Source organism: Eptesicus fuscus, chromosome 12 (genome assembly GCF_027574615.1).
Source record: "Eptesicus fuscus isolate TK198812 chromosome 12, DD_ASM_mEF_20220401, whole genome shotgun sequence".
NCBI lineage: Eukaryota > Metazoa > Chordata > Mammalia > Chiroptera > Vespertilionidae > Eptesicus > Eptesicus fuscus.
The window spans coordinates 80979158-81204951 of NC_072484.1; the positions used below are offsets into that span (position 1 = coordinate 80979158).

Genomic DNA, 225794 nt, shown 5'->3' on the forward strand with positions numbered 1-225794 from the left:
AGTCTCCTTGGGATTCTTCAGCCCAGGAACCTGACTTGCTTTATAGCCAGATGCAAACATTTTACAGTTTAACCAAATGTTTGTGATGTGTTTTCCTGTGCCTCATCTCATTTGATCCTCACAGAAGTCCTGGAGTAGGTAGATAGGAGACTCTGTGGAATCCTATTTTCTTTTCATTAGCCGGAAAACGGAGATTTAGAAAGCTTAGAAACTTGACTCGACTGAAAAGAAGAAATGGTGGACCTTTAAAATGACTTCAGGTTTTCTCACTGAGTAGAATATAGTCAAATACTGCTGCAGTTTAAATATTTTACCTTTTGTTCTCCATGCGTGATCTATAATAATAATCTGCTTCGTGTTGATATTTACTTCTGTGTTGCTAACTATTACCTGAAAGAGAAGTTGGGTTGCTTCACTAGGCTGGAAAAAGTTTAGCTATATCAGAAGGCTGGTCTAATTAAGCAAGTTTATTTTATATATATAAAAGGCTAAGTTGACTCGCACATGCACAATACATATAAAGCTCTCACTGGCGCCAATCACATGTATGTGTTTCAATCTGTCATTGTTGATCATGAATTTGGTTGACACTTCTATTATAGAGAAAGGGCAAATAGCAATATTAAAATATTTCTTCTCATTAATTTCCTTTCAATGTGCATGAATTCGTGCACTAGTAAGTAAATGTTACACTAGGTGCAAAATACAGAGAAGTGAAACAGACAGAAAAACCTAGATCATGATAGCTTATAGGTTAGAAATGATCCAGAGTGTTTTCCTTAATGAAGAACTTAAGATCTGACTGCCTCCCATTTACCTGCTTTTCACTTTTGAGAAAAATTTGGTCTTGACTTCCATCCAAGGTTATGGTCTTGCCCTATTGCCCACGGTCCATTACTCAGCAAGACAAACACTGACACTAAGTCTTCCTAGGAATGAGTCTTCCTAGCACAGGGGGACCACATTATCCAGCCAAAAGGTTGGTCATCAATGCATCCTTTGGATTGATTTATGACCAAAAGGATAAGTGTAGATGAAAAAGTGGCTCAGAAGAGGCCTGCATGGTGGGCCTTACAAACTCAGAGGCCAAAAGTAACCACATTGGATGGTCTGAAATTAAACATTTCTAACTAAAAGCTAGTCATGGTAGGTAGCCATGTCTTAGGTTGTATCTTCCTTGGCAAAGGTCAATCTCTACCTTAACTGAGCCTGTCTATTGTCTTTTGGCATCTACAATAACATACCTTTGGAATGTCAGGGTAATTTCCTTTTTCTAGACAGCAGAGCAGGAGACCACAGAACCCCTCACTGTTATTGTTACCCTGTTAATTGTTAACTGTTAACTATCCTGCACCCACCTATGTAAAAGAAGTATGTGTCTATCCATTTTATTTTTTATCTAATCCCAGAGATGCCTCCCCTCCCTTCCCTCCTTCCCCCACCTTTTTCCACCCCATACCCATTTGCTTTCTTCCACCTCCCTAATGTATCACTGTGGGTTTCATGTAACCCCCTTAAGCCTCCTCTTTTGATTGTAAAACACCACAACAACTGAAAACTCTTAGGAGCATAATCTAGGCATAATAATTAAAATGCAAACTGTTCACCCTAGCAGGTTTGGCTCAGTGGATAGAGCATTGGTCCGAGGACCAAAGGGTCCCAGGTTCGATTCCAGTCAAGGGCCCAATACCTTGGTTGCAAGCCCCTCCCTGGCCCGGGCCCTGATCAGGAGGCTTGTGCAGGAGACAACCAATCAATGCGTTTCTCTCACATCAAGGTTTCCCTCTGTCTTTCCCTCTCTCTTCCACTCTCCCTAAAAATCAATGGAAAAAATATCCTCAGGTGAGGATTAACAACAATAACAACAAAAATGCAAAATGTTCATACCCTATGACCCACAGATCCCACTTCTGGGATTATTAATGAAATATAAGTACTAGTATGTAAAGACATGTGCATGAATTCCTCCTGCAGCTTTGCTTGTAATTTTGACATCCATTAACAGGGAGTGGTTAAACAAATTATTCAACATAAAATCTATTCTGTGGGATTCTATGGAGCTATTTGAAAGAATGGGGTAGGTCCGCATCTCCTGAAAGGATGCCCCTGGTTCACTGCTTAGAAGAAAGAAGCAAGTTGGAGTTCAGTGGAGCTTGAGAAGGAGTCCCAGGCAGCTGGAGCTGAGCTGGAACCCTGCTCTGCCAGGAGCTGGGGAAGCAGTCTAGTCAAGAATAGAAGGTCCTTCCTCATTTTCTGAGGATTCTGGGACCCCCAGAGCTTGACCCTGCTCTTCTCCAAGATGGCCAGGCCACCAGAGAGAACTCACCTTGAGGCAGGTGCCAGGCAGGGTGGGACCGCCAGAGTGGGATAGGACTGGCTTTCCCACCTGAGAGAGTGAGAGGTTACTAGGGGAGGAGCAGATGATAGGCAAGGCGCAAACTGGACTTGGCCGACAGCATTTCCTCCGCCACCTGGATGGGAAGAGTGGCATTGCTAATGTTACCTCTGTGCAGGGCACTGGAGTCCAGTGCATTAGCAGAAAAGAGATCCTACCACCAGACAGTCCAAATCCAACGCTGTCCGTTTGGACTGTCTGATGGTAGGATCTCTTTTCTGCTAATGCACTGGACTCGAGTGCCCTGCAAACAGACCTCTAGCTCCCACTGTCAGTCCCACAAGAGTCCACCAAGTAAGCTTCCAAGAGCTTTCCTTCTCCCCCAGGGTCCACATTTCCATCTGATATTCTACCCAGTGGCCCCAGGATGGGGGAGGGGGTCTCAGCTCTCCATACTGGATGTACTACATGTATGGCTCATGGATCAGCAGCAGCACTAGGGACGCATTAGACGACCCAGGTCAGAACCTAAATTTTAATAAGATCCTCAGGTGATCCTTATGACCATCAAAATCTGGGGTGCGGGTCTAGGACCCCAGGCCCTCTGGAGGCCTCTGGTCATGGAGGTGGACCGTCTGTGAACAAGTCTTTTCCTTGTATGTACTGACAGCCTTCTGGCTGCACTTGGATGAGTTATTATGTTGGCAGGCTCCTCCCCAACATCTCTTTCATCATCTTGTCACAACGGGTGGGGAAGGAGAGAAAAGAAGGGACTGGAGGGAGAGGAAGCCCATCCTGACACTAAAAATGTAGGAAGGGAAAGGGAGAGGGAAGAGAAGAAAGAGGGAGGAGGGAAGGAAGCATAAGCACAGTCATTTGTTAAAGGGACCGGGCTACAGAAAGGGCCCTGCATCTTCCCCATCCACTTCTCTGTTTCCTGTCCTGAAAAATCATCCGGGTGGTTCCCCTCTTAGTTTTCCACATGACTAAACCCCACGGGTCTCATCTGATCATACCTCGGGCTGCCAACCGCCTCTCCCCAGTTCCTCCAGCACCCACAGAGCCCAGCACGGTGCCGACCTGGGCACGCCGCCCACCCCTCCTCACACCTTTCTTCCCTCACACCCACAACAAGGAGGGTTCTCCGGGGTGGCCTGGCCGAATGCGGGGGCTGGTCTCCAGGCGCTCACAACATGGAAGGGTCCATCCGGCTCCTGGCCTGCTTGGTGTGCATCCTCCCGATGGGTGAGTTTCCCACTCCTCTCTCGGGCCCGTGCTGGGAACAGGACAGGTGCTCACAAAACCCTCGGTACAGTCTTCTCGCCTTAAACTCAGTGAAGCTGGGATCAATTACCCAGAGCCTCCAGGCCTGTGGAGGAGGAAGAGCTGCACTCTGGGAGGCTGGGGTGACAGAAGACAGAAGTTCAAGTCTGGGCTTTGCCTTGGGATCCAAGTGATGGAGGCAGCCCCTGACTTCTCTGGGCCCGTGTCCCCGCCTGTAGAAAGGCTGCCTGGCCCACCCAGTGCCGTGAGGATCCAGGGAGATAACGGACAAGGAGTGGGAAGGAGAGTCAGGCTCCGAACAGACTTTGGGTGTTGTAACCTGTCACTCTCTCAGGTGGGAAAGCCAGCCCCGCCCCACACAGTGTTTTACGTTGCCATGGGCACTGGCACGCCCCAAGGGGAGCGGAGGAGAGCACACTGAGGTTTGGGGTAAGGATGCAGATGATTTCACGTGGGAAATAGGGCCGGTGAGAGAGGGCACCCTGACCTCCCAGCAGGAACTCCAAAGGGTGAGCGGGAACTCTGTGGCAGGCTCAAGTGACAGTGACATCTGGGTCCTTGAGCTCAGTGCGTTAGTGTCCCTGGGAACAGTGTGCCTCACAGGTTGATCCCAGCCCATCTGCATCACAATCCCAGAGGAGAGGGATGCTTGTTAAAATGCAGATACTGCCCTGGCCCGGGTTCTCAGTGGTTAGAACATAGGCCCACGCACCAAAGAGCTGTGGGTTTGATTCCCAGTCAAGGGCACATACTTAGGTTGCAGGTTCGATCCCGGCTCTGGTCAGGGCTTGTGCAGGAGGCAACCAATCGATGTGATTCTCTCACATCAGTATTTCCTTCTCTCTTTCTCTCCCTCTTTGTCCTCCCTCTCCCCGTTCCACTCTCTCTAAACATCAATGGGGAAAAAATATCCTTGGGTGAGGCTTAAACACACACACACACACAACACACACACACACACACACACTAAAATGAGGATACTTCAGCTCCACCCCAGACCTGTGGAACCACATGATCAGGCAGCAGAGCCCAGGAATCTGCATTCTTCCACCATCACCTTGAGTGATTCTGATGGTCAGGGCCATCAAGGGAACTGGGATAAATGACAGAGGCCATCCTCTGTGGCCCTCTGTCTGGGCTCCAGCTCTCTCCTCAATCCCAGCCTGAGAGGTCGTTCCCATGACCCCTGGACTCCGCATCTGTGTCTGTGAGCACGGTCCCTGCTGCCACGTGCTGCTGGCGACTTCGCTGACATCGTGATGTTCAAAGCTGTTAGACAACACGCCTTGTGTGGGGTCCTGTCGCCAGGGCTGGATGATAAACTCGCACCCCTTCAGCTCCTTCCCTCCCCCTCTAACAGAGCCCAGGCAGGTCTGCGTGGAACAGGAACAGGAAGTGCCCACACAACTCTAAGTGCTGGCACTTTAGTTAGTAACTCACGTGAGCCTCAGAACCCAGTGGGGAAGGAGCTATTCTATTCCCTTTTCACAGACGGGAAACTGATGCATAGAGAGCTTTGGTGAGTGACGGGGGAAAAGGGGGGCGGGGTGGTGGAGCTGAGGTTAGAACCATAGACTGGACCCCACACACACTGCCCGCTGTCCCCTGCACAGAGCCCTATGGCGGGGGCTAATGGGGAAGGGGCTTTTCTCCCAAGTGGGCTGAACTCAGCCATCTTTCTGGGGTGCTTTAAGGTTGGGTCCCACATAGAGGGTAGGAGCTGGAAGAGGCGGCCCTGCCCAGACCCGGGGCAGATAGGAGAGCAGCAGTACAGGACCTGAGTGCTGATGTCAGATGTGGCTTTGAATCCTGGCTCTGCTGTTTATTGGCTGTGTGGCCCTGGGCAGGCTTCCTGACTTCTCTGAGCCCCGATAAGGGGGGGTCCCTGCCACCTCACAGTGGTGACGTGAAGGACAGCTAGATCCTGGAGGACAGGCCCCGCACAGCTCCTGGCCCTCGGTGGTTATGCAGTAAGTGGCGTGAAAGGCTGCAGAAGGCACACAGCTTGGAGAGAAGCGAGGTATGGGGGTGTTTGTGTTTTGCTTGGGTTTGTTTCCCTCCTGCTGAGGGTCAGCTGCTATGAGTCAGTTAAGCACAAGAGTTAGAGGAAGCATGCGCGGTCACATGTTCCAGAACAAGCCCGACCCGCACCAGTGCTCCAGCTGTGTGTCAAGATGGCGCAGAAGGCTGAGCCACGTGTGTAAGCCTATGGGGAGGGACCCTGTTGTTCTCAGTGGCAGCTGCCTCACTGCTGCAACCCACAGGTCTGTAGCTAAGGTGAGCGGGGTCCCACTTTCTGAAACTACTCTGATGACGGTCACCTGTGAGCCCCTCCACGTGGCTGCGGGACTGGGCAGGAGGCTCCTGGGCTTGGCTGCGATGTGAGAGCCCAAAGGGCTGCACGACCAAGGTCACAGTCACATCCTGTCCACACTCTGAACATGGGGCCCAGGACAGGCCGCTGGCAAAAGTGAATGGATGAAGCTGCTCCACAAACCCCCTACCCCCACTTTCCCTGCCCTTCTCCCTCTTTACGTCACCCACTCAGCACCCCAGCACCCAGTGCTCTGGGCAGGCCCTCATCTCCAGGCGGTCCCCACACACTCCCCTTGTCTTTCCCCAAGTTCTCCCCGCAAATCTGCTTTTAGAAAGTGGGAGATGCCAAGGAATGGGGGAGGTGGACACTGGTCTGGGCTCTGACCACTTGGGCGGCCTTGTGCAAGTGCCCAGTCGGTCCACAAATCTCTGATAAGCAGGTTTCGCAATCACAGCAGCTGTCATCCTCGGGGACTTCTGTGCTGGACCTTTGACGAGCAGCTCATTGACTCTTCCCCACAGCCCTGCAGAGTGAGGAGCCTTGTCCCTGATTTAGGGAGGTCAGGTGACTCCGGGATGTCACAGCCTGGATGGGAACTGGAGTCGCCTGTGTGCAGTGGTGGTGAGCCTGGGCCAAAGCGTGGCGCTCTGAGGAATGTAGTTGACGAGCTCTGAGTCACTGAAGAAAAAGGCCAGGCCATCGCAGACTCACCCAGGCTGTGGGAAGCCCATGCGGGGTGCAGGTAACGTCAGGGAGGAGGTGGCTGCATCGTGGGTCCAGGAGGAATGGGAAGGGTTAGGGAGCCAGGATGCTTCTGCTGCTGGTGGTGGCTACTCTGGTCAGCAGCTGGATGGAGAAGCCCTACCCGGGGAGGAGGAGGAGTGAAGGAGAACAGGGCCCTGGAGGAGGCGAGGAGTGCGGACAGGGACAGGCTGAATCAGAACTCTGAAGAGCAGCGTCCTGTGGTGGACACGGGCCCCAGGACAGTGGCTCTGCATCTCACTCAGCTCAGGTGAGCAGCCAAAGAGGCCAGGGTGTAGGGGGAAGCCAGAATAACCTGAGGGCAGACGGAGACCCACAGGCCCTGTACTCACACATCAGTGTACCTCACCCCTTCCCTAGACCCTTCTGGATCTGGTTCTCACTGAAGGATGGAATTCCTGTTTCCACTCCCTCCTCTCCCCTCTGGACTCCACCCCTTTCTCGTCTTTTCTCCACGGATAACCTATCTGGACAGCGTGCAGGCTCAGAAAGAACTGTGGCAGCAGTTGCCGAAACCGGTTTGGCTCAGTGGATAGAGCGTCGGCCTGCGGACTGAAAGGTCCCAGGTTCGATTCCGGTCAAGGGCATGTACCTTGGTTGCAGGCACATCCCCAATGGGGAGTGTGCAGGAGGCAGCTGATCGATGTTTCTCTCTCATCGATGTTTCTAACTCTCTATCTCTCTCCCTTCCTCTCTGTAAAAAATCAATAAAATATATTAAAAAAAAAAAAAAAAAGAACTGTGGCAGCAAACCGAGGGGCAGGAGGGAATCGGAAGAAAGGCAATGTTCCCCTGCTCAACCCACACACACCTAACTGGTGAGGTTGGTGGCCACGATGAACATCTCTCCCTGCTCCCTCTCCTGACCCTCCAGGTGTCACTGTGCCTGAGAGGCCACCATCAGAGTTATTCCCTGAGAACACCCTTGTTGACATGCCCAGTGTCCCCGGGGAGGGTAGCCCTGCACACACAGCTGACTCATCAGATTAGCTGCCTGTCGACGGCCAGCCACCATGGGAGCAGTGCCTCTGAGTGCCTCTGAGTGCCGCAAGGCTATCCCTCCCGAGGTCCATGCTGACTGCCCACGTGGTGTCATCCTTCCCCCTCCCAAGCCCACAACTTGTTTCCTCCAAAAATGTCACATAAAACCCACCCAGCAGACCTATTCTTGTTAAAGCACCCTTCTGTGAGGGCGCTTACCCCACTGGCCATTGTCCCACCAGGACCACCTGGGGCTCACTTTCCTGTCTGTGCTCCACAGACAGCAACTGGCCCACACTCTGTGATGAGACCGATAAGCGGTTTCCTCTATAGTTCACATGAGCAGACTAGCACAGAGCCCACTGCCAGTGGCCTCCAGAGAGGCTCCGGGCACGTTCCTGCTCCCCCCTCACCAAGGAACTGGTAGAATTCTTGGTCAATGGCAGCCAAAACCAAGGTTTCTATTTCTGATCCATCCAGATACCCCTTCTGCCATCCAGGTTCTGCAGATGTGCATGGGGCTTTGGGATAACAAGTCCAGGGTGACTCGACTACCCCTCAGTTGAGTCGTGGTTATGGTGACACAGGAGCTGGTGCCCAATATTGCAGCCCAGCCCTTCCCGGCTGAGCACCAGTCACCATGAGGGAACGATGTGGAGAGTTTGGTAAATGATGGTCAGGGGGCATCAAGGCCCAGATGCATCTGTCAATCGCTAAGTTTTCTGGATGCCTAATGGCTTATTTTTAGAAATATGTCTTTTAACTTAAAAAGACATATTTCCAAAATACTTGACTTCCTTATCAAATTTATCCAAATGTTATTTTCAGAATAGACTTTTAGACTGAAAAGTCACCTTAGTAAACATCGAGACATCATTTCACGGATGAGCCCACTGAGGCCAGAGAGCTGCGGGGACTTGTCTAAAGTCACAAAGTCAGGGTCAGTCTGGCCCCGGGCTAGCGCCCAAAACAGATGCCTGATCCCCCACCTGGGGGCACACCTCTCATGGCAATGAACCTCCCCAAGGTGACTCGGTCACAGCTGCAAGCATCTGTCACACAGCCTGCTGCAGGTCACGGTGCCTGAAGACCCTCTGCCCTCACTCCTTTTTAAAGGTCTCTTCCGTGCTGAACTTTTGGCATTTCCATCCTGGGTCCTGAGCTGTCTTTTCATCGTGTTCACTGGCTCCTTCCTCCCAGGATGTCAGCTGTCTTTTCTTGCTGCTTTCAATGGGCCTGAAAACACAATCCATTTTCCAGCTTTTCACTTTGTAGTTCCCTAAGCGGGGCTGCTAACCAAACAGACCTGTCAGACCTGTGTGTAAATGAAAAGCAAACGGTGGCTGAGCAATGGCCAGACTATAAACATACGGAGGAGGGCCATTAATTGTCACAGTAATTGCATCCCCAACACAATGTCTAGCACACAATTGGCCCTCAATGAGTAGTTATTGAGTGAATAAATACACAAAGAAATGACTGGCTACCAGGTGAGTTAAGGGCAAGGGCTAGGCCAGTGGTCGGCAAACTGCGGCTCGTGAGTCACTTGCGGCTCTTTGGCCCCTTGAGTGTGGCTCTTCCACAAGATACCACGTGCGGGCGCGCACGTACAGTGCGATTGAAACTTCGTGGCCCATGCGCAGAAGTCGGTTTTCGGCTCTCAAGAGAAATTTCAATCGTTGTATTGTTGATATTTGGCTCTGTTGACTAATGAGTTTGCCGACCACTGGGCTAGGCTATTGAATTTCCTGTGGTCTAAAATGCCAAATCCAGTTGCAAATGGTGCAATGTTAGGATATCAATGTGTCTTAACCCTTTGCACTCGCTTGCTTTTTTCTCGATTCCTTTATTCTACTCGGGATTTAATTTTTTAAATACCCCAGATTTTACAAAACGCAGCAGTAGAATAAAAAAACTGGAGTTTCTTTTCATACAAACTTATTTATTTGGATTTTTTTATATTTCAAATTATTGATACATTCAAAGGGTATAAAAAGAGCTGCTACCGATGCTAACCGTGTCGAGTCACACTCGACATCCGAGTGCAAAAGGGTAACCCCCTGCTGCCTCACCCTGGGTTATATGCCCACACACTCCTCCACTGGTCAGCACTCTCCGCCCTACCCCCTTCCAACCTCACCCCTTTGCAGGGCTAGTGAACGGAGGGAGCTAACAGCCATCGAGCCTTTGCTGAGTGTCAGGCACTGTGATCTACAGAGATTTCATTCAATCCTCAATCCTATGAGAAAGGTATTGTGCTCCCCTTTCTGCCACAGGGAAGCCTGAGTGAGACCTGGGCCATTTAAGAAACTTGCCCAAACATCTCCTACTACGTGAATGAGCCTAGAACAGTGCAGGCCCAGACTGGGTGCTTGATACACGTCTGAAGAGAGAACGACCCCAAGTAAGATTGTCGCCCCAGGCTTAGCTGTGCCAAAGCTGAAGTACTTTCCACCATGCCCTGTGGCCCACCACTGAGGGGAGGCACGTTGGACAATGGGAAGAATATGGGCCTCCCGTTGACCCCAGAGGTTGACAGACCTGAGATAAGGAAATTAAAGATCCTATAAGAAAGGGTGGTGTCTTCCCGCCCCTGTCCTAAGAGACAGGAGACTGTGCGTGAGCTGCCAGAGAGAATGGTAAATGTCACAGGATGCTGGGAGCTTGGATTCCTGCCAAAGCAAATGCATCTGTACCCGGGGCAATTCCTGCCAACCCTGAGTCCCCTGGGGGGATTCATCGAAAGGTCTCCGTGTGAGAAGGCGTCCTACAGCAGGTAAACAGGAAACCCAGGTTCCGGCCCCCAGCCCTACCCGGAGCCAAGAGGGTAACACTTGGTGAAGGCCTCTGTGTGCCCTCTCTGCGCCTACAGCAGAACCCCAGGGGGGGAAGCCCCCTCCCCCGCCCCCGCCCCACCTCATCTGTGTCACACTTCAGGGTGAATCCAAACCCCTGAGGGCAAAGCCTCAGGCTCTGCTTCTCTCTGCTTCTGGTTAGTCAGATGACCTGGTCATGTCACTTGTGCTTTCTGAGCCCCAATCCTCACCCCACCCCCATCTCTAAAAAGAGGCTAGCCCGGCTGGTGTGGTTCAGTGGTGGAGCGTTGACCTATGAACCAGGAGGTCATGGTTCAGTTCTCAGTCAGGGCACATGCCTGGCTTGATCTCCAGTGTGGGGCATGCAGGAAGCAGCCCATCAATGATTCTCTCTCATCATTGATCTTTCTCTCTCTCCCTCTCTCTTCCTCTCTGAAATCAATAAAAATATATTTTAAAAAATAAATAATAAAAAGGGGCTAATGACAGTCTCTCACGGGGTTGTTGTGCATATGAAATGAAATGAGGTATGTCCCCCAAGGAGCCCCCAAAGCACTATGAACTCTGGCCCCCTAAACTCCACATGTCCTGCAACCTCTCTGTTGATGGTCTGCCTTCTGCGTTGCCCTGTTGTCTCCTTTGCCTAGACTGCCTTCAATCCACCCTGAGGCTTAGTAACATCCCACTCCTTTCTCAAGGCTCTGCTGAAATGGGTCTCCTCTCTCATGGGTCCTCCACTCCCTGCCTGCCTACTATCTGCACAATGCCTCTCCCCCACGATGTGCCCAGCCATTCCTGCCAGCCGGATCACCCTCCCACTGTCATGGCAATTGCATTACTTACTAGGTGACATGGCACTGTGCTGGGCAGTAACACAAGTATTACCCCACACACGTGGGCCCTGCCCTCCCAGAGCTTCTGGGTACCTGGGCGAGACACACAGTGAACAGGCAATGCCCACGCAGAGGAAGTACCTCTGCCAGCCCTGCGGCACAGGGTAGGGCAGGACCCATGTTCCACACCCAGGCTTGGGCCTCAAGGAAGGCCTCCCACTGTAGGCAGACTCAGAGGAGACCTGGAGGTGGTGAGGAGGGAGCTGGTGAGTGAAAGGGCCCAGAACCACGCTCAGACAAAGGGAACACTGTCTCTCATTAGAGCACCTGGCAGGCAGTGGTGTAATTATGTGTTCCCAGATCCCCTCCCTTCCTGAGCTGTGAGCTCCAGCAGGCTGGTAAATCTTCCTGTTGATCTTTGTAACCCCCTCTCCTATCCCAGTGCCTGGCTTAGCATGGGGACGCATCCGATAAATGTTTGCTAATTGATAAATGGACAAGAACAAACAATACCTGGGGGATCTGGGATGCCTGTGAGATGCAGGGGGTCAGAGGAGGCTGAAGTTACAGAGGGTGGGAAATGCAGGGAAACTGAGGCAGGGCTAAGTCTCGAGAGCGGGAAGATGCTTTCTGCAGCTGGGAGTACTGACTGAACCAGCAAAACCTCAGAAGGTTTCTCAAATTTGATTATTAACGACTGAGCAAACAAGCTCTTACTCGGGATAATTGTCAAGTCCTCCATTTGGGTTCAAAAGCGGAATTCCACTTGTCCGGAAGAAAAGAGATTTGGCTTAGCAGATTATGTGGAAGAAAAAAAAAAGAACTTGTGGTTTTATTTGATTGCAAGCTCAGCACAAGGGCAAAGTGAGGTTGTATATGAGGCACAACTCACAAAACCCGATTCGACCCCACTCTGCAGGCCCAGCACACCTGGATCCCACACCTAGAACCCGGGTCAGGACACTACACTGCAGGAAAGTACTGAGCAGGCAGTGGGAATGGGGAGGGGCAGGGGGGGCTGGGACCTTCACCAGAAAAGAGAAGGCTTTAAGGGGTCTGGTAGCCATGATGGGCTTCTGGAAGGGCTGTCACGGGGAGGGGGTGTGCAATGCTCCACGAATTAGTGGCAGTCACGTGGTGGTGTAGACGGATTCTGTGCAGGAGGAATGCTCTAACCCAGTGGTCGGCAAACTCATTGGTCAACAGAGCCAAATATCAACAGTACAACGATTGAAATTTCTTTGGAGAGCCAAAATTTTTAAACTTAAATTTCTTCTAACGCCACTTCTTCAAAATAGACTCGCCCAGGCCATGGTATTTTGTGGAAGAGCCACACTCAAGGGGCCAAAGAGCCGCACGTGGCTCGCGAGCCGCAGTTTGCCGACCATGGCTCTAACCTATGGATGGTTCAGAGAGAGATGATTCCTGCCAGGGCCTATGTCAGGCTACCTGGAAGAGCAAAGAGCACTGGACTTGCCATCAGAAAAGCCGGGTTTCTCCCCCTTTCTGCCTGTGTGCCGCTGGGCCTTCATTTTCTCATCTGCAACAATGCTGGCCCTGCTTTTCTCCCCTGGGTGTCTTGAGCGTCATGTGACCTGATGTGTGTGAAAGAACTATGTAAATTGCAAAGCCCTTTGGAAATACAAGGGCTGCTATATTATTCTCTCTAAATATTCTTTTTCGTGAACTGCAGCTGGGCACTAGCTGCTAAGCCTGCCCTCCCTCCTTGGGGAGGCACAACCCCTGGTCTGATCCTCTGAGGACCCACACTGACAGCCACCCCCACCCCCCACCCAGCCCACAGCTCTCACAAAGCACATGTTCAATTGCACGGGAGGAACTCACAGCCCGCTGTGAGCTGGAGGCAGAGTGAAGCCTCTGGCTCTCACCTGGCCATGCTTCAGAGGCTCACAGCGCAGGAGGTGAGGACACGGAGTCCAGACAGGGGTGTTTGCCCGGAGCAAGGGGGCAGCATAACTGCCCACCACGCAGGGCCTCTCAGCTCCCTGTCTGGGCACCAGCCCCTTGGGAAGCCTGCTTGGGTTGGCCTGGATTCTAGAGGAATCTTATCCACCAACTTAACACTTTAGCTTCAAAACATACCACCCCTCCCAAGCCTCAGTTTCCCCTCTATGAATGGGAGTGTTGGTGTCTTTGAATGAGACCGGAGCCCCCATGCCTTAGCGCAATAGAGTGCTGCTGTGGAGTCAGGCGGGACTGAGTTTGAATGCTGGTTTTGCCACATCCTGGTTGTGTGACCGAAGGCAATTACTTCACCTCGCTGTGCCTCAGTTTCTTAACATGTAACGGGACATAACTATGCTTACCTCTAGGATCACTTGTGAGAACTAAGAGAGATACCACCGGGAACTTGCTCAACACAGAGGTGCACAGTAAGTGCTTTTATTATCCTCACCATCTTGGAGGGGCTGGGACTCTAGCAACCACAGAATCCAGGACTTCTCTGCAGCAAGGCAGGTGCTGGGGTCACTGGGCCTGTTGGCGAGGTGGGACCTCCGGGAGAGAGTGAGGAAATAGTCCCAGGGAAGTGGGGGAGGGTCCAGGAACCTCCCCATCAAGGGAGTCAAGGTTCCAGGAGATGTCTCTAGGCACCCGGTGGGTTTCCAGTCCCTTCTTCCGGGGGAGGGGTGCTTCCTGAGTCATGGGTTTCCAGAGGGTGGGGCGCTTCTAAAGGCCTGGGGTTTTCAGGCCCTGGGGGTGAGTGGGGAGTGGGGTGCTTCCTGAATCATGGGTTTCCAGGGGGTCCCTCCGGAGTCCTGGAGATGGGGGGCCTCAGCCAGGCCAGGGGCGGGTAAGGCTGAACCGCCGGGCTGCCCCACCCCACCCCCCCCCCCCCCCCCCAGGTGCCCCGACGCAGCGCTGGTCCATGCAGCTGCCGGCCGAGGTGAGCGCGGCGGCGGGCGAGGCGGCCGTGCTGCCCTGCACCTTCACGCACCCGCACCGCCACTACGACGGGCCGCTGACGGCCATCTGGCGCGCGGGCGAGCCCTTCGCGGGCCCGCAGGTGTTCCGCTGCGCGGCGGCGCGGGGCAGCGAGCTCTGCCAGACGGCGCTCAGCCTGCACGGCCGCTTCCGCCTGCTGGGCAACCCGCGCCGCAACGACCTCTCGCTGCGCGTGGAGCGCCTCGCCCTGGCCGACGAGGGCCGCTACTTCTGCCGCGTGGAGTTCGCGGGCGACATCCACGACCGCTACGAGAGCCGCCACGGCGTCCGGCTGCACGTGACCGGTGAGCGCGGGGCGGGGCTGCGGGGCGAGGCGGCCCCCTTCCTCCCTCCCGCCCCCCCCCCCCGCCCCTCCCAGGCGGCTTACTAGGTGCCGCGCCGCGGGGACAGGAAGGGCATCCGTACACACTCCTTTCTCCCGAGCGGGGCCTCACACTTGGCAGTGGTTATGGGGCCACCTGGGACCCTGTCACACGTGCATATCCTGGCCCCGAAGGGCTAGGCGGGCCCGGGAATGGACATTGTAGAGAAGCCCTTAGAGAGTTAAGTCCCCAGTAGCTCCAAGTCCAGGGGAGAGAAGAATTAGTGAACGACAACCCTAAATAGGACAGCAGGGCTGCCATGCTGCCATGGGGTGAGCGCTGTGTGCTCTGAAGGGCACCCGCGTCCTCTGGGGGGCGCACTGGCTAGACGCTGGGGTATAGAGATGTGGGAACCAGCGTCCCCGCCCCTAGAGCAGCGGTTCTCATCCCGGGCTGCGCTTTGGGAATTGCCTGCACAGCTTTAAAAATCCGGGACCTCTTATGGTCCTGGGCGGGGTTGTCCGGGAGTGTGGGGTTGGAGTCTGACCCTCCCACGAACTTCGCACGTGCCTCGGGCTGGCTGCACGCCCCTCTGAGAGCATTTCAGCTTCCTCCCAGGGGGCACCTGCCTAACACAGGCCCGTGGGTGCAGAGCATCAGCCTCCACTCTAGCTCTTGGTGAGGTTGCCTGGAGGCGGGAGGTGCCCTTGAGATCGCACCGGCAGACTGCCCCCCACCCTGCGCCACCCCGATCCTAAGGACTCTGTAGTGAGCACTTACTACGGGCCGGGCCCTAGTCCAAGCGCCCTGCACGTATTAATTTGCCACATCTTCCCACCGACCCCATAAGGTAAGTGAGCCGCATTTTACACCTGGGGAAACGGAGGCACGGAGCGGCGGGAGAGTTTGACCAGGGCCACACCTGTACTGGACCCAGGCAGGCTGGTGCCCAAGCGCCCACTCCCCCCCTCCTTTACGCGCTGCTCCCACCTCTTCCTCCTTTCTGGGCGAGAAAAGGAGACCGAGGAGGGCACCTTTGCTCCTTGCCCGCCGCGCCCTCTGACCGCGGTTCGCTCTCTTCCCCGCCCCACTGGCCGCCGCCCGCAGCCGCCCCACGGATCATCAATATATCGGTGCTGCCGGGGCCCACGCACGCCTTCCGCGCGCTCTGCACGGCCGAAGGGGAGCCGCCGCCCGCCCTCACCTGGTCCGGCCCGGCCCTGGGCAACCGCTCCACCGCCGCGCGGGGCCCGGGTCAGGGTGTTGGCCACCAGGTGACCGCCGAGCTGCCCGCGCTGGCCCAAGACGGTCGCTACACGTGCACGGCCTCCAACAGCCTGGGCCGCGCCGAGGCCAGCGTCTACTTGTTCCGCTTCCACGGCGCCTCCAAGGCCTCCACCGTCGCCCTCCTGCTCGGCGCGCTCGGCCTCAAGGCGCTGCTGCTGCTGGGCGCGCTGGCCGCCTGCGCCAGCCGCCGCCGCCTAGGTGGGTGCGCCTGGGCCGAAGTGGGTGCTAGGGGAGCGGCGGGGCGGGGGCTCTCCTTTTAGGTAAGACCATCAGGCTGACCACCTGGCATGACACAACCAAAACATCATTTTTGCGCCTGTGCATCCCCTCCATTTCCTCTACCTGCATCCAACCCAGGAGCTGGGAACCAGCGTGAGCCCACTTTACAATCAGGAAGCCGAGGCCAGCAAGGCGAAGGAACTCAACTCTAGCCTGGAGTCACAGTGCTAGGCACCAGTCAGTGTGGTTCTGGGGCCCTTCCCTTTACCACCCCCATAAAGGACGCCTCCCTGAGCTCTCTGACCACACAGAGGCTGGGCGAATAGCACCATTCCACTAGTGACAGCCGCAGCGGGAGGACCTGCTAGCGCTGTGTGGTTCTCACAATAGAGGTGAATAAAACGCAGTTCCTGGCCCTTGGCCCTGGAATGGGGTGAGGAGTGAGCAGATGCTTGCAGGCTCAGAAGTGTGTCCTAGAGTCCGGGCACTGGGGGAGCTCAGGGCGTGCATGCATCACTCTGGGGGGCACCTGGGTGGGGCCAGGAAGGAGGGTGTTCTACAAGTGAGGCGAGAGGGAGATGAACTGTAAGGAGGCATGAGCCAGGAGGACAAGGGGCTAGAGCCGTGGTCGGCAAATTGCGGCTCGCGAGCCACATGCGGCTCTTTGGCCCCTTGAGTGTGGCTCTTCCACAAAATACCACGGCCTGGGCGAGTCTATGTTGAAGAAGTGGTGTTAGAAGAAGTTTAAGTTTAAAAAATTTGGCTCTCAAAGGAATTTCAATCGTTGTACTGTTGATATTTGGCTCTGTTGACTAATGAGTTTGCCGACCACTAGCTTGCTAGAGTATTCCCAGCGGAGGGAACAGCATGCACAGAAGTGTGGAAGGGTGAAGAGCAGGGAGCTGCAGTGGGCCCTACATTGCTCCTGGGCTGGAGGGGAAATTTGCTTCTGTGCCCCAAAGAGGGGACTTCCCAGAGCCACTCAGACCACCCAGGCCAGTAGCACCAGCCTCAGACTCTCCTGGGATGAAATCCAAAACTGGTCACCGTTGCCCCAGCTGCCCTTTTGCCACGGCCACCCTGGCTCTCTTGCTGGTTCTTCAAACTCACCCAACATTCTGTGCTCGGGGCCCTCAGAAGGGCAGGTTTTTCTATTGGACCGCCCCCCACTCCACCCTTCTCCTCGGTAACTCCTGCTCACCCTTCACGTTACCCTTCACACCCTGCCAGCTTTCCCTTCGGACCACTGTCCACTGTGGGGTGGGGTGGACGGCCAGGCCTGTAGTCTGGAGGCCACCCTGTAGATTCATGCCCTCTCTCTCTTTCTCCCTTTCCCTCACCCAGAGGATCCAGTCACCCAGGACACTCCACCACGGTAAGTGAGCTACCCCCCCCCCAGTCCCCCCACACACACACACACAAGTTCTGCGCTGCCCTGCCTCCAACCTTGTTAGTGTCCAGGCCCTGGATCAGGGCGCTGACACCCACCTCATCCCTCCTTCCTGCCCCTGGCTGGGCTGTGGTTTGGGAAGTCGGGGACCCCTACCTCCTGTATTGGGTGATCAGCCAACTTTCTCTTGCCCACAGGCCTCAGGCTCAGGAGTCCAATTATGAGAATTTGAACCAGAGGAGCCCGCGGAGTCCACCCGCAGCCACGTGTCCACCACGGGGAGCCCCTCAGACACAGGCATCCGCTTGTGCACCATGAGCTGCAAAGGCTGGCGTGAGGCTTGGCTGGGGCAGCCCTTCCTGGTTCTCGGGCACCTTGGCACCTCCTGGGAGTCAAGACCCCACACAGGGGCTCAGTGGTCTCCTACATGGACATCTGTCTCAGAGCCCCTGTAATATGTCAGTGGGGCCAGCATTTTGAAAGAGTGTGTATATGTCTGTGCATGTGTGAGCTCCATGTGAAACTTCTGGAAAAGCCCTTTTCTTACCTAGAACACCACAGTAGAGCAGGCAGGACACTGGCCATAGGGCCCGAGGCCCAGACTCCATCCTGACTGTCACTCACTTGCTGTGTGGACCAAGCACTTGTTTCTACTGTTTAACATGGACAATAATATTTTCCCCTCCTGGCTGGGAGGACTGTCAAGGTCTGAGGATGTGGAGGGACTTGGGGAAGTGCCAAGCTGTCTACATATGTGAGCGCGACCTTGGGACTTGCAGAGTTTGTTCTCGGACAAGTGCGGCCTCGCTGAGATTTCAAGTTCCAGAGAAGAAGCCTGAGGCCCGGGCAGTGGGGCTGGGGCTGTGCAAAGCGGTGATCCAAGGAAGAGCGAATCAGCAGTGAGGAGGAGCCTAGTGCCCCTGCCCCCTGGTGTCTCCTCTGAGAGTGCCCCACCCTCTTTGCCCCCCTCTTACCCCACCAGCTGCTCTGCACTGCCTCGAGCTGGGACTCCTGGGAAAAGGAAACCAACACCCATCATCTCAGAGCATCTGGAATCCACTGTCCTCCGGCTGGGAAACCTCACGGGGACTGGGCTGCAGGACCCTGAGGATAAAGCAGCTGCAGCTCTGACCTCTCTACGACCTGCATCCTCCCGGGATGCACAAAGGCACCAGCAGTTTCAACCTGTTTGCCAGGCTGACTTGCAGGGTCCAGCCTTCCACATTCACAAGTCTGTGTGAACTTGTTGATCACTTCCTTGGGGTCAAGCAGAGGGGAGGAGGTGGACTTGGGACCCGGGTGAGCTGGCAAGAGGAAAGATTCCCCCCACAGGGGACTGAAGAGGCAAAGGGAACAAACTCGTTCCTTTGGGACTTTTTCAAATGCTCAAATGGTGACGCAGAGCAAGCACAGGTCCTCTCTCATGCTTCCCCGGGGAGATGGCCTGAAGGCTGAGGGATTTTACAAGTTAATAAGCAGGGCAGTGGTATGAGGTTCCTTCCTCCCCAGAGCCTTCGCCAGGGCAAGTGGGTGAGGGAGGCTCATGGTTAACTGGGATCCATCCAGGAGCCTGTCTGAGCTGTTAAAGGGTCAGAGAAGTTGGCATTTGTACCTTCCTGAATGGGGATGCTTTTGGGCACCTCAAGGGAGAGTCCTGTATCACCAGGGAAGAAATGAAGGACACAGGATGCTGGTCTTGGAACCTCTGCCTGGTCTTTGAGGCCAGTTTCACAGCCAAGAACAATAGTGATAGGAATTATTTCTTATGTGTCTGTTTTGTGCTAGGAGTTGGGCCAAATGTTTGGGGGATACAAAAATGAATAAGGTATGTGTATCAGTCGGGCTGTGGTAACAAACAAACCCCCAAATCACAATGGCTGAAAATAGTTAGGGTTTATTCTCACCAAAGCTACATGCCCATCATGGATTGTTGGTAGTGGGCGGCGGGGAGGGGGTGGGGGAGGACGGGAGTTGCTCATTGTTCTTACTTAGGGATCCACCATCTCTAATGTTGTGGGTTTCTGGGTTGGAGGTAAAAAGAAAGCTCTTGAGCAAGCATGTCAAACGCGCGGCCCGTGGGTTGCATGCCTCATTTATTTGGCCCGTGTTAGCCTTTGAGTTTGACATGTTTGCTCTAGAGGGTCTCCCATTGGCCATAGATAATTACATGTCCCACTCACTCTCAAGGGGCTGGGCAGTGCATTGGGGACAGCCCTGAGGACTCCATAGTGAATGGGAAATTGTTAAGGGCAGCAGTATGCTGGGGGTGCTGTGGGAGCACACAAAAAAGGATGACTGGCCCAAACGTGGGAAGGATTCCTAGAGGGGGGACGTGGAGGGAGTACACAATAGCCATGAAAATGGAGGAGAATGAAGGTTGGGAGGTAGAAAAGAAGGGCACTCTAAGCAGAGGGGACAGTCTGCGCAGAGGCCAGGAGGTTAGACACAGCGTGGAGGGTGGGGGTTGGGGTTGCTCATTGTTCTTACAACCAACTTGACAAAAATGAGCCATGTCCAGCATGTATGTATACATTAAATTGGAGTCTAGATTATTTGCAGTTTACTTAACCAATTCTCATTTTTTCCTGTTTCTCATCATTATATATATATAAACATGTCCTTTGTACAAGTGTGTAAAATGCTGAACAACGAAGAAGTGAATATTGCACATTTAATGACCAAAATAAGTTGGGTTTTTAAAAAATATATATTTTTATTGATTTCAGAGAGGAGGGGAGCAAGAAAAACATCAATGATGAGAGAGAATCATTGATCGACTGCTTCCCGCACGTCCCCCACACCCCGCACTGAGGATCGAGCCCCCAAAACAGGCATATGCCCTGACTGGGAATCAACTGTGACCTCCTGGCTCATAGGTCACTGCTCAACCACTGAGACACGCCAGCCAGGCATTAAGTTGGGTTTTTAAAGGCCACACTAGATATGTGGGAAGGAAAAAAAGGAGTTGAAAACACAGGTGATTTTAAGCCATGGAAAGAAAAATAAGTTCTAACCCTCAGTGCTTATGAGAGATATTGCATCTCCCATTAAAAAATAAAAGTTATAATAAATGACATCATCCTCAAATTGGGTCAGTAGTTCATTTTTTTCAAGTGATTGTCATCAGGAATCAGGAACCCAGTCAGACTGAAGGAAACTTCAACTCCAGCTTCTACAGGATGTGGATGCCTTTAAAGAGTGTGAGGACCATCTTGGACCAGAACAAGGTTGGGCCAGTTGTAAGCCAAGAAGTTCACCCAGCTTGGCAAGGATGGAAGATCACAGCAGAGGATACTTCTTTAAAAAGCAAAACACCCATTTCCAATATTTTGCTTAAGAAGACAATGTTAACTGAGCCGGAAAAAATCAACTACTGCCTCAAAATAAGCTGTCATGTTGGCCCAAAATGAAGAGCGGGCAGCTTTAAAGGTGAAGCACAAAGCGCCTCATTGTTGGACCCGTCATGCGGATGGCTAAGGAGGCCAGTCTTTGGCAGCAACTGATGTGAAACTGAGGCCTGGAGTTTGCATTCAGCGCTAACTGAATGTGCCAACCCCAGGGCACAGCTGCTGAGGGCTGATGCCGCCAGAGAGGCCAGGGCAGTGAACTTGGCTGCTTGGCCCACACTAGTGTGACCACCCTCCAGGGCAGGGACCAGGCGAGGGCACAGAATGTAGGAGGCACACTCTTGGCATCTGCGGGCGAGTGATGCTTAAATTTGAGCCCCAGGCGACTTGGGGACACACGTAGGGGTGGGTCCTGCCCCCATCGTGCTGAGCAGACACATCAGCAGGCCCTCCTGGCCTTAGCCTCCGTGCCTCCCAGCTCACCGTCCTCTGCACTGTGGAGTGGAGTGGGAGATGAGTGGAGATGCAGAGGAGCTTTTCACAAGACCAGAAAGCTGCTGGACACATCTGCACGGAGCACATCTGCACCAGACGCCACCGATGGCCACGTGTGGGGAGGAGTCTGCACCAGGTCACCCTCAGCACCGCTGGGCACGGCAGGGCTTGGCCTTGCCTGGTCCAGGCCTCCACATGCAGCACCAGGGCTGTCTGAGGGACTGGCCCTGCAGCTGTTTTTGCCAGCAAAGGCTCCTTCTTCCTGAAAGCCACTGGCCACGCTGGGTCTCTTCACTCCCAGGCCACAGCAGCATTGCCACCTTCTGGCTATTTCAGGGTCTTTTCTTTTTTAATCTTTATTGTTGAAAGTATTACAGATGCCCTCCTTCCCCTTCCCCCTCCCCCACTGACCTCCTCAACCCCACACCTGCCCCTCCCAGGCCTTCACTACACTATTGTCTGTGTCCATGGGCTATGCATATATGCATATAAAAATTTCCGTTAATCTCTCCCCACCCCCCACCCCACCTTCCCTCTAAGATGTGTCCCTCTGCTCCATGCTTCTGTGTTTCTGGATCTATTTTGTTCATCAGTTTATGTTGTTCATTAGATCCCACATATGAGTGAGACCATATGATACTTGTCTTTCTCTGACTGCTTATTTCACTCATTGTCTTTAAAGCACCGTCCAGAGCCTCTCAGATGACCCTGTGCCGTGAGTAGATCTTCTGTTAAGCACGAGGGAGTTAAAGAGGCACCACTTTGACCAAACATCTCTGATATTCAAGGCACACTGTCAAATAAATTAGATGACATCAGGCATAAAAATCTGCATCAGCCTTAACAACTGAAAAACTTTACAAGAGAGTTCGACAGCATAAAAACAGATTCTCACCAGCTACAATTAAAGAATGATTTTACTTTTTATAGTTTTTAGAGATCAAATACATTATAAATATTATAAACCTTCAAAAATTAACAGATTAGTCATAATTTTCTTTAAAATGTACATACTGTCACACAAAAATTTCACAGTCTAGGATATCCATAATTACATCCTCCTCAAAGAAAACAGCACACAAAATGTTTCCTGTCAGAAAAAGTCTGTTGCCAAATCAGCCCCTACACTGTCCACAGCTTCTGAAAGTGTCTCATACGCAGCACGGGACGATGACCGGCTGTGAACATGGAGAGGAGCAGAAGCAAGGTCAGCTCTGAGCAGTGCCCGTCTGAGATGGCCATGGGTGCCTACACACCGGCAGGCTGCTCAGGGGTGGTGTTCTTCAGGCCACGTCTGTGAGGCAGAATGCTGTGTCCACTTAAAAAAGAACTGCCGCAGCCTTGCACATGTTCGGGGAAGCACTGCAGGAGGAGGTCTGAACAGAAAGGACCTCTGTTAACCCGTGTCCCCATCCCCTGCTAAGCGCCCAGGGACGGTTAGACATTTTCAGGAAAATTTCCTTGGGCTACAGGTAACCCATAAACAAAAGACACATTATGCAAGTGAACAACCAAAATCAATTTGGAGCCAACGGGATTATGACTGATTATGTTGGAAGCCACCCATGGCCTTCACTAGCAGAGAGGTGTGGACAAGGAACCCGGAAGGCTGGTTAACCTTAAAGGCTCTGAAAGGTCAGAGCCAAGCACCCACTGTCTAGTTGAGACAAAGGTAGCTGAAGCAACTTCCACCTTTTAGTCTCATGTAAATCCTTGCTGATGGGCTATCATGGAGCTATTACTGGAATTGCCTGCCTAAGGGCTATGGATGGATCCCCAACCTGAATAAAAGGGATCGCAAGGCCAGAGCAGAGTCCTTCCTTTTGAGCTGGGCTCCCGCCTGGCTCCCAATTCCCAAATTTATATTTTCTAGTCTCTTTCATTTGTGTGCGGCCTCCTCTAGAACTAGAACCCGAACCCTGAACCTGAACCCTGAACCACGCGGGACGTGGCGGGGACACTTGCATGATTACAGGAGTCAAATGGACAATTCCTGGGGGAAATGACAAGAGCAAAAAGATGACAAGAGAACAAGGCGATGGACAGGCGGGCTTTGGTAATGAATGAACTGTAACAACAACAGAAGGCACGTGGCTATTGAAAAAAAGCCAATCTTCCGTTGTCTCCTGACCTGACCTAGTTTCCACGGACCAGTGTTTCAATAGGTTTGCTAGCTTCATTTCAGTTTCAAAATGGAGTGAAGAAACAAGCAGGAACAGAGAACCAAGCCCTCTCTCTCTCTCTCTCTCTCTCTCTCTCTCTCTCTCTCTCTCCAATAGGGCACTCAGATTTCTAACTTGGTGTCTATAAAGAGTTGCTAATTTAGATGTCTACAGAGGCCAAGTAAGTGATATGAACGGGGGAAAGGGCTGGGATAGGATGAAGAGAAGGTATGCCTACACTGGACTGGGAGAGTAAGCCCATTTTCACTCTCTCCACATGTGGACCAAACAAACACACCCGTGCCCACCAGGCTCAGCGCAAACTGCCAGCGTGCCACCCCCGACTTAGACGGATGGCCTCTAGTCACCATCTCTGCTGCTCACTAGGATCAGGATCAAGTGGTCACATCTTGGACAATGACTCACTTTAATTCAGCATCTTCTCTCCTGAGAGAAATAAACAACACTTTTAAGCTGATGTACTTTCCCACGTTTGAGAAATGCAGAAATTTTCAAAGCTTGTTTTACTTTGAAAAAACATGAATGTGGTTCAAAAGTGAGGGTTCTACATGATTCCCAAAGTGGTTAGATCTGGCACAGGAGCCTCGACATTGAAAGAAAACAGGAGAGTCCTTGTGAGGTGGCCTGGATGTTCGGCAACTGAGAGTAGCCCTGTTCCCAAGTGGAACTGGGTAAGTTTATCTCATTGGATGAACATAAAAACTGCAAAGTCCAGGGAAGTTTTAAGAGCTAACACACACACACACACACACACACACACACACGTGCACATGCACAAAAGCATTCTTTAGTGCCTCTGACTTGCATCTCAGTCAACTACTTCATTGGCCACACTGAGCTCCACAGTGAAGCTGAGCAGTCACTTGTGCAACAGCAAAGGTAAATGTAAACATAAACAGCAGCGGTGTTTGAGGAGTCGGGGTCTATCGTATGTTGTCCAGATAATGCACTTCCGGATAGAGGCGGTTCACCAGAAGAGCCAGGAAGCTTTTCCCATCGTGGAGGCAATGGCCAGGGTGCTTTATGAATTGTGCCGCTTGCGAGATCTGCTCCTGGTATTCAACATACTGCTTACTTAATGTCAAAGATTCAAGCGTGCTCAGAGCCTAAAAGACAGAGATGGCAAGAGGGTTAACCACCTGGATGCTTGTGAGTCCAGCAGGTATGGCACGCCTACCGTTGTCATCTGGTACAACCGTGGGCCTCTGGGGAAGCTACGGAACTGGAACACGGGCACTGATTAACCACACACAAAAGGAGGCCGGCTGCCCCAGCTTCTGGGCTTTTACCATATCTACACACAGCCTCCCCTCTTCCTGGCCTGCGCTGCTGCCCAGCCCTTCCCCACAAAGAGCCACGGCTGCAGCCACCTGGCCTACTTACTGCCTGTCCCCCGCCCTCCAGGGCTAGCAGCTGTGAGGACACTGACTTCACAACCAGAGACTCATCTGCCAACTTGTGACAGTTCATACATGACACAGGGGTTCAAGCAGCAATTGTCTAGTCAGTTGTCTAGTCCAGTGGTCGGCAAACTGCGGCTCGCGAGCCACATGCGGCTCTTTGGCCCCTTGAATGTGGCTCTTCCACAAAATACCACATGTGGGCGCGCACGTACAGTGCGATCGAAACTTCGTGGCCCATGCACATAAGTTGGTTTTCGGCTCTCAAAAGAAATTTCAATCGTTGTACTGTTGATATTTGGCTCTGCTGACGAATGAGTTTGCCGATCACTGGTCTAGTCAGTTGGGGACACAAGCAGCAGTTGTCTAGTCTGTTGGGGACACAACTCGGGCATTGTAAAAACAGATGCCGGTGAAAAACCTGCTGGTTGTACCGCTTGATCTTCGCTCTTAAGAACCAAGATATCACCCTGAACGTGGCTGCCTGAGACACCACAAAGCTAACCACAGTGACACATACCATTAACAGAGACACTACTGCAGAGTGCCAGAGCGTGGGGCCCGAGCTGGCCTGGCGAGTGAACCCCAATCCTGGCTCCAGCACTCATTAGCTGTGAGATTGGCAGCAAATTACTTAGCTTCTTTCTTTCTCCATTTCCTCGTCCATAAAAATGAGGATGCTACCAGGTTGTTACAAGGATCAGCATCAAGGGATGCTATGCTACCAGGTTGTTACAAGGATCAGCATCAAGGGATTCCAATGTAGACCAGCCAGAGCCTGGCATGTAGTAAGCACTCAAGAATGCGCACCATTTTACACTGCACACCTGTGTACCTGGCCAGCCTGATGACAGGTGACAACAGTGACAGGAATGGGACCTTCCACATTTTAGAACACGCTGTAACTTCTCACTGCTACCATTCTCTCCGTGTTGGGTTATTACAACAGTGGTCAACCTCCAGACTCACAGAACAGGAACCATTTCCTTGGTTCAAGTGACAGCTCAGCTCACCTCCATCACTCTCAGCCACGGCCCCTCCTCAGTACCGGTCCCCAGCCCCCAAGTTCTATCCCAGACCGGCCTGCCTACGCAGTGCTTCTTCCACATGGTGGTAACAGTGCTCCAGGCAGGAACGTTTACAGAACGTGGTAGAAAATATGGGGCAGCACATGTGCACCCCTTTTCCAATAGGTAGAGCACTAAGGGCGTGCTGGACTCCTGCACGCCATCACGCCAGCGTTGTAAAGACCACAGCGCCACCTCCCCACCTCCCCCCTTGGCGGAAAACACCTGCCCCTTCATTGAAAGCTGCTTTCACTGACCTGCTGAGCTTTTATGGTGAGGTATAATTCAGAGCCAGGCTTCAACCGGATCTGATCCTCGGCAGGAACCTGAACAGAAAGGAAGGCAGCCATGCCTCGGGCAGCCACACGGAACCTTGGGCGTAGGGAAAGGTCAGAAGTCAATGACTATTGAAGTAACCATTTAAAAACAAATAACATATTTTCTATTAAAAACCAAGACTAATACATTTCTGGACGTACTGTTGTTTTTAGCCTTTTCAGGAAATTCTTAAATATGATCAAGAAGGAGCCTTAATCTTCCCTTCCACTATCACCGCCCAAACAATGTAGGCATAATTCAGACCAGGAATGAAAGTGTTGGCAAGATGTAGAAGAGCTGGAACTCTGACAGGGCTGGTGGGGATGTAAAGAATGGGGCAGGTGCTGTGGGAAAGTTTGGTGGGTCCTCAGTAACTTAAACACAGAGTACCGATATGACCCAGCAATTCCACTCCTGGGAATATACACCCAAATGAACCTAAAAGGAGTGCTTGTTCTAACAAAAACTTGTAAACAAATTTCAGAACAGCATTATTCATGATAGCCAATAGATAGAAAAACCCAAACGCCTATCAACTGATGAATGGATAAACAAAACCTGGTACGGTATATCCATACAATGGAATATTATTCAGTCCCAAAAAGGAATGAAGCACTGATACATGCTAAACTATGGATGAGTCTTGAATGTTATGCTAAGGGAGAGAAGCTAGACATGAGGCCACATACTATATGATTCCATTTACATGAGACGCGCACAATAGGATACACACAGAGACTAATAGGGAGTGATTGCTTAATGGACTGCCATTTGGGGTGATGAAAATATTCTGAAACTAGTGGTGGTGGTTGCAACAATATTGTGAATATACTAGTACTAAATGTCACTGAATCATACGTTTTAAAATGGTTACCATGATAAATTTTGTGTTATGTGTATTTCACCAGAATTTAAGTGAATCAGAATCACAGTCTGATAAATTCTATCACAAGCAAAGAAACAGGATGCTAACTGGTTTGGATTAAGTGGTCTCCACAGTTGCAACAACAGGATGAGCTAGTCCGCAAGAATGCTGATGTCAGAATGGGATGAGAACTCTTCCCAGCACTGATAAGGGCTTTAACGACAAACCAGCATGAGGTACATATTAGGAGATAAAATTCTTTCAGACCTTGGACTTCTTAGCAGCAAAAGTCTAGATTTGTTTCTCACTGCTGATCCTTCTTCTCAGTTAACTTTAACTCATCTTGACTTAACAGGCCTAGCAGAGGGAGTCCCTGCTGGGACCTGGATTACCCTGAGAAAGTGCACTCAGGGAGGCAGCTGACAGGGCATTTTAACCTCATCCCACACACCGTCACCAAGGCAGTGTGGTCAGGTTACAAAGTCAAAATAGAACAAGAGACATTACTAAAAAAACACACTCTTTGAACATAAAACCAAAATTGTTTTAAAATGAGAACAATATAAACATGATTTTAAAATCAGGAGATGTGACCAGGCCTTGATCATTTTTCCTTAGACTTTGAGGGAAACCTAGTCCCTAAGTCAAAAACCTACGCACGTCTCACAACCCTGGGTGGGAGCAGACGCCGAGGCCACTCAGAGAGCAGCGCAGGCGCTTCCTCACCTATTAGACAGGGGCGACTTCCGGCCAAAGCCAATCGCCCCCAGAATCCCCGAGCTGAGCCTCTCCTCGGCCAGCAGGTTCTGCCGGCTCTGAAGCAGGAGCAGGATTCGAATGACCGATTCGGTCAGGACCGAGTCGTTCTGCTCCGTCTGAATCAGGGACAGCTGCAGGACTTGGTGCCACCACAGAAACAGCTTTGCCTCTTCCTGTGCAGACCTGGAGGGAGGCCAGGAGGAAATAACATTACAAGGGGATTTTTTTCTACTCCCATTTTACTGAAAGTCCACATGTGAGTCTTAAGTGTAAGGGGCATTTAGTACTTTTAAAGATTAACCTAATGGGTAACAATGCTAATAAAGTAAGGGGACTGTAACAGCTACCATTTATTAAATACTTGCGGCCAGACACTGTGTGAGCTTTATGTTCCTTCACTGGATCCTCACAACAACCCTATTGAACTGATAAGGAAGCTAAAGGCTGGTGCTTCAAAATGCCTGTTTTAGGACATAAAAAACCTGCTCAGAAAATTAGCCCATGCAAGTAAAAATCTTCCTAAAACAAGTGTTCCTGTACCTCACAGCCTCGTTTGTTTCTGTTTCACTTGGTTCTGTGAACTTAAATGAACACTGACTTCAACCCTACATTCCGAGTGACCCAAACCCAATGAGTCTGACCAGCAGCCAGAGGGCCAACCCACCTTGGATACACCTGTTCCAACCACTTGCTTAGGAGGAGCAGCACTTGCATTTCGTTCCTCAGCGTCTGCTCGCTATTGAGACGCTGCAGCAGGTAGACATAGAGAGTCAAGTAACTGCCGAGGGACAGGCACTCCTGCAGAAACTCCTCTATGGTGAGCTCAGGAACCTGAAGGGACACCAGGATGGGGCCCCATCCTACAATCTGATGGAGGGAGCCTACGAAAAGAACACCAAGAGGAGAGCGCAGGTCAACGCCAGATTCAAATGATGGAACTAGTCTAGTGAGTCTCTTCCCTTTAAGCTTCACGTCAAAAAGACACTGCCCACCATGGCGTTAGAGCCCCAACAGCGAAACAGGCCTGAGCTTAGACTGGAAAGCCGACCTGCTAAATGCCGGTGCCTGGCCAGCCACCAGAGAGGGCCAAGAAATCAGAATCCAGTGCTGCATTTTTATAAGCCACCTTTCTCATCTTATTGTGATCATTAAAATCACATGTAGACACTGCCTGGCCCAGTCATCTAAAAGTTCTAACTGTAGAACCGTTTATGTTATAAATACTTACATTTTCCAAGGGAGATTATTATTATTCTATCCATCATATTTTTTACTCAAGCTTAGTTTGACTCATATCTCAACCAAAATCCTTGAAAATGTTTCACAAATTTAAAAAAAGAATTTTTATTTTAGTACACAAACGATTTGGAGCAGGGGTGGCATCCTAATGGTTGTCAATTATTTGGGGGGAATTAGCACGGGGTGACATGGTGACGTGCATACCACCTCCCATGGGGGTTCACGGGTTGTCAAAAAGGGCAGAATACAGCTCTTCCTGGCATTCTCCCTCCAGTTCCCTCCTTTCTCGCCTACATGCACACCATGGTGTGCATCTGGGTGTGAGTGGAGAAGTGCTCTCTGCAACTCTTTTTAACCAGACCAGGTTGTTTCCAGAATGTGACAGATAAAGAATGACAAAGGCAAAAGGAAGGTGGTGGTGGTGGTGTGGGGAGATGGGAGGATGACCTCTTCATAATAGTTTAAGAGATGCGACAAAAACAAAAAACAAAAAAAGGGGTCCTATGAAAACTCATTTTAACAAGTGACAAAAAAGAGGAAATTAATATGGTGGGTCATTATTATATAGATTCTGGTGTATAGCACTTTCTTGGAGGACTGTGCCTGGGCCTGTGACACACACGATGTGTCTATCATGAAAGGCTGGCCTGATACTCCACCAGTAAAATGGAGTAGAGAGGTTCCCTCCCCTGAAACACGCCTGTACCAACAGACACTGGTCACAGGTTCTCATGCTAAGTGCAGATCTTTATGAGAAAGACCAAATGCATTCTGAAACATCATCAACTTTACAGAGAGCAGGAGCCGGCTCCTCACCTTCCCTGAAGTAGGCAGTGATGCAGGCCTCCGTCATCTCGGCCATGTGCCGGACAGAAGCCAGGCTCTGGCAGGTGGCGGTTAAAAGGGGCAGGACCACCAGCCCGTGCACCTTTTGCTCAATCCAGGTCCGGACACTGCCCCGGAGGAACTCCGCCGTTGGAATAGTCGCGTTGTTCATCATCATCAGGACTTCCATGAAGAGGCTGCTGAGGGCCATGTGGCGGGTCTGGCTGTCCACATCTGAGGGGGACACAGACACACACTGAGAAAGGCGGTCGGAAGGCGTATGAACGTGACCCAGGGGAACAGTGCTTTCACCTAAGCTGCTCTCCAGGCAGGTTTTACAGTTCTGTGGCTGACCGCAGAGCAGAAAGAGGAGTGTGGATGGTATTTAGCTTTTAAGGATAGAATGAAGCACATGAGTGCTTTGTAAGGGCAGGAACTGCTGCAAGGTCCCTGGTTAAGCAGTGTGGCCGAGCAATACTTTAATAAACAGACATATCAAGCTGGTGTGAAAGAGTAACTCACTTATCAGCACATGCTTAATTAGCCATTATTTCCCCAACTTTACTCATTTGGAAAACCAAATGCATAGATCTCAGCTCTCACTAGGTAAACTCGTTAGAAACAGTAACGCCTGCAATGTCAAAGCTGTCAATTCTACAGGATAAAAGGAGGAAAAACCTTAAAAAAAAAAAAAAAAAAAACAACTCCTAATAGCAGATCTTCTATTTATTTGCTTTTTGAATAATAAAAATAGACAGGCTGGTAATATAAATGGCTCTCAAAAAAATTAAGATGAATAGTACACAAGAAAAAGAGCAAATTCATTTTACAAGATAACTGCCAATGAGTCGGTTACTAAGGTAGATTTCTTTTTTACATTAAAATATAGATAATCTACTACCCTGGGAGTGCATGGAGAAACTATTCAATAGGTACAGTCTTTGCCATTTCTAGCCCCCCTGGAGTTGGGTACACACTTTTTTACTGGATAGACTTGTGGCTTCCTCACATCACGGCTTCAGTGTTTATGTCAATGCGAGTAGGGATACTCATCACACCCATCCGACCAAATTCATCCACTTGCACAACATTAAATAACCCTAATTTAATGTCAATATAAGGCCTACTTATCATCAAGCAAGGACTTTAAAGGCTTAACTCTGAATTTCATCTGAACAGCAATTTTAATTTACCTTTAATTATGACTCATGGGAATAAAACATGACTGCAATAAGCCTAACAGATGTCAGCCTCTCCCCTTCTATTAGTCATCAACTGAGCCAACAAACACTTTTGAAAAAATGAGATCTGATCCCATCATTCTTCTGATTAAGATCTTTCTAGAATACCTTTCTCTCTGCCTGGTAAGCTGTTATTCAAACTTCATGGCCCAATCACAGAATCACCTCTAAAACAGCTTCTCCAGTACTGCTTTCTAATTTCCCTTTTTTTCCTTTAACATTCTCTGAATGCTGTGGCTTGCAAGCTGGTGCTAAACACTAGGTGCGTCATCTTACTCCATACCTACAGGATCTATATGAAACAGGTACATCATTCGCTACATGCCAGCACATCCAGACTTCCTACTGATTGTCTGTCTGACCTATCAATTACTGTGAGGCATGTTTCAAAATCTCTCACTATGAGTGAATTTGACATTTCTCTTCCCAGTTCTGTCAATTTTCACTTTATGCATTTGCCTCTGCTTCTCTGGAAACAGAAATGACTGTAACTTGTCCGTCTTTCTGATGTCACAATGCCTTATAGACAAAAGGAATTCATTTACTGAATAAATACACGACCTTCCAGTGGTCACTTACCAGGCAGGTTAAAGACAATGATATCATCTAAGAGCTTAGACATTTCCTGTTCTAGGATGGCTAGGGTGATTTTTCCATTTTGTTCCAGGGAGCTGAGGAATTGAACCATCTGATGAATGAAGGCTCGGCATTTTGGGACTGCATCCTGACAATAAAACAAAGAATCATTCAAATGAATCCATGCAAGCTGTGTGAATGGAGGACAGAGCAGGAAGCCACGCAGCAGGGGTGTCTAAGGGCCCTGTGTCTAGGGTCATGCAAATCTGTGGTAACACTTAGACTAGGGCCTCTATTCCCCCAAATTCCTGTAGATCACTCTTCCTTTTTTACTACATTAACACATTAACTACACACTAATCACTGGCCAAAAACTTTTCCAAAAGTTTTTTATGTTTGTTATTTAATTTAATCCTCACAACAGGTAAGGTATTATTGAGGTAAAGTATTATTTCCAATTCAGATGAGAAAACCAAGGTCAGAATGACAGTGAGTTGGGGACCAAACACATCACTTCCCTGCCATTCTGCTGCCAATGACATTCAGACCATTAAACCATAATCCTTTTGGCCTCTTGTGAGCAAGTGACTGCTAGCAAGTAAAGGCTTACCAAAACGAAAAGATCCAAGAGGCCAAAATATGAGCACACGTGCTCGATACCCTCCCACTTTCACGGATGGGCTGTCACAGAGTTCAAGGCTGCCCTCAGCATCACTCATGCCATCGCCAGCCCTGAAGAACACTCTGCCTTTTAAAGCACCCCCTCAACTTACAAGATGTTTCTGGCTGTCAGTAGGAATGGAGAGGCCTGCAGCCACTTTTAGGAGCTTCACGATTAATTCAGCAGAAGATTCCTTAGCCAGGAGGATGGAGGGCTGGTAGTGGCTGCTGAAATAACCTAGCACACTCTGATACGACACCATATCCACAAGATGCCATGAAAGGGAGCTCGTCTGCCCAAGGAGACTAAGTAGAGGCGAGTCCTAAAAATGAAACGCACAGTTCTTTATTTCCAGAGCTCCCACTTTCCAGAAATATGTGTTTCTAATTAGTCTTGGAAGTGACCACTAAGATGGCCTTTTTGATAAGCACAGAACCATTAAGATGTCAAATAAGTATCTACTCAAGTTAGGAGTACTAGTGAAAGTAACAGCCAGAGTCAGAGCAAAATCACAAAAAGATCTGTAAGCATTCAGAACCCAATTTCCCAAGGGATTCTCTGATCTGGTGGTAGAACTAGCAATTAATGAGAGGTAAAATAACATTAATTTTTATATTCTGACTCAATGTGGTTCCTTCATAATCTAAGTTAGACTATGAATTATCCAAGAAAACAGGCATCCCACGTGCCAAGCACAGTCACAGGGAGAGAGGCACCAGGGCAACAACTGACCAACGACAGCTTCGACGAGAGTGAGGATCCAGACTGCCGAGCTGTATCCCAGGCCTCCAAACTTACCGGCTGGTCAACCAGTTGGTCTTCCTTTGCCAATAAAATCATCATGAAAAGGAGGCAGACAACCATGCTCCGGGTCTCGGGGAGGGGACTAGGACTCCAGGCATCAGAGAGCACACTGACCCAGTTGACTTCGCAGAGGACAGACCCCAAAAATAAGAAGCAGCTCTTGGGGCTTCCACGTTCCACCTGAAAGAAAACAAATTAAAACCACTGTTTTTGCTTTAAGCTATCTATGTATCTTGGAAATGTGTATAAATCAATGTTTACTCAATTATATTTTTATTTTTATTTTTTTAATATATTTTATTGATTTTTTTACAGAGAGGAAGGGAGAGGGATAAAGAGTTAGAAACATCGATGAGAGAGAAACTGATCAGCTGCCTCCTGCACACTCCCCACTGGGTATGTGCCCGAAACCAAGGTACGTGCCCTTGACGGGAATCGAACCTGGGACCCTTGAGTCTGCAGGCCGACGCTCTATCCACTGAGCCAAAACGGTTAGGGCAGGTGTCCTCAAACTACGGCCTGCGGGCCACATGCGGGTGTTTCTGCTGTTTTGTTTTTTTACTTCAAAATAAGATATGTGCAGTGTGCATAGGAATTTGTTCATAGTTTTTTCTAAACTATAGTCCGGACCTCCAACAGTCTGAGGGACGGTGAACTGGCCCCCTGTTTAAAAAGCTTGAGGACCCCTGGGTTAGGGCATCAATTATATTTTTAAAAATACATCTTTTTCCAGATTGTAGAAGTCACCCATAATCCTGTCCCCCCCCCCCCCGCCCCCCAGAGATTTAGAGTTAACAGTCTTTCCTTCCACGTGTAGTGAGTGCACAGTCTGCAGCTTGTTTGGAGTTCACTGCTGCTTCTACTGCTCCTCAGCAGGAGAGGAAAGCGCATTCCCAGCGCTCACCCGGCGGGAATGCCTGCCAGGGCCACTGGTGCTAAGGGCCCATTGCAGTCCTCACATGTGCTGGGTCAGACAAGGGTGAGATCTACCGGTCAATATCCCCCACAGCCGAGCATGTGTCCGAACCATCTGGAGGACCTGCTAACACTCAGACAGTGGGGTCCCACCCTTGGAATCATTCATTTCCTTCCTCAGGGGGCGGGTGCAGAAATCTGCATTGCTAACAAGTCCCAAGGCGGTTCTGATGCTGCTGGTCCTGGAACCACTCTTTGAGAACCACTATACTAGTGTATCTACACTCAACTCCTTTTTAGTGTAATGTTATGTTTCAAAAATGTCTCCATTAGTCTTTATAATTTTTGATGATGGTATAATATTTAATTAAATCTTATTTAAATTATTAGGGATGGGGAGTGACAAATGTATTATAAAGTACGTTATCAATGTCAAAGTTATCTTATAAGCCTATTTTCAGTCTGTTTAAAATAAAACATGGCTAGCTATAAATTCTTCCTTTCCCAATGAAGATTAAGAAGCTCTACCCTATTTGGGAGGCCAGGGGGAGGTCAATGGGGGGAAAAAAGGAGACATATGTACTATTATTTGTAATACTTTAAACAATAAAATAAAAATTTAAGAAAAAAAGAAGCTCTACCCTATAAAGTCATAATCAATGGGATTTGGTGATGATTCATGTCCTCCTATTCCCACCATCATTATACCTACTACTTTTCTTTTTCCTTTTGGAAAATGATTCGTAATCCTCCTTTATAACCTGCTCTCTATCCTCACCCTCAACCCCCTCAACAAGGAACATAGAACTAAAAGGTCCCCAGTTCCTGGCAGGTCAGGGTCTTCACTAGACTAAAACTCCTGGAGTCACGGAGTGTACAGCATCATCCCTTCAGACCACTCTGCTACTTAATCTCTCATACAGCCCCGGCTGCTCCCTTCCTCAGATGCTACCTCACAGCTCTTTAAACAAACATGCCCTTCCATATCCTAATGGTAAGGAATATCTACTTTGTGCCTGTCTCCCCTGCTCAACCTCCCTGTGAGTTCACTCTGAACCCTGTATTTCTCTAAGACAATTGTCCTCAGCTTCCGCCAGAGCTACTGGGGGCAGGGGTGGTGGTGGTGGTGGCTGACAAGAGCAGCTCTAGGCGGGTTTCCATCTAGAGCACTAAGAGACCGCAGTACACTTCACTAACTGCCATAAATAACTGGGCCTTCAGTCATTAAAGCATGTAAGATGCTTCAATAATAAATGTGACATGAAGAGTAAACACAAATGAACTGATGACTATGAACAAATAGACTGAAACAATCATATAAAGCTAAGATTATAAACGGTTCTTAAAAATAGAAACTTAACAAGAACAAAACCGCCAACTGGTCTGAGTGGCACCCTGTGCCTGGTCTCTGTGACCACGGCTCCTGCCACGGCGCACACACACCCAGGGCGCTCCTCCAGGCCACCTCGGGCTTCACGTAATTATGCTGCATCACTGGTGTTACAAGGCACTTCTCTCTCCTCCAGCCTGATTATCCCCATCTAACTGCTTAAAGAAACTTGAGTACCAATTTACATTTTGCTTTAACAGAACATTTGCCAGTAAGTAATAATAATACTATCCTAGAAAAACATACATACACAGAAAGCACCAAAAAGAGTGTGACACTGCCATTAAGCTGTGTACTCACACGACAATGTTACTAAAGTCTAGGGGACGACCGCCATATGACAGACAAAGTCTGTCTCTGGCTTTTAAACATGGTCCCATAAATGTTCCCAATCATCTACCAACAGCATAAAATGGTTTCAATGGGAAGATGCTTTACACAAATACCATTCGGGCCTCACAGAATGCGGGCACAGTCCACTTTGGCACACCTGGCAACTGTGCCAAAAGCCCACAGTGAAGGGGCACAGGCTGTGCCGGAAGCCATGCTCTCCAGGCCATGGGGTGAAGGACTTACTTTGAAGAAGGCCTCCATGAGCATCTGGTCGGGGTGCAGGTCCCTCCACGGGAGCTTCTGGTAGGCGCTGTGAAGAGCGTACAGGATGAACTCTGGCATTTTGGGCGCTGTACACGCTTCACAATAATGCATCAGGTGTAACTGAAGGGCCCCTGCATCACCTGGCAACAGATTACCTAAAACTGAAAAAGAAAATACCGTAAGACCTCTTGATTTACCTTTTAAAATAATAATATAAAATACCAATTTGAACTAAAAGTCTAAAACCTAAGGTTCTCAATAATTACCCACTTTCAAAGATTTTCAGCCAGCATTATTGGAATAAATGCTCACATATGATTCATTTTTTTTTAAATCAAATATTTTCACATGCCAGGGGGGAAATCCTGGAGGCAGGTTAACAATAAAGAATGGTTCTTTAACTACTGGGGTAACTGGAATGAGCACCTGGTGTGTGGGAGCTAGCAGGGGTGATCAGTTTTCCTTCAAATCTTCTAAATAGATGGCTTTTTAACTCAAGTACACTTTTACAACCCTAACCACTTCCAGATATCCCTTTAGTCTGTAGTCCTCAGCATGGATTCAGTCTCTTGCCTAGGTCCTTTGGAACCTTGAAGGAATTCAATATTCTTCAAAGAGAAATGTAACCAGACTGTCAACTGTCATTCAGGTAAGTCATTCTAAAAGAAATCTCACCTTCTTCTGCAACCTGGGTCATCAGTATTATTCTCACAAGAATCGACTGCTTTAGTGCCTCCAGAGCTAATGCCAACATAAGGAGCGTTTAGTCTAAAACAAATGGTTTCAGCCTTCAGGTTCTATGCACAGGAATGCAGCACAGTCAGTCATAGGAGAGAGAGCCACACACAATGAGGACAGAAACCTGACAGTGTTTCTCAACACTCACTTTTGAAAAACATGAGCATAACACATGGTGCCCATCCATTTCTCATTCCTAATAATCCTGTCCTTACTCCACAGCATGAAACATTAACCCATGGTTTAACCTTTTAAGACGGGGTGAAGGGTAACATTGTTTAAATGTGGATAAAAGATAGTTTTGTTTAGATAAGGATGGGCATGTAGGTAGAAGACTCTGGGAGGAAATCCCTTAGGATAAGAATGAGCTAGTCCCAGCCCAAACACAGCAAGTTCTGTGACCTCACAAGTGAGGGCAGAGGGAAGGTCCAAGGACTTTAGGGAACAGGGAGCAGAGCAGTATGGCTAGAGTAGAGTGTTTCCCTTTAAAAACCATCACATAATGTTGAAGTGCACTGGGCCAGACATATCTGAATGCTGAGCTATAACATTACACTTAAAAGTTCTGAATAAGAGTAGGACATAAATAGTATTTTGGACAAGAACAGAATAAACAGACAGGAACAGAAACTGGACAGGAAAATAGGTGGCTACTGCAAGAATCTGAGTTGGGTGGATCTAACGGCCTCACAAACCTCCTAATATAAATAATTTCAATACACTAAGTAAAATACTACTACCTTTGAAAATGCATAGTACACTCACTGGAAGAAAACACCAGGAGCCAAAGCAAGGAGAGGCCAGGAAACCAGGGGGGTAAACTGATACTGAGGCCACGGATGCCTGGACTGTTTGCTTATGCTGGGTTTTAACAGCGCAGGAGACAGAAGACAAGATCTTCTGAGGGCTAGACTCTCATTGATTCAGGAGAAGGCACCTACCTTCCCTACCTTGGCCTGGACTTGGATTTAGAGAGAGAGAGAGAGAGAGAAAAAAAAAGGTTTACTGTGATAACAGGACTGCCTGCAAGTTTAGTTTGGACTTGGATTTCATGAAAGTTTGTGATGTGAGAAACCCCAAGCCAAGAAAGTACAGTTACAATTGGCCAAATGCAGATTTTCTCTGGAGGCACGTCTCACCCTAGCCTTTACAGAATCTCCCTAAGATAAAATCTCTCTCAACATGGGCTTAGGATACAAAATTACAAAATACCCAAAATAAGAGTTTGAAAGAACAACCAACGGCAGCATAAGCCGCCCTGCAATGGGAACTTTAGATAAGGCAATTATTGCATAGAGATCATAAAGGAAACAGGCGTGTTTAAACATTTTAAAGAAGTAAAAACTGGAATTTTAAATAAAAGAAAGAAATAAGATCCCGTCAAAAATGATCAGGTAGCCCTAGCCGGTTAGGCTCAGTGGATAGAGTGTCAGCCTGCAGACTGAAGGGTCTGGGATTCGATTCCGGTCAAGGGCACCTGCCTGGGTTGCAGGCTGGATCCCCAGTGGGGGGGCGTGCAGGAGGCAGCCAATCAGTTATTCCCTGTCATCATTGATATTTCTATCTCTCCCTCTCCCTTTCTCTCTTAAATCAATAAAATGTATTTTTTAAAAATTATCAGGTTGGACTTGAAAAATAAATAAAACTTCTGGAAACTGAAATGAGGATTTCAATAGGTATTTTAAAAAACTGATTAGACATAGCTATACAGAGACACTGAGTAAGTTGGAAAAGAAACCTCGAATACTTACTTACCTGGCAAGGGAGATACCATGATCACGAAAAGAAACCTCGAGATTTTCCCAAAATGAAATACAGAAAAAATAGAAAACATTAAAAAAAAAAGTCAAAATCCTAGAAGACAGAAGGGGAACTGACAATATTTGAAAGAGGGAGGCTGTATGTTTTCCACAGCTGATGAAACTAAGAGCTACTCACAAACAAGAGGTTACAAACCACACTAAATACTGTATGAGTGACTTCCTTTAGTCAAAGAGGACTGCATACTAATTAAAATAAAATCCAAAAAAGTAGGAAAGCAGAGGCAAAAGAGTACCTGAATGACTTAGGGACAAAGTGACATAACAGACCATCTTCCTACCTTTAAATCTCTCGTGCAGCGAGCCAATGCAGTCAGTGAACAGCTGCACAATGCCGGAGGCCGCCACAGCATCGCTCTCCAGCCAGGGGTAATGGCGCTGGCCGCTTTAACCAGGTGAAATGCACACAGAAATGAAATGCCATGATTAAATTCCTCCACGCCCCAGAGTCTAGGGCTTGCCTGAGTCACAGCGAACACTGTGCTATGCAGCTCTCAACCACATCCAGACCACTGCCCGGGCTGTGGGGCAGGGGCAAGACATTTAACTTTCCGAGTCTAAGAATCAGATTAATCAGTGTTTGTGAAAACACTTTAAATACTATGGTGTCTACCACTGTTGTAATTTTCACAAAACTCCCATCAAGTTCACCTAGCTTTTATCTGAATGCTTTTAGGGGGGAAAAGACTTCTAAGAGGTCACTTGGACAACTTTACACCTCTCTTCTTCAGTGCTCACAAAATAATGCTTTCATTCAAGTGCAGAGTTCATGTTAAAAGGGTAATTCCCACCCACTAATCTGAAAGCCAATTCAAAGGCAACCAATTCCAAAAATAACTGAGGTACTGAAGTTAGTCTCATCTTTTTAGTGTTATATTATCCAAACCTAATTAAGGAGAGCAGCATCTGTTTTTCTGAAATTAAGTACCAAAACTCATTCAACTTTGCCACGGAAAACTGGAACTGAGTGTCCAGTTTTGCTTCAAAATATCAAGATAACAGCTCTGATCAACCTGCCTAATCCTAACTCTACAAACAGAAAATATCTTCAGCTTCTTTCATAAAGAAGCATTTTCTAAATTTAAATATGGCTCTAACTTAAAAAAGATTAAATCTGTCAGTGCATCACTTGTGCCAAAACACCATCAGAACTTTCAGTCTATAAATTTCAAAGGAACTTGAATATCTGAAAAATGATGTACCTTTCACTGTCCTCTAAAACCAGGATCCATGGCTTAAACAGCTGGATGATTACTGAGTGCAGGGATCTCAGCACTGAAACAAACAAAAACTTTTAGAGACAAGAAACAAGTGAATCCTTTGTCAATATTGATAACACTATATAAAAGGGAATCCTTTGTCAATATCATTGATAACTCTATATAAAAGGGAATCCTTTGTCAATATCATTGATAACTCTATATAAAAGGGAATCCTTTGTCAATATCATTGATAACTCTATATAAAAGGGAATCCTTTGTCAATATCATTGATAACACTATATAAAAGAATCTATTTCTGCCTATCCAGTTTGGCTCAGTGGTTGGAGTGTCAGCCCATAGACTGAAGGGTCCCGGGTTCAATCAAGGGCACGTACCTTGGTTGCAGGCTTGAGATCGGGGTGGGCGTGGGAGAGGCAACCAATCCATGTGTCTCTCTCACATCAATGTTTCTCTCTCTCTCTTCCCTTCCCCCTCCACTCTCCCTAAAAATCATTGGAAAAGATATCCTCGGGTGAGGATTAACAACAACAAAAATAACAATCTACGCTTATGTTGATACAAAAACAAAAGTTTAACGTAACTAAGTGCATTTTCATTTACTACAGTATAATATCCTGAATTTAATTTTTATTACAAAACGCCATGAGTAACTTTGTAACAATACATTTGTTTAAAGATATATGCTTAAATATTCAGGACCATTTTCTTAGCGATATAAGTAATAGGAAGAAAGAGATGGAGATTGAAACCTGTTTCTTTGGACCCCACCCTACAAAGGAGGGGCAGAGACAAGCTGAAGCAAGCACCTACTGTCTAACTGAATATAGGTACAGGTATGACACATACAGTATATGAGTTCACAACTATGCTATATATTTCCCTGCTTGACACTTTGATAGTTTTATCTCAAAGATTTAAATCTCTTAATGTGTCTATTCAAGCCACTTCTTAATGGAAAGTCAAAACGCCCACCTCCATGTTACACTCAAGCATATTACCTGTTTTGCTGCTGGCAGATGGGTCTTGGGCCAAGCAATCCATTTCTGAGTCAAGCAGCCTTTTTACAAGATAGCCCAAGAGTGTCTTCATATCATCCATGTAAGGACTCCATTTTGAGAATAACCCGAAACTTTTAAAGTCCAATGTGGATAAGCGAAGCTTATAAAAAAAGTTTGAGAGCCACTGTATAGTCTCCATTACCTGGAAGAGAAAGACTGGTTGAAACTGCTCACTGATGCCTACTTGCAGAAGAGTATCACAGTAACCTGTGATGGAAGACTGACTTTGTAATAGTGTTGCAAAGTTATATAGCACATGAAAGTAAACCATCATATTTCAAACTTTTTCTAAAACAGAGGGACCATTTATTTCAAATACATTTTCATGATGGACCATATCATATAAAATGTGTCAAAATAAGAGCTCTGTGGGACATTACCTGAAACTCTGGCTGAGGGAGCCTGTGGTATAAGGTTAAGAAATAGGTGGGTTAAGGTGGGGAGGGGGTGGGCCCAGGCTGCTCTAGATCAGATAGGCAAGAATCACCAAGGTGTGCGAGAAAGGTGAGCCAATAGAAGGGGATGGGAGGAAGCAAGTGAATGACAAAGAAAAGCTCAGAGCTCTTAAAGATAATGCACAAAAAAGAAACTTTTTAAATTTAAAATATTTTTTGTTTTTTTGTTAATCCTCACCTGAATATATTTTTTCTTTTTTTAAGAGAGAGTTGGGAGTGTGGTGGGGAGAGAGAGAGAGAGAAGAAACATCAATGTGAGAAAGACACATTGATTGGTTTCCTCCTACATGTGCCCCGACAAGGGCCAGGAATCAAGCTTGCAACCGAGGTAGGTGCTCTTGACCAGAATTGAACCTGGGACCCTTTAGACAACAGCCCAATGCTCTATCCACTGAGCCAAACCGGCTAGGGCAAAAGAAACTTTTTAGATATAAATGTAAAATGTGTTCCAATTGTTTAAATAACAAAGAAAATGGAAAAGAAATGCACAGACAAAAAAACAACAGACACTAAAAGCCACACACCTGCTTGTCTGACAAGAGGACATCCGCAGAGCTTTGTAGCACCATGCTCTCAGCAAGAGCTGCCCCCTGCTGGCAGTTTGGGACGCAGCAGCCCAGGGCTCTCAGCGTGGCTTTCCAACACTCAGGGCTCAGCAGCTGCTCAGCAGAGCCTTATGGGGCAGGGACAGAGGACAGCAAGTCAGCATCTTTCACAAACAAAAATTTGAATCAAAGAACACAAGAATTTTATCAAGGAATAAATATTAAATAAAAATCCAAAATAAATTCATAAAGATCTGTGAAGAGACTAAAGTGAAGCAAACCTATTAAAAGAACTATCCACCTGAACACTTGACTTTCCTTGTTCCTGATCACCCTGCTAGGAGTAAGACAGCCAGAGCCATCTGAGCTGGAGTCTTGGAGGGGAGCCCCACCTGCAGACCCTGACTGGGGAGTGGTAAGGTGCCATTTTCCTGGATGGATGATGGTGACAAGGCAGAGAAGACTGGGTGCAGATGCAACAGCAGAGTCTGGGCTCTCTTCATAGGTACCCCTAAAACTCCACTCCTACAATGGGAAAAACCTAAAGCAACACAGACATCACGCAAAAGTAGGGACCAACAACCATCAGCCTACTCCTTGCAAAGATCACATTCCAGAGAACAGAAATAACTCCTCAGGTCTTTCCCCTGGAGATGGCACGAGGGTCAAACAGAGTAACAGGCTCACAGGTGCAGGTCTGAGGGAAGGATGGTGGGTCAGCTGCACTATATTGAAAGGGTTTGTGTCCAATTTCTTCCTGTGGTCTGGATCCTAGGGCAGAGGCCTAGAGCCACGCTACAAGTGTGGGAATCATTCACACCTACAAGAAAGCAGTGAAGCCAGGAAAAACCAAATAGGCTCCCCCAGGGCGAAGGAAGAGAGCAGATGAGCAAAGAATGGAACGCTGGGAACTGACATGGTGGCCAGGGAGGGATGGGAAGCCAGGAAGCTGGAGGTCACTGAATCTGACAGGGGTGTACTGTTATTCCTAAACCTTTCATTGAATTACTTTCTCTGGGAAGTATAAATTTTCTGCTATATGCAAGTCTATGGCTGTCTACATAAACAGTGTACAATCTTTTTAAATGGTTTCAGGGGGAAAAACAACATATACTTGATCAAATTTTGAAAATTTAGAACAAAAATTAGCTATGTAAATATGCATCAAAAATTGTACAAATACATTCCCTGTCAGTATTCTCCACTCGCCCTGCAACCTTCCGCCAAAGGAAACAATGAAAGCCTGGAGGGCTTTAAAAATGAGGCCACACATTTCAGTATTCTTCAGGCAGCCCAATACATAAGATCATTAACTTATTCATTAAATAATCTCTCATAAGTAACACAAAGATTTGGCATAAAGCAAAATTTAGTTTTCCATTACATCTGTAAACAGTATAAAGTCTGCATGAAAAAGTAAATACTATCTCATTTTTCAAATAAAAATCCTGCCTAGTGAAATTCCAAAAATAAAAAGCCTACATTCTTTATTTCTCCTCTAATCTCCAACACTCCAATGGGAAATTGCTGGAGGGGGACAGAAACAGTGGGAATGGGGAAAATTTAATGCTTCTCCTTTCCTTAGCAAATATAAGTGCAGTCTATCACTATGTAGGGATAAAATTCAGTTGCAAAACAATTAAATAAAAACATTAGGTGGGGGGGACCCTAAAAATCTATTCACTACTTTGAACTACAGAGAAACCAAGTGTCATATAAGGAGCAACTTCCTTCTCTTACCAAATCTGTAGTCAGCAGAGTCATCAAGCTCACTTCTACCCCATTCAAGACAGCTGCAGAGTCAAGGGAGAGAGATGGGTGCACAACTGTGGACTCCAACACCACAGGCTAAGTGCTGCCTTGTCCATTAGGGCTCTTTCCAACATTTCAGACAATAAATGACCATTTTTATAAGTAGCCATCTCATGGGCATTGTTTATCGAGTACTTCAGGTAAAAATCAGCCACTCTAAATCCTGCACACTTGTGTTACTTTCACATTTGTGGCTGACATCTGTGGAATGGCGTCCTATTATTATTTCACTGCAATCTAATCAGTCACTTACTTTGCATCAGCAGCCTGAGAATGTCACTGTACTGGTCAGGGAACTGGTAGAGAAGAAGGTAAGTCCAGTGCTTGCAGAAAAGGTTAAATGGCATCAAAATGTCTTCATCTGGCTCTAGGCCCCAGGCAGTTAGTGCCAAGTGAATGGACTCCAGAAGCCTGGTGCGCTCAGACAGAGGAGGCTTGGCGGTGTTTAACCATTGCTTAACATGGAACTAAAACGAAAAAGACACAAGAAGCAATTTTATTGACACTAGAAAGTTAATTGAAGTAGACTAAAGTCTGTATGATTTAATTTAAAAATCAAAAATTACCTAGCATTTAGCTTTTCATAAAGACTTAAACAAACTGAAGTTTATATACAAGCACCTAATGGAATCTGGGCAGTTCAATGATTAATGGGTGCTGCTATGCCTCCATCTCTAAAGCCTGCAAAGGCAGAGTTTCTCAGCTCTGCATGCTTTTTCGCAATTTAAAAAGCTTGCGGGGCCCTGACTGGTTTGGCTCAGTGGATAGAGTCGGCCTGAGGACTGAAGGGTCCCGGGTTCCATTCTGGTCAAGGGCATATGCTCAGGTTGTGGGCTAGATCCCCAGTGGGGGGTGTGAGGAGGTAGCCAATCAATGATTCTCTCTCATTGATGTTTCTATCTCTCTCTCCCTCTCTGAAATCAATTTAAAAAAAAAATTTTTTTTTTTTAAAAAGCCTGTGGGTAAGTTTTCCCTATAAGACAAGGATCAGTAGTTCTCTTTCACTGGTCACAGTGCTACAAACAAGCAGCACTTACTGGAACCGTCCCCCTCGAACGGCCAAGTTTCTGAATCTGCATCAGTTATCTACCTCAGTTAATAAAAATTCAGGGTGCTGAGGTCACCTTCCAGAATCCCACACTATACCACATGTTCTCCCCCATTACAACTGAGATCAGTCCTAGACCCTAAAAAATCACCAGGTTTTATGACTCACAGATGTCAGAAAAATACAATTGAAGACAAAATAGCTGAGGCTCTAAATTTCCCAACCCGTTAAGTAAATTCATTGCCTGGCTCTGAATTAATTAGCATCCTACTTGGAATGAGGACAAAGGCAATTTGCTTAGATCTGGCTTTTCCTAAATATGAGAGACTTGGATACAGTACAACCCATTTATCAAACACAATTTAGGCATCAATTCAGGATAAATTCAAAAGAAGGATGTACTAAATTACTATAATGAATATTTCAAAACTGTACTAAGTTTCTAAAAGAGAGTTTGGGAGCTAGGACCTTTTTATAGTGAAATTAGACTGCCCCACACAATACAAATGACACCCCAAAAGAGGAAGCTGTGGAATTGGACTGCTTAAAGACCGCGCAAAACTGGAAAGGGCCTGTGAGCCTACAGTCCACCTGTAAACAGGGCTCCGGAGGGCCTTTCGTGTCGGTGGAGTGGTGAACACTGTCGTTTCTACATTTCAATGATGACCTCGGATGGGATCACATCTCACCTTGGTCAGCAGCATGAAAATCATGTCACTGTTGTCCTCACTAAGGAACCGCACCACTTTCTCGTACAGCTGTATGAACTCCGCAGGGGCAGCATTGGGAGTAAAGAAAGGAGACAAAAGAGAGCAGAGCCTTCTGTTCTTCAGAATGGTCTCCAGCACTCTTCTGCACTCTGATTTAGTGCCACTGATAAACACCTTGAACGAATCAAAGAGGAAAATGCCATCAATTCTCCACTCCCCAACCTTTATTTAAGCAACCAAGTTTTAAGGGGTAGTATGCAAGGCAAACGGGAGTTCTTTCTAAATAAAAATATAAAACAACCAAAAGAAACCTAAAATGAACATATCGCTTCCACTGTAGGTAGTATTAACAATCTGCAATGTACATACCATGATTACTAAGTACCCAAAGTGACCCTGCATTATGTCAAGAAAACAAAACTTTTAGGTTATAGATTTTAATACTTTAAAAAAGCTAACTTTCTACAATTAAAGTATAATCAGGATAACTTCACATTGCTTTAACTTGGTTCTAATGTTTAAGAGGACTAGAATATATGTGAATATTTAAATAATCTCAGGGTCAAGAAAGTTCTGATAAACTTGACCACAGGCAGAAATACTAAAGGACAAGACTGACAGATTTGAATTGCTAAAATTTTTAACTTCTATAAAGCAAAAAGTGTATAAGATTAAAGAAGAATAATGAAATAGAAAAATTAATTTATAATGAATTCCAGATACCAGGTTAATAGTCTGAGTTGCTCTTTGAAAAGCATTAAAAAAAGAAACTCTCCAACAGAAAATGTGCAAAGAACAATAACCAGCAAATCACCAAAAAGATATAAATGGCCAAAACATGAAAAGTTATGCAACTTAACAAATACTTAAAGAAATATGACATAAGCCCAGCTGGCATGGCTCAGTGGTTGAGCTTCAACCTACGAATCAGGTCACAATTCTATTCCTGGTCAGGGCACATGCCCGGGCTGCGGGCTTGATCCCCAGTAGGGGGCACACAGGAGGCATCCGATCAATGATTCTCTCTCATCATTGATGTTTCCATCCCTGTCTCCCTTTCCCTTCCTCTCTGAAAGCAATAAAAACATATTTTTAAAAAATAAATAAATAAATAAAAGGGCTCCTGAACCTGCAATATAAGTCTGAAGTCACATATCTAATAAGAATACCATAGGGTATATTTCATTATATCTGAAAAAGGCTAACAACACAGATTAACCTTACCTGTCCCAAAATTTCAATGCATGAAGTAAAGAACTGCCTTGTGGGAGGATGACGTTGAGTCTCATCGCTGACGTAATCCACAACAGTAAAGAACAGGCTAATGCCAACCTTCTGAAGCCCAGGGGTCGGCTGCAACTTATAGGCATTCACTAAGGTCCTGTAGGAAAACAGGTAAGAAGTGGTCTGCAGTATGAGAATCCAGACTCGCTCGGGTTTCTGATACTCTACATGTCTCAGGCAACATTCTTAAGAGTGCTCAAGTCCCATACAAATGTCACTTTAGAAACATTTCATGGTTATCTTCCAACCTGACCCAACATCTTATTTTCAATACATAAAAATTATTTATGCTCGATCCCCAGTGTGAGGCATGCAGGAGTCAGCTGATCAATGATTCTCTCTCATCACTGATGTTTCTATTTCTCTCTCCCTTCCTCTCTGAAATCAATAAAAATATATTTTAAAAAATAAATAAATGGCATGGCTGTATTCCAATAAAACTTCAGAAAAGAAAAAAAAATAGGTGGCGCCCTAGCCAGTTTGGCTCAGTGGATAGAGCATTGGCCTGTGGACTGAAGTGTCCCGGGTTCGATTCCGGGTTCTCTCTCCCTCTCCTTTCCTCTCTGAAATCAATAAAAATATATTTTAAAAAATAAAAATAGGTGGTAGGGCAGATTTGGTCCAAAGGCCATAGTATGCCAATCCCTATGCTAATTTAATTAGTGGATGCCTGGGGGAGTGTAGTAGCATGTTTACTATCGACAATAGCAAAAGAGCATTTTAAAGTAGAACGTCCTCACAACTTACGTAATCAAGTTTTCTGCATGCACAGCCGCCTCCACAATATTAAGTGGTGGTGGTTTAGTAGCTTCTGCTTGTAACTGCTTCACTTCTTTCCACAAAGCATGAAGCTGTTGGCTTACTGCTTCGTTCTTGTGCATACCTTCAAACTAACAAAAATTAAAATGGTCAACAGATTTTTTTTGCCCCTGGCTTTTAGGCGGATATGTTATTACATATATACTGGCAAATGATGAAAAGATTATTATTACAATTAATATGATAGCTCAAAACTCTTGGTTGAACCTGACAGGGATGGGGGGAAAATGTCAAAAAACTATTCAATAATCTCTGAATTTTTCATAAGGAAAAATTAGTTTTGACTTGAATTAAGCAGACTTGGATTAGTTTTCACTGGTTCAAAGTCTTCTGTAGGATATGCTCTATGTCACTTATGTTTTGACACCACAATCCTCATAAAAAGATAACTCCGTGTCTTCCTCCACGAGGCCCTTCCTGAAGCCCAAGCCCCTCCTCTGTTGATCATCTGTCTGCAAAGCCTTAACCCCTCTGCCCTCCCACCCAGCAGCACATACAATTCAACTCGAGACAGAGGCTGCACATCTCACGTGTGCCCAGCATAAACAAAGGAGGACATGGGTGCTGTTAATAAAACATTTGCCATTTTGAAAGGGGAAAAAAGGCATATACTTATAAAGCAAACAATAAAATAAGGTAAACATGGGAAGTGCCCAAATCAGTTGCATGCCTTGGAAAGAGCAATTGACTAATTCAATGGTTCCTAAAAGCTGACCTTTGATTAAATTTTTATTGGATTTCAGTGAAGATACAAAAAATAAGGAGAATTTAGTAAGCTTTAAAAAAACACACAACTAAATTTATCTCATTTAAATTTAAAAGACTATCCTTTATTTAAGATTATATCTTTCCTAGTTGAGGGGTTGTTCACAACCCTTTTTCTAATTAACTGATGGTGATCTATATAATAACTGCTTTGTTTCTGCATTTTTAATGTCCTTTTCTGGATGTGGACTGATGCAGAAAAGATCCTTGGCCCAGGCTGCAACACAAAGACAAAACCAATGTGGCAGATGTGGGGGACAGGAGGACAGGACATTGAGGAGGAGGCTGGCCAGGCTGATTGGGGCCAAGGGATCGGGCTGAAGAGTGCAGTGCAATGAGACTGGGGAGCAGGAGAGGCCTTTAAAGCAATCTGGGGAACTTGGACTTATTTTGCATGCACAGTAGAGAATGCTGAAAAGACCAGAACATTTAGGAGGCAGGAGTTTGAAATCCTACATTCTCCTTAGATGGTTTTCCACAATCTCATGGGTGAGCAGTAGGGTCTACATTTTCCTTTATATGCACCTGCCCAAGCCCAGTCTTCAGCCACCACTATAATGGTTACAGGTATCCTTTGTCTGTGGATAATGTCAACACTTAATTCACAAACTTATTTAATCAAGAGTCTATGTCCCTGTCAGGGGGCATAAATTCCAAATCAAAAGCTCCTGAAGGGCAATGGTCCTATTTTGCTTTACACAGCACCCAGCACAGCACAGCTCTGACAATACATTCAACACCTACTTTTTATGATCATAATGATAACTTACTTCTATAACATGCACCACCACTGTGGTAAAGATCTTTACAAAACTTCTTGTTTCAAAGGAAAACATAGGCTGTTAGTATGGATCAAAAGCCACGAAAGCGACTATCCAAGAATATGTAATGTTAACAATAATTGCTTTAGTTTTTACTACTAGAGAAATGAAAGATAAAAAAAAATTAAATTACTTCCACTAAGCCACTTACTGAATCAATACAAATATTAAATTTCAAAACTTTCCAACAACAGGCCAAAATTTAATAGCTTAAAATGTGATTAGGAATATGTGCAGTCAGCTCTTTTGCCCAATATGTCAACAACTACAATTAGAGCTGGTCTTTGAGGGCCACAGCCCTGAGCCGGTCTGGAGAGAAACAGCCAAACAGAGCGAAAGAGAATGTGAAAGAAGAAGACAGTGAGGACGAAGGAAAGTGGAAAGACTTAAGGACAAGAGAGAAAGAACAGAGGTTCACGTCACTGGGAAATGTAGAGACGAGACCAAGTCCACTTCATAACTTGAACTTTAAAACCTCCATCCATGTCATAGAAATTACTAATACTGAAGAATAAAAGAAAACCAACTAGTGTAGGAAGGTTTTGCCACTTTCCCAAAATGTTCATTATTTCCTAGCCTACTTATTTTGTTCACTGTTCCCACCACTGTTGAAAGTTTTCTTCCTAGAACGGGGGTGAGAGAGACTGAATGACCACCAGCTCATAATTACAAGAAGTCGTAGACAATAGAACAAAGCAGCCTGGTGGAAGCCCCTCCTGAGTCCCTTGAAGTAGACAAAGAAATTTAAAAGTAGGACACAGCTGGTCCTCCAGTAAGCTTTCACAAGAACCTGAGGCCCTCGGTGGGTCTTTTCCATCTTTCATTTCTAGGAATGAGCAAATTTTTCACATGACAATAAATCAATTCTGAGTCCCGCAAACATGCCCCACAATAACAAAGTACAACACAAGGAACCCTATTATAAATCACCCCATGTCCTCAGGGAATGTCACTGAATTATTAGAGGCTTCTACTAGGAGAGGCAACCACAGAAGAAGCACGTCTCAATTCCCATAAAATATATTTGACTTTTGTATACCCCCAACAAGCTATACACAGTTCAAACACTTGCAGATGGCTGGAAATTTCCAGGGCGTTCCCTCCCAGAAAAGTTTTATCAAGCAATAAAATATTTTCATGATATAATTTGAAATCTTCATAAATGAGCCATTAAAATTATATTAAAACACATATGTATTTTAATTTTAAAATTTATATTTTAAATACAAAATAATTTTCCATGAAGCTGATTTTAAAAAATGATCTGATCCATGAATTCTCTAATCAATGATCACATTCCAGATTGAATTTCCTAACTTTAGATGCATACAAATATGTTACTTTGCCAGAAATAAAGTTTGAAGGTAATGAAAAATACAAAATATAAAAGCTATTTCTGAGAAGACACTTTAGAGAAAACAGTCACCCAAGGAGATTGATAAAGACTACATTAGAGCCCTAGCCAGTGTGGCTCAGTTGGTTGGGCATCGTCCGATGCACCAAAAGGTTGCCGGTTCAATTCTCAGGGTACATGCCTGGGTGTGGGCTTGATCCCCAGTTAGGGCATGCAGGAGGCAGCAGACTGATGACTCCCTTTCATGTTAATATTTCTCTCTCTCATCCTCTCCCTCTCCCTCTAAAAATCAATGAAAATATATTTTTTAAAGGAGTACATTAGAATATCAAGAAAATTTGGGGGGAAAAAGAAAAAGAATACATTTAAACAGGTAAAAATGGGGACTGACACACACACAAGAGAAATTTTTGAAAGACAACCAAGGGTCAGTAAATAAAATTTCCCCAGTTTCTAAAAGCTAACCAAAAAGGGGAGCTATTTTTGTGCAAATGTAGTCAGGCAATAAGTAGGCCTCTCTCTAAGCATTTCTTTCCCAGCTCAGGGAATCCTGAATAATGTGCAGACGGAGTGAGGTGAGGTGATTAAGGGGCATGTGCTCTAACCAGACTGCCTGGGACTTCCTGGTTTAGCCATTCACTGGCTGTGTCACCTTGGGTATGTAACGTAACTTCTCTATGCCTCTATTTCTTCATTTAAAAATGCAGATAATAAAATTACCCTCTTATAGGGTTGTGGTGAAGATAACAATCAGTTCTGTCAATGTTCAGACGGTGCATGGCATGAAGCAAATGCTACGATATGCTGGCTAAAGCTAAACTTCCATTTGGAAGTCCTTCCAAAGTCACATCCAACTTAATTTTATTTTTCCAATTCAAGAAGGTGACCCTAGAGGCAGTTTGATTTTTATACACATTGTTGTACATCTCTCCATTTGCCAGTTGTCAGGCGCTGCCCAGCTGATCTGCCTTCCACAGGTCCCTCCCATGTTTGTCTTCAGTGCCCCCCAGCTGTCCATAGCACACAGCCAGCGCTCCCAGTGAGCATCCTTTCCAACGTGAACTCCAACCTTCCCACTGTGGATTCCTACCACCACTTCCAAAAACAACTTGAAATCCATGGACACAGCCAGCCCCTGACCCCTAGATGAAGTCATGCTGACTCCATTTGCACTCTGCTTCTTACTGAATCCAAACTATCATTAACAAAATCTTTTAAGGATCAGTTTAAGGCCCCCTCTCTCAAAATCTCCTGATGATTCTGCTTTTCTTTGAATTTCTATCTGTTTTATATGACTCGTCAGCACTTATGGAAACAGGTGATTAGCTGTGTGTGTCTTCACTCCTCTAAAAACTGTTACATGTTTTGAGACATGGCTCACCTGCTATATACTTCTTTTACTCTTTCTCAATGATATGCCAATTAGGGGCTCAATTAAAATTCTCTGAACTACAAAGGAATTTAAACAATCTTACCTGAACTGTTACAACTGCTGCTCCTTGGCATTTCTTACCACTAATGCCTCTACACTCCAAATGTAGTGTGGTCTGTTCTTCTCGATTAACATACTGTTTGGGCATTGTGTCCAACAGCTCACTATCCAGGGCAACTTGCTGAGATTCCCAAAGAGCAGCCGTTCTGGAAAAAAAAAAAAAAATCATCAGGAGGTCAAAGAAAGTCTTAGGAAAGATTTCATAATAAGTGATAAAGGCTTACAGCTACCCAAGCCTGCATTAGAGCAAGATATACTAGTAAGTATTCCACAGAAAAAAGACCAAAGGTATGTATGCCAAGACTTACCCAAATTCTCACCCTGGCAGTCATGCTAACCAGAAAATTAAGAAACAAAGAAAAAGTGGGACAACTTTTTAGCCAGATATAAAACTCCACTTAGAATCTGTGTTATATTATCAATGCTTTTTAAATGAACCCTTAAATATACAAGAACAAATGAGAATTTCATCCTAATTTAACTATCCTAAAAGGGTGCACTTATTTGTAAGTATCACTGATTTCTTAGATATTAGTAACTCAAACTAAATTTTCAAAAATGGAGAAAGTTGCCCTAGCTGGTTTGGCTCAGTGGACAAGAGTGGGGGTCCCAGGTTCAATTTTAGTCAAGGGCACATGCCCAGGTTGCAGGCTCATCCCTAGTGGGAGGCATGCAGGAGGCAGCCAATCGATGATTCTCTATCATCATTGATGCTTCTCTCTCTCTCTCCCTCTTCCTTCCTCTCTGAAATCAATAAAAACATATATAATTTTTAAATGGAGAAAGTGAATTCTTACATGGTATCAATATTGTTCTAAGCGTGTTATGATTACTTTGTCGTGCAGGCCAGTATGTGTGTGCATATGTAGAGTTGTGTGCACACACAAATAAATAACTGGACCAAAAACAGCAAAGGAAACAAAGGCCAGTAAGAGATTGATTCCCAGGGGCAGGAGCGGTGTGGAGTGGGTCAATGGGGGGTGGAGGGGCGGGGAGGCATCTGTAATACTTTCAACAATAAAGATAAATTTTTAAAAAAGGAGAGGTTGATTCCTGTGGGATTTGCCAAATAGACTCTTTTACTTTATAAAATAGACTTGCTACACACGTGCTCCTTCTCACAAGATGGCAAGCTAGAACCTGAAAGAGTTGATCATTCTGTCTCTCCCGTGAACACAGAACACTAAATGCCTTTCCCGCACTTCGATCAATGCCTGTGCCGATTTTTAAGAGTATGGAGAGTGAGAGAACAAAGCAGTGACAAAAGAAAGTAAATCATTTCATCCCCTTTAAATACAACCTTTCCATTATCAGAAGGTTCCTCAGGAGAAGCACAGGAAACACTTAACTGGCACTGCTGACACTCAGAATGCCACCTTAGGAAACATGTACAAATTTAGAGTTCATGAAAGCACCACATAATTTCAATGGGAAATTAAAAGACTTGTCACAACTTGGTTAACTACAGTAACCGGCCGGGTCCATCTCCACCAATTACCCGCATGGCCAGAATGCTGATGAGGACCCTTCCAGGTGCTACATCACCCAGCTGTCAAGGCAGCAGCAAGCAGGGAGGCGTGACCCGGGGGTCTCCTGGGCTTACCTGGCCTGCTGTCGCAACAGATTCAGGTCTGTGCGCACCAGCTGGGTGGTGTCCTTCTGACTCAGGAGCACATCAGAGGAAATAACCGGCACAGGAGGCCTCACTGGGTGCAGAGCAAGGGGAGGCTGGGGAGCGTCATGCTTCCGCAAGTTACTTAAGACCCTCTCTTTAGCTGAAAGAAAATAAAGTTAAATTTACTGAGTAATGGCTACAACTAGGTAGTAACTTACTAAGAGGGTGCAAAGCCCTGGCCTGTTACCATCATAAAAAATGCTGAGATATACAGAATAGACACTTCAGAGGCATAAACCTTTTATTACTTATAAGCTCTGAGGGAGCACTCACAGGCCTACTAATACTCTACCAGGAGCTGGGAGGTCAGGAGCATGGGGTGTGATTAAATCGAATTCCTACCTCAAAAGGTTAAAGCTCACAATCTAAAATTATTACCCTAGAGAGCCTTGCATGATGTACTAAGGTGTTTGGACTTATGCTAATACAAAGGGGATCTAGTAGCACTAGCCGGTATGGCTCAGTGGATAGTGTTGGCCTGCAGATTGAAGGGTCCCAGATTCGATTCTGGTCAAGGGCACATGCCCAGGTTTCGGGCTCAATCCCCAGGGCGGGGCATGCGGGAGGCAGCTAGCTGATCAATAATTCTCTCTCGTTATTGATGTTTCTATCTCTCTCTCCCTCTCTGAAATCAATAAAAATAAATTAAAAAACAACAAACAAAACAAAAAAACAACAAAAGGTATCTAGTGAACAGCTCTAAGTAAGCTTGAGAAAGATGGTAGCTACCATCAGACAATGGATTGGGGGATGGGATAGGTAGCCCAGTTAAAAGTTTAATGCAATCACCCAGATAAACTTCATAGGAATGGGAGAAAAAGAAATGAACATCACAGAATACAGCTAAGTGAAAAATCTTAAATTAGGCCAAGGTTTAGACAAGAGGGCTGAAAGTAGTCGAGTTAAAATGAATAAGAACATGGGCACAAACTCCTACAGAACTTATGTTTACATAGTCATATAGTCATTCATTTTTTCATTCATTCATTCACTCAACAAATGATCTATGGAGCCCAAATAAGAAATCAGGTGGCATATAAGAAAAATAAAGGTAAATCTGTACTGTTAACTTTGCAGTAAATTGCACATGTTCTCATATTGCTGAGTCCAAGTTAAATGTTTACACTTCTACAACTATTACACAGCTGAACACAACACAGTAGGTATCCAATATATCCTACCTTCCCTCCCTCTCTCTTTACTGCACTATACACATACCACAGCACAGGCAGGAACTGAAGAACATGAAGAAAAGCTACCACATCCCTGTTTCTTTTCCATAGTAAGATAACAAGGGATGAGAGGTCAAGGGAGTGTCAAGTCAACAAGTACTTAAGGGACTACTATGAATTTCTGATTTCATTCCAAATGTAGCATTCAATTTTCTATTCTTGTTAAGAAAAACTAAATTTAATAGACGTGACTTTACTTGGCATAAGAAGGCTTGTATTGTTTGTACCCCAAACAGATGGAATTTAACATTCCAAACAGGTCAAGTACAAGATCGTCCCTTAAAGCTGGGGTTTTTCCACTAGAACTACCACTCTCTGCACAGAATGTAACAAGTTGGATATTCATCACTGGATAAGACTCCTGAGTATGTTCAGGTTTCTTTCCAGCAACATTTTAAGGCATGACTCTAAAGAAAACTGAAGGCTCTTTTTCAAAGTCAATATCACGTATCATAAAAAATAAAATAAAAAAATCAAGGATATTTTAAGTGCAAAATAAAAGACAGGCAAAAATAAATTCAGAGCATTTTTAACTATAATAACCACTCTGGACCAAAAGTGACTAAAGCTGTGAAGTCAACAAAACAAATTTAATTCAAGAAAAGGAAGTTGGTGTCACAGGTGTGCAATAACTTGTGAAACTGCTAAAATTAACACCACCATCACAACCACAGTGCCATCGTTTGAGGTAATCGCCTAACCTTTTATCTGAGAAAAACCTGAAGCTTCTTATTTAAAAATCTAGGTCTTTAGTAGAAGTCAAAGGGGGGAAGGGGAAACATCTGTATTACTTTCAACAATAAAGAAACATTTTTTAAAAATCTAGGTCTTAATTTTATTTAGAACTGTACTGATCACCTGAAACAAGAGACAGGATAATAAGTGATGAAGAGCAGGGTCGCTGGAGCAAGATGGCTCTACCATTACCAGCTTTGTGACTTGGGCAAACTGGTCCAAGCCATGTGCACACTAACCACCTTATTATACCTCTCAGGTTCATTATCTGCTCAGTGGGGATAAACCTCATAGGGTTGTTGGGAGGACGGAATTAAGGCATATAAAGTATTAGGACAGAGCCTGGAACAAACTAAAGGCTAAACAAATTTCTCATTTTACTCCAGAGAAAACAATCTGCCTTTGGGGGCAGTGTGAAGGCCACGTAAAAGCATTACAGATGGGAGGACATTAACAGAGCAGTATTCACCAGCTTCCAGATCTACAAACATATTTCTTTTTCTCATTAACAGACTTTAAAGAATAGAAAATGAGACTCAATGTGGCTGGGTTGAAGGCAACTTTTAGACCTTCCCCTATAAACTTCTCTATATTGTTTAATTTTTTTCAATGAACACATATAACTTTTATAGTTGTGGTGAAAAACTATTATTATTTCAGGGGGAAAGTGGGGAGAAAGATGTTGGAGGGAAAATTTTTAAAGCCTTAGATGAAACTGTCTAGACGTTCCTTTTACAGATGAGTGGACTAAAGCTCTTTTTCTCTGATCACACAGCTAACTAATTGGTTAGTGACAGGGCTGCAACAAGAAGATATTTTTGCCTTTCTCTGAATCACTTCAGTGCTCTATTATACTACATATTACAATATTTTATTCAGAAGTTATGTTCATAATTATATTATATGCCCTACATTTAAAAAATATATTCAGTAATTAAAACCAGCAAATGACCCCAAATACTGTTTTATGTTATTTTTGTTGTAAGATATGTCATCAAATTTCCAGGTAAAATGAGTTTTTGTGGCCTGGCATAGAAAACTAACTGACAATTTATAAAACTGTTTCTCTAGAAAAATGCACTGTGAGAAACAACCAACTTAGAAACTTTGGGAATATGATCCATGTGTATTGTATGGTAAGAGTTCCAGATACAAAGAAAAGTTTATAAAAGAAAAGACTTCTGAATTGTAAAACTGCAAATCCAAAATAATGAAATTTAAAGTTGCACTTTACACATTGATATCAATTAAAACGTCTTTTTAAAGTCACTTTCCAGTCTCCTTTTCAGGTAGGTAGAACCATGTGTCTCAGTTTGGACCAATGAGCTATAATTGGATAGTCTGTAAGCAGCTTCTCAAAAGAGTCCTTAAAGAGGGAAATTCCCCTTCCTGCAGAGTAAAACATGAATGTGACCACAATCTTAAACTTGGACCATAAGTGGATGTCATGTGTGAAAACAGTGGGGCAGCCACAAGGGAGGAGCAGGGGTCCTTGAAGGCTTATAGGTCATGAAGCTACCATTCTGAAATGCCTTCATCCAGACTCCTTTTTTACATGAGAAAATCAAATTAAATCTCTAACTTATTTAAGCCATTACTATTTTGGAATTTTCTCTCACTCAAAGCCTAACTTAATCCTAAGTGGTAGACAAGTTAACTATGAACTATGAGAAACAACCAACAAGTTAACTAAAAAAAATCAATGCCTACTGAAGGAATACATTGTTGTACACCTTAACCCTCAATGGCTCTGATTCACTCATCCATTCCATCCTTCATACATTCAAAGGGGCTGATGCTTGTATGACTCACCCAAAAAAGGATCAGTGAAGTCTAGCTGAACTGACAAACTGCAGGATGTGGAATGGGACTCAAGCTTGGCCTGCGTCCACAGACCAATGGTTTCCTGAAACTCATAATGTATGCGCTCCATGTTCAGATATTCCATCCACAGATCCTAGAATGAAAACACAGGACCTTAACTTTCCCAGAATATTCACATTATAAAACTATATATTTAACTACAAAGTGAACCAATAAGTTTGGTCTATTTCAAGTTCTAAAGCATTAGGAAGAATCGCATTTAAAACTGATACTCGAACCATTTTAGCAAGAATCTCAAAACTTTTTTGATTATGTATCACTGGATCAGAAAAAATAATTTTATAGCCCCACTAAATGTATATTTATAAATTATACATACATATTACTGAGCTAAGAAATTATAAGACATAGGTAAATAACAGAAATTGTACAGAGATAAATTTTAATATATTGAAAATAATTGAATCTGGATTAGCTCAAACCCTATGTCCCACTAACAATTTAAAGGAAATATAGGGGACAGAAAAACATATTAAACTTCACCATAAAGATGCAGTAAACAAAATCTAGACTGTGGGGAAACTCTATGGACAAACTACCCAGTTTCTTCAACAAATAAATTGCAAGGGGGAAAAGGACTAAGGAAAGGACCTACAGATTAAAAGAACTTAAGAGCTATAAACCAAACACAAAATGCAGATCATGATCCAAACAAACTGTACAAATACAGCACAACCAAACTTTTACGACATTTATGAGATAATGAGAAATTTGAACACTGATTAGGTGCTTGATTTTAGGAATTTTGGAATTTTCTCTCACTCAAAGCCTAACTTAATCCTAAGTGGTAGACAAGTTAACTATGAGATGTGAGAAACAACCAACAAGTTAACTAAAAAAAATCAACTTTTTTAGTTAACTTGTTTTTCAGATGTAAATGCTATTTGGAGTATGTTATTGTTTTTCAGATGTAAATGCTATTGGAGTATGTTATCTTTTAATCTTCATCTTTTTTTTTTCTATCATCAAAAAGGATTCAGGGAAAAGAAAGTGCATGCAAGCATGGTAAGCCATGTGCATACTTTTTATCCTCATCTTTTAATATCTCTATTTATCAAGTGCTCTCTAGGATTAGTTCCAAGTTAACATGGTGGAAGGTACGGGTGAACTACAGATGAAACTACACACATGGTACACAAAAGGGGAGTGGGGGAACTGGTATGTCTATTATATACTATGCTGTTTCCTGTATGACTGAATTCTTTCATAGTAAAAGATGAAATAAAAAATAAGAAAAAATAGGACTTCTAGCATTCTTTTCCCACACTCCAGTGAGCTGTCCTGCATATTCTTTTATTTTTTGTCTTGCACATTCTTGTATTTCTCTATGTACTTCACTTTGGTGATCACTACAAATTAGAATAGTGGACTCACTTTAATGAGAAAAAAGAATCAGCCATCAATGAACACTAAAAACTACTTCAAATAGTAATAGTAGGTGATCATTTATAGACTATGGTTTTGTGCACCGTAATTTCCTTTTTTTCAGATTTTAAGTGGTCTAAAGGATCCTTCTGAACCTGAAAATGTCCCTGGCTTCAAATTAGCACACTGCCATTAAGTCCCAAGTCATTGTTTCCAAACTAACCAGGGCACAAGGTACTCCAGACTCAGAGAAGGAACTCCCAAGTCATCCTGATCACGGAATGGTTCCTAAGTGCACCCGACTGTTCCAGGTGCCGTGCCATATACATCTCCTGTTGTGCCTACACTTCTCCTTTAAGTGGGGCCACTGTGTTACCTTCTCTGCCTCTGTGCTAAGTAACTGCTGACAGAGGCTAACAATTAGAGAAGAATCCTGAGAATCATTGATGGATTAAGCAGAGATGCCTCAGAAAACACAAAAGGACAGAAAAACCCAGAACTTGGATTACAGATCAAAAATAGGAGTTATAGTCCTAGCTGGTTTGGCTCAGTGGCTAGAGTACAGGCCTGCGGACTGAAGGGTCCCGGGTTCAATTCCAGTCAAGGGCACATGCCTGGTTTGCGGGCTTGATCCCCAGCAGGGGGCATGCAGGAGGCAGCCGATCAATGATTCTCTCTCATCATTGATGTTTCTATCTCCCTCTCAATAAAAATATATTTAAAAAAATATAGGAGCTATAAAAGCAAAGGGCAAGTAGACTTAAGAAAAACAAAGCAACTAATTCAGTAGATGCTGGAGAGCCAAGATAAATATCAAAGAACCAAAAGAGCTATGATTAATTTTTTACAACACTAAGTACCTACATGTACAAAACCTTGGATCAGGTCTTGGTGTGTGGCATGTAAAGAAGAAATGGGTATGGAACCTCACTCAGGATTTCACGACACTAAGATCACACTTATTTTTCCTATTTCAGGTCTCAACTCAAAGATCACCACTTCTGCCCCAGTGTGAACTGGGTGCTGCTCCTCTGTGTCCCCACAGCACCCTGTACATTCTACCTCCACAATCTTAATCACCAGATGTGATCATTGTTTAGTCCCCCATTTGACAGTAAGCTCCTTGAAGGCAGAGACTGTGCCAGGTCTCTTTTTGTATATTTGGCATTTGATATCTGACACTTTAAAACCTTTCTTCCATGAGAAATAAATACTCATGGAAGAAAGAAAAGGAAAGAAGAAAGAAATGAAGGGAGGAAAGAGAGAAAAAAAGGAAGGAAGAAGGAGACCAAAGATACCTACTAGAGATGAAATACTACATATAATATGGAAGCAGATAAGTTTAATTAAAGATCCAAATTAAAGTCTCTCAAGTCTTAGAGGTTCCTAAATCCCATCCCAGTGTAAAGGTCAATGCCCAGTAGAGTTCAGCACCTAGAAAAATGGAACTGGAATAGGAGAAATGTACACACACACACACACACACACAGAATTTAAGAGAAAACTTAGAAATTTGGGCCTAAAAAAGGACCACAGACATCTCTGGGTACTAGGAAGAGAACAGCTTAGAATATGTGAAGACTAGAACGGAGTACTTCCAGAAGGGCAACCGAAACTGTAACACCCGCGAGTCATCTCCAAAGCCACATAAAGGTGAGCTCCTGTCTATTCCACGTAACTTCATATATAATGTATGAATCCTAATAAATTCTTACACGGTGCTTTTAATGGGAGTGGAGATGACAGCTAAAAGTGTTCGGCTTACAACAATTTAAATTAAGAAAATATACAAGGAAGGTTATGTTTATGAGATGGTAGAAAGTCCTAGACTGAGTTTCAAGCATTCAGGTGAGGTCATGGTGGGGCCGGAAATTCAAGAGGGAATATCCCTTTAATACAACAATCACTTGTATACTGACAAAATCCACAAAAACAATGACCATTCGAGCAAGTGACTTCCATATATATAAGTGGTTTTACCATTCAATTATGAATGTGACCAATTCAAATTCAAAGTACAGTCAGAGATGCTAAAAGAGACATGGCCATAGTTTCACCTGCTGATTCTGCATCACTTTGGCTAGCCTGTGAGTGTCATAATGCTTTGGTAGAGTAGGGATATAGGTATCTCCTTTCTGAAAATTCTCATCTTCCAGCCATAATATATAGACGTTGAAGAGCCTAAAAGAAAAGAACATAATTATATAAAATATAAAAAGATGTGCACACAGATGAAGTTTCTTACAGCTCTAGAAACAATGGCACCACAACATAAAAGAAGCACATGATACAGAAAATGTTTCCAACAACGATCACTCTTCCAAAAAGCTCATGAGCCAGCTGGGGAGAAACAGGTTACAGATAAATAAAATATGATGCAATAATTGCTAAAAGACAAGATGTGGAGAAAGAACTCTGGGAATTCCATTATTAAATACAGTAAACAGAAAAAAACCTAGAAAGGTGATTTTATCACAAACCTAGGAATGAATTTGGAGCTGCTCTTTCCTGAGCAATCCAGTCAGTGAGCCTTAGTGCTTTGAAAAGTTTAAATAACATCCAAATAAATATACCTCCTATCTCCCTGAGAAACAGTAAAAGCCATTTTCAACTTATGCATTGGCAGCACCTGTCAGTGTTAGGCTCAATGCATCTCCTGCCACAGGAGTCACAGATAGAACTCACAGCATGTGATCCCATTCCCATTAAGAAGAAATAAAACAAAGCCAGGCTATAAAGAGAAAGAAAAACAATCTGAACTTTCCAGTAAAAACATTTTATAAAATGTAATGTTTCCTTTGTTTTTATTTTTTGTTTTAATAAGGAACACAGTCCATTTAGCTAAAATCACTGGTACTTTAAGCAGCTGTTTGCAGCAAAAGGTACCAGAGAGTCTCCAGCACACGAGTGACTGGGTGGGGAACTGGACGGAGGTGGCGTGACTTGGCTTTGCTCAATGAAGTGGAAAATTACCTCCTTTACCTCTGGGGTGGTCTGGGTAGGAAGAGAGCCGAGACTGGGGTTTGAGCTCTTGCAGGGAAGAGGCTTGTATGGATCTCTCTTCCAGCCTCTGATTTGGTAAGATGGACACTTTACCAACACGACAAAGGAAGGGGGAGTTAAGGGGGGCAGAAGGGAACAGCAGAGACTTTCTTCGCTGATCTAAATGTTCAAAGATAAAGTCTTCCCACTAGTTAAGCCTGGTTAACAATCAGTTTTCCTTCGAGCAAGTAAAACAGGAAGAAATCATCTGGAGGCTGAGAGACAGCCCTAGGGCTCTGATGTCAAGCACAGGGCGTCCACACCAAGACATTTTGTTCCCAGGACTAACATAAAGAGTTATTTTTAATGTCTTACTTATAAGACTAATAAATTTACAGCAAACTTACAAATGAAAGGTGAAGGGCCCTAGCTGGTTTGGTTCAGTGGATAGAGTGTCGGCCTACAGGTTTGATTGAGGTCAAGGGCACATGCCCAGGTTGTGGGCTCGATCCCCAGTAGGGGATGTACAGGAGGCAGCCAATCAATGATTCTCTCTCATCACTGATGTTTCTATCTCTCTATCTCTCTCCTTTCCTCTCTGAAATCAATAAAAACATATTTTAAAAAATATATTTTAAAATAACTGAAAGGTGAAGGAAAATGGGATAGGGAACCAAACTTATTTCAAAGTTATTAACCTTTTGGGGATGCCAATATTGTGCCGATTTTAGAAGCAGTTTTGGGAGATTACTGGATCCCACCCCAAGTGGGTCCTGAAATCCCCTAAGAGGCCTATGAACTCCCACTTAAAGAGCTCTGCCATGCTCATTTATTTCTTTTACAAAACTACCAAGCAGGCTTCCCTTGATGTTCACCTGCCACAGCCAATTATTTAGGTTTATTTCTGTTTTTACATTAAAAAAATGACATAAGCCTCTGGTTTAAGACTCCAGGTACTCAACAGAGGTATACACAAATTGCTGACTCATTTCCTACAAGAAACATAAGAAGAGAAACACTACAAGACATAAACCTATAGTCAAAGCTGCCTTCCCTAGTGAATCTAACAAGAGAATAAGATCTAGCAGTTTAGAAACACATAACTGCCCCTGCACAGTACTGTGCTGCAAACAACATGTAAATGGCTAAACAACCACGTCTTACCTCACTAGCTCGGTGTGCAGCTCAGGTGAAGTCAGGTAAGCAGGGGTGCCAGCCTGGCTCTCGGGTGGCCCTTCACTGCCCTCTGCTGGAACACGGAGGGCCTTGCTCGCTGTGTGGTGGAAATCAGCTACCTCAGTCAGGCGCCTCTTCATTTCTTTCAACAAATTAATATGTGCAGGGCTTTGGAAAAATCTTCTTCCAATACAACCATCTATGGGTAGCCTTAAGAAATACAAGCATAGATCACAATAAGATCAATACATGATGTACCTCTTATGTGACCACAAAATCATAATAACAAGTCAATATACTATAGCTGTATATATACTGCATTAAATTAATACATACCAGTTCTACCATAACAGTTATTATGAGGCTCCAACAAGATGGTATATATGAAAAGTTTTTTTTTAAATGAAATGCTATGCAAATTCAAGATATTATCACCACTTAGAGGTACAAAAGAGATTAAAAATAGTCTCTCCTTGCCCTAGCCAGTTTGACTCAGTGGACAGAGCATCAGCCTGCGAACTGAAGGGTCCCAGGTTCGATTCTGGTCAATGGCACATGCCCTGGTTAAGGGCTCGATCCCCAGTGGGGGGACGTGCAGGAGGCAACCAATCAATGATTCTCTTTCATTGATGTTTCTATCTCTCTTTTCCTCTCCCTTCCTCTCTGAAATCAATAAAAATATATATATTTTTAAAATAGTCTCTGCTCTTTTTTTTAAAAAATATTTTATTGATTTTTTTACAGAGAGGAAGGGAGAGGGATAGAGAGAAACATCGATGAGAAAGAAACATCGATCAGCTGCCTCCTGCACAATCCCTACTGGGTATGTGCCCGCAACCAAAGTACACGCCCTTGACCGGAATCGAACCTAGGACCCTTCAGTCCGCAGGCCGATGCTCTATCTACTGAGCCAAACCAGTCAGGGCTAGTCTCTGCTCTTGAAGAACGTGCAATCTGGTAGAAAACAGAAGTTTCAAAGAATTAACATTTATGTTTCAAGGAAGTGAGTTAAGGTAGTGAAAGATGAGCTAGAAATTGAATTGGAGCTAAATATCAATGGTTAGTAACAGTGGGCAGTTCCAGCTGGTCAGTCCCTTCAAATCCAATGGAAATGTTGGACATCCCCAGGCCCAGCCCAAGAGCTGCCAGACACAGCTCGGCCTTTGTCCACACCTACTTAACTCATCACAGATCTCCTCCTCCGAGCCCCATGACAGTCACACAAGCAGCCTATTTGGGGCAATTTCTCTCCCTTTGCATTTCCAGAGGTTCCAGGGTGCTGTCTTCCCCATGTTGGGTATGGGAGACGGTAAAGAGAGAGTTGCCACAAGATACCCTGAACTCAAAAAAGGTCTAGTCTAATAATTGTGAAGCAGGAAGGGAGACTCCTAGCTGAGAAGACTCCAACTCACCCGCCGCAGTGTGAGAACTCAGTGCAGCAGAGCAGTGCTAAGGCAGGAAGGATTCACAGAAACGGGTGACGATACTGGCTACCTACCCGTATTGCGGTCCTGGGCGGTGCAGGTACAGCAGGAAGAACTTCTGCCAGATGAGCGGGAGAAGAGGGTGATCAGATGGAGTGACGAGAGCCTGGTGGGCCCAGCGATAGACCAGAAGCCTCTGCAGCGACGGGACGAGGGGGAGCTTCAGCTGGGCCTGGGCTTTCTACAGAAGAGGTGGGACTGTGAGCAGCCATGAAATAAACACAAGTGCAAAGTTTGCTCGTTCTAAATGATCCACAACTTACTTCTCCAACCCACTAGCTAACATTTTAACCTCCTTGTTAGCAGGAGATAAGGGGCAGCTTTTCTTCTGTCAAAACATTTCACAGACCCCAGAATTGAAAAGGGTCTAAACTGTCACCTTGTCTAACCTCATGTCCATGCCTTGACACGCCTTTATGTCTTTGCATATAAAACACTACAGTGCAAGAAAGTAGGAGATGGCCCTGGCGGGTTTCGCTCAGTGGATAGAGCTCCGGCCTATGGACTGAAGGGTCCCAGGTTCGAATCTGGTCAAGGGCACAGGCCTGGTTGCGGTCTCTATCCCCAGTGGAGGGGAGGGGGGGTGTGCAGGAGGTGGCCGATCAATGATTCTCTCTCATCATGGATGTTTCTATCTCTCTCCCTCTCCCTTCCTATCTGAAATAAAAATATATTTTAAAATCCTATATAATAAAACCCTAATATGCAAATTGACCGAACTGCAGAACAACCGGTCACTATGACATGCACTCACCACCAGGGGGCAGATGCTCAACGCAGGAGCTGCCTCCTGGTGGTCAGTGCGCTCCCACAGGGGGAGCGCCACTCAGCCAGAAGCCAGGCTCATAGCTGGCGAGTGAGTGCAGCAGCGGTGGCGGGAGCCTCTCCCACCTCTGCTGCAGGTGGGCGGTAAGGAACGAGGGGTCCCAGACTGCAAGAGGGCACTAGCTGGGCTGGGGGACCCCCACCCCCACCCCCAGTGCACGAATGTCATGCGCCGGGCCTCTAGTAAATAATAATAAATAAATAAAAATAAAACAGCAAACATTTATTTTTTATAAAAAGGAAGTAGGATATGAAAACCAAAAGTAAAGTTTACTGTCAAACTTTATCAATCTCTTAAAAATTAGATTTTTAAAAGGACTTTAAAGAGTGATAAATTGTTTAATAGGCTCTGAGACCCCAAAGCAAAGTCTATAGTCCAAGCATGTCAAACTCACAGCCAGCATTTAAATGAGGCATGCAGCCTGCCGGCCACAAGTTTGACATGCTTGGGGGACCCTAAAAGAGAAGGCACTTAGTTCTAAAGCTTTGTTCCAGTGTATCTCAGTTTTTAGTGAGCCTGAGGATCAGCTAGGGAGTTTTTAAAAATAAATTCCTGATCCAACTCCAAACTCAGAATTTCAGAAGTTGGGAGTCCTAGAATCTCCAGGAGATTCTGATGCATGTGGGACACACTGGAAATTGCTTTAAAACACCGGTGATCTCCTTCACATGCAATGAGCACGGCCTTTAATAATTAGTGTGACTCTCAATGCAAAATGAACCCTGGGAAGGACGCATATACTTCAAGTATAACATTTTCTACGTTGGTCTAGTTATGTGCTTTCCAAACATTCACAACAAAAGAAAACATAGGTGTTCAAAAACTACAGGTGAATCCATCAGCATCAAAGTATAAACCACCTTCTCCCACTCAAATGCAGAACTGCTATTTGCACCTTCAAAGCTTGGTCAGGAGTGAAAGAAGGGTTTATAACCAATTCCCCTTCAACAACTCTTCTGAGCTGAGAATCTTCTTCAAAGATGGACTCCATGTTCAGGACGGTCCATGCAAACCACACCTATGATGACAGCAGGTAACAGGAGATCAATCAGCAGCTCACTTGGACAAACAAAATACAGCCTGGTAATCCACAAACTAATATCTTTCCTATCATAGATCTCAATGAACAAATATTTAGGGTTTCTAAAATTAACAGTTTTCATACCTATATATACTCTTATCACAGATACAAATTCAGATAAAATAGTTCACTTAAAAATGTCAAATTCCTTTTTAGTAAAAGAGAGTATTTGTTTGCTCAAAAATATTTAGCAGGCAGTTTCTATATGCATGGAAGACAGGAAAGAGAGGTAGACACAAGCTCTGCTCTTAAGAAGTTTTCCATCTAGCTCAGTCGGTGTGGCTCAGTGATTGAGCATAGAACCATGAACCAGGAGGTCACAGTTCGATTCCCGGTCAGAGCACATGCCCAGGTTGCAGACTCGATCCCCGTTAAGGGGTGTGCAGGAGGCAGCTGATTAATGATTCTTTCTCATCACTGATGTTCCTATCTCTTTCTCCCTCTCCCATCCTCTCTGTAAGTAACCAAATGTGGAAGTATGTAGTGGTGACTACTGAGTCAGGAATAAAGTGGTATGGGAAGCCAGAGGAGGGAGGGCATGTTCAGAGAAGGCTCTACGTGGAGACTGAAGGAAAAGGCATGCCTAGTAAGCAATCAGCTAGGCCAGTGGTCGGCAAACTGCGGCTCGCAAGCCACATGCGGCCCTTTGGCCCCTTGAGTTTTTAGCAAAGGCCAGCTTAGGAGTACCCTAATTAAGTTAATAACAATGTACCTACCTATATAATTTAAGTTTAAAAAATTTGGCTCTCAAAAGAAATTTCAATCGTTGTACTGTTGATATTTGGCTCTGTTGACTAATGAGTTTGCCGACCGCTGAGCTAGGCAAAGGCAAAGACGTGAGCAGGTAACAGTAGGAGTTGGCTTCAGCTATATCCCAAGAAGTATAAGCAGGAGGTAAGACTGATAGGAGGTGAAGGATGTTACTACTACTGGCTTAAGTGATGAAACACGCGTAATTCAACACGAAGTCTAAGAGGTGATAATAATGATGAAAATAATGTGCTGGTGAGAATGATGACAGCAATAACAACAGCCAACACCTAGTGAGCACTACATGCTAAGCACTGTTCTAATGCTTTACAAGTTGGTGCAATCGTTATTTCCTTTTGACAGTTGAGGAAACTGAGGACAGAGAGGTAAGCAAACTGCCCAGGGCACAGCGCTAGCAAATGGCAGCACCCTCTGGCTCCAGTGTCCACTCTTAACCACTCTGCCATGGGGCTGGCCAGGCTGTGCAGTCAGGCAGACCAGGTCTGGTCTCGAGCTGTCTGAACCTGAGCTAGCCACTAATGCCATCAAACCTCAGTTAACCCCTCTGTGAAACAGAAACAGCGACGGTGAAATCTCAGCAGAGGCCACTGTGAGGGTGAAATGAAGACGTACTCTCCTCGTGAGTGCTATGTCAATGCTAGTTATGGTAGGCTAGAAATAATGTACTAGTGAGGATGATAAAGATACTAAAGTTCACTGAGGTAACAAATGCTCCTGAGGGTTTCCTACCTGAGTGGGCGTGGCCAAGCCCTCCACAAACGAAGGAGTGATGTTGCCGGCCACGATCCAGCTCACCAAGGAAGAGAGCAGACTCCGGTCACAGTGGTAACCCAAAGCATTCTATACCGGGGAGAGGATTGGAACAGAAAGAGGAGGCTTTAAAAAAAAACTTATCAATGACCTTTTCAGGAATATCAGCAATTATCTCACTACAATGTAAGATTCTGGTAAGACATGGATTTCAGTAATTCATTAGTCCACCAGCAACCACAGACCAGGCAGTGTATTACAGCCAAATGTAATGGGGGTGCAGGGACATTTCTTTGGCTTTATGGGGATCGGAGCCAATGGACTGCGGTTACTGCGATAAGACACCAGTAAGGCAAGCTTTTTTAGCCGCAGAGTAGTGCTGAGAATGGTGTTTTGGGGGGAAACTTCTTAGAAGGCTACTATCTAGCAAGGGCCTGAAAGATAAATTCTCTAATAGGTTTACCTTATGTTGCTGGTAGAGTAATTTCTGCACACAGTCCTCCTGCATCAGCTGAAAAGCTGTTTTACACAAGTGGTCCATAAGGAAGAGGATGGGTTGTTCTCGGAACCAAAGATGTTGGCTTATTAGAGCCTGAACCCAAAACTCCAACACGGCAATGGGGCCCACCTCATTGGGCTGAGTGCTTACAGATATGTGGGCCTATGGAGAAAGGGCTCAGGTGAGGTGACAGGTAATAACCAACCTCCCATTTTTCAAAACACCAACAAAATAATATCTACTTCCACTCCAAAACCCCAATCTGCTGACTTTCTTGGCCTAAAGGACTGTGCAAAGAGCTCTGGAATGACCAACACGTAGATGCGCTGGCACTAGGGATGCTTGGGAAGGGCCCTGACCTGGATCATGCTGTTGAGAAGCTTCACATTGTCCCCATGGCTGGCTCCAGTCAGATGCTGTGCCACCTTGTGGGTGACCTGCTGCGTGACACCCTGAGGGACGCCACTGTCCAAGTGCAGGAACAGCAGGAGGTGTGACAAAAACCTGCCAACACATACAACGACACACTTTATCTCCCAAACAAAGTCAACAGAATTTCCAGTGGGTAATTACTTATGAGAAAGAAGAAAAATATTAAAGGGGTCCCATTTTTAGACCAAAGCTCTATTCAGGGATTCTGAAAAATCTTCAAGAATTTCAAAAGAATCAAGTTTTCCAATTTCATGTGGGTTAAAAGGAATTCTATTCACCTGGAGAAGGATGTGAACAGACCCAAGACATACAAACACGTGCAAATTAAAGAGCATCTGAGGAAAAAAACTCCAAAGTGCCCCAATATCCCTTCTACACTCCCCACTTCACTAACAAAAGCAGAAATGTTAGCAAAATCATTCCACAATATTGTCTTGGGTGTCAACTTCACACAGGTCGCGTATGGGCACTTATCTAAAGTACATCTAACCCATTAACCTCTCTCATAGCACCCTTCATGGTCCTTAAGACCAGTAACTGCATCCTGAGGATGCGATAACTTCCTGTGTCTGAGAGCAATGCCCGGCCTGCTTTGCTCACCACTGTACAGATGGGAGCAGCACACAGAAACCAGAGACGTAGTCATCTGTACCTGCCGAGCTGTTTTCTACTTACTGCTCATTCTTCAGAAGGTAATACTGGCAAGGGTAGAACAAAGGCAGAATCTTATCCAGGACATGGACCACTGTTCTCAAATGCCTCGACTGGACCAGAATTCCCAACAGTGGGATGCCTTCTGCACAGAACTTCTCAATGCTATTGAAAAAGAAAAAGGCAATGAGCATACAAGGCAGCCAGTTCATAAACTGATGTTCTTCCAATGAGCTATCAGTCTGCATGCTACCAGGATTATCTTAGGTCTCCAGCACATTCTTACATACCCAAACTTCACACAGAAATACTAGAATCAGAACTCTGGAAGTAAAAAGGAACTTAAAAGTTCATCTATATTTTCATTTTATAGATGAGAAAGGTGAAGTATGTGCCCAAATTCACATACCAGGTGTACCAGTTAATAATGTGGATTTGTTTCAATAGATGGAGTTGCACATATGTTGATATACGTGCGATTTGATATGTATGCTATTTTGTTGTATTGACAGCAAGCTTCAAAACTTCCTATGTCAAATTTTCTGAAGGTGTTAACATCAGAGATATTTTTACGCTTAAAAATGTCAAATTTCGTGCCAAAAAAAAGCATTTCCGGGAAATTTTAATTTATTACTTTATTTTGAAGAAAATTGCTGCTGAAGGTTATCGTATACTTCGGGAAGCTTATGGTGAACATGCTCCATCTCAAGATATTTGTGAATGCTGGTTTAAATGCTTTAAAAGTGATGATTTCCATGTGAAAGACAAAGAACATCCAGGTCAACCGAAAAAGTTTGAAGACCAACAATTACAAGCATTATTGGATGAAGATGCGTGTCAAACTCAAAAACAACTTGCAGAAAGATTAAAAGTTGCTCAGCAAACAATTTCCAATCATTTATAAGCAATGGGAAAGATTTTAAAGGAAGGAAAATGGGTGCCACATCAACTGAATGAAAAACAAATGGAAAACCAAAAAGTCATCAGTAAAATGTTGCTTCAACGGCACAAAAGAAAGTCGTTTTTTGCATCGAACTGTGACTGGCAATGAAAAGTGGATTTATTTTGAGAATCCCAAATGCACAAAATCATGAGTTGATTCAGGTCAACCATCAATATCGACTGCAAGGCCAAATAGCTTCGGAAAGAAGACAATGTTCTGCATTTGGTGGGATCAGGAAGGTGTGGTGTATGATGAGCTTCTAAAACCAGATGAAACTGTTAATACTGATCGCTACTGACAACAAATAAACAATTTGAACCATGCTTTGATCGTAAAACAATCAGAATGTGCCAGATGACACGGCAAAGTAATTTTGCTTCATGATAACGCACCATCACACACTTCAAAACCAGTCAAAGACACGTTAAAAGATCTTGCCTTGGAAGTATTAACCCACCCGCCATATTCACCAGACCAAGATTACCACTTGTTCCAATCGATGGCACACTCACTTTCTGAGCAGCACTTCAAAACGTACGAAGAAGTGGAAAATTGGGTCTCTGAATGGTTTGCCTCAAAACAAGAAAAGTTCTATTGGGACGGTATCCACAGATTACCTGAAAGATGGGGGAAATGTGTAGCTAGTGATGGACATTACTTTGAATAAAGCACTTTTGATGTTTCTGGTGAAATTATTGTGTTTTCTTTGATTATAAAATCCGCATTATTAACCGGTACACCTGGTAATTTCCTAGTGTGGGGTCAAGATGAGAACCCAGGTTTGCAAATTTCTAGTCCAGAGTGCTTGCTGCTACCCTGTTTTGTTTCCCAAATGGTGCTTCTGCTAAGAGTTAAAGGGCTCTCATTGTTCGCTAGTCCCACAAGGTAGTCAAAGCAAAGAGAAGACTCAAAGGTGAGCTCAATCTGACAGTATATTCTGGCAAAGGTCTTCTGAAACCACTTCGACATCAAAATTTACTCCAGAGAATCTACCCTTAAGAAATAATCTCAAAGATAGAAAAAAGAGAGATAACCCATGTAAAAATGTGCTTTTCAGAATTATTTATAATTGCAAACTTGGAGGCCAAAATGACATGTAAATATTGAGAAAATCCATTCAATGGGAATATTATTGCACAATTTTTAAATAATGCATTTGATGGCCATGGGCAACATGAAAAAATACTTCTGCTATAACAATAGATGGGGGAAAACATAAAATGTTATACTTCTGACTACAACTACTAGTAAAAAAGTTATATAGAGAGGTAAAACACACAGGGTTGATATCACACCAAAATGCTCCTTGTGTTGGAGTGGCATCCTATATAATAAAAGCCTAATATGCTAAGTGTCCAGTGGTCCATTCAACCAATCAAAGCGTAATATGCTAATGATCTGCTAAGGCCACTCAACCACTCACTATCATGTGTACTGACCACCAGGGGGCAGACACTCTGATGAGTAGGTTAGCTTGCTGCTGGGGTCTGGCAGATTGGGACTGAGTGAGACAGGCCAGACACGCCCTGGAGCCCTCCAGTGGTTCCTCCCCAGCTGGCCAACATCCCGCAACCCTCCCCAGCCCCAAACATGCGCACTGGTGGGGTCCCTCGGCCTAGCCTGTGCCCTCTTGCAATCCGGGACCCCTCGGGGGATGTCGGGGGATGTCAGAGAGCTGGTTTCGGCCCGATCCCACAGGCCAGGCCGAGGGACCCCACTGGTGCACTGGCCTCTAGTATATTTATAACTCTAAAAAAGAGCAAAGGAAAAATATAGTATAAAAATAATCAAAACAATAACAATTGCCGAAAACTGGTTTGGCTCAGTGGATAGAGCGTCGGCCTGTGGACTGAAAGGTCCCAGGTTTGATTCCGGTCAAGGGCATGTACCTTGGTTTCGGGCACATCCCCAGTAGGGGGTGTGCAGAAAGCAGCTGATGGATGTTTCTCTCTCATGGGTGTTTCTAACTCTCTATACCTCTCCCTTCCTCTCTGTAAAAAATCAATAAAATATTTAAAAAAAAAAAAAACAATAACAATAAAACCCAACAATGTTGTATTAGGATGAGAAAGATTCTGGGTAATTTTTTTGACTGCTGTCCTCTGAACTGTCAGTGATGTTATATTCAAGTACAACTTATCTCCTTGCATACTCTCCCCCAAACCTCAAGCCCATTCATAAAATTCGCTTTAGTTCTAGTATATATACATCCCAGATGATCATGGTGGACTTTTACACTAGAGTTCAGCCCCTCAAAAAAAACACCTTATCCTTGGCCTCACTCCCATTCAGAATCCAGGAATTAGCAGTAAACAAGTATTTATCTTTAGAGAGGATCTGTAGCAGTATCAATAAGAAGCTATCATCCCAAAATGATTACAAAAAATTAAAGAAATCATGAAACAATTAAGTTCAGAACACCATTCAAAGCATTCACATGCCAGACACTGTTCTATGCATGTTAAATGTATAATACTCACTAAGGCCTCATAAAATCCAAAACTATTATTATTTCCATTTTAAAGATGAGGAACCTGAGATATAGTAAACTGTGAATGAAACTAGAGCTACTGGAAACAATGCAGAGTACCTTCCAAGAGGCCTATATAACATCTCCCTCTTCCTGGTAGATCAATTCTACCCTTTAACCTAACCTTCAAATTTGTCAATAACTTGGCCCTACTGACCTAGCTGATCACCTCCATTCACCAACAGGAATCACAGGCTTCAGTCAGAAGTATTTCTTTCATCACTTCCCCCCCCTTCTCCCCACTTCCTCCTAACCTCTCAGACACCTGGTGCTCCTTCTCACATTCATTCAATCAGTACCTACTAAGTACAAGTTCTGGATGTACAAAGGTGAATGAGACAACGCCCTGACCTTGAAGGAGAGGGAGATAAACTTTTACACTACAGCACAGTGAGTATGCAAATCAGAATGCACAGGTGCTGCAGGTTGGAGGGGTGACCTTGGGCTGAATCTTCAACACTGTGGGTGCTGATCACCTGAAGGAGGTGAGAGTCACCACTCTGTTCCTGAGCCTAGGACACCGTCTCTAATTAAGACTCCTCTCCAAAGCTTAGCTCCTCCATGAAGGTAATCTGCTCTAATTACTTTTATTCCTTTAAATTCTTCCTGCTCATACTGGTGGTTCTCAATCCATGCTGTATATTAGAATAATCTGGAGACCTGGCCCCTCAGACCAATTAGATCAGGATTGCTCTCACCCTCTCCCCTACACTGGTATTTTTAGAATCACTCCAAAAGTGATTTAAAGAGCAACTCGGTTGAGAACATCTGCTCTATACATATCACGTAGTCCATGAGTATAGCTTTAGTACTAACAATTGTTTTCTGTCTACCATCTCCACCAAGCTGTCAACAACCTGAGGGCAGCTGTCTAACAACTCCGTATCTCTCCTGCTCTATAGCACAAGGCTGAACACTAACAGCTGATAGGACAACTGGCAGCCCACTGAAAATATACTCAATGTGGAACGTGACATTGAAATCAGAATGCTAACAAGGTGTTACAATGAGTATGAAATGCAAGAACCAGAAAGCATAGGTCAGAGAGGTTTTTAGAAAAATGGGTAGGCTAGAAAAAAATTAATACATTGTAGGAAAATTATCTTTAAAGGAAAGAATTTTTAACCAACTACGGATTCATTCATTCATTCATTGTTTCTGGTAACACAAGACAAACACAGTTCCCGAGTTCTAACCTCAGAGAAGACCCCTGATAAAATTAAGCGGACAACTACAATATAGCAGGATACATGCTCCAGGGGAGGGATACAGACAGCTATGAGCTCATCTCAGAGAAGCATGTGACTCATCAAGAATTTCATCCCCCTTCAGCTGAGGAACCAGGGCTGCCATCACTTTAAAATTCTGTACAGGTGAGCCATTGTTTTTATTTGATTATTATTCTGAGGAAAAGAATAAATACATCTACTGCTGACATAAACATTCCACACTGGGTGACACGTACAACAACACTTCATAATGTAACAGGTCACTTTCTGTGTCTTACAAGGTAACTTATAAATGTGTCATATGAGTTTGGGCAACATTTCCCCTTGATGGGCTATTAATTAAGGCTTACGCTTTGGCCCTGATTACTCCAGATAGGTTTGATGGAGGCCTCAGACCTTGGGATGTGAAGGAGGAGATTCTAGTATCACTGACTGTAAGAGTTCAGCCCAAACACTGTACCTGTGGCCCACCGCCGTCATAGCTAAGGCCAGATAACAGCCAATGGGAACGCCCGCTTTAACAGCCTTCAAGAGGGGATGGAACGTGGGTGACTCTGTCATGTCGGGCACAGTGCTGGAGAAGGGAACAGTTGGACAATTCTGCTGCATTCCGTAGTCATTTTTGTGCAGTTTTAACCTCAAGATCAAGTTCCAGGCCCATTGGTTAAATGAGGTCTCAGGTGTCTCTCCGTATCGAACAATACTGGCCAAATATGAAACCTAAAACAATGATTTATTTTAAACCAGATTAGTCATGTGCACATTAAATTAGTAAGCTAACCCACCCCGCTCCTTTGTGATCAATAATGCTGTCGAAAGAGAACATATCACTTACTGATATTTGTGTTTGTGACACTAAATTAAAGCAATTTCTCAAAGTGACCACTTCTACTTACTTGCTAGTCATTTTGTGAACTTGATCTGAGACAGGCCAAGCAAAACAATAATAATATAGAAGTTATTATGCAAAAAATGGTGTGCTGGTAAATAAGTTTAACAACCAGTTGGAGTTGAGGAAACACATTCATACATTTGCCAATTTTTGGTGGTTTAAAAAAACTCCCACCATGGTTCATTTCAAGCTACTAATAGGTTACCCTGGCTTGCAGAGTTCCTGAAAATGTCCCAATCAGTTCTCCTGAGCCAGTACAGGTCAGCTCCAGCACACCTCTGTAGCTCAACTCAAATTCCATGATATTAAAATGGTCAGATGTGGGCTACTTCTTAAGGAAAATTTTTATCCAACCATAGGGTAAATACTGTAACTTTATCCACCCGGGCCATTTATAAGAGAGATGTATGTTCTCAATACATAAGAGAAGGCAATACCTGCTTCATACTTTCAGAAAGAAGCCCAGCATATGGCTTCTGTGCGAGGTATTTCTGGTATGCTTCAAGAATCATTAAAGCCACTTCAGCATGGACTGCTTGATCCAGATGCAGGGTACCCTATTGAAGAGAATATTAAGCACAAATATGCAATCTTGATTCTTTTTTAATATACCTTTAAGCCAAAAGACTAGATTGAATAGTGAAAAAGAATCTTGGATGCAGAAGCTAAATTTTCTAAACACCACATTCCCTAATGATTAAGTTATAAAATGACAATGGGGGGGAAATTAAAATCTTATTTTAAAGAAACATTACACTGTACCTAGATAGGTTTAGACCTGAGTCATCCCAGACTCTAGCCATAAAAGGTATCTTTGAATGTAATCCTCCTCCCCTTCCCTAGAATCTCTATAAAGTTATAAGTTTAAGGGCATTGCCACAAACCAGGAATATGTTTAATTATTATTAAACAGGGAGATATTTAATAAATTAAGTCTACATTCCCTTTTCTTGTTCTATAAGCATTGAAAATATAAAAAAAAATACTTAACAACACAGGTATAATATTCAGGAGTTTAAAGTTGTCTATTAAATTTCCATCCAGCCCTGACTGGTGTAGCTCAGTTGGCTGAGCATTGTCCCATGCACCGAAAGGTTACTGGTTCGATTCCCAGTCAGGGCACATACCCAGGTTGCAGGTTTGAACCCCAGTTGGGGCGCATGCAGGAGACAACTGATCGATGTTTTTCTCTCACATCTATGTTTTTTCTCTCTCTCTCTCTCCTCTCCTTCCTCTCTCTAAAATCAATAAAAATATATTTTTAAAGAAAAGCTATTAAAAGGCCTTTAAAAATTTTTTTTCCACCCAGTCTTCCTCTGCAGCCTGAAGAAACACATTCTTTAACCCTCTCATAGAAGATGACCTTTCTAACTCTAACAAAGGAGCAAGGAGAGTGACAGGGGAATCTTCATGCAGCTCTCTGAGAAAAGGGGGACCTGACGGAGTGGGGGCCAGTCACAAGTCAGAGTGTGTGAAGGTGGAGAACAGGCCCCTGCAGCGCCCCCCCACCAGCACCTGAGAGAGAGAAGGCCCACATGAACCCATGGGCAGTCGCACGTGGTCAGGGTCACCCTAGGGGAAGAGCTCCCTGGCCTCAGTGTTCTCATCTGTACAACAGGAATCATGTTCAGAAAAACCACCAACCTTGACCATGAGGACTAAATGACTTGCTCGGACAAAAGCTGGCAGGCAACTGGAGAGAGCTAAGTTCTCTCCCATTTTCCCTTAAAAATGTTTAAATATTTTGACCAAGGAGTCCACTACTAAGGCCTAGGGCAGTGGTCGGCAAACTCATTAGTCAACAGAGCCAAATACCAACAGTACAACGATTGAAATTTCTTTTGAGAGCCAAATTTTTTAAACTTAAACTTCTTCTAACGCCACTTCTTCAAAATAGACTTGCCCAGGCAGTGGTATTTTGTGGAAGAGCCACACTCAAGGGGCCAAAGAGCCGCATGTGGGTTGCGAGCCGCAATTTACCGACCACGGGCCTAGAGTAAAGAGACAGCAAGGGTTTAACAGTTAAAAATCACTTGAGCCCTAGCCATTTGGCTAAGTGGACAGAGCCGTGGTCAGCAAACTGCGGCTCGCAAGCCACATGCGGCTCTTTGGCCCCTTGAGTGTGGCTCTTCCACAAAATACCACGGCCTGGGCAAGTCTATTTTGAAGAAGTGGCGTTAGAAGAAGTTTAAGTTTAAAAAATTTGGCTCTCAAAAATTTCAATTGTTATACTATTAATATTTGGCTCTGTTGACTAATGAGTTTGCCGACCACTGGGATAAAGCGTAGGCCTGAGGACCAAATGGTTCCGGGTTCAATTCTGGTCAAGGGCACATACCTCGGTTGCAGGATCGTACCCCAACCAGGCCCCAGCCCTGGTTGGAGCTCATACAGGAGGCAAACATACACATCAATATTTCTCTCTTTCCCTTCCTTCCACTCTCTCTAAAAATCGATGGGAAAATATCCTTGGGTGAGAACTAAAAAATAATTTAAAATTTTTTTAAAAATCACTTGACCTGGCATCTTTGGAGACATTTGATAGGTAGCAAGGCCTTAAAAATAATAAAACATCCTATCAAATAAAAGAGTAATATGCAAATTGACCATCACTCCAAGACACAAGATGGCCGTCCCCATGTAGTCAAAGATGGCTGCCCCCATGTGAACACAAGATGGCCACCACAAGATGGCTGGCAGGGGAGGGCAGTTGGGGGCAGTTGGGGGAGACCAGGCCAGCAAGGAAAGGCAGTTGGGGGGGACCCAGGCCTGCAGGGAAGGGCAGTTGGGGGGACCAGGCCGGCAGGGGAGGGCAGTTGTGGGGGACCAGGCCTGCAAAGGAGGGCAGTTAGGGGTGACCGGGCCAACAGAGGAGGGCAGGTGGGGGAGACAAGGCCAGCAGGGGAGGACAGTTAGGGGTGACCAGACTGGCAGGGGAGGGCAGTTAGGGGTGACCAGGCCAGCAGGGGAGGGCAGTTGGGGACAATCCGGCCGGCCGGGGAGCAGTTAGGCATCGATCAGGCTGGCAGTAGAGTGGTTAGGGGGTGATCAAGCTGGCAAGCAGAAGCGGTTAGGGGCAATCAGGCAGAGGCAGGCGAGCGGTTGGGAGCCAGCAGTCCTGGATTGTGAGAGGGATGTCCAACTGCCCATTTAGGCCCGGTGGGATTGGGCCTAAACAGGCGGTCGGACATCCCTCAAGGGGTCCCAGATTGGAGAGGGTGTAGGCTGGGCTGAGGGACACCCCTCCCCACGTGCACGAATTTTGTGCACCGGGCCTCTAGTTGTTAATAAAAACTACCACCATTGAGTACTTGGTGTGTCACAGGAACTGTCATGTTTTACCATGTCCTAAGCTATTGAATCCTTATAAAAACCCTATGAAGTAAGCTTAGTAATATTGATGCTTAGAGATGAGCAACTGAGGCCCAGAGAGCATAAGAGCTTGCCCGGAGTCACAGAGCCAGGAGGTGGCAGAGTGGGAATAGAACCCAGGCTGGCTCAGGCTCTCAATCAACCCAGAGTGTTTCGGAAGACAAATCTGCCAATGACATGCAAGACAAAATGCAGGAAGAGGAAGGACTAGAGGCAGGAGAGGCAATGAGGAGGAAATGCAGTAAATAGCCAAAGATAAAACAACAGATACAAATTGTCTTAAAAAAAAGGAAAGAACTTTCAATGTGGAACAATGTATCTTCATTCAGAGGATGCTCACGCTGCAAAAACAGAATGAAAGAGAAGATCCTAAACTCTGACACAGCTAAAAGAATCTGCAGATCTTGCAAATGATACTCGGAAAGGTTAATGTTTTGAGAAAATGTTTCTCTAAAATGGATGAGTGCAGAGCCTGCAGTTTCTACAGCACTGATTTTCAACCAGAGTGCCGCAAGAAATTTTCAAACATGCAACACCTATTTAGTCAGGGGCACTGACCTCTTTTCCCTTAGACTGTCAAATAAAAATAATGACAACAGCCAACACAACAGCCAGCTGGTGTGAATGAAAAAAAAAATTATACCTATTTTTTGTCAGATCAGCAAAAAGCGTGTTTTTTGGTGAGCTGCAGAATTTTAGTAATTAGCTTATGTGTGCCATGAGATGGAAAAGGTTGAAAATCGCCGCTCTAGAAATGGTTTTAACACATACCTGTTCACCAAATCCCCAATTCAGTCCTTCTAGAATGACACAGGCCAATTTGTTCTTCACCATTGTCAGGTCACAATTCAATAACCAATCCCGAATCACAGCTATCTCGGACGCAGAAGGTCGCCAAAGATACAAAGGCAGTTCTTTAAACAAGTATAAAGACACCTTATTAAGAAGAAAATGATAATAATTAAAATCAAAACTTAGAGACAATCCTATATACAATACTATATCATTAAACTGCTTACAAAATTTTTTCTCCAAAGGAAAATGGATTTTGTTTGATTTTTAGAGACATGAAATAGACAACTAAATCAAATGAATATTAAAAATGAATATTAAAAATGTTAATATTAAAAATGAATATTTAGCACCTGCTATAACACGGATGAAACAGGAAAACACGCTAATAAAAGATGCTAGTCACAAAAGACCTGTGTACGTAATTCCATTTATATGAAATGTACAGGATAGTCAAAACTATACAGAGAGAGTAGATTAGTGGTTGCTTATGGCTGGAGGGGATGGAAGGATAGAGCATGATAGCTAACGAGTATGTGGTTGTTTTCTGAGATGATAAAAATATCCTAAAATTGACAGTGGTGATGGTTGTACAGTTCAGTGAAAATACTAAAATACATTGACTTCTACATAGAATGTATGGTACATGAATTATACGGTATATGAATTATATCTCAATAAAGCTGTTATTGAAAACTATATAAAGCCCTGGCCGGTTTTGCTCAGTGGATAGAGCATCGGCCTGTGGACCAAAGGGTCCCAGGTTAGATTCTGGTCAAGGGCATGTACCTCAGTGGCAGGCTCCTCCCTGGCCTGGTCCCTGATCAGGGCTTGTGCAGGAGGCAACCAATGTGTTTCTCTCACATCGATGTTTCTTTCTATCTTTCCCTCTCTCTTCCACTCTCCCTAAAAATCATTAGAAAAAATATCTTCTGGCGAGGATTAACAAACAAAAAAACTACATGAAGATTACAAAAGTGATTGTGAAAAATACAGAAAAAAACTGTATGTATCTTGCTCAACTCAAACTACTGCTTTTATTTTGCTTTTGACTTATTTAAATAGTGCCTTGTTTCTCAATCAGAGTTGTTTCTTCCGAGGGTAAAATATAAAATTATGATAGCCAAACAAAATTATGAAATAAAAACCGTTAATAAGCTATAGCCTTTATAGCTAATTATTTAAAGTAAAAACCTGTTATTGAAGGAGGTAGAAAGGTCACTTTGAGGAGATTAAAGAAAAACAATCCCAGCTTTCTATAAGCAGCAGCTAATCCCAAGTAAGCATGTGAATGGCACAGAGCCCAGGACACTAAGTGTTCTCTTCGTCCTGTTGTGCCCATGACTCACTCATTCCCAACAGCCTTACTATTTTGCCCAATGCTCCATAACTCCAGGATTTAAAAGGAAAAAGAAACAAACAAATAAACAAAAGCAGCGCTCTTACCATTCCAACCTGGTCAATGGTGTCTTGAACTCTATCCAAAAGGATAGAAATTATCTCCGGGTGAACAGCTGTGATGGCCCCTAAAAGCTCTCGACCAACCTTTGAAAAAGTCTCTCTGGTGGACAGGGTAACATAAGATACCTAAAAGTGGGAGGGAGTGGAGATGGCACTTTTAATACCAATTATCTGTCAAAACACATTTCCATAATTTACTTAGATATGTTTTCAAGCAAAGTGAAAAAAACACAGCCTCCCACCTCACACAATGTTCAAAAACATGTCAGAACTTCAGAGAACAAAGTGTGTTCCCTGAAGGTGGGAGGTGGAAGGAGAATAGAGGGGAAAGGTAACTATGTAACAATGATTTCATGTGCTAGATTCAGGAAGTAAATCCTAAAGTAGCAATAAAATAGTCCCTTCATGTAAAACTTTTCTAAGCTTGAGGAAATCACTAAAATGATAAAACTCAGAATGCATTTCATGGAAATACATATTCTCTCCTACAAAATAAGATCCCCAACTACAAGAACTCCTAAAACATCAATGTTTACCAATTCCTCTTGAACAATGTCTTCCAAACTACAGGCTACAATCCAGTGGTGCCAGCATTTACTTTTTAAATACAATGGACTAGAACAGAAAAACAACAGTAAAGAAAAATAGAATAGAAAAATGTGCGAGTGCATCCACTTAAAATTAAGTATTCCTTTAATTTCATGTAAGAATTTACACATGTGCACACACAGCATCAGAATGTAATACAGAATGTAATTTTTATTGTGAGTACTGGTCAAACACTTGAAACATTATTCAAGAGCAGAAATGTTACTTTAGGATTTGGAGAATGCTGAGTTCCACGCTAAAGCAACTTTAATGCATGTGAAAACATACCTCTACCCCAATTTTTCCACATGGAGATAGTCTGGAATTGCAGATGCATCCAGGCCTTAGCCTCATGCATGGTTGCGACACACAAGCTTAAGAACAGCTTAGTAGCTTAGTTGATCCTGGAAAAGAATTCATCCCCTCGGCCATTCTCTAACTGGAGTACTAGGTTGAGGATAATAAACTCAGAGAATCTTCTTGAAACATAATTTTACTGGAGTTTACTTGAATAGTTTGGAGGAAATACTTTTGTTGTTGTTAATCCTCACCTGAGAATATTTTTTCCATTGATTTTTAGAGAGTGGAAGGGAGAGGGAGAGACAGAGAGAGAAACTTCGATGTGAAAGAGACACATCGATCAGTTGCCTCCTGCATACATCCCTTCTGGGGCTGGGGATCGAGCCCTCAACAGAGGTACGTGCCCTTGACCAGAATCGAACCGGCAACCTTTCAGTCTGAGGGCCGATGCTCTCACCACTGAGCAAAACTGGCTACAGCTGGAGCAAATACTTTTTATGAATATAAACAGATAAATAACAGCTTAAATTGAAATATACTTTTATTTTAATATACACAAATTCCAATGAAAGTTTTAATAACCACTTAGGGTTATGTCCTTAGACATACAGGGTCCAAAGTTTACTCTCCTCCATTGTCAGGGATGGCTCAGTGAAAAAGTGAAGAAAATTATAATCTCATCTCAGCCAATCATTTTATTTTTAAAATATTTTTTATTGTTTAGAGAGAGGATAGGAGAGGGGGAGAGAAAAACATTAATGTGAGAGCCTAATAATATCAAGAGCCTGCCTCCTGCATGCCTCCCACCAGAAATCAAACCCACAACCCAGACATGTGCCCTGACCATAATCGAACCAGTAACATTTCAGTGCACGGGATGACACCCAACCAACTGAGCCACATTGGCCAGGGCCCAGCCTGTCATTTTATAGATGAGGAAACTGAAGCCAAGAGTGGTAAGGTATCTTTACTGAGGTGAGATGGGCAATTAAGAGAAAATTGAAAAGAAATCCAGGCCTTCTTACTCCAGGTTCAGTATTCTTTTCATCATCTCATTTAAACTGACTTAAGAGCCAGATTTCCCTATTATTGGCAGGGACGGAGAGGGAAGGCGGAGACAACAGACAGTATAGAAACTATGAGTATCGCCTAGTTGGTGTGGCTCAGTGGTTGAGCGTCAACCTATGAATCAGGAATTTGCGGTTCAATTCCCCATCAGGGCACATGCCCAGTTTGCAGGCTCGATTCCTGGTGTGGAGCATATAGGAGGCAGCCAATCAATGATTCTCTCTCATCACTGATGTTTCTCTCTTTCCCCAATTCTCTCTTCCTCTCTGAAATCAATAAAAAAATATTTAAAAAAGAAAAAAAAACTATGAGTATCAGGCTGTGTCAGACTGTCTATTCTTTATCGAAACACATGCATCAAATGTCAAAAAATGATAGGCGGAAATGGAATGGGGATGATTCATATTTTCAACACTCTCCTTATAGTAAAACTAAATGCCCAATGCACAAATTTGTGCACCAATGAGGTCCCTCGGCCTGGCCTGCAGGATCGGGCCGAAACTGGGTCTCCAACATCCCCTGAGGGGTCCCGGATTGCGAGAGGGCACAGGCTAGGCCAAGGGACCCCACCGGTGCACAATTGGGGCTGGGGAGGGATGCAGGAGGTTGGCCAGCTGGGAAGGAACCATGGGAGGGCTCCAGGGCGTGCTCATTGGCTAGACCCCAGCAACAAGCTAACCTACTGGTCAGAGTGTCTGCCCCCTGGTGGTAAGTGAACGTCATAGCAACTCGTCAACTGGTTGACTGTCTGCCTCCTCGTGGTTAGTGCACGTCATAGCAAGCGGTTGAGCAGCCTTAGCATAGCATTAGCATATTATGCTTTGATTGGCTTAACGTATGACCAAACAACCGGACACTTAGCATATTAGGCTTTTATTATATAGGATGATGTTCCTTTGATTACCAGCTCCCATGAGGGCAGACAGTACACAACAGTCACTTTTACTTTTTAAAGCAATTCCAAAAAAATCAATGAGGGGATAATCTAAAAGAAAATATTTTTTAGCTGACTTCTAAAACTTAATATTCTAACCTCGTATATCTCCAGAACAATAATTTTTACGAAGTCTTCATCCACATCGGCTCTCCGGGCCTGAGCCATCTGAGCAAATGTAGTTAGAAGGCAAATCTCTTCTGAGCTATTCATAGAAGAAAGACACTTCTCAAAGTTCACAAAATGTTCTGGATCTGCAAGTTCAAATCAAAAAAATTAAAATGGGGAAAGAATAAATATATACCACTTTAATTACTCTTCCAGAGAGAAAGGAGATATAAAATTTAAAAGACATTCAGAAATATGTAAAGATACAAAAGTTCTTTCTTAAAGTTACTCAGTGTGCCTGGGTCTCTCCTGTGTACACAGGAGGAACACATGTGGTTAAACTTTCATTTCTTTCCTGCTAAAACAAGACAAAAACTCTCTTTCTTTGTTCCAGAATGGATTTCTACAGGCACCAAGAAGAAGGCTTGGCCAGATAAATTTCCTACTCTAACTACTATAATGTAGCCTCAGAGTTGACATTTAACATCTTCAAGCCTCAGTTTCCTCATCTGCTTCCAAAGTTTATTTAAGATTAAATGACATGTCACTGGTAAAGTGCTTTGTCAACTGCAAAGCACTAGTACTGTCACTAGGTGAGACATCTTCAAAGGCAAACTTGAAGCTACTTGAAAATTGCCAGGCAAATGAATGGCAACCCTGCTAATGAAAACCACTAAGACTGACGAACTACTCAGCACAAGCGTGGCATTCCAAACTGAAGAGATTTGATTATAAATGAAAATGATATAACAATGACTGAAATACTGATGAATGTGACACACAGTATACAGGGTGGGGTAAAAGTAGGCTTACAGCTGTTCATATGGAAAATAATACAATAATTAATAAAATAAAAACTTTCACATACTCACAACTATAAACCTACTTTTGCCACATCCTGTATAAGTTTTGCCTATTTCTCAGAGGATGCCATGTAAGCAGCATTACATTTTGCCAATAGGGGGCAGTATTAGTCAATAGCTTTGCAATGCATGACAGAAAACTAAATGCTGCAAAGGCAAGTTGCATAGAATGAAGAAAAATAGAGTCTGTTTAGAAAACACAGTCCCCTGACAGACCTTTCCACAGTTAGAAGGCAACAAGCCAACAGTGCTTTTCATATGCTCACACATTTGAGATATCGAAGGTAGTACATCAAATTTCCTGTATCTTCAAAATAACTCCATGGGGCCCTAACCGGTTTGGCTCAGTGGATAGAGCGTCAGCCTGCGGACTGAAGGGTCCCAGGTTCAATTCCTGTCAAAGCCACATGCCCGGGTTGCGGGCTCGATCCCCAGCAGGCGGCGTGCAGGTGGCAGCCAATCAATGATTCTCTCTCATCATTGATATTTCTCTCTCTCTCTCCCTCTCCCTTCTCTGAAATCAATAAAATAATAATAACTAAAAATAATAATAACTCCATGGAGCATTTACCAACCCCATTTTTATTTCCCATCCACAAATTGGGTTTACCATAGAAATTACTATCCAGAGCATTTCTAGAATAATGAAATCTGGAACTATATTCTAATAAGTCAAAAACCACAAAGCAGTCTCTCGAATTTCAAAATTATCACACAAATACGCAAAGTAAAACATTCCCTAGACCTTCTAAGAGTGAATAGAAGAAAGCAATGTAGAGGACAGGCGCACAGGTGGGAAAAGAGGATGCCTGTTGCCGGGTGGGGGGGGGGGCGGGGGGGGTTAATACCTTGGAGCTGCTTCTTACACTCCATGGGTGGGAGGGCGGTGCAGACAGTCTCCAGGGTCCCGCTCTCCGCCTGGTGCATGAGGTAGAAGAGTTTCCAGAGCATCTGGACCGACAGTGTTCCAAAAGGCATTTCCGACATAAACAGCCAAATGCCAAGTCTGCGTGTTTCAAAAAGAGCAGGAAGCATTTTATATTCTCAGTCAACCTCACCACACTGAGAAAGCAGACAAACCTTCAGCTCTGACAGGAAAAAAATTCTTAAATCATACTACAGTAATTTTTCTGACATGTCTCGGTCATCAACACCCTGAGGATAGATCAGTCACAGGAAATCTGCACAAAGGACTCAGTCTGTGCCAGGCACTGTTGTAACCACTGCTTCATGCTTATATCACCTCATTCCATCCTCACTAAAACCAAGGCAAGCACGGCTATTGATATTATCCCCAATTCACACAGGAGGCTACTAAGGCACAGAGAGGATATTAATAAGGGCAGAACTAGATTTTGAACCAAAGATTCTTTTAAGAGCTGAGTGACTTACTGACTGCAGAGGTGTGGATGCGTGTGCCTGAGTAAGCGTGCAGGTTCACGGGTAGTGGATGAGGGGGGAGTCAGAAACCCTCCACTGACTCCTCACGACTTGAACAAGGAAGTCAGAAAATCATCTGTCCCATGCACTGAGCACCTACTCTGCCTCACTGCGGGCACCAGGTGGATGTGAAGTAGAGGTCATCCCCTGCTCAAAGCTACCCCAAGTTCAGGGGCGTCAAAACTAGATCTCAGAATCCAGTTATTTTAAGACTAAGAGAAACCTGAAAGAGGTATCATTTCAGTCAGCACTATAGGTAAGGAAACTAAAGCCCATGAATTTTCCCAAGATAAGGACTAGAGGAAACACACTAAGACTTTACAAGGAATCTACTTCTGTCAATACTTTCATGTCAATCTTTCTCACTAGCCCGGGAGCCATTTCTCAACACTTCTCATCATACTTCTTACCTTTTGGCTTTCAGCACATGGAGGACAGCTCTCAAAAACAGCTCATCAAATTCAACCTGTAGTTTCTCCATGGAGTAGGGCTCCAGGGCCAACCCCACGCCCTGGTTGTGGCTCACATACTGTGCCCAATGGTCACTCACATAACCAAGAGTCATCCTGAGCATGAGGAAGGATAAGACAACACTCTTCATTAATGTCCTCACTGTTGGCAGCTTTCATTCTATCTGAAGCATTACTGAACACCTACTATCTTCTATGTTCTGAAGGGAACTCAATGCGAGGAGGGAACCCCTACACTCATGGAGCTTACATTTAGTGTAGGGGAAACAGACAATAAACAAAATAAAGTAAAATATATAGTCTGTCACATGGCTGTAAGTGACATTGAGAAAAATAAGTAAGAGAGGAGAATCAAGTTTCTCTGGAGTTGATGGAAGGGGAGTAGGCTGGGAGCAGGAAAGGTCTCACTGAAGAGGGAGGGGCGTGAGCGTAAAGACAGGAAGAAGTCACAGGGATATCTAAAGGAAGAGCATCAGGGAGAAGAAACAACCAGTGTGAAGAAGGTTAGGTGTGTTCAGTATGTTGGAGAAACAGCAAGGCAGCCAGTGTGCTAAAGCAAAGTGAGTGAGCCCTGGCCTGTGGAGTTCAGTGATTAGAATATCAGCTGGAGCACCAAGGTGTCAGGGGTTTGACTCCCGGTCAAGGGCATGTACCTGGGTTCTCTCCAAGGGCATGTACCTGGTTCTCTCCCTGCCCCATCAGCAATCAGTCCCTCTCACATCGATGTTTCTCTCTTTCTCTCTCTCCCCCATCCCTCCCTCCCTTTCACTCTCTGAAAAGTCATGGAAGAATTTCCATGATGAGGATTAACAAAAAAATAAAATCAAGCAAAGTGAGTGAGAGGGGGACTGGCTGGAGAGGAAATCAGAAAAGTGACAAGAAACCAGAGCCTGAAGGGTCCTATGGGCCACTGTGAAGACTGGCTTTTACTCTGAATGAGCGATTGGGAGCAGTAAAGACTTGAGCAGAGGAGTGACATGACTGACTCACCATTTAAAGAGGACACTGGCTGCCGTGAGAATAAGCTGGAGGCAGGTGATGGGGGAGGAAGGGCAAAAGCAGGAAGGTAAGTAAAGAGGCCACTGTGATAATCAGGGAGAAAAAACTAAGAATGAACTCGGGTGGTAGCCGTGAAGGTAGTGAGACACTTGATTCTGGAAACCACATGTTTTGTTCAAGATTCAAAACGATGCCCATCTTTTACACTTTAATCTCTGCTACTGGAATGTACATTAAAACTGGTGGCCAAAAATGCCATAATTTGGCAGCATTTTTTTCTTTCTTAGTGGCACACAAAATACATCTTCAGAATTGGTGGCATCTTAGATTTGATTAAAAAGTAAATGATGTTTTGAAGGTAGAGATGATAGAATTGGCTATCAGATGGGATGTGGGTGTAAAAGAAAAATGTCAGGAATGACACCAGGTGTTCTGGCCCAAGCAACCAAAAGAATAAAATTGCTTGGGCCCAAACTGAGTGAAACTGGGAAGGCTGTGGGAGAAGTGGTTTGGAAGGTGGGAAGAGTGAGTTTGCTTTGGAAAGTTTAAATTACGATGTTCAAGAGTCATCTAAGTGGAGGTGCTGAGTTGGCAGCTAGATATACAAGCATATGACAGAGGTACCGGGTGAAAACATAATTATGAAAACTGTAGCCGTATTTAGATGATATTTAAAGACATCAGAATGGATGCAATCCTAAGCAGCAAGTCTGAATACAGAGAAGAGGTCCAGGGACTGAGCCCTGAGGCCCTCCAACAAGAAGTTTGGGAGGTGAGAAAGAAAAAACCAAGGAGGCAGAAAACGAAGAGCCCTTGAAATGGAGGAGAAACCAGGAGAATGTGGTATCCTGGAAGTCAAGCAAAGAACATGTTTTAAGGAGAAAGTGATCAACTATGAGAAAGGCCGCTAGTGAACTATGTGAGAGATGTAAAAGCAGAATGAAGACTTAGAAATGGCCACTGGGTTAGTAGCACAAAGTTCACTAGTGCTGCTAACACCAAGTTCATTCTTGGGTAGTGTTGGCTGGGGAAAAGCCTGATTGTGGAGAGTTCCAACGAGAATGGTGGGAAAAACTGGGTCTAATAGATGACCTTCTACAATGGAAGGTAGGAGAAGAACCTGTGATAAACAAAAGAAAGCAGATGGAAAACAAAACAAAAAGAATAAACATAATATGCTATAGTAATCAGCTATAAACATTTACATAGAAATAATAAAAAGACAGAATACTGATCTTAAAACAATAATAACAATGTCTTTCTTATAGAGTTATTACAAGAATAAAATGAGAAGGCATAGTCCTGGCACATGGTAAGCACTCAATCCTACAGCATGTGTGTGAGCCCAAGGGCGAATTTTATCTGATTTACCGAACGGAATCGGAAAAGATATAGTAGGACTTCTGATAATAAGTAAGTAAGCTTTTAGCTTTTAAGAAATTACTCTCCAAGTCAACTCTCCCTCCTCCCACCATCTCATTTCCAAACCTTCTACTGAAGGTTTTCTCTAGACCTTAAAAGTGACCCCTGACCTTTGCAGGACATCCTATAATCATTTAGCTGGCTTTATAAAGCTGATGGATTGATGAATACATAACACATCTAAAACAAATTAACTAAAATCAATGTTGTTTTAGAAATAAATGAGGGGAGGGAAAGTTTTGAAATTTGAGGGTTTTTTGGGGGAAGGGGGAGGTTGGAAGAAATAAAAGCATATTTATATGCTGTAGGAAATGACCCAGATAGAAAAATTGATGATGCAAAAATATATAAAATTAAATCTATGAAAAGTAGTACTTATTCTCAAAATTTTCTTCTTGCTTGATAATAAAAACATAAACCAAATTTTCACTCAAATAAATCATATGCTTTCCCAGATCAAAAGAGTAGCCACTGCTGAAGTCTTTACAATTTTCTTTAAATGATATTTAACAGGAATGAGGATAAGAATAAATAAAAAAGAAAATGAAAACAATGACACAAAAGAGCTATTGCTGATTTCCCATAGCTAAGTGACAATCCCCAGGCAGAAGCTAGGAGAGAGAAGAAAATAGAGAGCAAGGGCAGGGGAAAGAGCCTGTATTTTCCTTGACCAAATTCAGTTTCTCTGGCTAAGTTCAACCCAGAAGCTGCTTTGAGAATCTTGACTCCAGGATCAATTACCAAGCACAATTAAATTTGAGACAATTAACTACATATTCTGACTGGAAGCCTTTATATAATTTCCATCTAGTAGATGCTGAAAAAAACCCAATTCTTACTTTTATGGTAAATAAGACCTGAAGTATACACAACAATGTCCATAATCCAAATTATGCACTATCTGCGTCTAACCAAAGCAAATAGACAAGACGTAGCAACAGCAGTATTACCTGATCATATAACCAATCCGCTTCACAAACTGCCTATAGCGTGCTCTATTAAAGGTTTCTAACCCCACAGCCAGCAGTTCCACTAGTGAGTTGGCAAAAGCAAAAATTTTCATCATCTCTTGAGGTCTTGTTGTTTCAGGTAAATAATCACCTGCAAGTTAAAATCAGAGAAAAGAAAAAAAAATTATAATTACTATGGAGAAACACTGAAAGATACAGGTATAGATACCTCAATAAGGAAACAAAGCCAACAGGAGAAGAATTACAATTCCCATTTCTCTGGCTCCTGTGTCAATGTGAAATGGAAAACTTGAAACAAGGTATAAATAAACAATTTATTTAAGCTGGGCAATGTGTGCGCTAGTCGCCCTTTTTGCAGTTAAACACTTGGTAGGAAATTACAAGCACAAGAGAAAGGAAGGAAGCCTCATCAAGGTATGATGCAATCGCCTCTGTAGAGCCTGGCAGGGCACAGGGGAACCTGAATCCGGAGCCTGCATGAGGGTAAGATTTGATGCTGAGTTCCTGTGTTTGAACTTGGCACTACCACATTTTACATATGACCAAAGAATTAGTCTACCTTTTGCCTTAAACCCAAGAAGATGTTGAAAGAGTTCATGAAATGGAAACTGTGAGAAGAGGATAACCAAGTCATCTTCATTAAGGAGAATCCAACCAGTCTCAGGGTCTTCATCCTAAAGAAAAAGATGCAAAAAGCATGTCCACTGATTTGATCAGATCACACCAGGGCCTAGAGTTACAGAAGCTAAATTATCATAGGTCTCAATGGTACGTGTGTGGTATTCTCATGAGCCTTCATCAAATTCTTTTCCAGGACAGAGATTTATGACATCAGTTCTATGGATGGGATGTAAATCCCCAGAAATTGTGAGTACAATTTACGTGTATCTGGGTCATGTCCATTCAGTAATAACTAATCGGGGAAAAAAAATTCTTTACAGATCCACTAACCATGTGTATAGTAGAAAGAAAAATCAATGAGGGTTATCTTGAAAAAATGGATTTTGATCATTAAAGTCTCATCAAAAATAGAAAACCATCTCCTACTTTCAAATGAGAAGAACTCAGTAAGTTTGTAAGAGGCAAGGCAGAACTCTGGTAAGCTCCAGTTCTTTATGACACAGCCTCACATAATCTGTAGGTGAGATCTCAAGCTCAGAAAATTGTTTCTACAAAAAATACAATCCTAACATAAAGTTTATAACTGTAAATATTTCCAGGTTCTATTCTCCCAGCTCAATAGGGATGTATTCTAAAGTATCAGCATAGCACACTAGATCAGAGCACAGGCCCTAGAGGCTCCGCCACTTAGTAACTGTATGATTTGGAACAAATCCTTTCACCCCCCTGCACTTCAGTTTCCTCATCTATAATATGGGACCACAACAGCACCTGCTTCATGAGGTTGTTGGGAGAATTAAGTGAGATAATATGTGGAAAGTGCTTAGAACAATACTTGGCACATAAGAAGAGCTCAAAAATGATTAATCAAAATAATGCAGACATGACGAGTTACCTCTTCTCCTCCTTCATCTACTAGTGTCCACGACCCAGATGCAGGCCCCGAGGTGGATGGCTTCCCCTCACTGGGCTTCATGTGACACAGGAACTCTGCTCGATTTCTAAAGGACAAGTGACATCACTCCAATCACAAACACAGACAGCCCACACGCATGCATTCTGGATCACTTACTGACGCTGAAGTGTCAGACATTGACCCAATCTTCAAATGGTTTAAATTAGTAAACAAGAAATGACTAAAACTCAAGGAGACCAAAATCTCACTAATTTCAGTGCAGAGACCACAAATGATGAGAGTAATTACATAAAAGCGGTTAAACAAATACCAGTCTTGCCCACAGTAGGACCTCAATACACATGGACTGCTGCAGTACCTTAACTCTAACCAGGCTTACAGAGTGTTGCCTGAGAGATGACTTTAAAAAATCATGCTTTAATTGAATAAAAAAGGATAATCCGCAGGTAATGCAGAAGCTTGTTTAAAGTGCGCGCATGCGCGCGCACACACACACAAATATATCTAAATGCAAAAACATTTTTAAGACAAATCATATGTACCTTGTATCTAAGAAGTTAAAGAGGAATCAGGACGAGTTCCTGCCAGCCAGATTTTCACATGGTGTTGGCTGGATTGGTGACCAGGTGCAGCCAGAGAAGTTTCTTCTCTGAGACCACAACCCGGTTCTGAGTCCTCTGTTCCTTCCTCTCTGGCCTGACCCTGAACATCATACATTCCTTCCCTTAACCAGGAAGTTTCTTCTATGATCTCTAGCTCTGTAGCTCTAGAGCTGCCTTTCAACTCAAGAAGCTCCAGTCCTGAAGCTCCGAGTGTCCACTGGTATCTGTCACTTGTATATCCAATTGTATATAGGCCTCAACGACCTCCAATTTTCCTCCTTACAAAAGAGCCCTCCCTTCTGTCTCTACTGCCTGTTAGGGCTGCCAATACCCTCTCTATCACTAGAACTCAGAAGTCTATGGAGTTATATCTGAAGCACTCCTTTCCCAGATTTTCTTTTATCAGCTACCTCATCCTTCCCTGGGGAGATGACTTTAGGTTCCCCTCTTTCCCTTTCCCACTACTATTACCCCAACTCCGGCCTGAAGGCACACAAACGTTCCAACACTGAGAGCCAGTGGTGGTAACACTGTTCAAGGTTACCTAGACACAGACTCTGCCTTCTCCCCAATTAAGGATGTGTCTGTCCTCTTGATGCTGGGTTGGGTCCAAGGGCCAGGAGAGCCAGACGTCCATAACTGTAATTCAGCTGCCTACTTTCTGCCTCCAGTTGAGGGTAAACTTCCTTAAATATAACTTTTATCCTTGTTCAAAGAACCTTCAATTGCCACAAAGGCCAGACCATATCAAATCTAAATCCCTTTGTCTTAATGTCAAGGCCTTTTCTAATCCAACTCAGCCTATTCATCTGTTACCATCCCAGCCATGCTGTCCTCCTACCTGTCCCGGCACAGCTATCCTCACCTGCACTTTGGGCCACTGCTCACTGTTCTCCTCACTACAATGCCCTCTACTCCTTCTCTCCTACTGGAATCCATTCCATTCTTCCAACCCAACTCCTCCACTCTGACCCTGACAACTCCACTCTACTCTCTTTATTCTCATTTCGCCAAACATGGCTTCACAATTCAGCACTTAAATCTCTGTGGGGTTTATTTCCTTTTTCACGAAAGCTGTTCTTCGAAGAAACAGGTCATCTTTTGTCTCTCCCCACAGTATCTTTCACAATGACATATAAGACAGGAGAGGCAAACCCACCAAAAGGGAGACCAAAAAGTGTTAATGGGGTCACTTTGGGACAAAGGGCATCAAACCCAAAGAAGGTCTGCAATGTTAAATTCTGGAATGCTGACACAGCCCTTGATAGTTCTTTGGATATGGACAATTTAGGGGAAGTCAATCCTTTGACAAAAGAGCATTTCAATTTCCACTTCAAAAAGATCTTCCACACTTACTTGACAGGAGACATTAGCAGGGCAAGGGACTGCATAAAATGAAAGACCCCTGAGGGGTTATCCAAAACTTTGATCTGAAATCAGAAAAGGAAAAAGCATACTGTAGAAAACCAACAACGCAAGTATCCATAATCTTAGTTCACAGGAATTTGAGAAAGGGAGCTGTTAAGACAGCAAAGATGGAACTGGCACCTAACCCACAAGAGTGAGAACACAGCTCACGGTTACCTGGCAGGACTGATGCAGATGTACTTAAAGAGAGAGGTAGCTGAGCAGTTTACATCAATTACCTGAACAATATGGGTCAAAGGACAATACTGCTATTTTAATCCAAAGATAAACAAAATTTAAAAATTCTCCTTCTACCTAAAAAAATTTCAAACATCACCCTGGCTGGATAGCTCAGTTGATTAGACTGTCATCCCAATATGCCAGGTTGCAGGTTTGATCCCTGGTCATTGCATATACAAGAAGCAACCAATGAATGCATAAATAAGTGAAACAACAGATCAATGTTTCTCTCTCTCCCTCTTCCTCTCTCTCTAAAATCAATAAATAAATGTTACTTTTTTAAAAATTCAAACTTCTTGCCACTAGAAATCCTAAAGGAAAGGTAATGGTCAAGAGGTTGAACTTGGCATACACTTGGCTTCTACTCATCTGAGTGATTCCTACTAGTAACAAAACAACCCAAAGGCAAGCAGCAGAGGAAAGTCTATAAACCATAGAACCCACGCCTAAGTTAATTATATGAGAGTTGATCACACAGACCTGGACATATGCCAGTATTAATAAACTTTGAGATGCTGGTAGTTTCTGCTTCACCTGTACCAACTGTGGTGTGAAGTGGATTAATTTAGGGAGCGGTGTTGAGCATTACAGAAAAAAGTCGGAGAGAGCCTTCCCACACAGAAATTTTACAGAATTAAATACCACTGAACCTACCAAGCCAGACTACAACTGAACTTTTGCAGTTCTACTTCATTTCATCAATTACGGGTGGCCTAAGAACTTCTAGCATAAAAGAACTCCTATAAATATATTCTGGATGTATTTTAAGAATTTTCTCTGAAATATCAATATTTTTTTAACTAGCCTTCTTTAAAAGCAATTTCTTTAGAAAAAATGTTTAACAAAATCTCCCTCCCATATCGCTCAAAACCAGAAGAATATTCATCAAACCTGAATGAAAGGAACAGCCCATTTACTAACACCAGCTGGGCATCGAAGAATATGGTTTAGAAGGAAGAGATGATCTCCAAGACAGCCAACTCTTTGCAACACTGATACCTGTACAACAAAGGACATATAGTTTCACGATTTTTAAAAAGAAGACTGTATCTAGTTGTCTGGTGCAGTGTTCGGCAAACTCATTAGTCAACAGAGCCAAATACCAACAGTACAACGATTGAAATTTCTTTTGAGAGCCAAATTTTTTAAACTTAACCTTCTTCTAATGCCACTTCTTCAAAATAGACTCGCCCAGGCCCGTGGTATTTTGTGGAAGAGCCACACTCAAGGGGCCAAAGAGCCGCATGTGGCTCGTGAGCCGCGGTTTGCCGACCACTGGTCTAGTGAAATCACTTATCTGATGTTTATATACATGTGATCTTTCCAAAGAGGAACCAGACCTAAGATATACTATTCACTGGTTGAGTTTCTACCATGAAGGCACACAGAGGCCTATGAAGCTATGAGTACTTATGATAAAAATATCTTCCGTCGTTTCTCTGCAACAATTGTACAGCTGGCAAATTACAAATCACTAACATTCCTGGCCATCTGTGAATAGACAGAAGTCAAGTACTTTAATCTATTCTCAGTTAGTAATAGTTTCTCAAATACAAAAAAGTATATTTGGAACCTCATCCATATTTAAGAACTTTAGTATGAACTCCAAAAAAAAAGCACCCAAGGCATCCCATTAAGAAATATAACCAATAAGCAAATAACCTTCCCTATAACACACCTAACATCTTTCCTACATTTTTTCGAACATCTTTCTTTTTCCCCTTAAAAAAATTTTAAAGTATGACTAAGTGCAAGATTAAACATAAAATAATAAAAAGAAATATAGAAAATTTTTAGTTCAGATACCTATATTATAAATATGAATCTAGTCTTAAATGTAGGCTTCACACATTTCTATTTCTTCCTAAGTTGAAGCTAGAAATCATTTAACATAAAGTTTATCAGAGAGAAAAGCACTTTTTAATATATATTCTTAATATATATTTTAATATATATTTTTTACTTTAAATGATCCTAATATAATATACTTCCAGATATAAAAAAGCACTGTGTTTAACAATGCAGTAGATAAATATAACTTAATTCCATGTGTCATGATGAAAGATAATGTCACTAATAAATTAAATGAATTAGCTGAAGAAACTGTTGGAGAAAAACTATAATGAAAGAATAAATAATTAAGTTATCAGGGAAATAAAAGAAAAACTATTGTATTTATTTCTATTGCTTTACCAATTTTTGCAGCCAGAGAAGAATATCATCACGGAACTGAGTATCTTCATTAACTCGCCTGGTGAACATGAATAAGACACTAATGCACTCCTTCAGTTGACACAGATCAGAGGGAATGCTCTCTACCTGTTTAGAAGCTATAAATTAAAGAGAGAATTAAATGAATCCCATATAAATGGTATTTGGGGGGAGGGGATATTTATTATCTTCACTTTAAAAAAGTACTCTTTAAAATATTTTAGATAAAAATCCAAGAAAAGCTGCATCAAAAATATTTGAATTTCTAGTAAATATGTAAACCAAAAAAGTATTTAACTTTGTGAAGTATTTCAAAGCAAGAGAAAAATTAACTTCATTAAAATTTATTTTTTATTTTAAAAGCAGCAGCCCTAGCCGGTTTGGCTCAGTGGATAGAGCATCAGACTAAAGGGTCCCAGATTTGATTCCAGCCAAGAGCACATTCCTGGGTTGCGAGCTCAATCCCTAGTGGGGAGGTGTGCAAGAGGCAGCCAATCAATGATTCTTTCTCATCATTGATGTTTCTCTCTCTCTGTCTCTCTCCCTTCCTCTCTGAAATCAATAAAAAAAATATATATTAAAAAGCAGATCTGTGGCCCAGCCCCAGCTCTTTGATTAGTTATGAGAACAAGATGGGGTGGGGAGGATTTTTTACTTTAAATGATCCTAATATATTATACTTCCAGATATAAAAAATACATGATTCAATTAGTATAATTAATACTTTACACACAATATAGTAAAGCCTAATTTCTTAAAACCCAAAATAAGATGAAAATTTCAGAATATTAGATCCTCTGATGAAAATTAAATACAATAAATAACAGCCCAATAAGCTGGACAAGTAAAAATAAAGTGCAAGCGACAGAGAATGAAAAAAGTATCCCGATTAATCAGTTTACAATCAAAAACTCTACTTGGACCTCACTTGGTCCAAGCACGTAAATTAGAAAAATAAGGGACATTAAGGATAAAGTGTGAGCTTGCTGGCTTCCTGGGGAAGCAGGAGACAACAGCGGTGGGTAAGGTAGATCTCACACTGTTCCCTGAAAATGTGAGAAAGGCAAGTCACAATCCTATATTGTACCAGAAGTACAATGGTACCTTGTAATACCAATTAATGCACAATCAATTCAACCAGATTGTACCTCTCAATTTTTTTTGGCATTTCAGACTACAAAAGTGAGACTTTCATTACTTACACACCTCGGCCTTGCTGATGAACTGCTAATGGTCTCAGAACAGCTGAACTATTAAGCAATGTATAAATGTAAGACTCCACTTGCAACCTTGAGAGCACAGACGTGTAGGAGTGCAGGGCCAGGGTCTGGTGGAGGTGCTCAGATTTGGCATCAAATAGCTTCTTTAGCTCCCCCAGTGCATTTTCACTCATCTCTACTCTTTGGTAGCGATGATAGCCTGAAACTTTCACTTGATCTGCACAGATACCCTAGCAGTGGACAAAAGGGTAAAATATGAAACCAGTTACTCTTTAGACTTTAAATAATCAGACAGCAGGTATACGACGCATAGGCTTCAGCACCATCTTCAACATGCTTATAAATCATGGTGAGAGGGCAATAATACCACATAGAGAACAATAAAGTATAGAATCACATGCCAGGGAGTATAGAGCCGAGTATACTGCCAATCACCCATGAATCACAAGTTCAGAGAAGAGAAACCCTAAGAAGTAGGTGGGGAAAGGTACAAGAAATATCAGAGCTTGTCCCTAAGACTCTCATGATTGATGACCTACTTCTACTTTACAAACCCGCTAAGGTCCATGTGATATACCCGTCAAGTGCAAGGGACCTCAAAATATCTCTGTACTTATCTCACCATTCATTGTGATTGTGCTCAAAAGAAACTCCTTTCCTTTCCAATACTAACACTGCCTGCTGTGTTGTTGTTTCTAACCTCTTTTTCAATATCCCCAAATGTTTCCCTCTCCACAGACTCCTTCCTATCTACAAAGAGATACACAGGTATCCCAATGAACGAGAGGATCCCGTGTTTCTCCCTGATATCATCTCATTTCCCTTCAATGACAAGCTTCTCTAGAGTGGCCTTCTCTTCCCTGCCATTCCTTCCAAGCCACTATGAAATGGCTTTCCTGATGGTCACCATGGTGTCCATAGGGACACAGCTAACTGCCTCCCCTGTTTCCTCATCTCCTCTTAACCTTGTTCCATGAATCATCCTCTCCTTGATACTCTCTACACATTAAATATTCTTGCCATTATGCCCAAGGTCACAAACTAAAAAGTCCACAGGATGAATTTGACTTGGACACATGATTTGCTTAGCCTCTACTCGTGTGTGTGTGTGTGTGTGTGTGTGTGTGTGTGTGTGTGTGTGTGAATTAGTTGCCAGCATTAACAAATCAAGATCCCTCACATTTGGAAAATCGTAAGATGTGACAATGCTGGATCAACACAACCTCACAGCAATAATCAGCTAGAACTCAACAGCAGCTGTCCCTACTGGACCAGACATGGGTTTACTCAGTGACCACTACCCCTCTCAGCCTGCGTCATCTCTTCAGTTACATGGCCCTTGCAGGTGCCTGAGTACGATTCCTGCAGTATGCTACTCAGCTAAGACAGGCTCAGTGTGGGTGTAAGGAGCAGACTCCAGACCTAGAGGGCATCAAGGGAAGAGCAGTTCCCCAGGCTCCAGAAAGCTTAACAGAACACTAGTCAAAATACCTGTACAGACAGCTGTTCCTCCTTAAAGTGCCAGAGTCGACTTTTAGCATTTTGGCAATCAGATGTCAGAGCAAACAGCTCAGCTTCAGCCAGAAGCAGCTGCTTCCTACATCGTGAATAGTTCAAAAGCAACTCATAAAATTCATGCCTGTCTTGATGAGCCATGCTGTCAAATTCTTCTAAATATGACTCAACATTTTCCAGCCATGAACCAGGCTCAAAGATTTTTAGCTGTTCTTTAGTAAATGGTACTACTTCTGGTTGAGATGGGAGCTCCGGGTAGAGTCTCTCATTATGGAGCAAGGGTTTCGGGGCCACCAAAGTTGGCACTTCAGCAATTTCAGCTGGCAGCTGGGGATACAGTTTTTTCACTCTAGGTGGCTGGAAAATGTCCATAGCTTCACAAGAACTCTGCAAGCCAACATTTTGTAGCACCTTTGAAGAAAGATTCAAGGCTTGCTTGTCTTCTTTGCTATGCTGAGTTTCTCTGACCTGTAAATGTTCCATTTCCTGCTGATTATAAGAAAAACTAGATTGCAGTGTGCTTTCAGAAGGTCCACAGTGTACCAATTTACTTTCCTCTACTTCTGTAAAGTTCTTGGGGGTTCCTACTTTGGTTCCAACATTGTCTCCAGGGTCAACCTTCAGCTTGATTGCATCACCCCCAACACAGGCTCCAACCTCCTCTCCTTCTTTTAGGATCTCTGTGTTCCATGTCAGGGACCCTTCATTAGTTATAGTTAAGGAGGAGAGTGGTACATCAAACATTTCACTTTCATCTTGTCCATGGGCATCATGGTGGAGCTCGGAATCAGTTAACACCTTCGGCTGGTCTCCTGTGAGTTCACAAGCTGGAGTAGGGATTTCCAGCTCTCTGGAGCTGTTTAAAAGGGAGACTTCATCTAACTCTTCCCTCTGAAGAGTTTCAGATTTCTTCTTTTCCTAAAAACAAGGTTTATACAGTGAAATAACTTACAATAGTAACCAATGTTTTCAATGAGGAATTTTAAACTTACATATAAAAATCTAAATTTTCTCATTCTAAACTGCCTTTTTTAAAAAAGAAATTAACAAGCTGATAAGAAAACACAAGGGACCCAAAACAGACAAAACAATCTTGAAAAGAAGAACAAAGTTGGAAAACTGATAGTTTGCTTTTTCTTTTTCAATTTCAAAGCCAACTACAATAGTATTACTACAGTGTGGTTCTAACACATCAGTAGACAGATAAATGGAACAAAATTGAGAATCCAGAAATAAACCCTACCTTTTAAGGTCAATTGATTTTCAACAAGAATGCCAAGACAATGGGGGGGAAATGGCACTGAACAACTAATATCAAAAAATGAAACTGAACCCCTATCATATATAAAAATTAACTCAAAGAAAATCATACAACTAATCCTATATAATAAAGACGTAATATGCAAATTGACCCTCACACCCTCACACAAGATGGCCGCCCCCATGTGGTCAAAGATGGCTGCCACAAGATGGCCAGCAGGGGAGGGTAGTTGTGGGTGATCAGGCCAGCAGGGCAGGGCAGTTAGGGGCAACCAGGCCAGCAGGGGAGGGCAGTTTGGGGCGATCGAGCCGGCAGGGGTGGGCAGTTGGGGGTGACCGGGTCTGCAGGGGAGGGCAGTGGGGGCACCAGGCTGGCAGGGGAGGGCAGTTGGGGGCAATTGGGCCAGCAGGGGAGCAGTTAGGCATCAATCAGGTTGGCAGGCAGGTGAGCAGTTGGGAGCCAGCAGTCCTGGATTGTGAGAGGGATGTCCGACTGCCCGTTTAGGCCCAATCCCACAGGGATCAAATGAGATGAGGCACGGGAAAATGCTTCACAAACATTTGGTTAAACTGTAAAATGTTTGCCCTGGCTATAAAGCAAGACGGGTTTCTGGGCTGAAGAAACTCCAAGGAGGCTAGTCGCTAGGGAGAGGAAGCCGGGCGTTGCTACGTGACGTCATTACCCGGCATCCACAGTGACTGTTTCTGGGCTGGGCTGTGGGTGCATTTTGCGCCATGGGGTCTTGGCAGCGCTGGCTGCGATTTGGTGGGTTGTCGCTCCGGGGTGGTGGTGGGGCCTGTGTCCCACTTGGGGGAAGCCTGGTGTTGCTTTGCTGGTGCCACCTTTTGGTCTACAGGATGATGCTCCAACTGAGTCACACTGGCCAGAGTTGAAATAATCCTCTCTTAATTTCTTAGTCCCACCCTTCTTCTGCCTATAAAGCCTTTCATTTTGTTCAACTCCTCAGAGGACCCTTCTAGTTGCTAGATGGAATGCTTCCCAATTCCCGAATCACTTAATAAAGACTATTAGGTCTTCAAATTTACTGGTTAGATTTCTTTAAGAGAACTCTTCTAACTCAATAATAAAGAGATAAATAAGTCAATTTAAAAATAGGCAAAGGAACTGAATAAACATTTCTCCAAAGAAGATATACAAATGACACATAACAAGATGCTCAATATCATTAGCCATTAGAGAAATGCAAATCAAACTCACAATGAGATGCCACCAGGATGACTATTTAAAGTCAGATAATAAGTAGTGACAAGGATGTAGAGAAATTAGAATCCTCACACAATGCTATAGGGAATGTAGCAAGATGAAGCCACTATGCAAAACAACTTGACAGTTCCTAATTGTGGCGAAGGTTGAACAACCCTGTGATCATACTAAAAACCATTGAATTATACACTTTAGATAGGTGAATTGTATAGTATATGAATTATAGCTCAATAAAGCTGTTAAAAACAAACCTAAGAGATTTTAAACACTTACTGAGTTGAGAAATAAAGAAAAGTAAGCAAGTCGAGACTGGACTAGTGAATAGAAGGAAAATTTTTAGTTCTCTTTTCTGAAACTCTGAGACCTCTGGGAGGATAAATGCTAACTAGAAGAGAAGATAAGCTGGAAGCAGGCGCATGACAGGCCACATGATCAAGTGCACCGAAAACAGCCACACCTCCTCCAAGCCACAGGCTACGTCATCCTTCCTCTCCAGCCCATCCCTCATGCAGTTTTTAACCTCCTCGGGTCACTCTCGCTCCACTCCGACTCCACCTCCCCCTTCCACTCTCCCCATTGCAGGACTGCCCTTGCAATTTCAAATTCTCACCCTCTGTAAACAAAATAAAGCCTCCAGCTGCTACTCCCGAACTTGCTGCCCACTTCCATCAGATCTACCTTGCAAGGAATAATCATAACCATAATAATAGCAACAGATAATGTAGTTAGATAATCAACTAGAGAATTTTTAAAAGCTTCTAGCCCTCCAGGGAAGAATCAGAAGCCTTTAGATTTTATTTTCCCTGGGAGAACTTAATGCTTCTCATGGTTTCAAAAGTGGGACCAAAGAAAACTCTCTACCTATGGAGACAGGAAAGTTAGGTCCAAAGAGGAATTAACAGAGAGTTGTCCCAGGGAAAAAGGTGGGGAAGAGGGAGAAGCTGAAGATGTAACTGGAAAAATGGACTAGCAGATCAGAGAAGGGCAGAGGGAGGGAAGGATGGACAATGGTAATCTTACCGTTGTAACTAGCTAGCTAAAATTAAAACAGGAAGAGAGTGCCCTAGCCAGTTTGGCTCAGTGGATAAAGCATTGAGCCTCAGACTGAAGGGTCTGATCTGCCTTTGATTTTTGACACTGTGTTCAATAAATGTTTCTTAGGCCTCTTTGGCTCTGGATCTGCCTTTGATTTTATGCCTCTTTGGATCTTATGCTTCTTTGGATCCGATCTGCTTTTGACTTTTGACACTGTGTTCAATAAACGTTTCTTGAGACAACAGTGATGATCACCTATAATTTGCAAAAATTAAGTACCAACTACATGCTGAGCTCCGTCCTAGGTACAGCATCCTAATATGAAATTATTGAGTTATCCAACAAATATTTATACTTACCATGTACTCTGGCACATTTAGAAGTTTGTTTTTTTTGCCCCAGCTGTTGCCTCTGCCTAGACATCCTCCCCCAATATTCACATAGCTAACTACCTGATCTCTTTCATGTCTTTATATAAATGTCACCTTCACTAAGAATCACCTTGACAACCTATTTAAAATTTCATCCCATCCTAATATCTCACCATTACTCCTTTCCTGGCTCTTTTCCTTTTTTCCACAGCATTTACCATCTTCTAACATGATATATTTTATTTGTTTGTAAAGGGTTTTTTGTTTATTTGTTTTCTCCCTCTAGAATGCAAGCTCCATTAAGGTCAGGTTCTTTGTTTTTTCTTCTATTAGTCCCAAATGCCTAGAACAGTTTCTGGGACATAGTAGGAGAAGGTGATCAATGAGTGTTTCTTCAACAAATGAATGACTGTTGAGAGGCACAAAAGGAGCTACATAATAATATACAGTATCTCCCAACTTCATTCCTATAATCACTAACGCGAAAGGGAGGGACTAAGAGGTACAAATCATCTAAGCTGAAGAGCAACAGGGGATAGGGGTTTAAAAACTCTGTTATCAGCTTTCTGGGCCACAACTCAGTCTATCCTTAGCAATTACCATATACTCTCACTATTAATGAGTTGTCGGCATTAGAATTTAAAATTAATTATAAAATACTTTCCATGGCTATAAAATATACTGCTTCTACAAAATAAGTCCAATCTAAAAATCTACTGTTCTTAACCTATAATCTACCAAGATCAATAAAGTCATGGTCTTCTGAGGTGGGGGATATATTTAGCAGATGATTTTTTTTTTAATGAAAATGTTATTAGGATTCACTCTTAGGTATCAGGTAATAACCACAACCTAACAATGTGAGGTCATCTACGAGGTGATTAACAATGAAGAATGCAGGTCAGCTACTGGGTAAAATCCAGAAGCCACTCAAACTATTCCAAAGACAATAGCACATGACACTACTCACTTCCTGAAGTGAGCCTTGGAACGACTTTATGAATCTGTAAATAGTTGCCAAATTATAGCACAGATGGCAAAGGTTTCATTAATGTAGGACTTTATGATCAATGCCAAACCATAACCAGTGCTAAGAAATGAATCTACTTACTCTAAAAGCAGAATTAATTTTCTAGATTGACAAGTATGAGGGCCTTGCAGGTATTGTGCACTTTTTTTCATTTGTTTCCTCATACCACTCAGGAAATCTACCAGACTAAATTCTTCTGAGTGACAAAGCTTGGAAATATTATTCAATACTGATATTTACTCCTTCATCCAACAAATATTACCAAGGGCCTACAAGAGCAGTGGAAGGTAATAGGAACAAGACAGACAGGACAGGTCCCTCCCTCAATGAGTCCACAGTTTAAGGGAAAATAGAGATGTCGACAAAGTAACTACAAGTGAAATGAATGACCTAAAGATGCAGAATGGTACTGATGGATGGGGGCAGGGAGGAGCTGGAAACAGACCTGAGCCTGAGGAGAAAAAAGCCAGATCACTGAGGGCCCTGAGTCCATGCTAAGGACTTTATGGACTCTAGCCTCTGGGCTACAGGAAAGCTTTGAAAGGTTTCAGGAGGAGAGTAATCAGTTTTTTTAAGTATCAATCCCTATCAATGCAGCTTTAGTTTAGACAATGGGCAGCAAGAATGAACATGGAGGCCAGTTTAGCCAAAAAAAAAAAAACTTCCTTGGAGGTTGTTGGTGCTTTGAGTTTTCTTACTAACTGCATGCCTTTCGGCTTACCATTTAACTTATCCACGCTTTAGTTTCATCATTCATTTTTTTAATAGAGATTAAGAATTAAGATTGTGTTCTCTATAGACTGATGTTTACATGTTAAGCACTATTGTATTCTAGGTTCAAGGGACCTTATGCATTGCTGACCACGGCTTTTTTCTTCCTCCTCTGTTTTGATAGTTCTTGCCCAATTAAGTGCAAAAGTATTTCTCTTAAAAATGTTTCTGAAATTAGGTAGCAAGATGGCTTTCTCCCCAAAGAGATGAGCCCAGCGAGGTACACTGATGCGCATGACTCCACTAGAGCCTTTTTAAAAGGCATCATAATGAAAGGGATTCACGTAAATCATGTATAACTTATTAAATATAGTATAGTACCTTTGAACACTAGTCTCCTGTTCAAGCCTTGTTCCCATGAGGAAATCAGATTTGGGTCTCATTTTTAAGTGACCCCTGCTCTGGAACATCACCCATTTGTAGAAATGAAAATTTCCTGTACTTGTAACACCATCCTCATGATTTCCTTAATGTAAATTCAGTTGCAGGTAAGCCAAAATTATCTAGGTCCAGCCATACAGGGGTAGCATTTAATCGGTTCAGTGTAAAATAAATGTCATTTCAGAAAATATATAGGAACAAAATGAAAACTCGGACCACACCTAAAAACAAGTCAACCTAAAAACACACCAAAACCACATGTCAGTCTAATCCGTTCCCCACTCCCGCCCCGCCCCTCCTCACCCCCCCCCCCCCCCACACACACACACACACCGCTCCACCCTGTGAGTCTCGCCCTAGTTTAACTTCTGGACATTCGTGCCCCTTCCCCCATCTTAAACAACCAGGATAATGATAAATAACTAGCACCACCAACACCTTGAATTTTAAAAGTGAAGAGGCCCATCACTTTCTGTCTGTCACTATCCACAAAGCCAAAGGAGACATTCTGTGCGTGGAGGAGAGGTTCCTTCTTTCTTTCCGCACAAGGAGGACTGGAAATGTTCTCAAATTATAAAGGAGAAAAGAGACAGATTCAAAGATGAGGCTGGGGCGAGAAAAGCTGCTTCATGGCAGGAATCCAGACCCAGCGAGGAAAGTCAAGAAGAGCCCAGCGAGGTCAGAGAAACAAAAAGCAAAAGCGGACTCCTGACAGTCTGGCAGGGGGCGTGGAGGAGGAACAGAGGGCCAGGATGGAGTCAGTGGTGGAATCAAATATGGGGAGGTGGGGGGCAGAGGATGCGAAGGACTCAGGGGATGGGTGGAGTTGGCCTGAGAGGCCCAAGAGAGGAAAAGGGAGACACACAGCCCCTGCAGGGTCTCGGAGGGGCGCGGGAGGGCGGGCGGAGGGATATCCTCACCTTGGTTTTAGTACGGCCGGCCTTGGCCTTGGCCCGGCGTGCGGGTCTCACGGCCTCAGCCATAGACCCTACGGCGTCGGGCGTCGCGGTTTGTTTTTGTCAACCCCCTGCGCTTCCCACAACCTGCCCAGCCCCGCCCCCCGGACTGTCACATGATCAAATCTCCACCACTCCCGGAGAAGGGGCGGCAACTCGGAGCCTCTACGGGCTGCAGCGTAGGACAAACCACTCCGGGAGAGCGTCTCACTGGATGCGGATGGCCACGCCCCTTTCGTCCAGGCCCCGCCCCCTGGCCCAGGTGCTCCGGGCCTCCAGGCTCCTAGGGGCGCGCTAATTCCTCTGAGCTGCTTTGGGTCGCGGGGAGCGGCGGGGCGCGGGCCGTCCGCCTGACAGGTCGCGAGTCGGTTTCCCGAGCTCTGCCGAGCCACGCTCTGTCGGGATCCCCCGTGCGCTCGCACAGGTCAACCACGTTGGCTTAAAGGAGCCCGGGGAAAGGTGCTTGCCTGTTAACCTTATTTTGATAACCAGATCCAGTCAGCTTCAATCTCTGGTTTGCACTTAAGGAAAGAAACTTGATGTTCTTCGAAGTTCAGTTTCCTCTTTTGTAGAGGAGAATGGTGGTGCTTGCCTTTTCCGGTGTAATGAAGGTTAAATGGGCTAATCGTGAAAAGTGCATGGTAGTGGCAGGCATGTCAATAAATAGTAGTTATTATCATTACTATACAAATTCCCAGGAAAGAGACATTTGTCCTGAAGAAGGCAAAGGAAAAAGCAATAAAAGACCCATAAAATATTTTTTAAATATTTTTTACTGATTTCAGAGAGGAAGGGAGAGATAGAAACATCAATGAGAGAGAATCATTGATCGGCTGCCTTCTGCACGCGCGCCCCCCACCCCAACCCCGCCCCTCCACTGGGGATCGAACCGCGCACCCGGGCATGAGCCCTGACCCGAGAATCGACCGTGACCTCCGGATTCATAGGTCGATGCTCAACCACTGAACTACGCCTGGCAGGGCTATAAAAATATTCTTAATATAGATTTTACACGCCCTCTTCATTTAAAATTCCAGATGTGAAAATTTTGTCCCCATCTCCCTTTTCCAGTGCTACAATATATTTTTTCCAAAGCCCTTAATAACTCTTAAAATACTAAATAATTTGCTTAAAGGTTTGTGTCTGTTAATCTGGGTCGAATATAAAATCCTCAAGGGCAGTGTTCTTCGTTTTGTTCCTTGAGGCATCCCGATGGCTGCTAGACCACTGGCCAGCACATAGTAGATGCTCAGTTAATATTTGATGATTCGAATGAATGAATGTGAGTTGTTTTGTCTGATGTGGGATAAGATAGTTGGTGTGTATGGGAGGAAAAGAAAAACAACTATGAACTCACTGGTAGCATACCCTAGAATGTGTTAACATAAAAATATTCAAACCTGTGAATTTATTTGAGCCAAACTTTCGACAATTGCCAGGAAACAGAATCTCAACGAATTGGGATAATGCTCTGGAGAATGGCGGTTTTTCACCTTGTTTTATACCTTACAACCAAAAGAGGAGACATTAGTGGGTTACATGAAATCCATTGGTGATAGATTAGGGAGGTAGGAGAAAGCAAAGCGGTGGGGGGTGGGAGGGCGGGAATAACCTCTGGGATTGGATAAAAAGTAAAATGATAGACACATACTTCATTTACTTAGGTGGATACAGGATAGTTAACAGTCAAGATAACAATAACAATGAAGGAATTTGTGATATCTGTCCTGACACCCAGGGCATTTGGTTGTGCCCTGAGGGGTCCAGAAGAAAAGGGAAATTACAAGTAACCCTGACATTTCTATGATATGTTATCATAGATGCAAAAAGACAATAGGCTCAGTTAAGGTAAAGATTGACCTTGTCAGGGAAGATACTGGCCTAGGACGTGACTACCCACCATAAGTGCTTTTAGTTAAAGTTTTAATTTCAGACCATCCTTGTGGTTACTTTAGGTCTTAGAGTTTACAAGACTGCCATGCAGGCCTTCCCTGAACTTGTCAGGTCAGCATGTGGCCCCTTTCGTCCACAAATGAAAAAATCCAGGAATATGGCATGAGAAGTGGAAAGGACTTCAGAGATGCAACCTGCATAGTGTCTTGTTGAAGAGCTCATTAAACATATAAAATAAAGTTTTATGTATTTTGATCCCAAATCTTTAACAACAAAAAAGTTATCAAGCTACTAAGACTATATAGGCACTTTGTATATCCTGCGAGAGAGGGGGGTATAAGTGTATATAAAATTATCACAGGCAAAACTTGGCCAATATTTACAAAAATAATGTTTATACCACCACTACTATCCACAATTTTTGCTGGTATTTCTTCTGGTCTAGAAAACTCTCTCTGGCCTCTGCCAATTCAAATCCTTTTGGCCTTCAAAGCCCTCTAAGTGTCAGTCACTACTTAACAAAGCAGAACTGGCCCTACCTTCACTCCCCATGCTTTACAGCTTAGTTGGGAAGCAGACACAATGTATAGACAAATTGCAATAAATACTATATGACAGACTACGGGGAAAAGCAGGCATATTATGTGTTTATAAACTGAATTTGTTAGACTTTAGTAGAATTGTGTAAGAAGTTTTGTTTATTGGTCAGTTCAGGCAATAGAATAAATCAAAATATATTTCATACTGAAGTTTAAATGTTTGAAGAAATTTAAGTCATAAATGGGACTGATCGTTTAACAAAGTTTGGTTTGTTGAATTTGAGTTGACCAAACGTTAAAGTTCCCCTTTGAAAGTGGTTAGTTAAATGTATTAGATTTATAAATACAATATTAAGATTTATAAAGATAACTTGAAAACATAAGAAAAACTAATTTTAAAATGTGTATGACTTGAATACATTGAAGATTCATTTTTAAATAATTAATTTAAAAGGTTACTTTAAAAAATGATAAATGTATCTTCTATACGTAAATGCTTTCTGCAGTCACTCTAAAACAAAATCGCTTTGACAGCAAACAAGGTTAATTACTGGCCTAATTACTGCTGATTTCTAGGTGGTAATAATTACCATTTCCTGAGCTCTTGCCATCAGCCAGAAACTGTTCTGAGTACTTTTCACATAACTAATTTAATTCTCATAACAACCCTACAAAGTCAATAATTTTTATCGTTCTCATTTTATAGGCAGAGACTAAGGCTCAGAGAAGCTGAATTATTTGCCTAAGGTCACACAGCTAGTAAATGATGGAGCAGGGATTTGAACCAAAGCAGTTGTGTAGTATAAATGGACTTTAAGATAGGAAGCCAGGCTAGGTCTCTCCATTTTTACAATACTCTATACTTATACACTGAGGCCAAGAAGAATATCAGAAATATATTGTTTAAAAGACACTGGATTATTTATAATAGTCACAATGTTGACTGTTGGATATTAGGTTTATTTTTTTCTTCAAGTGTTCCTATAATAGTTTTATTTTATTGTTTAATAATATTTTTAAATTATAATATTCTTTAATATATTTTTATTGATTTCAGAGAGGAAGGGAGGAGAGACAGAAACATCAATGAGGAGAATCATTGATTGGCTGCCTCCTGCACGCCCCCTACTGGGGATAGAGCCTGCAACTGGGCATGTGCCCTTGACCCGAATCGAACCTGGGACCCTGCAGTCCGCAGGCTGATGCTCTATCCACTGAGCAAACCAGGTAGGGCTATAATATTTTTTAAATTGTCTGCAATCAGTGTAGAAGTACAGATAATAAAAAGTTAACACTCCTCACCCTAGAGTTAACCATTATTAACAGTGCAACATGCAACCTTTCACACTTTTCCTACCCATGTACAAATATCACATTATGAAATACTCTATGCATGTATTACCTGTGACCTTTTAATTTATAAATCTTGGAAATATTTCTTTGTCAGGGAAGATAGCTCTACTTCATTTTTCCTTTAATTAATTAAATGTTCCATAACTTTATTTAAACCAACTTCTGATGGTCATTGTTATTTCCAATTTTCCCACTAATAAAAACAATGCTTACAAGTGACCATACTTACATATTTTTGTGCATGTGTGCTTCTATAAGATAGATGCCTACCTACATTGCTGCTCAAAGAGACATTCTCATTTATTTTTATTTGGGGCAGTTTTATCATTGTATTCCACAATTAGCAGTTAGTTCTCATCCACATTAACTGTTTCTAGATTTTTGAAAGCGGGGACAGGTATGTAGGTGACCAACATACAGAGCTTGTTTGGTGAAGCTCATCCTTATTGTGTTCTGGACAACCGCACCGGACATTCCTTATTCCTTTGGCCCGGACAGCTTAGGTGAGCCTGGTGTCCATGCACACATCTGGAGCTCCCATCTCCTTCATGGCAAATTTCCAGATCTCTTCGAGTGCCTGAGGGGCCCACTTTTTGAAACCCACTCCATGGATGTGCCTGTGAAGGTTGATGGTGTATTCTCTGGTCACTATCTCGTTGATGGCAGAATGTCCCCTGTTCTTCTCACCGCCCTTCTTTGTGGGAGTCATTATTGCCGGGGCCAAGTTGGAAAGCTCTCATTTTTAATTTCAGTAAATATCAAAATGCCCTCCAGTGGGTTATATTAATTTTATTGCACTTTTCATAATTTAAAATAATTTTTAAGCTCAGAAAAACATTCCAATCAATTAAAAACAAAAACTAGACATTCATAAAAGGAGTATAATTCACATATTATATTACGGCATCCCCAAATGTAATATGACCATGATTCCTAAGTCAGCCAGCATCTGGAACAGCACTTGTCACAGGACTTCAGTGAAGGCTGCTGAACCTGGAAGGAGCCCAGGGTGGACCTTGCTCACGAAAATTAGATTCCAAGGATCTCTGTTGCCATCTGGTGGCAACTCCTCATTGGTGAAACCTCTTGTGACAATTTCCAAGAAGTCATTCATTCTAGTTAATTACTCCCTGTACATTATTCTGTATGAGGCATTATTTCATCATTCCTGGTTATTAAATGCATTTTAAAAATTATTTTTCAAAATCATGTTACTTCTAAATTATTTCAGTTTCTTGAGACAATTAGCTGGCAGTGAAAGTTATTATCAAAAATATCCAACCTACATTTTTTAAAAAGACTCTTGTATAGAGGGGATCTCTTCTGTTGATCTTTTACTTCTACAGGAAGAAAAACATAAAATTGTATTTTTCCTACTATTTTCCCTTTCATTATTTTATTTTCTAAGAAAAAAATTTAAATGAGTCATAGAAACAGTTATTTGCACCCCCGAAACATCAGACACTGCTGGTGTCCTGCTTGTATCCTCTGAGCATTTCTGAGGATGCAGACCCAAATTCCAGCAGCTAGCCCCTCTGAGCCTCAGTGCTCTCTTTGGCCACATGTATGACAGGATGAAAGTGCCAGGGGAATAATGCACTGAACTGAAAGCAACACTCAACCAGTGGCAGATGAGAGCTGCCATATAAATAGTTATAGGTTGAATTGTATCCCCAAGTATTTATATGTTGAAATACTAACCCCCAGCACTTCAGAATGTGACTTTATTTGGAAACTAGGTATTTTCCAGGGGTAATCAAATCAAAATGAAGTCATAAGGGTGGGCTCTCATTCAGTACAGCTGGTGTCCTTATAAAAAGGGGGGGATTGGGACACAGAAACACACACAGAGGGAAGACAGCCATCTACAAGGCAAGGATGCCTAGAGCAGATCCCTCCCTCCCAGCCCTCAGAAGAAGCCAGCCCTGCCGACATTCTGATTTTGGAATTCACAACTGTGAGGCAATAAATGTCTATCTTTTAAGCCACCTAATTTGTGGTACAGCAGCTTTAGCAAACTAAATACCCGGCTCCCTCACCCGACCTGTGGAAGAACTGAGGCAAGTGTTCTGTGCTATTTCCCAGAGTCCCCAGTGGGGGTCAGCTCATTTCCCACACTGGCAAGTATTTTTTCACTTCTCTTTCCTTTTTGACTTCCCATTTTAACACTGGTGTTCGCTGAACTCGCTTCCTAGATAAGCAACTTGATTTCAAGTCCCTGTCTCTAGACCTCCTTCTGGGGTAACCCAAACTAAGACAGAATTAGAAATGGAGCTCAGATGTCAGGATCAGATACTGGAATTAGATCCATTCCCAGTAAGACGGTAACAAGGGTCTCACTGTTTATGGAAGTAGAATGGTGAGAAACTCTAATCTAAAGCATCACAATTATTACTCATCTATGGTGAACCAGGGTAGGATTCAGGGGAAGGGCATCTACCATACTAGTATAGAAGCACACATGCACAAAAATATGTAAGTATGATCACTTGTAAGCATTGTTTTTATTAGTGGAAAAATTGGAAATAACAATAACCATCAGAAGTTGATTTAAATAAAGTTATGGAACACTTAATTAATTAAAGGAAAAATGAAGTAGAGCTATCTGCTCTTACAAGGAAATATCTCCAATATTTATAAATTAAAAAGTCACAGGTAATATATGCATAGACACTGACTGTTTCAGATATTTGAACATGAGCAGGAAATGTGTGAAAGGTTAATAATGGTTAACTCTAGGGTGAGGAGTGTTAACTTTTTATTATATATACTTCTACACTGTTTGCTGACACATTTAAGATACCAACAGTCAGCCCAACCCACATGGCTCAGTGGTTGAGCATTGACTGATGAACCAGGAGGTCACGGTTTGATTCCCAGTCAGGGCACAAGCCCAGATTGTGGGCTGAATCCCCAGTGTGGGGTATGCAGGAAGCAGCCAATCTATGATTCTTTCTCATCATTGATGTTTCTATCTCTCTCTCCCTCTCCCTTCCTCTCTGAAATCGATAAAAATATTTTTTTTAAAAGATACCAACAGTCAGCATAGTAGCTCACATTTACTAAGTTTAACATCTATTTGGCTTTGTTCCCTTTACACTCTATTTCTCTCTCCACTGGCTGTTTCCCTATGTTCTCTTCTAGGTCACTATTCTTTCATATTTACTAACTAGAGGCCCAGAGCACAAAATAAATGCATGGGGGGGGGAGGGGGCGTGTCTCTCAGCCCGGCCTGCGCCCTCTCGCAGTCTGCAACCCCTCAGGGGATGTCCAACTGCCAGTTTAGGCCTAATCCCTGCGCTGATCGGGCCTAAGCAGAGAGTCGGACATCTCTCTCACAGTCCAGGACCCCTCAGGGGATGTAGCAGTGTGCCAAGTGGCAGGTGCCCAGGAAGGAGCCCAAACCAGGGTCAGGGGGGCAGCTCCTGCATTGAGCGTCTGCCCCCTTGGTGGTCAGTGCACATCAGAGCGACCAGTCGTTCAGGTCATTCTGCCGTAAGGGTCGCTTAGGCTATTATATATACAGATATGTGTCATGGTCTCAGGATGCAGCTGGAAAAAGGATAGAAAGGGGCCCTGCTCTCATGGAGGTTAAGGTCTAGGAGGGAAACCCAACCTTGAACAACTGATTTCAAGAGCGAATCATATAATAACAAGAAAAATGTGGGAAGGAGGAAGGGTATAGCAGTGGGGTCCCTGAGGAAGTGCTTTGAAGCTGGCACCTGGAGGATTAGTAGGAAGTGGCATGGCACCAGTCTCCACGCAGGTTCCCTCAATGGCAGTCTGTCCTTCTGTAGTCTAACCATGGCAAGGGTGGCAAAGGGCCAAATAGCACTTGGGAGAGAGAGATGATCAACACAAAAATGCAAAGTAAGTCCCAAATCACCAAGAACCTTTATTTCACTTATATCAAACTGAAAGAGCAATTAAAATAAAAATACACTCAATTCATAAAACACTTTTACATCAATCACGCTTACTAATAGAAAAGTGAAATCCCTGAGGAGTTGCCCATAATAAATAAAGCACTTAGGATGTGCTGAGTTCGAAGGAAAATGTCCTGAGACTGTTCAATTTGGGGAAGTCAAAGGCCCTTTGCAAACTTCAATTTCTCAAAAGGATATCCAACTGCTGCAAGTTTCCTGTCATGACAAGAAGCTGCCACTTTCAATAGCACCTTACATGAAAAGAGGGAAAATAATCCAGCTTCTTTCTATCAACTTGCCCATAGCTCTGGGAAAGCTACTGCACAGAGCAGGAGAGGACAATATTTGCCTTGTGGGAACGGAATTTTACAACATACTGAATAAGTACTAGTGCTATTTTAACTTGTCATGAACTAAAATGAACCGCTTTCTCAGTACGCGAGTGTTGTACAAAAGGAACATAATCTCCCTGTTGTTTGTGGGGGACAAAAGAAGACCCGGGGTTTTTTTGTGAAAGGGTAAGGTTGATGCTTTAAAGAAGACCCAGGACTGAGGGCTGGCTTTGTAACTCTAAATTTCTCTTCAGTTAATAGTCAAAATATCACATCTCATTGATTCGAGGATGTACTTTTTTCTTTACACACTTCAGCATCTCAAATTCAAATGGGCTTGGCCAATTAACTATTACAAGTTAACTGTCAACTCTCTCGCACCCTTCTTTCTTAGTGGTATATATAATAGTACATTTTATACTAGATGCTTCTTCATTCAATTAAATATGGTGCTGTGTAGCTCAGGAGACACAGTAAGCCACATAAAAATAAATCTGACATTTAAACCCTGGTAGTTTTCCCAACTGAGAAGATGCCAGCAAAAACATTTGGCGTCTTACATTTCAACATGAGCATCAGCGCCTCAGAAAGGGTTAGAAGAACGCTGATGTGGGCTGAGCTCGCACTCTAGTTCTGGTTCTGTCCAGAACCAGCTGGGACAACAGTAAGGAAATTGATTTCACACTTTTGGGTCTCAGTTCCTCATCTGTAAAATGATCAAGTTCGATCAGAGGGCCTCTAAGTCTTCCAGCCAAAAAGGAAGGTGATTTTAAATCTTGCACCTTTGAGAGTGTGTCACTGCGGAAATGCCATAGCACGCTGCCCCAAAGCCCTAGGAGCTTCTTGTGCAGGCTGATGCTCAGACACCTCTCCAGCCATCCCTGCTCCCCATCCCCCAAGAGTCAAGGCTCCAAATCCAGAGACTGTTCTGGCTCAAGTAAGAAACGCAATTCATCCACAACTTTAGTAACTGATTGGGAAAGGATCACTCTTGAGTCTAGGCCAGTTTGTCGACTTCTTTTAGAAACTGCAGAACTCTACTAGCTAAGTTAAACTAAATGTCTACCATGAATTTAAAATATCAAAAAATTACAGCAGGGTTCACTTCAAAGTCCTCATGATTGACATAATTTCTATGGATTCAGCTGCTTTGAGTGCCTCCTTCCGGGCCAGAGAAGCACCAGCCAGAAAAAGCTCTGTTTTCTGAAAGAAAATAACAAAGAAATGTCATTTGAATTAACCATTCACCTCAGCACCCTGTTCCTACCTTGAGATTTTACTCAACATGAATAAAGGAAAACACATGGCAAGAAATGGGTATTCCAAATGAAAAATGAGATGTGATAATAGCATCCATCAGTTTATGGTAAACTAGAGGCCCAGTCACGACATTCGTGTACTGGGTGGGGAGGGGTGCCCTCGGGGGATTTCCGACTGATGGCTTAGGCCTAAGTTGCAGTCGGACACCCTTAGCGCTGCCACGGAGGCGGGCTCCCGCCACCACTGCTGCACTCTCCAGCCATCAGCCCAGCTTGTGGCTGAGCGGCGCTTCCCTGTGGGAGCGCATTGACCACCAGGGGACAGCTCCTGCGTTGAGCATCTGCCCCCTGGTGACCAGTGCATGTCATAGCGACCGGTCGTTCTGCTGTTTGGTAATTTGCATATTACCCTTTTATTATATAGGATAATACATGTATTTATATTTTTGATACACATATTTTTTAATTCAAACGTTATCATCTGACTTGGGGATGTAAAGTACAGCATAGAGAATATAGTCAACAATATTGTAATAACTATGTACAGTGTCAGGTGGGTACTTGAAATATCAGGGAGAACACTATGTAAAGTATATGACTGTCCAACCACTGTGCTGTACACAAAACCAGGAAGGGGGCAGAGAGATTGCTCCACTTCCATTATGACTTCCTGCATCCTACCTGCCTCTCCCATCATTCCCAGGAACACACTAAGATCAGAAATATGCAAGAGAAATAGAAGGAAGAGTATTTGAAGCTGTCAATGTTAACTGTATATTTTGGGGATGAGCAATAAATCTATGTTGGCCAAAAAAAATAAATAAATAAAAGGACAAAATATGTAAGAGGGTCAAATCTTTTTCTCATATGTTTTTATTGATTTTAGAGAAAGAGGAAGGGAGAGGGAGAGAAGAGGGAGGGACAGAGGGAGAAACATCCATTGGCTGCCTCTTGTACTGGGGATCAAGCCCACAATCAGAGCATGTGCCCTGACTGGGAATCGAACTGACTTTTTGGTGCATGGGATGACGCTCAACCAACTGAGCCACACTGGCCAGGGCAAGAAGATCAATTCTTTAAAACAGTTTTTAATTAAAGAAGTAATAAATCTTCATTGCAGACCAATTAAAACACATGGTCAAACAAAAAGAAAAACTATTACCTGTTTGGGAACATATCCTTTCAGACCTTTTCTTTGCTCATATATATGCATATATATCGTCATACCCCAAGATATGCCTGATTGGGTTGAAAAAATTATACTTTATGAGAAATTCCATTTAATATTGCTATTTTTGGCTTCGAAGGCATTTCGAAACATTTGTGAAGACTGACGTGACTTGGGGCATGTTGCAAGCCCTTGAATGCCAAAGAATATGAATCATCTTTGCAGCGACGATTGACTTAGTAGTCCTGCTCTAGGAATCCTTGTGGTTTGCTGGTTCAGAGCAGTAGTAATCTGGTGCAGGGTGACCCGATGATGCCCTTATGTGTTTGGTAAGTGTACTAATATTTGCCTTATTTCTATTGACTTCTTTTTACTTGATTTTTCCCCTTTGGGGAACGAAAAGGTGAAGATCACGTGTGTTTTGATTGTGAGCATTGATTTCAATGTAGATGAGTAATAGCCACAAAAGAGCTTAATGAGAGCAAGAGAAAGGGTTGTAGAATAATGAATGAAGGGAAACTACCCTCATTCAAATAGGTATGGAGTGGTCTCCAGTCCCCTTTCAGTGGTGGATCCAAAGAAGTCACGCTACAGGAATACCACACCCACCAGCATGCCTGGCGCAAGAATTTGCTTGCGTGCAGTGGTGTTACAAAGAAGCATCAGCCCTGGCCAGTTTGGCTCAGCAGGACATGGGGTCAGCCCAGGAACCAAAAGATCATGGGGTCAATTCCCAGCCAAAGGCATGTACCAAAAGCATAGCCTAAGGCAGGTGTGGGAGGCAAACCAATCAATGTTTCTCTCCACACCTCTTCCTCTCCCTTCCTTACACTCTCTCTAAAAAATCAGTGGAAAAAAGATATCCTCTGGTGAGGATTAAAAACAAAAAAAAAGCATCAAAGGCTTCAAAAATATTATCACCAGTCTAAATACACCTTGATGACGTAAAAATTAATGGCTCTTACCATTGATGTTACTGGTAGATCAAACTGTAGTCATCAACCAAAGAATAATCCGGGTCATCTGCAAAGAGCAGAACACAGAGCAACATGAAGCCAACATTTTTTTCATAGGATCTTAGCCCTGTCAAATCAAGGTACTTGACTCAAAGATTCTACTGCCCTTTTGTAAGAAGGCAACAAAGCCTACAAATGGTAGTCATGACTACAAACCAGAGAATATTCTGGAAATTCCTATTATTATTATTATTATTTTGCCGTTTTTCATCCATGACTAGCTAGCTGCCCCTACAGTAAAGTCATCTTCAAATATGGACAAAAATAAGACCAACATTATCATGTAATTATAAGACAACAAGAAATAAAATAATGTAAATCCTTATGTTCTTCAAAGATATAATTTCATAGAAATGGGTATTCCAAATATGACAAAGCTGGGTGGTTGGTACATGGCAATTCATTATACTATCTCTCTACTCATTAATGTTTTCCCCAGTTACTACATTTTTGCTAAGCTGCTCCATGCAGCAATAGCTGTCTCCCCCCTCATTCCCTTGAACATAATTAGGTATATCTTTCTTTTATTCAAATAATAGATATTTGTTCTGTACTTATTATATACCCAGTACTATGTTAGGTATTGTGAGTGGTACAGGAAAAAGAAAAGTGCCTACCCTCAAGGATCTCCTCATTATCCAAAGAATATAACTAACAAAAAATGCTAAAATGCATGTTCCTCCCAGAGATATGGTAACAGTTCTGCGGGGGGGGGGAGGGGGAGGGGACCAGTGACGAGTGAAAAATCCAATCAATGCATAAAATATACAATATTAAGTTACATGGTTTTAGATAGCTATGCCTCTGTAAATTATATTTCTGTATAATCCAAAGGAAATTCAGCTCTTCCATTCTCATGGTCCAAGATAAAATAATCTCTTAAGTAAGACTGCCTTCTAAGAAGTTCCTTTTGGCACTCCAGGAGCTAACTTCTCTTGGATAGCTATAAAATAGACACCAATTACCTAATTCCACTGTGTGACACATAGCATTATAGTAAGATTCTAATATAGACTCATTGTTTCAGAAATTTTATTCTAATTATTCCCTCCTTTCCCTTTATTTCACAATTCTAGCTACTCAACCTTAAAGAAACCCTGACAAGCATTTCCAAAGGTCTTTCTTGCTGGCATACCTGGTAAACTCTTAGGAATCGGGAGAGGTCCTCTCCTGTAAGAAAAGAAAACCAAAGTCTTTCAGAGAAGTTCTTGTTTTCCTAGTTTTCTACATCACACAACAAGCTTTTTGCCCTCTCCTCAGATCTGGCTTCTGCTTTAGAGGGGCAAGAAAAGTTCTGATGAAGCCAAAGGCCTGCAAGATGCAGACATTTTGCTATGCTGAGGAGCGGGATGCACCGTGGTCAGACGCACAGGGCCCTGCCCCCGCAACCAGACTGGCAGGAGGAACGTCTCAGCTGTGTGGGCAAGACTTCCTGATCTTGTACACGGGCATCTTCGCGTGGGAAATGGGAAGTACAAACAGCTTCTACCTCACTGTGAGGATGAGAAGAGCTAATTTCTATGAACTGTTTTGAATAATGATGATGATCATGCCATCCCCCCTCGCCTCCACACAAAAACCACCCCATTGTCTTTTTAAAAACTGTATTGAAAATTCAACAACTTAGACTTCAAAGTGACTGTATATAAAACAAAAGTTCCTCTTCTCTCAGGATGTTTTATGTCGGGGCAGCAAACTTTTCTGTCAAGTGATTTAGGCTTTGCTGGCTACAGTCACTTCTCCTGCAACTCTAGTCAACTCTAGTGGGAAAGCAGCTATAGACAGAATGTAAACAAACGAGTGTGGTCACGTTATAATACAATTTTATATAGCCTTAGCTGGTGTGGCTCAGGTGGTTGGATGCCATCTCATGCACCAGAGGTCACTGCTTCAATTCAGGGCACATGCCTGGGTTGCTGGGCTTGATCCCCAGTAGGGGCTTGGTTGCATGCAGGAGGCAGCTGATCGATGTTTCTCCCTCTCCCTTCCTCTGTCTCTAAAATCAATAAGCACATATTTTATAAAAACTTTATATACTTAAGAGGGAGAGGGGGAGGTGGAAGACGGTATAGGGGGATAAATGGTAATGGGAAAAATAAAAGAAAAAAAAACTTTATAGACAAACACAGAAATTTGAATTTCATATAATTTTCATGTCACAAGACAGTATTCTTTCAATTTTTTTCAACCATAAAATACTCACAGGCACTACCAAAACAGTCAGGTCTGATTTGACTCACAGAGGGCCAGAGTTTGCTGACTCCTACTCTCTGCAGGCGATGAGAAAGGTACAGGACTCATGCATGAATAATAAAATTCACATTCGGGCATGATATCGTCCTCCCTGAGCTATGACTAGAGAAATCCATTTCACATTTGCCCTAAAATTGCTATTTCCAAAAATCTAGCAAATGCAATGGTAGCTATGTTTCCATGCTAATGTCTTAGAACACTAATGACAAAATATGTCTATTAAAAGTATGTTTCTTCATGTGAAAGGAAGCTGGTCATTACCTTGCTAAGTTCATCCCCGTAGCCTTTCCTGATGGGGCTGCATTCTTCTGGGGGCAGTAGTAATTCTCATACATGATGGGTGCTAGAGGCATCAAGAAACAAAACATGAAGAGGCAGGCGTCTTCCACTGTCAACAATATATGACAAGAGAATTGCTGAAATGAAGCCCTACCCCCGCCACTCCATTCACCTGGGGGAGTCTGTCCAGTTTTCCGTTGATTCACAAAGTACTCAATGTCCTTCTCGATGCTGCACATCTCTAAACTCTTGCGGACTTCTTCATACATCTAACAAAAAGAGATACATCAAGGAAGAGGGATTCCATAAAACTTGTGATGTGGCTTATTAAAACAGAGGCTTTGATATATGGCTGACTCAGTTCCAAATTTTATTTTGGAAAGATTTAATAAAAAAAAATACTGATGGGGCAAAGTAAACAGATACCAAGTCCCAAGACCAATGCACCACAGGGACACAAAGACAATTACTTGGAGAAAAATTCTTCCATTCCATCCTACAGGTTTTCTTTGTGTTTAATTGTTCTTCTAAAGCGGTGGTTCTCAGCCTTTCTACTGCCGCGGCCCTTTAATACAGTTCCTCATGTTGTGGTGACCCCCAACCATAAAGTTATTTTTGTTGCTACTTCATAACTGTAATTTTGCTACTGTTATGAATTGTAATGTAAATATCTGTGTTTTCCGATGGTCTTAGGCGACCCTGCTAGCGCTTCTCAACCTGTTCTAAAGTGAATGCATCGTCTGAGAGTGGCTATTTCTTAGCAAAGAAGGTTGCGATAACTTGATTCTGGCCCCTCTGAGATCCAGGTTCCTCATGAAGATTACTGTGCACAAATTGAACTTGAATAATGGCCCAGCAATGCCTTGAAGTAAATCCTAAATCCTGGAGTGACCATTAGCCGGGGCATCAGTCAGCTGCTATTTACAGGGGTCCTCAAACTACGGCCCGTGGGCCACATGCGGCCCGCCGAAGACATTTATCCGGCCCGCCGGGTGTTTTTGCCGCTGCTGCCTGTCCTGCTTAGCAGCCGACTTAGCAGTGTGCATAGGAATTTGTTCATAGTTTTTTTTTTAAACTATAGTCCGGCCCTCCAACGGTCTGAGGGACAGTGAACTGGCCCCCTGTTTAAAAAGTTTGAGGACCCCTGTTAGTACTTGGTGCTGTCCTGGAGTGACCCTTGGGACTCTCACATTCATGGTGTAACATCTCTGTCTTCCATAGATTAAACTGTATTTAAGATGTCCTTTCTCTGCCCTCCTGCTCTGAATTTCTTAAAGAAAAAGTCATAGCTGTAAAATAGGCCAAGAGGCAGGCAGTCTAGGTGCTTAACTGGGTCCTTCTATCAACCAACTGTGTGGCCCTGGATAAGTCACTGAACCTCTCTGCATTTTAATTGAGAGGGTGAACTAATAAATGTCTACAGTTCCTTCCATGCTAATGGATGCCGCTGACTTACCTCATCGCTGGTGACACACTGTTTTGACAGCTGATTCACGTGTAACCACAATGCGTTCCGAAAGACGTTTATTCGTTCATATTCTTGAGCTTCAAACACCTACAGAAACATAACCACATGTGAATACATATGCAGAGAAAGGGGCCATTTGTCTAGATTGGCTATGACTTAAGAAACAGTGTCACCCCTCAAGTATGCAAGCTTATTGTCCATTTAGGGTACTCCCCTCACCATCAAGGAAGCTCATAAACTCTGACAGCAAGCAAAGAATGCAGATGGATTGCAATATGGTATTAACACAAACAGAATGGGGTATAATTCTGAAGGTATGCAGTTATGATGAATCCAGACACCCTGGTTCTAACCTGAATTCCAGCTCACATTTCCAACTGCCTAAGGGGCATCTCCACCAAGGCAGCCTGCCAGAGCCTCAGTTCAAAACTTTGCCCCTCCCCCCACACACCCACCCCCTCAATGAATGAATTCCATTGGCAAGATTGGTCAATTGGTCATAACTGTTGATGCTAGTTGATGAGTACATGGGGGTCCTTGCACTTGTCTTCTAAAGTTGTGGTTTTTTAAGTTATTGCCGGAACAGCAGTTTGTTTGTTTTTTATGTAAATAACAACTTTTGGAAAATCAAGCTATTCTATAAAGTGGATGCTATTCTATTCAACAATGAATGTAATATATTCACATATTTTAAAAATATTGAATACAACATTTTACAATGTAGAATTTTAAACATATACAAGAGTAGAGAGATAGTATAATGAATTGCCATGTACCAACCACCCAGCTTTGTCAAAAATTTTGACCAACTTTGCTTCAGATTCTGTTAAAGCTCCAGTGTGCTTTTCCCAATCTCTGTCACCCTCCTCCTTCCCCAGACATAACCACTGTCCCAAATTTTATCATTTCCATGCATGTTTTTATAATATGCATTGCTTTACATGTTCTCAAACCTTATAAAAATGGCTTTACTCCACACTTTCCCATGAGAGTGTGGAGTTAAGGAAGTAAAGCAAAAAAGGGTGTTTTAGCCCTGGCCAGTGTGCTCAGTGGTTAGAGCATCAGCCCACCCACCAAAGGGTCTTGAGTTTGATTCCCAGTCAAGGGCACATACCTGGGTTGCAGGTTTGATCCAGGCCCTGGTCAGGGCAAGTACAGGAGACAACCAATCCATGTGTCCCTCTCACATCGATGTTTCTCTCTCTCTCTCACGCTCTCTCTCTTTCTCTCCCATCCTCTCTTTCACTCTCTCTAAAAACCAATGGAAAAAAAATATCCTCGAGTGAAGATTAACAAACAAACAACAACAACGAAGAGTGTTTTAGAAGAGGGAGAGTGACCCACAGTATCAGATGGTCAAGACAGGTCAACTAAGATTAGAAACTGCAACGTTTCCTGTATTTTCCTTATCACATACCAAGTGCATGCGAGGCTCTCTAAGTAATTACTTAACCATTAATTGATTCCTCTGTTTCATGCCTGTGCTAACGGAACATTAGAAGCAGGCCACTGGACCTCACACCAAGGGGATCACTGGTTCCTCCAAGAGGGCAGGGGCAGGGAGCAAACCCCAGGAACAGCAGGCTGGGACGGGCAGGGGCCATGAGGATGTGGAGACAGCTCCTTCAAGAAGCCGGGCTGTAAGGAGAGGAGATGGTAGAGATGGGAAGCAATCGCTGCTAAGTTTTAAAGCCAGGAGTGAGCTGAGTTTGCGTAAATGATGATGGAAGAAAGCCCCATAAAAGGGAGCTGTGCACAAGGCAGCAGGGACAGGCAGCTGGATGGGATCCTGAGCCCAGGTGGCGGGAGCAGCCACTTCTGGGCTGTATCAGGAGAAAAGGAGGGAAGGGGTGTGTGTGGGTCAGCAGGTTTCAAGTTTGAATTGGCATCGGAATCATCGGCAGGGCTTCTTAACACAGGTTACTGGGCCCACTTCCAGAGTTTCTGAGTCAGGAGGTCTGGAGTTGGTCTAACATGTTCCCCGGTGATGCTAATGCTACAGGTCTTGGCACCTCACTTTGAGAACCACTGGTAAGAAAATGTGTAGAGAGGGTAACTGAAAATTGAGGAAGTTTGTGGGTCATGTCTGATTTTCTCTTGTGAACACAATGTGCTGAAAAGGAAGTGGGGGCAATGGTGAAATCAAAGATGAAAGGAGGCTAAAACATTCTGAAGCCTGCTCACCTGCTGTCTGCATTTTCCTTATCACTTACCAAGTGCACGCGAGGGTCTCTAAGTAATTAATTAACCATTAATTGCTTCATCTGTTTCATGCCTGTTCTAACGGAACATAGAAGGCCTTGAACAGGGTTGGACAGAGTAGGGAAGAGAGAAAAAAATGAGGTTTAGGGGGAAACATGCCAGTTCCTTCCATCCTCCACTTAATCTTCTGATTTCCAATCTGCCCTCGAGCAATTCTACCAGAATTGGTAGATATAATAAGCGGATGGCACATTTCTACAAAAGTAGACTCTCCGAGTTCTGGAAGCAAGACCCGCCCCCTTCCTGAGCAGCGTCCGGCTGGGCTACCTCGCAGGCCTTGATGTGCTCGCTCTGCCACTCCTCTCGGACCTTGTCCAGCGTGTTGATGTGCAGCATATACGCCTTGTCTGCAAGGAAGGTGAGGGGCTTGGGTTCAGAAAAGGGCAGGGCAGCTCGCAGACCCACCCATCGGGCTCATCCCAGATGGCAAATGAAACTCGCAGTGAGCGCACCAGGCTCCATGAGCTCTGAACACTGGAAGGCCATAATCACATCGCTCACCCTCATAACAGCTTTGTGAAATAAGCACTGAACCAAGCAATTAGCAAGAAATGACCCAAGGAAGGAGAAGTGAGAGCAGCGGGGGAACCTCGGTCAGGGTTTTCTTTGTCTAATTCCACCTCAATCGTTTCCACCCCTTTTCATTTTCAGGAAATGTATCCAAGGAGAGATGCAGAGATCTACCTTGAGCCCAAAAGGGCATCGAGTTACTTTAGTTTTGGGTTTAGAGACTTCCTAAGTGACCGTGGTCATGAGAGGTTTATTTCCTGCAGGACACGCTTGGGATTAAAAGTTTGGAACTTAGCCAAAACCGGTCTGTGGACTGAAGGGTCCCAGGTTCGATTCCGGTCAAGGGCATGTACATTGGTTGCAGGCACATCCCCAGTAGGGGGTGTGCAGGAGGCAGCTGGTCGATGTTTCTAGCTCTCTATCCCTCTCCCTTCCTCTCTGTAAAAAAATCAATAAAATATATTTTTTTAAAAAATAAATAAAAGCTTGGAACTTAGATTTGAATGATGACGAGGCTTCCAGACGTGGCTGTTTCTTTCATAGCAGGTACGAGTTAATCAGGGCTGAAATGGGCTTTTTAAATAGATGTTCCAGAAAAAAATCAGAGTGAGCCCAGATCACAAAGCAGCTGCCACATGCCCCTACCATCTCCATCCTATGACATGTACAACAACCAGACTGAGCAAGCCTTGGCCAGAAACTGCTGGCTATTCACTTCCTCAGTTTCACTACCCTTTCTTCCCTTCCTTTCCCCCTTCCTGTTTTTCCCTTCTGAAAGCCCATTGTATAGCCATATGTTCTTCATTGTTAGGTATACCAGACCACCTTTCTCGGACAGATTTAGGATAAGGTAAACCCCACCACAATCCTCCCCCATCCCGGGAGCCACCCTCACCGGAGTCTTCTGCGGCTGTCTTCGCGGTTGCCAGTTTCACAAAAAGCTGGGAGGACAAAAAGCAAACGAACAAGGGATCAGGAATGCTGGGCCAGGATTCTGTAGGCAAAACAGATCTAAAAGCAATGGCTGCAAAGAGACAAGTGCTAGTACACATCTTACCTAGGGTTCTCTCATGAGCAAATCATTCAACTTGCCCTCTAATCGTTCGCCATTGCAAAATATCCATCCATCAAGCATCTTGCCCTACATCTTCCTAAAGCCATACTCCTGCCCTCTGGTTACTGACAATCTTATATCCAGATTTTATAAAATTAAATTTATAATTCACCCAAGCAGGAGGCAGCCTGGCTACAAAGAATACATGAGCTCTGACTGGTTTGGCTCAGTGGATAGAGCGTCGGCCTGCAGACTGAAGGGTCCCAGGTTCAATTCCGGTCAAGGGCATGTACCTTGGTTGCGGGCACATCCCCAGTGGGGGGTGTGCAGGAGGCAGCTGATCAATGTTTCTGACTCTCTATCCCTCTTCCTTCCTCTCTAAAAAAATCAATAAAATATATAAAAAAAAAAAAAAAAAAAAGAATACATGAGTTGAGCTTTGAAGAAAGATGAAAAAAATAAAATAAAATCAAAACTCCCTCCCCCACTTATCACCCCATTCCCTCCCCCATGGCCTCCTTTCTCTAGCTCTTCCACAACCCCAAAAATGTGAAAGGTTTTTCTGGCTCAGATGATCCTAATTAGCCTAAAGGAAGATATTGCCAGAAGTTTGAGGAGCAGGTCCATTTTTAATTAAGATCATTAATTGGCTTTAGCTTGAGATAATAAATCTCAGCTTTTTCAAGTGGTCAGCCCTCCCAGGTACCTTTTCTTGTTGCTTCGAGTTTACCAGGTTGGCACTTCGGTGGACAGCCTGCTCTGCGTCATCTTTGTCTCGGCATTTCTGCTCATAGTTCTTCTTTGCCTTCGTTGTTATGAGCCAAAAAAGGACCAAAATAGGTGAGCAGAACATAACCCTGAAAAGCAGCCATCCTAGCCTGCCAAGCCCAGGGAATACAAGGTTCCCTGAACAGGGCTGTGATCACCACTAGAACGTGGCCGCTCAGAAGGCAGATGCTCTTTCTTGTCTATCACTGAAACATCTCTCTAGCCCTTTTCCAAATTATGTATGTAGTGGCAGCCTGAGCAAGGAAAGAAAAACTCTTATGTGGCAAACCAAGTGCATGAGTGTTAAAAACTGACCAGAACAAAAGATGGCATTTCAGATGGGAAAAATAAAAAGACCTATGTAACTATAAGATATGGAACCCATCCCGGCCAGTGTGGCTCAGTGATTGAGCATCAACCCATGAAGCAGAAGGTCACAGTTCGATTCCCGGTCAGAGCACATGCCTGGGTTGTGGGTTCGATCCCCAGTAGGAGACGTGCAGGAGGCAGCTGATTGATGATTCTCTCTCATCATTGATGTTTCTATATCTCTCTCCCTCTCCCTTCCTCTCTGAATCAATAAAAATATATTTTTTAAAAATAAATAAATATCAATGAAGACATATCTTCAGGTGAGGCTTTAAAAAAGATTTTGGAAAAAAAGAAATCAAGATTCAGAATAGTCACAGGGGAGGAAGCTCAAATCCAACAAGATAAATGGGATCATATCTATATATATAAAAGGCTAAGCAACCATCCCACTGCCCAACCAGCTGATAGGTATGATGCGCACTGACCACCAGGGGGCAGACGCTCAACACAGGAGCTGCTGAGCTGCGGTGACTTGGCAGTGGCGGTTCTTGGTGACGCACCAGAAACCAGAGAGTAGGGAGCCTGATTCCAGGGTGCATCACCTGAGAACTGCCCTCTCGCAATCCAGGATCCCTCGGGAGATGTCAGAGAGCCAGTTTCAGACCTATCCCCGCAGGCCAGGCTAAGGGAACCCACATGCCGGAGGGACCCCGCTCACTCCGCAGACAACCTTCAAGCCATGGCGCCAGCCCCAGGTGCTGCTGGCCAGGGAGGGACCATGGGAAGCTGGATCCAGGGATGTCCAGCCTGTCTCTTCCAGTCCTGCCCCGCTGGCCCCCTTCTAATTAATTTCCTTTCAATGTGCACGAATCCACGCACCGGGGCACTAGTGGTATATATAATTTTGTGTCTTGGCCTAAAATATTTAAATTAGCTTACTATACTTTCTCAGGTTACTAGAAAGATAATAATTGTGTTCCTACTATCTAGTTTCATCCTCAATTTTTCCAAGGCTTTAAAAAGAAAAAAAGTGAAATCACTAAAAGAGTCATTGCATTAACAAATAACATTATTGAAATGCTATTTGAGTAGGACTATGCTCATACACAGCACAGGATTTCAGGAAAAGGCAATAAAATGAAACTCACATCCATGGTTTTCTTGAATTGTACACTCCTTTGTTTGTGGATAGCATCCATTATAAGCTCTGTCTGTGAAGAGAACACAAGCACTATTAATAAAAACAGAAATTATTGTTAATACCATCTTATCTTGAGGGATGTGTTCAAGATGGATTATCTCATTGAGTCCTCACACAACCCACAAGGTAGATATACTATTTATTATTTCACAAGTCAGGAAACTGCAGCAAAAAGGTTGAACAAGTTGCCCAAGGTCCTATGGCTGATTAATGGAGGGGGTCCATCTTTGAACTTGGGCAGCCACCATTGAGAAACATTGATCACCTTAGAACAGTCTCTTCAGCAACTCTGAGATCAAGAAACTTTGGTGTCAAAAAGGACTTTTTAAACTTTTGTTAAAGTGCCATTTATATTTTAAAAGGGGTCTTTTTTCTGTAAGCTTATATTGGCACAGTTAAATTAGAGACATAAACATTCACTTCTGTGGCATTCATCAATGACACACCCTTACCCAGCAAGGAGCCTGGACAGGATGAAGGGGAGAAATGTTTGTGGGACAGCTAAAAGAAGCTGTTCTCCCACTCTTTTTTTTTTTAATATATATTTTTATTGGTTTCAGAGAGGGAGAGAGAAACATTGATGAGAGAGAATCATCGATCGGCTGCCTCTTGCATACCCCCAACTGGGGATTGAGTCAGCAACCAGGGCATGTGCCCTGATCAGGAATCGAACCATGGCCTCCTGGTTCATAGGTCGATGCTCAACCACTGAGCTACAACAATCAGGCTGTTGTCCTATTCTTCACTCCATCTTATCCAGGAAAGGTAAACTACTCTGTTGCATTTACTTGGGAGCAATTTCTTTATTGTGGCTGTGACATTAATACATTTATTAGTCAGAGTAATGCAGCTAATAATAAAAATGTACCTCAGACATGAGTCCCTCCAATTTATCAAGCATTATGTGATAAGCAGTTTTCATGCATCACAACAACCTAATATTCTTATTCCCATTTTCTTGACAGTAAATTGAGGTGGATTAATTTACCAAAGGTTAACACTCAGCAAGTAGAGTTGAGATTTGAGCCCAGAAACCTGACTCTTGTGCCCTTGTTCCTAATCATGACCCTAAACTACCATCATCCCTATGGTAGCTCTATAAAAGCAATTGGGAAGATAGAAGATCAAGAGATGCAATCATTCAAAATGAGCTATGACATTGCTCTTGTGCGAGATGATATAATGCAAAATAATATTGAAAATTAAACTTGAATGTGGTTTCTTTCCTGCAATATTAAGTTGTTCTCTGTTACCATAACACACAAATACAGATTTTCAAGATATCTGGAGAGAATATCTCACTTCAAATATGAGCTTTGTAGAATACATGAACTTCCCTTGGGGGGACCCCAAGAGGACCTCAGAGAACTGAGGCATCATCTTCTCTGAAAGGGAGGGACCAGAAGTAGCTATGCACCTGCTAATGGTGAAGATACAACAGACAGAGAGAACAGACAGGGCTCCAACATGATCCCCACATGGAGGACTTGTGGGCAGATCCTTACCATTGCAGGCATGGAGCTGTGTGGTTCACATTAGCCCCTATGTGTATTTGCCAAGAGGAGGAGCTGGGTTTATTTGATAACGGTTCTTGGTTTTCCCTGGCTCCATGGAGCAGATCAATTAGCAATGTTGGTCTATTCCATGATCCTTTCTAGTCCGAATATACACACTGTCATTCTTCCAGTTTGGAAGCTGCGACTATTTTATAGTTTATGGCCCAAGCCAGGCCTCCTTATGCCAAAGTTCTACATAACACCTGCTTCAAGCACCTCTCAGGTGGCTACGAAGTTCTATGAGCCAAACCTTTTCACTTCACATCATTCCTCTCTCTGCCTTCAAGGATTCCTGGTATTTGTACATCAGTAGGATCCTAGAGAGCACAATCTACTCTCTCACCTGACAGGTGTAACCCTGGGTCCCAGAGCTCACACCATTGGTGACCTTTGCTCAAGGCTACTCGGTGACACCAAGTCCTGCTCTGTCTGCTGTACCACCTTGATTTAAGTGTCCTCATGTCCATGGTTCACTTAAAGGGTGACCCCGGTTCTCTTTCGGGTCTCCTTGGGGAAGCGCTTCTTTGAGGACTCAGACTTTCTGCTCAGGCCAAGTGTAATAACACAAAGTAGTGCAAAAACACAATCATCCCTGTTATAGGGTGGGGAGAAGTAAGCGGGAGGGGAAAAGGAAGAGAGATTTATAAATGGCCCAAATGACCCTGGCCATTTTTGGAAATAACTACTTAGTGATCTGTTTGTCTACCCCACTCAGACTGTATTCTGAAAACTGGAAGCATCACTCTCTGTAACCAAGGAGGTTCTTTTCCTCGGAGACTGCTCTCTAAATAGGCAGGACAAAACTCTGCCATGGTCATTCCCATCTCAGCTGATATGGTAAAATGATGTGGGTACCAGGGGAGAGAGTAGCTTACCATGTGCTGCCTGTCAGGCTTAGGACATTCTGGGCTGGGCAAGGAACCTCAGTACCCTAAAACATCAATACTCCTGAGAATAGCTCCTAAGACCCCACCTTACCTGCCAACCACCAGGGGTGAGAGCCTCATCTCTTACCACCCTCACCTATATTGCCTTTCACTCTGCTGGTTTTAGATTCAAGGTCACTTCCTCAGGAGGCCTCCCAAGCCCCATACATTAGATGAGGTGTTCCCTCTGTACATTCAGGTGGCCTTGACCTCCCCTACCATTTAAGGTTCATCACACTTTACCATGATTACTATGCTACCTCAGTCTCTCTGGCCATGCTCACCACTCAGTGAGGGGACGGTGACCACGCCCATAGTGTTCACCACCCTCGGATAGTTGTATAAGTAAGTACACCATAGACTTCTGGCCATTCTACATGCACCTCCCTGCCCCAGTTTAACAAAAGAACCCAACTGATGGCTTTCCTTGATAAGTGGAAATGGCTTCATTTCCAAGAAGTGAAAAACCAAAGTGTGCAGGGTGTGAACAGTAGAAATGAGAAGTTAGCAATGGCATTTTTTTCCCCCAATGTTTGAAATTTTTTTAAAAGTATTTATATACGGAAGTTGGTACAACCCAGAGTTCATTGTGATACACGTGTACACAAATGTATTAATCATCTTGGGACTTCTCCCAGAAAGCTGGGAAGGAGGCATTGTCCTGCTGTAGAGAGCACACTAGGGTGTATAGGGAACTTGGATGACAATGGTAGGCTGAACGCCGGCTGCTCTGTTGCCTAACAGATTTCAGAATGTGGGCTTCTAGCTCTGAGAATTTTCTCAGTGACTTGTTAGGAGGGGAAGTTTCGGAAGCCTTGCAAAATTAACAAAACTTTCTCCGAAATGACGAGGGCTACCCAGGGCACCTAAAAGATGAGAAAGAATGACCCTCCTCTCCTCTTAGTGGAAATCACGTGTGCATGGACCTTGGTTGTCTAAGGCAGTGGTCGGCAAACTCATTAGTCAACAGAGCCCAATATCAACAGTACAACGATTGAAATTTCTTTTGAGAGCCGAAAACCGACTTCTGCGCATGGGCCACGAGGTTTCAATCGCACTGTACATGCGCGCCCGCACGTGGGATTTTGTGGAAGAGCCACACTCAAGGGGCCAAAATGTCGCATGTGGCTCGCGAGCCACAGTTTGTCGACCACTGGTCTAAGGCATTTTGCTTCTTAAAGTTTGCAATTCCTCTAGAGAGGTGGGCAGGACTGGTAATATCAGCCAAAAAAAGTTTGCCCATCCAATAGTGGGTATAATATACATATTATTTCTGCTCTGAAAAACACTTTGGGCCAGAGAGACCCCTGAAACCTGGTACCTGAAGCCTACATTTGTGTGGAAGTGTTTAATATGGTATTCCTTAAATGATAGTTTCCAGCCTTCCTGTCCAGTAAAAGGCACAGCTGTAAGAGCTTCTCACAAAATGACAATAGAGGCAAAGCAATGTTTTAGGAATTAAACAGAAGGGAGGGTCAGGCTCAATCCCAGTGGGGGCTGTGCAGGAAACAGCCGATCACTGTTACACTCTCACATAGATGTCTCTCTCTCTCTCTCTCTTCTCTCTCGCTCTCTCTCTCTCTCTCTCGCTCGCTCTCTCTCTCTCTCTCCCTTCCTCGCTCTCTAAAAATCAGTTTTAAAAACCTTTAAAAAAATAGAAAGGAGTCAGAATAGTGGCTGGTCTAGTATAAGTAACACTTGATCTTTATAACTTCCCAAATATTTGCCAGTTTTATTAACTTGCTCACTCCCGTCTCCTTATGGGTAGTTGGCCAGAGTAAATCTTAATGAAAAAGAGCTTATGCACATTGGCTTTGAAGACAAGAAGAACTCAGATTCCCCAGGGCCTCAGTTACCCAACTTGTAAAACAGGAAGTTTGGACTACATTCTGGTCTCCAAGGAGTGAGTCTCCTCTACCTCTTACCCTCCCTTTATTGCCTTGTCCAGGAAGAGGAGTGTGGTCTAGAAGCCCTCCAACTTGGCTATGCTAGACTCTACTGACGAAAGAGGGGGTTCCCCTTTCCAGTCAGAATTTAAATAGTGGCAGCAGATATGAGAAGAGGAGGAAAGCAGGCTGGACCCCCAAATCTAGCAAAAATTATAAAAAGAAGTGGCCTGGGGGGTAAGTGGGCACAGAACCATGAGTCTCCACATAGTTTGCCAATAAATAATCCCATAGGTTAAAAGAAGAGCATGATTACACGAGCGTGGGAGCCGAGCCAAGGAGTTGAATGAACAAGCAAGCCTGGAGTATTCTGCCATAAGAAAGGCAACATCTTAACACATATGCAAGCCCGACCTTTTTCCGTTGTAGCTTTTGCTTTTCCCTGAATTCTTCTAGCTTCCTGGCCTCTTCTCTTAGAGTCTGTGCAAGCTGAATGTGACATTGTGCCACATTGTCTACTTCTGCAAAAGAATTTTTAAAAATAATAAACAAGGTAGACATATAATATGCAAAACTGTACACACTTAAAAATTATATACAAAATACTGAAGCAAGTGGCTAAATTAACTGACTACACTTGGTCACCAATATTTATTGAGACCATCCATGTGCCCAGCATTGCCCTGACCACCAAGATCAAGGCTGGCAGGTCTTTAGCTTAGCCTTTTACCACTAGCTGTTACTAACGTACAGTATGTCCAGGACCAGGGAGAAGTTCATGGAGCTTACATGCTAAGAGACATTCCTAAACCCACTACAATTTCAAATCCCATCCTTAGTTTTCAGTAGGTGAGCTCTAAGGATCTCTAACATCTCATGTGCCTGAGCATTTTTAAGAAAGTCATACACCAAAATTTTGGCTACCAAGAGTTATCTCTGGAGAGAAAGGTTATTGTTGATTTTTCCCCCTTGGTTTCTACTTAAAACCTTTGCAATAAGCATGGCTTACCTCTACAACAGAAAAATTAAAATGTTAATCTTACTTGTTCTATGAAAACAAATTGAAGTATGGCACATAAGCTAGAAAGACTAAGAGATCTGATCTAAAAATATTTGTTTTTAATTTGTGTGTGTCAAGATAACTTGAACAAGGTTAAAAGATACATGACAAAAAAAGGTATTTGCAATTTGTATAACAAAAAGTAAATAACTATATTAAAAGTATTCACAAAACAAAAGAAATATATATATTCCAGTATAAAAAGTTGGTTAAAGAACTTGAAATATAAAAAAAAGATCAGCTCAATGGCCTATAAACATTAGAAAATATATTCAGCCTTAACACAAAAATGCAAAATTCTAAAACATTGAAATAGCCCTGGCCAGTGTGGCTCAGTTGGTTGGAGCGTCATACTGTGCACCAAAGGGTTACAGGTTCGATCCCTGATTAGGGCACATGCAGGAGGCAATCGATCGATGTTTCTCTCTCTCTCTCTCTCTCTCTCTCTCTCTCTCTCTTTCTCTCTCTCCCCCCTCTATCCCCCTCTCCCTCTCTTTCTCTCTCCTTCTCTCCCCTCTCTCCCTCTTCCTTTCTCTCTCTCTCCCAAATCAATAAAAACATATCCTCAGGTGAGGATTAAAAATAATAATAAATTAAATAAAACATAGAAGCATAATTTTTTACCTTTCAGTTTGCCAAAATTTTTAAGCATTAAAATTTGCGGTATTGGAGAACCTGGGGGAAAACAGCACTGCTGGAGGGGGGAAAAATCAATATAACCTTTCTGGAAGAAATTTGGCATTTTGTAGGATCAAAAAAATTTTAATGTAAAAGAATGAGGCAGATCCACATGAACTGAAATGGAAAGATGTCTATGCTATACTATCAACTGAAAAACTAAATTATAGAGAGTATGCATAGTATAATCTCATGTATGTCTGTACATGTGTGTATGTCTGCAATTAGAGAGAGGGAGAGAGAGACTGAGAGCTGTAAATGAATAGACAAAAGTCTAGAAAGATATATACCAAACTGCTAGTATGATTAAAAATTGATATTTTTCATTTAAAAAGCAATTTAGAAACCTATGTGCCACCCCATAGATTTTGGTAAAGTTTCTTTTTTAAAAAAATATATTTTTATTGATTTCGGAGAGGAAGGAGAGGAAGAGAGAGAAACATCAATGAGAGAGAATCATTGATTGGCTGCCTCCTGCATGCCCCCTACTGGGGGGGGGGGTGAGATAGAGCCCGCAAACCGGGCATGTGCCCTTGGCCGGAATCAAACCTGGGACCCTTCAATCCTCAGGCCGATGCTCTATCCACTGAGCCAAACCAGCTGCACCCCATAGATATTGATGCATTGCCATGGTGTGATCCTATTTATTTACATGAATAGATACAAATATAACTGTGTGTATGGCATAAAAAGGTTGGAGGCATATTCTCCTGTAACTGCTTAGTACTAAGAACTGAATACTTGGGTGTTCGCTATCTTGTTCACAGTTAGTTGTCTTGTTTGAATTTTTAATATAAATATATATTTTTAATAATAAAATGAAGCTACTTGTTGGGAAAAAAGAAAACAAGTACAATAACAGCAAATAAATATGCTTAGGAGACCCAGCCTATGCTGCAGTCCCCCTGGGCTAACCATGGTTGGCCTTGTGGGCATGCAAGAAACATGAAGACACTGTCCACATCTTGAGAAATGCATTCATTGATGAGTTAAAGAGGGAAGAGGACACCTATGGAAAAGTTAAGATCAATATTTATTTGGTTAACCTTACCAAGCTCTAGAACCACTCAACTGGCTACAGAAACACTTTGGGCACATGTACACACCGTGCCTTGGTTAAACTCCTCAGTTTGGAAGCACCAAATATTCTGAAGAACAGAAAGCCTCGAAAGGAGCTTCTGAGTAACGGGCCTGGGGAATACTAGAACTGGACAGGACCCCTTGACGACCAAATGCCAGGGCCTCAACCTGGACTTCAAGTGTGAGAACCACTTCTGTAAGGAAGTCAAATGCGCAGCCCGACAGGCAGGTGTGGAAGGTTCTCCAGCTCATGTCAACTCTGCAGAGCTATTTCTCACCTTAGGAGTTGCTTTCATTTTTGCCACCCAATGTGGGATTCCTGTTCAGATGAAAGCCCACGTTTGATGACAGACAGAGCTTGCCAAGGACAGTAAATAGGTTTTTAAAGAATCACTTACGCTGCTTGAAGACTTCAAGGGCCCGCTTCAGGGTGCTACAAAACAAGTACATATATCATTTCAAGTTCTGGAAATTGGCTGTACAACCTCCTTCTAATGCCACTGCCTGTACCTCTCGGCCCACAGTTCTAGACTCATCTTAGCCCCCAAGCTTAAGCGGACAGCAAAAGATCAAGACTTCAGGGGGGTGGAACCTAACTTTGGGGGTGGCAGCCTGGCAATGTCATCTCCTCTTCTCCCTGCTGTTCTTCATTACTGTGCCACAAGGAAATAGTTTACCAACTTTTTTTTTCCCTTTGTTAATCCTCACCTAAGAATATTTTTCCCCATTGATTTTTAGAGAGAGTGGAAGGGAGAGAGGAGAGGAGGGAGAGAGAGAGAGAGAGAGAGATAGAAAAAGATTCATGTGAGAGAGACACATCGATTGGTTGCTTCCTGGACCTGGGCCAGGGATTGAGCCTACAACCCAAGTACATGCCCTTGACCGGGAATCTAACCCAAGACCCTTCGATGTATGGGCAGATGCTCTAACCACTTAGCAACAACGGCCAGGGCTCTACCACCCTTTTGACAAGCACTTTGGCCTTAAACCCTAACTAGGCCCATCAGAGGCCAGAGGCCCTCAGTGTAGCCAATGAGGTGACAAATCCTACCTAGCTCTAGGATAAGCAAAGTCACTCACTCTCATAGGGCACCTTCCTAAAGATAATCCTGGAGGTGACAAAAACATAAGTCACCTAAATGGCCTTTCACTTCAACCTGGCAGCGAGGTCCCCAATTCTCATATCCTGCTGGGTGTTCCTCTCTGAGGTATATACTCATAAAGGGAACCAACTGGCTTTTCTCACAGAACAGAAGAGAACGGGGCCAGAGTCTCTCTATGAATTTACTCAGGTTCCAGTCAACTGTGTAACAATATAAGAAACACTATTTTGGATCAGACTCATTACGCTAAATATATTTTCCAAGAACTATGTGAGAGAATGTAGCTATTACCCATCACATCACCTCAAAAGGTTTTGGATATTTTGCCAAACAACTTATATATTTTATAAATAAATGTTGTTGGTTGTTTTTTAAGAGGTGGGGTGTTAGCTGACCCACTAATCTTCCTTTAAAGTATCTAAACCCTGCTGGAATAACAGTGCAACTTGCCTAAGTCTACATGGTTTTGACCTGTGAACATGTAAATATTTTACATATTCAAAAAATAAAACTAAAAAAAATAGGGAAAAGAAAAGAATCCTTAAATTTTAAAACAAACTGAAATGAACTTAATATAAAATTGGTTACATAATCACACAGAGAAAATACAATTTTAAGTGACTTTAGAACACAGGATTCTTAGTGAAACATAGCCTGAGATCAAAAGGAACTGCAAGAAAATGGTGAACTTTTTTCACAAGTTTTCTTTTTTTTAAATATTTTTATTGATTTCAGAGAGGAAGAGAGAGATAGAAACATCAATGATGAGAGACAATCATTGACTGGCTGCCTCCTGCACGCCCCCTACTGGGGATCAAGCCCACAACCCAGGCCCCTGACCGGAACCGAACCCGGGACCCTTCAGTCCACAGGCCGACGCTCCATCCACTGAGCCAAACCAGCCAGGGTCACAAGTTTTCTTGTTAGTAACAATAGTGATATTATTTTGAAAAGTTTTGATATATATTATCAAATAAAGCAAATAATTATGCTAATATTGTCAGGAAGTAAGATTTCCCATTTAAGAGGAAATGAATGTAAAATTAAGGAAGCTAAGTAAAACCCTGTAAAGTGAAATTGGAATTGGAAATATTAATATGAACTCATGCTTTTAAAATCTGTCCCTAGAAGCAGGGACATCTCTGTGACATGACCAATGCTAGAACTTAAGAGTCTCATCTCTAAACACGACTGATTGATAATTAAAAGGAACTAAGTATATTTTGAGAAATAGCTGTTCAAGGATTAAATTTAAAGTCACAAAATTATATTAACAAAATATGGCAAATGTGGATAATTATGAAATCTAGGTGATGGGTTTCTTATGTTTGTCTTTTTCCTTTTAATGTGTTTTTATTTTATTTTTTATTTTAATACATTTTAATTGATTTTTTTAGAGATCGAGGAAGGGAAAGAGAGAAAGAGAGAAAGCGAGAGAGAGAGAGAGAGAGAGAGAGAGAGAGAGAGAGAGAGAGAGAGAGAGAGAAACATTAATGTGAGAGAGAAATATCAATCAGTTGCCTCCCACACACACACCATAACCAGGATCAAACCCATAACCTGGGTATGTGTCCTGACCGGGAATCAAACTGGTGACCTTTTGTTGCACAGAACTACGCTCAACCAATTAAGCCACACCAGTCAGAGTTGAGTGTGTTTTTAAATTTTTCATTTACAACATCAAAAATAAAAAATAATCATTAAGTTAAAAAAAAATGTTTGTACTAATGTCCTATGTCTGTGGGTAAAAAAAAATTTAGGCTTATACAACCATAAATATTTTACCTATCTCCCAACATTTTTGTCATTTTCACTAATCTAGTACTTTGCAGTCTGGGAGTGCATGTGTGCATGTGTGTGTACATGTATTTTAGAAGCAAGAGAAGAGGAATGACAATATCATGACTGCCCCCATCCAGACTTCTGAGAGGACACAGACCTCTTCGCAGCTGTACATAGCACAGCAAAGCAGCACGCAGGTCAGTATGTAACGTGATTGGGTCTGCAGAGGCCTGCAAAGTCTGAACTAGTTCTCCCGACCCCCCACCCACACCCACCAACAACATTCTTATTTTGGAGAAAAAATCTAGACATTTCCATATGCAAAGAACTGGCCACAAAATGTGTGAGGTTTGCTGCAAAATGAAAATCTGGGACCCTTGTTTATACACTATTAAGAATTTCAGCCGAAACCGGTTTGGCTCAGTGGATAGAGCGTCGGCCTGCGGACTGAAAGGTCCCAGGTTCGATTCCGGTCAAAGGGCATGTACATTGGTTGCGGGCACATCCCCGGTAGGGGGTGTGCAAGAGGCAGCTGATCGATGTTTCTCTCTCATTGATGTTTCTAGCTCTCTATCCCTCTCCCTTCCTCTCTGTAAAAAATCAATAAAAATATATTTTTAAAAAAAGAATTTCAATGGTGACAGCAAAGAGCATTAAGCTGGTTGTGAAGCCTTTCTAAGTATCGGTTCCTGTTTGACTGACTGCCCATGAAGCCAGGACTGATGGAAGAATAAATAACTGTAGTACAGAAATCTCACATTGGTGGTGAGAACTACAAATGGTGTAAAAACGGTCTCTTGTAGCTATCACAAACTATGTATGTGTATACAGGCATGCATGCATGGGTGTGTGTGTGTGTGTAACCCTCTCTATTAAATTTCTAGTATAAAATTATATATAATGTAACCCCACCTATGAAAAGTATACATAGAAAAGGACTTCAAGGGAAACTTAGAAAATATTAATAATGAATTGTAGCTTCATAGTTCACTTTAACCTTCTATTTTTCCAAATTCTTCACAACTGAAATTAAATAAATTAAAAATTGTCATTATCCAAGACACTTCGCCCTCCTGGCCAGCTCTTTCTTCTGAAGTGACGGGGCTCGGCAGTATAAGCCAACCTGGAAACCAGAAAGAAGTGTGGCACCTACTTGATCTCAGACTGTCCACATGGCTTCTTCCTAGAGAGGCTGAGCAGATCTTTGCCATATCTCTCTTCAATTGATGCCCTAAGTGGAACAGAAGAGAGGGTTATAAGTCCTCCTCAGGGCTGACTCTCAGGCCCCTTGAAGGCAAAACTGCACCTTTGAGAGTAGCTCAGACAAAATACCACTCTCTAAAATACAAAATTCCCTCTATGTAACAGGGAAGAATTATAAAAGACCAGAGGCCTTTATCTCTAAGGTGGTCTTCTCTGGCTAGAAGTCCCTGACATAAACATTACAACAAAACCAAGCATGGCCTCCAACCGGCACAGATTAAAATGTCAAAACTATGATCCAAGGATATGTAAATATTTGGGGGTTTTTAGTGGCATAAGAGCTATTGCCATCATTTTTACTGTATATGCCAATCACAGCACCTTGACCGAAGTATAAATACCTTGAGAAGAACCATATTGTTAGATCCAGAGGGGATTTTACAGAATATCAACCACAACCCTTTCATTTTACAGAGGAGGAAACTGACAGAGAGAAAGGTCTAGGCCAGTGATGGCGAACCTATGACACGCGTGTCAGCACTGACACGCGTAGCCATTTCTGATGACACGCAGCCGCTGAGGCGGCCGCATGCCGAGGATGAAACATTTGCTGCTCCTGAGGATGAAACATTTGCGAAATAATGTTTTTTCCTCAAAGTGACACACTACCCGAGTTATGCTCAGTTTTTTGGCGAAGTTTGACACACCAAGCTCAAAAGGTTGCCCATCACTGGTCTAAGCCCTTGATTAATACCACCGCTCCCCAGTGGGAAGCCGGGATTAAAAGACCTGGGTATCTGGGCTTTCATCCCAGTACTCTACTTCCCTCAGCTTCCAGCACATTCTATTGGGTACATGTTATGAATTGGATTGTATCCTTCTCCCTCCCAAAAATGCTGAAGTTGTATAACCCCCAGTATAACTTTATTTGAAAAGTGGGTCATTGCAGATATAATCAGTTGAGTTTACAGTAGAGGAGGATGGACCCTTGATCCAATGAGACTAGCGTCCATATAAGATGATATGAAGACACAGGAGAAGAATGCCCTCTGAGGATAGAAGAAGAGACTGGAGTTAGCAGCTGCAAATCAAGGAAGACCAAGGATTGCCAGCAACACTGGAAACTAAGAAAAAAACATGGAACAGATTCTCTCCTTAAGCCTTCATGAGAGCATGATCCTGCAGACATCTTTTTTTAAAAATATACTTTTATTGATTTCAGAGAGGAAGGGAGAGGGAGAGAGATAGAAATATCAATGATGAGAGAGAATTATTGATCGGCTGCCTCCTGCATGCCCCACACTGGGGATCGAGCCCACAACCTGGGCATGTGCCTCGACCAGAAATCAAACCATGACCTCCTGGTTCATAGGTAAACGCTCAACCACTGAGCCACACCATCAGGCCAGCAGACATCTTGATTTTGAACTTCTGACCTCAAGAACTATGAGAGAGTCAATTCCCAGTTTGTGGCAATTTGTTATGGCAGCTCTAGAAACTCATACAATACATTATGGCTTGACTGTAACTTGACCACAGGGTACTATTGTCTAAGGGAATCTGTTATTGCCACCCTGGCAATCTGTTATTCTTAAGCCCATCCTGAAAGATAGTGAGGAACCCAGAATAAGAGCTGTATCCAGGGCAGGTCGACCCCTCCCTAGGAAAGAACCATGGGCCCAACTGGTGTGGCTCAGTTGGTTGAGCATCCTGTGTACCAAAAGGTCACCAGTTTGCTTCCTGGTCAGGGCACATGCCGAGGTTGCAGGCTCGATCCCCAGTAAGGAGCGTCCAGGAGGCAGCTGATCCATGGTGTTTCTTTCTCATTGATGTTTCTATCTCTCTCTCCCTCTCCCTTCCTCTCTCTCTAAAATCAATAAAAATATATTTAAAAAAAAGAAAAGAATCAGGATATGTACTGGTACAGGAGCTCATGGGAAGAGCAGAGTCCCAAGGCACTCAGGCTGGGGATCCCCCAGTCCATAGGTGCAGCTGCTAACCTACAAGTGGTGCAGGATTCCATGCATAAAGGGGTTCCACAAACACGCTTCCCTCCTCCCTCCTCAGTATTGTGTTGCAATACACAATTAAGAGCCCTGACCTGGCCACCAAGTTCCTGGAGAAACCCCTTTCAGAAAAATATAGCCAGTCATCATAGGAGGCCATTAAGTAGAGTGGAAAAACCATTATACATGGAGTTAACAGAAGTCCTGGCTCTACTACTTAGTGCTTTTATAATCTTGGACAAGTCATTTAAACCCCCATTGATCCTCAGATTTCTCATCTGTAAAATGGAGCTAATGATGTATACCCTACCTACCTTCTAGGATTAACATAATGGTATTGGAAGTGGGTACCATTTACCCACCACTTGTTGTGTATCAGATACTATACTAGACACACTGAAGTGGTTAACAACACAGATTCCAGAGGCCAACTTTCCTAGGTTTGAAACCAGATCTATCCCTAATTACGTATCTAACCTTAGGCAGGTTACATAACTTCTCTGAACCTCAGTTTTTTCAATTGTAAAATAAGGATGATAAAACTTGCCAAACAAGGTTATTATGATAATTGAATAACCTAATATATGCAAAATACATGGTAGCTGGCTTGTATTGAGTACATCTTCAATAGATGACAGCTATTAATATAATCTCATTTAGTCACTCCTACTCTCTGCAATATAATTATCCTCGATTTTCTATTTCTTATTTCCTACCCATATCAGGAGTTCTGTCTGTAATGTATGGCCCCATGAGGGGCTCACGGGGGCAGAGAGTCTATGGATTTGGGCTACCAGTGATAAGATAGATTCATTTTAATTGGTAACCAGTAGAAGACCTCAGACTGGAGTGCTATGTAGAATGCTTCCTTTAAAGAGAAGAAGGAGGAAGAGAAGGAGGAGAAAGAGGAGGAGGAGAAAGAGGAGGAGGAGGAGGAGGAGGAGGAGGAGGAGGAGGAGGAGGAGGAGGAGGAGGAGAAGATTTGACCTGGATTTTGAAGGATGGGGAGAATTTACTCAAGCACAGAGAACAAAGGAGGATATTCAAGGTGGGAAATAATGGAGTAAAGATGTAGAGGCAGAGATATCCAAAGCATGCTCGCTAATAAACCTGCCTGCTGGAATGGAGAGTGGTGTCATGGGTGAGAATATATGAAACAAAACAAAACAAAAAGGCAGATAGAGAAGGTCTCTGTGCGAGGAACAAGCCATCTTCCCAGAAAGTCGCCTGCCTTCTGCCCAGAGTTGATGAATCATAAACATAGGGTCTGTGTGTAAGATGCCTCTGGGATTCTGTCACTTTCTAAGTTCCCATGGTAAATGACTTACTAACTTAATTTAAAAAGTTACACTTTTGCCTGGCCAGTGTGGCTCAGTGGTTGAGCATCAACCTATGACCCAAGAGGTCACAGTTCGATTCCCGGTCAGGACATGTTTAGCTACAAATCATAAAAATTTTGTAAACATATGTGTATCACATTTGATGACTCAAATCAATAAAGTTATACATACTTTTTTAAAGTTACACTTTCATGCAAAGACAGTGGAAACAATAATACCTCATGCAGTTGGTGTGTGTCAAAGAAGACTATTTCTTTTTTAAAATAATATATTTTTATTGATTTCAGAGAGGAAGGGAGAGAAAGACACACACAAAAAAATCAATAATGAGAGAGAATCATTGATCGGCTACCTCCTGCACACCCCACACTGGGGATGGAGCCCACAACCCGGGCATGTGCCCCAACCGGGAATCGAACTGTGACCTCCTGGTTTATAGGTCCATGCTCAACCACTGAGCTATGCCAGTCGGGCAAAGGAGAATATTTCACAGACATGTATAAACCTCAGTGTTACAGTAATAGAGATTCTGAGACAAATCTCCCAGCACAGCACATAGCAAACACTCCACATGTGGTTGTTAGTATAGAACTGCTCAGACTGCCATGTGGTGCTCATCATCCATGTCATCATTATGCCTTTCCAGCTGGTTATAAGGGTAAACTGGGAAATTTTACAATTTACTGATGGATTGTTTGTTACTCTGTTTTGTTACTTACTTGCTGTGTTACAATAAGTCATCCAGGACTTACTGGGTACAGATCAGCTACAGAGCACATACTGAGACATGACCCAGGCATCGGCCATACAGATGCAAGAAAGGCAGCATGCTTGCCCACTCCAGAGCAGCATCTGACACTATGCTTTGCATTTAGGTGATTGTTCTGTCTGCCCACAAATGAGTGTAAATGGGTTGACTGAAATCCATCTGGGTATAACCAAGGTTGAGCTGCCAGAAATGCCAGAGCAGTCCACAGCAGGACTTTGACATTTTGGCAGGAGGGGGCGGGGTGTCACAAAACTTGGATACAGGACATATTTAGCCACATATAAAAAAAAAAAAAATACTTGAGCCCTGGCTGGTTTGGCTCAGTGGATAGAGCGTTGGCCTATGGACTCAGGGGTCCCAGGTTCGATTCCAGCCAAGGGCACACGCCCGGGTTGTGGGCTTGGTCCCCAGTGGGGGGTGTGCAGGAGGCAGCGGGTCAATGATTCCTTCTCATCATTGATGTTTATATCTCTCTCTCCCTCTCCCTTCCTCTCTGAAATCAATAAAAATATATTTAAAAATAATACTTGATACATGTATGTGTATCACACTTGATGAACTCAAAATAATAAACAGTAGTTTATTGGCTGGTGTTGCTAAGTGGTTAGGCATTGACCTATGAACCAGGAGGTCATGGTTTGATTCTCTCTCTCCCTCTCCCTTCCTCTCTAAAATCAATAAAAATATACTTTAAAATAATAAGTAATATATATATGACAGATTGCTGCTACCTTTGCTCCTGTCTCTGTGTGTGTGTTGCCTCTAGTCCACACGAATATGCTAGGGTTCCACATGAAATTGACAGCAGCTCAGTAAAACGATGCCCAAGAGCCTTGGAAGATGTTTCAGCAACATCAGCCTATGGCCCAGACTCAGCAGACCAAGTCCCAGGTCCTATAAGCACCCCACACCTCACAGAGCAAGAGGAAATGGTAGACCCCCCAAGCCAGAAGAGGACTGCACTTCTCCACATAAATTATCCCTGAACAGGATGTAATGGGGGAGCCCACGCTCTCTCCTCGGTCACAGCAGCCTCCTTCTGGTAAGCACACCACCAGCAAAGGAACCCAAAGGCCAGGCAGGCCACTCGCTCAGGGGCCTCAAGTCCCCACACTCGGGCATGTGTACATATCTGACACTCTGAACTGATGGCAGCAGATTCTTCCTCAAAATCAGAGCACCTGGGACTGGTTTCTTTTACTATGAAACTCCTGGAGAAAAATGGCCATGTACTAGAAATATAGTATCAATACTTAATCATGCTTAATTTGCATATATTTCTCCCACTTGCCCATATATTCTTGTGAAACGTTTTAAAAGTGGGAGCTTAGCTTTTGGGTTCTATTTGGGCATCTGTTTTTCAAACTGTGGGGCATGACCCACTAGGGAACCATAAACCAATCCAATGGGTTATGACCAGCATAAAATTCTATTTAATGTACTCCTATAAAGCAAGCTAGTATGCCCACTGCCCCCGAGCCATACTGCCATGTGGAGTGCCATGACCTGTCCCACATCTTTGTCACTGCTCCCTGACCCCCAGTGGTCTCTGAATCAGGCTCTGCCCCTCCTCTTTCCACCCCCCCACTCACCATATGGGTCATGCTCATTCTCATCTCCAAGCTTGCTGTTCCCCCACATATATCTGGATACCCCTCCACCTATCAAATCCACCAAACCCTCAGAGGGCCACCTAAAGGATCTCCTCCTCCATGAAGCTCCCATGCCCCCCTATTTTGGCCAGTCCTCCACAATCCCCCTCTCCCGTGAGGTCTCTCAGTGTCATGGGTATCACACAACTTAATGTTTTATTACGTTGTGTTTGCTGCTTCATTCATAAGTCTTATCTCTCCAACTGGTTTCTAAGAACTTCAGGACAAAGATATCATTTACATCTTGGGGAGCATCCCATAACCTACTGCAGAGGGTCTTGTGAACCATGAAACACAACCATGAAGCAACATCAGCCTATGGCCCAGACTCAGCAGACCGAGTCCCAGGTCCCATAAGCACCCCACACCAGATGAGCAAGTTCCATGAAGCAGTGAATTGTTCCTTGTTAGTGTGGAAGCATCCCGTCCTCCCTCTGTCTTCAGAGAAGAAACAGCGTGTACCTTTCTTTTAAAAAGTCTTCAAACTCTTTGCAATTCTTGCGGCCATTGTTCAGATGATGGATGATGCTGTCGTAGCCAATGGTGCTGAGGATGTCTGGACTCTGGTGAAAAAGAAACCATCCTTGTCAGACCAGGAACAGTACAGATGGAAGCCCCGAGGCCTGAAGAGATGGGGGAAGCCCACAATGGGAAGTTCTTGAAACACGTTACCTCCAAGACATATGTGACCAAAATAGAAGAAGTAAGAATGCGTGTAGCTGTGGAAGAATTTTTAAAATTATGAAACTGAAGGGGCCACAAAACAGGAAGGAAGTGACCGAGGACTGAGAGGCACATGGATGAGGGAACTGTCAGGGCCCTGGGCTGCTACCAGCGTCCTAAATCAGGCCAGGACTGGGAACACGAGAGCCTGACCCTAACATCTCTTCTCATAAAACCAATAAGCCCTGCTGAGGGTCAAGGGTATTGTTGCAAAGGGCAAGCAGCCCTGAGCCAGGAGCCAGGCCCAGGAGTGAGAGAGAAGTTCTGGCTTCCCACTGGGAAGCACGGAGGGAAGCCAGCAATCAGCATGCTCCACATGGTCCCAGTTTGGGGGGAGGAGGGGAGGATTTTTTTAAATTTTAAATTAGCAGTTTATTCCTATTTTATTCTACTAGTGCTCCAAGGTTGGAGGAAGCTGCCCAAGCCTTCCAAAGCATTAGCCCTAGCTGAGGTACATTATAAAACTCAAAGTTCCCTCAGCTCCCCAAACCAACAAATCAGGGACTCCAAGGAATAGCCACTAAAGTGTCCCTTGCGAAGGAAGGCTGGCTCCCTGGTTTCTATCCCCAAATGCTTACACTAGGTTGCTGACTCTGGCTTTAGTTCTCAGGGAGGGTGGTCCTGAGAGCTTTGAGCTCCTTCACCCCCAGCCCAGCCCAAGCAGACCATCCCTTCCCAGACCCCAGTCAGCTGAGAGAGGTGCAACTCTGCCCTGGGGTGGGTGGGGGACACCTGAAGACACCACTCTGAAGCATCCATCTTATATAAAAATTGCTGTTTGAAATTTTAACCCTGCTATTTGGCTTCTGTAAATTCTTGCTTGCTAAGACTACTCCCACTTCAGAGAGGCCATTAAACCTTCCCCAGACAAGGTTATCAGTGCTGGCGCCAGGCCAGGCCTCTGGTTGAGGTCTCAAGGCCACAGTACATACGGGCTCTTTAAGAACTTGCAAAAGGGGCCGGAAACACTCCATATTTGGGAGACAAAGAAGGTAAAAACATATAAGTAGGGAAAATTCCTGCATGTTGGGGCCCAGAATTTGAGAGACATTTTCCTCTGGACCCACGCGTAATAAATGTAACTCCATCTCTCTAAGTATTGCTTTGTTCTTCTTCGGTTTTCTGTAACATCTCTACCTAGCCCAGGACATGGAGAAGCAGAAGTCCTCTCTTCCATTTGCTGCCACTTGTCATCACCTGGCTGAGCAGATTGGTGGGTCCCAAAGAGGCCCAGCAAGACCAATGTCTGAGGCTGATGTCAACGTGGCTTTCAGAAACTAAACTGGCCATAAATCCCACTGCATTAACACACGCATTATTATACTTATAACAAATTTTATACATAGACATATAGATAAATCTAAGTTAAAAATACACTTAATTCCATTGCTAGCTGCTTGTTTGAGCACAGATTTAGGCCTTGGGAAGCCTAAAAAATGGTCTCCACCAAAGCTTCATTTCTCCACCCACCTCCTCCATACACCAACTCTTCTGTCTCAGCCAGGTAGGTTTCTTACTGCCCCCTGAAATGCAGAGCTCAGGGGCAACTCTAAGATGATGCTTACATTATCCTCTCCTGAATCCAATCCAGCCCCTCCACTTCCAAGTTTTCTGGAAGCCTTCTGAGTAGCCAGAGCTCCCTCCTCTGGACTCCCAGAGCACCCAGCTTCTGAGTTCACTGTTTGGTGAGTAGCCTTGCTGTTCCAGCTCCACTACAAGTGCCTGTGGCTTCTTCGACATCTTGGACCACACACACACACACACACACACACACACACACACACACATCCAGCTTAAATACAGTAAAATTCTGTAGGATGAAGCCACCTATTGTGTTCCCAGCCAGATGCATTAGACAAGAACAATGAAAACCAAGACTCCTGAGTGAATGAATAGGTACAAATACTCAATATTAATGTTGGTTTGTAGACAGAGGGTTCTGTTTCATGCTACTCATTTGGAAAGGTGGTTTCCTTGTTTTAAATTAGGGGTGTGTAGACTCTTTGATCTGGACAGGGAGGGTGGAGCTAGGACAGGGTTTCCTACAAACAAGCCAAATTACCAGGCCTCTGGCCACCAGCCTGAAAAAAAAAAACAGAACTGCTGCTTTGGAGGACTGACTGGGCTACAGAGGCAATCAAGAAAGGAAATCCCCAAGAGAAAACAAAGAGTGCCCAAGGCCAATTTCAAAACTGTGCATGATATGGCCTGGAAACTCCTTCCTATGTTACTCAGAGAGCATGGGCCAAGTAGGAAAAAGTACTTCATGAGCACCAAGATAGCATCACAGATCTGCCATCAGAGGTGAGTGTGCCAAACCCATAACCCCAGTATCCTCGGCTTGGTACTCAGAGCCCTCTTCGCATTATATCTTACTTCTCTTCCCCAGCCTTCCCCACACTGGTCTCTTCCCTGTCTTCCAAACGGGCAGTGTCCATTTCCACCCCAGGACTTTTGCACATGCTTTTCCCACAGTGGCAATGGCGTCTCCTCCTCTTCACTTAAACCCAACCTCTGCTTCAGAGCCAGTTCAAATCCCAATTCCTCTCTGAAGTCATCCTCAACTAATTTTCCCTATGGTCTCCTCTCCCTCTGAATGCCTCGAATGTTTGATGCATCTCATTGGCTCTAATTCATACCATCTGACTTCAAAATGTTCTATGAAGTTACAGTAATCAAAACAGCCTAATAGTATCTGAGAATAGACCAGTAGATAAATGGAACGGAATGGAATCAAGAAACCCATTTATCAATTGACTTTCAACAAAGGTGCCAAAGCCATTCAGTAAGGAAATAACAGTCTTTTCAGCAAATGGCCCTGGGACAACTGTGTAAACCTCTGGGAGCAGAGAGCCTCTACTCATTCCTCAAACTTGACATAAAATTAATTTGAGATGGATCATAGATTCAACTATAAAATATATATAAAACTAAATTATGAAGTTTTCAGAAGAACCAATGGGAAAATACCTTTGAGAATTGGAAATATTTCTTAAAGAGGACACAAAAATTATGAACTCCAACAGAAAAGACTGAAAAATTGGACTTCATCAAAATTAAAAACCTCTGCTCATCAGAGAAATTGTTAAGAAAATTAAATGGCAAGCCACCGAGTGGGAGAAAATATTCACAATACATATATCAGTCAAAAGACTTGCATCCAGAATACTTAAACAATCCAACAAAATAAAAATATAAGCAACCCAATAAAAACTGGGCATAATACTTGAACTTCACAAACATTTCATAAAAAGACACTTCCTATAAGATATTCCTTTGGCCAAAAAGTTCATGAAAAGTTGTTCCACATCACAGGGAAACTCAAGTAAAGTCACAATGATATCTACTTCATGCCTACTAGAACAGCTAAAATTAAAGTCCGTATTGAACATAGGCAAGGCGATTGAATTATCATAACTCTCATGCATTGCTGATGGAAGTGTAAAAAGGGTATGATCATTTTGGAAGATGGTGATTTCTCAAAAAGCTGAATGTACACATACCCTATGCCCCAAAGTTCTGCTTATAAATATTAGGATGAACTACCCCTAATCTCTCCTGCTCGGGCATGTGATATATGTTGTTATAACCTTTTTCCCATAGCTCGGGGCAGATGGCAGTGCCTGATGGTGGCCCCTGCGGAAGCAAGATAAGATGAACTCCTCTTCGCCTGACTGATCTGTGCACTCTCCTCCCTTGACTCGCTTGAGTGACTCATGCCCTCCCCTCTCCTTGACCAACTCCGCACCCACGTCCTGACCCTATATAAGAGAACCTACCCATTTCCTTGGGCTGACACCCACACACTGGTCTCAGCCCGGGGTGAGAGAAGGTAATAAGATTTCTTAAGCTCTCACAACGTCTCTTGGCCTGGTTTCTTTCAGCGCAGACCCAACAATAAGCATTTGTCCATGGGAGAAAAAAACATACATCCACAAAAAAGTCTTTCACAAGAATGTTCTGGCCGAAACCGGTTTAGCTCAGTGGATAGAGCGTCGGCCTGCGGACTCAAGGGTCCCAGGTTCGATTCTGGTCAAGGGCATGTACCTCGGTTGCGGGCACATCCCCAGTAGGGGGTTCTCAAGAGGCAGCTGATTGATGTTTCTAACTCTCGATCCCTCTCTCTTCCTCTCTGTAAAAAATCAATAAAATATATTAAAAAAAAAAGAATGTTCTGAGGAGTTTTATTCACAATAGCCCCAAACTGGAAACAACCCAAATGCCTAACAATTTACGAATGATAAGCAATTTGTGGTTTATTTATACAATGGAATACTACTCAGCAATAAAAAGAACTACTGACGCATAATAACATGAATGAATCGCAAAAACATTATGCTAGTGAAAGATACTAGACACAAAAGGTATTTACTGTATGATCCCATTTATATGAAATTGTAGGACAGGCAAGCAGTTGTAGGATTTATTTCTATGGAAAACAAATAAGAACACTGATTGGCTGAGTCAGGAAGGGTGGACTGGGAAGGGCCATTTGGGAAATTCCTGACATTGGAAATGGATACATGCATGTGACCCACATTCCTATCAAGATCTTTCTATAGAGGTGTGGATTGCACAGGTATATGCAGTTTTTAAAACTCATTGACCTGTGTGTTTCATCTTATATAAATTAGACCTCAAAAAATTAAAAGAAAAGAAAAAAAAAAAAGCTGATAGGATGGAGAGGCTCAGCCTTGGAAATGGACCTAGTCTTAGAGTCCTGGGTGAGGCAGGAGATGAACAAGAAGGGGTGAGCAGATCCAAGCACCCAGCAAAACTCCCAAGACCCAAAACGTAAGGTTTAATAATGCTGAAGTTATAAAGAGGTAAATAGTATTTAAGTTTTAATCAAGGGATTTGTACTTTAATCACAAAGCCCCTTAGGTTTTTTTTTTAAGACAAAAAATTCAGCAGATCCAGCAGTGAGCACATCTGTACCACATCCAGCAGATGTATGAGGCAAAGAATAATAAAAACAGACTTATCATGAGCATGTCAGCAGGCAGTCCAAAGCAGGTGGGGGCGTGGGTTCAGAAAAGGAGGAAGTCTAAGTGGGCGCCCACCAGCTCTAATGCTCAAGGCTGGTTTCACTCATGCTGTCAAATCCCATGAACCCCTCCTTCATGCCCAGCCTTAAACCCTGAGCCCCCTGCTGCAGAGGCCTCTGAAAACTTGTTTCCAGGCTCCTTTTCCACATGGCCTCCAGGCAGAAGGTGCAGAAGCAAAGAGCACCCGCACCCTCCAAAGCCTCCATCAGAACTGCAAGTGCTGCCCAAGAGCATCCCACATCTGGTTCTGTGCTGCCTCTCAGGGCCATGCCATCACTATGTCTGTTACACACAATTGTTCCAGATGTGGGTTCCCAGGACCAGAATCAGCTTGGTAAACATGCAGACCCTCTAGGTCCCACCCCAGACCTGCTGATTCTGAACCTGGGGAGGGGAAATAGCCTTTTTTTTTTTTACAGTCCCCCCAAGTGACTGTAATACCATTTGAGAAATGCTGCCACAGAAATTACAAAAGACAAAAAGAGCAATCAGGGTTCCTGCCCAGAGGAGGAGCTGGCTACAGGAAGAAAGCAGGGCACATGCACAGACAACCACGGAACACAGCAGAAGGGAGCCGAGAGAGAATGACTGTTAGGAAAGGGCAAAGGGAGAAGAGGCCAGAGAAGACTCCATGGTTTGCATTTCATTTTAAAGCCCCCAATTCTGAGTTAAAAAATTGGCATTGATGCCTTTTGGAAGCATAGAGCCCCACGAGTGGAGAGGAGGCCGCTGACTTTGCATTTCATACAAAGGCTGCATTTGTTTGACCCTTGGGCATATGATGCGTAAGTGTGTCGCATGTTGCATTAAAGGACCACAGCATGTTCCAAAAACACAGTCAGACAGGAATGATTTCCAGGTTTTATAGCTAAGAAAATAAGACTCCAGGAAGAGAAGTTCTCCTTATCACTGCCTCTACCCACAAAAAAAAAGAGCTTAAACCTCAACCAACAATACTATCCAAATCTGTTATTAATTCAATGCTATATGGCAACAATAGACTTGGGATAACGACTGAGGACTTCACTTACCTCACTATGCTCCTAACCTTAATCTTTCTTTCTTATTCACTTTCCTACCTCTTTCACCCAAAGACATAAAACCAAATAGATCAAACTCCTCTAATCTGCAAATATGAACCAATTATTATTAATTGACACTAGCAATTAGGTCTAATATATACTGAATACTTCCTGTATTCCAAACAGCATATCAAGTATTTTACATGAAATACCTTGTTTAATTGTTTTTTTTTAATGTATTTATCTTCTCCAGAGGATATTAGGATATTTTTCCAGAGCGTGGATGGGAGGGAGGGTCGGGAAGGGGGAGAGAGAGAGAGAGAGAGAGAGAGAGAGAGAGAGAGAGAGAGAGAGAGAAACATAAATGTGAGACACGTTGATTGGTTGCCTCCCACATGTGCCCCAACCGGGGCCGGGGATCAAACCTGTAACCCAGAGTTTTGCAAAGATGACGGTGTAGGCAAATGCTTGTACACACCACCTCCCACAACCACATCAAAATTACAACTAAAATACAGAACATCTATTATCCAGAACTGCCAGAAAGCTGGCTGAATGGAAGTCCTACAACTAGTGAAGAAGAAAGCACACTGAGACTGGTAGGAGGTGGGAGGCACTGAACCGGCTGGTCCGGCACCTACCTGTGCAGCTTTTTTAATTGGGAGGGAGATCTTCTCTGTGGAGGCCGCCCGGAGGAGCAAGGGGTCCCAGCCCCACACCAGAACCCCAGCCCAGGGTCCCAGAGCTGGGAAAAGAAGTCCCTACAGGCAGTAAGAACTACCGGCTGTAAAAACCAGTGTTGATTGAGCTCAGTGACACAGAGGCTGCTGGAGACCCAACTGTCCCTCTTAAAAGACCAGTACCATGAACTGAACTTACAAGGTCCTGCTTCCTCTGAGCTCCAGCACTAGGGCTAGGCTCTGGGGGACACAGTTGTCTGGCATCGGGGCAGGAACTTGGGGGCGGCTCTCTCCCAGATGGAGGTACTAGCAGAGAACATTGTTCCTGTGCTGGGACTTCCCCAGACACTGGGCTGATTGGCAGCCATTTCTGTTTGCTCCATCCTGGTGATTCCCTAATACCCAGCCTCATTCAATTTACAATCCCACCCAAACTGCCTGCAGTGGCTTTTGCATCTGAATAGCCTGTCCTTGAAAATCTCAAACAAGCTGCAGCTGGGTCAGGGAGCCCCAAACCTATCAATAAAAGGCCCAAGACCCGGCACCAGCACCAGCACCAGCCTGTATGGCTTCATAGCTGGGCCTTGTCTGGGCACTTCCAAACCTGATACAAACAGGAGGAATCTGCAAATTCCTCCTCCTCTCTGTAGATTCCTCCACAGGTAGGTGCCGGACTAGCCAGTGGCCCCAGGCAGTGGCTGACTTTGCACCTCCCTGGAGACCCAAGAGCCAGTGTACCCAGTGGTCAGTGTCAGACCATACCAAATTACAACGCTACACATCCATCAGTGACACACTCAAGGGGCAGACTCAGTGCGTACCAAAGCCCCACCGAAGCAAGTCCTGCTCCACAGGGGTGTCTCCTGCATAGCAGCTCTCCCACAGAAATTTGGCCTGGAGGTCAATTCCTCCCAGTGATACCAATAGCAATCAAGTCTCAATTACAACAAGACTGTGCTCACAGCCTACAAAGGGGTACACCTAGAGTTCCCAGCTCAGGTGACTGGGGAGGCTGAGCCACTGGGCCTGTTAGAACACCTACTACAACAGGCCACTCTACCAACACATAGCAGTTCTACCCAAAACATAGAAACAAACACAGGGAAGCAGACAAAATGCGGAGACAAAGAAACATGTCACAAATGAAAGAAATGGAAGAAAGCAAACTACTGGATATAGAGTTCAAAAACACAGTTATAAGGTTACTCAAGAATCTTCTAGGCTGCCACCATGAACAGCATAGGGGAGGAATGCACCAACATGAAGCACAAGTATGTTCAGTGCTTTAATTGCTGGTTTGCCGGGAAGTTCCTCAAGTGGAACAGCTCCGGAGACCTGTGCACCAACCTCTTCAAGTGCTACCAGTAGTGCGTTCAGAAAGCAATAAAGGAGAAGGAGATTCCCACTGCAGTTCATGGGCCATGGCAGAGACAAGATTGAAAGCTCTTCTTGACCTTGACAGTAACCTTGAAAATAGACTCCTCAAATCAGGAAATTTGAGCCCTCTGGATTTTGTCAATTAAGGCTGTGAAGATAGCCATCAAAATAATGAGGACTTATTTTCCTCCTAGATATTTTCCTCTCACTTGTAAAAGATCATCACTTTCTACTTTGGGATGATTTATCACTTGCTCTAACATCTTGCAGGAACTCACTGTGCTAAAACTGAATGATTTCTTGGGATTATGGTTGCAATACTTCATCTGGGATCAGATTTAAATATATCTTGTATCTAAAGACTGATAAACTTGTCAGGATAATCATGGTTATCTGACCTCTTGAGTTATGCCTCAAAGGACATTAGATACACTGTACTGGAGTCATTGTTCTGGAAGCAACTGGTTAGGACCTCTTTTCTCTCAGGGAGCTAATGCTCTGAAAAGGAATCCCAGCATGACTGTTTCAATCAATGCTTGGAAGCAGTTTTATTTTTATATAGTAACTTAACTGTTAAGATGCTCAGTGGTGGACTGGGTTAGCCAACAGGAAGCTTTTAATAGTTCCCGGCCTTAACAAGAGATGACAGATCTGAGATTAAGATGTGAAAGCTTCAAGAATGTTAATGTGAACACCATTTCAGAGTTCATAGTGTAGTTCAGTCATTAAGATCCTTGGAGTATGCTATGGAGGAAGATCCTAAATTGCAAAGATTTGCTGCTGTGGCCAGCTTTCAACCTAAGTCAATGAATTAAGTCAACCTGTATATCATGAAAATGCCAAAATACTATATCTGGTTAGGAGAGAAAGGAATTTGCTTTATTTGCGTTGTTTGCCCACCCTGCCCTATAATATCTGTAATCATGAAAATGGAATAAGTTATAACATTCAGTTTCAATTAAAAAACACACACACACAAGAATCTTCTAGAAACCTCCAAGGGACTTTGTGAGACTTTCAAGGATCTTAGTGAGAATGCCAAACACATGGAAAAGGACCAGTCAGAAATTAAGCATACACTGACTGAAATAAAGACTAATATACCAGTACAGTAGAGTAGAGGATTCTGAGAATCAAATCAACAATTTAAAATATGAGGAAGCAAAAAAAAACACCCAACCAGAAGAGCAAAAAGAAAAAAGAATGCACATTCCCATTATAGGGGTGCCAGAAGAAGAGAGAGAGCACGATATTGAAAACCTATTTAGTGATTAACCAAAGGACTTGTATGCATGCATACAAGCCTAACCAATGGACACAGACACCAGGGGAGGGCATGACTGGGCGGCAGAGGGGGGGGCTGAATGGGAGGGTAAGGACACAAGGACACATATGTAATACCTTAATCAATAAAGAAAGGAAAAAAAAGATTTTAAATGCTGGGGAAAAAAAATGTGGAACATACTGAGCAGCAGCTAGATGCAGAAATGCACTTCTCCCAGTAGCGCGGCATAGCAACAATAAATTTGTTTTGTCCTTCACTGGAAAAAAAGCAATTGACAACATTTATTGCTTTGGAGGTTTTGTTTAAAAATAAACAAATTGGAATACCCCCCAAAAAAGAAAAGAAAACCTATTTGAAGAAATAATGACAGAAAATTTCCCCTACCTGGTGAGAGAAATAGGCTTGCAAGTCCAGGAAGCACAGAGAGTCCCAAACAAGAGGAGCCCAAAGAGGACCACACCAAGACACGTCATAATTAAAATGCCAAGAGCTAAAGACAAAGAGAGAACCTTAAAAGCAGCAAGAGAAAAGCAGTTAGTTACCTACAAGGGAATGCCCATATGACTGTCAGCTGATTTCTCAACAGAAACTATGCAGGCCAGAAGGCAGTGGCAGGAAATATTCAAAGTGATGAACAGCAAGGACCTACAATCAAGATTACTCTACCCAGCAAAGCTATCATTTAGAATTGAAGGTCAGATAAAGAGCTTCACATACAAGAAAAAGCTAAAGGAGTTCATCAATACCAAACCAGTATTATATGAAATGGTGAAGGGTAATCTTTAAGAAGAGAAAGAAGAAAAAGAAAAAGATAAAAAATATGAACAACAAAATGGCAACAAGTATAGACCCATCAACAATTGAATCTAAAAATCAAAATAAATGAATAAGAAATCTAATGAACAGAATAAACTAGTGAATAAAATAGAATCAGAGACATGGAAATGGATCAGACTGATGATTCTCAGAAAGAAGGGGGGTGGGGGGAAAAGAGATTAAAGAAATATCTTATATGCATATAATGTATTACTTATGGACACTGACAATAGGGTGGCGAAGGCCTGAGGCACGGCGGGAACCAGGTGGAGGGAGGCAATGGGGGGAAAAAGAGGGACATCTGTAATAATCTCAATAAAGATTTAAAAAATAAAAATAAAACCTGTAACCCAGGTACATGCCCTTGACCAGGAATCAAACCCTTGACCCTTTGGCGCACTGGCCAATGCTCTAACCACTGAGAAACCAACCAGGGTCCTTGTTTAATTCTTATAACAATCCTATTGAAATAGCCATCATTATTACCTTTGTTTTATAGGGCAGGAAACCGAGGATCAAAATCTGTATTCTGAGACAGACTAAAATCTGTATTCTTAAATCATTCACTTGCACAGCTTCTCTTATTGCAGGACAAGGACCATGTCTAACTTTTTGTCAGTCCATTTCCCTGCAATTCAAGAAGGCTTTAACCCCAGACTTGGGTTTGAGTCCCAACTCTGCCATGCCCAAGCTACATGACTTTGAGCTATTAGCTCAATCTCTCTTAGTGTTAATTTACTAGACTGTAAAATAGGGATCACTGGGAAGATCAAATGAGATCATGTGCTTTGAGGTGGTCAAATGCTTCACAAACTAAAGGAATTAAAGAAGACGCAATCGAATTTTTCAAGCCAAGCCACATAAGCAAAAACAAACAAACAAACTAACAAACAAACTAACTAACAAACCTATGTGTTTGGACCATGTAAATGTCTTCACTGGAGGCAGTGAAATAAATGGAGCCTGTTAGCTATTCAAAAATAAGCATGTTGTCATCTGAGGAAGCAGCTGGAAATGTAGCAGAGGTACCTCAGCAAGGGATATGGAAACTGCCAGCACTGCTTTCAGCCATGTTTACCTAAACCTAAAGTCAAACTCACTGCAGTGGTGGTGGATTGGGAAGGCAAGAATGAAACCCCACCCTAGGTCCAGCCTTGTTCTATAAGCCCACAGGTGCCTCCTCACTTCCTACAGCCCTCACTCGGACACCCCAGCTCTGTCTAACCAGAATCCAACCTTGATATGTTTAAATGTCCCTCCTATCATCACAGTTTGATCCCCAGTTAGGGCACATGCCCGGGTTGCAGGCTCGATCCCCAGTGTGGGGTGTGCAGGAGGCAGTTGATAAATGATTCTCTCTCATCATTGATGTTCCTATCTCTCTCTTTCTCTCCCTTCCTCTCAGAAATCAATAAAAATACATTAAAAAATAAAAATAAATGTCCCTCCTGTCAAGCCAGCAGGTCAACTAAAGAGGCATCTCAACTCAACTGAAAATATGTTAAGTGAGAGTAAAACCTGAGCAAGTAACTGTGCAATGCAAACACTCCGACAGGAAAACCAATGACTCGATAGATGTGCATCAGGATGTTGGAAACGATTCTCTTCTTAGCACATTTCTGTGTTTTCTAAATATTCTATAATACATATTTTTGTAATCTGAAGTCTTTCTCCCTACCTCCATCTCTTAACGATGGCAAACTAAAGTCTCTCCTTTCTCCCTCATCCATCCCCAGGCCGAACTAAAGCAACAAACAATCCATAGCAGCAACAGAAAATAGGGAAGGGCCCAATTAGGAAACTGGAGAGGTGTAGAAATTTCTGTGATAGAAAAGTAGATGGGGCTAGACAAAAGTCGGAAGCCACACCAAACAGAGAAGAAATTGCACAAACTTTCCAAACAGAGCCCTAGAAATCCCAAGCTCAAACCAGCAGGGATTGAAACGGAAGCAGTCGTGCCGGGATCAGGAGGGTGCCTGTAGGACACCGGGAACCCCGCCAGCGCCCTACCCCACTCCGAGTGGGAACAGAGCAGCTGATTCTGACATTTGCGCCAAAGCTGCAGCTGGTAAGGATTCCACCCTCAGCAGGCGCCTGGCAAGGACATGAAGACCAGAACCCAAGGCACCACCAAAGCTTCCACAGCAAAGCCCTGTAAATGCCCTGCACTTCCAGGGTAACACCTTTTCACTTAATCACTCCAAGAGGCAAAAATATCCGAAATCGTCATTATTTCTAGATGATATAAGCATCTACTTAGGAAGCCAGGGATATCAAGTACAAATCTAGGAACTAAATTAAATATTTTTAAAAAGCAATAGCTTGCCGAAACCGGTTTGGCTCAGTGGATGGAGCGTTGGCCTGCGGACTCAAGGGTCCCAGGTTCGATTCCGTCCCAGGTTCGATTCCGGTCAAGGGCATGTACCTTGGTTGCGGGTACATCCCCGGTGGGGGGTGTGCAGGAGGCAGCTGATCGATGTTTCTGACTCTCTATCCCTCTCTCTTCCTCTCTGTAGGAAATCAATAAAATATATTTAAAAAAAAAAAAAAAAAGCAATAGCTTTCTTATACTAGTATGTCAACAATAACCACTTAAACCTGGAGGAGGGTAAAGGGGGGCGGCGGTAGGGGAGTGAATGGAGATATCTGTAAAACTATCAACAATAAATAGTATACATATATATATAGTCACTATACATATATATATATTTAAAAAAAAAACAAATAAGGGTTGTTGTTTTTATCTAAATTCATTCTAAAGCCCACCTAAAAAAGTAGATAAATGAAAATAGCCCATAAAATGTTAAAAGATAAATAATGAGTGAGGACTTACCCTACCATATAAAAACAGTATAAAGTAACCAAAAATTTGTAAAGTATATTCCTGACATTGATAATTGATAATCAAGTAAATAAAATACAAACAACATTCCAGAAATGGCATTATGTACATGGAAATTTAATATATAATAAAGGGAGCATTTGAAACCAGAAACCAAAGGATGGCTTATTCAATAAATTTTATATGACAATCACTCCAGTTTGCCAAAAACTAAATGTCGAGCCCTTTCTAACATCATACTCTAAAATATCTCTGAGGGATTAAGTGTCTAAACATGGAACTCACAAACATGTAAGAAGAGATATAGAATGTATATATAAATATTATATATTTTTTAAATTGAGGTAAGAGATTTTTCTAAGTATGACTCCAAACTTAGAAGATATAAAAGAAAGCCAGCCAGCTTGGCTCAGTGGTTGAGCATCGACCTATGAATTAGGAGGTCACGGCTCGATCCCCGATCAGGGCACATGCCTGGATTGTGGGCTCCATCCCCAGTGTGGAGCATGCAGGAGTCAGCCGATCAATGTTTCTCTCTCTCCCTTCCTCTCTGAAATCAATAAAAAATATACATTTTTTAAAAAGATAAAAAATGATGGTAACATATTATAATCCATTAAATAAAATACGAATCCTACTAAGGATGGGGGAGGAGCTCTTCCTTAAGTAGAATGCCAACTTATGTAGACAGAATTAGAAAGTCACTATACAAAGACTTGTACATGAATGTTATAGTACCTTTATTTGCAATAGCCAAAAAATGTCCATTAACAGGTCAATGGATGAACAAACTATGATATGTCCATAAAGTGGAATATTATTTAGTAATTAAAAAGCTATTAATACTCACAAGATGGATAAATCTCACAATAATTAGGATAAATGAAAGAAGCCAGGCAAAAAAAAAAAAAGTAAGTACTTCCTGTGCTTCAATTATATAAATTCTAGAAAATGCAGCTAATCTATAGTGACAGAAAGCACATCACTGGTTGCCTAGGGAGAGAGGCTGATGAGGTAAGAGGGATTTCCAAGGGGCAAGAAGAAACTTTTGGGGCGATGGATATGTTTGCTACCTTAAGTGTGATGGTACCCACATGTCAAAACCTATTAAACTGTATACTTTAAATATGGGCAGTTTATTATATGTCAGTTATTCTTCAAGAAAGTTGTTAAAAACTTGTAGTCACCATATAGCAACCATCCTAGTAATAACTGATTCAGGCAAGAACCATCAATAGATGTTAAAATTAACAGATGAAGGTTTGAGGAAAGTGGTATGTTTACCTAGTTTCAAAGTATCTTCCAGGAAACTACTTACTCATTACAACCAGGAAAGCATTAATTTTACAGTGAAAACACCTATAAAAGTCACTGAAAAGTGCTAAGTGTTTTCTAACACCTAACACTGTGGTCTAAAGTGAAAAATGGCCCCCTGAACATGCCCTCAACCTCAACCCAGAACCTGTGAATTTGTTTACCTGCTTGACAAAAACAATTTTACAGATGGGATTAAACTAAAGATCTTGAGATGGGAGATTATCCTGGTTTATCCAGGTAAAACCAGTGTGATCACAGGGTTCCTTATGAGAAGGAGACAGTTCTCTCTCTCTCTCTCTCTCTCTCTCTCTCTCTCTCTCTCTCTCTCTCTCTCTCTCTCTCCTTTTCCCCTCTGGAAGGCGGCCGGCAGGGTGATCTCCAATAAAGCCTGTGTCCTGGTATCCCATGGTCTCCGGCCCTCTGTTTCATCTTTCATCATGGTGCTGAACCTGGGTGAGCATGGACTATCCTCGAACCTAGCCCCGAGCTTCTGACTCCTGCTCTGGCTCTGCTCGGCGGCATGGTTCTGAGTTGATTGGCCTGCTCAGAACACTTCTCAAACCCTGCCGTGCCAGGACACGTGGGAATCTCGTCGCTTCCTTCTAACCGGTAGGCTTCAGGGACACCCCACCACCACCACCCTCCCTCTCGTTCCCTTGACCTGGAAGGGCCTTGTAGTTTTCCCGAAATCTCGGCTTCACGTCTTCTCGAAAGCCCAGGTGCCTGGCCGGGAAAACTCTGCTTGTCTCTATGGGAAAGGTATGGGGTGACGACCTTGAAACCTTCTCTCTCTCTCTCTGTCTCTCTCTCTGTCTCCCTCTCTCTCTCTCTCTCTCTCTCTCTCTCTCTCTCTCTCTCTCTCTCTCTCTCTCTCTCTCTCTCTCTCTCTCGTTGGTTGAGGGAGAAGAAGGACGCTTCTTCTTTCCTCCCCAACTTCTCATTGGCCCTTCCATCCGGTCATGGGAACCTCTCAATCCAAACCCTCTCGTAACCTTTGGAAAGCGTTTGAGATCCCTACGAACAGGCTTTCCCCTCCCCACCCACCCTCTCGCTCTCCCCGCTTGCTTTACTCCTCTGGAAGTCCTCTTTGTCCTCTCAAACCCCTTTCTCTTCTTTCTGACTCTTTCAACCCAGCGGATCGTTTCTCTCCACGTGTCTCAATCTCTCCACCTCCTTACAATCCTAAACCTGTCCCTCTCTGCCTAAGCACTCTTTTTCCCAGGTCAGCGCCGGACTGCAGGATAACTTTCTCCTCACAGTTCCTGAAGTTGGTTTAGCCATTTTTTTTCCTTTACACACACTGGTCCAGCCCACTGACCTGCGGCAGCGGCATTTACAAGCCCTTCCTCTCCCTCAGGGTGTTCGCTTCCTGAGCCTCAGTCTCCCTGAAAGGCCTCTCCAGGTCCCGCCCTCATTATGGGAGGCAGGATGGGGCATTTCTACCTCTGAGAATTCTAACCCCCTTCCCTCCCCACCCCCCGCCCCCGCCTTCTCTTGTGCTCTCCGTCTAATCTCCGCTCCTGTGGCCTCCAGCAAACAAATTCACAGGTGGCTGGCCATTTCCCTTCTCACTCTCTGACCTTTAAAAATAAATAAATAAAAATAAAAAAAGGAGACAGCCCTAGCTGGTTTGGCTCAGTGGATAGAGCATCCGCCTGCGGACTGAAGGGCACATGCCTGGGGTTGCAGGCTTGATTCCCCAATAGTGGGTGTGCAGGAGACAGCCGATCAATGATTCTCATCATTGATGTTTCCTTCTCTCCCTTCCTCTCTGAAATCAATAATAAAAATATTTTTTTTAAATAAAAAGAAGGAGCCAGGAGAATAAGAGTAGGAAATGTGATGGATAGGTGCAGAGGTGAGAGAGAGACACACACACACTAAGACTTGAAGATGTTATGTTGCTGGCTTGAAAACGGAGGGAGGGGCCAGAAGCCAATGAATGGCAGCAGCCTCTGGGAAAGATCAAAGTTACCACCAGGAACAGGACAAATAAACACCATGTTGCCCCCTGATTTTGCGAAAAACACAGCATCACTTCTGTGAAATTCCTGCTCGAAATGCATAGCCTGAATCTAATCATTAAGGAAACAGGCAAGCTCAAATGAAGGGCCTTCTACAAAATAACTGTGTTCTTCAAAAATGCCAGAGTCATAAATATAGTGAAAGACTGAGGAACTCTTTCAGATTAAAGGAAACTGAAGCGACCTGACAGCTAGAGGTAACCCAGAATCATGGATCACAGATGTTTTCTTCTCTTGCTATAAAGGATACTATTGAAGAGATTTAAGTCGAATCTACATACTAGCTAATAGTTTTGTAGTACATGATTATGTAAGAAAATATCCTTACATTTAGGAAATATACAATGAAGTATTTGTAGATAAAGGGAAATCATGCCTGCAACTTTACTTTTAAGTGGTTCAATAAATTAAATGTATATGTAATATTTACATGGGGTGGGGCAAAAGTAGACAGAGAGAGAGAGAACATTAACATCTGAGGAATCTAAGTGAAGAGTATATAGGAATTCTTTGCACTATTTTGAAACTTTTCGGTTAATATAAAATTATTTTTTAAGTTAAAAAGATTAAAATTCACCATAACAAAAGATGTTCCAAACAAAGGAAAAAGACACATGACAAATTGAGAAGACAGAGCTATAATATTTCATCAAGGATTAATGTGCATAATGAACACCTAAAATCAATCATGTAAAGGTAAACAAGCAAATTTTTTTTAAATAGGTAAGAGATATAAACAGGCAGTACTTTTAAAAAGAAAAACAAATGTTCAATAAGCACTTTTAAAGAGAGAATCAATATTATTAATAATCAAAGAAATGCAATTATCTTAATTCCAAAACCTGATAAAGACACTACAAAGAAAAAAATTATAGGCCAATATCCCTGATGAACATAGATGCTAAAATCCTCAATAAAATATGAGCAAACTGGATCCAATAATATATTAAAAATATGATACACCATGATCAAGTGGGATTTATTTCTGGGATGCAAAGTTGGTGCAGTATCTGCAAATCAATAAATGTGATATACTACATAACCAAATAAATGATAAAATTGCATGATCATATCAATAGATGTAGAAAAAGTGTTTGATAAAATCCAGCACCCATTTATGATAAAAACTCTCAGCAAAGTGGGAATAGAAGAAACATACCTCAACATCATGAAGGCCATATATGACAAACTCACAGCCAAATCATACTCAATGGGCAAAAATGAAAAGCGTTTCCCTCAAGAAAAGAAATAAGACAGGGATGTCTGCTTTCACCACTCTTATTCAACACTAGAGGCCTGTTGCATGGATTCAACACTAGAGGCCCATTGCCCGTTGCACATTGAAAGGAAATTAGTTAGAAGGTGGCTGGAGGGGCTGGACTGGATAAGACAGGCCCTTGAGCCAACTTCCCACAGTCCCTCTCTGGCTGGCTGCACCTGGGGCAGTGCTGAGGCTCAAAGGGGTCCCTTGGCCTGGCCTGCGGGGATCAGACCAAAACTGGAAGTCCGACATCCCCTGAGGCGTCCCAGAGTGCGAGAGGGCACTCGGCAAAGATGCTGTCACTCAGCAGCTCCTGCGTTGAGCGTCTTCCCCCTGGTGGTCAGTGTGCATCATAGCTACTGGTCAGAGCGTTTGCCCCTGGTGGTCATTGCGCGTCATAGCTACCAGTCAGACAGTCAAACGGTCGGATGGTCACTTAGGCTTTTATATATATAGATAGTACTGAAAGTCCTATCCACAGCAATCAGACAAGAAGAAGAAATAATGCCGAAACTGGTTTGGCTCAGTGGATAGAGCGTCGGTCTGCGGATTGAAAGGTCCCAGGTTTGATTCCGGTCAAGAGCATGTACATTGGTTGCGGGCACATCCCCAGTATGGGGTGTGCAAGAGGCAGCTGGTCGGTTTCTCTCTCATCGATGTTTCTAGCTCTCTATCCCTCTCCCTTCCTCTCTGTAAAAAATCAATAAAATATATTTTTTATAATAATAATAATAAAAAGAAAAAGAAAAAAAGAAGAAGAAATAAAAGGCATCCAAATTGGAAAGGAAGAAGTAAAACTGTTATTATGTGCAAATGACATAATACTATAAAAATCCTAGAAGGCCGAGACCGGTTTGGCTCAGTGGATAGAGCGTCGGCCTGCGGACTCAAGGGTCCCAGGTTCGATTCCGGTCAAGGGCATGTACCTTGGTTGCGGGCACATCCCTAGTAGGGGGTGTGCAAGAGGCAGCTGATCAATGTTTCTCTCTCATCGATGTTTCTAACTCTCTATCCCTCTCTCTTCCTCTCTGTAAAAAAATCAATAAAATATATTTAAAAAAATCCTAGAAGAACACATGGGCAGTAAAATCTCAGAGATTTCTCATAGCAATATTTTTTCTGCTATAGCTCCTTGGGCAAGGGAAATAAAAGAAAAAATAAATAGGACTGCATCGAACTAAAAAGTTTTTGCACAGCAAAAGAAAACACCAACAAAATGAAAAGACAGCCCACTGAATGGGAGAACATATTAGCCAACAATACATCTGATAAGGGGTTAATATCCAAAATTAATAAATAATTCATACAACTCAACACCAACATAACAAACAATCTAATTTTAAAAATGGGCAAAGGACCTGAATAGAAACTTCTACAAAGAGGACATACAGATGGCCAATAAACATATAAAAAGATGCTCAATGTCACTAATTATCAGAGACATGCAAATTAAAACCACAATGAAGTATCACCTCACACCTATCAGAATGGCTATCATCAATAAATCAATAAACAAGTGTTGGCGAGGATGTGGAGAAAAAGAAACTCTTGTGCACTGTTTGTGGGAATGCAGATTAGTGCAGCAGCTGCTGTGAAAGCAGTATACTGGTAGAGTTACCTCAAAAAATTAAAAATGGCCCTGGCCAGTTTTGCTCAATGGATAGAGCATTTGCCTGCGACCAAAGGGTCCCAAGTTCAATTCTGGTCAAGGGCACGTACCTTGGTTGCAGGCTCCTCCCCAGCCTGGGCCCTGGTCAGGGCTGTGCAACCAATCTATGTGTTTCTCTCACATTGATGTTTCTCTTTGTCTTTCCCTCTCTCTTCCACTCTCCCTAAAAATCAATGAAAAAATATCCTCGGGTGAGGATTAAAAAAAAAAAAAATTAAAAATGGAACTGCTTTATGACCCAGTGATTCCACTTCTGGGAATATATCCAAAGAAACCCAAAACACGAATTCAAAAGAATATGTGCACCCCTATGTTCATTGCAGCATTATTTACAATAGCCAAGATTTGGAAGCAGCCCAAGTGCCCATCAGCAGATGAGTGGATAAAAAAGCTGTGGTATATTTACACAATGAAATATTACACGACAAAAAAAAAAAGGAACTCTTACCATTTGCAACAGCATGGAGAGTATTATGTTAAGTGAAAGAAACCAGTCAGAGAAAGATAAATACCATATGATTTCACTTACAAGTGGAATTTAATGAACAAAATAAACTAACAAACAAAAAGGAAAGTTGCATAGATGAGCCCATATTTGTTAAGAAAAATGTATACCTACATTATGTATATAACTTCAAAGACAGAAGTCTGGAAAGAAGCACATTGAACATTTGCTAGTGCGAACCTCTATTTATATACTGTTTGGATTCCTATAATACAACTGGGCATAAAACTACAAACTACTTCACATTTTACTAAATAGAAATTAAATTATATATTATGTATGGTGAGATCATGGCTTTGTGAAAGATGATGCTCCCTGTGCATAATATTTAGATGTCAATGTTCTGAAAGTTGGCTAATGTTCAACCTTACCCTTCTAATATTCAACAGATCCAAATCTCCCTCTCTCTCTCTTTCCCCTTTCTCTCTCTCTTCCTTACCTCTCTCTCTTCTCTCTCTCTCTCTCTCTCTCTCTCTCTCTCTCTCTCTCTCTTCTCTCTTCTCTCTCTCTCTTCCCCCCTCTCTCTCTCTCCTCTCTCTCTCTCTCTCTCTCTCTCTCTCTCTCTCTCATTCACATTGTTAACATGAATAGAAACACATAAATGTGTTACTCAGCTGATACCATTCAAATAAATGCAATAATCTCCAAATTTGCACATCAGGCTGATTAACTTTGGTTCTAAGGAATAATACCAAGTAACCCATATCTTCATTCCAGAAATTACTCATCCTCCATGTCTCAGTGATTCAACCTTCCCTGACCCCAAAATATGTGACTCCTATTTCTACTTGTTCCTACTGACTCTCTATTAAATTTTCCCCAAGGTTTAATGTAAATTGAGCTGAGCTTTGGATTTAATTTATTTTTAGATTCACCACTGCCATTGCACTGGGGCCAGCCCCAAGTTCAGTATAGTTTGGGTTTTCTGTACTTCCTCTCCATGACTTTTGAGAATGAGAATGTTTTTATATTCAAATTTAAGACTTATGCATGTCTCAAATGTCAGGATTTTAGAAGCAAGTTTCAGAAACAGGAAGTATCTCCCCAGTATATGTTCATCTACTAGTAAATCCAGACATCTGGGATGTGAAACATGTGTTAAAATGACATTTCAGCTGAGCTAGATCAATAAATATCATTCCTTGAAATAAAATCTCAACTAAATGGAGTTGAAAACTTATGTCCATACAAACCTGCACGATTGTTTATAGCAGTGTTAGTCATAATTGCTCAAAATTGAAAGCAACCAAGATGTCCTTCAATAGGTGAATGGATAAACAAACTGTGGTACATCCACACTACGGAATATTATCAGTGATAAGAAGAAATGAGCTATTCCAGCCCTGAAAAGACATGAGAGAATCTTAAATACATATTGCTAAATGAAAGGAGTCAGTCTGTAAAGGCTACATACTATATAATTCCAACTACATGATATTCTAGAAAAAGCACAACTATAGAAACAATAACGAGGTCAGTGGTTGCTGAGGGGCTCAGGGGGAGGGAAGGAAGGACGAATAAGGGATTTTTCGGGTCAGTGAAACTATTCTGTATGATACTGTAATGGTGGATGTATGACGTTAGGCCTTGATCAAAACCTGCAGAAAGCAAAGCGTGAATCTTAATGTAAAGTGTGGACTTTAGCTAATAATAATGTATACATATTGGTACAGCAACCGTAACAAATGTACCACACTAATTCAGGATATTAATAATGGTGAGACGCTTAAAGCTTCTTTTGTAATTTACAGGTTATCTGATTCTTCTATGGTGAATGCTTCGCAAAAAAAAGAACATTGAAATCATCCATAACCTAGAAACCAGAGAGAACTGCCATTTATATACTTTTTAAAAAATACAAAAGTGTTTATTTGCAGGGAGCGAGAGCTTTCTGGCCTGCTGCTCCTTCCCAGGATCATAAAATGCTTCTTCCACGGCTTGTGTAGACAAGCTATACAAGTATGTGTGCATAGAACCTGGAAACTCCTCCTGAAGGTGACTCTATAATTTACCCTGGGCGGTTGGGATTGAGGTGCTGAGGGAGGGCCTTTTATGTTATACATATATTTTTTGCTATCTATGCATCTGAATCATGTTGCTATTGTACAATGAGCATGTGTTACATTCCTGCTTTTTAAAAGTACCAATAAAATGTTTAAACAAATGACCCATTGTATTCACAGGTGGTTCTCTCTGCTTACAGGCCAGGCGGTAAGGACAGGTCACTCTGAGTGGGTTGGCCTTGTCACCAGCATGTGTGGGAGCTGGAGGGGTGGGCTAGGGGATCTTTCCTGGACTTGAATCCCCATCCCCTAGCCAGGTGCAGCTCCCTCAAGGAAAATGTTGGCCCCGACACAAGCAGGTGGCCAGGCCCCTTCCCTGCAGGTTGGTCCACGTCCCTCTGGGATTGTTACGTTTATTCTACTGTCTGAATATGTGTACTAGTTTTTCCTTGAATAATTAATTTTTGAAAATCTTTTCATTCTTTACTTTTAAGTTATACGTATTTCACTTCTCTTGTTCTAAAAATTCCTTAACACTTTGAAAGTGTTTCCCCTCATCATTTTCATTCATTATCTAAATTTCTCAAATTAGTTTAACTGCAATAAAACCTACAACTTTGACATTCTAATGTATGGCAATTCCAGCTCCTTAACACCACTGTAACCAATTTTATCGTCTGGGACACAGGCTAGGATTGGGCCGCCCAGATAGCATTATCCTCCCTGCACAGCAGGAAGCTCAAGCCCAGAGTGTTTGGCTGTGTGGCTGTGGGCAAGTCACTCACATAGTCTGAGGTGGAATGGAGTGGAGATTCCAAGTGACAAGAGCCAGCGCCAGGAGGGTTGCAACTGCCCTTGGCTGGTGACCTCTCCCTCCCTCATTCTGTTCTCTCCAATCACAAATCAGTCTGAATAGCTGCAGTCTTATACCAGGCTTCCAGCTCCCCGTCTGAAACCCTCCCCACAGGACTTTGGCCCTGGGCTGGCAGCTGGCCCCACCCTTTGGCCTTTCAGTTTGGTTTCTGCAGAAGGGACCATATGACTCACAGGCAGGTGCCCAGACCTGCAGCACATCTGCTCCCTTTCAGTCAGATCTAAGGACACCTGAGAGGGCACAGGGTCCTTCATAGGCAGACCCCAAACCACGCTGCCCAGGAAGGCACAGTGCCAGCTTCGGTCAGCCAGGGATCGGCCTGCCGGCAAGACAGGGACCCTGGGCCATGGCTGGTCAGAACCAAAGCCAACCACTCTTAAGAGCAAGAATTATGTAGGAAACTTGATTGAACAGGTAGGTGCTAACACAGGACAGGGAGGTGGGGAGCCTGAGCTGGGGACAGACAGCCCACAGGACCAGTCAGCTGTCCAGATCTGGCCATCCACACAAGTGCTGACCAAGCCTGAAGTAAATACTTTTCATTCTGGAGAGCTTAGGTCTTCTTGGACCCCTAGTTCAGAACCTGGGTCTCTGGGGATGAAGGAAGCTCAGTGTCGGCGTTTGATAACAAGGGATGTATCCCCAGAGCAGATTCCAAGAGGAACTTAGACGTTGGTAGTTTTAGGGTTTTCAGACATTTGTGGCCACTTGTGAACCTGTCACTTCAAGCAGCTACTATTTATTTCTAATTTATTTATTTGTTTGTTTGTTTGTTTATTTTTATTGATTTCAGAGAGGAAGGGAGAGGGAGAGAAATATCGATGATGAGAAAGAATCATTGATCGGCATGCCTCCTGCATGCCCCCTACTGGGGATCAAGCCCACCACCCAGGCGTGTGCCCTTGACCGGAATCGAACTCGGGACCCTTCAGTCCACAGGCCGACACTCTATCCACTGAGCCAAACTGGCTAGAACAAGCAGCTATTCTTTAAATAGAAAATGTGGTCTTACAATACGAGTAGGGACTCAGCACTGGGGGGGAAGAGTGGAAAGACCGTGGCGACCGCCTTCTTGGTATGTCACCTTGCATCCAACACGCAGCAAAACTGAGACCAAGAATTAACCAGAAAGCAGCCAAACTATCTACCATTTCCACTCAAGCAAGAACTTCGGTTAGGGGTGGGGTCTCGGTCATCCAACCCTAAGCAGCTTATTCGAGTATTCATTCCAGCCCCAGGCCATGCCATACCCTCCCTTGAAGTGTTCTAAAAACAGATTTCCCATCTTATCGTATGCCCAGTGCTATCTTAGTGCTTTCTGTGGGCTGGTCCCCTGAACACCCCACCCAGCTGGGCCTGCCCCAGAATCTTGCCCTGCTAACCCACTCCTTTTAGTGTGAGGAGAGTAGGTCAACCTATTCCCGATTACTGTCATGTGTGTGTTTGCCCCTTAACAAGAGTGTGGGCCCCCTGAGGGCGGGGCTCAGTCTTCTCCTGACTAAAGGTCTACACAGACCTCTGGTTCCACAAATGTCAGTACACCTAAAGGCTCAGATGCAAAGACAGTTAAATATTGAGTAATATTTGAACCCAAAAAAAGTGTAAAGCACAAAAAATAATAATTCAGTGTTTATCAAGCTTTTGGCACAGGGAAGAGTTTTGAACTTGGCTGTGTCATAGATGACATCACAAAAGATGAGCCCCACAGCCGAAACCGGTTTGGCTCAATGGATAGAGCGTCGGTCTGCGGACTGGAAGGTCCCAGGTTCGATTCCGGTCAAGGGCATGTACATTGGTTGCGGGCACATCTCCCGGTGGGGGATGTGCAGGAGGCAGCTGGTCGATGTCTCTCTCTCATCGATGTTTCTGGCTCTCTATCCCTCTCCCTTCCTCTCTGTGAAAAATCAATAAAATATATATAAATGAGCCCCACAAATGAAGTGTTTTCAAAGTAAATATACCTGTTTGAGTATAATTACCATTTTGCAGATGAGGATACTACGTGTAGGAAGGTTGAGTGACTTGAAAAGGGCACATCCCTCAGCTTGAAAGAGCAGAGCCAGCATTTCAGCCCAGGTGTGTCCAACACAAAAGATTGTGTGCCTAAGGACCAACCTTCAGTACTGCACCGTACCTACTGGATGCTAGGACGTGTGAATTACGCACAGAACTGTACACACACGTATATACAAGAACAGATATTCAAATACTGAGTAGTCCATGACAAAGAATATCTATCATTTTTTAAAAGTTTAGGTAGATATATAAGTAAAGCAAGAGAAAGGAAATAAAACCACTTGTAAAAGAGGAAATACAACAAGAAAATAAAAACATGTTCGCTCTCTCTGGTGATTAAAAACACAAAGGAAAAAGGGGGAGCTTCTGTCATGGGTGGCACGTGTAGGGCAGCTTGATTGCTCTACATGCGGAATCGACATTAAGAGATTTCGGAAGCATAACTTTTTGCTATCTGGGTAGCTGATCGTTGGTCCTGGCGCCCATGGGGGGGAGGGGAGGCACAAAAGCAAGTTGAATAAAGCACCCACTGCTGCTGATTTAGTGAGAAGGGAGAAAACCACAATGGCCATGACTGATGTTGTGAAGCTGGTATCTTCAGACATTATTAGGGACACTGAGAATACACCTCCCCCTGAGGAAATCAGTCTGGTTCTATATATCCAAAGTTTTATAATGTTCTACGGTTAGTGAACGCTATTTTTGGTCATTCAACTTAAATTACCGTGGATCTGTTATGTGCCAAGCATTGAACCAGGTACCACTGGAGTAAACAGCCAGCAGTGTGGGTCCTGACACCAAGGACGGCCATGATCTGTTGGGGCCTTTGTGTACATGAGAGAGAAAGGAACTTTGTCCTTGGCTAGCCCACTGTTGTTTTGGGGTTTTCTGTTACTCGTGGCTGAACCTAGCCCTGTCTATATCGAATGTAAATGAGCTTTCTCCAGCTGGAGACTGGTTTCTTAACAGAGTAGGAGGCAAGACCATCAAAACAGAATGAGAATGTGGGAGGGAAGTGGAGGGCTGAGCAGAGTGGAAACGGTATGAAATTATCATTTGGAAAGAGAGTGTGATCTTATTAGAGAAACATGGGAAAATGGCCAGACAAGTTCTTTCACAAGTTTCCAGAAATAGATACATAAATAATCTAATTTTTAAATGCCCTGAATGAATAAAGATGTGCATCACAACACTATTTATTGGAAAAAAAAAAATTCGGAAATTACATAAATGCCAAACAGCAAGAGAATAGTTACATCACATCAGATTTTTAAAATAATTGTTAGGAAAGGTAAATAGTAACAGATAAAATAAACTTAAGGATGATTTATTCTCATCCTTACATTTATTTTATTGAAACAGTGGAATATAAAATAATACATATACTATGATTATAACTACACGTGGAGGGAAAAATGGGGGAAAGTACCAAATTACTAATAAAAGATTTTAAAGTTCCTCAATTTTGTTGTGTTAATACCAAAAACTATTATTTTTAACACAGCATGTGTGATCATCTCCTTGAACAGGTAATAATCCCTGAAAGGTGAGGTGTGTGTGCCTCTCTGTGACCCGTGGCAGCTCCCACAGGGCTGGTACTCACGTCACAGACAGCTGAGTTGAATGCCTGAGGTTCCACCATGACTGGGGAAGAGCATCCTCTCTTTAAGCAGCTGTGGTGTTTCTCTGTTGGTCACAGGTCTCTCACCAGATGGTGAGCACAAAGTGGGGGTTTTGCTCTTTACGTGGGTGCTGTGCCCCTCCTGCCTCTTCCCTGGGTCTGGGGCTTCTTCTGGTGGAGCTAGAGCCCAACCCTGATGATATTTCCCCACGTACACGATGACCAGTTCCCATGATGTGATAGGGGAGCAGACACTTCAGACTAAAGGGAGAGCAAGGGCAGAGTGCTGACTTGAATGAGTAACCTCCATTCACCGCCACATGTGGGTCTCACCGTTCCCTCATTTGTTCATTTTGATATTTGTTGAGTGTCTACTACAATGGCAGGCACCGTGCTAGGTGGGAGAGATACACACCTCAGGCACACCTCATGCAGCTCACAGTCTGATGGGAGGGAGGTAACGAGGTAATTACAATACCATGGATTGGCTTCTGCTCACAGGATGCCATGAGAACAGGCAGCAGGGCACACTAATTGGTTAGTTGGAAACAATAATGCATTATTTGGTAATTGAGTTAGGAGTGCTGCAGGATAGTGAGTGAGCAGGAGATGGTGATGGTAAGTGCAGGGAGGCTGGCTAGACGGGTCAGGCAGAGCCTGGTCAGACTTTTAGACTCCAAGGGAGGCCCCTGGAGGAATGTGAGCAGGGGACTGATAATGTTATCATGGGATCCGGAAAAGTGGCTCCAACTCAAGACAGCACTAAAGCAAAGCTCAAGATGACGGCTGTGCAGCAGGCCTGGAAAATACCCAGTGAAGACTGGGATAGGGCAGAGGGCTCCAAGAAGGGTGTGCAAGGAGGACAGGGTGAAGAGGATTCTAAAAAATACCTGGCATGCTGGAGCGTTAAAAAAAAAAAAAAGTGTCTCTGATAAAAGTGAATAATTTACAGAATTAGAAAGACCTATCCTAAAATTCATATGGAATCTCAAGGAACCCTGAAGAGCCCGATAATCTTGAAAAAGAACAAGAGTGGGGGACGCACATTATCTGACTTCAAAACTTGCAAAGCTACAGCAATCAAAACAGTGTGGTGCTGGCACAAAGACAGACAAACAGTCCAGACCAATGGAATAGAATAGAGAGCCCAGAAATAAATCCTCAGGTGATTTTTTTTTTTTTTAAATCCTCACCTGAGGATATTTTCTCCATTGATTTTCAGACAGAGTGGAAGGGAGGGAAGTTTGGGGAGAGGGGAGAGAAAAAACAACAACAATGGATATGAGAGAGACACATCAATTGGTTGCCTCCTGCATGTGCCCCCAATTAGGCCGGGGATGCAGCCTGCAAGGGTATGTGCCCTTGACCGGGAATCAAACCCGTGACCCTTCAGCCAACAGTCTACTCACTGAATCAAACTGGCCAGGACCTCACATGATTTTTTTTTTTTTATATATTTTATTGATTTTCTGCAGAGAGGAAGAGAGAGGGATAGAGAGTTAGAAACATCGATGAGAGAGAAACATCGATCAGCTGCCTCCTGCACACCCCCTACCGGGGGTGTGCCCGCAACCAAGGTACATGCCCTTGACCGGAATCGAACCCGGGACCCTTGAGTCCGCAGGCCGACGCTCTATCCACTGAGCCAAACCGGTCTCGGCCTCACATGATTTTTGACAAGGGTGCTGTGGAGGAGAGACTATTCCATGACGTGGCCATTGTCTGTCCCACAAGCTGAACTCAGGCCAAAATGGAGGTTGCTTTCGGCAAACGTGTGAGACCATCTGATGGTAATCAATGTTCATTCTGACATGAATCAGCACTTTTCCCTTGCTGCCTGCTACGTGCTGATTCCTGGAACAGGCTGTTGTCCTGACCTGGTCAACCATGTAAAGTGTTTTCCCATACTGATAGCTTTCACCTACGGGTATGGTACCGGTAACCCCCTCCCCCTTTCACCCTATATAATTCTTTGGCACCTGCTAAGCACCCAGAGGAATATCCACTTCATCTCGCAGCCACCCAAAATATACTTCGTATATACGTTTCCCTTAATAAACTCTATTAGTTGCCGGATTGGAGTGGCCTGCTTCTTTCTTCCGTCTCATTATGCCCTCCACTTACGAAGGGAGATTTGAGTCTCGGGGCTTTTCCCTGAGTGTCTGTAGAAAAACAGTGCCAAGATCATTCCATGGGGAAAGAACAGTCGTTTCAACAAATGATGCTGGCAAAACTGGGTATGTACATGCAAAGGAGTGAAGTTAGACCTTTACCTAATATCATATACTTGTTTTACAGTTGTTTGTATGGAAAAATTAATTCAAAATGGATCAAGGATCTAAATGTAAGTCCTAAAACAATAAAACTTAAAGGAGAAAACATAGGGCAAAAACTTCACAATATTGTATTTGACAATAATTTCTTGATATAACACCAAAGGTACAGGTAACAAAAGTAAAATATAGTTGTAAAAACAGTGATGTCACCTGGCCGGCGTGGCTCAGTGGCTGAATGTTGACCTATGAACCAGAAGGTCCCAGTTCAATTCCCGGTCAGGGCACATGCTCAGGTTGCAGGCTCGATCCCTAGGGGGTGAAGAAGGCAGCCAATCAATGATTCTTTCTCATCACTGATGTTTCTATCTCTCTCTCCCTCTCCCTTCCTCTCTGAAATAAATAAAAATACATTCAAAAAAAGAGTGATGTCATTGAGGTAGGTGGAACTTTTAGTACCATTATTGGAGACATAAAAGCACTTGAAATTGGAATCTACCCACATAAACAAACAGTAATAGGTTTAAAAAATGAAAGTTCTCTGTGAAAAAAATATTTAAGACCATTGCAGCTTTCAAAAAAGAGGAGTGAATAAATATAGCATTTACATATCTAATAATACTCTCTTTTTACTTTCACAAATATTTAGCTGTGATAATTTCTGTTAAAAACAAAACAAAAATATACAGAAAAAACAAGAATGAGGATCTAATCATAATACAGGATATTATGTAAAAGTTGTTTTACAGTTGTTTGTATGGAAAAATAATACAATCCTATCTATTGAAAGCCTAAGCGACCATTATGGCGGAACAACCAGAACGACAGGTGGCTATGATGCACACTGGCCACCAGGGGGCAAATGCTCAACGTAGGAGGAGCTGCCCCCTGGTGGTCAGTGCGCTCCCACAGGGGGAGCACTGCTCAATTGGAAGCCGGGCTCACGGTTGGAGTGCAGTGGCCGTGGCAGGAGCCTCTCCCACCTCTGCATCAGTGCTAAGGAGCAGCAAGCAGGTGGGCAGTAAGGAGCGAGGGGTCCCAGACTGTGAGAGGGATCCCAGACTGTGAGAGGGCGCAGGCCGGGCTGAGGGACCATCCCCCCCTAGTGCAAGAATTTCGTGCACCGGGCCTCTCGTAATTAATATAATAATACAAGAATCAACTCTGTGTTTTGGGTACTCACAATTATCTACTTTTGCCCCACCCTGTATTATATATATTATATATGTATATATATAATATACATATATAATATATATATATCAATAAGAATTTTTTATTTTCCTTAAAAGATAGGTCCTATGTCTCTCATTAAATTTTAAGAAGATAAGACAAGAAAAGGGGATTTTGGTAATTACTTTAAAGATACCAGTATAGTCCACTGGCTGCTCTAGGAAAGATAAATTGGAGAAGGGCAATCATCAATGACTTCACCTTTCACTTTGCCACTAGGCCAGACAATACAATATAGCCCTCATGGTGTGTTTCTAGGGAGTTTCCAAGAAAGAGTATCTAAAAAAAGTAAAGTGCCCGAAAGCTGGTTTGGCTCAGTGGATAGTCAGCCTGCAGACTGAAGCATCTCGGGTTTGATTCCCATCAAGGGCACATGCCCAGGTTTCGGCTTGATCCCTGGGGGGGACATGCAGTAGGCAGCCGATCTATGATTCTCTCTCATCATTAATGTTTCTTTCTCTCTCTCTCCCCTTTCCCTTCTCTGAAATCAATAATATATATGAATAAATATTTATGGGGTCAGCTTGAGAGTCTATGTGATAACCTGTTTCCTTCTTTGTTTATAAAACACACACACACACACAAAAAAAAAAAAAAACTGGAGCCTCCCACACTGTATGGAGAAGAGTCACAGAGCAAAGCCAGATGCAGAGCCAGCTTAAGCTGTGGTGAGGCCCTAGAATGATGGGATTCCAAACTGGTCAAAGGTTTGGAGTAGAGAGACAGCCCCGAGCACCCAGCAAGTTCAGACAGCACCAAGACTTCCCTAAACTCTGTGCAGCTGCAGGGGGAGGGGGAAGTGCTGACACAGGGACTAGGAAGCTGGTCTGAGCCAAGCGCCTTGAGCCTCGGGGAAGGCTGGGTCAAAATAGGATCTAGAGGACAGACAGGGACAGGTTGGGCCTCAAATCCAAGTGCAGAGCGTGGAACCCTCCTGGGGTGGGAGGACATCTCCCTCTTCAGGGGCAGGCTCTCCAGTCACCTGGGCATGTCCGCATCTGAAAGACACTTGTGCCTGATCATGCCCAAGATGGTGGTTTTTCCTCTCCTGTGGCCCAGCCACTTCCCTGGAGCTCTGGAAAGCACAGCCACGGTCCCTGCCTGTCTTATTCTGAGGGGGGAACTTCCACATTAACCAAGACAAGTTACCCAGCACCGCTTAACCACAAGGCCACAGAGAAGGTACACTGGGGAAGGACTGGGGAGGAACGACACACAGGCGTGCTTCCTGTTAGGCAACCTCAGTTTTAAAAAACACAGAGTATTTCCCTTCTCAAACGGATCCACGAAAGGGTTCCTTGAAATAAGCATTTCCATGGAGCATCTGAATAAGACTGTTTATGAAGTATGTGCTGACTCATACCTTCTCGGGAACAGCTACCCAATTTGACGCTGGCCTCTCAATTCCCATAGAATGTTCTTCTCTTGGGCCTGCGAGGGCTCTTTCCTGGTTGTAGTCCTGTGACCCTGCCTGTCTTTCTTTTCCCTCTCTCCTCCTGCTTCTTTGGGGACTTCATTCTTTCTCCTCATTTGAGTGACCATCGCCCACTTCCTTTAATTGTCACCTCGGTGCTGATAATAGCTGATAATCACAAGTGCTCATTATGTGACAGGCACTGTACTAATAATCTCTGATTTCATCCTCAAAACAGTCCTATGGAGTAGACACTGTTATTATCCCCCCCCCCCCCCTTTTTTTTTCCATCTTCACCCGAGGATATTTTTCCATTGAGTTTTAGAGAGGGAAAGACAGAGAGAAACACTGATGTGAGAGAAACACATCTATTGGTTGCTTCCTGCATGATCCCGACCAGGGCAGGACCAGGGAGGAGCCTGCAACTGAGGTACGTGCCCTTGACTGGAATCGAACCCAGTACCCTTCGGTCGGCAGGCTGTCGCTCTATCCACTGAGCCAAACCGGCTAGGGCTATCCCCATTCTTATAGACAGGAAAACTGAGGCTTGGTGGGGTGGGCTGGGGTTGAAGTAACTGCCTAAGGTACCCAGCTAGTAAAGGGCAAACCCGGGATTTGAACCCGGCCAGTCCACCTCGGAGATTCTGCTGGCAACTGATGACACTTCTGTACTTCATGCAATTCCATGCACTCTCTCGCCTGGACACCCTTTCCAAGGGGCCAGGGCCATCCATCTCTACCAACCCCTCCAACCCAGAATGCTGACCATCCTGCTTGTTTAAACATTGAAATACTTCCAAACCCTGCCACCTGGCAACCTGTCCCCTTCCCAGATCACTCCTCCAAGACCTCCCCACATCCTGGCACGGTGCTGGGGGCTGAGGGCTGGGGAGTGCGGGCTTCAGGATGCTGCTGGCCTGGGTCCTCACCAGTACTACTCCTGTGGTTAGATATTGCTAGTATCACTTCTGCCGCCTCCTCCTCCTCCTCTCTCCACAAACCAGTTCCTCCTTCTAACTTCCTCATTTCTGGGGTCCGCACCTCATTCTCCTGTTCACCGTACACGAGTTATTGCCAGCCACTCAGTTCTCTCAGCCGCCCTGCCTCCCTACCCGCCGGGAGTGTGAAAGCCTCATAGGCAGCCCCTGAGGTGCCCAGGAGTTTTCCTTCTGCCCCTCTCCTCCCAAGTCCTGGCTGGCTGTCCCATCTGCCAGACTCCTTTCCTCTTCCCTACTGCTCACCTTCAACGGGTGGCCTCGTCCTGTGGCTTTGACCTCTTCCACCTGCTGCGGCTCATCCCACCTGTCTCCTTCCTTACCCCTCGCTATGGTCTCCATCCTGGAACAGACCCCTTCTGGCCCTGGCCCAGCTTCCGTGGCCCCTGCTGGACTCCCCCTACACCCGGCCCCTTCCTCCTCCATTCTGGAGGCCAGGCATTCAAGGACAAAGCCTCGATTCCTCATGAGAAGTCTACCTTCTAAGCAAGGTGTTGGTCTTACCCTGCCAATGCCTCCTCCATTAGACTGCCTTATACAGAGAACGTATTTCACGAATATGAAATAAATTCAGTCAGCTGATCCTCACTTATGTTTCCAACGCTTCCTACCTTATCCAATCACAACCCTCTCGAGAAAGCTATTGCCAGCCACTCAGTTCTCTCAGCCGCCTTGCCTCCCTACCCCCCGAGAGGTCCCCCAGTAGTTTCCCTTCTGCCCCTCTCTTCCCAAGTCCTGGCTGACTGTCCCATCTGCCTGGCTCCTGAGCATCCAATGCAAGGCACTATGGCAGGTGCTGGGGACCGAGCTGATGTGACACCCCAGAAGCTCATGGTCGGAGCTGGAGGAGAAAGATATATTCATATGAAGGTCCAATGGTGACCCACCAACTTCCTCTGGCACTGCCATGGAAGACAGACAAGCAGACAGCTATGCTGGGACAGACACTAGTGCTGAGCGCCATTGGTCCATGCAGTCCTGCTCCACTATTTAACAGGACCTTGAGAAGTTGGTTAATTCCTCTGCCACTCAGTTTCCTCATCTGTAAAATGGGATGGTAAGTAAGCTACCACCACAAGGTAATTGTGAGGCTTAAATGAGTAGTGTGTATGAAGCATTTAGAATGGGCTTTCCGCAGACTCTGTGCACGGTAATAATAGCTATTATTGTTTTTATTGTTTTATATAAAGTGTCTTAGGAAAGTAGAGATGGAAGATAAACTTTGCAAACTATCTCTTAGGATCTCAGATACCTTCTGACAGGATAAGCCGGACATTTTTCTCCCCCAGACCATTACCTAACCTCTAAGTCCCAACCCAGACCTCATTTCTGTCCCCTCCCCTAACCACGCCTGCAAGGCTGCATCTGGAACAGCTGGGCGACTGCTTTACTGTGGCCTGGGAGGGCTCTGAGGACGGAGGCTGAGGCTCTTACCCCATCACACGCCCTGTCCGCCTCACAGATCCACCTTACTCACTCAGCAGCTATTTGTGGAGCACCCTTTGTAGGCCAGCCCGCGAAAGGGGCAGGGGCACTGGAAGCCAGCACAGCACCTACCCACAAGGTGTTCACGTGTTTGTAGGCCCCAGATTCTAAACTATAAACGAACAAATGCCAAGAACAGGGGTCCTCAAACTTTTTAAACAGGGGGCCCGTTCACTGTCCCTCAGACCGTTGGAGGGCCGGATTATAGTTTTAAAAAAAAAACTATGAACAGCCCTGACCAGTTTGGCTCAGTGGATGGAGCATCGGCCTCCAGACTGAAGGGTCCCAGGTTCGATTCTGGTCAGGGGTATGTACCTTGGTTGTGGGCACATCCCCAGTGGGGAGTGTGCAGGAGGCGGCTGGTCGATGTTTCTCTCTCATTGATGTTTCTAATTCTCTATCCCTCTCCCTTCCTCTCTGTAAAAAATCAATATAATATATTTAAAAAAAACAAACTATGAACAAATTCCTATGCACACTGCACATATCTTATTTTGAAGTAAAAAAATCAAAACGGCAAAAACACCCGCATGTGGCCCTCGGGCCATAGTTTGAGGACGCCTGGCCAAGAAGGACCAAAATGTGTGCCAGGTGAGCAGGTGACAGAGCTTATTGGGTGCAATCAAGAAAGGCTTCCCTGAAGTGGCGACATCTGGGTGAAGATCTGAAAACTGGGTGTCACTCTCTGGGAGAGGGGGAGGCAGGTCTCTCTGCCCTGCTTTTTCCCACAATGCCTGTCACGGGACCCAGAAGTCCTATCTCTATTCTACCTAAAAAATTCCCAGGACTCCTCCCAGCGCCTGCTGTGAGGTCATTCGCCCTCCCTGTGAAGCTCCACAGACCTGCACCCCACAGGTAGGCAGTATCCCAAGGGAACCTCAAAAGCCCAGGAAAGGGGACTTCCCAAGGTAGGGTATAAACTGTCCCTGAGGCCACAGAGCCAGGTTTCTCCACCCAGCAGCCCTCGATGGGGGACAGGGAGCTGTGACGCTGAATGGGGGGCAAGCAGGGTCCCGAGTAAGGAGTTGGAGCAATTTGGCAGCTACAGGTCAACTTCCGAGGTGTGCAGGCTTCCTGCCCCTGCCTTCACGGGATAGTTCCTCTAAGTGCAGGGATAACACCCTCAGGGGCCCCTGGGGAAGGAGACTGGACAGAGAGTGGGGACAGGCAGACCTGCCGCCTCCGGCCTGGGCTGGTCCTACCCGGCTTGGATGCCCCCACCAGCTCGCAGGGTCTCACACGCCTCGGCCTTGCTCTGGGCTGGGGCCATGGCCTGGAGGGGGCTCAGGAAACGGGCTGCCTGAGGGGACGAAGCTTCTGCAAGAGAACCCTCTGGGTCCGCAGGGGAAGTGGGAGCTCATGCGGCGCTGACAGGTTGTGTGTTTCCAAGGAGCTGAAAAGACCATCCCGGGGGGCGCGGGGGGGTGGTGCCGCTGCCCGCCGGCGAAGCTCACCCCAGCTCCCCGACGCCAGGCCCCCCCAAATCCGCTCACGGCGCAGCCCCCGGGGCCATCGGTGTCTCTCCCCCGACGAGTTGGTCCTCCCTTTGGGTCTCGGTTTCCTCATCGGCAAGATGAGGGGTGGGTGTCCCAACTCTACGGGGCTCGGCTGCACCCGTCCGTGGGAGTAGGCGCAGCTGGGGGCGTGCGCGGCAAAGAGGGGGCCCCGGGACCGGACTCGGGGACTTGCCTGCGCGCGGCGGGCTGGGCGTCCGCTCCGGGTCTGCCTCTGAGCGAGACCGGGTCCCCGCGGCCCACCGGCCCCTCGGCGCCCCCGGCGCGGCGCCGTGCAGGGTCGCGGGGAGGTGCGGGGCTGGGGCGCCCCCCGGGACTTACCCAGAAGTTCCCCTTGAACAGTGAGCGCGTCATGGCCGGCGCTGCGGCGGGTGCGGAGGGCAGCGGAGCGGCGACGGCGCCCGGAGAGGCCTGACGTTCACGGCCGCGGCCCGCAGTCCGACTCTGGACACTCACCGGCGGCCAGAGGGCCCGCCCCGCCCTAGCCACGCCCTGTACGACGCCCCGCCTCCCGCCACGCGGGACCCGAAGTCCGGACCCAGACGGACCCCGCGGCGTCAGGCCACAATCAGTGAGCGACGCCTAACGGCCCCCTCCTCCAGGAAGCCTCCGGTGATTGGAAGGAGCTGGTCCGGTTGCCTCCCCGCCCGAATTCGGCTCTGCTCCTGCCCACAAGTCCCCTCCTCCCTCGACCGAATTCCTTGCAGAGAATCCCGGCTCGAGGTGGTAGGGGAGTCCCCGCCGATCAGAGGGTGGCCGCGTGGATCGGGTGTCAGCGCGGCCGCACTGGCAATGCGGTCTCGTGAGGTGTAGACGCTCCAGCGAGTCGTGTTCAGGACCCCAGGTGCCCCGTGCAAATCACCCAGCCCCCGGGGCACGTTTTAGTCTAAAAGTCGTGGAAAGGTCATGGATACTTTCCTCCCCCCTTGGCTCTAGGTCCCTTAGCGGGGTCTTTACAGGGCGCCCAGGAGCTCAGCTCCTCCAGGACCCTTTCCCATTCTCAAGACCCGAGACCCTCTCCACCAATCCCACTGCAGCAGTAGGAGCCCAGAGCTTCCCTCCTCTTCCTCCACTCTCCTAACGTAACATACACCCCCGTAAAAGCATAGTCCCAGGGCAAGTCGGTCCCATCCCTGCTTTGTGGTAATATGGCACGCTGTGCCCCGAGCCAGAACTGCAGCCCAGAGAGGCTGAGTGAGTAGCTGGAGATCACAGTGTATTAAAGGGATGGAGAGCTCCGCCCTTCCAAACAGGCCAGAGCCAATGACTCTACTGGGGCAGATGCACTCAAGGAGGAAAGGATGAAGATCAAGGGTACCAAGAGTGAGCGCACAGCCGAAACCGGATTGGCTCAGCGGATAGAGCGTCAGCCTGCGGATTGAAGGGTCCCAGGTTGGATTCCGGTCAAAGGCACGTACCTTGGTTGTGGGCACATCCCCAGTGGGGGGCGTGTAGGAGGCAGCTGATCGATGTTTCTCTCTCATCGATGTTTCTAACTCTCTATCTCTCTCTCCCTTCCTCTCTGTAAAAAAATCAATAAAATATATTTTTTTAAAAAAAGTGAGCGCACAACACCAAGCCTAGAGAGGTTCTAGCTCTGTCCAGACATAGTGAAAGAGCAATGACTGAGAAGATTTGAAGGACAGCTAAAAGGTTCTGCTTGGTAATGCCATCCCCAGTCCCACAACACAAGGATGTGGAGGTGGCCTCCAGCCCTGGGTGACTTCAAGGGCATACATCTGTTCATCTGGTCCTTCATCTCTTTGGAAAGCAGTTAGGCTAGACTAGAAGGAAAGGAAGCCTGGCAGCACCATCAGGAGGCAGCAGAGGCCTTGGGGGGTGGGGGTGGGGGTACCAGGAAGACAGGCTAAACCTTAGCAGGAGGGGTAAGAAATAGTGCAAACTGGGAAGATGAAAGAAGTTGAAGGGCCAAAGACAGGACCAAGACTTTTCCTGGAAGCTTTTTTTAAAAATATATTTTTATTGATTTTAGAGAGGAAGAAAGAGGGAGCTATAGAAACATCAATAAGACAGAATCATTGATCAGCTGCCTCCTACACAGTCCCCACTCAGGATGGAGCCCACAACCCCGGCATGTACCCTTCCCGGGATTAGAACCCTGACCTGCTAGTTCATAGGTCCATGTTCAACCAGAGTGTCACGCTGGTCTGGCTTTTCCTGAGAAAGTTTTGAAGATTTGGAACAAATATTTAGGAGACAATTCCAATTGTCTAACTTTTAACTTTTAATACTTTTTTAAAGTCTTAAGTCTTACAATTTTTTTTTATGGTACATTGTCCTTGATTTTTGAAGCCCACGCAGGCTTCAGAGATCCCTGAATTCTAACGCTCTTCCACCATCTGGTGGCAAGATTGCAAATTGCAAATGTTTGTCGAAGCTGCATTCCTCAAACGTTTATTATGCTCATCACCTGGACAGGTGTTGATTGAAAAGACAAGTAAAATGTGTACTATATACAAGGGTCTATAAAAAATTTGGGACACTTTACTAACAAAGTTAAATAACACTACTACAGCAATTATGAAATAAATTTAAGTCAGTACATTTAAGATAACCGATATTTTGACAGTAGTTTTTCATGTATGACGCATCCCCACTTTTCAAACCCAAAATTAAGAAATCAATATTTTAAACATTTTGCTGGTTTTCCTCTTAAGGCCTTCTTTTTTGGCATCTTAAGTTGTTCTGTTTTCTCCACTGTCTGATCATACACTCAGCAGGAAGAGGTCCAAATTGTCTCTCTGCAGCTCTATTTCCATGCTCTTTTGCATAGCTGAAAGATAATCGCTTACCGGTATTTATCCTTTTATTTTTTGACATGTTTATGGGCTCAGAACACTCGGGTCCCTGTTCCATCTGTGCACTCTCCACCTCCACCTCCAATTACGGCATCAGCTCACGTCATAACAATAAGGCTCGTGATTGGAGGAAGCCTGTCTGACAAGGGATGGGCAGCTAAGCACCTGCAAGGCTCCCTCAATTTTCAGTCTAACAATTTTAGAAAAAAATAGTCTTATACACGGAAAAATACGGTAATCTCTTCCAATAACATACATTTGCATAGTTAAGCTCTTACTGTACGTAAAATTTGGAGTCTTGCTTTCTTAACAATGGACAGTATTGTTACTGTCCATTGTTAAACATTTCTTAACAATGTTTCAGAAGTATTTTCTAAATTCCTTAGATAAATCTTTCCTAACAAAAAGTTTGATACCACACAGTGTTGGCCAAAACACACACTCTTGCATGTAAAATTATCTTTGTAAAGAGAAATTTGCCCATGTCATCCAAATTTTAGATGCACCTATCTTCACCCAACATTTCCATGTTGAAGAATTTGCCCTCTAAATACATTCCCCCATGTGCAAAGTGAAATATGTATGGTTAGTTGTTCATAGCAGTATGGTTATTCTAGCAAAGATTTGAAGCAATGAAATGTCCACCCATGAAGAATTGTCTCGCCCAGCTTGCATGGCTCAGTGGTTGAGCATCAACCTATGAACCAGGGGTCACGGTTCGATTCCCAGTTGGGGCACATGCCCAGGTTGTGGGTTCGATCCCCTGTGTGGGGCGTGCAGGAGGCGACCAATCAATGGTTTTTCTCATCATTGATGTTTCTCTCTCTCCTCTCCCTTCTCTGAAATCAATAAAAATTTTTAAAAAGAATTGCCTCAATATATTGTGATGTATCTTTTTAAAATTATTTGGCCTTGGAAGAAACTAAGTGGAGACCTGAGCCTAGGCTGGCTGCTTTGGCTTACTAGGAAGTCAGAGAGAAGGGGTCCTCTTGTGGACAGGTTCAGGGGGTTTACCCGGGATGAACTGCTGGTGCCAATTGCTGCCCTGGTTGCAAGCCTTGGGTGAGGATTTGAAATCAGAAAACGAATTCAGTCCTAAAAGCCTCTGCGTAGTTAGGGTTAGGTCTATGGTTAGGCTATGGCACTTTCCATCCTTCCCCCACTTTCTGAACATCCATAGTTACTAGGCAAAAATTAGTCCAATTCTCTTTTTTAAATGAATCAAAGGCATGGGGATGAATATCCAAGCCTCTGGTCAGCCAGAGGACCCTTGTTACCGCACTGGGCTGGAGATCTTCAGCTGAAAGCAGACCCTAGTATTTTGGGTCAGGCCCGTGGCCTGGCTAGGGGAAAGGTACAATCTCCACTCAGCTTTTAGAACTAAAGACAGCCCATGATTGCCGACTATTGCAAGCTCGAGGACGGCACTACCCTGTGGTGATCCTCTTCGGAGAACAAGGTGGCAGGTAGTATTCCTGAATACCTACTGTGTGCTGTGCACATTGCTAGGTGTTTCACAAGTGACCTCACCGAATCCTCATGACCGAGGGGCGTCAGGATTACCAGCCCTGAGCAGATAGGGACATGGAGGATCAGCGATGTGGGGCGGCCCGCTTGGGATCACTGCTGGCTGGAGGCACAGACAGCACGACACCCAGTCCACGGCAGACACTGCAGCCTGGCCCCTCCCTCCCACACAGCCAGAAGCGGAGAGCAGCTGCTGTGTTCACTGAATCCGGGACGAATCTGAACATGCCCAGAGAAACCATCCCGTTAAAGGCTGCAATTTTAAATGACAGGTGCAGAATTTGAGGGAGGGGAAGAAAAGCGGAAAGTCAGTTACATGCATCTACATTGCTGATCCTCTCAGGTCCGGCCCTATCCTGACCTTCCCCATCTCATTCCGCAGCTTCCCCACCCCATGCCAGTCAGGCTGTTCTCTGTCCTGCCACCCCATCTTAGCTCATGCTTTGCAGGCTATGGGTCATGCTTCCTCCTGCTCATCACTACTCCTTTCTCCAGCCCTTAGTGTCTTCCCACTTCTTGAACTTGTCAACTTTATCACAAACTAGCCCTTAATAACATGATATATCCTTCTGTTCTCTAATTTCTGTTCCTCTTAGATATTTTACTTCCCCAAGAAGATTGCAAAGCACCTCGAGAGAGATCTTTCTCATGTATTCATTGATGAGACAATGATGGAGTCTGCCAGAGAATTCAATGAACTCTCTCTGATCCTCAATAACAGTATGTTTTATTTAATTTCCCATAGTCTGATCCCTCCCATCCAGGAAAGAGGTATAAACCTGGCAGGAGTTCTGACCAGCTAGCTAAAGCCAGATGAGACCCTGGGACCAGAGCCTGGTAAAGCAGAGGCTGTGGTCCGAAAACACCCAAGGGCAGGAGTAAGCTGTTATTCAATTTGCCAAGTCAATGAATTTGTTTAACCCAATACAAAGCACTCTAGAATCTGCAAAGAACTTAGCTGTGAATTATTTAAGCCTACTTAGAATGATAACAGTCAAATAAAATAAGCAACGAAGCAATGCTTACCAATTCCTCAAAGCAATCTCAGTTCTTTTAAAGGAATCATTCAAACTACAGAAAACCACCAAGCAATATGGAACCTTTATTTTTATGGTGATTCTGTACATCTGGAGCATGAGAGTAAACCTTTTACAAATGGAACTGATTACTAGAAGAAACAATGACAAAACCAAACTGGTATTTGATGTGAATCCATAGGAGTTTAAGCTTCAAATCCAGCCAAGAAGTTTGTTACAATTTCTTTCAGCTTTGCATCTGACTGTTCTGAGATCTTTCCGTCAGTCCTGTTTGGAAATAAAAGGAGATCATTAGTTCTGACCTGGACAAAAATTCAATGACTAGGTTAACTACAAAATACAAAAGAATTTTAACAAGACTTTATACAATTGTGTTCATACCTGATATTGCCCAACAGGGTTTGGTGTTGGCTGATAACATGAGACAAGAAAGCACTCTCAAACTTTGTGATCTTGCTGGGCTCCAATTTATCAAGATACCCTCTTACACCGGCATAAATAACAGCCACTTGCTCTTCAATAGCCATGGGAGCTGAAGAGAAACAAAAGGATGTCAGTGAGTTGTTCAAATAAATACCATGTTACCAAAGTCAGAGAAAGTTACTTTCCCCTCCATTAACAAGTTTCCTCATATCACTTATTCTCACGTTCTCAGTGAGAAACTCCATCCCACCTCCCTCCCCAGGAAACAGATTTTCTTATATTTGCAAGTCCTAACGTATAATATTAGGGCATTCTCCACAAGCACTGTTTATCACCTGGCAGCGTTTAAATTATTTTGGTTATAAATAATTTGCTAAATTTTTATAACAAGATAAATGCATAATAACACTCCTTTAAATAGCCCAAATTCTACACTCATATAATGGGGTGAGAGGAGCATCAAGTAAGTCTTAATTCCCCAAAAGGTATTAAACATATTTAGTAAGTTTTGCTGGTTATTAAGTCTGTAGCATTTACATTTAAATGATAAGGACTGTCTGTACTTTGATTAAATAAACTAGGCATCAATTGCATTCAAAAAGCAGTACCTCTGGTGAGATAGCAGCATGCATTACAGCTTGTAGGAAGCTATGTGACATTCCCACATAGTAGGAACTTGACCAAATAAAGCGAGCAACTCACAATACTGTCCTTGCTTCAGCAATTCAGTCAGACGTACACCACGACTCAAGAGTTGTTGAGTGGCAGCATCAAGATCAGAACCGAACTGAGCAAAAGCAGCAACCTCACGATACTGAGCCAATTCCAGCTTCATGGTACCTGCCACCTGAAATATAGAATTGGTTAACTCCTACGATACAAAAATACTTCACTCAATGACACAGAGCACTATACAAATACACTTGGATTTTAACCTAATGATACCTCTCCCCAAAAGTGATTCAAATTACCTGCTTCATGGCCCTGGTTTGAGCAGCAGATCCAACACGGGACACAGACAAACCAACGTTAATGGCAGGGCGAATACCTTTGTAGAACAATTCTGTTTCCAAGAAGATCTACAATGTAAGGACAATGCACACGCTAACAAACTTAGAAATCAACATTTCAAAGTTAAGATACTGTGCTGAAAAACTGAAGCCCAAAAACGCTGAGAAAGAATACTAAATGCTCTCTTAGGGTAAATAGCTCCTCAAATCTTTCACAACCCAAATCAACCTATTTATTTCATTGCTGAGATTGGGAGATGTGCATGACATGAAAAAAAGGTAACGTTTTATTAAAATATGAGAGGCCTGGTGCATGAAATCCGTGCGGGGGGGCGGGGGAGAGGAGGTCCCTCAGCCTGGCCTGCACCCTCTCGCAATCCAGGACCACTGGCTCCTAAACCACTCTGCCTGCCTGCTTGATCACCCCTAACCACTCTGCCTGCCTGCCTGATCGCCCCTAACCCCTCACCACCGCAGCTTCTTCAGGAAGGACGTCCGGAAGGTCATTTGGCCATCCAGTCTAATTAGCATATCACACTTTTATTATTATATACAGGTGAAGTGAAAACGATCTCTGGGATTTGCTCAAAATTATGCAGGGGGAAGGATAGCAGGGATATAAATGAAGCAAGAATAAAGTACTCTATACTATAAATTGATATATGGGAAAATATATGGGGTTTTGCTATACTATCCTATTTACTTCTGCATACATTTGAAATTTTCCATAATAAAAAAGTAAAATCAGTTCAGAACTACTATTCTCAACCAATACATTGGAATCACCCTAAGCTTTTACATTTATATTAAGCATAAGAATAATACCTGTCCGTCAGTGATGGAAATGACATTCGTTGGAATGTAAGCAGACACATCACCAGCTTGTGTTTCTATGACTGGTAAAGCAGTCAAGGAGCCACCACCAAAAGAATCGTTCATTTTGGCTGCTCTCTCTAGCAGACGGGAGTGTAGGTAGAACACATCACCAGGATAGGCCTCACGACCAGGGGGTCGGCGCAGCAGCAAAGACATCTGACGATAAGCAACAGCCTATAGTACAGAAAAGGGTTATGAAATCCACCTATTAAGACAGAAGCTACATTTGGTCACATAGTGCAAACATACAGAGTCTAAAAATACATTTATTTTGACCTGTTTGGATAAGTCATCATAGATGATCAAAGCATGTTTGCCATTATCCCTGAAATATTCCCCCATAGAACAGCCAGAATAAGGAGCCAGGTACTGAAGCGGGGCAGCATCAGAAGCGGTAGCTGAAACCACAATGGTGTACTTCATGGCATCTGAGAAAAACACAGATTTGTTTTACAAGGTTGTTAATATTGTGATTTCTAAAGTAGAGGCTACTGTAATAAAAATTATCTAAATGCTTTACTGAGTGATTTACTACTAAGATTAATCTGAGTCAAACAGCTTCTACTTTAAAGAAAATAATAAAACCTTAAAATTTATTGTTTTGTGCTAATTTTTTCATTTATTTTTCTTTTATTTATTGACTATATTAGTATAGAGTTCATTAGAGAGTAATTAAAATGAGCCTTCATTAAGTAGACACTATCCTAAGATTGGCAGCTATAGGACTCCCAGGTAACAACAATGGGACTAAAGTTCTTTAATACCTGCATCTGTAAGTCTCTTCACCAACTGGGCAACAGTGGATCTCTTCTGACCAATAGCAACATAGATACAGTACAGCTTCTTCTTTTCATCCGTTCCATCATTGAAACGTTTCTGGTTAATGATTGTGTCAATAGCAATTGATGTTTTGCTTTAAAAAGCAAAAGTAAACATAAATCTTAACTAAATGTTTAAAAAAATTCTCCAATTAAAATTTCACTACTACAACTAATCCACACATCAAATTTTATTCTCCCCGTTATATCCAAAGCATTTACCATTCCAACTCTATAAAGTAATTTTTTCATAGAGCCTATTTTAGTTAGAACTTTTAACAAGCTACTGAGTCTTTACCCAGTCTGTCGGTCACCAATAATCAGCTCACGCTGACCACGACCAATGGGCACCAAGCTATCCACAGCCTTAATGCCAGTCTGCATTGGTTCCCGCACAGAGATTCGAGGAATGATCCCAGGGGCTTTCAGGCCAACTCGCCTACGGATCTTGGAACCAATTGGACCCTGTTGATAAAAAGAACCCCAGAACAATCAGTCTTGATATTTGTTAGAAACTACAACCACATCAAAAAGGAACTACATCTAATGAATGATAAACCTACCTTCCCATCAATGGCATTACCAAGGGCATCTACTACACGACCCAAAAGCTCCTCGCCAACAGGAACATCCACAATGGCTCCTGTTCGCTTCACAATATCTCCTTCCTTAATTAGTTTATCATTTCCAAACACGACAACACCAACATTGTCAGGTTCCAAGTTCAGAGACATACCCTACATAAAAGACAATTGAACACCAATGAACCCCGAGTGGCTCTTCTCCCCACATACCAACACTACAAGATATGAAAATAGCTATTGGGGAAAAAAGCAGTATTGTTCTTTAGATCTGGTTTACTCTTAAGTATTTTTCCAATAAACAATCTTCTTTGGTGAAGTCTTTTAAAATAGCACCTTGGCCAGATAGCTCAGTTGGTTAAGAGCCTCAACCCAATATGTCAAGGTTGCAGGTTCGATCCCTGGACAGGGCATATACAGGAGTCCACCAATGAATGCATAAATAAGTGGAACAACAAATTAATGTTTCTCTCTCTAAAAATCAATAAATAAAAATTTTAAAAAGGACTTGCTTCTTATCACATCCTCAAAGAGCACGTGGAAGGAAAGAAATTGAACATGGTAAATTTTTCTACTGCATTTCCTTTGACCATAGTTTTTGAGCTGGGTGATCAATATGAAATAGTGATCAAGTGCAATTGGAAATTTTAAGATATAGTTGATTTACATTTTTTTATCTATAAGAAGCTCCATAAACAGTTTAATTATCTAATGAGAACCTCTACTTGTCGGGTTAATGGGAAGTGAAATTAAAAGCTACCCAATCAAGATAAAACTTTCATAATAGTACTGGATCATCTGTCATTACAACCATATTTCAAAATGGTACAATTTTATAGTCCCTAAATCAAAACAAAAAGGCTATTCTAGGAACTCAGTCTGATCAGTAATGTAAGATCTGGTATAGCTATCATAAGCTCTCTGATGATATACATCCACTTTTTTCTACTAGGTTGAGCCTAGAATATAGAGGAATATCGTAGAATATTATTGGAGGTACTGAATCTTCAGTCTAAATCTGACTTCAATATAAGTCACTAACCACATGTAGCTTCTTAAATTTAAACTCAAAATTTTAAATGTGGTCCCTTAGGTCACACCAGCTACCTTTTACATGCTCAAGGGTCTCATACATACACTAGTTACCATATTAAACAGCGCAGACATCGAATATTTCTGTCATTGCAGAAAGTTCTATTGACGGTATGGGCTAAGACTCTTAAAAGCTAAAAGGAGGCTCGAGAGCTCATTGATTTCAGCCTAAGCTTTCAAAGACATATAAGATACACACACTGAAGATAAAAGAGGTTAAATTTTTAGACACTGATAAAACTTTTGGCCCTACAATTCGTCTTGTACATATGAGGTGGCTCTTTTTCCATACTAGCAAGAGGACCAAGACGATCCTTTCCCCTATGTGTGTACTACTGCCCCTGGTCTATCTAGACATCAGGCTCTGCTTTCCGCAGAGAACTATGATTCCTACAACTTTTAATTCTCACTGGACTGGCCAACTAGGCTTAACCTCGTAGAAAGAAGTGGGCTTGTATCCTCAGAGAACTTATGATAGCGACCTCTCACCAATAGATCTATTCTTACTAGAAATACAAAGTCAGTGACTTTGAACTTTCCACCAGAAATGAATTTATTAATTTAATTAAATGAGTTTAATTAAAGTTAGCAAATGCTTTTATATAAGATGATCTTCACAGCTACAAAGAACAGACTTAAACTTCTTAGAATTTGGGTTTTACTAAACTTATATTTAGGAGCTAATGGCTACAACTTATGTGTAAATCAGTTTCTAGAGTAAAAACCCTTAAATTTATTTTCACAATCTATGACATTGACCACAAAAACCCTGAGGCAGATTGAGATTTAAAGTAAAAACTAAATTAATTAATTAAAAATTAAGGGGAAAAAATGACATAATCTGATTTACTAAATCATTAACTAAATGAAGACAACAACCCTAAAACAGCAAAATACTATTTTATAATTTACCTTTAAGCCTGAAGAAAACTCTACCATTTCTTCTGCTTGAACATTCCTCAGCCCATGTACTCTGGCAATACCATCACCAATACTTAAGACACGCCCAGTCTCTTCAAGGTCAACAGAGGTATCAGCTCCAAGAATTCGCTCTTCAAGAATAGAGGACATCTCGGCAGTGCCTATTGAGAGCAATTCCATTACAAATAATAATCTGGCCCCAGTTTCTTTTCAAAACCTATTTGCATAACAACATGAATAATATAGTTTTGTGATCACAATGATCAAATTATATTCCAAAATGCAATATATATAGTTCTATTCAAAAAAGCTTGAGACCTATGAAAAAGAACCCAAGTGATTCAGAGAAAACTCCACAAGACAGATAAAAAACTAATAAAATTAAAATATCCTTAAAATAAACTTGCAAGGGCAAATTCATAGATTAGCAGCTATTGCCTTTGAAAAACGTAAGAGGTAAAAACTGCCTACTTTTTGTAATTTTTTTTAGGAGAGGAAAAAAATCTTTCATAGATCAGAAAGTGTGTCCACCACCTGACATGTGCACATTCTGTTTCCACCCAACATTATCAGAAGAAGCTGTACTAACATCAAAAGAGAAATATATAAAACTGTAGTTCATTTCACTAGAACAAGCAAACCTACCAACACAGTAAATGGCACATTGTGGGTTAAGAATCTGAGGTTCGGCCGGGCAGGTGTGGCTGACCTATGAACCAGGAGGTCACAGTTCAATCCATCCATGTCAGGGCACATGCACAGGTTTCAGCTTGATCCCCGATAGGGGGTGTGCAGGAAGCAGCTGATAAATGATTCTCTCTCATCGATGTTTCTCTCTCTCTCTCCCCTTCCTCTCTGAAATCAATAAAAATATATTTAGAAAAAGAAAAAAAAAATCTGGAGTTCCGCAGTAACTAAAATTGAGAGAAAAAATTAACAAGTAGGGAAAAAAAGCCTGCAACAACTATGTAACTTATCTTTCATTTAATGAGAGGGTAGTAAGTGTGGTGTAGATTTAGAAATAATGACTCACCAGTCTTCTGAAGAAGAGTGTTAGAGGCATGGAGATTCCTTGTAGCAATGAAGGATGATCCCAAAGCATTTTTGGAGACCTAGGGCAAAAAATGTATTTTTAAAATCTGATTTTTAAAAAGGCCTTTATAAAACTGGCTAGCTTGAATGCAAGCTTAGTTTGATCAAGTTATCTACTAAGATATTAATTATACTCGAGGTCACAGTTGGATTCCTAGTCAGGGCACAAGCCTGGGTTGTGGGCTTGGTTCCCAGTGTGGGGTGTGCAGGAGGCAGCCGATCAATGCTTCTCTCTCTCCCTTCCTCTATGAAATCAATAAAAAAATACTTGTTTTTAATCAAGAAAACAAAAAACTGTCAATGTTGACATTTGATTAGAAACTATGCTACCAGTGGTTGTGTTAGGGCAGTATGTCTATTTCACCCTTCAAGTTGAGACTACTTTTAAGGTGGAAAAAAATAAATGTAAAAGCGCTTACACAGGATTTAAGTACAGGTTATGTTCGAGAGAGAAGTAATGAAGGGCACTGACCTTTACAGGTATTTCCCAACCTATGTTCTATTTTCCTCGAGTCCTCAATCACTGCCTAACAATTCCCCAAGGACGGAATCTTAAAACCTGTCCAAGTACCACAAAGCAAGCTCTCCTGCTAGCCTGGGACAATGCACAAGCCGGCTTCCCGGCCGTCACGGTACCGGCCACAGGTACTGGGTTGTGCTGGGTTTTCATAATCCTTTCAGCATTCAGCACTAAGAGGACGCCCACCCACGTATTCAGAAAACCCCCTTCATTTACCGCTCCCCTCTGCACTGACCTCCGGGCAGAGTGCAATGCCGGGGCCCGCTGACCTTCACAGGCCAGGCGTCCGCAGCTCGCTCTGACCTTCAGCGAGGGAGTCCCGGAGAACCAGCGGGGCCCGGCCACCCCGTTTCCGCCCAGGCTTCGGACAGCTAGCGCCCAGGCCCTGACCTTCCCCCAAGGCCCCTCGCGAGCCGCTCTCAACCCAAGAAGGGAATCCTCCGGAGGCCCCATCCCTGGACAGCACCAAGGTCACTGTCCCCCCTGCACCACTCTGCACCATCTCGCACGGATGGCGAACACAAGGGCCTTTCCGCCGCTCTCCTGCCCAGCCGGGCCCGGCCGGAGCAGCCAGCAGTGCAAGATGGCGGCGCCTGCCACAGCCCCTCACCCTCCTTGCAGCAAGAGCTCCCGAGCCAGCGCCCCACCATCACCCGCTGCCGCGCGCACGGGCCACCTCCTCCCGCCGGTGCCCTGCGCTCACCAGCCCGGCCCGCCGAGGGAGGGCGCGGGCTACGGCCGCGGCGACGCGCACGGACAGCATCTTTGCAGCTCCTCGGAAGTTCCTCTGCAGCCGCAGCCTCGGACTGACTGGGACAAAATGGCTGAGCGGCGAGGAAGGTCAAGGCAGCCAGCCCACCTGACCCGGAAGTACCGCCCCTCGCTTTCACCTCCCGGATGCAAATCTGCCTTTCGCGAGGTGGGGGTGGTTACTTTTTTTTTTAGGTATTATTTTTTTAGATGTAAATTTCAAAATGAATGGTTAGACCTTTGCCAGCTTCCGCGCAGGCATTGCTTACACGTTTACTTTGGTCTTTGCAGTTAACCTTGTGCCTGCCCGGGGCGACCACGTGGGTAGCGGAACCAGACAGGAAGCAGTTCCCTGGCCCCGTTCCGGTCACAGGTGGCGGTGACACCCCGTCTGAGGGCGCGGCAGGCAGGTTGACCATGAAGCAGGTTGGAGGTGTCAGGTCTGAGGCTGTCGCTACGAAACAGTTTTCTGCAGAAAAAGGTGATTCTCAGATCAATGGGGCCCCACCCCAGACCCTCTGTGTCAAAAATTTGGGGCTCTGAATTTTGACAAGTACCCGTGGACGAAAGAGGGGCCACATACTAAACTTGACAAGCTCAGGGGAGGCCTATGTGCGTGTGGTTTTAATGTGGAAATATGTAAAATAGTGTGTGTCTAATTTACAGGTTCCTGTAACAATGAACAAAAATAAGAAATCCCATGGAAAAGTATACATTGCAGGAGCAGTATCAAGAATCACTCACAGTGTTAACTACAATCATGGAGGGGGCAGAGAACTTTCCATGGAAGAGTAGCTGAGTGGCAGCGCTAGCAGTTGAATGCTGTCAACAATTTTATTTTATCTTATTTATTTTTTTAATCCTCACCCAGGGACATGTTTCCATTGATTTTTATAGAGGGTGGGCAGGGGAGAGAAACATCGATTGGCTGCCTTTTGTATGTGCCCCACCGGCCCGGTAACTGGTATATGCCCTGATTGGAATGGAACCTGCCATCTTCTGGTAAGGAAGGACGCTCCAAACAACTGAGCCACACCGGCCAGGGCTGTCAGCTATTTATTTTAAAAGTCTCCAGCACATTTAGCTCTTTGGTAGTGGAGACTAACGGGTAAGACTAAGGTTGCTGCAGTTTATAATGCCAGGGTAAAATGAAAAATTTAAGCTAGTGCACACAAACATCTGCTATCCAAAAAAACAAGTTTCAGGTATTTTTTTTTAAGACAAGCAATTCAAGTTAATGATCAAAGTATAAGAAAACACAGCGTGGCTCTATGCGATTCTATTCTCGTCCTGTAGATTATACCATGGAGGGCGGAGGGCGAGGCGAGGTGGCCAGCAGGGAGAGGCTTGCAGTGCTGGAGCCTTGCAGCAGCCTGCAGTCCTAGTGAAAACTACAACTCCCAGAAGTCCCGGGCCCCTAAGGGGCTGGATCCACGGCGTGTGGGCGGGGCCTTCAGAGCAAGCCCGGCAATTCTCCGGCGGGGAGCTACTCCCGAAGTGGCGGGAGCAGCCGCAATGGAAGCGCCTGGGGAGAAAGAGGCGCAGGTGAGGGGCGGGAGCCGGCATTTGCCGCGTCCTAGAAGCGGAGTCTTTGACACACCCGCCCGCAGGGCAGATCTGCTAGGTTTGGTTACTTAGTCCGGGGGCCCATCTTTAGTCCTCCTTCGAGTTCTTTGATTCCCCTTTCTACTTGGACCGCCCTGGAAAGGGCTTTTCCCTCCCTTCCCCTGCTTAGTCTTGCGCTTGAAGGGGAGTTGAGGAGCCCCCTGGTACAAAATCCCTCCCAGCCGACTGAAGGGGGATGCAAGATGCTACTCCTTGAGAGTAGCTTATCTTGTCCCATAGTTGGAATCAGAGGAGCCAACAATCTTGGGGTTTAATCACCAGGTACTCTCTCATAAATTGTGGAAGGCCATAGCAAAGAAAAGGAAAGGTCTTTTTTTGTCCTTACACACTCCTGACCTGCCTCCGTGTCCCACATCCCAGCCCTACGAGCCTCTGTGGGGCTTGTGTATTGTGGACAACTCTTTTTTCAGAGTTTGCATGGGTACTAATGCTTTAGTAAGCACATGCATACTGATCTTTTAAATTATTTGAGTGGTGCAAGTTACTAGCCTATATGCCGCTTTTGTTCCTTTGGGAATGGATGGATTGTTTTCTGGTCATTTTGTTCCTTGTGATTCCTCACTTATTTCCTGACATCTGGTATGTATCTTCTTAAAGACAAGTTAAGATGTGAAGTAAGTAGGACTTCAGAATATTCATAGAAAGCATTTTGTTTGCTTCTGATCGCTTACTTGTATTACTTCCTTTGTGCCATTACAGTAAACAAGACTTAAAGTATTTGCCTTCCTTTTCATGGTTAGGTTGCTGCGTGGTTGAAAAAGATATTTGGAGATCATCCTATTCCACAATATGAGGTCAATGCCCGGACCACAGAGATCTTACATCACCTTTCAGAACGCAACAGGGTCCGGGACAGGGATGGCCACCTGGTAATAGAGGACTTGAAACAGAAAGCAAGTGAATATGAATCAGAAGGTGAGATTAATTCCAGAGTTTTTGAATGAGATAATAACCAGAAGGAACCAAATTTTATAACACTAAAGTGTACAAGAGTAATTGAGTATAGAAAAGTCTTTAGGATTCTCTTGTTTGTTTTTAGAGAGGAAGGGAGAGGGAGAGAGAAAGAAACATCTATGTGAGAGAAACATCGATTGGTTGTCTCCCATACACACCTTGACTGGGGATGGAACCCACAACCTGGGCATGTGCCCTGACCCGGAATTAAACCCGAAACTTTTCGGTGTATGGGAGGATGCTCCCCACTGGCCAAGGCTGATATACCATTTACATGAAATGTCCATAGTAGACAAATGAGTAGAGACAAAACGCATATTAGTGGTTGCTAGGGCTTCGTGGGTTGGGAATTGGAAAATGATTGCTAAGAATTGGGGTTTCTTTTGGGGTGATGCAAATGTTCTGAAATTGACTATATTGATGGGTATGCCACTCTTAATATACTAAATGCCATTGAATTACAGGTATGTATACTTTAGGTGGGTGCATTGTATGATATGTGAAAGATTTCAGTTAAACTGTTAAAAATTAAAAATAAAACAAAACAAACATCTAGAATTATTTTATCTTTTCAGCCAAGCATCTTCAAGACCTTCTCATGGAGAGTGTGAATTTCTCCCCTGCCAGTCTCTCCAGCACTGGTTCTAGGTATCTGAACGCTTTGGTTGACAGTGCAGTGGCCCTTGAAGTAAAGGATACCTCAGTATCTAGGTAATTTTTACGATAGTTTTCATTTCTGTAATCATATATGTTATAAGGTCTTGACCTAAAAGACTGTTTAAACACTCAGTGTAATTCTGTGTGGGAAATGAACAATAAGTGCCCAAACACTGAATTTAATTAACTCTTTATCGTTGCTAGTGAGTATGTGTAATTCATTCAGGTAAACTTAGTATTGGTTAAATTTTAGTGTTTTCTCCTTCCAGGATCAGGTTTTTGAAGTTTGATTTGCATGTATATTTGAAAAGGTATTAGGTATCACTTACATTGTTCCTTATAAGTATACCATGAGAAAAGTCGTAGCTAAATCATCTGGTTGAGCATACTGAATTTTGGTTATGTTCCTACCCTACGGGTAGAGTAGTTTAAGGACCTTTATTCTTTGTTACAGGCATTTCACCTGTATAACGACATTATTCTTCCATTAACCCCAAGAGGAAACTGAAGTTCAGGAGGGGTGTTAAATAACTTCTCTGAGCTAGTAAATGGCAGAGTTGAGGTTCAAACCCTGTCTGACTCCCAAGTCTATATGAATATCACTGGTGGCCATATCTTAGCTAGGACGACAACTATAACTTACGGAGAACTGTACAGCTGTTCTGCTTCACTGTCAATATAAGGGCTTGGAATTTATATATATGCTCAAGAGTAGTGTTTCAGGAATAAAAACGTATATTGTATGGCAGCAGACATCTAGACTTAAGTCCATTTAGTAGATGCTAAATACTGGTTATATGCCATATACACACATATACATAGCATTGGAGAAGCAGAGATGAATAGGATAGTAATTGCAGTCAAGAACAATCTCTGCTCGTGGTCAAATAAGGGAGGCTCATGTAAAAGTATAACACCGAGTGTCACAGCTGTAACATAACAGGAATGTGCAAGCTATAGCTTGGGCACAGAGAAAAGGGAAGTGAATTCCAGGATGGGAGTCCATCTTATTTGCGTTTTGAAAGACAAGGAAATTTGCCAGGTGAAGAAAGGCTTTGCAGGCAATGAGAACAGCAGGTACAAAATAGAGGTACGAAACAGTGTGGTTATGGAAGAATCTACATAGAGGTCAAGTCATTGTTAGAAATGAGGGATAATTGTAATTATTCTCCTTGATGTCCATTTATGTGACCAGATTTTTTTTTTTAGTTTTCTCTCTACAGTGAATGATTTGACCTCTGATCTTTTTCATACCAAATCCAAAAATGAAGAACTCAAGCTTGAATTGGTAAAACTTGAAAAAAAATTAACTGCAAGTTTAGTATTAGAAAAATGTCTGCGAGAGTAAGTAACTGAATTGGAAATGGTGACAATTTTTATTAAAAGGCAATAATAGGACTTTATCATATTTAGTTTTTAAGAAATGGGGTCCATAAAATGTTTTTTAAAGTAGAAAATGACTTGAATGGAGGTTGGGCATAGACTTTCACCTTTTACTTAATACAGTTTTTCCTTCTTTTTTACAAATAACCTGGGTTTGTTCATTTTTTAAATGTATGTGAACTTTCTTTTCTTTTTTTTAATAAACTATAGGGCAACTTAAAGTGCATTATATTTTGTTGCTCTTTTTTTTTTTTTTATGCTAGTTCTCTACTATCTCTCTTGATGCTCTGGGCCTTTTTTAGGTCCTGTTGTCCCAGACATTAGATGCTGCAGATCAGGAATATGCTTATGCACACATAAAGTGGCAGTATGTAAATTTAATCAATAAATATTGACTGTGTATATGCAAGGCACTGTGTTATGTCACATGTAGGAGAGAGGCCTTTTGGGACCTCCATAATTCAAATTGGCTTTAGGGTATTTTTTAAATGATTTCAGAGAGGAAAAGAGAGGGAGAGAGATAGAAACATCAATGATGAGAGAGAATCATTGATCCCCACTAGGGATCCAGCCTGCAACCTGGGCATCAAGCCCTGAACCCGGGAATCAAACCATGACTCCTGGTTCATAGGTTGATGCTCAACCACTGAGCCATGCCAGCTGGGCAGCTTTATGGTATTTTTAGTCACTTTTCTAAGCAGCAATTTACTTTCTCTAAGAATAATTGGCATAAATTAACCTTAAAATTATTTCATATTTCTTGAGAAAAACCCCAGATGTCAACATCAAGGGGAGGATGACCTAAAAGAATGCCTGTTAATTAGTGTGGGATATAAATTTTATGGTAGAAAATCCAGCAACTATGTTATGTATTCTTATCTAATTCAGCGTTGAATCCAAAAAGTAATAGAGCTTTTTTTTTTAAATAATAATTTCACTGAGGAGAAAAAAATGTTTCAATTTTACTTTTTAAAGGGATCTCAAGAAGACAGAGTTGCAGCTGTCTACAGAAAGGGCCAAAGTTAACAATCGTCTTCAGAACATGGACTTCCTAAAAGCAAAGTCAGAGGAGTCCAGATTTGGAATCAGAGCTTTAGAGGTATGTATGAAGGACTGAAAAATGTTAGGTCTCTTCATACTTCTTTTTGACCTTCATCTTCACAACTAGGCAGTATTAGCAATCCTTTTTTACAGACAAGGGAACTACAGAGAAAATCGGTAACTGCCCAAGGTTTCATAGCTGCTTATCAGTAGATCCAGATTCCCATGCAGGCAGCCAGGCCCCGAAGCTCAGGATCTTAAGAAGCACTGTGCCCATCCTACCACATACCTGTGGCTCTGGAAAGATTGACATGCAACATAAAAGTGCTTAGATGCATGTTTCATCTGTGATTTGTAGCTTCTCTTTACTGGGTTATATGTTGAAACATTTAATAATGATCACTTAGAAAATAATTTTCTTAACTGAACCCCCCTTTTTTGTATCCGTAGGAGAAACTATCGGCCAGAGGCATGGAGGCTTCTCTGTCTCATCAGTCACTAGTAGAACTTTCAGAGGTGAGCTTAGTTTAACCCGGTTTAACTTTCTTTAAAATCTTAGTGCACAATCTGCTTTTTCACTTGTTTCTTTTTATAGAGCTTTATTCACTGTTAACCTGATTTCTTTTCCTTTATCTCTGTACTTGATGTTCATCAGTATTCATATCTTTATTCCTTGTTTAGCTGTATATATCCTCACATTAGTTTAGATTTCTTTATTACTGTATGCTAGAAACTCTTAGCTGGAGTCAGTTATACACTATTGATTTATTTATTAAACAAATTTATTGAGGAACTATGTGCTAACCATCTAGGTCTTCCTCCTTCTTCTCTTTCAAAGTACAGTAAAAACGCAGGCCCCGAAACTGCAGAATGTAATTCTGGGTTTTTAGGTTTTATAAAGATTTTATCTGCTTTGGTGGGAAAAGGAAATAATAAGGACTTTGTGGTATTTTATTACTCTGTGTGTTTTGTTTGTTTGTTTGTTTTTAATCCTCACCTAGGATATTTTTTCCAATTGATTTTTTTAGAGAAAATGGAAGGGAGGGGGAGAGACAGAGAGAGAGAAACATTGCTGTGAGAGAGACAAATCGACTGGTTGCCTCTCGAACATGCCCCGACTGTGGTCGGAAATCAAGCCTGCAACTGAGGTACATGCCCTCAACCAGACTTGAACCCAAGACTCATCAGTCTTCAGCCAACACTCTAACCATTGAGCAAAACCGGCTAGGGCTCTTTTGGAATCTAAAGTTGACAATTCATAAACTTTTCAATTTTAATGAAAATTCGTGCACTCAGGGGTTGGGGGGGTCCCTCGGCTCGGCCCACACCCTCTCACAATCTGGGACCCCTCGGGTAGGGTCCTTAGGCCTGGCCTGAGATCAGGGCCTATCGGGACTTTCCTTTCATCAGCTGCAGGCAGCTGGCCCCACCCCCGCCACTGCCACTGCTTGCCATCTGTGCAACACTGCCCCCGCTCCCCTGCCCACTGGTGGCCTCCCTCTGCAGGCGACAGGCGTGGGGTGTGATGGCTTGGCTGGTCTGGGCTTCACTCTGTGGGGCGATCGCTGGCCGGCCACACACCTGCCACAGAGTCACAGCCAGTGGCCTGGGCCTCCCTCTTTCTTTGCTGGGGGGTGGGACCAGCCCTGCGAGGGGTTGTCTGCCTACCTGATTGCCCCTAACCACTTGCCTGCCTACTTGATCACCCCTAATCACTGGTCTGCCTGCCTGATCGCCCATAACCACTCTGCCTGCCTGCTTGATCTCCCCTAACTGCTTGCTTAGCGGCGGAGCCAGCCCAGGGAGGGGCCCTCTGCCTACCTCATTGCCCCTAACCACTTGCCTGCCTACCTGATCACCCCTAACCATTGGTCTGCCTGCTGATCACCCCTAACCACTCTGCCTGCCTACCTGATCGCGCCTAACCACTTGCTTGGGGGCAGGGCCTGCCCAGCAGGGGGTCATCTGCCTACCTGATCACCCCTAACCACTGGCTTGCCTACCCTAACCACTTGCCTGCCTGCCTGATCGCCCCTAACCACTCTGCCTGCCTGCCTGATCATCCCTAACTGCTTGCTTGGGGTCAGGGCCAGCCCAGCGAGGGGCCGTGGTGGTTCTGGTCTCTGGTCATTCCAGTCATTACGCTTATGGTGGCTGGCCTTTTATTATATAGGATTATTTCATTGTTTTTCCATCACCATTTATCCCCCGTATATATTTTATTATTCTTAAGATTTTTTTTATACTTTGATTTTTGGAATCTAAAGTTGACAATTCATAAATATGTATTTGAGATTCTAATTGTTCCCTTATATTTCAGTTCCTCTTAATCACATTATTTTGGGTTCCTAGACAGCATACTTAGATCCTGTTTTTAGTAAATGGGAGTAAAACTTTTCTATTTTAAGCATCTTGTAAAGACTGTTTCCATTGGAAGTGAGTTTATCTGTTTATCTTTGAAACTCTTTATTTGATCTGTTATTTTAAATTCCTAGTGTTAATGCTTTACTATGTTTTACTTCAGAAATGAGCAGTATTTAATTGTGAATATCTCTATTACTCTATGACTCTGTTTTGTTTTGTTTTCATCCCCAGAAACTGGAAGAACTAAAACAACAGACTATACCTTTGAAGAAAAAATTGGAGTCCTATTTAGATTTAATGCCGGTAATCATTTTTATGAAATAAAAAAAGCAGATGTCTTTTTTAGTATGCACTAAATGATCATGAAAATAGTGAATCCATGCTTAAGGATTTAAAGTTCAAGCTGAATTTCAATGGGTATACCCTCTGTAAGATTTTTGACTTTTGAAAGGATCATTGCATTTTTTTCCCCTTGAGCCCTAATTAAGTTAATATAACCTTTCCTTATTTTGTTTTCCATTAAAAGGATCCATCTCTTGCTCAGGTGAAAATTGAAGAAGCAAAGCTAGAATTAGTAAGTTTCGGTTTTTTTCTTCAGCTTTTAAAAAAGAAATAAAATAAATGCTGATCTAGCTAAAGCTCCCTTCATCCTTCTTTCTTCCTCCTCAAAGCTAAACCATAGACCCAAAGTTGCTGTGTATCATTCTCATGCATCTTTTAATAATTCTTTTGGCATATGTATATATGTTCTTTTCCACAAAAAGAATACATAGTGGTCTTTTATGTCTTTAAAATTCTTGCTTAGATTGTCTTTGGTGGAAGGGGTGGGTGAATGAGACACAGAATATTCTAGGCAAAAGGAATTGGTCAATGCTCCAGAGCCAAAAATGGAGGGCTTTTCCAAGCTTAGGGAAATGATGAGGTCCAGCTGCCTGGGAGTATTCAGTGGAAGATAGGACTGAAGAAGGCCAATTGGCTTATGATGTAAAGGGCCTGTGGTATTAAAGAGGGTGGGTTCTGTAGGAGACCACGGAAAGTTGCTGTTACGGAAAGTTGGAATTACAGAAGTACATTGTTTAAGGAGTAAAGGTCAGGAAAATCTACTCCTATATCATTAGACTAAATCATCTCTCTAAGGCTTTTTTCCCCTCTTTAGATGTCGATTACACTCAGGAGTCTGAAAACTTCTGGGGTTTGGAAAAGAGGAGAAATGTAAAAGGGAATGTCTAAAAGCATATTTAATATTTATAATGTTTTTTCATTTTTGTTTTAATGGGTTTTTTTTGTATTTCCCTTATTTTAAATAGGGGTAGAAGTTAGAGCACCTGTTTTATGTCCTTCTTTATAGTACTTTAGGTGTTTCTTTCTTCCTTTAGGCTACCATTGAAGCTGAACTCACAAAGGAAGTAGAAATGATGGAACTGTGACCAGAGCCAAATAAACTTGGTGCTCCCGAAGAAAGTAAATTAAATAGGACTTTAATCTTAAGATGAAAAACACCTTAAGAGTAATAAAATATATAGGGGAGAATAAATGATGATGGAAAAAATAAAATAAAAAATATATATTTAAAAGGACTTTGTTTCCTCTTGGCATTCCTTGATAACTTAATGTCTGTGTTCTTAGCTGAGATAATGTCACTATTGATAGGATAGTGGTTTCTGCTATGTATTGCATTTTTGTGCCCAAATACATAGTTTTCAGAATAAAAATGTTGGTTTTCTATATTATTGGTGGTTCATTGTCCTTCAGTGGTTCTATTAGGTGAATACGATGACAGTTGTCATGTAGTCACTCGTTAGGTCAGTTAAGCGAAAAGGAAAGGTTCTCTAACTCCAGTTATTTTCTTCCCTCTCCAGGGGTTTGCTTTCTGATCAGCTCACCTGCCTACCTCCAAATGTTAATATATGCAGAAATTTAATTTATGAAAAAGATGGCCTTTAAAGTCAGTGGTAGAGACAAGCAAAATAGAGACAGACTTACAGATAGGGGACAGTCAGACAACTCTGGGGGGATGGAGGGATTGACCTAAAAAAAAAAAAGAACTGTGGGCATGGACAACAGTGGTGATTGTGGGGGATGAGGAGGGTACATGGACGTGGAAGGTCATAGAAGGGATAAATGGTGATGGAAAAAATAAAAGTGGTGGACAAATGGGTAATTGAACACATGGTGTTAAATCCATAGTCACACCTTATATCAGGATAGTTACAAAGGATCAGAGATTTAAGTATTTTAAAAAGTACAAGAAATCATGGAGGAGTTTTAATATTTTGACTTTGAAATAATCATAGAGTCAGAAACATGACAAAAATCCAGGAACCATAAATGAAATTTTTGAAATATTTAAAATTCCTGCATGGCAGAATCTTTCATGGATATGACAAATATGCAGGGAAGAAGGAAGAGAATTTTTCACTATGCACCTTTTTGTATCTTTAAAAGTTTCATACCATGTGATTAGGAAGCAATTAGTTTTTTGAAAATTATCTAAATGACCTTCAAAATTTTCACCCTAGCTGGTTTTGCTCAATGGTTAGAGCATTGGCTTGTGGACTGAAGAGTCCCGGGTTTGATTCTGGTCGGGCTTAATTCCCAGTAGGGGGCATGCAGGAGGCAGCTGATCAATTATTCTCATCATTGATGTTTCTATCTCTTCCTCTCCCTTCTCTCTGAAATCAATAAAAGTATATTTTTTAAAAATTTCCTTCCTCTCCTTTTCCACAAATATGTGGCTAAATATAATACAAAAAAAAATTGCATTTCCGTTTTTTGAAACTGTCCATATTCTTTAGCCATTTAGGTATCATGGTTTGGTCTTTTAGTTTATAGGAGTTCCTTAGATAATAGCTAAACTAATATTTTATTCCACCAGACTATATTCAGGATCCCAAACTTGCTTCTAGGCCTATTTGTGCCCTTCCTTGTCAAACCCACTTTTAGCAAGAACTGTATAATCAGGTAATATGTGGTGAATAGTGAATTACCTTCTGGGGGAAACTAAGTCAGTAATTTCTGGCCAGACAATTTATATACGCAAATTAAGTTCCATAGGGTTCAAAGATTCAAACACAACAGATGAAATAATAAGTATATTAGAAAAGCCACTGGGAGAATTTTGAATCTTAAAGAAGTGGCATTATGAGTATGTTTAAGTAATATATGTCTAAAAGGCTTCAGAAATAAGAAGACAAATAAAACCAAACAAATAAATAAAACTGAAAAAACTTACAAGTACTTTGCATAAAAATAAGACATCAAATTTAAGGACAGGGGGTCCAGAGAGGGGGGTTAGTTTAATTGCTACTGGTTTTCACAAGATAAAATGGGCAGTGTTTCTTGCCCTAGTCTGGTTTTGATCACAGATTTTTTTTCTTCCTAGCCCATTGAGACAAATTGGCAACCAATTTTCACTCAGCTTCCCAGCTTCTCTATCCCATGCCATTTATGACTCAGCACATTCCTCATTGGGGGAAGACCCTGCTCAGCTCCTAGAGTTTCCCTTCTCTCTGGAATCTTGGATCCTCGAATTCTAGCTGCCTGGCAGTTCTCTGATGCCTTCAAACAATTTTTTTTTCTTCATTTTTCTAGCTTTTCTAGTTATCAGCAAAAGGATTAATGCACCACATGCATTAATTACCTCTTCAGTTTACATGCTTTCATAGGAAGCAAATGTCATTTCACAGATATCTATATTATAAATCAGTCAGACATCTATATTATAAAAGCCTAAGCAACCATTACAGCAGAATGACCAGGACGATCGGTCACTATGATGCGCACTGACCACCAGGGGGCAGATGCTCAATGCAGGATCTCTCAGCCAGAAGCTGGTGAGCGCAGTGGCAGTGGTGGGAGCCTCTCCCGCCTCCACAGCAGCGAGCCAAGCAGTAAGGAGCGAACAGGTGGGCAGTAAGGAGCAAGGGATCCCAGATTGCGAAAGGGATGTCCACCTGCTGGCTTACATTATTGTTGTGTAAACCGGCAGGCGAATATCCCCCGAGGGGTCCCAGAGTGCGAGAGGGCACAGGCCGGGCTGAGGGACACACACCCCAGTGCCCAAATTTCATGCACCATGCTTCTAGTATATTTATAACTGATTTACAAACCTCAGCAACGCTCTGGACATATAAAGTACAAACACTGTAATTCTTTTTTTTTTTAATCTCCTCCTTTATCATTCACTTGGTAAGCAGGTAACAACATAGCCATTCAAGTCAACTTAGGTAGGTGAAAACCTCCACACCTTTGGCTCACCTAATAAAATCATTGTCCAAGGGAGAAATGCCTGAAGGGAGATATCCAGTCTCGCTCTCTGCGCAACAGTATCTATTTGGAATAAAATGGATTTCTCAGGAAAATTATGAAGGGGGTTATGGCTGGGGACCTCAAAGATGGCCTCCAGTGACCTCTGCTTTCTGGTATCCTCTTCTTTGTCTAAACCCCTCACCTTGAGTGTGGGCTGAGCTTATTGACTTCCTTGTGACAAAGAGAACTCATGGGACATAGTTATACTAAACTTTCGTTGTTTTTCTGAAATTCAAATTTAATTGGGCATCTTGTATTTTTATTTGCTAAACTGGCAACCAGTTTGTATTCTCAGCACTGATGGTTTCTCTAAACTAGAATCACAGTTGTGAACAGCCAATGTTACAGAAACCTCGACAATGGGAGTCAACTTTGATTGGTCATTGATGCAGCTACAAAATGGAAAGAGACTGGATTTGCTTATTGAATTCTCTTAATGTGCTAATACTTTTTTCAGTTGATTCTCTTAGCTTTTCCAGATATGTAATGATTCCAGATGCAAATAATGATACATTTACTTCCTCATCAGTTTTGGTCCTTTTAATATTTTCTCAGGAGGTATCATCTTGTTATGGTAATACCAATGTGGTAATTACGGTAACAGTAAATGTTTTAGTCATTATTGTTGTGTAACAAACTATCCCCAAACTGGCATAAAACAATCGCAGATTCTGCGGGTGAGGAATCTGGACAGGGCACAGGCGACATGGCTTACCTTTGCTCCTTACTATCTGGTGCCTCCAGTTGGGAAAATTTAAAGGCTGGAGATGAGTCGATAACTGAAGGGCAGAATCATCAGATGTCTTCACTCACGTGTCAGACATCTTCGTTGGCTGTTGGCCAGAGTTTATGGTTAAAACACACATGGCCCCTCTGAGTGGTCTCTCCATGGTCGCTAATTTGGGTTTCTTCCCAACAGGGTGGCTGGCTTTTAACAGGGAACATCTCGACAGAGTAAGGCAGAAGTGTATAGCATTTTTATGATCTAACCTTAAAAGTCACAAAGTATCCATCATATTGTATCATTTGAAGAAGTCACAAAAGTCCACCCACAGAGTCAGGGGAAGGGACAGTGACTGTCCACCCGTGGGCGGATTGTCAGGATTACACCCTAAGAAGAGAGTGTGGGATGGGAGATACCATTGTAGCCAACTTTGGAAATTGCATTCTGCCCAAAAGAACAGGTTGTTGTGTTCCTGAGTTGAGTGGAAATTCTTCCACTAACGGGGCTTTACCTTTAAGCCTGGGTTCAGATTTATTTATTTATCATGTCAAGTAAGCCATTCTGTTCTTATTTTATTGAATTTTTGAAAACTAATAATATATGGTGAATTTTTCAAGTGCCCTTTCAGCATCTATGAAGATGCAGCAAAATAAGATCAAAATGAAGGAGGTTGTGGTTGCTCCCTCTGAGGCATGCCTGCAATTCTTCCATTCATTCAATACATATTTCTGAGCACTTACCGTGTGCCAGACACGCTGCTGAGCACTAGGATAGACAGCGATGGGCCCAAAGCCAGGTGATTCCCAGCCCTCATGAAGCTTATAGCCAGAATGATCCCGATCCAATTAACTACCTAAAGTCTGTTTTTTTTTGTGCCAACAAACACAGAAAAGAGGTATTACCTCCCACTCCTCCACCCTAATCCCAAACAAACTCAGTAATCTGATCCAGCAACTCATGCCTGTGACACCAAATCACTTACCTGGGTCTTGTTTGAAGGGCACGGGGCATTTGCATATGTAATTTTAGCCACCAGAGGGCAGTCACATTTTAAAAATACTTTCAAAGGGGACGAAAAAGGGCAAACCCATTTTGTGAAAGGCTATACCTGGGGTTCTGGAGCCAGAGTGAAATCACATGGTGGGATTCACTCCAACAAGGGGGTGAATACCAACCGAACTCTCCCACTTCAGGCCTGGCTACTGCACCAATTCATCACGGGGCTCCCGTACCTTCAGTGGAGGAGAATGCGATGAAACTTGACCAGGCCATAATGAAATAGATCAGAGGGTCGCCCAAAACAAACACGTCAGGGGAAGTTAGCTGCCCAGGAACCACCTTCCAGTTCTCTCTGAAGAGAGTTGGAGCACATGGGTTGTGTACTGCCTCCTCTGTTCAACAACCAGCTCTGTATTGGGCAGCAGGCAGGCTCCTTCTGGCCACAAAGAGAGGTCTCTCTTGCACAACGTTCTGAGAAAGCAGTAAGGACAGCCCAAGCCAAACAGTGTCCAGTCAGGCGGCCCCTTCCCATTGAGAGGCCACCCAAGACTCCAGCTTCTCTGGATGCAGCGGGCAGCCTTGACCCGTGAGGTCCGGCCAGCGGAGATGTGCTTCCAGGGGCCCCAGCCCATTTGGCTCCTCTCCCTGGCCTAGGATGAGGGATTTATATCCAGCTTTTATTTTGTTGTTATTTATTTATTTTTTATTTATTTATTTATTTATTGCTTGTCCAGAGTGTTTGTCAATGCCCTACATTCCCTCCCCTGTCTGCCTGGGGCTTGAGCAGCTGTGGGAACCCATCAACGAGACTTTCAGGTTCTTTCATTCCCCAACCTCCCCCAACCCCACATCAATGACTGCAGAGCTCACATCAATGTGAAGAAGGAAAGGGGAAGAAAATAGTTAACATCTCAAAAACATTCTCCTTCCGGTGGCTTGTGAGAATGCATAAGACTTAGGCCAAGTCTGGCACAGGGCAAGAACTCAATAAGTGGTAGGTACACGTCCACAATCCCTTCCTGGAATTTCTGAAGCTCCCAGAGTTCTAAAAAGCCAAAGGTCTTCCATAATTTATTTGGCAAAACCTAATCTGACCTGAATTCATTTGTTGGCAAAACCTCACCTGCACCACAATGCAGCTAACTGCTTGGCGTGATTGCTCACATATTTCACTGGTTACAGAGTGCTGTCCAGACTTCACTGCAGGCATTGTGCGTCTATAGCATAAGCACCTGTTTGTCTTCTAAAATCTGGAATATTCTTGCTGTGGCCGGTGTTGTCAGTGGTTAGAGCATGGGCCCTCGCACAGAAGGGTCTTGGATTCAATTCCCAGTCAAGGGTATATACCTGGGTTGCAGGTTCGATCCCTGGCCCTGTTTGGGGCATGTGCAGGAGGCAACCAATGTGTCTCTCTCACATCGATGTTTCTCTCTGTCTCTCTCTCTCTCCCTCCCTTCTACTCTCCCTAAAAATTAATGGGGAAAAAATATTCTTGGGTGAGGATTAACAACAACAACAACAAAAATCTGGAACATTCTGAATTCTGAAACTTAATTGGTCCCTGGTACCTATTTCTATGTGAAATCTAGGTTCCATATCTTATCTCTGCTACTAGCTAGATGTATGACATTAATGTGATGGACAGACCCTTTGGTGGCCCTAGGATTCATGCATTATTCATCCCTTGGAACGTGAGTGGGACCTGTGACTTGCTTCTAACTAACAGAACATGACAGAGGTGAAGAGATTTTTGAAGACGTAAGATCTCAACTCAATTGTTGTTGTTTTTTTTATTTACTTAATGGGGGGATTGTCCTGGGTAGACACACCAAGGAAAAGCTTTTAAAAGGGGGAATAGGCCCTCCCTAAGGTCAAGGACTCCCAGTTGTTGGCTCTGAATAAGTGCCATGCTGTGAGAGGGCTGTGGAGAGAGCTATTTGGCAAGGAACTGTGGGTAGCCTAGAGTTGCTGAGGGCATCCAGCTGACCACCAGCAAGAAAATGGGGTCCTCAGTCCTGCAACTGTGAGAAGATGAATTCTGCCAATACGTGAGGAAGATTGGAAGAAGATCTTTCCCCACTTGAGCCTCTGATGAGATGGCAGCCCCAGCAGATACATTGACTTCAGCCTGGTGAAATCCTGGAGATGGGGACCCAGCTAAGCCAGGCTCAAGACTCCTGACCCATAGAAACTGAGCTAATAAGTGTGTGCTGTTTTAATCCACTAGACTAGGGTCATTGGTTATACAGTATAGAGAACTCATACATTACAGACACCCCTCACCCTCCCTGGGCTCCAATTGCTCATCTGTAAATTGGGGAGAAGGTTGGACTAGGTCGCACCAAGGAGTCTAACTTTTGGAGACTGTTTGGATGATGCAGATGCTGGGCATTCTGGTGTTGGGAGAAGGGAGAATAGTCCTGTAGGGAGTGAATAGAGGTGGGGCTGGGAGTTAGGGGTGCCAAGACGGTATGCTATTGAGGCAGATGGTGCACAGTCAGAGAAAAGTGCAGACAGCTGAGGACTCACCCTGTGTTCCCACTGACCCATCTGCCAGGCTGGATGCTGACCACAACTGGCACGGCTCCTGGCTGCAGAGACAATCAGCTTCCCAAAGCAGGGGGCAGGTGGGGGGTGGGGGGGGAAGCATCCTCTTTTCCCTGCTCTGTAAGGGAAACTGTAAGAGAAGCTCCATCACGCTCGGCACCCACCCCCATGTCTGCCAGTTTAGGGGGTGCAGGGCCCATTCTCAGCAGTCTTCATCTTGAGATACCTAAAGCTGGTGACCACAGGAACTGATCTGGGGAATTCGCAGGAAGCTGAGTCAGGGAGGGCATCAGGCTTCCTGTGAGCTCTTGGTAAACTCCTGCAGAGGGTGAGGTTGTGCTTCCTTAGTCTCCCACCAGGTGGATCTGCCATGTCTCCTGCTTTCCACATCCCTCTGCCTGCCGCAGCGGGTCCCAAAGGTGGAGCATCAAATGGCTGTCTTCCTCCCCCAAGTGCTCCCTCAGACACAGAGGACAATTTACTGGCTGGAGGGATTGTCCTTTATTCAACTCCTAGGGGGAATGATCTCATTAAGTCTTGTTATGGGTCACTTCTATTTCAGGGAGAATAAATTTGTGAGACTCTTTCTATGGGTACCGAGTTAATTGCAACCTGAAGTAAGGATCAGGGAGAGGGGGAGGCTTGGGTGGGATGGCAGAGAAAGCCTGAAAGGTTGGGGAGTGGGACTGGCTGAGTAAGGAGCTGGGAGCTAGTTGAAAGGAGGAGCTACAGGGTCCATCTGAGGAGAGCTGATAAAGGAGGGAGACACAGGCCGTGGAGGGGGAGGGGAGACTGAACAAGCATCCACTGCAGTCTGATCTGCTGAGCTAGCCTCCTAGCTGCCTCCCAACCCTGCCCAGACACATGAGTCCAGACCAGCATGACGTGAATAAGGGCCTAGGCCAGGACGTGGCACCAGAGATGGAAAAGAAGGAGATAGGAAAGAACTTGGAAACAAATTTGATATAGAGATGGAGGAGAGGAAAGATCCTAAGATGACCTTAAAAGATCCCTGGAGAAAGTGGATAGGTGCCAGAGTACAAGCCCAGCAGTGGCCTAGGATTAGTGCCAAGTTCACAGCTCCTTTGAAGAATCCCTCTTCATCCACTTCTGAAAACATGGCATTTCTTGTCTCCAGTCTTCTTTCAATCACTCATTCATTGATGGGTGTATGCATATATGCATGCAGCTAACATGAATTGAGTACCCACTGTGGATCAGACCCTATCCTGAACACTTGGGAGTGCAAATATAAACAAAGACATTTTTTTAAAATATATTTTATTGATTTTTCACAGAGAGGAAGAGAGAGGGATAGAGAGTTAGAAACATCGATGAGAGAGAAACATCGATCAGCTGCCTCCTGCACACCCCCTACTGGGGATGTGCCCGCAACCAAGGTACATGCCCTTGACCGGAATCGAACCTGGGACCCTTCAGTCCGCAGGCCGACGCTCCATCCACTGAGCCAAACCGGTCCTGGCCATTTCTTTTTTTTAATTTTAAAATATCTTTTAGTGATTGATTTTAGAGAGGGAGAAAGAGGGAAGGAGAAAGAGAGAGAAACATCAATTTATTGTTCTACTTATTTATGCATTCATTGGTTGATTCTTGTATGTGCCCTGACTGGGGATTGAACCCACAACCTTGGTGTATCTGGACGACGCTCTAACCAACTGGTCAGGACCTTAAAAAATACACTTCTTAGGCCAAGGGACTTGAGTCCATTCAGAGCAGTTAGCTGTACTCAGAAGTTCTTTTACTTAAATTACCTTTCAAACAGTTGTGCTGAGCTTTAGGACAGGCGCTACAGAGAAGATATAAAGATGGAAGACAGTTTTGTGTTGGGGAACTTAAGTTAAATGAACTTGTGGCCTTTGGTAATGCTGGAAGACAGGTGACCACTAACCAGTTGGGTGGCCCTTGACAGCTCTCTAAAACTTCTAGGACTGGATTCTTTCATCTGTAATAGGAAGGAGGAAGGTTGGGTGATTTTTTAAAACTCTTGTATCTTTCTTTCTATGCTCTGTTTTACGGATGTGAAAGTGCTTTGAAAAGTTTGATCTGTGCTTAAGTGCGAGATAGTCCTGTATTTCAGAAAACAGTAATAACTAATGTGAGTACACACAGAGCAGGTGTGGGGTGTACCATGGAACCTCCATTTGTACTCCTGTGTTTCCATGTGGAGGGGGCTCCATTGAGCCATGCTCCTAGAGTCTCTATCTTCTCTCCTGGGAAGAAAGACCTCTCTGATTGGAAAGTCTGAGGGAAGGAACTGAGCATGCTCTGCTAACACCTGCTGAGTACTTGCTATGGGCTGAGTTGTATTTCCCAAAAATGTATAGATTGAACCCCTCTCTCCTCAGTACCTCAGAATGTGACTTTATTTGGAGATAAGGCCTTTAAAGAGGCAATTACCTTAAAATAGGGTTGTTAGGGTGGGCCCTAATTCACAATGGCTGGTATCCTTATAAGAGCAGATTAGGACACAGACTGATGGGTGACCACATGAAGACACAGAGGGAAGGAGGCCATCTGTGAGCCCAAGGAGAGAGGCCACAGAAGAAATCAAACCTACTGGCACATTGGTCTTAGACTTCTAGCCTCCAGAACTGTGAGAATAAATTTCTGTTGTTTAAACCACCCAGTCTGTGGAACTTGGTTATGGAAGCCCTAGCAAACTAATACAATACTCTCCAGGACTTGACAACGAATACACTACTCTTTTTAGGATTTGCCTGTCTACAAGGGAGTAGGGGGTGGTGGTGGGAATATTCTGGGCTGTTCATAATGTAGCAAACCTGCTTTTGGGAGGAAGGGCTGAGGTTGTCCCAGTCTATCTGAAACTGGCTGAATATCTATCTACAATGGCCATGACATATTAGGACGTCCATGGGGACTGCACCACGTCCATGGGGACATGTTTGCATCATGTCCTCCAATCTAGCTTTTATTTACCATAAAGTTGACATTTAAATGTTCACCTATTTCCTATGTCGTATTTCTCAATTGTTTCCAAACTTGAGGAGAGGAAGAGAGAGGGCTATTTATTGTTTTCCACTTCCACACCAGCAAGAAAGAAAAGGAAGGCTTGGGGATTTTGTTCTTTTTTCCTACACTCCTTTCTTACTATTGCCCTCACCACTCCGAAATGAGCAGTCTTCCTCCAAGCCCACCTGTCTCCTGGAGAATGGCTTAGCTCTTTGATTCTACTATGACGTCTGCCTAGAATGCCTTTCCTTATCTTCTCTTTACTGCAAAATTCTCTTCATTCTCAAGATCTTGGCTCAGACGTCTCCTCCTAGGTGAGTACTTTCTGGGCCACAGGCCAAGTTTGCAGCTTCCTTGTCTCAGCTCCTATGACTCTGGGCACATATTTCCATTATGTTGTCATATAGTCCTAATATTAGATGACCTCTGATCTCTCTTCCCCACTAGGACAGACTAGTGTGAGTGTGGAAGAACTTCCTCTGGTTCCATCTGTGTTCCCGGTGCTGGCACGGTGCTTGGCTCCAAAGTAGGTGTCCATAAAGTGCTAGAGAATGAATGAGTGGCAGAATCACAGTTTGACACATTAATTTGTGTGTTTCTCATAGTATTTCAAGTGGACTGCCCGGTTGGTCATTTCTTGTCTCAGAAATTTGGGCTTGGTGTAAAGCAGAAGGAGCCTGAGGTCAATGACGCCTCCAGCCGTGACAAAGATTTCTGCTCCCCATATTTAAGATGAAAACAGAGCCCAGTTACTCTTTCTTCCCCTGGGCTTTGGAAAATGACCTATCTGCATGGATGGAAGACTATATACTACCCTAACTTTTCAGGCATTTGGGTTCTGGGGCTCCCGAGTTGGGACAGAAAATGAGGCTTCAGCAATGACTGATGTGGACTTTCCTGCCAGGTGGGGGCCTTAGCATAGAAATGAACTTGATTTCCAGTATATAAAAGAAGTGATGTTTTTTGCACACTTGAGCTGGAGTGAGACAGGGTATGTGGCTAAACAAAACTGCTATAACCAATAAGGGCTACAGGGACTATCAAGGAGATAGTAAGACCAACCCTCAATGAATTTATGTCTTAGAACCAGCAGAATCCAACAGGGTGACTAATTGCACCTAACAGTAACCCCTAGTCTCATTATACGCTCATTGTAATACATTAGCATACAAAACAACTCACCCTGTGCCCACCAAGATCCTAAAGAGAAAGCCCACAAAAGGTCACAAAATGACTCTTCTGAGAAATCTCCACCCCTTTCCCAGAAAAATCTTGAATATTCCTTCCTCTTATTGAATGCCCTCTCCCTCCCCTTCGATTCAATGAGCTTCAATAAAAAAAGTAAATCCCTTTGGAAGGAGCTGCTCTGCCTGTGGAGTAGCCTTCTTCGTCCCACTGCTTCACTCGTAAACTCTCTTTCACTTTAAACTCTATGCTGGCTCTTATTTGAATTCTTTCCTGTGCAAAGCCAAGAACCCACAGTGAGTCACAGACACTCGGGTGCCCAGACCCCCAGAATGCCTGCATTCTGGATTCTTTTTTTTTTAATATATATATCCTGATATGTTGCTCCCCCTCCCCCTCTTTCACCCCAGAAATTTTGCCAAGGTCTAAACTGTCCCAGAATTATTTACTCCATCCTCTCTCTCTTTAAAATATATATATATTTCAGAGAGGAAGGAAGAGGGAGAGATAGAAACATCAATGATGAGAGAGAATCATTGATCGGCTGCCTCCTGCACACCCCACACTGGGGATCAAGCCTGCAACCCGCACATGTGCCCTGACCGGGAATCGAACTGTGACCTTCTGGCTCATAGGTCAATGCTCAACCACTGAGCCACACCAGCTGGGCACTCCATCCTCTCTTTACCCATTGCCTAGAATGTGGCAGTTTGGGGACACATTTTCTAAACTTATGTGTCCTCAGCATCCTGGGACAGGCCCAGAAGGGGAACCCTTCAGCTGATGGGTATTTCCTGCCAGAGACTAAAGGCCCCAGTAAAGGAAGTTCTATTGTTGCCTCAATGAGGATGGAGAGTGGAAGGGCTGCTCAAAGTCAAGCTGCAACCACTGGAAGGAAAGGCACCCTGGGGAGGCTAGAGAAGAAGCTTCCAAAGAAATGAGCCCAGGTGAGATGGGGTGGGGTGCTGGTGGGGGAGGTTGTGAGGAATGGCAGGGATCCCTCCAGCCAGCACCAGAGAATACGGTGTCCCAAAGAACAGGAGATCAATAGATCTCTCTGATCTCAGACTCGACCAGTGTGAGGGATCAGAATTAGTCACGCCAAGGTGTGCCAGTCTGGCATGCAGATTATTTCAAACTGAAAACAGTCAAGGCACAGAAGGCTCAGGAGGAAACTTTGACTGCCTGAAAGAATTTAGACAAAGGGCTTGCTCCAGGAAGGGAGCTATCATCATAGATGACTATGTTTTATAAGAACTAGGTGTGATTGCCAGGGAGGAACCTAACAAGACCCATTTGACCAAAGTCCTCTCTATGTCCATTGTTTCAAGATGGCCCAATATACATTTGTCTATTAAACAACAACTCCTCTAATCTCCTGTGAATTACTTCCTCTTCCATAGTTCTGAATGGCATGTAGAACTCATTTTGACTTACTGTCTTTGGACTCTTCATGCTCATGTGAATTCCCTGTGTGCAGGTATCAAAACTTAATTTTCTCCTATTTTTAAAAATATATTTTTTTTTTTATTAATTTCAGAAAGGAAAGGAGAAGGAGAGAGAGATAGAAACATCAATGATGAGAGAGAATCATTGATCGGCTGCCTCCTGCACGCTCCACACTGGGGACTGAGCCCACAACCCAGGCATGTGCCCTGACCAGGAATCACACTGTGACCTCCTCGTTCATAGGTCGACTCTCAAACACTGAGCTATCCCGGCCGGGCTTAATTTTCTCCTATTGATCTGTTGTATGTCATTCAACCAGCCAGAAGAACTAAGAGGGGAAGGGGAACGTTCCCTCATCCCTGACACTAATCACCTCTATCCCAATTAAGACTTCTTAGCAAAGCCACAGGTCTGTTGACCACAGAAACAGAGTTTCAGTCAAGCTAAAGATAACATCTTGGCTTCAGTTGTGTTTCAGCCCAGGCCCAGGAAAGTGGGAGGGCCCTAGAGACCACACTCTCACAAAACCAGACAGAACGATGCCATGGTTGACATCACGACCTGATGCAATGGTGAACTATTCCCTCCCTTGGCCTCAACCAATCAGTAGAGCCTACAACTCCAACTCACTCAGTCACCATGATGAATGATTTTTCCTCTATATAGTCCAACCTCTAAAAACCATCAGATTCTAGCACCAGCTTACCTATGACTCCAGGTTTGGTACCATTTCCTCAACTAATAAACCACTGCTTTCTTTGCAGAACATGCTTGTTGACATTTGAGCTTTGATGCACGTAGGCGAACGAACCCTTTTAGTCTGGTAACAGAAACTGCAAGCGTCTCTCCTCTCCTGAGCCCCTCTCTTGTCCCTGCCACGCTCCTCTACCTCGATGATGTGATGACACCGCGACCAAAGCTTCCCAGGAGCTGGGTGCTGATGGAATCTCTGACTTCCTCACACTCAGTTGGCCTGGGACACACTGTCTCCAACGCAGACGAGGGAGGAAAATATACATTGAGAGAGAGAACAGCCAAGGGAAGAGGGGAAGCCCAGTTGGGACTGGGGAGAAAAGGAGAGAGGAAGAAAAGCTGTGGCTTTGGGTTTCCCCAAAAGCTGAGTTGGGTACAAGAGCTTGTACACAGGCAGTCGATTTGGGGACGTACCCCAAGTACAGGAGGGAGGGTCAAGAAAGGAGGGAGGGCCATTCCCAGGGTGCCTGTATTATCAAGTTAGTCCCCATGGAGGACACCTGGGGCGTGGTCCTGCTCTGCCTCTGAGGAGCTCTGAAGAACAGAACGGGCTGTAGAACTGTCCACCCAAAGGAAAGACGAGACATTTCTCCACCAGTTCTCACGCTGCTGGCCAAGGGTAACTCTGTGGCCCTTCTCTCTTCCAGGTCTGTCCACGGCCTGTCCCGGTGTCCCAGGAGGGAAGTTTCAGGGCAGGTGACATCAGCACATAGATGGAGTGAAGATATGAACTAGAGCACAACACAAGAGAGGAGCATGAAGAAGAAATAGCAAAAGAAGGGAGATAGGAAGGAAAAGAGGGTGGTGACGAGGAGGGGAGGACAGGACAAACATGAACAGTCCTGTTTGTGGAAAGATGCAAGCAGGGCAGCTGGGGACCCTTTGCACAGCTCCTGGGACTGGCTGGGGTAAGTCCTCAGTGTCACAGTCTTTTCTGATGGGTATTTCCTCTCCCAAATGCTCCTTCAGACACAACGGACAATCTACTAGCCTCACGCAGGCGGGCCTATGTGCAAGGACAGAGTAGCCTTGGCAGTGACTGTCCAACCCCACTCACTTGTAGTCAGGGGCGATCTCTTTTGGGCCTCCCAGGAAGATAAGCTGTCTCCTTTGTGTTCTGCCTCTTCCAGTTCAACAACGTTGAAGTTGGGGTTTCTGGACAGGATGATTATATAAGGGGATCATGACCTGTCAGAATGAAAGCAAGCTTCCAACAGTCCTTGTGGCAATGGGCAATCCTGTTTGGGTTATGGCTGTCCTCCCCCAACCCCTGATGTTGGGTGGATTTGAGGATATAGACTTTGAAGCTTCTGAGGTTTAAGTGGAAATCTTGGGAAAAGAAGGCCTTTTGTCCTTCTGGTGACTTGAAGGCCTCATGGCAGAAACCACAGCAGAATTAAAAGGCAGAGCAGCTCTACTAAGGACTTCAAGTGACACATTTCTCCAAAAAGTAAAATTAGTAAGAAAAGATACCATTTTTCTGCAAAATAAGAGGGTGATTTCTAAGGCCCTCTTCTTGACCTGATGGTTAATCATGGTTGCCAGTAAATGACAATTACGTAAGAGGAGGGAGGCCTTTGGAAGTTGGTTGAGGTTCTGCTGTCCCAGAGGCTTGCTTGCCTGTCTGGTGGGGCCCTCCCTGCCAGCTGGCCCCACACCGATTCTGTAAATCTCTGCTTTGTCTTTCTTCTAGGGAGCCCCGTCCTGTTCCCCAAAGCCTGGTGCCTTTGCACTGACTCCTCAGATGAGTCACATGAAATACTTTGCTTCTTTAATTTGAGGTATTGTTGCCGCTGTCAGTCTATTGAAGTCCTTTGACAAATGCTTGTATTGTTCTTTTACCCAGAGCCTTTTTCAAATGATCATCACAAAAACAACAACAACAAAAAAAAAACAACAAATGATCATCACATTAAAAAACACAATAATAAGTCCAATCCCCCTTCCCCAACATACACGATCAATGTCCCCCAGATATATAGGTACAGTAGTGAGAAGAGTCTGGAATTGGTGACAGTGTTGCAGAATTTACCAGGCGACCAGAAAACACACAAGGAGTACTCAGAAGATTCAGTCAGGAAAACCCCTTTATTTGCAGATGTACCAGTACAGTGACTCAGGAGAGTCGGTTTCCAAAGCCTGAGTACCCAATGTGGAGGGTCTCTCCCACTTATCCCCTTGGTTTCTTTGTCTCCCCAAATACAGACCAGGCTTCTGGACTTTTCGTGGGCTTTGCAGTCCCTCTGTGGGTTGGGATGGGGGAAGTGAGATTACACACAAGGGCCTGGCCTGGGTGATGCCAGTGACTTCCCCTCTGGCTAAGCTGTTAAATTCTTGGTTTATGGCTCTTGTAAACTGGGAATATTTAGGAAAACAGATTATTGCCTAAGGAAGGGGCAGTGACTTAATTATAGGCTAACAAGAATGTGCATTAGGATACTGGTTACTGGCACAGATTCAGATTGCTAGCTCTCCCCCTCCCCCCCCCCCCCCAGGTTGTCCCCTATATTCCCCCTCAACAGCAGAGCAAGATTTGGTCCTGATTTTCCCATTTAGGTCTGATGACCTTGGGCAAGTTATTCATTCATTCGTTCATTCATTCATTCATTCATTCAGAATTTATTAATAATCTTGTGTCAGTCATTCATATAATCCCTGTAAAATGCTAACAATACCCACCCTCACTACCTTTCCGGACTGTTTAGAGAAGCTAATAAAATCATGTTCTGAAGTGTTCAAGGTAAAGTCTACACAAATGTATGGTGTTGGTATTAATCAGGCAAACAGATAAACACAAAATTGGAAGGGTGAGGGATGAGAACCCAAACCATAGCACTTGATATATCACTTCTATGAGAAAGACACCTATTCTGGGCTCTTGGGTTGTGCCCTGCACTCCAAGTATCTATTCGTCTCTGTCCTTGGACACTCTGCTCTTCATCCAAGGCCCTGGTCAAAAGCCTCCTTTCCCACAAAGTCCTTCTTGCTCTTGGGGATTAATTTCTCCCTCCTACAGGTCTCTCGTCTGCCTCAGAGATCACCATGTTCCACCTGTGAGCTACTGCAATTTGTTTCCATATTGATCCCTGTTACTAGACAGACAATGTTGTTCTTGAGGAAGGTGACCGTGTTCTCTTCCAGGAACCCGCCCTCAGCCCCTTTAGCTCATATGACCTTGATCTTGTGTACTGTCTTCTCCAAGCTTCAGTTTCCGCCTCTGTAAAACCTGCCCACCCTTGCTGACTGTTGTGAGGATTGATGAAATATCACATGTGCACCTTGTGTTTAGTGGGCAGGCTGCCAATAGATGTCTTTTAAATGAAGTTGAATGGCATGCATACTTTGTCGGGCCCTCCTAACACGCACACAGAGGAGGTGGCCACTTAATATTGCAAACCAGGGATGTTGGGACCATCCTCACCCAGTAGTGATTTCCCCACCAGGATTTGGTACCTGTAATATCACCAGGAAAGATTAATTCCTCCCCAAAGACACGCTTTTATGTTTCAATACTACTGGGAGAGGCAAAGCATTAAACCAATCTACCTTCTGAGTTTTGGGTGATGGGAGCTTTGGCTGCCAATGAAAAGGTGGACACAGCCATAGGGAAGGAGGAATCTGAAGAGAGATTTGGCTTAGCACTGGTCTTGCTTAATGCAACATGTTTATTTAAAACTAAATGTAACATGTTTATTGAAAGCCAAAGCTTTAGGATCCTGTGTAATTATTTTCTGACACCAATTCTCTGGAAATGACTGGGTATCCAACAATTCAGTTCAGTTCGGACACCAGAGTTAGTGCAGCCGCCACAGGTTCAGGGCTCAGTCCCAGCAGACGGTCCCACTTCGGATGCCAGTCACAAGTGCGATCCCCAGGCTACCCACACTTATGCTCTGCAGACTACAAATTCGGGATTCCCATGACTCCTCAAGTTCTATAATTCTCTAGAATGACTTACAGAACTCAGGAAGTTACTTAACTTACTATTGTTGGTTTATCGTAAAGGATACAACTCAGGAGTAGCCAAGTGGAAGAGAAATATGGTGGTGGTGGTGGTGGTGGTGATGGGTTGGCACAGAGCTTTGTGCCTTCTCCAGGTGACCAGACTCGCAACATTTCTTTTTTTGTTAATTTTAAAAAATATATATTTTATTGATTTTTTTACAGAGAGGAAGGGAGAGGGATAGAGAGTTAGAAACATCAATGAGAGAGAAACATGGATCAGCTGCCTCTTGCACACCCCCTACTGGGGATGTACCCGCAACCAAGGTACATGCCCTTGGGAATCAAACCTGGGACCCTTCAGTCCGCAGGCTGGCGCTCCATCCACTGAGCCAAACAGGTTGGGTCCAAACTCCCAACATTTCAATGTATTCAACCTGGAAGCTCTTCAAGCCCCAGCATTTAGGGATATTTTATTGAGGTGTCATGATGTAGGCATGGTTAATGAAATCACTGGCTATGGGTGGCTGAATTCAATCTCCAGCCTTTCTCCCCTTTCCAGAGGTGGGGGTGGGAATGAAAGTTCCAACCCTCCCATCTTTTTTTTTTTTTTTAATATATTTTTATTGATTTCAGAGAGGAAGGAAGAGGGAGAGAGAGATAGAAACATCAATGATGAGAGATAATCATTGATTAGCTGCCTCCTGCATGACCCCCACTGGGGATCGAGCCCGCAACATGGGCATGTGCCCTTGACAGGAATCGAACCTGGGACCCTTCAGTCCACAGGCCAACGCTCTTTCCACCGAGCCAAACCAGCTAGGGCCAACCCTCCCATCTTGAGGTTGGTTCCTCTGGCAACCAGGCCCCATCCTGAAGTTATCTAGGGGTCCACCAAGCATCACCTCATTGCCATCAACTCAGGTTGAAAGGGGTCTGTTAATAACTGAAGCACCGCTATCACTCAGGACATTCTAAGGGTTGTCCTCCGTGCCAAGAACTGAGGACAAAGATCCCCTGATGTTGTTCTTACTTAAATACCGGAGTTTTCAGAGCTGAGGAGGGGAAGGAAGAGGTCAGGGGACGTTCTCCATAAAGCTGGTGTTTCAACTGCTCTGAAGCTTTTACGAGTCCTTGAGTCCTTTCTTCCAAATCACAGTGTTCCTTTGGACTGTGTCCGATCTGCCACCCACAAGGAAGGTCCCTAGGGCTGCAGGCACTGTCCTTCTTTCCCAATGCTTCCCCTTCCTTCTTCTCTTTGAGCAGTCCTCAGTTTTAGCCTCTTCCCCTCCCGGAGACCCACCTGCCTCCTGGTGTGGTCAGCCTGGGATCAATCACTCTCTTTCCTCTCCCAGTTGTCAGTGGGCCAGGGAGGGACTGCTTTCTGCTGATCTTGACTACAGCACTCCTTAGGAGCCGAGGTGAGGATGTCACACCTGCTTGCCCGTTAGTGCTGAAAAAATGAAGCCCACACTCCTTACACTCACATTCGGCTCCCCCCCCCCCCCCCCCCGGCCTTTCGGTCCTCTGCTGCCCAGCCTTGCCCCTGCGTTGTCATCCTCCAAACAGCTCAGGGCTTTCCCACCTCTGTCCCTTTTCTCCAGTGTCAGCTCCTCTGCACGCTTGTTCTTCCAGTCACACATATTTACTGAACGTGTCCTGTCTGCCAGGCCCTGTGCTGGACGCCAAGAGAACCACGAGGAAGGATAGCATGACTCTTCCTCCTCATAAACAACTGGCGTCAGGCTTCGGGTCCTCCCCGAGGCCCTCCCCAATGCCCTCCTCCCAGCCTCTCATCGACTTGGCACCTGGCACCACTTCCTTGTTTTGACATCCTTCCAGGTGTCTGTGTCTCCCCAGCTAGATGCTTAGATGGACTTCCTCCATTACTTCCCTGTACGGAGGGCCTGCCCCAGAGCAGAACAACACAGTCCAGCCCCTCCCCTACGGTCTGGTGTGTCAGATGGAGAAGAAAGAACATGCATGGCAGGTACACAGGAAGGCAGGTGTTGTGAAGGGAACAAACAGTGCCATGATGGGCAGTGGGCCTGCAGGTGCAGATGGGGTATCCGAGGAGCCCTTTGCCCCTCCCACCCCCGAGGTCCCACAAGGTGGGTGTTGTGTCATACAGACTGTTCTTTTCATTGAAAAAAAAAAAAAGAAAAACCAATATATTCTTTTTAAAAAATATATATTTTATTGATTTTTTACAGAGAGGAAGGAAGAGGGATAGAGAGTTAGAAACATCGATGAGAGAGAAACATCGATCAGCTGCCGCCTGCACGCTCCCCACTGGGGATGTGCCTACAACCAAGGTACATGCCCTTGACCGGAATCGAACCTGGGACCCTTCAGTCCACAGGCCGAAACTCTATCCACTGAGCCAAACTGGTCAGGGCAAACCAATACATTCTTGTTGAAAAATTTTAAAACTGTCTTTTGCTTTTATTTCCAGTTTTTATTAGAAGTGGGTTGTAGACTTTCAATATAGAAGCAGTATTAGTAGGATCATCTGATTGGAAAGAGGGACTTGGAGCTCAAGACAGGGGATCCTCAATTATCCATCCCAGAGGATGGAGGGAGCTGACGGAGGTGCCCCTCCCCTCACCCTCAGCCACCGAATGGCTCCACGTTCATGACATCCTTCTGCCCTGTTCTATTCTGGTTCCACATGAACTTGTTGCTCTGGGAAAATGAATCCGTTGAGATGGCAATGCCCTTGTACTTGACCAGTGTGTCTGTGTCTGTGTCTGTGGGAAGTGCTGGCCTCGAGTGACACCATCAGAATAATGGACCTGTTTATAGAGCATTCTCTCTGAGCCAAGAATTGTACCGAGAGCTTTACACACATGACTCGTTTCACCCTCACCTCTCACGAGAGCCTGCGAGGTTGTATCAGGGGTCGGCTGCATTGGACAGGTGAGGACGCTGAGGCTCGGTGAGGTTATGGAACTGAGGGAGAGCCGGGTCCAAATTCAGATCCGTCAGATTCCAGAGCCCCTGGTCCTGACGAGCATGCTGCCTTAGAATGCTTCTGGATGGCCTTCCATATGAGGACGTAACTGAATCCCGTGGAATAATGCTCTGAGGCAGAGCAAGTAATGTTAACTCTGGAAGTGGTGACTTGTCTGAAACCTTGTCAGACAAGTGGCCGCCTCAGTGCAGAGGTTCGTTCCTGTCCCCAACCCCAATTCCACTGCCTGGTTGAGGTGCTGGGAGATCTAGTGAGTGCTGGTGATGCTGGGAGGGGGTGGTTATGCCAGGAGAGGGCTAGCCCAGTTTTCAGCAATCTGATATGGAAAAGAAGAGGTGGCCCAGAGCCCAAAGATAAGGGTCCTGCCTGTCGGACCCCCCCTCCATTTTCCTCATTTAAAGAGTGATTCTAATAACATTGCCCACCTTACAGGGGCCAATGGTGGAAGTAACCTGCTTGGTCAGGAGGGAACAGATTACAGAAGAGTCAAAGCAAGGCCAGTGATATTCTGATGCTACTGCTCAGGTCACCATTTCTAACAGGCACCTGCTGCAGGCCCAGACCCATTCCAGGTGGTGCATCGTGAGCCAACAATAATGCCAACAGGCCTGGCCTTGGCCTCCAGGGCTTATAGCAGAAGTTGAGAGGAGAACGACCAATATGATTCAGTCGTAACACTGCAGAGAGGCCAATGGGTAGACATATTTGTAGAGCAGTGTCTATGAGGAGAGGAAACTTGACAGAAATTTCTGTAGAGGCAACGGGATGGAGCGGGATGGTGAGGGTGGTGGTGATGTGGGTGGTGTCAGGGCTGGGCTGATTTTGTGGAGGTGGGGTTTCAGGAGCTGGGAGAGATGAGTATGTGATGCACAGGAGATTCTAGGAGACAAATCCAAGACAAATCCAGTAGGATCAACTGTCCAGCCCTTCTACTCCTACAGGGGGTAGAGGAAAGCAATTGCCCTTTTTAGTAATCTAAATATGGCAGTAATAGGGATAATAATTAGGCTATCAAATGCACCATCCTCTAGCAATATACACAGTCCATTCACTATAGGGAATTGACTTATTGCCATTAAACAGGAACAGCCAAGATGGTACATCAGTAGTCAGGGTCCTATATCAGTATCTCTATAGCACTGACAATATAAGACTGTCAGGAATTGTTTTAAAATTTAATGTATTAGTCCACATTCATTCATTCATTCATTCATTCCAAGACTGACAGCTGTGATCTGAGTAGTTACTTTCTGTTTCTCCTGAAAGAGCCTGGGCTCTTGTGACCACTCACAAGCCCTCAAATTCCTTGAGGACTAAGGTAGCAGGGAAATAAATCCTATATATTAAAAGGCTAATATGCAAATTGACTGAATGACCAGTTGCTATGACCAGCACTGACCACCAGGGGGCAGATGCTCAACGCAGGAGCTGCCCCCTGGTGGTCAGTGCACTCCCAAAGGGGGAGCGCTGCACAGCCAGCTCATGGCTGGTGAATGCAGCAGCAGCGGTGGGAGCCTCTCCCGCCTCCATGGCAGTGCTAAGGATGTCTGACTGCTGGCTTAGGGACTGGGTCTACGCTCCTAAGCCTTCAGTCGGACATCCCCCAAGGGCTTCTGGACTGTCAGAGGGTGCAGGACCCTCCCCCCTCTGCCCCTCGCCCCCGAGTGCACAAATCTCGTGCACCGGGCCTCTAGTAAATAAATAAATGAACAGACGAGTGAAATAACCTACATAGACAAAATGTTTATCTGGCACCCAGTATGTTCTCAGTTAATTTCAAGGACGCAGTTGGTGATAGTTGTTGAGAAAGCAGGTTCTGGAGTTGGGCTGTGTGAGAGTCCAGTCTTGCCACTTATGTGTGACCTTGGGCAGGTCCCTTTACCACTCTGTGCTGCAGTTTCCACCTTTGTCACCATGGGCTAGTCATAACACCACATTCATAGGGTTGTGAAGATTAAATGAATGAATCCATTGGAATGCATAGTCCAGTGCCTGGCA

At 43.9% G+C, this 225794-nt stretch overlaps 5 protein-coding genes, 1 long non-coding RNA gene, 1 other non-coding gene and 2 pseudogenes across 9 annotated transcripts; 5 read left to right on the forward strand and 4 right to left on the reverse strand.

Moving 5' to 3' along the window:
• The first annotated feature begins 3528 nt into the window (after window positions 1-3528).
• Window positions 3529-17808, forward strand: SIGLEC15 (sialic acid binding Ig like lectin 15). The gene is made up of 6 exons (XM_008160824.3): window positions 3529-3580; window positions 13662-13721; window positions 14193-14576; window positions 15702-16079; window positions 17445-17475; window positions 17688-17808. The coding sequence occupies exons 1-6, from the start codon at window positions 3529-3531 to the stop codon at window positions 17806-17808; spliced, it is 1026 nt and encodes a 341-aa protein (XP_008159046.2).
• Window positions 17809-22172: 4364 nt separating this feature from the next.
• On the reverse strand, window positions 22173-105840 carry EPG5 (ectopic P-granules 5 autophagy tethering factor). Its single transcript, XM_054723811.1, has 44 exons — window positions 105767-105840; window positions 98750-99691; window positions 97245-97488; window positions 96021-96157; window positions 94719-94826; window positions 93537-93610; window positions 91558-91663; window positions 90601-90715; window positions 90021-90171; window positions 86590-86745; window positions 85588-85745; window positions 83868-84022; window positions 80864-81004; window positions 79397-79561; window positions 75691-75810; window positions 74822-75081; window positions 69684-69824; window positions 68936-69080; window positions 68541-68738; window positions 68057-68167; window positions 66371-66493; window positions 64664-64830; window positions 63154-63375; window positions 61065-61188; window positions 57571-57715; window positions 53720-53891; window positions 52100-52262; window positions 47613-47755; window positions 46806-46962; window positions 45561-45755; window positions 44077-44290; window positions 41991-42139; window positions 40952-41153; window positions 39933-40005; window positions 39012-39115; window positions 36152-36333; window positions 33265-33450; window positions 32579-32788; window positions 31809-31953; window positions 29980-30222; window positions 28589-28805; window positions 27892-28107; window positions 26240-26354; window positions 22173-24621 (listed from the first exon to the last, which is right to left on the reverse strand). The coding sequence occupies exons 1-44, from the start codon at window positions 105827-105829 to the stop codon at window positions 24439-24441; spliced, it is 7740 nt and encodes a 2579-aa protein (XP_054579786.1). The 5' UTR covers window positions 105830-105840; the 3' UTR covers window positions 22173-24438.
• A 4094-nt stretch (window positions 105841-109934) lies between these two features.
• On the reverse strand, window positions 109935-110296 carry LOC129150961 (60S ribosomal protein L31-like; annotated as a pseudogene).
• Window positions 110297-113462: 3166 nt separating this feature from the next.
• On the reverse strand, window positions 113463-184793 carry PSTPIP2 (proline-serine-threonine phosphatase interacting protein 2). The gene is made up of 16 exons (XM_054723603.1): window positions 184783-184793; window positions 180755-180941; window positions 144899-144999; window positions 138620-138697; window positions 134980-135014; window positions 132178-132284; window positions 127343-127405; window positions 125821-125919; window positions 124956-125001; window positions 123818-123897; window positions 121277-121375; window positions 119993-120089; window positions 119803-119884; window positions 118424-118458; window positions 117238-117295; window positions 113463-115048 (listed from the first exon to the last, which is right to left on the reverse strand). The coding sequence occupies exons 1-15, from the start codon at window positions 184791-184793 to the stop codon at window positions 117246-117248; spliced, it is 1170 nt and encodes a 389-aa protein (XP_054579578.1). The 3' UTR covers window positions 113463-115048; window positions 117238-117245.
• Window positions 153140-153362, forward strand: LOC103301107 (TP53-regulated inhibitor of apoptosis 1-like; annotated as a pseudogene).
• LOC114230079 (U11 spliceosomal RNA) lies at window positions 170250-170384 on the forward strand. Its single transcript, XR_003615927.2, has one exon. It is a non-coding gene; the product is annotated as a U11 spliceosomal RNA (small nuclear RNA).
• Window positions 184794-185861: 1068 nt separating the features above from the next.
• ATP5F1A (ATP synthase F1 subunit alpha) lies at window positions 185862-193982 on the reverse strand. 2 transcript variants are annotated; one of them, XM_008158009.3, is made up of 12 exons: window positions 193853-193982; window positions 192571-192649; window positions 191529-191698; window positions 189507-189680; window positions 189242-189408; window positions 188890-189038; window positions 188402-188553; window positions 188075-188299; window positions 187211-187318; window positions 186942-187086; window positions 186198-186348; window positions 185862-186083 (listed from the first exon to the last, which is right to left on the reverse strand). In XM_008158009.3, the coding sequence occupies exons 1-12, from the start codon at window positions 193910-193912 to the stop codon at window positions 186002-186004; spliced, it is 1662 nt and encodes a 553-aa protein (XP_008156231.1). In that variant the 5' UTR covers window positions 193913-193982; the 3' UTR covers window positions 185862-186001. The 2 variants fall into 2 exon arrangements, with proteins under 2 accessions (XP_008156231.1, XP_054580075.1); XM_054724100.1 differs by lacking the exon at window positions 193853-193982 and adding an exon at window positions 192183-192451 and having other exon boundaries at window positions 192571-192638.
• Window positions 193983-195325: 1343 nt separating this feature from the next.
• On the forward strand, window positions 195326-203648 carry HAUS1 (HAUS augmin like complex subunit 1). The gene is made up of 9 exons (XM_008158001.3): window positions 195326-195444; window positions 196266-196440; window positions 197055-197190; window positions 198346-198480; window positions 199495-199618; window positions 200011-200076; window positions 202156-202227; window positions 202451-202498; window positions 203301-203648. The coding sequence occupies exons 1-9, from the start codon at window positions 195415-195417 to the stop codon at window positions 203349-203351; spliced, it is 837 nt and encodes a 278-aa protein (XP_008156223.2). The 5' UTR covers window positions 195326-195414; the 3' UTR covers window positions 203352-203648.
• Window positions 203649-213961: 10313 nt separating this feature from the next.
• Window positions 213962-217750, forward strand: LOC129151006 (uncharacterized). 2 transcript variants are annotated; one of them, XR_008557806.1, is made up of 3 exons: window positions 213962-214019; window positions 215424-215625; window positions 217528-217750. It is a non-coding gene; the product is annotated as an uncharacterized LOC129151006 (long non-coding RNA). The 2 variants fall into 2 exon arrangements; XR_008557807.1 differs by lacking the exon at window positions 217528-217750 and adding an exon at window positions 216892-217041.
• Window positions 217751-225794: the final 8044 nt, after the last annotated feature.

What these genes read in the sequence shown, in the direction of transcription:
- SIGLEC15 (XM_008160824.3), top strand. Translation starts at nt 3,529, where the DNA reads ATGGAAGGGTCCATCCGGCTCCTGGCCTGCTTGGTGTGCATCCTCCCG. An exon ending in GCTCAACACAGAGGTGCACA is followed by an intron (nt 13,722 to 14,192) that starts GTAAGTGCTTTT and finishes CCCCCCCCCCAG; the next exon opens with GTGCCCCGACGCAGCGCTGG. An exon ending in CGCCAGCCGCCGCCGCCTAG is followed by an intron (nt 16,080 to 17,444) that starts GTGGGTGCGCCT and finishes TCCCTCACCCAG; the next exon opens with AGGATCCAGTCACCCAGGAC.
- EPG5 (XM_054723811.1), bottom strand. Translation starts at nt 105,829, where the DNA reads ATGGCTGAGGCCGTGAGACCCGCACGCCGGGCCAAGGCCAAGGCCGGC. An exon ending in TCCTCTTGTCAGACAAGCAG is followed by an intron (nt 41,154 to 41,990) that starts GTGTGTGGCTTT and finishes TTTCTCTTCCAG; the next exon opens with GTAATGGAGACTATACAGTG. An exon ending in CATTGTCTTTAACCTGCCTG is followed by an intron (nt 30,223 to 31,808) that starts GTAAGTGACCAC and finishes TGTCCCCCTCAG; the next exon opens with ATGTGGACAGCCAGACCCGC.
- PSTPIP2 (XM_054723603.1), bottom strand. An exon ending in TGTTCAAGGGGAACTTCTGG is followed by an intron (nt 145,000 to 180,754) that starts GTAAGTCCCGGG and finishes CTTTTTCACCAG; the next exon opens with AGTCCAGACATCCTCAGCAC. An exon ending in GACAGCCGCAGAAGACTCCG is followed by an intron (nt 123,898 to 124,955) that starts GTGAGGGTGGCT and finishes CCTTCCTTGCAG; the next exon opens with ACAAGGCGTATATGCTGCAC.
- ATP5F1A (XM_008158009.3), bottom strand. Translation starts at nt 193,912, where the DNA reads ATGCTGTCCGTGCGCGTCGCCGCGGCCGTAGCCCGCGCCCTCCCTCGG. An exon ending in GAAGAGACTTACAGATGCAG is followed by an intron (nt 188,554 to 188,889) that starts GTATTAAAGAAC and finishes TGTTTTTCTCAG; the next exon opens with ATGCCATGAAGTACACCATT. An exon ending in ATGATGACTTATCCAAACAG is followed by an intron (nt 188,300 to 188,401) that starts GTCAAAATAAAT and finishes TCTGTACTATAG; the next exon opens with GCTGTTGCTTATCGTCAGAT.
- HAUS1 (XM_008158001.3), top strand. Translation starts at nt 195,415, where the DNA reads ATGGAAGCGCCTGGGGAGAAAGAGGCGCAG. An exon ending in CACTAGTAGAACTTTCAGAG is followed by an intron (nt 200,077 to 202,155) that starts GTGAGCTTAGTT and finishes TTTCATCCCCAG; the next exon opens with AAACTGGAAGAACTAAAACA. An exon ending in AAGAAGCAAAGCTAGAATTA is followed by an intron (nt 202,499 to 203,300) that starts GTAAGTTTCGGT and finishes TTCTTCCTTTAG; the next exon opens with GCTACCATTGAAGCTGAACT.